This window comes from Artibeus jamaicensis, unplaced genomic scaffold, assembly GCF_021234435.1.
Source record: "Artibeus jamaicensis isolate MK-2021 breed Jamaican fruit bat unplaced genomic scaffold, CSHL_Jam_final contig_700, whole genome shotgun sequence".
In the NCBI taxonomy this organism is placed as follows: domain Eukaryota; kingdom Metazoa; phylum Chordata; class Mammalia; order Chiroptera; family Phyllostomidae; genus Artibeus; species Artibeus jamaicensis.
This window is the reverse complement of record NW_026521930.1, coordinates 6,415,776-6,675,835: the sequence shown is the minus strand read 5'-3', so window position 1 is coordinate 6,675,835 and position 260,060 is coordinate 6,415,776. Positions and strand designations below refer to the sequence as shown.

Below are 260,060 nucleotides of genomic sequence, written 5' to 3'. Positions count from 1 at the left end.
TGTCAGTGAGGGACCTGAAAACCATGCCCCCAACGGCAAGACCCTGACAGGCCTGGAGAGGGAAGGGTTGGGGAAGCAGAGATGGCACTCTCGCCTTCCAGCTGGTCTGGAGCCTGGGGTAGGGGGAGACAGGTACGGGGCAGCTGCAGGGGACAGGTGCAAGGCCAGCTGTGGAAATGGTGTGGAAGTAATGTCCAGTGAGCACAAGAGTGAAAGTTAGTTCGGTGGTAGGTGGTGAAGGCCCTGCATGAGGCTCTCCCTGTGTCTAGGGAGAGGTTGACGCCTCCCGATGAGGGGTGTAGGAGGGTGTTCCTGCAGTGTGCTGCTCACCCAGCTTCTTACCATCCCCTCTTTACTGGTGGCTACATCTGGATTTTCCTTTGGGGAGCCAACCTTTCCTCACCAACAGTCCCTGAGCTGAGGTTCAAGAGGAGGCTCAGGGTAGGCGCATGGCCTGTGTTTCCCCAGTCAAAGCAACCTTCATTGATTGGTTCAGGGATGAGCACTTGATTCAAGTCTATGTAATGAGAAGCAGACTGATTAGAGCTGCTAGGAAAAAGAAGTCCCCTTTTCTACCGGGGGCTAATAAGCTGATAGGCTGTAAGTCCAGACCAAGTAGTGACCACCTCGTCACCATGTAGAAAAGCTAGTCAGGATGAGTTCACACAGAGGACCACAGAGGCAAGCTATGGGTACAGACATAGTCATGACATTATTTGAGAATCTGGATCAAGCTGTGCCTGAACTCCTTCACTTTCCTGTTATATAATGCATAAGTTCTTCTTCCCACATAAGACAATAAATTTGAGTTGTATTTCTGGCACCTGCAACAGAAAGTTCTGACTGGTTCCTACCTAGGAGAGAGACAGGACCAGGCCCCCACCCCCCGCAAGGTGCTAGAGTTAAAATCCAAAATCCTTAGCAAGTTCCGTAAGATCTTCTCTGGTCTGCCCCACCCTAAAGAGATTGAGCATGATGGAATCAGACAGACCTGGAGAACTGTAGCTTCACCATCTCCTGCCACCCTAGCCTAGCATTGCTTCCCCCATTTTACAAAGTGACAGAACTGCCCCATTTCTAGAAGAGCACCCCATCACCTGGCTTCAGCAGTCACCAACGCATGACCAACATTGATTCATTTCTTCTTACACATTATTTTCTTGGAATCTATTAAGTGCCAAACATCACAGCATTTCAACTTAGATACTTCAGAATTTACCTTTAATAGACAGAGACTTTTAAATAACTCTCAGAGTTTTTAATAAAATTGCATTAACTGTATAGAGTAACTTGGGAAGAATATTAAGACTTCCATCCGGACTTCCGCCAAGATGGAGGCATAGGTGGATGTGCCGTGCCTTCTCACACAACCAAGATTAGAGAAAACTGAATATTAGCAACAGAAAACACAGCCAGAACACGGAAAATTGAACTTTTAGGAAGTCCGTTAACAACAAATTCTTCAGCCTGACCGGTAAGGGGCGAAACCAGTGGCTGGCGGAGCAGGGTTGCACAGGAGGACTCGGCCAGACACACTCAGGCCAGCGGAATCCAGGCGCAGGGTCAGACCTAGTGAGCGACCCAGCGAGCAACCAGGCGAGTGACCGCGGGGGAGACAGCCGGGCCCGGGGCTGCGTGTTGACTGAGGTCGCGCATTTGTGCGAGGGTGGACAGGCGAGGGAGTGGGCGGTTGGACGGGGCCAGCAGGTCCCCACGGCGAGCGGCAGTGGAGGGCACCGCCATTTCCCCGCTCTGACCCCACCTCCACATACAGCGTCATAACCCAGCGACTCTGAGTGGCCTGGCCCAGGTGAACCACCTAAGGCACTGCTCCTCCGCACCCAGCTGTGAGAAGCGGCAGAGGGGGTCGCCATTTCCCCGCTCTGGCCACGCCCCCACATACAGCGTCACAACCCAGCGACCTGGGAATCCAAGGCGCCGGCTTCTCACACTTAAAGGGCCCGAACAGACCAAGAATGGTGCAGCAGGATCTCAGAGCCCCAGAGCCAATAAATCTAAGCGATGAAGAAATAGCGAAACTCACAGACGCACAGTTTAAAACATTGGTGATCAGGATCCTCACAGAACTGGTTGATTATACCGACAAATTAGACAAATATATGAAGGCGAAACTAATTGAAATGAATGGAATTGCACAGGACACCAATAGCAATGAAAAGGAAACTGGGACTCAAATCAATGGAGTGGACCAGAAGAAAGCAAATAATGGCCAAACAGAAAAGAGTCAAGAAGCAAGAATTCAAAGAAATGAGGAGAGTCTTAGGAACCTCCAGGACATCTTTAAACGCTCCAACATCCGAATTATAGGGGTACCAGAAGGGGGAAAGGCACAGCCACCAGTGGAAAACTTATTTGAACAAATAATAAAGGAGAATTTCCCCAATCTGGCAAAGGAAATAGACTTCCAGGAAATCCAGGAAGCTCAGAGAGTACCAAAGAAGTTGGACCCAAGAAGAAACACACCAAGGCACATCATAATTACATTAGCCAAGATTAAAATGAAGGAGAGAATCCTAGAAGCAGCAAGAGCTAAGGGGACAGTCACCTACAAAGGAGTCCCCATCAGACTGTCAGCTGATTTCTCAAAAGAGACCTTACAGGCAAGAAGAGGCTGGAAAGAGGTATTCCAAGTCATGAAATCTAAAGACCTACAACCAAGATTGCTCTATCCAGCAAAACTTTCATTTAAAATGGAAGGACAGATAAGGTGCTTCTCAGATAAGATCAAATTCAAGGAGTTCATCATCACCAAGCCCTTATTATATGAAATGTTAAAGGGACTTATCTAAGAAAAAGAAGTTAAAGAAACATGAACAGTGAAAGGACAACAAACTGACAGTTATTAACAACCACACCTAAAACGAAAGCAAACTAAAAGGACAGCTAGATCAGGAGTGGAAACATAGAAATGAAGATCTCAAGGAGGGTTAGCAACAGGGGAGTGGGAGGAGGAGAAGGGGGGAGAAGGTACAGAAAATAAGTAGCATAGACAGTAGATAGAAAATAGATGGGGGGGCAAGAATAGCATGGGAAATATAGAATCTAAAGGACTTGAGACACATGGTCATAAACTAAAGGGGGGGTGATGGGGGGGATGGAGGGGTAGGGTGGAGGGGAATAAAGGGGGAATAGAACAACTGTAACAGCATAATCAATAAAAAAATAAATAAATATATCACACACATAAAAAAAAGACTTCCATCCATTAATGTATTATTCTCTCAATATTTATATGCTTTTTAATGTAATTTTATAATTTACATAATTATAAATGATGTAATTTTATAATTTTCTCTGTTAAGGTATTGTATGAATTACAGTATTTTTCTTCCTAGGTATATTACAGTTTTGTAGCTGTTTTGAATGGGTTCTTTTTATTCTATTTGTAATTTTCTTTTCTTTTAAAATTAACTTTGTTTATATACAATAGAATACATGTTTACTTCCATACGATAAAACACTCGTTTTAAGTGCATGGTTCAGTTAGGTTTTTTTATATATATAACTTTAAAAAGATTTTATTTACTTATCTTTAGAGGGGAAGGGAAGGAGAAAGGGAGAGAAATATCAGTGTATGGTTGCCTTTTGTGTGTCCCCTGCTGGGAACTGGCCTGCAACACAAATGTGTACCCTGACTGGGAATCGAACCGCGATCCTGTGGTTCACAGACCCGCGCTCTATCCACTGAGCTACACCAGTCAGGGTGGTTCAGTTAGTTTTGACAAATATACATACCCATGTAACTACACCCTAATCACAACGTGAAATATTTCTATCACTGCTAAAAGTCCCCTCATGCCCTTCTACAGTCAGTCCCCACTTTGAGCACCAGACAGCAACTGATATGCTTTCTGTCAGTATAGATTAGCTTTTCCTGTTCTAGAATGTTCCGTACACATAAAATAATACATAATGGGTCTGGCTTTTGTCACTAGCATAATGTTTTAAGATTCATCCATGTTATATGGCATGTCGGATACGGATTTTTATTTTACCTAAGCACAATACCATTATGTAACAGATAAATACACCTAAAAATCTTAGCAATGATTTCTTAACACCATCTAGTACCAAGGTTATGTGCAAATTTCCATGATTGCCTGAAAAAAGAACCCAGTGGTCAATCTTGACGTCACCAAAAGTAGGACAACCAGACAGTAAGTGCCTCAGGCCACGTGAGGCGGGGAGAATGCAAAGGCGCCTCTGCGGATGTCACCAAACCCCCGTCCTAACCAGCATCTTGGATCTGATCAGGCCCCTAGATCTTACCACTAGTTTGTGTAGTGAATAAGGAGATAGAATAACAGGTTAAATAATGCCACAAGGAAGCAATTACCTAAATCTAAAATGTGGAAAATTTTATAAGACAAATGACCTAGCTTCAACCAATAAATGGCATTAAAGGAAAGGGAAGGAAACATATTAAGAGAGTGTTAAGAAATATGTCAACCAACTGTTATATGTGAATTTTTTGGACCCTGCTTCAAGCAAATCAACTGTAAAAGGAGAATTTAAAAATTCAGTACACCCACAGCTGAGTCCTGACTGCTCCGAGTAGCATTAGCTTCTGGGTGCTGCCTGAGGTATATTGTCCCTTTTTGCAGATGACAAAATCGAGGCTCAGAGGAGAAAAATGACCTGTCCAAGGTCACACAAAGTGGGATTCAAATACAGTCTACCTCACTCGGAAACCCATGAGCCCACTGAAACTGTCTGAGTGACTTCTGGAAGCAGAGGTGTGCACAAAGGTGGAGAGGAGGGGCATCAGGGTGGTGAACCACGGCTGGAGCACAGTAGACACTCCATAGAGGTCAGCAGAATGGGAGGATGACGTTACATTTAAATGAGTTTTGAATAGGCGTTTGCCAAACAGAGAAGGGAGTGGTGAGGGAGAAAAGCAATTCAGATAAAGATGAGGAGAAGACAATGATGTTTTAGGGAATGGCATACTCTTCGCCTTGACTGGAGCCCCAGGTGCTTGGGATGAAGGAGGCAGTGATAAGCTGGGAAGATCAGCAGGAGGCAGATCATGAAGGACCCCAACCTGTGTCTTCTAAAGGAATTTGCTCCCACAGCTAAGGAGAAGCCTACAAGTCTCTAAGTAAAGATGTGACAAGGCCCTGGCCAGGTGGCTCAGTTTGTTGGAATGTTGTCCTGCACAACAAAAGGTTGTGGGTTTGAATCACCGTCAGGGCACATGCTTAGGTTGTGGGTTTGATCCCCATTTGGGAAACGTGTGGGAGGCAAGCACTTCATTTTTCTCTCTCACACTGATCTCTCTCTTTCTCTCTCTCTCTCTACCTCTCTTCCCCTTCTGTTCTCTCTAAAATCAATAAACATATGCTCAGGTAAGGATTTAAAAAAAAAAAAGAAGTGACAAGCTCTTGTTGCAGGAGGTTGCAGGCCTCTCAGCTGTGGTCTTCCATCCAGCCCACCTGCAGGCTCACCTGGGAACCAATCCCGGCCTTATGTGGACACATAAGGCTGCCTTGTCCACAAGCTCAGGCCTAAGTCAACCTTGCAAGCCCCTTCTCACTAGCCATCTAACTCAGGCTGCCCTCCTCACCTTTGGGAGATGGCCGTTTCTTCTGTTTCATGGGGAGAAAAGGTGAAAGTTCAACCCCTCTGCTCCCACCAGCAATAGCGACTCCATCTCCTATAGACACCCATACTGGTTTTTTTTAAATTTTTGTTATTATTACACACATACACTTTTATCACAGAGGAGATGTCCTCCTTCCTGGGGCCCACTCCTTCCCATTTCCTCAGTGAGCTGATCTATCACTTAACCCCTTTCTCCTGTGTTGCTAAGTTCTTCCCTCCACAGACCCTCTCTCTCTGAATATAAAAACAAGCTCAAGTCCCCTGTGTCTTTGGGAGAATCTCTCATCGTGGCAACCTCAAACCACTTCCCTATTGCATTCTTACCGTTGACAATTGTTACTTGAAAGCTGTTTATGCTCACTGTCTCCACTTCCTCATTTCCTACTTACTCTTCTACCTACATGAATCTGGCTCCTGCTGCTACCGTTCCACACAGACTTGCCCTCACCAAGGTCACCAATAACCTCCTGATCATTAACCATACAAGCATATTTTAGTAATTATCAGATGCTACTGCATTACTGCCTCTCTCTGGAATCTTTCTTTTCTCTGGTATCTGGGCCCCACTCTCCTGTTTTCTTCTCTGCAGCCCCCCCCCCTCTCTCTCCTGCAGAGTGTCCTCCCTTTGCTCAACACGGTATGTGTAGGGTTTCCCCAAGACTCCACCCGAACTCCCCACACTATTTCATCCACATCTCCCAGCTTTAACACTTTGAAAACCTCTAATCTGTCCCTGTGGCCCAAACCTGCTCCCATTGCTCCCTAGTTCTGAGTGCCAGCTCTAGGGCTTTACCTGTATGTCCCTTTAGCACCTTGTGGCCTCATGGAAAAGGAAGTCTTGACCTTGAATCTCTCCCTTTGTCACCACACCCATCACCACTGCCCGAGTTGCCCTGCGGGACCCTGGTGCTAGCTCCCTGACCTTCCCCTCGTTCATCTTTTATGGCATTGCTAGAGTCACCTTCCTAGTCAGAATATGACTATCTTACAAAATTCTGCTGGTTCCTGTAGGGAACAGTTCAAACTCCCTCAGCATGGTGTACAAAGCCCTTTATGATCTTCCTCCTCTGCCTTTCTGGCCTTGCTGCTTATCATCACCCAAGCTCAACACGCTCCCTCATTCCTCCAGAGCAGAGGCTGAACCCTCAGATGTCTACAGGGAAAGAGTAGAGGTGGGTGTTCCAGTTACCTGTTGCGGAGTAAACCACTCCAAAACTTAGTGACTTGAAAGGACGACCACTTCATTATCCCTCATTATCTCCGAGGACTAGTCAGGCAACATGAATAGTTGATGTGGGCAGATGAAATATAATAGGGACTATGGCTGAACTAGCAGTTGGTTGTCATGTGGGAATGTGAACATTGTGTAGCTAAACTTGGCCTTTCAAGACAAATTAGAAATATAGATTTTTTTTAATGAAAGTTCCAAGTCTTTAAATGTTGGCAACTATAGTAATTTAAAAATTTCTAGCCCTCATCAGTGTGTCTTGTTTGGAGTGTCACCTGTAAATGTAAAGGTCACAAGTTCGATTCCTGGTCGGGGCACATGTCTCAGTTGTAGGTTCAGTCCCTGGTCAGGAGCATATGAGAGGTAACTGATCTATGTCTCTGTCCCCCTTTCTCTCCTTTCCTTCCCCTCTCTCTGAAATCTATAAGCATGTTCTTGGGTGAGGATTAAAACCATTTTTTCCAGAAAGTGTTATATATGAGCAAAACTAAGTATGCCTTTGGTTTAGATGTGGTTTTCCGGCCAACAATTTTTTGGACTCTGTTCTTTGCCTTTGGCACAGGCTTAAAATTTCTTACTCCTTTTGATACCAAACTCTTATGTCCCTTATTTAGCCTCTAAGATCCAGGTCAAAATTTTCCTCTCTGTGAAGTCTTCCCTAACACCCTCGCCCCCATACAGCCCATCCTTAAATGGTTTCTTTTCTCCCCTGTGCTAGTGGCCCCTGGTGCATCCTTCTCTCATGGTCATTGGTACACTGGTTTGTGATTGTTCACAGTCCAGCTTCTCCACCAGACAGAGCTTTATTTCCCCAGCACAGGGCCCAACACTTGGCATTCAATAAGCATAAGTGCTTCTTTCTTTCCCAACAACACTGCTAAGTAACCGCCAACTCTTACACATTATACCTTCACCATTTTCTTTCCTGGCCAGTCCATCCTCTGCCCCCACTGCCATTATCCTAGTTCAACCTCTCCTCACTTCTGCCCGGAGTGATTTCAGGAGCCTACTACTGAGTCTCCCCAAGTCCAGTCTCCTCCACCGGCCCCAGTCCCTGTTCCTCAGCCAGACTTTTTCCTAATGCCCGGATCTGACCATGTCAACCCCGTTTTAAGATTCCTCCTCTATTCCTCAGGACAAAATCCAACTCATGAACTGTGTTACCAGACCCTTTTTGTGCACCTGAGTGCTGTACATCTATGTTGGATAGTATGTCATGTTTGTATATTTAGGCTTTGTTTCATAGTAACCTCTCATGTTATGGAATTGACTTGTATTAAGCACAAACTGTAAATAAAAAGAAATGGCTGAAAGGGCAAAAATAACATTAAAATAAAATAAAATAAAATAAAAACCAATTCACCATAGACATATGGGTTCATAGACCTGGGGCTGACAAGGCTTTGGAATAAAATTCTGCCCGGAGTCATGTGTGGTGAGCTTGGTTTATCAATTCCAAAATGGAAGTAGATCAGTGGTGAGTCTAGTGTCTGGAAAATGCAGCGTGGTGGAAATAAATGAAGCAGGGCCTTCTTTGCTGAATGTCCTTTGTTTTATGTGCTTATCAATTCTGCTTTAAGATCAGTCAAACCAGGCCTCTGAGACTACCCTGAGGGCTGTTCATCTCACCTTGACTCTGAGAGCTGGGAAAGCCTGCAGTGTACCTGGCTTCATGCACAACTAGATTGAGGGGCTCCACAAGGTAATCAACTCAGTCTCCACCTCTTTCTCGGTTCCCCACTGCCCACTTGGTTTTGTTTGTTGATTTTATTCTCATAAAGGTTTTCCCCAAATAGTGACAGGAGTAGCTCCAGAAAAGCAAATTGATTGGCCCTGCTTTCACCCTGGACCAGCTGTGCTGGACAGGCACAGGTCCTATTCCAGTGCCTCTGAGTTTCTGTATGAATTTTAGGATGCACTTGTCAGTTTCTACAAAAAAAAAAAAAAAGCCATTGGCATTCTGACAGAGTTGCATTTAACCTGTACAGCAATTTAACAATATTGTGTCTGCTGACCCATGCACATGCAGTGCCTTTCCATCTATTTAGACCGTCCTTATTTTTATTATAAAACAAGTTCTTTGATAACTTTATGTAAGTTCCTCCTATATCTTTGAGATATGTAGAATTCTTGTATGTAACTGGCATGAACCTCATTATTTAAGCTTTCTTAATCACTTCTGTGATTCCTTGTTTCTTCTTCCAAAGACCTGTAACATGCCTTCTATGTATGCATCCCATAAATGGAGAGATAAACCGGTGCAAAAGTTATGTATTCTTATAACCTACAAGTTTTCTACACAAGATACATTTTGAAAAGAGGCTCCTTATAGAGATTTCCCATTGGGACGGTAGTTACCTGTCTATATTGTGAACAACCCTATGCACATGAGTACTGGGATTTGGGAAGCAAACAGCAGCTGTTAGGAAGTACATCGACTTTTTTCTCCTTATGGGTAAAAACAGCAACCATAACTGCTGTGGGTTCCTATTGCTCCTCCCACCCTCTTCAATTATTTAAAGTTTGCAGAGCATACAGTTTGTACTTTTTTGTTAAATTTTCTCTTAAGACTTCCAGTCAATATGGTAAACATGGCTCACCTCCTCGCATAACAACATCAAAATAACAACTAAAATATAGAACAGCCATCACTGAGAACCATCAGAAATCAAGTTGAAAGGAAGTCTGACAAGTATGGAATTAAAGAAACCACATCCATCCAGACTGGGAGGAGGCATGGAGATGTGGAACAGGCTGGTCTCACATCCACTTGTGGTGGATAAAGATTCGGGAGGGATATCTCAGGAGAGAGGAGTCCCAGCTCCACACCAGGCCCCCCAGCCCAGGGTCCCAGTGCCAGAGAGATAAGTCTCCAAAACTTCTGGCTGCAAAAGCTAGCAGGGATCGAGTTGATGGAAGAAACTGTTGGAGGCCCAAGCAGCTCCTCTTAAAGAATCCATGCACAGACTTACTCAGACTCACTCCCTCTGAGCTCAGCTCCATGATAGCAGCTTGAAAGGCACCAGTGGCATACATTGAAGAACTGAAGTATTTGGCATCAAGATGGGAGCCGGGGGAGAGCTTTCTTTAAGACAGAAAGCTGGGCAGAGGCCATTGTCCCTTTTCTGAGCTTTCCCAAAACAGAGCCACAGACATAGCAGGTCAGTGTCATATATGAGACTCTATCATCCTGGCTAACACTGTTTGCCCTGCCCTGAAGATACCCTAAGACTCCGTACCACCCAACTTAAAGGCCCACCTGAACTGTTAACCCTGACTTTTCTATATGAATGGCTGGTCTTGGCTCATGCTCCACACCTCCCTAAATCCTGTGAAACTTGCAATAACCTGCCTCAGTGAGCCCCTAGCCACATTGCTAAGTGGCCACAGGCAGGTCAAAAGCCCCAACCAGCCAAGGTTCACAGCCTGGCTTCACCTGGGAATCTCCAAGCCCAGCACGAGTCACAGCCATCTCAGATTGCTTTGTAGTTCATACAGGGCGATCCTGGGCAGAACACAGGTGGGAGCTGAACTTGGCCTGCACCATTCAGAAAATCCCCAAATCTATGCACCCAGTGGACAGCTACAGACCACATTGGAGCACCACTATGCTGCCCCTAAATAGATGATTCTCCATGGTGGGCAGAGGTTGGTGTTCAGTGGTCACAGCCAGTCCTTGCAGCTCCCTCCAATTGACATGCCAAAAGCAATCAAGGCTCAACTGCAAGAGGAGGGTGTATTCAGCTCACACAGAGGGTTAACCTTGTGTACCCAGCTTGGGTGATAGAGGATACCTACTACTTTAGGCCACATTACCAAGACAGAGAGTCATAGCAGCTCTACTTAATACATAGAAACAAACGCATGGAGGCTGCCAAAATGAGGAGACAAAGAAACATGGTCCAAATGAAAGAACAGTTCACAACTCCAGAAAAAGAACTAAACAAAAGGGAGAAAAGCAACCTATCGGATGCAGAGTTCAAAACACTGATCATAAGGATGATCAAGCAACTTAGTGAGGACCTCAACAGCATAAAACAGGTCCAGTCGGAAACAAAGAATATACCACTTGAAATAACAATTTGTATAGAAACAACAGTAGAGTGAATAAAGCTGAGAATCAAATCAATGATTTGGAACATAAGGAACCAAAAAACAACCAATCAGAACAACAAGAAGAAAAAGGAATAAAAAAAAGATAGTATAAGCAGTCTCTTGGACTACTCCCAGCATTCCAACATTCACATCACAGGGGTGCCAGAAGGAGAAGAACAAGAGCAAGAAATTGGAAATCTACTTGAAAAAAATAATGGAAGAAAAAGCCCTTAATCTGGTGAAAGAAATATACATGCAAGTCCAGGAAGCACAAAAAATCCCAGACAAGATGGATACAAAGAGACCCACTGCAAGACACATAATAAGTAAAATGCTAAAGGTTAAAGATAAAGAAAGAATCTTAAAAGCAGCAAGAGAAAAGCAACTAGTTACCTACAGGGAAGTTCCCATAAGACTATCAGCTGATTTCTCCAAAGAAATGTTGCAGGCTAGAAGGGATTGGCAAGAAATATTCAAAGTCATGATTACAGCCAAGATTACTCTACCCAGCAAAGCTATCATTTAGAATGGAAGGGCAGATAAAGAGCTTTATAGAAAAGGTAAAACTAAAGGAGTCCATGATCACCAAACCATTATTATATGAAACGTTAAAGGTACTTATTTAAGAAAAAGAACATCAAAACTATGAGCAGTAAAAATGGCAATAAATACATATCTATCAACAATTGAATCTAAAAAACAAACTAGCCCTGGCTGGTGTGGCTCAGTGGATTGAGCATAGGCCTGTGAACTGAAAGGTTGCTGGTTCAATTCTCAGCCAGAGCACATGCCTAGGTTGTGGGCCAGGTCCCCAGTTCAGGGTGTGTAAGAGGCAACAAGTTGATGTTTCATACATTGATATTTCTCTCCCTCTCTCTCTCCCTCCCTCCCCTCTCTCAAAAAAATAAAAAAATAAAATAAAAAATCTTCTTTTTTTTCTCAAAAAAAGAAGAAGAGATTCAGAATCATGGATACAAAGAGTGTTTTGATGGTTGCCAGATGGGAGAGGGCTGTGGGCAAATGGCTGAAGAGAAGAAGGCATTAAGAAGTGCAAACAGGTAGTTACAGAACAGGCAGGGTGATGTAAAGTACGGTATAGGAAATGGAGTAGCCAAAGAACTTATATACATGACCCATGGACATGAACAATGGTGGGGAGATTGCCTGAGAGGATGAGGGGCGCTGGGTGGAGGGGGTAAAGGGAGTAAAATTGGGACAACTGTAATAGAATGGTCAATAAAATATAATTAAAAAATAAAGTGAATCTCTCATAGACAGCACAAAATAAATTTAGATTTTATTTTTAGAACAATCCTTTTTAGATTGTTCATTGCAAATGATATTATCATTTATATTTGCATATTGACCTTGTATATTGCCAAACTTGTTAATTAGTTGCAATTTTTTGTTATCATAAAAATACACATGAGCTCTACTCAACAACTTTAAGTGTACAGTACAGTGTTATTCACTATAAGCATGCTGTTGTACAGCAAATCTCTAGAACCTTTTCATCTTGCATGACTGAAACTCCATATCCATTGAACAATAACTCCCCCATTCCCTCCTTTCCCCAGCCCTTGGCAATCACCATTCTAATTTCTGTTTCTATGAATTCACTACTTTAGATATCTTATATGGTGGAATATACAGTATTTATTCTTTTGTGACTGATTTACTTTACTCAGCATATTGTCCTCAAGGTTCACCCATGTTGTAGCATATAATAGAATCTTTTCATTTTACAACTGAATAATATTTCATTTTATGTATATGCCACATTTTCCTTATTCATTCGTCCATCAGTGCACATTCAGGTTGTTTCCATATCTTGGCTATTGTGAACAATGCTGCAGTGCACACGGATGTACCAACATCTCTTCAAGATCCCAACTTCAATTCTTTTGGATAAATACCCAGAAGTCAGGTTGCAAAAATCATACTTTTAATTACTCAAGGAAATTCCATACCATTTCCATAATGGCTGCGCCATTTTATGTTCCACCAACAGTGAGCAAGTGTTCTAATTTCATTACATCCTCACCAACACTTTTTGTTTTCTGCTTTTAAAAAAAATTATGACCATTCTGACAGGTGTGCGGTAATTCCTCGTTGTGGTTTTCATTGGCACTTCCCTGATGATTAGTGATATATTTCTAATTTTGTAGTGGATATCTTAAGATTTTCTAAATTAAAAATCATGTCATCAGTGAATAGAAGTAGTTGTACTTCTTACTTCCAATCTGGGTGCCTTCTATTTCATTTATTGCTTAATTTCCCTGGCCAGAATCTCCAGTACTATGTTAAATAGAAGTGACAAGATTAGACTTTCTTGCCTCATTCCTGATCTTGCAAGAAACTTCACCATCATGTGTGACTTTAGCTGTGGGTTTTTCGTAGATGCCCTTTATGAGGTAGAGGAGGTTCCCTCAATTTCCAGTTTGTTGAATGTTTTTATCATGAAAGGGTGTTAGATTTTTTCAAAGATTTGTTTGCATATGTTAAGATTTTTATGTGTTTTCCTTTATCCTAAATAATGTTATATTACATTAATTTATTTTTATTTTTAATATATTTTATTGATTATGCTATTACCATAGTCCCATTTTTTTCTCCCCTTGATTACCCTCCACCCTGTACTGCCCTTCCCACAACCATTCCTCCACCATTAGTTCATGTGCATGGGTCGTACATATAAGTTCTATGGCTTCTCCCTTTCCCGTACTATTCTTAACTTCCTCCTGTCTATTTTGTACCTACTATTTATGCTTCTTAGTCCCTGTGCTTTTTCCCCTATTCTCAGTCCTTCCTTCCTGGCTAGTAATGCTCCATGTGATCTTTATTTCTGTGAATCCGTTCCTGTTCTAGTTGTTTGCTTTGTTTTTGTTTTTTAGTTTCAATTGTTGACAGTTGTGAATTTATTGTCATTTAATTGTTAGTATTTTTCATCTTCTTCTTTTTCTTAGGTAAGTGCCTTTAACAATTTATATAATAAGAGTTTGGTGATGATAAACTCCTTTAACTTGACCTTATCTGGGGAGTGCTTTATCTGCCCTTCCATTCTAAATGATGGCTTTGCTGGATAGAGTAATCTTGGATGTAGGTCCTTGTCTTTCATGACTTGGAAAACTTCTTTCCAGCCACTTCTTGCTTGCAAGGAAGGTTTCTTTTGACAAATCAGCTGATTGTCTTATAGGAACTCCTTTGTAGGTAACTGTCTCCACTTTTCTTGCTGATTTTAAGATTCCCTCCTTATCTTTCATCTTGGGTAATATAATTATGATGTGTCTTTTTGTGTCCTTCCTTGGGTCCAACTTCTTTGGAACTCTCTGGGCTTTCTGGACTTCCTGGAAGTCTATTTCCTTAGCCAGATTGGGGAAGTTCTCCTTCATTATATTTTCAAATAAGTTTTAAATTTCTTGCTTTTCCTTGTCTTCTTCTGGCACCCCTATGACTTCGATGTTGGAACATTTAAAGTTGTTCTGGAGGCTCCTATGCCTATCCTCATTTTCTTGAATTGTTTCTTCATTCTGTTCTGGTCGAATGTTTCTTTCTTTCTTCTACTCCAGACCATTGATTTGAGTCCCAGTTTCCTTCTTGTCACTGTTGGTTTCCTGTATATTTTCCTTTATTTCACTTTTCATAGCCTTCACTTTTCCCTCTATTTTGTGACCATACTCAACCATTTCTGTGAGCATCCTGAGTACCAGTGTTTTGAACTCTGCATCTGGTAGGTTGCCTATCTCTTCATCGCTTAGTTGTATTTTTTCTGGAGATTCTATCTGTTCTTTCATATGGGCCATATTTTTTTGTCTCAACATGCCTGTTACACAGTGAGGGGCAGAGTCTTAGGTATTCACCAGAGTGGGACTACCCAAGTCACTATGTTGTGGTGCTGTATGTAGGGGAAGTGTCCAAGAGAAAACAGTGCCACTTGCTCAGCTCTGGGCTTGGCTTTCAGTCCCTTCCTCCTCTACCCACAAGCAAATTGGGCCCTTCTGGTGCTGATTCCTGAGTGGGTAGGTTTGTGTGCATTCCAGGACCCTGTGGGTTTCTCCAATGAACTCCTGTGAGGCTGGAAGTTTCTCTTGCCATCTCAAATCCCACAGGTTTTTGCAGTCAGAGTTTTTGAGGCTTTATTTACCCACACTGGAACCTGGGTTGTGCAGTCTGTCTTGCTCCCCAGTTGTTCATCCCAATTTATTCATATGCAAATGTGGGACCATGCGCTCCACCAGCCACTGCCTCAGCTACCCCCATCCTCCAGCTGCTGCCTTGCTGTGAGTCCTCTTCACCACAGCTGCCCATCTCTGCCCCTCTTATTGGTCTGGATGAATGTGTCTTCTTTAATTCCTTGGTTGTCGGACTTCCATACAGTTCAATTATCTGGCAGTTCTGGTTATTTTTTGTTTTTAAATATTTTGTTTTCCTTCTTTTGGTTTTGCAAGGAGGCAAAGTATATCTACCTATGCTTCCATCTTAGCCAAAAGTCACATTAATTTATTTTTAGATGTTAAACCAATCTTGTGTTCCCGACTTATCTCACTTGGTCATGGTCTATTATTCCTTTTATAGTTGCTGGATTCTGTTCCTAGTATTTGTTGGGATTTTTGCCTCTAAATTCATAAGAGACATTTATCTATATTTTTTTTCTTGTCATGTCTTTGTCTAATTTTGGTATCAGGGTAATGCTGACCTCATAGAAAGAATTGGCAAATGTTCCCTCCTATTTCTCTGAAGAGTTCATGAAGGACTGACATTCATTCTTCTTTAAATATTTCGTAAAATTAAGCAGTGAAGACATCTGGTCCTGAGCTTTTCTTTGTGGAAGGTTTTTGTTATTACACATTCCATCTCTTTACCTCTTCTAGGTTTATTTAAATTTTCTATTTCTTCTTGAAATTTGGTAGTTTTTGTCTTTCTAGGATTTTTTCCATTCCATCTAAGTTATATAATTCACTGTCATACAATTGTTTGTTGTATTCCTTTAAATACAACAGAACACAACAGAATACAACAGAAATAATTCTTTTTGTTTCTGTAAGGTTAGTAGTAATGTCCCCCTGTGTCTAGTAAGAAATTGACTTTAATTAATGGAAGCTGAAATAAATAATTTGAACCTAAAATAACTATGGGGAGGTCAGGAACTATGTTTTGCTTTTAAAAAAAAATTCTGCCCTGGCTGATGTAGCTCAATAGATTGAGCACCAGCCTGTAAACCAAAAGGTCACCTGTTCAATTTCTAGACAGGTCACATGCCTGGGTTGCAGACCAGGTTTCCAATGTGGGGGTAGGGGACAGGTGTGTGAGAGGCAACCACATATTGATGTTTCTCCCCCTCTCTTTCTCCCTTCCTTCCCCTCTGTCTAAAACTAAATAAAATCTTTAAAATTTTTTTGACAAGAAAAGCTGTCTGTAAAATAGAACCCAGAAATTAATCAGATTAAACAAAAACTTTACATGTGTTCTATCCAGGATAGGCAAATCCATAGAGGCAAAAATTATATTAGTATTTCCAGGGACTTGGGGTGTGGGGAGGGAAAATAGAAGTGACTGCTAATGATGTGGGGTTTTTTTCCCTTGGGGTGATGGAAATGTTCTGGGATTAGATCATGGTGATTTATGCACAACTCTGTGAACATATCAAAGACCAAAACCAGTAAACTATACACTTTTAAAGAGGTAAAATTTAGCCCTGACTGCTGTGGCTCAGTTGATTGGACATTGTCCCATGAAGTATAGGTCACTTATTCCATTCCCGGTCAGGGCACATGCCTAAGTTGCAGGCCTGGTCCTGGAGTTGGGGAGGGGAGTGTGAGAAGAAACCGCACACTGATGTTTCTCTCCCTCTCTTTCTCCCTCCTTTCTCATCTCTAAAAATAAAGAAAGTCTTTAAAAAATAAAATAAAATGTAAACATGTTTTTATAAAAATTGTAAAATATATTTTAATAACTATGAGAAATTATTAATCACGACTAGTATAGTTTAATAATACTGCATTAATTTTACTTGTTAATTGTCTCAAATGAACATGATTTACAATGAAATTTATGAGATTCCCCATTCAAAAGTCCTCTTTTGTTTCTTCAAACTGCAAAAGATTTTAGTTTTTGAGATAGCCAACATACTTTTCTATCATTTGCAGAAGTTAAAAAATAAGCTTAAACTAAAACAGGGATTCCACCCTTTTGGAGTCTCTGCACCACACTGGAAGAAAATGAGTTGTCTTGGGACACACATTAAATACACAAACACTAATGAAAACTGATGAGCAGGAAAAAAAGGGTCCATGCATAATTTTCTTGACCTCCATCACCACAGATAAGCAAAAAAGTCCTTACACAATAACCCTAATTATGCAGCGGCCCTCTGAATAAGCTTTTAAAAGTGTCAAGCAGGTCCCAAGTTTGTGATCAGTAATACAGAAAATGTTCATATCAAAGTAATAAAAGGTTATTGATTCTTTTACATTTTTTATTATAAAAGTCAAAGAAAAGAGAGCAACATCAAACTAGTGGGATGTTTGACATTGTGTTACAGAACACAGCCAAGGGAGGGTGTACGATACACTGTTACCAAAAGGACCCCCCACTAGGTTCAATATGCCCACCACCAGAGGAAAGATGTCTCTCAATGCCAGAGATCTGTAAAAAGGAAAGGAAATATTTATTTAAAGGTTATACAGACTTAGAGTAGTGACTTAATGTCTTCATTAAAATACTAAAATCCTTTAGAATACCCCCAAACACACACAGTCCTTCCTTTTCCCTCTGCCCTAGTCTGGGGTACCGTATCTCGGGAAAAGTAGTAGTTCATGGTTCAGGCTCCCGGCACCATCAGCTGTGTTGCTGCCACAATCTCCAGTTAATCCAAAGCCATGTGGCACCTTCTCATGGACCACCAGCAAGAGTCCTTTTACCCCTTTTCTTCCAGGCAGTCTCTCGTGCTTCCTAAGCCACGTGGCAAAAGGGAGCACCCCAAAACCATGTGGTCCTGACTCTCACCAAAGCCGTGGGGTCCCCATTCTGCCAAAGCTGTGTGGTTCTCCCTTCACAGGGCTGCCACACCTGGGTTTAAGTCCCCGAGCCAATCTTCCTCTGCAGCCCCATTTCCAACTCCTCCTACAATCAATTCCACCTGCCAATATTCCCGTATTCTTCCAGCTTTACTGGGCTGCCATAATGAGTCTGGGCAGGTGTGGCCCCATGGCATGGAGCCAATCTTCCCCAAGCTCTCATACAGGTGCAGTAACCAGGGAGAGCTGCCTCCCAGTTACATCTTGGGTGGAAGTCACTTCCATCCCCCTGGCTCAAAGCATGGCCACAGATATTTTACATATTCATGAAACCAGTTAAAGTTTATAGATATGTTAAATGACCATGCCAGAGGTTAGCTGAAAAGCTGTTGCTATTCAAAACAGCTCCCAATGTCCCTGCTCCATGTGTCCTGTCCCCCAGCTCAGACTTGTAGGGGTGAGGACATTATATATATATTTCTAATATTTCCTGGACCCCTTGAGTTCTGGACCTTGAGTTCTGGACCCCATTACAAATCCCTGTTTGGGGGGCCCCTTCTTGGCTGCATCCTGTTACAATTGTATTTGAGAAATGAGAGCATCAGTATCTGGTTTGATAGAAGTAGTTGCAATTCTCAGTGAGTTCTCAAGGTGCTCATCAGATATTTTTGGTTCTAATTTCACTCTTAATGTGTTTCATTTTTCAAAATAGTTGCTCCCAAATATAGGTGCTGCCAAATAGTAAGGACATGAATAAGGCATGATTGTGCACACATGTGTACAAATACCAGAGCATATGTATGTTTATTTTACATGACATTGCAACACATAATCACAGAAAAAACCCTCATAATGTTTTAAATAAATTTACAATTTTGTGTTGGGCCACATTCATAGCAATCCTGGGCTGCATGTGGCCCGTGGGCTGTGGGTTGGACACCCCTGAACTAAAACAACAAAAACAGTACTTATGGCAGTTTCCAAACCTAAACATTTTTGGGACTTTGTTAATATTTCGCAGCTACTACATTGTAATATTTTGTATTGTCCTAGCCAACATTCTCAATCCTGGCTTTCTCTCGAAAACTCAAGTGAGACTATTTAAAAAACTCAACTGAGAAAACAGAGTGTGTCCCGAGTCTGGCCTCCCCACTGATGCCGTGACCATGAGCTGCTGATGCAGGAACAGCCCCTCGGCATCAGGGCGGAGACTGGAGGAGTGGGAGAATGATGGTGGCCTTGGCGTCCTCTGTCTGGGTCGGCAGGGTCCTTCGGAAAACACCCAGGTGATACTCTTCTTCCTTGGCATTTGAAGCACCCCCTTTACTGTGCAGCCAGAGTAGTAAAGAAAGAATTTCTTTTTGTTTTCATAATTAAGAATTTTAGGACTTCCGCCAAGATGGAGGCATAGGTGGATGTGCCGTGCCTTCTCACACAACCAAGATTAGAGAAAACTAAATATTAGCAACAGAAAACACAGCCAGAACACAGAAAATTGAACTTTTCGGAAGTCCGTTAACAACAAATTCTTCAGCCTGACCGATAAGGGGTGAAACCAGCGGCTGGCGGAGCGGGGTTGCACAGGAAAACTCGGTCAGACGGGCTCAGGTGCGGAATCCAGGCGCAGGGTTGGACCCAGTGAGCAACCGCGCGAGCAACCAGGCGAGCGACCTCGGGGGAGACAGCCGGGCCGGGGCTGCATGTTGACTGAGGTCGCGCAATGCGCGGGTGGACAGGCGAGGGAGTGGGCGATTGGACCGGGCGGCAGGTCCCCACGGCAAGCGGCAGTGGAGGGTGCCGCCATTTCCCTGCTCTGACCCCACCTCCACATACAGCGTCATAACCCAGCGACTCTGAGCGGCCCGGCCCAGGTGAACCACCTAAGGCACTGCTCCTCCGCACCCAGCTGTGAGAAGCGGCAGAGGGGGTCGCCATTTCCCCGCTCGGGCCACGCCCCCACATACAGCGTCACAACCCAGCGACCAGGGAATCCAAGGCACCACTTCTTAAAGGGCCCGAACAGACCAAGAATGGCGCAGGAGGATCTCAGAGCCCCAGAAATAAATCTAAGCGATGAAGAAATAGAAAATCTCACAGACGCACAGTTTAAAACATTGGTTATCAAGATCCTCACAGAACTGGTTGATTATACGGACAAATTAGACAAATATATGAAGGCGAAACTAATTGAAATGAATGGAATTGCACAGGACACCAATAGCAATGAAAAGGAAACTGGGACTCAAATCAATGGAGTGGACCAGAAGAAAGCAAATAATGGCCAAACAGAAAAGAGTCAAGGAGCAAGAATTCAAAGAAATGAGGAGAGTCTTAGGAACCTCCAGGACATCTTTAAACGCTCCAACATCCGAATTATAGGGGTACCAGAAGGGGGAAAGGCACAGCCACCAGTGGAAAACTTATTTGAACAAATAATAAAGGAGAATTTCCCCAATCTGGCAAAGGAAATAGACTTCCAGGAAATCCAGGAAGCTCAGAGAGTACCAAAGAAGTTGGACCCAAGAAGGAACACACCAAGGCACATCGTAATTACATTAGCCAAGATAAAAATGAAGGAGAGAATCCTAGAAGCAGCAAGAGCTAAGGGGACAGTCACCTACAAAGGAGTCCCCATCAGACTGTCAGCGGATTTCTCAAAAGAGACCTTACAGGCAAGAAGGGGCTGGAAAGAGGTATTCCAAGTCATGAAATCTAAAGACCTACAACCAAGATTGCTCTATCCAGCAAAACTTTCATTTAAAATGGAAGGACAGATAAGGTGCTTCTCAGATAAGATCAAATTCAAGGAGTTCATCATCACCAAGCCCTTATTATATGAAATGTTAAAGGGACTTATCTAAGAAAAAGAAGTTAAAGAAACATGAACAGTGAAAGGACAACAAACTCACAGTTATTAACAACCACACCTAAAACGAAAGCAAACTAAAAGGACAGCTAGATCAGGAGTGGAAACATGGAAATGAAGATCTCAAGGAGGGTTAGCAACAGGGGAGTGGGAGGAGGAGAAGGGGGGAGAAGGTACAGAAAATAAGTAGCATAGACAGTAGATAGAAAATAGATGGGGGGGCAAGAATAGCATGGGAAATATAGAATCTAAAGGACTTGAGACACATGGTCATAAACTAAAGGGGGGGTGATGGTGGGGATGGGGGTAGGGTGGAGGGGAATAAAGGGGGAATAGAACAACTGTAACAGCATAATCAATAAAAAAAATTAAAAAAAAATTAAAAAAAAAAAGAATTTTAATCTCAAAAGTGATAAATGTTCATTGTCTAGTAAATCCTGAAAGATACATAAAGAAAAAGTTAATCATTTCCCCACTAACCGCCCATTTCATTGCCAGCGGGTAACCACTGTCAACAATTTGATGTGTACTCCTGCACACCTGTAAAGAATATCATGAATGTGGGCACTTGGCAGAGAGCCCAAGAAAGTCCTGGGCTATGTAAGCCTTCGAAAGGGAGATGAACCTAAAAATAAGAATCAAAAAGGCACAGCTAGTGTTCTACAGTCAGGCCTGAGAAGTCTTTTCGGACTGATGGAATTGGTCTAAAACCAGATTGCGGTAATGGTTTCACACTGCTTAAATTTATTAAAAGTCATTAAGTTGTGCACATAATATGTGTGAATATAAATTATACCTCCATAAAGCCATTAAAAAAATCAGTCGGGGAGTTAGAAGGAAACCAGGTGCTGGGGGCAGAGCCTGGCAGTGCGGTGGGCTCTGCCCTGTGAAGGCTGCCTGGACACCCGCGGCAAGCAGAGTAACACCCCCTCGAGGACGCCCACACCCAATCCCCAGAACCTGTGAATACCTTACACAGATGAGAGGACTTTGCAGATGTAAGTTTATAGACTTTAAAACAGGGAGAGCATCCTGTCTTTTTCAGGTAAGCCCAACCTAATCGCGTAAGCCTGTTAGAGCACTTTCTCCAGCTGGAAGCAGGAGATGTGGCCAACGGAGAAGTCAGAGAGTGGCTCATTGCTGCTAGCTCTGGGATGGAAGGGTCTTGTGGAAGCACAGGAGTGAGGCCTCTAGGAGACCAGGGTGGCCCCCAGTTGACAGCAGCAAGGAAATGGGGACCTCAGTTCTACCTAAAACCTGAAGGTCTTAGTTTCTGCCAATGATCTGAATAGCAAACTCTTCAGAGTCTCCCTGCCAAAGTCCAGCCAGGTGACACCTTGATGCCTGGTGAATCCCAGAGCAGGGAAACCAATCAGGCCAACCTGGACTTCTGAACTACAGAACTATGAGATAATAAACTTGTGTTGTTTTAAGTCACTAGGTATGTTGCAACATGTTAGGGCAGCAATAGAAGATTAATACAATACCTAACTGTAAATCTAATGCCAGGCCCACTTCAAACCTTTTAATGATATTTTATTGCCTAAAACCAGGTAGAATCTAAACTTCTTAATGTAGCATGTACGACCCTCCATGACGCAACCCCTGACTCATTCATTAGCTAGAGGGCTGCACACCCTGCTACCTCTCCCCTCCCTTCCTCTCCCTAGTATGCCTTTCTTCATTCTTTTGGACTAAGGTCAGACATCACCTGTCCCAGAAAGACTTTCCTGTCTGTGTTACATAGCAAGCTCTGAATAATTCCGTCTCTGTAATGCAATATTATAATTATAATAATATAGTGTATAATTACAATGACACAGTATCACAATGAACCACTCATGTGCATGAATCCTGCCTAAGGCTGACACTGCCTTGAGCAGGAGCAAGTTTATTCATCTTTGCTTCCCCAGTGGATGCTCAAGAAATACTATCTACATATGCCATTTGGAAGAAAAAGTTTTGGTAACTAATAAATAATCTTATTAATCTACAAACAGATTAGATCCTTAAGGGCTGTTCACATGTCCATTCATTTGTAAGAAAGTAAGTGGAAGTTAGGCTTGAAACAGGACTATGTGTTAGTCCTCAAGCCCCAAAACAAGCTCCTCTTATCCTCCTTGCAAATAATGTTTTTTTTACTATAACACTGCTGCCCTTCCCCCACATCTCAGTATCAGTGAGAACTCCTCGCAAATAACCATGTCGGCACTTGCCTCCTGGTTACTCATCTGGGTGCTGTCTGTGTCAGAAGGGCCTTGAGAATGATACTACCAGAGCCAGGTGACTAAAATGCCTGCACTAAGTTTCCGCAGCCTGTAAGTTTTCCTAACTGACATCAAGCTAGTGGACATGGGAGGCATTCACCAATCTGTCATCCTCTTCTCTGGATGGTTAATGTCAATGACACTTCTTTGCAGGTTGCATAATTAGATATTTGTTCTTCCGAATGGTTTCTATTAGGGAAAAATGCATCTCATGTGCACATGACCATTCACCATTTTCTTGTGACTTGCAATTATTTATGGCTAATATCACACTTTCTAACTAGTACTTTAAATTCTGATGAGGGCTGGAGATTTAACAATGTTTGCCAAACATTCAAACCGACCTGAAGAGACAGTGCTAATGTAGAGCAATGAGAAAGCGTTTGCGTACAACCACCTCATGCCATCTCACAGACGCGGCATATGCTGTTTTCAAGTACAGCCTGATTTTTTCCTTACAGATTTACAAGTTGAACAAATAGAAAAAAATGCGTGTTTTGACTTGAAATTAAAATAGCATTGTAATATTAAAGCACACATATTTACAGACAAATGTTCCAAGGGTCCACCATTAGCTTCCACAGATTGTTGAGAATAATGATCCGTGAACTGACAAGCGTGTAGTTTTCTATACTTTCTCAGTGATCTTCTTTCAATAAACAGGTACCTGGATGAGCACTGTCTCAAATCTATCGTGTAAACTAAAAGTGGCTGCAGGTGTTGCTAAATAGTTTCACACTCATGTTCCAGCATTTGCTGAGCCCTTCATAGGACTTTTCTTTCCCCTAATAGCCACTTATGATGTGCAAACCTCTGACACAGTCCCAACACCCTGAACTTCCACTTTGTTACCCAAACTATAACTGGTGGAATCATATGATGGCACTAACACCAACCAGGAAACAGTACAAATTTATCACGTTTTATCTACATTTGTAAATGTCTTCATCAACATTCAAATGTGTAAATGTTTTCCTGCAATACTCTGAAGCTGAGAAGCACAGTAAAATACTCTCCTCTAAGAGAAAATCCAATCTTCTTGTCCCAGCTTTTGCGATTCCTATATGATCTGCCCCTCATATTCCTCTCTATACAACCCTTCTATTTGACCCCTCCATTCATTTTCTCCCACTTTTGGTGTTTCTCATCACTCCTTTCCCCAACCCATATTCCTGAAGTCCCCAATTTTTTCATGAAGCTACTCCTTCCTCCTCTGAATTTCTAAACAATTTATTAGGAATCAGAAAATTTAATCAGACTTCTGGCCAAGATGGAGGCATAGGTAGACACACTGTGCCTCCTCACACAATCAAAAGAAGGACAACAACAAATTTATAAACAAACAAAAAAACAACCAGAACTCACAGAAAATCAAACTGTATGAAAGTCCAACAACCAAGGAGTTAAAGAAGAAACATTCATACAGACCAGTACGAGGGGCGGAGACAGGCAGTCAGGTGGAGAGGACTCGTGGCAAGGTGGCAGCTGGTGGACCCAGGAAGGCAACGGATTGGGGACTGGGCAGTCCCACATTCATGTACAGATAAACCAGGAAGACCAACTGGGGAGCAAGACAGACCTTGCAACCCAGGGGTCCAGCGCTGGGAAATAAAGTCTCAAACCTATGATTGAAAAAACCTGTGGGGATTGAAGTACCAGTGGGAGAAACTCCTGGCCTCACAGGAGAGTTTGTTGGAGAGACCAACAGGGTCCTAGAATGTACACAAAACCCACCCATCTGGGAATCAGCAACAGAAGGGCCCTATTTGATTATGGGTAGCAGAGGAAGTGACTGAAAGCCAAGCCCAGAGCTGAGCAAGCTGCATTGTTCCCTCTCAGACCCCTCCCCCACATACAGTGCCACAATACAGTGAAGTGGGTTGCCCTGCCCTGGCAAATACCTAAGGCTCTGCCTCTTACTGTGTACCAGGTGAGATGAGACAAGAAAAAATATGGCCTTAAAAAACAGATCCAAGCTCCAGAAAAAATACAAGGAAAAATCGAAGAGATAGACAACCTATCAGATGCACAGTTCAAAACACTGGTAACCAGGATGCTCACAGAACTGGTTGAATGTGGCTGCAAATTAGATGAAAAAAGGCGATGCTAAGTGAAATAAAGGAAAATGTATAGGAAACCAACAGTGATGGGAAGGAAACTGGAACTGAAATCAATGGTGTGGACCAGAAGGAAGAAAGATTCAATCAGAACAAAATGAAGAAACAAGAATTCAAAAACATTCAGGAGAGGGTTAGGAACCTCCAGGACATCTTGAAACATTCCAACATCTGAATCATAGGGGTACCAGAAGGAGAAGAGGAAGAGCAAGAAATTGAAAATTTATTTGAAAAAATAATGAAGGAGAACTTTCCCAATCTGGCAAAGGAAATAGACTTCCAGGAAGTCCAGGAAGCCCAGAGAGTCCCAAAGAAGGTGAAACCAAGGAGGAACATACCAAGGCACATCATCATTACATTAGCCAAGATGAAAGATAAGAGGAGAATATTAAGAGCAGCAAGAGAAAAGGAGACAGTCACCTACAAAGGGGTGCCCATAAGACTGTCAGCTGATTTCTCAAAAGAGACCTTACAGGCAAGAAGGGGCTGGAAAGAAGTATTCCAAGTCATGAAAACCAAAGACCTACATCCAAGATTACTCTATCCAGCAAAGCTTTCAATTAGAATGGAAGGGCAGATAAAGTGCTTCCCAGATAAGGTCAAGTTAAAGGAGTTTATCATCACCAAGCCCTTATTCTATGAAATGTTAAAGAGACTTATCTAAGATAAGAAGATTAAAAATATGAACAGTAGGGGACTTCCACCAAGATGGAGGCGTAGGTGGGAATACTTTTCGTCCTCGCACTACCAAATCTAAAAACAATAAAGTTTTAACAATAATAAACACAACCAAACCACACAGAAAATCGAATATTGAGTCCAGAAACAATGGACCACTCAGCTAATCTGGTGAGAGGGGTGAAACCAGCAGTGGAGCCAGTCAGGCAAAAAAAGATCCAGGCGGTGCACAGGCAGCCGGGGGCGCAGATCCCAGGTGCGGGCTAGCTACGGACAGAACCCAGGGAAGAGGCGCTGCTGGCTGTCTGTAGCCGGTTGCGCATTTGCACGCAGATAAACCAGTGAAGAGGCGAGCATTGAGACAGATCTCGCAGGCCCCAGCGACTGGCCCAGGGCAGCAGACTCGCACATTTGCACTCGGATAAGCAGGTGGGGCGAGCAGTGAGGCGGAGTGGGCAGATGGAGAGGACCGCCATTGCTCCCTCTCTGACCCCACCCCCACATACAGCGTCACAAACCTGTGACCTGGGTGGCCCCGCCCCAGTAAACATCGAAGCGCCTCCCCTCATACGTAACAGGCACAAACAGATCAAAACATGGCTCAAGAACAACTCAGAGCCCCAGAGCCCATAAATCTAAGCGACCAAGAAATAGCCAAACTTTCAGATACACAGTTCAAAACACTGGTGATCAGGATGCTCACAGAACTGGTTGATTTTAGTCACAAATTAGAGGAATATATGAAGGCTAAACTAATTGAAATGAAGGGAAATACACAGGAAACCAATAGTAATGGAAAGGAAACTGGGACTCAAATCAAAGGAGTGGACCAGAAAGAGGAAAAAAAGACCAAACAGAAAAGGATGAAGAAACAAGAATTCAAAACAATGAGGAGAGGCTTAGGAACCTCCAGGACATCTTTAAATGTTCCAACATCCAAATTATAGGGGTACCAGAAGGGGAAGAGGAACACCCATGAGTGGAACACTTATTTGAATAAATAATAAAGAAGAATTTCCCCAATCAGGCAAAGGAAATAGACTTCCAGGAAATCCAGGAAGCTCAGAGAGTCCCAAAGAAATTGGACCCAAGAAGGAACACACCAAGGCACATCATAATTACATTACCCAAGATTAAAATGAAAGAGAGAATTCTAGAAGCAGCAAGAGATAAGGAGACAGTCACCTACAAAGGAGTTCTCATCAGACTGTCAGCGAATTTCTCAAAAGAGACATTACAGGCAAGAAGGAGCTGGAAAGAAGTATTCATGAAAACCAAAGACCTACAACCAAGATTACTCTATCCAGCAAAACTTTCATTTAGAATAGAAGGACAGATAAAGTGCTTCTCAGATAAGGTCAAATTCAAGGAGGTCATCACCACCAAGCCCTTATTATATGAAATGTTAAAGGGACTTATCTAAGAAAAAGAAGATAAAAGAGGTGAACAGTGAAAGGACAGCAAACTCACAGTTATTAACAACCACACCTAAAACAAAAGTAAATTAAGAGGACAGCTAGATCAGGAGTGAACCATAGAACTGAAGATCACATGGAGGGTTAGCAACAGGGGAGTGGGAAAAGGAGAAGGGGGGAGAAGGTACAGAAAATAAGTAGCATAGACAGTAGATAGAAAATAGGGGGGAGGGCAAGAATAGTATGGGAAATATAGAATCTAAAGAACTTGAGACACGCCTTCATGAACTAAAGGGGGGAGAATGGTGGGGGAGGGTGTACAGGGTGGAGGGAAATGGAGGAGGGGAAATAGAACAAATGTAATGGCATAATCAATAAAAAAAAGTTTAAAAAAATATGAACAGTAAAATGACAAAAAACTCACAGGTATTAACAACCACACCTAAAACAAAAACAAAAACTAAACAAACAACTAGAACAGGAACAAAATCACAGAAATGGAGATCACATGGAGGGTTAGAGGTGGGGGAGTGGGTGGGGAAGAGAGGAGGAAAAGGTACAGAGAATAAGTAGCATAGATGGTAGGTAAAAAATAGGCGGTGGTTAAGAATAATATAGGAAATGTAGAAGCCAAAGGACTTACATGTATAACACATGGACATGAACTAAAGGGGGGAATGTGGGTGGGAGGGTGTGTGCAGGGTGGAGGGGAATGAAGGGAGGGAAATGGGACAACTGTAATAGCATAATCAATCAAATATATTAAAAAAGAAAATTTAATCATAAATAAATCAGATGACTCTGTATACATCAAGAAAAGGTTTAATTTTAAAAACTGGAATTCTTCCGATTACAGATGGTAGGTTAAACACATGTATTTACCTTGGTTGATGCCAGAACCAAAATACGATGGCAGCAAGATTTTTCTAGTGCCACAAGCCCACCAGAACAATAAAAAGGGAGAGAAGGCCATAAGGGGAAAACTTTTAAAGACAGGTAATAGATGGACACATGGCAACTGATTTACCAGAACTGAGAAAGCAGAATCTTGAGCTGGCAGTGGGAAAAAATGAGAAGTCAACAGATTTTCTTCACAGAAACCACGAAAGACACGGAAGTTGGCACCTTTAGGCAGGAGATTAGAAGAGCCTTCTGTAGAGAGTCTAGCCAACCCAGGAAGAAAGACACTGACAGAAGGAGTTCCCTGATGGCCACCTGGGTCTCCCTACAGTGACGGCCGCAAGACAGGCCTGTCCACACGTGCAGAGCTGTGTAACAGTCCACATTTAGGTCTGAGCAGAAACACATGCTTTGCCAGGCATTTGAGGAAAACATCTGCACTGCGTAAAAGACAGAGGCCAGATGCATGAGTGGATAAATAAAATGTAATACGGCCCTATCCTGGTAACTCATTTGGTTGGAGCGTTGTTCCTTACCCCCCAAAACTGAGGGTTTAATTCCCAGTTAGGGCACATACCTATATTGCAGGTTTGATCTTTGATCAGGGTACATACAGGAAGCAACCAATCAATGTTTCTCTGTCTGTCTGTCTGTCTCTCTCATCAATATACATGTCCTCAGCTGAGGATGAAAAAAGAAAAGAATAAAATGTGATACACACAAGAAATTCTTTTTTTTAAGATTTTATTTATCTTTTAGAGAGAGGGGAAGGGAGGGAGAAAAAGAGAGAGAGAGAGAAACATCAATGTGCAAGAGAAACATTGATCAGTTGCTTCTCTCATGCCCTCAACTGGGGACCTGGCCCACAACCCAGGCATATGCCCTGATCAGGAATTGAACCTGTGACCTTTTAGTTTTCAGGCTGACATTTAACCTAAGGAGCCACACCAGCCAGGGCAAAACAGGAAATTTTAACATAATCCCACCACATGGATGAAACTTGAGGACATTGCACTAAGCAAAAATAATTCAGTCACAAAAAAAGAAAAAGAAGTGTATGATTCCACTTCTATGAGGCACCTACAATAGTCAAACGCACAGAGACAGACAGTAGAGTGGTAGGCGCCAGGGCCGGGGCACGAGGGTGGGCAGCTGGTGTGTGCCGGGCTCAGGGTTTTGGTTGGGAAGATGAAAGGAGCTCTGCAGATGGAAACGCAACGTGTGAACGTACTTAACACTCCTGAGCTACTTGGAAATGGTGGAGATGGTAAATGTTATGTTATGTGCAGTCCATGTTCATAAAGTCCTAAACAGGCAGAACTGCACTGCATTGCTTAGAGACTCAGACATGCAAGAAAAACTGTAACGAAAGTCAAGAAGACGCTGATGACCAGTCACAGTGGTCACTACACCTCCAGAGCAGGGGCCAGCCTGGGGTGGGGCCGGGCCCTAGGATGCTGGCGATCTTTTATTCCTTGACTTGGGTGATAGTTCTTTTAATACATGTTTCTACAATAAAAGAGAAAAAACACTTAGGAGATGACTTTCCAGGCTGATGGGGCCCAACAAAGTGAATGAAAGAGATCCAGACCAAGAATCTCAAGTCACTGGGGCCAGGGAAGGTCCCCTGCTTCTGGAGAGACGACATGCTCCCTGAGAGTCGTGCCCCAGAATGGAACTGGGTTTCTCAGGGCTGTGAGAGCCAGAGAGAAAGCGGTGCACGCAAAATACTGAGAACAAATCACTTCCCATCTTGCTTCTCTATCCAACCTGTAAGCAGGTGTGTCCAAACTTTTGGCACCTCTGGGCCACACTAGAAGAAGAAGAGTGGTCTTGGGCCACACATTAAATCCTCAACATGTAATCACAAACAAATCCTGTAATGTTTTAAGTTTATGATTTTGTGTTGGGCCACATTCATAGCCATTCTGGGACACATGCAGCCCATCGGCCACAGGTTGGACACCGCAGGTGGGACACTTTGACAGTGTAAAAGTAAAATAAAGACATTTTGAGACATAGCAAAGTCTCAGAAATGCACCTTTACTTATCACAGTACTAGAGAATGACCTGAAGTGAGGGATAAAGCAAGAAAGAAGAAGGAACAGAATCCAGGAGTCTCAGGATCCAATTTGAGAGAGACATGAGGGGGTCCCAGCAGATGGTGAAGGCAGTTCTCAAGGAGGCAGCTGTGCAGCAGGCACGGGAATGACCACTCCCAGGCACGGGCAGGTCAGAAGGCACACAGAGGGGTCTCTAAGAAAGTTAAGCCAAGGAGAAAAATAGGGGGTGGGGGACTCAGCTTGTTGTGTTGTTGTCCCAGAACCTGAGCCAGTCCAGCTGCGGACAAACAGAGTTCCTCCAGCCGCCCGCCCGACAGCGTCGTCTCGTTTACTGGAGCAGCCGCCACCCCTGCACAGCAACAACAACTGTGATGACAGGAAGAAGTGTTTCCCCTGCCAGCCTTCAGCAGTTCCTGGGTGGAGCTCCCCATGAACAGCAGCAATGACAATGGTAATAATGGCAATGGGGAAAATGAGGGGCTGGGACACATCCCTCCCTCATCCTCTATCCACGATGGAGACATGGAAAAGATTCTTTTGGATGCACATCATGAATCAGGACAGAGTAATTCAAGAGGCAGTTCTCCCTGTGACAGCCCTTCCCCACAAGAAGATGGGCAAATTACATTTGATGTGGAAATGCACACCAAGAGGGACCATAGCTCTCCATCAGAAGAAGAAGCCGTAGAAGGAGAAAGAAGTTGGTGCTTTGAAGAAGAGAGTAGACTGGGTGTCAGGCTGGTCTGGTAGGCTGAGAACATTCCGGCACTCAAATGATCTGTTTCTTTAAGCAGGAGTAAAAGTGGAACCATGAAGAAAGGGAGTATTTTCTCTGTGGAATTTCTTAAGGTGTTCATTCCATCTCTGCTCCTGTCTCATGTTTTGGCTTTGGGGCCAGGCATCTATAACAGGAAACGACTTGGCTCACCTTCTGCCAGCACCTATTGAAGGAAAGAAGACCTTGGCAAAGCATGTGACCTACGAAGTGGTCTATTGTCACAGTAGTGTATTTGAACTTGATACCATTGTAAGCATGACCCAACCTACAACCCTATTTTTACATATCCAAGCTCCAGTAATTCTCAAATCCAGTATTTTATTCAAACTCTGCTGAGGCATTTTACTAACCTCATTCCCTTTTTGGCTGTAAGACACTTTAGAATTTCCTAACAGAGTTTACTGTTGTTTAGAAATTTGCAAAGGCTTCTTTTCTGCAAATGCCACCAGCAGATAATAACTTTGTCAGTAATGCTGTCATCTCCTTTTGGGACCAGTGGACTGAGACCTGAACCGCTCATGGTGTAAATCTTACTCTTGCAAGATGACTCCCATCTCTCTCCAAAAACAAGATCAGGTTGGCAAATGATATAAAAGTTTTGTTGTTTTGTTTTGTTTTTCAAGACAAAGGCAAACTTCCCTAAGCTTGAACTTGTTAGTTATTAAAGAGAAAGCAAGAAAAAACCCACAAGACACAAGAAAAATATCCTGGGCGATAAAAAATTAAATGAGCTTCAGAGCTGCTCTTGGTCTAAGCTCCTGATGGTGCCTTTTCACTTTTAGGAGGTGATCTGTGTAAATACAGCTATGAAAAGGAATAGGGACTAAAGTACATCAGCAGATTTTCCTACTAATATGTTGTAATGCTGTCTTTTCTATGGTGTAGAATCTTCATTTCTCATAAGGAATGTCTCAGGCCTAGAAATATATGAAATTGCTTTTGGGAGAAAAAAGAAAAATAAATTTAAACCATTAGAAAATCTAATGTGTTTGAATATAATAAGATATTTAAACCTCAGGTCAGAGTTTAGGCTTGAATTAATGTTATACATACAAAGCAAACATAACAACAAAACCCAGACGCAATATTAACTCAGTATGGGAGAGAAGGAGGAAACAAAAAGTGCAGGAAAAATAGTCATAGGAACTACATTGTTCAGCTATGAATAGTGTGTAGTGATGTAAACTCTGAACATCTACGTAACCAAAACTGTGTAAGATACAGTAACATGGAAGGAATAAAGACAGGAAGTGTATGAAAGATGAAAGAGTTAGAGCCTCGACTTTCAAAATGATAATAGATGAGGCCTACAAACAAAAAACCAGGAAGTAGCAATATGAGCATGCAATTGAGATATCTGGAGAATAGAAAATAATTAGCTAAAGCAGTTGAATTAGTGCCTCTAGGGAACAGGAAATGATGGAGGAACCCCAGCTTTTCCTAATAAGTCTCACAGATCTTCTGAACATGTACATATGTAACTTTGGAAGTCAATCAATAAATAAATGAACACAACTGATGGAAGAGAACTTTCCCATTTCAGTATGTGTGCATTTTTAGAAGCACATGTAGAGTCCAGCACAAATGACACCCCTTCTTATTATAAAATCATAAACCTGAAATTCTGTAGCATAACAATATCACACTCAAAAGCACACTGCATGACATTTTAGGTGAAATGTTCACCTTATATCAATAAATTATTACCCTACCAACCACACTCAAGCAGGTCTTACTTCTGCCAGACTTGTATTTTATTTTTATGTAAAGATGTTTCAATGGATCAAAGGAAGAAATTGGTTGAAAATAAATATTTCTAGCTACTTGTTTGGTAACCTTCTGGCCAGGGACATATACTTCTCCTCTAGAAGTAATTATTTATAAAGCTTTAAATATGGCAGTTTTAAAATATGACCATCAATTCTTTTTTAATAGCTTAAAGCAATAACCATTTTATTAAGCTTATAATTCTGTGGGTTGGCTGAGCAGTTCTTCTGAGCCATAAATTCTTTGACACTCCTCCCATCAGTCCATGGGGTCTATGTCCACTCTCCTTAGCCTGGGCTGGCTGTGACTGCTTCAATAAAGAGAGCAGTGGGAGTGATGCCATGGGACTTCTTAGGATGGGCCATTAAAGACCATGCAATTTTCATCTTGCTCTCTGGGAGTCTGGAACTCCCAAGGAAGAAGTCCAACTGCCTTGCCACAACTCTGCTGATAAGGATACCTGTAGACACTATGATTGAGCCTGTTCTTCAACCACCCCAACCCAAACTACAGCCGTATAAGTGAAGAAGCCATCCTGGAAGTGGATTCCCCAGTTCCCACTGTTCTTACCTCTGACATTAGAGTCACTCCCAGCCATTCAGGCCATCTGAGCAGATGACCTGAAACAGAGTATAGCTTTCCTGATACGCCTTTTCCAAATTCCTGACCCACTGTGAATAAGATGATGCCTGTAGCTATTACAATGCTAAATTAATCACTGGATGCTAAACTAATGCATAAATTAATTACTAAATGCTAAATTAATGAACAATTATCTTATTGTCTGTACTAAATATTTTTCTCTTCCTTTTCCAATTCTAAATTAATATGTGGTTTAACTTATCATTTCAAGAATATCCAACCCAAAACAAAAACCAGTCACTCCTTTGTCCCTTTTAGATCCTGACAAAGAAGCAACAGAAGAGCATTTAAGGAAACAACAGAGAATAAATAGCATGGATGGTGGGTAGAAAATAGACAGGGGAAGGGCGAGGGTAGTGTGGGAAAAGTAGAAGCTAAAGAACTTGTGACACATGGACATGAACTGAAGTGGGGGACTGGGGAGGGGGGTGTGCAAGGTGGAGGGGAATGAAGGGGGGAAAATGGGACAATTGTAATGGCATAATCAACAAAATATATTTAAGGAAATAGATAAATAAAACTCTAAAAAAGGATGAAAGAAAGAAACAAACAAACAAACAAAAGTGGCTGTTCAGGAAATCCTATGATAGAGGATAGGAGAAGAGCTCCCTAGTCAGGGATAAACACAAGACACTAATATAAACCTGTAAGAATAGTGTCAGAATGGCTGTAATTCCGGGTGGAACTGAGATTGTGAAACATGCTATAGACAATGAAAAGGGCTTTTATATCTATATTTGGAGCTAGAAGAAGGAAGAAACAGGCCCATTGCTTAGCATAGATGGTGTAATATTAACAGATGACCAAGAGAAAGGAGAACCTCTCAACTTTCATTTGGTTTGTGTTCTACAAAGAGAATGATGCTCAAAATTAAATTGGTTTAAGGGTATAGTTAGGAGGAAACTGAGACCCTGAAGAAGCGAAGAATGATAAGAGAACACTATCTCAATTGAAATGTTTAAGACCACAAATTGGGATGCAATCCATCCCCAAAGATGGTGAAAGAAACTGGAGATATAGTTTTGGAAATACTGTAGACAAACTGAAAATTTTTAGAAAATAGGAAAAATACTGGGGATAGGAAAATCCCATTCTGACTTTCAATAAATGTTAAAATGTAACTTATAAAACTATCCGACAATGACTTTGATGTCAGTCACCCTGACAAGGTTCTAGATTCTATATTCTTCAGATAACTTGTGAGCACCAAGTAGAGGGAGCAGAGAGAACTACGCACGCTAAATAAACCTCATTTCCCTTTTTGTAGTATTACAATAGAATTACAACAGTGTTAGTGGAAATTTTAGAACTTTATTTGCTTTTGCTTGATTTCAAGGAAGAAACATGGTCTTCCAGGACATCTTTTTGAATCATATAAGGAAACCTGAGCCCAGTACAGAAATTTGGTGGGTGTACTGATGTTGGAACACTAATACTAATTAAATGTTGATTTGGGTGATGTCAGCAAAAATGGCAAAGACAGTAGCTATGAAAATTCACTCCTACATAAAAGCAATTTTTAAAAACCAAAAAAAATTGTCAGAATCAACTTTTTCTGACAATTGTTTAGTTTCTATTTCATAATCATAAATTTAACTCTGCAAATCAGCTAGACTTGGAAGGGGTAGGGAAAACATGGAACCCAATGAACTGCATTGAGAGCATGAAGATTATGGAACATTCCAAGCAGATGGGGGTGAAGGGGTGCCCTCCTGAGCTACAGAAGGAATGCTCGGGTGATTAAGATAAAATGGAAGTCAAATTTAGGAGAGTTGTCCACAGTCAGTAATGGTGATCTTCTTGCTGGTCTTGCCATTCCGGGATGCACAGTGCTCCATGGCTGTCACACATCCATGCCGCCCTTCACCCGGTCGAAGGCCATATGCTTGCCATCCAGCCAATGGTCTTGGCAGTGCAGATGAAAAACTGGGAACCATTTGTGTTGGGTCCAGCATTTGCCATGGACAAGATGCCAGAACTTGCGTGCTTCAGCACGAAATTCTCATGATCAAATTTCTCCCCATAGATGGACGTTCCACCTGTGCCATTGTGGCGTGTGAAGTCACCGCCCTGGGACATAAATCCCAGAATAATTCTGTGAAAGCAGGAGCCTTTATAACCAAGTCCTTTCTCCCCTGTGCTCAGAGCATGAAAGTTTTCTGCCGTCTTTGGAAATTTGTCTGCAAACAGCTCGAAGGAGACACAGCCCAAAGGCTCACCATCAGCAGCAATGTTGAAGAACACAATGGGGTTAACCATGGCTGGACCCAGGAAGGTCCCAGGGGGTGGTGGCATCCGCAAGGCCAGAATCAACTTTTTAAAGACTCTATAACTTAACCAAAGGCTTACAGAAAATTGAAGAAGGCTTATTCAAGAAAGATGGCTGAAACTTGGTAGGATGAGGCAGCTCTGTGACTTTAACTTGCCCTAGTCCTGTTCCCAACTCTTCAGCTCTGTTGCAAAGATGAGAAAGAGCCCCACATTCCCATTGAGACCTGGCAGCCACTGGAGGGAATATAATGAAGCCAGAACTCTTTCTAAGTCTTACTCCCCAAAATAGTCATTATTGGCACTGGCTTATGGTTCCTTGAAAGACCCACTTACAAGGCTGTCTGTATTTGGCTTCACCTGGAGCTTGCCAAATGTGAAAAGCCAGCTTCTGAGGTCATTTGTCAAAAGTAGTTACAGGCAAGTGTTTTAATTTTACAGCTGCCTGAGGTACTGGATAGCTTTTAAAGTAAATAACAGACTAACCAAAAAGCTTAAAAAGAAAAACAGAGAACCCTGGCTGGTGTGGCTCAGTGGATTGAGCACTGGCTGGTAAACAAAAGGGTCACTGGTTCAATTCCCAATCAGGGCACATGCCTATGTTATGGGCTAGGTCCCCAGCAGGGGGCACATAAGAGGCAACCACAATTGATGTTTCTCTCCTTCTCTTTCTCCCTCCCTCCCTCTCTAAAAAAAATTAAATAAATAAAATCTTTTTAAAAAAAGAAAAATGGGGAGGTAAAAGCTCTGATGTGACAATGTGAGGATACCCACTCACTCCCCAGAAAATCAAAGCTGGTGGAAATTAAAAAAAAAAAAAAAGAGTCTCTGAAAATTTTTCTAATGGTAAATAGCCAATGAAGAAACATTTATTCAATAAAGCCTACTAAAATTTGGTAAGAATCACAAGTGTCTGCATCATTTGAGTCAAACCAATTCCCTCCCCCCTCACTTCCACCACCTTCCCTTTCACCAGCTCAGTTTGAAGGAGACTCCACTCTAGGTAGGTATGGGCAAGAAGACAATGCTTCCTCTCCCCACACCTCCCAACCAAGCCTTGCTTACCATATCTTGCCAGCATTTTTCATCCCCTTTAACTACAACTTGAATAAGCTAAATTTCCCATGAGTATGGCAGAGAATTAGAGGTCCCCTTCCCCTGTGAAGCTACTACTCATAGAATGGAGTCTTTGTCCCAGGTGTGACAGTCCAAGAATACTGGGGCCCCAACTGCCCTCATTCCAGATTGCTAATAGAACATGCTGGGAGAAGCAAACCAAAAAGACCAGAGGCTACTGTTCTACCCAGTGCCCAGAGTAGTGGCTGAGAGATTTTTGCCCAGGCAAAAGCACTCAGTAGATAAGAGACTCCAGGCTCTCCCAAAGGCAGTAACTTTATTTGAAATCTAGTATGAGAAAGGTCAACCTTAAGGGCCCTCTTTTTAAAAAGTTCTTCTTAATTAAAAACCACAAGGCTAAACCATAGGTAACTTAATTAACCAGACAGCATCAGGAAAAGAGACAGCCAAGAACCCTTCTGGGGTCAGAACATACCTCAAAGACCAGCCCAAAAGCTACTCTTGTTCACATTTAATTGGATCAGACTCCTGTGCAATATATGCCCCAGGGAACTGTAAAAAGAAGACAAAGAGAAGAAGGAGGAGAAGAAGAAGAGCCCGCCAGTAATTAGTGGAGCTTAATAGGTAGTGTGCAATACCAAATGAAGCAGACAGCTTAACAGAAGTTGGGGAGAGAGAGTCAAAGAGAGTCTGTTACAACCACTCTCATCCCAAGGTGATGGTGTGTACACCCAAGGTGATGTTCTCTGAGGAGCAACACCAAAGATTTCACACTGAGAGGAAATAGACTTAACTAAAATAGCTTAGTCAAGTCATGAAACAAGCAAACAAACAACAACAAAAACAATATCTAGAGAGGAAGAAAGAGAACAGTTGCTACAATAAGATATATTACCTAAAATGTCCAATTTTCAATAAAAATTATGAGACATAAGGTAAGGAGACTTCCTGCGAGAAAGAATAGATGTTGAGTTTAACAAACACCATGCTTAAAGAAATAAACGAAAGTATGATGATAATGTCTCATCATATAGAGAATATCAATAAAAAGGTGGAAATTATTTAACAAAAGAAAACAAAACAAAAAGAGCCAAAAAGAAACTCAAGTTGAAAAGTACATCAGCCCAAAGGAAATATTATGGGGCTCAACAGCAGATTTGAATTAACAGAATTAAGAATCAGCAAACTTGAAGATAAGTAGAAATTATGGACTCGAAAAAAAAAAGAGAGAAAATAGAATCAAGAAAAATAAATAATGCCTCAGAGAAATGTGGGACATCTATAAACACACCAATATATCTGCAATAGAAGTACCAGAGGAGAGGAGTAAGAGAAGGAAGGGAGAAAGAAGAGATGTTTCACTCCCTCTCTTCCTCTCTCCTTTTCCCTCTGTCTAAAAATAAATAAATTTTTCAGAGCCTATTAAAGGGACTTCCACCAAGATGGAGGCATAGGTGGAGACGCCATGCTTTCTCACACAACCAAGTTGAGAGACAACAAAATATTAGCAATAGAAAACACAGCCAGAACACAGAAAATTGAACTTTTTCAAAGTCTGATAACAACAAATTCTTCAGCCTGACCGGTAAGAGGGGCGAAGCCGGCAGCTGGCAGAGTGGGGTTGCACAGGAAAACTCGGTCAGACGGACTCAGGCGCGCGGATCCCAGGCATGGGATTGCAACGGGCAGACCCAGTGAGGGACCCAGGGAGCGACCCAGGGAGCGACCCAGTGAGCAACCGGCGTACCCAGCGAGGGTGCAGGGCAGGAGGTTGACTGTGGTCCCGCATTTGTGGGCAGATAGACCAGTGAGGGAGTGGGCAGTGAGACGACGGGACCAAGCAGGCCCAGCAGCGAGAGGCAGCAGAGGGGGCCGCCATTTCCCCACTCTGACCCCACCCCCCACATACAGCGTCACAACTCAGTGACCTCAGCAGTCCCGCCCTGGTAAACATCTAAGGCTCCACTCCTCATACTTAACGGGTGCGAACAGACCAAAAATGGCTCAAGAAGATCTCAAAGCCCCAGAGCCCATAAATCTAAGCGACCAAGAAATAGCCAACCTTTCAGATGCACAGTTCAAAACACTGGTGATCAGGATGCTCACAGAACTGGTTGATTTTAGTCACAAATTAGAGGAACATATGAAGGCTAAACTAATTGAAATGAAGGGAATTGCACGAGAAACCAATAGTGATGAAGAGGAAACTGGGTCTAAAATCAAGGGAGTAAACCAGAAGGAAGAAAATAATGGCCAAACAGAAAAATATGAAGAAACAAGAATTCAAAAAAAATGAGAAGAGACTTAGGAACCTCCAGGACATCTTTAAATGCTCCAACATCCGAATTATAGGAGTACCAGAAGGGGAAGAGGAACACCCACGAGTGGAACACTTATTCGAACAAATAATGAAGGAGAATTTCCCCAATCTGGCAAAGGAAATAGACTTCCAGGAAATCCAGGAAGCTCAGAGAGTCCCAAAGAAGTTGGACTCAAGAAGAAACACACCAAGGCACATCATCATTATATTAGCCAAAATTAAAATGAAGGAGAGAATCCTAGAAGCAGCAAGAGCTAAGAGGACAGTCACCTACAAAGGAGTGCCCATCAGACTGTCAGCAAATTTCTCAAAAGAGACCCTACAGGCAAGAAGGGGCTGGAAAGAGGTATTCCAAGTCATGAAATCCAAAGACCTACAACCAAGATTACTCTATCCAGCAAAACTTTCATTTAGAATGGAAGGGCAGATAAAGTGCTTCTCAGATAAGATCAAATTCAAGAAGTTCATCACCACCAAGCCCTTATTATATGAAATGTTAAAGAGCCTTACCTAAGAAAAAGAAGATAAAAAAGATGAACAGTGAAAGGACAGCAAACTCACAGTTATTAACAACCACACCTAAAACAAAAGTAAACTAAGAGGACAGCTAGATCAGGAGCAGAACCATAGAAATGAAGATCAGCTGGAGGGTTAGCAACAGGGGAGTGGGAGAAGGAGAAGGGGGAGAAGGTACAGAAAATAAGTAGCATAGACTGTAGGTAGAAAATAGGGGGGAGGGCAAGAATAGTATGGGAAATATAGAATCTAAAGAACTTGAGACACGTGGTCATAAACTAAAGGGGGGGAATGATGGGGGAGGGGTGTGCAGGGTGGAGGGGAATGAAGGGGGGAATAGGACAACTGTAGTGGCATAATTAATAAAATATATTTAAAAAAATAAAAATAAAAATAAATAAATTTTTCAAAGGCAGAGATTATTACACTGCACAATCTACAAGAGGTAACTTTAGATTGAAAGATACAAATAGGTTGAAAGTAACAGTATGGACAAAATATATCATGCAAAAAGCAACCCTAATAAATTTGGAGTAGCAATACTAATATCATATAACAGAGATTTTAAAAACAAAAAAAAGAAAAGTTACTACAGATAAAGGAGGACATTTTAAAATAAAAAGATCAAGCCATCAAGAAGATATAACAATTGTAATCATGTATGCACCTAAACAGAGCCCCAAAATATATGGAGCAAAGTCTAAAAGAATTGAGGGGGGAAGAGTAAATTTAACAAATAATAGTTGGGTATTCCATACCTCATTTTCAATAATGGATAGAATGACTAGAAAGACTTCCGGCCAGGATGGAAGCAGAGGTAGATACACTTCGCCTCCTTGCAAAACCAAAAGAAAGACAACAAAAAATTTAAAAACAAAACAAAACAAAAAAACCAGAACTGACAGAAAATTGAACTGTATGGAAGTCTGAAAACCAAGGAGTTAAAGGAGAAACATTCATCCAGACTGGGAGGAAGGGCAGAGATGGGCAGCTGTGTAGAGAGGCCTTGCAGCAAGGCAGTAGCTAGAGGACCAGGAAGTCCCACGCCTGTGTACACATAAACTGGGAGGAACAACCAGGGAGTGAGATAGACCAGGCAACCCAGGGTCCCAGTGGAGTAAAATAAACCCTCAAAACCTATGACTGAAAAAATCTGTAGGGGTTGCCATGGCAAGAGAAACTCTCCCAGTCTCACAGAAGAGTTTGTTGGAGAGACCAACAGGGTCCTAGAATGTACACAAAACCCACCCATCTCGGAATCAGCACCAGAAGGGCCCTATTTGATTATGGGTAGCAGAGGAAGTGACTGAAAGCCAAGCCCAGAGCTGAGCAAGCTGCATTGTTCCCTCTCAGACCCCTCCCCCACATACAGTGCCACAATACAGTGAAGTGGGTTGCCCTGCCCTGGCAAATACCTAAGGCTCTGCCCCTTACTGTGTACCAGGTGAGATGAGAGAAGAAAAAATATGGCCCAAAAAAACAGATCAAAGCTCCAGAAAAAATATAAGGAAGAAACGAAGAGATAGACAACCTATCAGATGCACAGTTCAAAACACTGGTAATCAGGATGCTCACAGAATTGGTTGAGTATGGTTGTAAATTAGATGAAAAAATAAAGGCTATGAAAAGTGAAATAAAGAAAAATGTACAGGGAACCAACGGTGATGGGAAGGAAACCGGTGCCCACCTCAACGGTTTGGATCAGAAGGAAGAAAGAAACATTCAACCAGAACAGAATGAAGAAACTAGAATTCAAAAACATGAGGAGAGACTTAGGAACCTCCAGGGCAACTTTAAATATTCCAACATCTGAATTATAGGGGTGCCAGAGGAGAAGAGGAAGAGCAAGAAATTGAAAACTTATTTGAACAAGTAATGAAGGAGAACTTTCCGAATCTGGCAAAGGAAATAGACTTCCGAGAATCCCAAAGAAGGTGGACCCAAGGAAGCATACACCAAGGCACATCATAATTACATTACCCAAGATGAAAGATAAGGAGAGATTATTAAGAGCAACAAGAGAAAAGGAGATAGTTACCTACAAAGGAGTGCCCATAAGACTATCAGCTGATTTGTCAAAAGAAAACTTCCTTGCAAGCAAGAAGGGGCTGGAAAGAAGTATTAGAAGTCATAAAAGTCAAGGACCTATATTCAAGATTACTCTATCCAGCAAAGCTATCATTTAGAATGGAAAAGGTGATAAAGTGCTTCCCACGTAAGGTCAAGTTAAGGGAGTTCCTCATCGCCAAGCCCTTATTCTATGAAATATTAAAGGACTTATCTAAGACAAAGAAGATAAAAAATATGAACAGTAAAATGACAACAAACTCACAACTATCAACAACCAAACCTAGACAAACAAAAGCAAACTAAGCAAACAACTAGAACAGGAACAGAATAACAGAAGTGGAGCTCACATGGAGGGTTATCAGCTGGGTGGGGGAGGGGGAAATTGGCAGAAAGGTGCAGGAAATAAGTAGCATAAATGGTAGGTAGAAGATAGACAGGGGGAGGTTAAGAATATTATAGGAAATGGAGAAGCCAAAGAACTTATATGGTACCACTCATGGACATGAACTAAGGGTGGAGGAAACAGGGGTGGCAGGGAATGTGCAGGATGGAGGGAAATAAAGAGGGAGAAATGGGACAACTGTAATAGCATAATCAATAAAATATATTTTAAAACAAAAAAAATGACTAGGCAGTAGAGCAACAAAGGAAGAGAAGACTTGAGCAACAGTAAATACAAAGTAGGCCTAACAGACATCTATAGACTGTGCAGTCCAACAACAACAGATGCACATTTTTCTCACGTGCACATGGGACATTCTCCAGGAAGAACTGTATGCTAGGCCACAGAACAAGCCTCATTTAAAAGGATTGAAATCATATAAAATATGTTCTCTGATCACTATTTAATAACAAAAAGAAATTTGGGGAATTCTCAAATACGTGGAACTTAAACAATACACTGTTTAAATGACCAGTCAGTCAAAGAAGAAATCACAAGGGAAATTAGATAATGCTTTGACATGAATGAAAATGAAAATACAACATACCAAAACTATGGGATGTAGATGAGCAATGCTTAGAGGTAAATTTATAGCTATAACAACTATAAATTTGAACTACAATACCTATAAATTTGAGCCTATATAAGAAATGCCCATATTAGAAAAGGAGAAAGATTTTAAATCAGCAACCAAATTGTCCATCCTATGACATTGGGAAAATAAATGCACGCTAAACCCAAAGCAAGCAGCAGAAAAAATAATAATAATTAGATTGACAGAACAGTATTGAGAGCTCCAAAATAAATCCATATATCTATGGTCAGTTGATTTTCAACAACAGTGCAAGACAATTCGATGGGGAAAGAATAGTCCTGTCAATGAATGGTATGGGGATAATAACTGGAGATCCACATGCTAGCTCACACCATATATAAAGTAACTCAAAATGGAGTAACTCAAAGACCTAAATGTAAGAGATAAAATTATAAAGCTCTTAAAAGAAAACATAGGCATAAATCCTCCTGATGTTGGAGTAAGCAGCAGGTTTTCTCAGATAGGAAACCTAAGCACAAGTAACCAAAGAAAAGTAGATAAATTGGACTTCATTGTGCTTCAAGTAAGTGAAAAAGCAACCCACTGAACAGGAGAAAATATTTGTAAATCAGATCTCAATAACGGCCTAATATCCAGAATATGCAAAGAACTTTCATAACTCCATAACAAAAAGATTAACATCCCAATTTTAACATGGGCGATGGACTTGAATAGATATTTCTCCAAAGAAGATATACAAATGGCCAATAAGCACATAACCACCAGAAAAAATGCAAATAAAAGCCACAAGACACCACATCACACACACCTGCTAGATTGGGTATACATATTTTTTAAAAGACAGATAATAACAAGTGTTGGTGAGGATGTAGAGAATTGGAACCCTCATACACTGTTGGGATGTAAATGGTGCAGCCACCGTGAAAAAGTCTGGAAGTTCCTCAAAAGATTAAAAACAGAGTTACCATATAAATCCATCAGTTCCACTCCCAGGTATATACTCAAGACAATAGAAGACATATGTTCACACAGAAACTTGTATTTGAGAGTTCATAGCAGCATTATTCATAATAGTCAAAAAGTGGAAACAACTTAAATGTCTACTAGCTGATGGGTGGGTATGTCCATGTGGCATCTCCACACAGTCAAATATTATTCTGGCATAAAAAAGAACAAAATACTGACACCCGCTACGACCTAGGCAGATCTTGAGAACATGCTAACTAAAAGAACCCCAATGCAAAAGGCCACAAATTATATGATTCCATTTACATAAAATATCCAAAATAGGCAAATTCATAGAGACAGAAAGCAGATTAATGGTTGCCAGGACTCAAAGGATGGGAGAATGGGGAGGGGAGTAACTGATAATGGGATTTCTTTTTAGGGTAATGAAAATTTTCTGGAATTAGTGGTGATGGTTGCACAACCTTGTGAATATACTAAAAAATCACTGAACTGTACACTTCAAAATAGTGAATTCTATGTTATGTGAATAAGCCTTGGCTGGTGTGGCTCAGTGGATTGAGCTCTGGCCAGTGAACCAAGGGGGTCACTGGTTCAATTCCCAGTCAGGACCCATGTCTAGGTTGTGGGACAGGTCCCTTGTTAGGGGTGTGCAAGAGGCAGTGAGTCAATGTACCTCTCACACATCCATGTTTCTCTTACTTTGTTTTCCCTCCCTTCTCATATAAATAAAGAAAAAAAATTTTTTTTAGTTGATTTCAGGGGTCTGAGCAGTTTGGGCAGAGCGAGAAGCAGTATCAGCCAGGCACTCCAGGTTTGCAAAGGCTCCCCGTTCGCCGTGGCTCTCGGGCACCCAGTACACGCCCGCCCCACCTCCACGATGCCCAAGAGGAAGGTCAGCTCCGCCGAAGGGGCGGCTAAGGAGGAGGCCAAGAGGAGATCTGCGAGGTTGTCAGCTAAACCTGCTCCTGCAAAAGTGGAAACCAAGCCAAAAAAGGCGGCAGGAAAGGACAAATCTGCAGGCAAAAAGATGCAAACGGAAGGGAAAAGGGGAGCAAAGGGAAAAGAGGCCTAAGTGGCTAACTAGGAACCTGAGGAAAACAGAGAAACTAAAAACGAGGAGAGTTCAGCCTCGGATGAAGCAGGAGAGAAGGAAGCCATGTCTGATCAATGTCATGTACCATGTCTCACCAGTGGTCCCTGTCTCCCTTCTTGTACAACCCAGAGGAATATTTTTTATCAACTATTTTGTAAATGCAAATTTTTTAGCAGATCTAGAAACATTTTTAAGAAGGAGGGAATTCCACCTCATCCCATTTTTTTAAGTGTAAATGATTTTTTTAAGAGGTGGAATCATTTTCTGGTTGTTTATGTTTTGGTGCAGCCAGAAAACAGTGGGATACTGAATATGGGAGGCTTTGATTGTCTTGGGTGCCAGCTAAACGTTCCATAGATGGGAGCAGTTTTTATATCCCATAATACAAAGCACACTAAATGGCAGTTGGGAGTCAGTTGTGCAACTACCATGTCTTGAGCATTTTAAATTACTTCTATTCTCATGTTTTTGGTAGAAGTGTTTCCTAAAGAAAACCACTCCCCACCATCAGAACTTTGTGCAGTCTGTAACGCCTTGGTGTGGTGGTCCAGTTTTCCTAGTAACCTCATTAATGTGCTGTGAAAGATGGAAAATTCGATTATGTAGTATATATATATATATATATATATATATATATATATACATATATATATATATAAAATTGTGAATGAGTCGGGCTTTGATGTAACAGTATATCAACATTTGCAGATATTGGTACTTGATACTCCATTAAGGAAATCAGTCCCCAAATTTTAAGCTGGAAAGTCACTGGAATAACTTCAGAAAAGAATCACAACTACATGACTTTACATTTTGGGTACGTATGTTAAGACTTGTGTACAAATTGAAATGTCTGTGTACTTATCTTCAGAATGACCAATAAAATCTCACTTTATGAAAAAAAAGTTGATTTCAAAGAGTAAAGTATTGATATACACAAATTAATCTCAAAATACTATACTAAGTGTAAAAAGTCAAACACTAACACCACACACTGTAAAATTTTGTTTGTATGAAATCCTAGAAAAGGCAAAACTGGAGTGACTGAAGTAGGTCACCACTGCCTGGGAGGCGGAGTCGCTGGAAGGGGCTTTTCGGTTGAAAGAAACCATTCTGTGTAACGACTGAGACCATTGTTACGTGACTGTATCCGGTTACCGAAATTCATCAAGCTGTGCACTTAAAATGGATGGGTCTTTACTGGTCATTAATACCTTAATCTTAAAAACAGTAAAAATTTGATGTCAACTTAGGGAGGGGCCTCTAATGATAAGAGACATGGAACATCTGTGCATCTTTTGCAGTTTTAGGCTTGGGTATACAAAAATCTCCAAAGCATTACTACACCTGCCAACTTTTTGAAGTAGACAGAATAAGTTTTATTATCACAAATTTGTACCTAATAAAACTATAGTTTAGAAAACATATGCCATTCCCCCCACCCCCCACCAGGTTCACATATAAAAGCATTTCAATCTCAACATTCTCTTTTTCAGATGAGAAAACCAAGAAAGAAGTTAAACAAGGGATAAGTAGGGTCAGGATTCAAACTCAGGAATTTTGTTCCAGAGCCTGTATTTGTTTTCCTTTGCTTTTCCTAATGAAAGGGGGAAAAAAATGAAACGGGCCGAACGATATACAGCGCCCCTGCCGGCTGAATGTGGCTCTGGCCCCCGTTCATACAGCCTCCACTTGAGAGTCAGATAGACATGCATTTGAGTCCCAGGCCTGACATTCATCAAGTGTGTGGTTTCTAACACATCACCCGCCCTTTCCAACCCAGCTTCCCCTTGTGTGAAAAGAGGCCTATGTCTATCTCACAAGGCTAGTGTGAAAATCAAATTAGACCATGCACCCCCAAAAACCTAGCACTTGGGAGGCACTCGGTTTCCTTGTCCAATTTAGCCTTTGCCTATTGGCACAAAGTGCTTCATAAATGTACATGGAAATAATATAATCCAAGCTTCTGCAGTTAATACAGTATACCCCATCTCTCCAGAGTTCTGTGAAGTGAATTCACAGAAGCAGAAAGTGAGGCACTTTGCAGCCTCCACACTTAGCACTCTATTACCTCACAGATGAATCTATAATGACAAACTGTGCTAAATGGCATGAAAGAAAAGAAGTGCATATGAGCAGCATATAATTTAGATCGGAAGCTCAAGATAAGGCTATGTGTAGAGGTTATGGAACCAATAAAAGGGAAGCAATACTCCTGTTATATTCCCACTGGTCAGACTACATCTAGAAAATGGCTCTCTGCCCTGACTGGTGAGGCTCAGTGGGTTGGGCATCGTCCCACAAACCAAAAAGTTGCCGGTTTGATTCCCAGTTGGGGCATGTGCCCGAGTTGCAGGCCAGGTCCCCAGTGAGGGGTGTGCGAGAGGCAACCAATCAAGATTTCTCTCCCTCTTTTTCTCTCTCCCTTCCCCTTCTCTAAAAATAAATCAATAAAGTTTTTTTTAATGGCATTCTATTTTGATGCTGCATTTTCACAGGAACACTCTCAACACTGAGCTCATCCGGGAAAGCAGATCCCAGCTGACAAAGGCTATGCAGACGATGCCGTAAAATATTCAATCCCCTCAGTCAACAAATTTTATTGAATGCAAAACACTACTTGATACTGAAGAGGATTTAAAAATAAGGATACCGGCATTATGGCCTTCAAGAAACTTTGCAATCTAGCAGGGAGGGCGAGATGAGTAAATAAGTAAATATGATGCAAATTTTACATTTGCTCCAAGACATAAGAAATACAGATATAACACATGCAGCTGGAGGAGACCAGAAAGACGTCATGAAGGGGTGGTATTTGAGCTGACCCTGGATAAGGAAAGGACTCCTTTCATTGAACCCCCCCCCCCATAAGGGGCATCCCAAATAACAGGAACGGCATGAGCAAAGGTGCACCCGCAGGAATGTGGGAATGTGTATGGCGTGCAGGCTTCGGAGGAATTCAGTGTGGCTACAGCGAAAGGCTCGTTCAGAAAATGAGCCTGAAAAGACAGATTTGCATCAGGGTAGGTGGGCCTTGGATGTTGGTAAAGGAATTAGGACTTTACTGGGTAATTTAAAGGGAGGAATTTAGAATTTTGAAACAGAAACTTTGAAATGGGCACTGCTTTTTTGTCTGCTCAACACTTTCTGAGGAAAGCACCCCAATTTTCAGTGGGAAAGCGGTCCTTCCCCAGCCCCATTCATGTTATGCAAGTAGAGATAACTAACCCCTCAATTCCACACTAATGGGTTAGGGGATTTGTACAGGCTCCAAACAGAACCAATAATCAATGGGAGTCACCTCTGGGGTTTTACTTATAAGGAGAGAGAGATATAGACAGATAGGCAGAGATGAGCTTTCTTCCCTCCAGAGTTGCTAGAAAGAAAGCAAATGTGGCAGAGATCTTGCCACCATGAGAAAAGCACTCGAGGATGAAACGGACTCAGAAGAAAGCACAGCTCAAAGGCGGGGTCGAAATGCCGACAAGGTTTGAGTCCCTGGGGTCAACTGTGCTTTTTAACACCTAACTCTAAGCTCTTCTGTAAGGAAGCCAATAAATCTCCTTTCTTGCTTAAGTCCATTTGAGCTGGGTCTTCGACCTCTTGCTACTGTAAGATTCCTTCTTACCACAAATGTCACCAGTGATGTGTTTTAGGCCTGTCTGTGGAGAGAGAAAACAGAAGAAAAGACTAGTTAGCACAGTAGTAATAGTACAATAAGAGAGTAAAAACAAAGTGAAACAAGGAATCACAAGGAAACATCAGACAAACCAAACTGAAGAACATTCTACAAAATAATTAGCCTATAATCTTCAAAAGTGTCAAGGTCGTGAAAGACTAAACAAAAAAATAAGTAAGGCACTATTCCAGATTAAAGGAAATTAAGAAGTTAATAACAACTAAGTGCAACATGTGATCCTAAATTGCATCCTAAACCAAAAAAAAAAATGGAGATTGGCGAGACAATTGGCAAAATTTGAAAAAGATTTACAGATGAACTCTATCAATGTTAACATCTTGATGTTAATAATTGTGCTCTGTTTATTTAAAATGTTAACATTTAGAGAGTGTTGATGAAGGGTATACAGAAATTCTTCGAATTTTTTTGCAACTTTTGGGTGAGTTCTGAAATTACTTTAAAAATTTTTTAAAGTAAAAAAAAATATATGAAATAAGCAATGGTAGAGAGGATGGCTTTGGGAAATACTAGGGTAATAAAATGTCAAGAAGTTAGCTAGCTATGGAGAGAAATGAAAAAATAAAAAAAGACCAGGGTTCAACTCCAAGAGCACGGTGGCAGTACTGAAGCAAACAAAGCCTTGAAGAGAAGCAGGTCCCGGAGTAAAAGGGGTCACCTCCACTGGACCTGCTGAAGTTCTGTATTGGCTGGCTCCAGGTGAGGCTGTTCAGCACACAAGGAAACTCTGGAACTGGAACCAGGGAGAAAGGCAAAGGCTAAGGTTAGAGATCTTACATAAAGGAAAAAGTTGTCACCACAGGAGTATGATGTAACTAAAGGAGATACTGTGGAGAAAGGAGGCTGGTGAGCAGGGCAGCCCAGGGAAGGAATCTGGGAGGAAGCGGGGAAAGATTTCAGAGAATGTATCAGCTGAAGAATGCTTTACCAGAGGAGAGACGTTTGGTCATAGTGAGTCTCTAATATATGAAGAAGTGTCACAAGAAAACTGTAACAGAGGTTTTTTGGATTTCAAAAAAAAGGTCAGTGTTCTGACCCCTATTCCTACACAGTTGCTGCTTTCTCGGTTGGTGCTGGCTAGTTGAGGTAGTTGAAATGAGAATGGTCTTGACACTTTTCAAGTGTTATTGGTTTGTGTTACCCTGGGCAAATTATCCACCGGCCTCTCCTTTGACCTCAACATCACAAACAGGTAAGAAATGGCTTAAGATAGTCTAGTCTAATAGGAGAGAGTAAAGCCAAATAGCAGCTGTTAAAAAAAATTCAAACGGCACAGTGAGCTGTGAGGTGATGAGCTTCCTGGTGGAGAAAATGATTCTTTCAGTTTCTTCCAACTCCACAGTTCAGTAAGTTTCTGCTTTTTCCCCCTTTTAAATGGTCATACGGTGGGGGGGGGGGGGAGAAAATGCAGACAACTGTAATTGAACAACAATTAAAAAAAGGACCAAAAATAAATGAATGAATGAATGAATGAATAAATAAAATGGTTATAGTATCTACTTCATATGAGGTAGGAGGATGGTAGGAGATAAAATACATAAAAGTGACTGGCACGGAATACATGTTCAGTCTATATTAGCTGAATATGAATTCACGAAATAGAAATCCCTGTCTAATCTCCAGGGAAGTACCAACCTCCGCCACTAGAGGGGAAACTCAGTTACCTGCCTTTAAATGGAGTAAGACACAGCAGGAGGTGGCAGGCACCCGTCAGCATACATCAGCCTTTCTTAAGCCAGGAAACTCACTGCCACTTAAGAAACCTGTTTCCATGCTGAACTCCATGGTGTTTTCTCTGAGTCATTATATTCTCCAGCAGTTGCAAAATGGCCTGGCAAAAGTCCCCCAAAAGCTCTTACTGCTTACTGAGTAACATCTAAACTTGCCAGAATCCAAGGCCTTCCTCAGTCTGGCCTCACCCCACCTCTCCAGCCTGAACTTCCCTTAATCCTTTTATTCTGAAGCCACACTGCACAAATCCTGCTCCTGCCTCTACGCTGGGATTCGTACTGCTCCTTCTTCCTGGTCTCCATCCGAAACTCCTGAAACCCTACTTCTTTTCCAAGGATGCAAATGCCACTTCCTCCACTACTCCCTCCTCAATTCTCCAGAAAGGGTGATCTCACCCAGCCCCAAGCTCACACACCATATATTACATCCATCTATTTTGTATTAAATGAATTCATATATCTGCATCTTTTCTTTTCAATAGATTAGAAACTCCACAAGTGAAGAGGCCAATGGGTAATCCACCCAGGGTAACATAGTGACTAATGGCAAAGACAGAATTCTAACCCAGGCAATCTGGCTTCAGAGAGCTCTTGCTCTTGACCACTAATTCACACTATACAGTAATCTTTCATCGGCCACAGTGCATGCCCAAAGCCTAGCTCAGAGCTTTGCACACAGTGCCATTCAACAGCTTATCAAATGAATAACTTTTTAAAACACTGATATAATTAGTATCTCTTGAACATTCACTGACTTGTGGGCTATTGGGAACAAGCAACTTGGTCTCATTAATCTGAATTACGGTGCCTGGCCTAAGATCTAATTATGAGCAATTTCAGAATCATAATTACTGTTCCACTTTGTCTCTTGATCTATAATGCATATAAGGACCTCCTCCCAGCTTCTAAAGGAGAAAAAAACCAATGTGATTACTTACTAAAGCCTAGCAAATGTGTTTTTCTGAAGTTTCCAGTTCACATCTTCACTGTGAAGTGAGGGGGCTGGACTGGATGGTCTCTGAGGGACCTTTCTTCAGTTTTAACTGAAGAATCTATGATTCTGGAAGACAGAATGGAATTGAAAAGAGCCTCTGTGTCAGAAGATATCATCCCGAGTCTCAGCTCCCCAGTGCTCAGATTCCCCATCTGTAAAACATGATTAATCCATCCATTCAGAGTACAAGTGCTAGGCACTGAACAGTAATGAACAAGACAGGCACGGCCGCACACATCCAGCTAAGAAAATCGGATGACACCGAGATTGCAGGGTTGCCCAAAAGAAGAAACTGAAGTGGTCAAATAATTGTATAGACTATAAAGTCTAATACAGAATCAAAAGATGATGATCTTGGCAGGATTCCAGTTTTGCCAAATCCAGTGACAGCAAAAATGTTACCTATTTTGCTGTTTTTGATAAAAGCCTGATGATACGGGTTTTAACCAAACCCAGTCAACACTGCAACGGCTTTCTCACCTTTCCCTTTCTGTCCATGTAACCACAGGCTGGGGTTATCTGTCCCCTGCCCTAAGGGCGCTACACATTTGCTGGCAGAGGCCGGGTTCCTAGGCCACTCCCGAAAGCCTCTGTCTGGGAGTCTGGACCCCGGGGCTCTCCAGCCCTCAGTTGTCTGAGTGACCCCAAGTCATCAGAGCCCAATCAGGCTTCAGTTTCCTCACATGTGAGAGGCAGGCCTCATCTGTAAGGAAGCCATCTCCCACGGCTACTATGAAATACAAACGAGATCACGTTATGTTCTGGTTGATGCTGGTCAGAGAGGCCAAACTCTACAGGGATGAAGAGGATTCCCATAAGATTCCATCTCTTAGCCTCAGGCCACTCCTCCGACTGCAGCGGCTCTGCCAGGCAACTTGGTCCTCCTGGTCCCAGCTCCAGCTCACATTTGCTGGGTGGCTCTGGTAAGGTCACCGGGTGATCCTACTGACTGTTCTGCATTCAGCGAGAAGGTCTAGAGTGAAGACCTTTTTAAGACGGCCCCGGGGAGCCCTGGCACTGACCGAAGCAGACTGAGCCCGCGGGTGCCAAGTGCCAGAGAACCAGCGCTGGAAAAGCGGGCGTGCGCCAGCCGGTCACGTGACGGCGCGAGGACGCGCGGGGACAGGCCCCTGCGCGCGGCTCCGCGGGTGACCAAGCGGGAGGGAAGGGGCGGGGCCTCAGGCGGGGCTGCTGGGGAGAGGCGGGCGGGCGGGAGGGGAGGAGTGGAGATGGCGGCGGCGGCAGCTCAGGGGGGCGGGGGCGGGGAGCCCGGGGGAGCAGATGGGGTCGGCCCGGGGGGCCCGGGGGAAGTGGAGATAGTGAAGGGGCAGCCGTTCGACGTGGGCCCGCGCTACACGCAGCTGCAGTACATCGGCGAGGGCGCGTATGGCATGGTCAGGTGAGGGGGCGTTGCGGGGCAGGGGGCCTCTCAGAGGGAGGAGGCTTGGGGGCGCTGGAGGGGTGCCGGGGGCAGAGTGCTTTCTGGGCTGGAACGTCCAAGCGTCCTGAAGAGGCAGGGGCTTCGCCAAGCTGGGGAGCGTCCCAGGGACAGGGCCTTTGAGTGCTTTCTGGGGGAGGCAGAACTCCCTGCGTTCAAAGGGGAGGGGGCTTGGAGCCTTTCAACTGACCATTCTGTAATGAAGGGAGGGGCATCGGAGTACATGGCAGGAGCTGTGGGGACCTTGGGGGCCCAGTAGACGCGAGGTGAGGTGAAGAAAATAAGTATTCTCTGGGAGGTTCTATCCTTAGTGAAAGGGGAATGAAGGACTCTTCTTTGGGGAGAGGATGCCTTAGATTCCCTCAGTGAGGCCTGTCAAGGAGTTTGAAGAAAAGAGCAGAGCTCAGGGCTGGGCAGGATGGGGCAGTGCTTTGGGCCTGGGGGACAGGGGCTCAGTGAGCCATGAGGGGTCCAGGAGCATCTCCCTGCAACTTTCATGAGGGGTCTGTGAGTTCTTCCATCCCCACTGTGTGCTCTGAGCCTGTGTTCATCTGGAAACAGCTCTGCTGCCCAGCTACCTCGCCCTGACTCCTGTGCCTGCCTTCTCCCTTCCCTCCAGTCCCTCTATAACTCCCTCCATCTCCCTGCATTTGCCTCTCTGTGTGTCCTCCACTCACCTCGCAGCCCCTGGACCTGTGTTGGGTTGAGGGAGTTCCTCATGGGTAGGGGAGGATGAGGGATCAGGGCAACTAGAATGGTAAGGGTTGAGGAGAGGGGAAGTCAGTGAGCGGTCAGTCTCTTCCTCTCTTTGTGAAGCACTGAAGGGCTGCCTGGCTGGTCCCCAGCTTTCTCCCTGGAGATCCCAGGCCTTCACAGCAGGAAGGAACCAGCATTGTTTATGACTTGGCCAGAGCCCTCCTCTCTTACTCCCTCCCTTCCCTGCCATGGCCTGGGTGGGGCCACCAGCCCTGGACTCCCCCTTTGTAAGACCATACCAACAACACCTCTCTGGCCCTCTCAGCTCAGCCTACGACCACATATGCAAGACACGAGTGGCCATCAAGAAAATCAGCCCCTTTGAGCATCAGACCTACTGCCAGCGCACACTGCGGGAAATCCAGATCTTGCTGCGTTTCCGCCATGAGAATGTCATCGGCATCCGAGACATTCTTCGGGCACCGACCCTGGAAGCCATGAGGGATGTGTATCCTTCACCTTGGCCAGATGGCTGGCCAGGCACGGCCTCAGAGCTGGGCTGGGGGAACATTGGCTCTCTTTCTGCTTCCTTCTTCCCTGTCACCCTCCAAAACAAACCCATTAAAAGAAAGCTTCTAGCAGAAAAGAGGCCACAGAATGTAAGAGGACTGGGAAGAGGACCAGGAAGCCGCAGACGAATCTTGGCCTGCTGCAGACACAGTGTGGCCTTGGGCAAGTCTGTTCTCTGTGCTGTGCCTCTGGGGTGGGGGACTGGGCAAGATGCTCCCTATGGGAGCCTTGTCTCCTAATATGTGTGGTTCTGTGACATGATCCAGCCTCTGCCCGCAGTCAATGCTTGTTTAACAGATTCTTCTTTCCCCTCTGGATTCTCAGACTGGAAGGCAAGTAGGCAGGGAGAAAACTGCCCTTCTTTGAGGGCCTACTATGAGTCAGATTCAGTGCACACCCAGAGCTTTGGCATTTCTAATTCTGTCTCCCAAATGCCTTGTGAGATGGGTCTCCGCTCCCTTTCATAGATGAGGAAATTGGGGCTCAGAAAGCCTGAAATCAAGGCTTTGTTTCTGTTGCTGCTTCCACCCCTCCCCCAAAGGAGACCAGGCTCTTTCTCTAGGACTTCCTGCTCAGAGCCCCACCCCAGTCACCTGTGGACTTGCACCTTGCCCAGAGAGGGACAGCCCTGCCTTTGTGTCCCTTCCCCCATATCGCTTTCCTAGTGTGTTGTCCACTTCCTGCCTGGCTCTCGTTGTTAGCAACTTGTAATACCCATCATCTCACCCCACTCCACCCACCGCAGTCAGTCCTCGTTCTCCACCCAAGCGTGGGGATTTGTACTGCAGTGTCTGGAGCCCCCACCACAAACTGTGGGCAGGAAGCCTCCACACTCACCCCCAGCTCACTGTGTGACCTTAAACATCTTACTGCGTGGGCCTCCTCATCTATAAACAATAGGGTTGGTCCATATCCTCTCAGAAGGCCCTCTTGAGGCTGATTCTGAAAGACAGTCCTACCTTATTCGTGCAGAGACAAGCCAAGTGACATATATGTATGTATGTATGTATGTATGTTTAATCTTAAAATATAAAAGGACATTTACTCCTCTATCTTTTGATGCATGACCTAGCACTCTTTGAGTAGGAGCGTGCTGTTGGGAGTTTACACAAACCATCCCCATAAGGTAGGTGTTTATTTTTAAGCAAACACTTATTGTCCCTGGCCAGGTAGCTTAAGTTGGTTATATTTTTCATTCCAATATGCCAGGGTTGCAGGTTTGAGCCCCAGTCAGGGCACATACAAGAATCTACCAGTGAATGCATAAATAAGTAGAACAGCAAATCAATGTTTCTCTCTCTCTCCCTATCCCCACCCCCCCCAACTTCCTATCTCTAAAAATCAATAAATAATTTTTTAAAAATTTGCCCTGGCTAATGTGGCTCAGTAGATTGAGCACTGGCCTCTTCACAGGCCGGTGAAGGTCGCTGGTTTGATTCCCTGTGAGGGCACATGCCTGGTCCCCAGTTGTAGGTGTGCAAGAGGCTACCACACATTGATGTTTCTCTTGCACGTCGATGTTTCTCTCCCTCCCTTCCCCTCTCTGGAAATAAATCAATAAAATCTTTTAAAAAATTATTGCATGCCAGCCCTGGCTGGTGTAGCTCAGTGGATTGAGCGCGGGCCTGCGAACCAGACAATCGGGGTTCGATTCCCAGTCAGGGCACATACTGGGGTTGCAGGCCAGTTCCCTGCAGGCCAGTTCCCAGCAGGGGACGCATGAAAGGCAACCATACATTGAAGTTTTTCTCACTATCTCCTTCCCTTCCCCTCTAAAATAAATAAAATTAAAAAAAAATTATTGCATGCCAGATGGTATTCATACATTATGTCATTTAACCCTCTCAACAGCCATGTGGCTCAGGCATTTATAATAGCAATACTACTTTATGTTTGCTGAACACTTAAAATGTGCCAAGCACTAGGCTGGTTGCTTTACATGGGTCATCTCATGTCATTGTCACAACCACGCTCAAAAGAACTTTTCTTTCCCCTGCTTTTCAGATGAGGAAACAGAAGCAGAGACAGGTTGAGGTCATAAAACCAATGAGCAGTGGGGTGAGGTTTCATCACCAGCAGGTTAACCCCAGAGCTTCCGCTCTTAACTATGAAATTCTTCTGCCTTCTGCAGTTTATTGTCCCCATTTTTCCCAGTAGGGAAACCGAGCCACAGAACCAAAATGCTTTTGCTCGGGGTCACCAGCTAAGATGCAGCAGAGGCCCTGAGCCCAACTGCTGAGTATGTGCCATGCCCAGCTCGTGATATGGGTTGGCAGATCTGTTGAGCCCTAGGGGTGCCAGCTGGAGGAGCTGCGAAGCCCAGTCATCAGAGCCCGTTCTTCTTAACCAAGTGCCTCCCGCTACCCCCACCTGTGGGGTCTCCGATACCATCCTCAGCTACATTGTGCAGGACCTGATGGAGACAGACCTGTACAAGTTGCTCAAAAGCCAGCAGCTGAGCAACGACCACGTCTGCTACTTCCTCTACCAGATCCTGCGGGGCCTCAAGTATATCCACTCAGCCAACGTGCTCCACCGGGATTTAAAGCCCTCCAACCTGCTCATCAATACCACCTGCGACCTTAAGGTCAGAGGACTGGGTGCCCGTTGCCTCCTCCCCATGGGTCTAGGGCTTCCATTTGACTAATACTCCCCTGGAATAGGAGAGCATCACAAGCAAAGGGAACAGCATGGGCAGAGGCATGGTGATATGATTGCTTGGGCTGTGGAGACCTTGAGCACCAAGCTTAGCAGCCTGGGTTGGATTCCAGATCTGTGATTTTGGCCTGGCCCGGATCGCTGATCCTGAGCATGACCACACCGGCTTCCTGACAGAATATGTGGCCACACGCTGGTACCGAGCCCCAGAGATCATGCTTAACTCCAAGGTAGGGGGGCCACCCACCCTCAAAGGGAAGGGGTCAGATCCCCAAAAGCCCTGGAGCCACCTCTGAGCCAGGCGGTGACCCCCATGATGCCAGAAGTCTACCCACTGGGCCGAGTCACGTAGCTCTGGTCCTTGGGATCTAGAAAGAGGCTAAGCATTAGCTCCTCCAGGCCTCTGCTCTCTACTTCCCTGAAGTACTAAATCCAGGTTGGGGTGGTGGCTTGGCCCAGACAGTAGGCACCTGTTGAGGCTGGCCCAGGAGCCCACCACTTTCTCCTCCTTCCCAGGGCTACACCAAGTCCATTGACATCTGGTCTGTGGGCTGCATTCTGGCTGAGATGCTCTCCAACCGGCCCATCTTTCCTGGCAAGCACTACCTGGACCAGCTCAACCACATTCTGGGTGAGGGGGGTCTGGCCAGCTGAGTGGAAGGGAGATTAGCATATTGGAGGTGAGATTTCTTTAGGGTCAGGGTCAGTGAGTCTGCAGGAATGGGATCCACACTTGGAGCCCCTATAGCATTTCACAGCATTTCAGTGAGATATAGATACTACCCCATTTGGTACATGGGAAAAGCAAGACTACACCCCACATTTAGGAAGTACCGGTTTTGCAATTTGAACCTAGGGCTGCCTGAATCCAGATCCCTTGCTTCACCACCATAGTATTGGCTGGGAGATAACTGTCAGGGCCTAGAATGGGTTGGTGGGAGCTCTTGTTCTTGCTTCTGGGAACAGAAGGAAGAGAAGCTCTCTCACCAAGTCACCTGCCCTACCCACAGGTATCCTGGGCTCCCCATCCCAGGAGGACCTGAATTGTATCATCAACATGAAGGCCCGAAACTACCTACAGTCCCTGCCTTCCAAGACCAAGGTGGCCTGGGCCAAGCTTTTTCCCAAATCAGACTCCAAAGGTGAGAGACATGGGGGCTGATATGGGATACCATCTGGGGGCATGAGCCCAGCAGCTACCTGACTACACAGGCCCCCTGAGCACAGAGGAGCAAAACAGTGCTTCTGGGAACTTCCCTAGCCTTCCTTTTGACCCCTGACTCCTGCACTTCCCTAGCCCTTGACCTGCTGGACCGGATGTTGACCTTTAACCCCAATAAACGGATCACAGTGGAAGAAGCCTTGGCTCACCCCTACCTGGAGCAGTACTACGACCCAACAGATGAGGTGGGCCAGCCACCAGTAACAGGTCTGGTGGGTAAGTGGAGGTAGGCATCTCTCAGTATCTGGCCTAAGCCTCACCTCTTTGCCACTCCAGCCGGTGGCCGAGGAACCTTTCACCTTTGACATGGAGTTGGACGATCTACCCAAGGAGCGGCTGAAGGAGCTCATATTCCAGGAGACAGCCCGCTTCCAGCCTGGGGTGCTGGAGGCCACCTAACCTGAACAGATGCCTCTGCTCCCTGGGGCCTAGTGAGTGCTCCCCACTGCCCACACACAAATTCACCCTGAGAACAGGGTGCCCAGTACACCATGCAGTCAAAAGCTTGCTCGTGCCCATGATCCCTGTCTTTGGTGGCAACAGAAGGACCGGAGCCTGCTCAGGCCACAGACCTGTGGTCTACCAGTCTTCATGTCCCTCCACCTTTCCCACAACCTGAAATGTCTCCCACCTGTCAACACCCTGCATTCTCCAGCCCCAGTACCCATTCTGGGCCCTCAGAGGTCACTGAGGGCCCCCCTCCCTGATCCGAGGAATGGAGCCAGCTTTTGCCTCTCTCTGTGGGCAGAGAGGCAGGTGGGGCAGTAATTGCTTTGGGAGGAGCTAGCAGCACTCAGCCTGACCCAGATGCCACGCTTTCTCACACCTGCTCCCCAGGTCAGCAGTTCACACACCTGTGGAGGACTCTCCAAGGCCTGCCCAGACCCACAGAGCAAGGGAAGACCTTGCTCTTCCTTGCTTCTCCAGTCTTCTTTCTGACTTCCTGCCAGCTGTAGACTGATAGAAGGAAGGCAGACACACCTATAAGAGCTGCATGACATTGTGCAAGACACCTCACCTCTGCACTTCAGCTTCCCGGGGCCAGTCCTGATAATGAGAACAAACATGCAGCCCTAAGTATAGTTCCAAGAGGTTTATGTTGCTTAAACTCATTTAATCCTGTAGCAGTGCCATGAGGTAGGGACTAATGTTATCCCCACTTACGCATAAGGAAACCAAGACATATCCCACTCAACTGTGAGGATAAAATGAGAGAAGTTGAGGTCAGGGCTCCGGCACATGCTCTCATGCATGCTAATGGTCACTTTCCTGCCTGCTTTTTTGTTTAGGCCCTGCCTCCTGCCTGCCCTCCCCTGCTGGACTGTTAGAAAATGGATACCGCCTAGCCCCGACCCCGGCAGCCAAACTCAGGGCAGAGGGTGGGCCTGGTAACCTTCCCTCCCTTTGCTCTAGCCTCCTGCTTTAGGCAGGCCAAGGCTCCCTCTATCCTACCACCCCCCTGCCAGGACCTGCAGGGCGCACGCAGGTGGCCCCAAAGCAAATTCCCCTAAGCTGCTCTGCCTTCCTCTACCCCAGCTATCCCAGTCTCTGGTAGTCTTGGAATCCAAGGGCTCTGGCTGCCCTGTGACCTACTGAGGGGCAGTGGCGAATAGGGATCACTGAGTAGGGACCCAGGGCATCCCTGCCCCACCGGCCTCATTAAAACCTCACCCATTTTCCCAGAAGGAACATTCCTAAGGCTCAAGGGCTAGTATACCTGAGGAGCAGGGCCCTGCCTAAACTCCCTCCCCTAAGCTGCCACATGTAATGATGCTCCTGCTGCTTCTGTGTGTGGGCGAACAGAAGTGGGGGTGGGGGCACGTGGAGAGCCTGGGGCCCCTGCCCACCCCTGCACCTGTGTCTAATATATAAATACAGAGATGTGTACTTGACGGCCCTGGCTCTGTCTGTGTTTGCTGATGCCGTGTCCCTCGCCGTTGCTGTTTTGAAGACTGACACTCCAGCTGCTTCCCAGCTGTGGCTCTACCCTGATGACCTTTGGCCTCCCAGCTGGCCAGGGTTGTGGGTGGGAGTGTAAGAAGCTCCAGATTCCTGGACAGAGCAGGGTCAATTTTCTCCTTAGTCACTGTCCTCTCCCCTCTCTAATATCTTCCTAACTGGCTGGGTGGGGTGATTCAGAGGTGACTCCGGCACCCTACCCACCCCGGATTTTCTGGAAATGGCAAGGGGAAATGTGTTGTATCCCCTGGGCACACACACAAGTGGTAAGGGAGGGGGAAGGTTATGGCCGACCTGGCCGGGGGAGGGTCTTGACTGCCCCAGTCCGGCCAAGGGGAGAGAGGCGCTAGGGTCCCCGAAGGGTCTGGGGGTGTGAGGGCCGGAGCTGCCTGGCTCCTCCTCCTGCCTCTACTCCATCTCCAGCTGAGCTCTGCAGCCTGGCCCTGTGCCAGCAGCAGGCTCAGCAGGTCCCAGGGGCGTGGTGGTGACCAGTGGTAGAACCAGCGTACATCATCAGCCAGGCAATCAGGAAGACAGCACAGTTCATGGGGACAGCTGAGCTCACGGCAGCCAGAGCCCAGACCGTCAGTGCAGCCATGAGCCCTCTGTTGTACTATGCCCTGCCTGCCCTGGGCAGCTATGTCATGGTCTCCATCTTCTTCCTGCGCCGGCCTCGCCTGCTGCACACACCCTGGGCTCCTACCTTCAGACCCCGCCTGGCGGCCCACCGCGGAGGTGAGCTGGGTGGGGGGAGGGGGAGTATCAGCTACTGAGGGTGGAAAAGGATAGCAAGCCATGTGCCACAGTGGACAGCAGAGAGGAGTAGGTCTAAGGCGCCAAATGTTAGAAGGCAGAGACCAAGGTAGGAGGAGAGCAGGGCGGTAGTGCATGGTGTGGAATTAGGAAGAAGAGGCTGTTCAACCTGGGCTGACTGCGGGTGATGAGGCAGGGGAGGAGGGGAGGAGGGAGGCCAGGACCCAGGCGCCCCACCCCTGCTGCCCCTCACAGGATCTGGAGAGAAGCTGGAGAACACCATGGCGGCCATGGAAAAGTACGTACCCCTGCCCAACCGAGCTGCAGGATGCCAAGGGCTGACTGGAGCGCCCCCCCCCCCCCGCAGGCATCACACAGCCTGCACATCCCACACTCCCCTAAACCTCCCCCACCGTGCTGTGGTCTGGCCTGTCCCGTGCTCCACGCCTCGCTGACTTTGTTCCCATAGCTCCATGGCCCAGCGGGCAGACCTCCTGGAGCTGGACTGCCAGCTGACTCGGGATGGTGTGGTGGTGGTATCGCATGATGACAACCTATACCGCCAGTCGGGAGTGAACAGGGACGTGGACAGCCTGGCCTTTGAGGTGGGCCTTGCCGCAGCCCCCCCACCAAACCCAGAGAGCCTCCCCATAAACCTCCAGCTCACATGCTCCTTGCTGTCCCCAGGAGCTGCCCCTCTACAAGGAGGAGCTGGAGATTTACTTCTCGCCAGGTAAGAATGTGCCAGGGCCTCAACCTCTGCCCTCTTCCCCTAGGACTTGCCTCTGTTCCCTGGGTTCTAACCCCCCCAACCAATCCTGCTCTGATCTGTCTTCCCACAACCTCCCAGGCCACTTTGCACATGGGTCAGACAGGCGCATGGTGAGTCTGGAGGACATGTTCCGGAGGTTCCCTCGGACGCCCATGAGTGTGGAGGTCAAAGGGGAAAACGAGAAGCTCATTCACAAGGTGGTGCTGCAGGCATGGAGGGTGGGGGGAGTGGCCAGGCCTTAATGAAGGCCTAACTCCCCTTCATTTCTTCTCCTCCTCCTTACAGATAGCCAGCCTGGTGAGGCATTTTGACCGCAATGAAATCACCATCTGGGCCTCAGAGAAGAGTTCAGTCATGAAGAAGTGCAAAGCTGCCGTGAGTCCCTTTTCCCTCCCTGTGCCAGTGGCCCATCCTCCCAGGCTGGAAGGGTTTGAGAGGTTCTGCAGGGTTTGGAGAGGTGAGGTGATAGAAAAAGTGTGTTAGTAAAGTCATCCGGGAGGTCACGGGAGGGTGCATCTGGGGCTGAACCAAGATGTGGCTTTGACCCTGCACAGAAGTAGGGCTTCCTGAATGTCCAAAAGCTGTTCCCCTGCAGCCCAAGCCTCTCTGCTTCCCCAGGAGCAGACTTGATCCCCCTCTCACTTCCCCTTCCTCCCAGAACCCCAAGATGCCGTTATCCTTCACAATAAGACGAGGAATCTGGTTGTTACTGCTGTATTACCTGGGGCTACTGCCCTTCATCCCTATCCCTGAGAAGTTCTTCATCTGCTTCCTGCCCACCATCATCAACAGGTACCCACAGAGTCCCCATCTCCCTTCATTTTCCCCAGCTGCTTCTGTCCTCAGAAGAACACCTCCCTATCTCAAACTCCATTTTGTAGGGTTCCCAGCTCTCAAGTTCCCCTCAGGATAGCCCCAGGGTGCTTGGAAGACAGTGGTTCTCATCTAGCATTCATGAATACTAAGGAGACCATAAATCTCCTGAAATTCAGTGCAAATGGGTGTTGATGTGGATGGATTTTTAGGACAAAGGGTTCATCTATTCATCTATTCATCCAACAAATATTTATTGAATGCCTACTCTTCCAGGTATAGTTACACTAGTGAAGACCAATGTGGGTTGGGTAAGGACCTCAGCTTATAGCCTGGCCAGGTAGACAGATGCTGATTAATTACAGTATCACTCTCTGATTTTCAAAAGGAAAAGCAAGTGTTTTCCTGTTGGGATACAAGGATTAACAAAGTAACATCTGGGTAAACAATCAGGAATTTGGATACTTCACCAGCTCTCAGGCCGGGGTCCTCCCTTTGCTTTCAGAGAACTCTCTGGTGGCCCCAGTGCTTTCTGCTCCCCTCTATGGTTATGAGGGAAGCTCATCTGGGCAACTGGAAGTGTTCTTCTAGAAGCAGTAGGTTTCACTAGTCAGGGATCACTGCCACCCCTACTCCCCACCCCTGTGACAGAGACCCATGGAGTGACCATGATATCACCTCTCCGCAGGACCTACTTCCCTTTCTCCAGCCCTGTGCTGAACCAGCTGACAGCTGTGGTTTCTAAATGGTGAGGTGGGCGAGAAGGCTGGGTGGGGTGTCCTCAGAGACCTGCCTCTGCCCTGCTCCTTAGTCTCTCTCATACTGGCCTTTGCCGTCCTCCCCCCGCACCAGGCTCATCATGAGGAAAAGTCTGATCCAACACTTGGAGCAACGAGGAGTGCAGGTGAGGCTTGCCCACCACCCCCTCAGTTCACAGCATGCGCCCAGCACAGCGTTCCTATCACAGTTCTGCTACTGACTAGCTGGGGACCTTGAGTCTTGGTTTCTTCATCTATAAATGGGCATAATGATATATTTAACTCTTCTGGATATGTAACTGGCACTTAGTAAGGGCTTGATAAGGGCTAGCCATTTTGATACACTGAACTGCTCTGATCCCTGTTGAGGGGGCCTGGGCAAAGAGAGGAGGGAGAAACCAGCCCAGCCCGCCTCCTTCTGCTCCCCTGAGCATCAGCTTTGACCAGGTCATTTAACTGGCAAAACTTTGTTGAGAATATATTCCAGGCACTATGGTACTGAGGACGGAATAGGGAGTTACCACAGGGGCAGAGGAAGGGAATGAAGCAGGCTATCACAGGGGCAAATAGTGGACAGAAAGGAAACAGTGTGGCAGTCTGTGGGGTCAGAGAAGGCCTTCTGGAAGAAGTGAGAGGCTGGCTCATGAGGAGGGGCAAGGGAGAGCACCTCAGGCTGGAAGGAGGCTCAGCATGTGTGAAGGCCCGGAGGAGCAAGAGGCCTTGGCAGTCTGAGAGCCTGGGAGGGCTTCCACCAGGCTGCAGTCTGGAGGAAGCAGCACAAGGCGAGCTAGAGAAGGGAGCAGAGGCTGAGACAGGCACCCAAGGACCTCGATAAGGAGCCTGGACTTCAGCCCAAAGGGAAAAGCTTTTGAGGAAAGAGACCTGATCCAGTTGACATTTGCTGAGTGAGAGTCACCCTGGCCACCATGTGAAGTGAAGGAAACTGAGGTGGTAATGTGGGGGTGGCTAGAAGAGTTAACTCACAGATCAGCCGCTGATTAGGTGTGGGGGTAAATGAGGATGATGGGGCTCTTCCGGATCAGCCCTCCCACTCCTTTGGGCTTCCCCACGACTCCAGGAGGCTGGACAACTCAGTTGTCACATGAAGAAACTGAGAAGTCCAGTGACCTCTGGCAAACAGTCCACAACCGGCTCTCCAGGAGGGAAAAAGCACCCTGATCTGAACACTAGATCATTTCCCTAGAGTATACACTTCTGCCTCAGCCGATCTCAGGCCACCAACAGAAGTCACCGAACAGAGCGGGGAAGAGATGTGAGGTAGCACATGGTTATAGAGCATTTTCATCGTGCACAGTCAAGAGGCATAACCTCCAGAGCACAGGGGAGAGTAAAATGTAATGAAATTATTAGGCTGTCGTGAGTTTTCAGTTTTCATTACCTTTGCTTTTAATATAGTTTATGTAATTTAACACTTAATAATGGCTGTGTTCAAAACAATCTCAAAAAATTTCTGAAAATTGAACAATCAACTCCCCTGCATACCACTGCTAGGTGGTATCCACAGAGGAGAGAGCTGGCCATTTGGATGCCAGGGGGAGTTCCAGGTGAAGTTGGAAACTACAAGCCCCTCTCTCCCCACTCAGGTGATATTTTGGTGCCTTAATGAAGAGTCGGATTTTGAAGTCGCCTACAATCTGGGGGCCACTGGCGTCATGACCGATTATCCCACAGCCCTGAGGCGCTACCTGGACAACCGTGGGGCCCAGTGAGACCCTCGCCCTCTCCTCTATTTCTCTTCCCCAATAAACGTTTTCTTTTCAGTCCTGCCTTTTTTTTTTTTTTTTTTGAGGGTGGGGGTGGGAGATCCTATTGAACTGCAATCATGGCAGCCTAGGACAGTCTAAGGCCGGAGTCTGGGCCCTGACTAGCCTGACCCACTGGTTCCACTGCATTCCAGACCCAGAATGATACCACACCCCGTGCCAGCCTGGCTTCCACTCTTATCAGGAATGTCCCTTCAGAGCCACAGATAATCATTCCATTCTGAGGCCATTAGAGTGCAGGACACACTGCAAGGGGCTTGATTTGCCTTTGTGCGCCTCCTCACTTGGCTGCAGAGGGTGGGCACGGCTGGGACAGCTGAGTTCCAGGCAACGCCCATCTGCTGCCTCAGCCTTCCAACCTGCCACTCCTGTTTCCTACTCCGGAAGTTCCCTGAATTCCTCAGCCCTCTCCGGCCCTAGTATGTCATTCACTTAACAAAGCACGAATTTCACAAACGTGTATTGACTACTCTAGGCCAGGCTGGATCCGGGGGTCAGTGCAAGGAACAAAACAAGTTTAGTGTGGCAGACATGTTTAAACACTCAGAGATGAGAAAGGGAAAGAGGAAGCCCACAGCAGACACCGACTCGGCCTGGAGGTACAGGGGCATCGGAGGAGCCTACCAGGGGGAGGAGGCGAGGCTCAACCGTAGGAAGTGGCTTGTTCCCAGGCTCTGGCCCCCAGGGTCTAACACCGGTGGCCACCTTTTAGCTCTTCCATTCTAAGAGTCTGTCCCTGGTATTGCCAAAGCGGTGGACTCAGACCAAAGTGAGAATCCCAACTTTGCCTCTTAGCTGGGTAATCTCGAGCGAGCTGCTAAACCTCCTTGGACCTCAGTTTCCTTGTATAATGAGAACAATAAAGCGGAAGCTGCCTCAGGATTTGCTGCAGAGACTGAGCGAGGCACGGGTGGTAGGTAACGCACATAATTTTGATTATCGTGTCCCCCGGGGGCGTGCATCCAGGCATGTCCCCCTCCTAAGCCCACTCCAGTCAGGTACCTCAAATACGAGCCCCTTCCAGAACCGCCGGAGGCCAGAGGGGCAACGGGATTCTAGCTCTGCGGGCCCACGGGCCGCAGCGGTGGCCACAGCCGCATTTCCGGGCCGGCCGAAGCCGGAGCCGGAGCCGGGAGCAGGGGGAAGGGTAGCCCGGGCCTGCGCCGGCCGTGGTGTGACGCGCCCCCTCATTTGCATGTTGTGCGCCGATTGGCTACGGCCACCGCTGGGACTAGGGGCCGGCCCCCTCCCCCTCCCGCCGCAGCGACGGCAGCAGCTGGTCTCGGTGTAAACAAGTCGCGGCGACTGAAAACCCGGGCCTGGGGGGGGACGGCGCCCACCAGGAGCGCCCCCTACTCCCAGGCCAGCCACCCCGGCGGACCGGCTCCCGCACGCTCAGGCAAGGTGAGGTCCGCATCCTCAGGGCTGCGCGTCGCCCCGCGCCCCCGCCCGCCAGTGAGGACCTGCCCCCTTCCCCGGCGCCCCCTCCCCACACCCGCGCCCCAGGTGAGCCCCGGGGTCTCAGGTAAGTTTCCGCGCGTGCAGTTACGACCTCGGCATAAACAAGGCCTCAGCGTCCCTAGGTAAGAGACCTTCCCCTCCTCGGTGACCCTCCAACTTCAGTGAGGCCTCCAGCCTTCTCCAGGTGAGGGACCATTTCTCCAGGTGAACTTCCTGTGCCTTAAGTGAAGTCGGCCCCCTTACTCCGCACTCCTTAGTTCAGATGAGATCCTAAAAATCAATTCCTAACCCTTCCAAGCTTCCCTAAATAAAGAACTGACAGCTCATCCACTCTAAAGCCCCTTCCTCCAGTTTCAGTTGCCAGGTCACCAGGGGTGAAGCCGAAAGCAGGTGGGTGACTCATCATGGGATCCTCCTAGCCTCAGTTTCCCCACTGATGCAACTTGAGGCCTCCTCAGTGAGTCAAAACTGAGCCAGCTCTAGTCCCTGGAGAGGCTGCTGGCTCTGGGGAGAGGAGACAGCAGCCAAGTGTGACAGAGAGAGTCCCCATGGCTCTGGGCAGGGCTGCATGTGTGTGGCTGGGGTCCTGACAATCCACTCACTCCCTCCTTGACAGGCACTGGGCTCTCTTTGCTCCCCGTGGGCTGCTCCCCGAGTGGGGCCATTGCCTGCAGCCCCCGCCATGGTGCGGATTTCAAAGCCCAAGACGTTTCAGGCTTACTTGGATGATTGTCACCGGAGGTATAGCTGTGCCCACTGCCGTGCTCACCTGGCCAACCACGACGACCTCATCTCCAAGGTAACCAGGTCACAGCTGGGGCTGGAATGAGTGGCTAGAAGGTGTGCTTGGCAGTTCTCCAACAATAACCCTGACCCCTTCTCTCTCCCATCCTTTAGTCCTTCCAAGGCAGTCAGGGGCGTGCCTACCTCTTCAATTCTGTGTAAGTACTTGGCCTCCCTTCTTTTCTTTCCCCGTGACCTGTGACCCATGGCATCGTGCCGAGACTCCCAAAATCCCCTGGTTCAGGCAAGACGCTAAGGACAGACACTGTTGGAGACAAGCTAAAGGTGGGCTTTGTGATGGGACCCTCCCTGGGACTGCCCCCATATCCCTACAGGGTGAACGTGGGCTGCGGGCCAGCCGAGGAGCGGGTGCTGCTGACAGGCCTTCATGCCGTCGCTGACATCCACTGCGAGAACTGCAAGACCACTTTGGGCTGGAAATATGTGAGTCAGTGACCTCTGACCTGAGGCTAGCCTTTGACATGACCTCACATCACAAGCAGTTATCTGATAGTCTTTCAGAGTGTATAGGTCCAGCTCACATAAGTCAGATAGTCTCATCCCCTGACCATAAATTCTTCTCTCACATCCTGCAAAGGCTTTTAGAATTTTTCTCTTAACTCATCCCTCTCCTTACAGGCACAAGCATCCCCATTTTAGAGATGATGATATAATCAGAGTTACTATTTAATGAAGGCTTATCGCTATACACTATTATGTGCTGCTTGGCATATACCATTATCTCATTCAGTCACTACAACAATCCTGTAGGCAGAGTCTATTATTATCTTCACTTTACAGAAGAAAGGCCCAGAGATGTTAGGTAACTTGCCCAAGGTCACACATCCAGCAAGTAACAGAATAGGGACCAGAATCCTACTTTGTTTTGTTTTTAACTCCTTGACTCCAGCTTCTGTTACCATTCAGAGGATCAGAAATATTGCCCAAGACCCCACAGCAACACAGAGCTTGGGTCCATGGGCCTCCTTTTCCACTGCCCTCATTGCCACTACTGTGGTCCAGGGTCTGATTTCACTACTCTGAGTCTCGTTTCCTTATCTGGCAGTGGAGGATAAAGCCACCACCTGGCACCCAAGATTGTTATGGGGATCAGATTAGATGCAACAAAAGAAGATGCTCTTGGGAAACTGCAGTTGCTTGGAGCTGTGGTGCCTTGGTGATGTGGACGCCCCAAGCAGAGACAGGCAAATGGCCCTGACCTGAGTTCACCCCTGGTTCTGCCACAGATTTGCTTTGTGTCCTTGTACAGATGACTTGGCTTCTCTGGACCTCTGTAAAATAAAGAGGTGGCCAGTTTAGAGGTCAAAAACCTAAATGCTTGCAGGAGCAGCACTTTTTTGCACTGTGGATCTGCAAAAGGGGTAACACGGATTGGGGAGGTGAGGAGAGGAGTAGTCTGTGCCATGCTGGAGTGAGCACGGCCTGCCTATATGCTAGTATTTCAAAGTTTTGGTGCTTTTTAAAAAATTTTATTTGCTTCTAGATAGAGGAAAGGGAGGGAGAAAGGGAGAGAAACATTGATGTGCAAGAGCAATATCTATCAGTTGCCTCTCACATGCCCCCAACTGGGGACCTGGCGCAATCCAGGCATGTGTCCTGACTGGGAATTGAACCAGCGACCTTTCCACTTTGCAGGCTGGCAGTCAGTCCACTGAGCGACACCAGCCAGGGCTCAAAGTTATTTTTATTAAACTCTCTGCTGGGCAAACAAAATACTTGTGTAGGCCAATATTGGCCCTCAGGCTACCAGTCTGTAATCCCTGGATCTTTAGAAATTTCTGTGTCATCATTGTTGGAGCCAACATTAGTACTTAAAAAATACCCATGATTCAAAGAGTTCTAGCTATCCTGTTAGTGAGAAACTTGGCCCTGGCACTTACCAGCTCTATGTCTGTGGACAGGAGGTTTGGCTTCTCTGGGTGACAGTTTTCTCATATATGAAATGGGGCCAGTCATATCCATGCCCCAACCCCTATCCCTGTGGGTAAGGCCCTTGCTCTAGGGATGACAGCCTCTCCCCTCCTTTCAGGAACAGGCCTTCGAGAGCAGCCAGAAGTACAAAGAGGGGAAGTACATCATTGAACTCAACCACATGATCAAAGACAATGGCTGGGACTGACCCCTGCTCTTTCCGCATGTGGCTCCAGCCCGGCCTGGCCGCCAGGGGGCGCCACTGGCTTCCCTTCGCTGTCAGAAGGAAGCTCTGGACCCTCAGAGCTCCTGCTGAGGACGGATCCAGCTCCTGTACTTATATTTTACTGCATGCACTGTGACCTTGGGGGGAGATCAGAAGGTGGACGACATCCCCCACACACACACCTCCCTGCGATCTGGCTGGCTTGGATCTCATTTTTTAACCTGCCCCGCCTATCCTATAGATACGGCCTGTGTGTTATTCTCAGAGCTCAGTGCACCATCTGCCCTGTGAACTCCTCCGCCCACTGGGCCCCTCTTACCGCACGCGTGTCTGCTCCCCTTGTTCTGTAGCGTTTGTATATAATAAAACAATGGAGTGGAGACAGGCTCGTGTGGAATCGAAAAGGGGGATCTCAAGTGCAGATTCCTGCCACTATAGACCCGTTCTTTCTCATTCTGAGCCCCAGTGAGGCAGCGGGTAGGCACCGTAGTCAAAGGTGGCCGTCTGCGCTCCTGGGGCCTGGCTTCAGTCATCTTCTGTAGGACCCAGGATAGGTCGTGATTCACGAGCCCACTCACTCTGGCTCCATAGACCTTGATGTGAGCTGATTTGCGTCTTCTTAGCTTTAGCGGTTTTTTGTTTTGTTTTGTTTTGCTACCGCTCAGGGGCTACTCTTCAACTACAGCTTCCAGTGGCCCCTGAGGCATCTCTTGATCTTCTCCACACCCAAGTGGACGCTGGGCCTGCTGGGAAGTGTAGTTCCCAGGGTTCCCCTCCACGGGACCTTCTGGGAAACTCAGGCGCCAGCCAGTCAGACTGTAGAACTGTGGGGTTCTCTAAACTTTTGAGACTTGGATGAGGGTGGAGAATGAGAACCAGGAAGGACGTCAGGGTTCGGCTTTCGGCTGCGGACTCAAGTGCCCTGTGTAGTAATGTACTCAGGCTGCGTGCCTCCAGCCCTGCGCTTGCCCTCTAGTCATGTTTGTCCCTCCACTCCCCGTCCTCCGAGTGAATGGGGGGCGGAGGGAAGGATGTGGGTCACCTGCCAGAAAAGTCTGAGGCGCCAAGGTCTGCCCCAGGACTCCAGGCTTCAACTCAGGGTCCAGGCCCCGCCCCTTCAGTAGCTTGTCCGTAGCTGGGGCTCCCCCCGTGGGAACGGGGACCAGCTGGCCGGAAGCGCCAAACTGCGTCCCTGTCCAAGCCCCGGGGATCAATCAGGCCGAGGAGTTAATTATGTAATGAGGGGGCAGGGGGTCGAGGCTAATGTAGCCAGGGGGGGAGGGGTGAAAAGGAGGGTACCCAGGTATCCGGCCCCCTCTGGGACCCCTTCCAGGCCCCAGGGGTCTCCACCCCAGCCCAATTCCAGGGCCTCAAAGAGGGAGGGAGGGGCTGTGATGCTGGGTCTGGAGGGGGTTGAGCTGTGAGCTATAAAGCGGGGTATCTCTCAGCACCAAGGAACTCTAGGCAGCGTGTCCTGAGGCCAGACTCCATGTATCATCCAAGAGAGTTGTACCCCTCACTGGGGACCGGCTACCGTCTTGGGCCCCCCCAGCCAGTGGCCGATTCCAGCTTCCCGCCCGCCCTGGCAGAGGGCTACCGCTATCCTGGTGAGCTTTGGGGTGAGCTATGTAGGGATTTGGGGGAGGTGCTGTGACCCTGGGCTGGCTCCTCATTCTCTCCCCATCTCCAGATTTGGACACTCCCAAACTGGACTGCTTCCTCTCGGGTATTGAGGCTGCTTCCCGCACCCTGGCTGCTGCCCCACCACTGCCCCCTCTGCCCCCAGCCCTGGGCACTGAGCCATCTCCTCCAGCCCCAGAGGCCCTTCATTCACTCCCTGGAGTCAGCCTGAGCCTGGAGAACCAGGAGCTGTGGAAAGAGTTTAATTCCGTGGGAACAGAAATGATCATCACCAAAGCTGGGAGGTGAGGTCAAAGGACCCAGTATGTTTCTGGTGGAGGCCTCTTGGGAAACGCAGTTTCTGGTGATGGCGCTAGGTTTAAGGATTTCTAGGGGGGCTAGAGCTCTAAATTCAGAATGTGACTGTGGCCTGGGTTAGTAACTGGATCAGGGGTCATGTTGTGGAGTCCATTTAGTCTGTGTCTGGTTTAGAGATTAACCTATAGCAAGGGTCATAGGTCAGTCTAGGCCATGGTCAGAAAGTCTGGCTGGGTTGTAACTTAGATGGTCAGTCTGTGGCTAGAGTTGGGGTTCAGACTATGACTAGGGTCAAGGGCCAGCCAGTATCAGGGAAATCTGGCTAGGATCAGAGTTAGGGTTAGGGTTTGTCTGTATGTGACTAGGTCTAGGGTCACCCTGGTGGCAGAATATGGTCAGTGTGTGGCCTTGGTTGGAGTGGGGGTGTGGGGTCTTTATCTAGGCCAGGAGCTCAGGCCTAGCATGGTATCTTCTACCCCAATGAAAGCAGGATTCCCCCCCCCCCCCAAACAAGTTTGTCCAGCAGCTGTAGATTCTGGTGCTGGTTATCAGGTGAGGAGGCTCCTGGCAAGATTTCCAGGAAAAAAGTGTCGCCCCTGCTTCTGCAAATGAATTTTGAGGGGCCTGGAGTCAGGAGTCTGAGCTCTGACCCCAGTTAGATCATCTGTCTTTTGTGTTTCCTGTATATAAAAGTGGAATGAAATAAGCTTCCAGACCCTGCCCTTGGGTCTAACTCCAGCTTGAATGTTCTTTGACAAAACTCTGAGCCAATGGCCCTGTCCCCTTGCTGGTGCTGTACCTGCCTCTGGCTGGTGGGCTGCTCCAGGCCTCTCCTATCTTCTCCCCCATCCAGACGTATGTTCCCTGCTTGCCGAGTATCAGTCACTGGCCTGGACCCCGAGGCCCGCTACCTGTTCCTTCTGGATGTGGTACCAGTGGATGGAGCTCGTTACCGCTGGCAGGGTCGGCGCTGGGAGCCCAGTGGCAAGGCAGAGCCCCGCCTGCCAGACCGTGTCTACATTCACCCTGACTCTCCTGCCACTGGTGCTCACTGGATGCGGCAGCCTGTGTCTTTTCATCGTGTCAAGCTCACCAACAGCACACTGGACCCTCATGGCCACGTGAGGCCCACACTGGGACCCCCAAGGTGGGGGGTGGGCGTGGGGCCCGGGGTAAGGGGTCACTCCTGTTTCTTCCCTCCCAGCTGATTTTGCACTCCATGCACAAGTATCAGCCCCGCATACACCTGGTGAGGGCCACCCAGCTTTGCAGCCAACACTGGGCGGGCGTCGCCTCCTTCCGCTTCCCTGAGACCATGTTCATCTCTGTGACAGCCTACCAGAACCCACGGGTGAGCGACCCTGCTTGAGGGGGAGTGTTTCTTGTCTTGTGTTGGCGGTGGCCTATTTATATATAGCATGCCCTTAAAGAGACTTACTCAAAATCAAGGTCACACTGTAGTCACTGGCAGAGCGGGTACAGCCCAGAAAATAAGGACCCTAACATCACCAGGGATGGGGGGTGGTGGCACTCTGCCCAGGCTGCAGGAGCTTTGACTCTGAATGTGTGCCCCCAGATCACACAACTGAAGATTGCAGCCAACCCCTTTGCCAAGGGTTTCCGGGAGAATGGCAGAAACTGTAAGAGGTGGGCACCATTCACTCATTCATTCAACAAATGTTTATTAATTGTCCACTATGTGCCAGGCACTGTTTATTCACTCATTGATTCAACAAATACTTATTTAGCACCTACTATGTGCCAGGCACAGTTTTAGGCACAATAGCTCCTTCAGTGAATAAGATAACCCAAAGTCCTGTTCTTATGGAATAATCTGGTGGGCAGAGTAGACAACTAAACAGGAGAAATATATATTAGGGATAAGTTCTAAAGATAAAAGAAATAAAGCAAGGAAGACAGGAAGAACTGGAGATATTAGCAAAGATGCCTGGAAAGGCCTCGCTGGGACATGTGAGAAAACACCTGAAGGAAGTATGGAAGGGGGCCACGTGGATATTAAGGAACAGCATGCCAGGGAGCGGAACCACCATGTGCAAGGGCCCTAAGGTGGAAATGTATTTGTTGTGCTGTGGCTGAAGTGACAGAAGTGAGGTTTAGTTAGCACCTTGGCTGTTATTCTGAATACAGCCGAGCTGGGGAAGAGACAGACATTAATCAAAAGATGACCCTAACAAATGTAACAGTGTAACTTGACAAATGTTATCAGGGACTGTATGATGCTGTGGGAGGTCAGAGGACGTCTTGGGGGAAGTTATATGTAAACTGAGACAAGGATGAGTTAGGCAGGTGAAGAGGGGCCAAAAAAGGGGCCTGAAAGGCAGTGGAGATGGCCAGAGAAAGGCAGGATAAGCCTAGCTGCTTTAGAAGGTTTCCACTGACTCTAAATACAATAGGAAACCATCAAGAAGTTCTAAGTGTGGAATAAGTCCTACCTCTGCTTACTTTCTAGTCATTTAATTCTCTGGCCTTCAGTTCCTTCCTCTGTAAAATGGGTATAGTAATAAAACCTAATAGGGTACCTGAGAGGGTGAATGCTGGGCACCTGGTGCTATTATCATTGTATTTCTCAGGGAGCGAGATGCTCGTGTTAAGAGGAAACTGCGGGGCCCAGAGCCAGTAGCCACAGAGGCCTACGGGAGTGGAGGTGAGTGCAGTCCCAATGGTGATGGGACCAAGCCTCAGACGCTGAACCTCCTTAACCCAACCCATTTCTTCTGCCACCCTAGATGCACCAGGTGGTCCCTGCGATTCTACACTGGGTGGAGATACTCGTGAGTCAGATCCAGAGCAGGCCCCAGCACTCAGGGAAGCTGCCCCTGCCCCAGCTCCTCCACGTGGTAGCTCCAGTGCCGAGGCCTACCTTCTGCACCCTGCAGCTTTCCATGGGGCCCCCAGTCACCTTCCAACCAGGTGAGTGGAATAAGAGCACAAGGCTGGGTTGTTCTAGTTTGGGGGTAAGTCCCTCTCCTATTCTGATACCTTTCTCCACTTCAGGAACCCCAGCTTTCCTCAGCCTCCAGACTCTGGGTGCCTGGCACCCTACTCAGCTGCATCCCTAGAGCTGCAGTCTGGGCCAGGAGGCTCAGGATACTCAGCAGCTGCACACCCAGCATCCTTTGCCTCCCATTTCCTCCAAGGGGGTCCCTTGCCCTTACCCTACCCTGGGCCCGGGGCCTACCTTGATGTGGGCTCCAAACCTATGTACTGAGCCATTGTTAGGCCCCTCTGTCTCCCTTCCTCACCCTTTCACCACGAACTTCCAGTTCCCTTCCCCCAGGCCTATAGCTCCCTCACTTCCACTGGCCCTACCCCCCACACCAAATGGCTGCCTTGGGCCTCTTCCACCCCACTTCACACTTTGACTTCATTCCCACCCCCATCTGGCTTCAAAGCTCTGGCTAAGCTGCTGAGAGTCCAGCTGGGGCCAGCTTCCCCTTCCCGACTTTCACCTCAGTGTGAATAGAGGGAGGCTCTGCCTGGCCAAATGGGGCCTTGGGCCAGCACTACCCACGCCTGGGCTTCACCCTTGGGCTCAGCTAGTCGTATCTCCTGGCCCCACTGTGAGCCACACCAATCTGTTCTCAGGAACAGAGTATTTTTGTTAATAAAACTGAAAAGACATCAGTGCTCTGGGCTAATGGTGTTTGGCCCTGGGAGGGACTCGGTGGGCAAAGTTTTTTTGTGGGGAGACTCCCACCCCGATCTAAGACTTGCCGTTTCCAGCTGCTTGATCTTGTGCACATGCGCAAGTCCACCTGTTCTGGGCCTGGTTCCTCTTCAAGAAAATGGCAGAATCAATGTCCTGAGACACTCATTGTTCTGAGAATAGGGCCATTTCTGAGAACCCGGCCCTCTACCTAGAACGGTCAGCAGATGGGGACCAGGAAGCTCTGGGCAAGTGAAATGGCCTGAGCCCCACCTTCCTGTGGGGATGGAGGCTCTAGGGCAGTCAAGGTCTCAGGTACATCCTGGTCCCAGGCCAGCAACACTATCACCCCCAATCAAGTCTGACACAAACCCAAAAACCATATTTCTTCTATTAGAATTTTTTCTTTTTCTCAAAATTTTTATCTAAAAACAAACAAACAAAAAAACAAAAAACAAAAAAAAATTATTGGAAACTTCATGGTTCAGGTGGGAAGAAAGGAGAGGAGGAGCATGGAGCGGTGGCTCCGAGCCTCTCCAGAGAAAGTCCTCACCATCGAAGTGCCCTCTGCGGGGAGAGCAGAGCTGGGGACAGCCCTCCATGCCCAGCCTCCATCTGGAGAAGAGGGTAGCGTCACAGTGGTCCAAGGGCCAGAGGGGCTGGAGGGGGAGGGCAGGGACCAAAAGGTCACAGGAAGTAGTCAGCCACAGGCTTCTTGGAGGGGATGCCCCGCGTCTCTTGGGGAGCGGCCTCGAAGATGATGAAATCTTTCTGGAGATGCTCATCCAGCTCCAGGATGGCTGCCACGTTCCCACAGCTGTGGTTGGAGAGCAGCAGTTAGTGTGTGTCAGCTGAGGTCCCCCACCCCCATTGTGACCTCCTGACCCATGCAGCTCACCGGTAGCAGTAGTTGGGTGCTGACCACACAGTGAGCACAGTCTCATTGAAGTGCCACTTGTAACCTTCCATCACCAGTTGGTGGGCACGGCAGATCATGTCAATGTCGTTGGCTGCATTGAACTGAGCCACCACGTCACTGCCAAATAGGTAGCCAGCCCCACGGGGGCTCACACCCCAGCCTGTTGTATCTGAGGCAAATGAAGGTACACATAGAGAGACATCTCAAGGCTTCTCTGACTGCCCTCTGCCCTTCGAAGAATATCCTACCCCCCTCCCCCAATCAGCCCCGTGGGGCAAGAGGACAGGGCCTGCATGTGTTCAGGAGGCGGGGGTGTCCTGAGAGACAGGAAGCAAATGTTGAAGCAGATAAGCTCCAATGAAGAAAGACTTTCCTGATAGTTGGAGCCACCTCATAGTCACAGTGACCATGCAACTTACTGTCCGACTAGGCACAGGAGAGTGAAAGGAGGTGCCCCTAAGAACCTCACCAGCACAGCAAGTGTGAACAAGGGCCGTCTGGGAGTAGGAAGAGGGCAGCCGGGCACGGCTGTGAGATGGAGGCTGTGTGCGGTACAGGACAAGGAGCCTTGGACTGGTACTCGGATACTTGACTTTTAATCTCAGCTCTGCTCCATACCAGTCTGGGAACCCCCACAAATGAGGGGTTCTCAAGGTATCTGATCTCTACAGAAGCCCCTGTACATACAGAGAGCTAACAGTTTTTTTTTTAAACAAGCCTCTCATATGCGGCCCTAATTCCATCAGAGCTCAAAGTGCCCAGCCTCCCACATTCCTGCTCTGAGGGTGCCGGCCAGTCCCCGGGTCAAGCATGGACACCAGTGAAGACCAGCCTGCTCTACTCTTTCCACAACTTACCTGGCCTGACTGTCCCTTCAAGGTACTTGCTTTAACCAAAGGGCTTCCTTAGTCTCTCGACAAACTAAGGGTAATGCCTGGCTGTCTCTGCCCCACTTGCCCTCACCTTCAGGATCAGACCAGAGCAGGTCACACATGGGACCATCGTGAGGCACCTCTTGCTTTCGGTCAATTGTCCGGATCTGGTCAAGGGTCTGGATGGAGGGGGAGAGGCCCCCGTGCACACAGAAGATCTACAGGGGAGAACAAAGCGGGAAGGTGGGGAGGCTGCGGCCCAGAGCCCCTTTCACCCCTCCCACCTCCATGGAGCACTGTGGTCAGCCTACCTTGCCATCAATGATGGCCGACAGGCTGAGGTAGTCAAAGATCTCAGTGCAGTAGCGCCACACAGTCACCGAGCCATACTTGCGCAGGCACTCATCATAAAAGCCGTAGACCTGGGTGATCTGACGGCTCTCGTGGTTGCCCCGGATCAGGGTGATTCGGTCAGGGTAGCGAACCTGGAGGATAGCGAACATGACCCCAAGCCAGGGCTGGGGTTGAGGCGTTGGGGGGGGGGGGGGGGGGGGGGGGGGCTCTGCCCCGCCCTCCTAGATCTCCGATCTGCCAGCCTCACTCCATTCTCATCACCACCACCCTGCCCCAGACTGATGACATCTCTGTCATTTCTTGTACGAATGGTGTTACACCCACATCATAGGCTCCCAGTCCCTCCTCCAGAGAATACAAAGCTGACCCCCCACCCCATCAACTACAGACCTAATGGCTCCTCTTTTACCTACAAGATAAGAGATCAACTCCTAAGGAAGACATTCAAGGTGCTTTGTCATTTGGCCCCTTACAACCTCTCCCACCAGTGGATGCTGTATCCAGATAAACTCAACCCCCTGTCACTTGCTGAACACAGAGCCTTTATTCCCTCCCCCTATAATGCCACTCCTCTGACCTCATCCTCTAGGGGCCCAATCACATGGCCCCAAGTCAAGGAAAGCTTCCGTGACCACCCTGCCAAGCAGAATCTGTCATCACCAGCAGCACAGCTCAGAGTTGGGGGTGGATGAAGCAGGAGAGGAGGGCGAAAAGGATGCAGACTGGTCAGGCCTGAGGCGGCCCAGGTTGGGCTCCAGAAGACAGCAGTTCCCACCTTAAGTGCCAGCAGCAGGAGGAACGTTTCAACACTGTAGAAACCACGATCCACAAAATCCCCCATGAAGAGGTAGTTGGTCTCAGGGACGTCGCCACCCACCTGGGGGGAGGGAGAAGGTTCTGCTTGGTCCTAAACTGTCCCCTACTCCCCACTGTGGCCCATTTTCAGTCAAGTTGAAGCCCTTCTCCCACAAAGGGCCCACCTAACTAGAGTCCTCTTGCCCCCATTCCACTCACCAAATTCAAACTCTCCCTCTCAAAGGGGCCTTCCAGTCAACCCTCCAGCTCACCCTCCCCAGCTTTCACCCACACTCACTCTGAACAGCTCCTTGAGGTCATAGAACTGTCCATGAATGTCACCGCATACCTGGGAAATGAGAAGGTGGATGGGACCTCAGTCTGAAAGCCTCTGCTCCTGGGTGCTATCTTCGAATTATCATTCTTGCCTAAGCCTCTATTCTCAGGGCCCAAAATCTACTCTCCCACCCCAGGTAGCCTGGTCTGGAATCAACCTCCATCCCACACCGAGTTGCCAACTATTCCATGGGCAAGAACTAGAGCCAGGTCTTTCCAGCTGGATCTCTGAACCTGGAGGACCTGGCCCTTCCTTTCCCTACTTCCCTTAAGGTACCCAGAATGAAGTTACTAATAACAAAGAACACATGGCGTAGAATCACTCACCAAATTAAAAGCCCTGACCAAGAGTATCCCTCCAACAAATCAAAAGACCCTTCCCAAAACATCCCTTTCTTATAGCGAGGGTTCCTTGAACATGGGGCTCCCAAGGATGAGAGAACCCAAAAGACTACTGGGAATGTATTTGTGCCTGAAGGACCTAGCCAGGCTCTGGAGGGACAGAGAGTACTCACTGTGACTGGCGAATCCACCCTCTGCACGTTGCTCTCCTCTACCAAGATCTCTCTGGAGACAAAAGACCAGGGTCACCACAGCCAGCCCAGCCCAGCCCAATCCCTGACCTCTTTTTAGGGGGGGGGAGGGAAGGGTATGCGGCAGTCCCTGAACTCTACAGGGCAGGAGTGAGGTGTGCAGTTTCCCCAGGACAGGCTGACCATGGCCCCCACTGCTCTCAACACCCATGGTTCCCCTACTGTCAACAGGCCAGAGCCAAACACTTGTTCCAGGTCTCAAAGCCCTCCCAAGTGGGCTGGGACTTTCCCAGCCTTGACTACCCCCAACCTCACTGCTCCCTTTCATGCATCCAGCACTCCCAGAAAACAGATCTCCTCCTCTCCCACAGAGCCCTCGGCTCTCCCTGCTCCCTCAGCCTGGAGTGTCCCGAGGCTGTGCCCCTGGCTGAGCGCTTGCAGTCCCTCTCTGCCCATCACAGGGGGCTGTTCCAAGCATGTCAGAACACATACAGGCACTTGTCCTGAGCAGGCCAGTCATCAAACTAATCTTCAAAGTGATACAGTGTTGCTACTTTTTCATTATTTATTTAGAGGAAGTGAGGACTTCACCCTTTCACCTCTCCTTGCAGTGCAGTCTACTTCTACCTCAGTGAGCATGACACAAAACCAATGTCAGGTTCAGACACCCAATTTAAGTAGTGCTATTATTTCCAGATTTTATCCTTGATGATAACAGCAGCTGTAGTAAGAGCTTTTCATGGATGATGCATGCAATCAAACCACCACCCTCAAAGGCAGGCACTGTGATCATTCCTGTCTCAGATGAAGAAAATGGTCAAAGTCATACAGGTGGAACTTGAACCAAGGCAGCCTGGCTCCAGAGTATGGAGCTCTTTCATCAGGTCACTCTGATGTGGCCCAGGCACTTGCTCAGCCCTCACTCTTTCTGCCATCTCCTCCCACTAGAGGAGGCCCCTCTCAACTCAGGGTTTCCTACCCATCCCTGTCCCTCAGGGTACTCTTCATAACAAAGGCAGCTTCAGGGAGGTGTGCTTTGGCTTTCTGGGAGTGGGAGAAGGCACTAGCTGTAGTCTCAGGAGTCACGCAGCAACCAGGCTCTCCCACCTGTACTATAACTTGTGTTGAATATCCTTTATACTGTTTATAATAACCTTTCCAACTGACTTAGGAAGCTTCTTTTCACCCTCATCTGACAAATAAAGAAACTGAGGCTTAGAGAAAAGAGGGGCAGAATCAAGGCCCAAGGCTGGAGGAATGTCTGAATTGAAACCCAGGAGCCCAACTGCATGAGAATTTATGCCAGCCCCTCCCAAACTCCAGGTCAAAACCCCACCCTAGTGCTGGTAAGGCCCCAGCATGGTCTGGTATCAGGTCCAGCCTCCGACCCCATCTCTGTCACTTGCAGCAAGCACATCACCAGCCCTCTCAAGGCTCACACCTGCTCACCTTTACTTCCACAACTAACATGACTTTCGTAACTGCTTACCAAAGTGCCAGGGCCTGTCCCTGGATATGAAGAATGTCACTGAGTTTCATAATGGTTTCAAAGACTTGGAGAGGTAAAATGACTTGACCAGGGTCACACTGTTCATAGAGATGGAATTCACATTGAGGACCACCGGATTCAAAACCCTCTGCTCTTCAGCCCTGGCGGGGTCGCTCAGTTGGTGGGAGCATCGTCTCATACACCATAAAGGTTGCGGGTCTGATCCCCAGTCAGAGCATGTACAGAAGGCAACCCATGATGCTCCACATCAGTGTTTCTCTTTCCCTTCTTCTCTCTTGAAATCAGTAAATATATCCTTGGGTGAATATTAAAAAAAAAAAAAAAAAAAAAAAAAGCCTGCCTTTCGAATATGCTGACTTTTTAGGCTGACACATACTTCAGGCCTCTGTAATTCCCAGGGTTTGAGTCTGTATGCCCTCTGAGCAAGCTGAAGCTCATGACACTTCAGGCCTTGGTCTGGGTCCCTGGTGGGTCCCCAGGAGGTGCCATGGCCGGGTGCTAGAACTGGCCCTTCTTCCGACTGGGCCTGGGATGACAGTGGCCAACTCAGGCTCAGTCTAGTACCTCCTAGCTCCATCTCAGTTTCAGCTGGGCAGAACCTTCCCACACCAGTTCTCTGTAGCTCCCCACAAGCTCTCACACACCCCAAATATCTCTGCCTGGCTGTCCATGAGCATGAAGTATAGTAAAAGACCTGGATCCAAAACCAACCTCCCCTCCAACCAGCTGTGAGACTGGGAGCAAGACATTATCCTCTCTGAGGCTTGGTTTTCTCTTTGGTGAAACTTAACCCTGCCTCGCCTATTCACTGGGCTGGAGCAAAGAACAATGGAGAAAATGTCTGTCTGTCTGTCTCTCTCTCTCTCTACACACACACACACACACACACACACACACAAAATCTTCTCTGTTAGTCTAGAAACTCCACCACGCTATACAAGCATTAGCTACCATCACCACCAAATTGACCCAGGTCCAGTAGGGGGAGATAAGACTTTTGGGAAGAAAAATGGTGCCAGGCAGCATTGGTTTAAGTTCCTAAAAATGCCATTCAAGACAGAGGAAGCAAGCAAAACAAGGAAAAGCCACAGACAACTATTTAAAAAGAAGCTTTGCCTGTTCACCAAACCCATGCAGGGAGCTACAGGTCTGGGGTGCAGTGGGGGTGAAGCCAAGTAAAGAGCCTGATGGCCAAAAGTGCAGAACACAGCTCTGTCACTTTCTTTCTGGGTGACCTTCGTCAAGTCACTAGGATTCTGGGAGTCATGGCCTCCCGTTCTGTAAAATGGAGCAAACAATTCCAACCTCACAAGATTGCTGCAGGAAGAAAATGGGTAGAAAGTCTTTGCCAGGACAAAGCCACACTAATATCTATTTGGGCCTGTAGTTCAATAAATGTAGGGTAGTTCTGCTGGCTCTTTTCTCACAACTGTCCAGCTTGTGGAAGCCAGTCAGACAGGAGGAAGCAGATAACTGGGAGGAAGCAGATAACTAACTGGTCTCCTCACTACTGTCATTTCTCGGGGTCTCCACTCCTACTGTCATTCTGCTTGAAATGCCTTCCTCACTGGCCCTGTAACCATTAGCTATCCAAATTAATTTCATCTTTCAAGGCCACCTTCTCCTAGAAGCCTTCCCTGATGTCTTCAGTCCATATCAGCACACCAGTATTGCACTCTTTCTACACAGTTCTATAATAATAATTACTTCTAAGGATTGTTGTGCACTTACACTGTATGAAAGCACTATGCTAACTTCATCCACTAACTTAATTGATGATAATCACCTTATTAAGTGCTATTACTCCCACTTTGCAGATGAAAAAACTGAGTTTCAGAGACCTCAAGATCACCAATACAGCTTCTAAGTTGCAGAGCTCAGATTCTGATTGACAGCCACGACATCCTAAAGCGTGGAATTTTTTTTTAACCTTTACCTAAGGATATGTTGATTGATTTTTTTGAAGGGAGAAAGTGAAAGGGTGGGGGGTAGTGGGGGGAGAGGAAATATAGATAGAGTAAAAACTGTGGATTGGTTGCCTTCTGTACATACCGTGACTGAGGACTGAAACTGCAACCTATCCTAGTATGTGCCCTGATCAGGGATCAAACCCACAATCTTTTGGTGTTCGAGACAATACTCCAAACAAGTGAGCCACTCAGCTAGGGCCAAAGCCTGGGATGTTAATCACTACATCATCCTACCTCCCACAAAACTCTTGAGTTGGGCCTCCCTCTTTATGATGCTTAATTCCACTCTGGCTTACTTTCTACTACGTCTTAGGCTCCCAAACTGATCCAACCCCACCGTGCGTTATGGCTTGAAAAGGACAGAAGACAGAGAACTGGCTTCAGACTCCATCCCCTATTTGCTGGTTGATTCGTAACATGAGTCCTCATCTGTAAAATGGGAAGACCACTACCCAACTTTAAGGGTTGTTGCTGAAATTAAAAGTATTTTATAAACCAGAGTCTTTAGCTTTTCCGCCTTGAACTTCTGTTCTTGCTGGCACTCTCTTTTTTCCATCTCATTCCTGAAGGCCTACCCCCGAAGTTCAGTTCCTCCAAAAATCTTTTCCCTGTTGCCCCAACCGACAGAGTTGTTTCTCTGAGCTTCTTAACTACCTTCTCTAACTTCACTGAAAACACATTACCTAATACTTTAAGTGTCTTTACCCAGGTCTGTCTCCCCGCTACAGGCTGGTTGCTCTTCGAGGGAAGTGGCCCTAGTCTGTTCTTTTCTGGGAATGTTTCCAGGGTAAGCCAGGCCCAAAGTTCTCGGCTGGATACGCCCTAGGCCAGAACCCCTGGGCAGCGGAACCCCTTCCACACCGCCGGGGGACTCACCGGGCCTTGGCGCACAGGGCCTTGACTTCGCTCTCCTTGATGAGCTCGCAGCGCCGCAGCTGCTCGATCTGCCGGTCCAGGTCGCTGATCTCCGCCATGGCCCAACCCCAACCCCTCCCCCGGCGCGGGTCAGAGCCGGGGCCGCCGCCCCCTCCGCACCGCACAGGGGTCTCCTGGGAAAGGCGACGACAACGAGCCGGGATAAGAATGTCCCTTCAGGGTCTCAGGGTTTAGAGCGGGCTGGGGGGGAGGGCAACTATTTTGAGCTGGGCCGCCCCCCTCCCCCAGCCTCTCCTCACAGCGTCCCACCGCCCTGCTTGCTCCCTGCTAATTCCTATCAAACCCCGCGGTCCCGCGCTAGGGACGGTGGCCTAGAGGGGTCTCCGACTATTACCGCCGCTGTGACTTTGGCTCCGGGTCTCCGGCTCCCTGCCTTCCTACTTCCCTCAGCTTTGCGCCGCCGCCACCCCCGCTTCTACTTCCGGCCCCGCCGCGGCAGCAAGGGAAGTGCAGTTCCGCCGCGCGTCGGATGTGGCGTCATACACACCCTCCCCCTCCCACGCCGCGCCCCTAACCCCACCTCCCGAGCCTAAGAACGTAAATGAGGCGGAGGGATTGGACGTCAGCCCCTTGCGGGCGCAAGTTATTATGGGCCAGGTGGATTGTCACTCTGAGACACCTTAGCAGAGTCACCTCCAGTCTCAGGGAAACTGAAGCTTAGCCGGGGCTCTCTGCTTTGTAACTTTCTGTTACACGTTTACGTGTTTTAAGCGGCCTCCTCCATTACAATCTCTGAGGAATGGAATTTTGGTTCATCCTTGCAGCCCCACTGCTTAGAATAAGGCCTGGCACAGTAGGCATACATAAGTAGTTATTCAATGAATGAAGGGATATCAGCTTAATTCTCTCTCCATTGCCACACACACACACAAAATCTCCGCCAGGGAGGACCTCTGAAGTTAGAGGCAGAAAGGAGTGCGCCAAGCTTGTACCTCAGTCAACATGGCCTCCCAGATTACAGAATGGTAACCCTAAATTGCTTTCTATTGTTTCTTTTTTTTTTTTCTTAAAGGAGGGAACTGGTTCAGAGAGGTTAAGTAACTTGTTCATGTTTGCATTTGGGGTTTGAATTAAGGTTGAAATTTCAACCCAGGGAAGCTGTTAGTAAGACTTTCTGGAACTCACTTTGTCCTAAAAAGTTCAAGACTGCCTGAAGTGTTATTTGACTTTCTCTGCTTCCCTAGTCCCTTTAACCTTTAAGCAAACTTCATGGTGTCTTGCACAGGCTACCTTTTGGAATGTCCTTTTCACTATCTTCTACTGACCTTCGATTTTTTTTTTTAAAGATTTTATTTATCTTTAGAGGGCAAGGGAAGGAGAGGGAGAGAAACATCAATGTGTGGTTGCCCTTCATATGTCCCCTGCTGGGAATTGGCCTGCAACCCAGGCACGTGCCCTGACTGGGAATTACACCTCGATCCTTTGGTTTGAAGGCCCACACTCTATCCACTGAGCTACATCATATTGACCTTCAATTTTCATGTGCCTTATTTCAGATGTTTCAGAGTTAACGGTAGGCACAGAAGTGAGGGCTAAAGTTTTGAGGGGTACTAGGAGAGGTTGGTTTTGTATATAAGCAACAAATGGAAATGTGCAAAGAATCAAGTTCTTAAACTCCTAGAAGGTCCTAGGTAAATTGGTTCCGTGCCTATCACTACATGGATTTGGTAGGTTCAGAGAAATCAGAAAGGTCAGGATATTCTTTTCCTCCCTGCAGGGAGCTCAGACAGAAAAGCACCCATATCAGGAAATTTGGGAAGTGGCAGGAATACTAGGTCCCTGGTTATGACTAGGATGTTTTATCAACTGAGACTCTCTGGTGTATACTGCTGCACCCCACCCTATTGGGGAAGGGTTTAAGGCATGGCATAGGGAAAAGTGCATGGCCTTCACTCTGGCTTCACAGAATGCAGCAGTTACAGGATCAGTTCTTAACCTGAAACCTGAGTTCTGTGTTTGTGTCTGCAATGTTGAGGTGTCAGAGAAGATTCCAGGTTCTTCACGGGGTTCCACCGCTCAAGACGACTAAGAAGCCAGCTCTAATCCCATTTCCTATTCAGATGGGAAGATGGACAAGCTCAACAGTGTTGATGGAGATATGCATTAATAGTCTTGTTTCCACCAATGATAATGGCACCTACTCATATAGAACACTACATTGCCTGCTCATAGACTCTGGAAATCTTGACTTTCATCAGTGGCTGTTTTGTCATAAGAACCACCCCCTGTGAGTTCTTGGCCTGGAAGTGAGACTGGCCCTGTAGTCTCTCTCACACAGCAGGCAGTTTACATACACTCTCCCATTATGAGCCTTATCTGATGCTGCTGGTAGAGGAGATAAGAGACCTTGGTGGTTTGAAGAAAATTTCACAAGCTCTCCCCTTGAAGCCCTGGGCAATTATAAAACAAAGAAGGAAATGCCTACCCCACCCTTTACCCTTTTCCCTGCCTAAGAAGAACATGAAACAAGGGTTCTTTCTGCCTTGACTGGTGTGGCTCTGTGGATTAAATGCCAACCTGTGAACCAAAAGGTTGTCAGTTTGATTCCCAGTCAGGGCACATGCCTGGGCTGTGGGCCAGGTCCCCATTAGGGGGGTGTGTGAGAGGCAACCACACATTGATGTTTCCCTCCCTTCCCCTCTCTAAAAATAAATAAAATCTTAAAAAAAAAAAAAAAAAGAAAGAAAAAAGGCCTGTCTTCTGGACTCTGCCATCCCCCTGGGCCCTCCCCTGACCCAGACACTATAGACAGGGACAAGAAACTCCCCCTTAAATAGTTGTTTATTGGCAGTGGGCTGGAAAGAGCGCTGGAATTAGCATACACAGAAACACCACGCACCAGTGTCACAAAGAAGGCAAGAGTGGGAGACAGCAGCCTGGAGCCCCTGATGAGGCCCCCTCTTCAAGTTTGAGTGTGGGAGGGGGCGGGGCCTGGAGTGTTGAGGGGGCAGCCTTAGAACACTTCTGTTTAGTAGGCGTGGTTAGAGATGAAGAGGGACTGGCTGGCCGCAGCCCCGGCCTGACCGCTTGGGGTGTACTTTCCTTGGCAGGCGAGGCTGTTGGCCTAAGAGGGGAGAGGAGCCAGAGTAAGCAGTTCTGTTCTCAGAATCCCACCCACCCCAGCACTCCCCCCACCTCCTGCTTCATCCTCACCAGTGCTCGTTTGACATATTCCTCCTGGGCAGCCTTCAGGTTCTCCTTCTTCCCACTCCAGGCCTTCAGGGCCGAGGCCTGCAGGGCTCGGCCATAGGAGAAGGTCAGGGCCCATGGCTTCAGCAGGGGGCACTTGTTGATTGCGTTGAGGTTGATGGATGCCTCCTCTTCACTCTGACCTCCAGACAGGAAGGTGATCCCTGTAAAACAAAGGGTGAAATGGCAGGAGGGACTGTAGTCAAAGACTCCGGGCACTGGCAGGAGTTCCTAGAAGCTGACCTGGAAATCACACCAATGGGCATAAGGATTGTGGGTACAATCTCTCAGAGAGCAATCTGAGAGTATGGGACTCACCAGGCACAGCAGGGGGCACTGTGCGGCGCAGCGCAGTGACAGTTGCCATGGCGATCTCCTCGTTAGAAAATTTCTGGGTACAGGCATGGCCTGGGGTGACCATATTGGGCTTCAACAAGGTGCCTTCCAGGTAAATGTGGTGGTCACTCAGAGCCTTGTAGACAGCAGCCAGCACCTAGGGCAGGACCAAAGTGGGACCAAAGTGGGGACCGGAGTCAGCCCCAGAGCCCACGGTCCAGCTACCTAACCCACCACACTGCCCAGGCAGGCAAGTAACCTACCTTTTCAGTTACGTACTGACAGCGCTTCAAGTCGTGGTCCCCATCGGGGAGGATCTCAGGCTCCACAATGGGCACAATCCCATTCTGTGGAGTGAGGGGACAGAACTGTTAGGAGACCTCCTAAACTGGAGCCCGACCTATAGCTCTGCAGAGCCAGTGGCCAAGGTCTTATCTCCATGAAGACAGAGACTCAGCTTTGCAGGGTTGTAGGAAACAGGATGTCCTCAGATTCACCCACAAGAGCCCTCTCCTGCCCCTGTGCTCCGAGTCCCCAGGACCAAACCTGGTGACTAGTAAGGATGTGAAACAGTTGATGCCTTGGGGGATGTAGCTATCTTGGCAGATAGGTGGTAGTCCAGCTGACCCTCTGGAACCAAACGAGGTGGGAGCTAGCCTGCAGAGGACATGCAAGCCCACCTGCTGGCAGATGCTGGCATAACGGGCCAGAACGTTGGCATTTTCCATGATGGCAAGGGACGAAGGGGTGTGTTCACCAATCTTCAGCACACAGCGCCACTTGGCAAAGTCAGCTCCGTCCTTCTTGTACTGGGCGCAGCGCTCAGACAGCCCATCCAGCCCTGGAGAGGGAATGTAGAAGTCAGCATGGCAGAGGGGACAGGTGGCTCCCACTTACCCTGGGCACCCAGAGGGGCACCAACTGGGTGGGATGGCTGGTAGGGCAGGATGCCAAACAGTTCTCACCTTGGGTGGTAGTCTCACCATTTGTCCCTGCCAGGGGTACCACACCCTTATCTACCTGTTAGGGTGGAACAACGTAAGACAGGTAAGTGATCTCTGCTATCCTTTTCTGCTCTAAGAGCCCTACTCTGCCCCCCACCTTAATCTCTCAAGTGGCGTCTCCTGGTCTGCAAATGTTTTCATGTAGTTACAGCACCTGAGCCTAGGAGGCAGGATATATGGGGCTGTTATTTGACAAGAGCCCGGGCTCCTGCTACTTCCTAATTCTGTGATCAAAACACTTCCCTGGCTTGAGCTTCTGTTTTTCATCTGTAGAGTGAGGATAATGCCTTGCTCTTAGAACTTCAAGGGTTAAAAATACCAAGCAGGGTGCACAGTTTCTATCTTTCCTTACATGGATCTGGGGCAGATTCTACCCAAGTCTCCAGGCTCCCAGCCCAACGTTTGCCCCCCTAGCCTATTACTCTGGATTTCTCTTTCCCCGACTCATCTCAGATCTCACACCCCGAGGCCCAGCCTCCTCACCTTGATGCCCACAACACCACCCTTGGATTTGATAACTTGGGGGAAGGGACGCCCATCATCTGTCTTCTGATAGAGAGTCTCATGGAAGAGGATGACACCCCCAATGCAGGGATTCACACGGTCATCGGCAGTGAATAGCAGCTGGCGGTAGAAGCGCCGGTTCTCCTCGGTGTTCTCAGTGCCAATGGACTGCAACCGCTTGGCAATGCTCCCTGGAAGGGAGCAGCACACGGTCTTAAGGGAATCGGCCTGTCACTCCCGACCCTGGGCCCTCCCCACACTGTGTCCTGCCCATACCAGTGGACTCATCTGCAGCCAGGATGCCCTTGCCCGGAGCCACAATGCGCTGAGCGATGTCAGACAGCTCCTTCTTTTGCTCCGGAGTCAGTGCTGGGTATTGGTAGGGCATGGTGCCAGTCGGTTTCTGGGCAGAGGAGACAGGGGGAGCACTAGTTAGTGGGGTCTTTCTGTGGTGTCCCAGTGAGCGGGGCCCCTTGCCCGGATATCAGGGCAAAGGCTCCCTACCTCCCCTGCCCCATACCCAGCAGGTTTTGGGGCACCTCCTGTCCCCAGCTCTCCCCTACACCCAACTTCCCTATATTAGACCTGCCTCCTGTACCTTTCCTAACTCTGTATGTTGCTGGGAGTGGCCCAGCTGAGGGTGGGGTTGCACACTGACATCTGGGGTAAAGGAATAGGCCAGAGCCATGGACAGGTGGCTCATGTAGAAGTTGGACCCTTCCGGCTTGCGACTTGCCATGGGGTCACCTTGCCTAGAAGCAAAATCGAACCGAAGTCTTTCAGAATATGGAGGTCTTGCGTAAGGCAGGGGGCCCAACCCCCTCATCTAAAAGGACTCGGGGAAGAGAAAGATCTGTATACTTCAAGTCACACAGCAATCCAAAGGCCAGATCTGAGAGTAGAACCCAGATCTCCTGACTGCCACAGGAGGGTTCCTTCCAATCCACCCAAGATCCCACAGCTGAACAGGCACCAAGGCCTCAAGGACATCCCAAGGTCAGGCTTCTCCATCCCAGGGTGGGGGAGGGCATTAGGAAAAGGGTGTTGAGAAAACGGTAGGAAATCAGAGCCAAGGAAAGGGCAGCAGAGGAAGCCCAGCCCGAGGACAAGGAAAGGGGTAAGGTTTGCCGATCTCACTGCTCATGCAGGGTAAGAGTGTGGAGGAGAGGCAAGCGCCCCACCCCTTCCCCCTGAAACATGCTCCCGTCTCGTTGCAGGGCTGCAGCTGTCCAGGCTCAGAATCAAGGTCACCAGATAAGAAAAGACAGGGAAAGTGTTAATGGGGCGACGGGCCTTGCCAAGAGTTGTCACCTCCTCGCCAGGGGCGCCAGTCTCCCAGGACAGGAGCCAACCACCCACTTTCGGAACCCTAACACAGTATTTGAGCTGGCCCCCACCCCTCTCTGCCTCTTAAAATCCCTGCAGAGGCAAAGGAGCCATAATCCTTTGCACCAGGGGTCCCGGCAAGAAAAGGGGATGGCCTTTCATCTCGTCCTGCTTCCTCCCCCGCCATGACTCAGCGCGCAGAACCTCCGCATTGCGCAGTAAACCGAGTGAGCTCCAGCCACAGAGGGTTGGGAGTCTGGGCTGGGAGTCTGTGTGTGTGTGTGGAGCGGAGGGGCAGGGGTGGGGGGCGGATGATGCTAGGATCGGGTTCAGGGGGCTCTCCCGACCCGCCACAGCCCCAGGATCCTTCTCCATGGTCCTCGACCCTCGCACGTGGCGAAAAGCGCTCACCTGGCACTGGAAAGGGGCGGGTTTGGGCGGTGCAGCGGTGGAGGGCGGCGGGATGGCGACTTGGACCGAGGGAACGAACGCAGCAGTCGTCACTACTTCCCTGATTCTGCAGCGCGTTCCAAGAGGAACGCTGCCTATTAAGCTACCATGTGGGCGGTACAAGGGGCGGGGAGGAAGGAGAGGGAGGTGGTGCCGCCCCTTCCGAGCACACCGCTCCACCCTCCGCCGGTTTTTTTTTTTTTTTTCCTTTTGCTGGGGCCGGAGGCGGAAGATCGTCCAATCGCAGGCGAGGAACTGTGGGAGCCACCGCCCCCCAAAGGCGAAGCCCGGAGGCGGAGAGAACAAGATCCCTCCCCCGAAATCTCCACGGACGTGACTCGGGCCACATCCCGCGCGGGTCCGGACCCTCCCCTCTTCCCTTCCTCCCAGCCTGACGCACTCTGGGCCACCGTGACTCAGCCGTTATTGGGCGCCGGAGGGTATGGGGATTGGTGGGGCGGTGGGGCGGTGGGGCGGGCGTGCGGGTGGAGGAGCCCGAGAAGACCGAAGCTCAGCTTCCCCTCCCAGGCTGGGCTCAGCCCCAGCTTCCGACTGTACGCTGATGCTGAGTGCAGTGTGTGTCAAGTAGTCGCTGAATCGAGAGTTAGGTCCGGCGGCCTCGACTGCAGGCTGGACTTGGTGGGCTCTAGGACACGAGGACGCCCCTCCCTGTGTCACTGGCCCAGGAGTAAGAGGCCGAGGAAAAGGCGGCGAGTGGAAACAGCGCAAGGAGGTGGCCAGGCTGGCAGGAAGCCAGGCGGGCAGCGGTTCTGGGTGACCCGCCCCAACCGTGCCCCACTGATGCCTGTCAGGTTCCAGGGGCCACCGGCCTGGGCCGGCCTGTCCGTGCTCTGTCAGGGGCCGACCTGCCTGAAGCCCCGCCGCCACGCAAAGCCAGACCATAAGGCAAGTGGCCGGCTGTGCTCGGCCCAAGCAAGTCAGAGCCCCTGTGAAACTTCTCCCTTGGCCCTGACATCTCACTACCAATAAAATCGGTCTGGCTCTGGTCAGCCTCCCAGATACATTCTGAGCCCCTCTCCCCTCATTCTAGGTCTCCCCTGCTAATCCCACCCCAGCCGTGTCCACCTGGGGCCCACCTGGATGGAGGAGACCAAAGAGTCGGGCAGAGCCTGGTCAGCAGCGAGTGAGCCAGGCAGAACCGGGCTGGGTTATAAAGGCAGCTCCTGCCCTCCCCCAAACTATGTCCCCAACCTTCTTCAGTGACCCCTGCCCTTTCCTCACCACGGATTCCCTGGCAGGGATCTATATTTAGGGAAACCTGAAGCTCCTGACATTCAAGCCAGCATGGGGCCCAGAGTGAGAAAAGGGGGAGGGAGCTGCGGGCCTGCCCTATTTTGAGGGTGGGGGAGGGCCCCCTGCCCACTCACCAGGTTCCCTCCGTGAGGGTACTTCAGAGGAAATGTCTTCCTTGGAAATCCAGACAGAGGCCCTCAAAAGGGAAACAAATCTTTGGACAGGATCTGTGGGGAGAGAAGGGTAAAGGGGACTCATCACGTGGCCCTCCCTGCCTCTTCCTCTGATTTCCTGCCCATCCCACTGGGCTCTGGTGGGGGCTGTTACAAACCTCTGGGGCCCACTTCTTTTTCTTTTTTTTAAAGATCTGATTTATTTTTAGAGACACGGGAAGGACAGAAAAGTGGGAGAAACATCGATGCATGAGAGAAACATCGATCAGTTGCCTTCCAGCACCAAGCCTGCAACCCAGGCATTGTGCCCTGAACGGGAATCGAACCTGCGTGATCTTCCACTTTGTGGGCGGAGGCCCAACCCACTGATCCACACCAGTCAGGGTTGGAACCCATTTCTTTCGAGGGAGAGCAGATGCAGGCATTACGCTCACACCTCAAAATAACCAAGAGCCCGTGGATTGCCTGGCAGGGATCTATATTTAGGGATCTATATGCTAGGGTACCCTTATATCCTGATACTTAAGGCCCAAGTTCCTCCCATAATGCTGTCTATGGTTAACAGTGGTCCCCACCCTTAAACTTGGGGGCCCCCCACCTTCAAACTTGAGCTTACTTGGGGATAGGAAAAGGAGGGCAGGGGCATCTGCCAGACAGAACACTAGCCCCTCTCTCTGTGGGCCCTATGAAGGGGCTGCAGTCTAGCTGGCCAAGGGCTCCAGGGTCTTACTGTGCTGAGAACCAAGTTCTCCACTGCTGGTTCCCAGGCCAGGGAGCCAGGCAGCCCATTTGTGGTCTCAGCGGCCTGCAGTCCTGAGGCCCCTCAGGGAAGAGGGCATGTGGGCCCTGGGGGCTGGCCAATCCCCAGAGGGCAGGGACTTCGGGTCCTCATCGGAGCTTGATCTCAAAGCAGAGGCAGTTGAGGCTCTGGCAGTCAGGAAGTTGGCACGCACAGGCACAGTCGCAGAGTGGGCAGCAAGGAGGGCAACGAGGGGCCCAACCCTGAGGGAGAAGAGAAAGGAGTGAGGGTGCTGGGCAGGAAGAAGGGGAACCAGAGGCCGAAGCTGTTTCCCTCTTAGGAGAGAAGGAAGCAGAGAGTCCCGGAAAGTTGCATTTGCCCAGTGGAACAGAGAGTACCATCCACTAATCCTAGGAACAAGTCAATTCCCTGTGCTGTTGAGAAATCAGCAAGGAGGCAGCCGTCCAAACAACTAAGCTTAGGAGCTGGAATAAATTATTTCGGGGGGCTCTTTCTTTCTCCACATTTTATAAGCAAAGAGACTGAGGACCAGAGAGTAACTGGCCCTGGTTCCACGCTAGAATTTGGATGTCCCAATGTTTAGCTCAAAGATGGTTCTACACTTTTGAGGCTATGTGCAGTGGAAAGTCAGTAGCCGGGAAAGCGCACACACATTTTCTGTCCGTGATGAAGATAACTTGTTGGTTTTGTGGATTTCTTCCTTGTCATGAGACCAAACTGCATGATCTAACTGATCATTTCTGAGCAGCTGTTCAGCACCAGGCACACACTGCATTCATGAATGAGTTTTTAAAGTCTAGAATTCTAGTGTTCTTTAAAAATGGCAATTTGCATACTAAAAAATTTTCACACCTTAAAAAGTTGTACCTCTCTTCATTATCAGAACCTTGAGTAGGGTCTCTCTACAAAAGAGGGAATGGAGGCTCAGGGGGAATGGCCTCCTGAAGGCGTACAACTAGGGCGTGCTGCTGGGGCGGACTGGCCTGCCTGCTTCCGGTCTGAGAGCCCCCTCGGCCCCACTGCCTCCCAAGGCCAGGAACATCAGCTTCTTTCTGGGTCCGCAAGGGCAGGGACAGTTCATCTCATGTCTCCACTGAGCTAGTATGGGAACTCATGCTGAAAAATGAATGTCGAAGGAATGGAAAAACTAAAGCACATCGTTTTCCCTCTGTAGGCAAAGAAAGAAGTCTTCTCGGTTCCCAGGGGACACAGGTCTGTCCCCTGAGAAATAAGAACGGCATGTCCTTAAAGACAGGCAGGGAGAAGAGCCTGCTCCAAGCCACTGCTCTCCTGTCCTGGGGCAGAGATGATTTGAGACTGCTTCAGGCATGACTGCAGTCAGGCCACGTGGCTGGGTGGGACATGCCCAGGAGGTGTGACAGAAGATTGGCTCCTTGAGTCCTGAGGCAGAGCTAGTGACAGTCACAGTTGCACAGCTTAGACACAGGGCCAAGCCAGGAATAGGGGAATGACCTTTTGAACAGCTGAGGTTTCGGGGTGCGATGTCAGGTGACTGGTGAGATCAGATATCACTAGGGGCTCCGGTGAGGGGAGGGGACCTACAGTCTCCAAGGAGAGTGGTCTGAATTGGGCAGGAGCTGCTGCCCACAGAAATGGCTCTCAGGGAGGAGCTAGAAGTGTCACGGTGGAAGGAGAGAGAAGCCAAGTGGTTTCCTTGTGTTTGATGAGGGTGTGGTTGGGGGTGTCTTTGGGGAGTCCCAGTTTGCAGATGAAGTTGGCTCTGTGGGTTTTGGGAGGGCTGCACTGTCATTCTGTGCACAAAGCTGGTGGCTGACAGAGGTTTCCCTGCACTCAACTCAGAGAAGTGGGAATTGAAAACATTTCCTGGCTCTCTCCATTGGATCCAGTCATTAATAACTGGCTAATGGATTTCTCAACTCTCTGGGGCAGCCAGGTGGCTTTGGGAAGGAATCTGCTGTTTAAGTACATTAAACAGGGACTCCGCAAGACTGTTAACCCTCGTGTTTCTCTAGGCTCTGCAGTTTTCACTTGATTTCTTTTGCTTTGATCTGGTAAAAGGCCAGCCATCTTTACCGGTTAGAGCTCAGGCCCCACTTTGAACCTAGTTCAGGCCCAGGTTTGGCTAATTCAAGTTTGGAGCCTCAGTTTCCTCATCTCTGAACCCACTTCCTAAGGTCATTGTGAGGAATCAGTAGAAAGAACTAAGCATGACGCCTGGTACATAGTGAGCACTCAATAAAGGGAGCTATTCTTGTCCTCACCCCAGCCGTTCTTTATGCTGGTGTGGGGTGGGATCATGTGAGAACTTGTTAAAAACTCACCAACTCCAACCAGCCCCAGAACTACTGAGTGGTGGACCTGAATGCCTGGCTTTCTGTTTAAGCCTGAGACCTGCTTCTGATCGCACACAGGGTTGAGACCCAAACACCGCACCACATCACATCATTCTCACACACTGTTACTACTTACCAGCATTCTTTCTGCTCTCTACCAGAGCACAAGCCCTGTGAGGGCCGGGACCATGTCCATCCTGTTTCCACTGAGCCCCCAGGGCCCACCATGGGGCCTCAACAATGACTCCATAAATCTTTGGTTAAGTGAATAAACAATGATTGAATTAGAAACTTGGGACATTCTGTGAAAGAAGCAGATCAGGCAGGCCCCCAGAGAGGAAGAGGCACCTGGGTTTCTGTCCTGGCCCAAGCCTCAGGCAAGTCACTCAAGCCTCTGAGAGCTTCAGTTTCTGTATCTGTGAGGTAGGAGAGAGCTTTGTAATATTTGTGTTTGATTTCATTACTAAGGAAACTGAGGAACAGAGACCTTAATGCACCAACTATGGGCAATGCAAGTCATGGATCTGCTTGGTCTTCTAGCCTCACTCTTCCCTCCCAGGGAAGGTCGCCACTTCAAAGGCAGGAGCTTTACTGTCTAAACCTCTGAGCCCAAAATAATTATTGCCTAGGAAGGTGGTCGATTACATGGAACACCTTTGAACCCACAAATGCAAAGGTGGCCTGTCCTCTGAAAGCCAGGCCTCTCCCTGAGGACTCTGTTCCAACACACTACAGAACAATTTTCTATGTAAGACTCTACTGTGGAATATTGGAGAAGTGCCTGATTTCCCTAAGCCGATTTATTCCCCTGCAAAAGGAGGGTAGCAGTACTTACCTACGTACCTGCATAGGCATAGAGAGGTGACCAAGGTATGATGTCAAGTTAAAAAGGGCAAGTAGCACTTGTAATGATGTAGTATATGTGGTGTGACCCATTTTTACCAAATAATAGCAAAATTCAGCAGTGATGGTATTGTATGTGAGTATGTGAGGGTCATATACAAAACACAGCAACCTTGGTTAGAAAGCTGGCTTATAAATTGCCTTGTGTTTTCTATATATTTCTACATGCACACTTTGTAATCAATACTTTCTGTGAACAGAAGAAATATATACCAGTTTTTAAAAATACCCAGCTCCCGAGGTTGTTGAGAAAATAATAATGGAATATAGTGTTCACTCAAAGAGCAGGAAAAGCTCTGTGACAGGGTCTGCGTTTCCCTTTTAACTTCCATTTTCAGAAGTGATTACATGCCCTGCACATTACACACATGGCCTTTCTCCAGCCGAAGCCCTGTTTTCCTTTTCCCAGGTAGCTTTCATCGTTACACACTATATGTTGTTGATGTTGTTTTTGGCTGTCTCCACCCGAGCCAATACCTGGAATGGCGCCTGGCCTAGCATTGGTGATGAATAATAAATACTGAACAATGACAAAAATGAATGCACAGGTAGTGCCTAGATCAGGGCTCAGGGAGTCAGAGGGCAGTGTGAGAACTCACAGCTTCGGTGGGCTGGGGGCAGCAGGCATCCAGGTAGTGAGCTGGGCTGGGCAGAGGGAAGTCGCAGGCTTCTGCACAGGTCCAGCAACAGTCCTGGGGCCTGGAAGCAGCTTGCTTCCTGCAGGGGGAGCCGCAATCGGTGCAGCAGCCCTGGGCCTAGGAGACAGCAGGGCTCAGGATCTGGGCCAGGTGGCAGGTAGGGATAACCGAGACGTGGTTTTGGCAAGAGGGGCAGGAGAAGGTTGGGCAGGAGACAGCAGAGGAGGAACTCTCTGGTGCCACGAAAAGAATAGATGAGGGGACCAAATAGCAAAGGAGTCTCAGATTAAGGGCCTGCAGATGAGGGCACGGTTAACCCAGTTCTTCTTCCCCAGAGCCCCCCTTCAGTCCCCACCAGGCTCCTCACCAGCAGGCAGTGCCTAGTCAGCAGCACTAGGCCTAGCAGCAACAAATAGATGCCCACAGCGATGAAGACGATGGCAGGGATGGGGAGCAGCAGGGAAGGACTGCTGACGGGAGCCGGGGTGGGATTCCAAGGGCTAGAGGAGGCCTGAATGAGCACAGGAGGAAGGGGTGACAAGGAGGTAGGAGGAACCGCAGGAACACAGACACGCCAGGAGGGACACTGAAGTGGCTGGGAAAGGGGAGGAACAGCCACCAGGCGGTAGGTAGGGAGAGAGTCAAAAGGACTATCTCTCTTGCCGCCCAAACCCGCCTATTCTCCTGTCATCCCCGTTTCAGCATCATAAAGGGCTTGGTGATCATTCTAGACTTTACCAAGACTTAACGAACTTCCTTCCAGAACGTCTCTCCAAATGGATCTGTTGTCTCTGATTCTATCTACCATCTTTCAGCCAACATTACTGCCCCTTAACTGTCTGCCGGTCTGCAGTTTTGCCCCTTTCCATCCATACTAGCTGTCCTTGTGTATACCTCCCTTGCTTCCATATCTCATCAATGGCTCTCAGTGACTTGGTCCAAACTTAGTGACAAAATCTCAGACTTATCTCTAGTCCCACCCACCTTTCCCTCCCTCCCCCTGTTATCCAGCCATACTTACGTCCTAGCAGTCCCCCAAATGCCCTATCCTCTCTCTCTCCCTCCCTCTCTCTCCCTGCCCCCAAGGTCTCTGCCCATGCTGTTCCCTCTGGAATGCCTTTTCTCACTGATTACTTGGCAAACTCTTCATCTCGCAGGGAAAAGCAGGAAAGTACCCTCCACTGGGAAGCCCCCATCCCTGGCATTCTTTCTCAAAACGCTTATCCTTAGCTTGTGTTAAATAAACAGCGTCTTCTCCAGTGCTGCCAGAGGGCGGGCAAAGTCGGTGTGAGTTTAGGGCGCTGAGGGGGAGCTGCTCCAGAAAGGGTTTAGGGGCCTAGGACTCACGTCCATGGGGCAGGACAGCGCCAGTCAGTTCAGGAGCTGCAAAGGAGAGAAAGTCCGGGCCTCAGAGATTGCGAGGGGCCACTGCACTGAGGTGCCCACTCCCTTCCTCCCACTTCCTTTGAGGAAACTGAGGCCCAGCGTTGGCCCCTCATCCAGAGAGTGGGAATGAGGATCCAGGGATTCAAGGGCGACACCTCTCTCCCGGGCCAGCCCGCAGCTGTGGCCACACCCCGTGTCCCTCCACCCACCCAGCCGCATCACCTGCACCTTCCGGACCGCTCTGCGTTAGGTCCAATAGGCCGTTGTAGCAGCTCCGTCTGTAAACCTCCCGCGGCTTCCTGCTATTGCTATGGAGACAGAGAACTGCTACTACGGTGGCCGCCGAAACCCAAAATTTGCTGTCCCCCCCCTCGCTTTCACCGCTGATTCCCTGTAGTTACCAGTTCTTTTTAGTTGCGGTCTGGGGCTTTCCCGCAGTTATTGCACCGAAATGGTAAATTTCTGCTTCCACCCTCCTGGGTCGGATCCTCCTCATATGCTGTGTCCCGGGACCCCACAAAAAGAAGACTGAACCCCTGGGCTACACCACCAGCTTGCTGTGGGACTTCGGCCAAGTCACTGAGCCTCCATCAGTCCATTTCCACCTCTGTAAAAGGGGAGTCACCTTTCTCACAGGGACCTTGTAAAAATTAAAGCTACTTGTCATTTGTCATTATTCACAATATCTTTTCAACCTGACCCCACTCATTTTTATTGACGATGTCCTCATTTAAGGCCTCATAATCTGACCCCGCCGGGTAGTTCACTTGGTTAGAGCATTCGACCGGATACACCAAGGTTGCGGGTTAATGCCCTGGTCAGGGTACATACAAGACTCGACTAATGAATGTCTCTCTCTCTCACCCTTCCTCTCTCTAAAATCAATACATTAAAAAACAAAACAAAACAAACAAAAAAAACCTTTGGAGAATACTATGCTAAGTGAAATAAGCCAGTCAGGGAAAACCAAGTCATACCATATGATCTCACCTGTAAGAGGAATCCCCATTCTGTAGAACAAAATTAACTAATAACAAAATAGAACCACAGGCATGGAAACATGGAACAGACTGACAGTGGCCAGAGAGGAGGGGAAGGGAGGTAATGGTAGAAGAAGGGGAAGGGACTAGTCAAAGGACATGTGTGAATGACCCATGGACACGGACAACAGTGTGGGGATGGCCTGTGGGAGCAGAGCAAAGGGGGGTGGGCAGAGAAGAGTAGAGGAGGGAAATTGGGACAACTGTAATAGAATAATAATAAAAAATGATAAATAAAAAATTTGAAAAGACTTCGTAATCTGATTTCTTCAATCATCGCACCGTTGTCAAAGTGATTTCCTCCCACCCACAGCATATCCTGTTCCTTTTCTATTTTTAAGCCTCCGCAGGCTCCCCACTGACTCCAGGATGAGTCCCAAATGCTTTAGCTGACTGTCGGCACCTTCCTGTTGGGTCCCACCTGTCTTCAGTTGATTCGTTTCTAACATACCTCACTGGGGACCAAGCACCGATCTGGGCTCAGGATCTTCAGCAGAGGGTAAGGCAGACAAATTTCCTCCCCTTGTGTCGCTTACCTGACACTGGGGGAGGGGGAATCAGACGATATATGAACCAATGACTGTTTCCTGCCTCATCAGTTCTTTTGAGGCTCCACCATAGTACCTGTTCAAGGTTCCAGAACCAGTGCATTGGATTTCACAGCTCTGCACCTTTGCAGATGCTGTTCCCTCTGAGTAGAACAACACCCTTTCTGTGCTTCTTTTCTGAAAACTCCCTCATCCTTCAAGCCTCTGCTCAGTTTTGCCTCAGGGAGTTCTTTCTGCCAACCTCAGGCAGAGGTGGCCACTTTGGCCACCATGCTCAGTCCTCCCTCGCTGTATCGCGGTCCACTTATTGCGAGGGACGACTGTATACTTCACTGGTGAGTACCCATATAGAATTTTATATGTTGTTCAAATTACATAGGTTTAAGAGTGTAGAAAGTGTTTAAGAGCATATGAAGTGTTTATAAGAGTGTGGGAAAGGTTAATAAGAGAGTGGGGAAGGTTTATAGGAGTGTGGGAAGGGTTTATAAAGTCTTATATATAAATAATAAAATAAGCATAACGCCGCTACTTTGAGGATTTTCACCTATCGAGGGGGTCTCTGGAATGTAAGTCCCGAGATAGGTGATGGATCACTGTACATGCTGCTGTTCTATCTCTTTACCACAAGGTATTTGAATCTTTACTTCAGTGCCTGGCTCCCCAATTAGACTGTGAGCACTTGGGTCTGATTCATCTCCATATGCCAAGGCCTAGTACTTGGTCTGGCCTTGGGAGCACCCAGTGAGTAACCACTGACTTTATGAATGAACTAAATCCAACTGCAACTCTTCATCAACACTGATGAAGTGTTGTTATCCAGATGCCCTAGTTCCTGTGGCTTTCAGGGAGCCGAGGCACTCAGCTCTCCTGCTTTCCTTCCTGAACTTTTCGGTTCTACACACATTCTTGCATTTTCACCTGGAAGCTCTGCTGCTGCATGCCTACTTGTTCTCCACCACAACTGCTGCCCCTGGGAATTGCCGGCCCCATGAGGCAGTCGCAGAAATTGCCAGGGTCTGTGTCTCTTGGTTCCAAATCTCCTCTCCCCCCTTCAACCACACTGAGAGGTCCCAGACACCTCTAATGCCACCCCACCCTCTTAAGGGCGTTTCAAGCTCTGAAAACAGGGGGTCTAGCTCTCCCCGATGTTAGCGTTGTTGATTCTAAGGTGGGGTCAGATTGTCTTATTGAGTCTGTCTTCCTGTCTGCCCCTACTTCTTTGCAGAATGCAAGGCCCAAGTTGAAACCAGTCCCAGGAAATGCCTCAGGTGACACATCTCCCTCCCTCTTTTCAGCTCCTGCCAACACAGACATGCGCCTTGGCAAAGCCTCTGATCGAGTCTGTGGCCTGCAGTGGTCAGACACACTAGTGACGGTATGCCGTTCCTAAGCTGGCTCATACATAATGCAGGAGGGCGGACAGTGCCAAGCCAATAGGAGGGGTGATACATGCACCCCACTTTGCCAGGGTTCCACTTTTTCCAACATCACACCATTTGTCAGAGGCTGGGAGAAGCTCACTGCAATAGCCGGATAACCATCAGGCCTCCCTCTACGTATAGTTCAAAGCTGGAGATGTCAGATTTCATCACATGTAGTTTGGCACTGCCCCTGGGAAAGAGAGAAAAGGGTGTGTACTCCCAGTCTCCCTGGGGTGGGTGGGAGACCTGAGGCGAAGACGAAGCCCAGAAGATGAAAGAAGCCTTAGCAGGCCTGGGCCTGGTCGTGGGAAGGGAACCTGGTGGCTCTGACTTGATCTCACACTTCCAGCCCCTCCTGTGGACATCAGACAGCATTGCCTCCCAGAGTCTAAGAGGTTCGGCAGACTCCTCATTACGAAAATGAAAGTCCTGTGCTCAGATAATTACCCTGGGGGAATCGGAAGCTAAAGCAAGCATCCGGAGAGGCCTCTCCACAGACTTTGTTTTATTTAATCCTAGCAGCAGACCTGAGAGGCAGAAACCTTTTTTTTTTTTCATTTTATAGATGAAAAAGAATTATGAACCAGTTGAAAGGAATTTTAGAGCTAGGCAAGATCTATATTTGAATTCTAGTTCTGCCTCTGTGTGTCTGTGTGAACTTGGACAAATTAACTAAGGCAATAAGCCTTGGTCTTACTCATCTGGAAAGTAGGGCTCACCAGAGATCGTCAGGGCTTTATTGCAATGGTTAAAGAAAATGTAGGCAGGGTATCTGGCACAGAACAAGGGCTCATTAAAAAAATATAACAACAACTCAATGAATATCACACTGAGCATTCGCACCTGTCTTACTCTATCACCCCAGCAGCTCTATGTACAGGTGCCGCCCTCGTCCCCACTCTATAGATAAGAAGGGCCCAGAGGTGTTAATTCGCTTGCACAAGTTCTCCCGCTAGCGAGTGACAGAACCAAGATTTGAGCCTGGGCAGTGGGACTTTGTGTGTGTACAACTGAGGCCCAGAGAGCTCGAACACTTGACCACGGTCACATAACAGGAAGAGAAAAAAGGACTAGATCCTTAGTTTTCTGACTTGAACTGGCCTGCGGTGCCCTCAGCTTTTTTTGCTGTCCAGCTAAAGGGTGGGACCAGACTCGTTTGGAACTGTACCTACCCTGGGACTAGTACAATTAAAACACTAAATAATAAATGTCCTGGCCTGCTGGCCAGGACGGTCCCCAGAGCACCATAGGGGGAATCGGACCCTTCCCTGGGTATCACGTGGGAAACAGGCCACTTCTGGCTACTTATTGTTTACTTATTCACAGCCTTTGATGATATCACACCTGCACTCCTCTGCGGGGCTGGGGCCGTGCTTCACCCAGGTTCTAAGAGGATGCACAAGACAGCGTTTGGCCTGAGCAGCCTGAAGTAGCAGGAAATGGTGAACTTCAGGCCCAGGGTAAACTGGGTGACAGGTATGTGAGGACAGCCTGTGGGTGAGAGGCCCACCTGGGGAGCCAGGCTGAGGGAGGGGGGAGTGGGCCTATGCCATCTGCCGGGCAAGCCTGGGCCAGCTCTTGCACAGTGAGTGCCACTTCATGCTGCCCCCTGCAGCTGCAGCCTTCGGCAGGTGGTGGGGAGGTGCTGCACCCCTGTGCCAGAACTGGCTGGCCTTGTCTCCCTGCCCCCAGTAATGTTTGGACACTCCTAGAATACCCAGACATGGGACGGCGGTGTGTGCACTGCACACCATCTCGGAGTGATTTTAGGTGATGCACACACCATCGAGGAAGCATGCATGCACGCACGGAAGCTGTGTTTTCCAATTCTCTTTCAACACTCCTGATCATTCCAGGAGAAAGTCTCATTTTGCTGCCAGAACCCCTTTCACACATCTCTATCTGTACTTATCTTGTCTTTTCTTTAACAAAGAAAGATAGGCCTTCAGCTCAAAATTTGGAGGAGGCGATGGATAGTATCTAGCCAGAATGTCAGAACAAGTTGTTTCATCTTATTAATTTTTTGTTACCCTCTAATTTACAAGTGATAACAGTTTTCTAGTTTCTGTAGTGATAAAAAGTTTCCTTTTAAAGTACATGGGCCCTGGCTGGTGTGGCTCAGTGGATTGAGTGCTGGCCTACAAACCCAAGGCTTGCTGATTCGATTCCCAGCCAGGGCACACGCCTGGGTTGCGGGCCAAGTCCCCAGTGCACGGCACACGAGCAGCAAATACACATTGGTGTTTCTCTCCCTCTCTTTCTCCCTCCCTTCCCCTGTCTCTAAAAATAAATAAATAAAATGTTTTTTAAAAAAGTACATGGTTAAAAAAAGCAAGTACTCTGGAAGTCAGACTACTAGGTTCAAATCCCAGCTCTGCCACTTACTACCTGTGTGACTTTGGGCAAGTCACACAACCTCTCTGTGCTTCAGTTCTTTCCGTTGTAAAGGAAAAGTAATGCCGGCATTTCCCTCTTAGGTTTTTGTGAGGATTACTTTAGCTGACGTATGTAAATGGCGTCGATATTTGCGACTGACATCTAGTAAATGCTGTTACAAATGTTTGCTATTATTAGGTCAAATGGGGAAAATCCACAGCACTTCTTTGGACCAATCCCACCATTTTCCACACAAGGAAACAAAACTTTGGAAAAGATAATTAGGCAGCTGAGTTAGGATCTCGGCAGGTTTCTGGATTCCCAGTCCATTTACCAGCCATTTCAGTCCTCAATAATTCATGTTAACCCTTCGGCCTTGGCTTATTCGTCTGTAGAATGAGATTAAAACGATCTCATTGGATGTTGGGATGGTGTGCCAAAACTCAGAAAATGAGTAGGTATGTCTCTAATGCATTCTCAGCAGGGGCAATATCACTCCCAAGGGGGCGAAAGTTGGTTCTTGGAGGGCAAAAAAATCTTACTTTTTGATACAGAGAGCATAGATATACAGTCTGTCTGCCATTGAAATTTGGAGTGGCCATTAGGAAACAAAATGTCTTTTTATAAAGTCTCCTTAGGAGAGCATTAAATTAAAAAAAAAAAAGTTGAGAAACCACATTTTTTCAACCTGAGCCATTACTCACAGTGGGTTGAGGGATGGACTTAGCGGGTCATGACCAGCGTTTTGAGGGGTTACGCTGATCTGGGAAATGCCACAGTGCGCTGTGCATCGGGATCAGTGAGGACTGTAAAAAAATTTGGGTTCAGTTCGGGCACGTGTGTGCATGTGCTGAGTTAGGAAGTAAAACGCATCTCTTGTGGATTACTGTAAAAAAAAGTTAAAAGCCGTTGCTCTAAACAACTATTTTTATTTTTCTCCCCCGATCCTTCATCTCTCAGACAAGACCATGTGGCCTTGGGCTGTTAGAAGAAATTAATAACGAAGGAAGGAAACATAGGAGAGAGTCCAAATTCCAACGAAACTGGGGCCTGGCCTTTACCAGGCCCAGGGTTCTTCCCTTCCTTATTCTATATTCCAGGCTAAGCCACAGCTACAGAGGAGAATGACTGTCCTTCAGCTTCAGAGGGGAAACATCTCCCGCTCTGCCGCTCCCTTTCCTCCTCTGCCCTCTCCTTCCAACCTAGAAGGCAATAGTATGTTGACCTCCATTTAAGTCCTAGCCCTGCCATTTACTATGTGACTTGAGGCAAATCCTTTCACTTCCCTGAGCCTCAGTTTTCTCAGAATGGAGAAATTATTTGTAAGAATGTATGTCAAGCATTTTAGTATTTCAGTGCCTTGTATACTGCAGGTGCTCATAATAATAGTAGCTAACAGACCTAGAACCCTGTGCAAAGTAGTTTATACACAGTATGTCTTCTCTTTTCGCCCCCCCCCCCACAGTATCTCTATTTAATCTTCTCAGTGAGCCTGCACAGGAGCTGGGGTGATAACAGCGCAGACTCAGCAGCACGCCTGGTTTCAAGCCTCCATTCAGTATCTTTTCCTATTAAGTGCCATTTCTTTTTCTTTGCGACTGCATTGATTCCCCTTCAAAAAGCTTTCCACATAATCATACGTAATGACTTCTGCTCACATCATGTTGGCCAGACCTCTAACTGCAAGGGAGGCTGGGAAATATCATTTTCTAAAGTAGGCACATTTTAGTCCCCAAGAAACTAAGTAAGATGATGAGATTGGATACTGGTTAGGCAACCAGTAGCCTCATCTTCAACCATCTTACTTTAACCTCTAACTTCATTTTCACAGGACTATCAAGAGGGCAAAAAATGGCAGAGCTAAGGAGGCAAGAACTATTAACAGAGATAAGCTCTGAAAATGTGACTGACTGTATTCAATGATGTTTTGTTTCTTTTTATTTAACTTGTCCACCCCTGTAGAAAAAAAATGAATTTATGAGTTTTATATAGCTGCTTAAATTATAGGACCAATATTTTCTGTGTATCGGTGGACCTGGAAAATAATGATGGGGCAAAAAAAAATCCGTATCTCAGTTGCTCCCTGATAGTTTAACTGTGGACAAGGTACCAAATATCTCCATCATCTGCTTTCTCATCTATCAAATGGGCACAATAACAATCCTTACCCACGATATTGTTTTTGAGGAAATGACAATGTTTTTAAGCCCTCAGAGCAGTGTCTGGCCCATGCTCAATGCTATGTAAGTAGCATTTAATGAGTGGGTATTATTTTCCCAACTTCACGAATGAAGAATTGAGGCTCATAGAGATTGGCCCACCAGCATTCAGGGAATGGGACAGCCTACATTTGTTAACCATTTTCTAAAATTCCAGCTTAATTTAAATAAAGTGCACAAATATTAAGAGCATTCCTTGAGAACGTTTAACATCCATATAGAACAGTGATCAATATAAGGGCATTCCTTTATTTTGGGCTCAGTAGGCTCCCTGGAGTCTCCTCTCAGTCAACACCTTCCTCCAACTTAAACAATGTTCTGATTTTCCACGGAAGATATTTTGCCCGTTTTGAACTTCATCCAAATGGAGTCATACAGAATGTTACTTTTATTAGCCACATTTGGATAACTCGAAGCCTGGGTGGTCCCTCACTAGAACCCGCAATCCAAACTATTACCCTACACTGTCTTTTAAAGTAACAACTACTTACCCTGCTCTTATTTTGCCCTCCCTCCTCTTCCTCCTCCTTTCTCCTCTTTCAGCTCCGCCCCCTGAAACGCAGCTGTCAATCAAGCCATCAACAAATTCTAATTGGCCACTTCTGCAAGAGAAGGCCTCCACCCCTTACCCCCACCAGAGCAGCCACCTCCGCCAGGAAGCATATGACAGGGCACAAGTGTCAAGAGGTAGGCCAATGGGAGGACAGCATATTCCGAACCCTCCACCAGTCCACCAATGGGAGAATGATGTTCCTGCCCTCTCCAACTGCCTCCTCTGAGCTGTGTAGTCCTCGTGCCTTTGCAGTTTGACACTTCCCTTCTCTCCTGACTAGGTCCCCTCAAAGACGCATAAGGGGTGCAGGATGGCAGGCTCCCCACATGCCTCTTGGGACTTCCCCTCTCCTCCCTTCCCTGGAGTGGACAGGAGAGGAGTCTTTTCCATACAAAAATAACATCTATGTAAAAAATGTTTTCAGGGTTCATTTTTTTTAATGAGATAATGTTTTGTCATTTTTTTCTTCTTAAAGAAATATTACTTTTAAATTTCAAATCTTTACAATTTGAACATTCCTCATCGTACTTTTCGAGTTCTGGGTATCAGTCTCCTTCTCTAGCCTCCACCTTGCCCCTCAGAGGTGAGGACCTAAGGGAAGGGAGAGGTGCTGCAAAGAGCTTGGGGTGGGGAGCAGAGGATGGAATGACCTGGGTAGAGTTAAGGGAAGACTAGGCACATCATCACGGTTGAAGGAGAAAGAGAAAGAATTTTTTATAAAGATTTTATTTATTTTTAGAAAGAGGTGAAGGGAGGGAGAACGAGAGGGAGAGAAACATCAATGTGTGGTTGCCTCTTGCACACCCCCAGCTGGGGACCTGGCCTGCAGTGCAGGCACATGCCCTGACTGGAAATCAAATTGGCAACCCTTTGGTTCAGAGGCTGGCTCTCAATCCACTGAGCCATACCAGCCCGGGGGGGGGGGGGGAGGAGAAAGAGAAGGAATTTTAAGGTGTGAGATGGACTAGGAGGTGTAGACCTGCTTCAGGGGTTACAGAAAAGAAAATTATTGTAATTGGGTTGATTAAAAAAAGAGAGAAAGGATGTCCAGTTGCCTTCGAGGAGGGATATTTAAAGTACAACAAGGATCCCAGAGAGATTGGGGAAGACCTATGGCTTTTAATGGTTACAGATGGATGGATCACATGGGCCATGGAGCTATTGGTATGAAGGGGGTACCTGAGTCTGGGGACGCTCTGCTAAGGTGTTCTCATGGCCATCTTTTCTCACTTCCTCTACCCCAGACAGGCATGACCCTGCTCTTTGTAGTGGGCTGCATCTTTTTCCCGTTGATCTTTGCTCTCCTCTGCTGGGGCCTACAGAACCACTCCAACCTGAAGATGAAGAGACCAGAGGCTGTTCTGGTGGCATCCAAGTAAGAGGACAGGGTGAGGGCATCCTTCCTGGAGCCAGGGCTGGTGGAGCTGGTCCCCTACTTTCAGGAAGAGTTAGTGGTGAGAGCAGCAGTGTGTGTGTGTGTGTGTGTGTGTGTGTGCGCTCGTGAGTGTGTGGCAGATGGTGGGAGATTCAATAGTCAAAAGACACTGGCTGCGGAATATTTTGCAAGTCATATAGCATCTCTGAATTTTGGAGCCCTCATCTGTAAATTAATTTTAATAAGAATGCCCCCTTCCATTCTTTATGGAGATGTGTGAAGGTTGGGTGAATTTGTGTTTATGAAGTAGGGGTTGTGACTTCCTGCAAGTAACACAAGGGACTTTGTAGGAACTTTGTTGGGACTTTGTGAGTTGGAGGACTCGCGCTCATCCCGTGAAATGTGGGCAGAAGCTGTTCAGATCCAGTGAAATATTTTGGAATCAGAACGTGGGTCCAATGTTGTCTGATCTAATTCTTTCTTCTTAAAAAAAAAGATTTTATACATTTATTTTTAGAGAGAAGAGAAGATGGAGGAAAAGGGAGGGAGAGAAACATTGATGTGTGAGAGAAACATCCATCAGATGCCTCTCACACACCTCCAACTGGGACCTGGCCCACAACCCAGACAAGTGCCCTGACTGGGAATTGAACCAGTGAACTTTTGATTCACAGGCTGGCACTTAATCCACTGAACCACACCAGCCTGGGCCTGATTCTTTCTTGAAAGAAGTCGAACTTTTAGGTGAAATCTCTTACTTTTCAAACACTGACAAATAACTTAGAATCTAAGAAATTACTATATTGCATCACCATTCTGGCCAAACAAAACATGTTTGTAGGCTGGATTGGGCCCTTGTGCTGAAAATTTATGACCTATTTTACAAAGCTTAATATACATGTGAGCTATTATCGAACAGCTGATAGTGGGAGAGGGAGAGGGTGGCAGGGTGGAGTTTACCTGAGTGGCTGAGTGAGTTCCTGGAAGACAAAAGTTGTCTCTGCCTACTTCGACCCACATCACCCAAAGTGAAGCCACAGCTCCTTGACCAGGTCTTTGGTCCTCAATGGAGCAGTCACAGATGCCTGCCCTGCCCAGCCACCCTTTACTCTGTACCTTTCTGTAGTTTTGCTTTTCATTATCTTTGGAGGTATGAAACATGGGTTTTAAATCCAGCTTCCCCAATTCTCAGAACTGTTGTATCTTGGGCAAGATTTTTGTCTTTTTAAAAAATCTTTAAGTCTCAGTTTCTTATGTGTAAAACAAGGATACTACCATCTGGGAAGATGAAATAAGAATAAACATAAATCACCTTGTCCTGTGCTGAGCACAGAGTGAACAGTTGAAGAAGTTGGGTCCCCTTAAGTGAAGCCCTGAAGGCAGGAAGCTAGGTCTCTCTATAATTCTCTCTATAATTGTCCCTAACTCCTGCCCAAGGCCTTTTAGGGTCTGTTCCCATAGATCGCCACTAGAGGGCAGTGTGCAATTGCGAATCTCAGCTCTTTGACCGGGGAGGAGATGGAGTGGGCTTTGGACAGGCCAAGGCCAATTGTGGATGGAGTCGCTTATTGAGGCATATCTTAGGGCAGGACTGGAAACCAAAGGTTTGGGTAGCAGGTCCCACCTCACGCAGAAGTCCACAGGACTGTTGGGCTCAGGATGTGAAGGCTGCACGAAAGGGTGAGAAGCAGCCCCGGGGCAGAGGCCAGTCTGGTTGTCGCTGGGTTCCTGACCTGCATCGTGACCCCAGCCAAGTCACTAGGCCTTGGTTTCCTTATGGTTGAATGAGGGGCTTGAACTAGCCAATCCCAGGTCCTCTCCCACTCATAAACTTGGCTGTTCTGTGAAGTCAAAGAGGAAGAGGCATAATAAACCTGGAGAGAAGGAGAGTGACCAATGCGTGGGTGAGGTCAGGAGACACCAGGAAGCTGAAGCACAGGGGCGGGAGCACCTAGGCTTTGAGGCGCTGAGAGACGGCATCCCCCCCCCCCCTTTCGAACCCTGCAGCCATTCTGACACCTAGTATGGAAGGTTTCCTGCCTCTTATTAACCGTGTGTCATTGGAGAGGATCACTGAAAGCCCGGGGACAATTTCTTGACCTGTGAAAAAGAGGACAAGTGCCCTTACCTCAGTGATGTTACAATAGTTAGACAAAAATCACAGGACAGTTTGAAGCAGAGTCAAGACACGAGGCACATATGTGCGTCAAGGGTTTCCCTCCCTCCCACTGGGCTGCAGGCCGTGGGGTCCCTGAGTCTGAAGGACACTGTGTTGAAGGGTTTTCATTCCTATCCACTCCTTAAACTCACCCTTCAGAGACCGAAAGATGCACCACTTTCTCCTGTTCCTTCCCCCCGGGAATCCAGTACCCTCTGATGTGCCCCTAAGCTACAGTGAGACCCCGCGACAAGCCACTAAGAGACAAGTGTTGGGGAGCATTGACAGAGGGGGAAATGGCAGGCATTTGCAAAATGCTGGTGGGAAACAGGATCAGGCCATCTAGGGGCTCAGAGTCCCCTCTCACTGGCTAAGGAGTCTCGGGCCACCTTCCCCCACAAGAGGAGAGCCTCCCCTCCCTCTGCCCTCTTCCCCAGCAGCCCCCTGTGCAGCAGCTGCTGTCTCTTTAAGGGCCTCCCCCCCTCTTTCTCTGCTCCCCTCATCTCTGTCGCAGCCGCTGCTGTGGCTCAGAGCTGCATGGGGAGCCGCCACTGCAGGTCCGGTTTCTTGGTGTCTGGTCGGTGCCATCATTTCCCCACCCCTCCCCCGCCCTACCCAAGCTGGTGACTTATCCTCCCCCTCTCCCTCCGCACCGAGGGGGCAGGGAGCTGGGCATGAACTCTCTATAATGCCCCATGCAGCGTCAGTGCCGGGCAGCGGAGACTGTGGCAGCAGCGACAGGCGGGAGACCAGTGCTGACCGCTGACCAGTTTCTCGGCCGCTCCTCTGTCTCTCTTCCCTCCTTGCCTTTCAGGGCTGGCACCACAGTCCCACCCCCCCACCCCACCCCGCCTCCTCCGGCCCTCCCGCCTCTCCACGTCTCCACGTAAGCCCCCCCCCCACCTGCCTTGTCTCTCCCTCCCCTCCCCCATCCGCATCTTCTTCCTCCTCCAGTACCCTCTCCTTCTCTGTCCTCTTACCATGTCCTCCCCTCCTCATCTCTCTCCCTCCCTCTGGCTGGCTCTCTCCTGCTCCCTTGCTCAGATCCGCCCTGTCCCTGGCCTCTCCCCTTTCTTCATCTAATCTAACTCCCTTTCCCCCTTCCTCTGCTCTCACTCCCCTGACCCACCCCTTGCTGGCCTGTCCGCTTTGTGCCCCTTTCTCTTTTTCTCTGTCCTGCTCTGGCTTTGCATTTTTTCTCCACCTCTGACTCCCTTCAGCTCAGCCTCCCTGCCCAGGTCTGAGCCAACATGCTGACCCCAATGGTGGCTGGGGGGGTGGTGTTCCCCGGACTCTTCCTCCTCTCCAAGAACACTCTCCAGCGGTTGCCCCAGCTGCGCTGGGAGGAGGCCGACGCGGTCATTGTTTCAGCCAGGTAAACTACATCCCTCCCTTCTGCCCTTCTCCCCGTCGCTGGCTTTGTGGGGATGAATAGGACCGGTCCTTCCTTGGACCCTTGACCTGGTGGGACCTGGGGCTCCTGAAGTGGTCAGTGGCCTTTACCTCCAAGCTCCCTTCCCTCTCCACTGCCTTACTCTCTGTCCCAAGAGACCGCATCCAAACCCAGCCATCTGGTCTACTCGCATTCAGACTGCTTTTTGCCTTCCTCATTCACCCTCCCACCCTCCAAAACAAGATCAGCATGTGACTAAAACATTCCTACAAGATATTAAAGAACAAGGCAAGGGGCAGAGAGCTGTGTATTGTTTAGTGCATGTGTTTTGGGGGGCGAGGGACGGAGGAGTGAAAGGCAGAACTCCTCACTACCCTGAAATGAGGACCAGAGTTGGGGAGGGGAGCGTGGTGGCAGTTAAGGAGACAGTGTGAAAGTGGCCAGGGGAAACTTGGGGTCACGGAGGAGCTAGCTGATGACCGATATGATGACTGGGCAGCTGAGCGGTGCAAGGATGGGCCCAGGGCTTCCCCTTGCCACCCTGTGTGTCCCCACCCTGTCCCCCTCAGGAAGGGGCTTGTTATCAGCCACACATTTCCAGCATCGCCTCACTGCAGGGTGATCTCCCTAGTGTCCTCCTGGGAGGAAGACACCTCACTGTCCACAACTGAGGGAAGGGAGCTAGCTGGCAGCGAGGAGTGGGGTGGCAGCTAGGTTAGTCCAGGAGCAAAGGTGGATGGTGAGTGGCCTGAGAGGTGACCAAGTCCAAAGCGTGGTCACTGAACAGTAAGGAGGAGAAACCAAGGGGTGTGTCTGCTCTCTCTACCACTGCTCCCTCTTCCTCCCTAGGCTAGTGTCCTCTGTCCAAGCTGTCATGGCCTCCACAGCTGGCTACATCGTCTCCACCTCCTGCAAGCACATCATTGATGATCAGTAAGTTCCACGAGACCTTTTGCTTAAGTTGCAGCAGCTTGTGTGTGTGAGCCCCGAGATTTTCTAGGGGACTCCTTCAGTGGTCCCCAAGCCTTTCACTTGGACCTGAGCACGTTAACTGCAATAGCTGCAACTCCACACCCAGAGACAAATGGATCCGTGTCCTGCCCTTAAAGGTCAGAACCAGCAGGAGAAGGAGTAGGGATCAAACAGGATTCTCAAAGCAGTTCCTGGGCTCCCCGGCCTCTTGCATCCCAAGTTCCGAATGCCATTTCCTCCTCTACACCCTTTACGCCCTTCAAACCCCATTTCCAACCAGTAGCCAACTGGGTTGCCTTCTTCCTCATGCTGGGCTCACCCCTCCCCAAATCCAGCGCCAGTCCCATGAACAAGGGAGAGAAAGATGACACAAACAAGGCCACTAGTGGTGAGTGTGTGTGTGCGCGTGTAGAGGTCAAAATTTGGCACTGGCAGCTGCTGCAGTGCCTGGTGCTTGCCAAAAAAGCCAGAAGAAGGAAGGAGAGGGGCCCTGTCCGTGGTGCTGACAGGCCATCTCTAGGTGACCCACAGGCTGCACTAGACTTGCCCCTGAGGACGCTGATGACTCCTCATGTCTCTCTTCTGGCCCCACGCCCCTTCCGTCATGGCTGTTCAGCCCCAGGGACAGTGTCTGGATGAGCCTGACCTAGAGGCGCCCCTCTTTCCCTGAAGAGGAGGCGTTCCCTCATCTGTGGACTGAGGCACAGCCCTGCTTGTAAAGGCAGCTGCAAGGAGTTGAGTTGTGTCTTTTTAAGGCCTAGAGCAGTTCTGGCTCACAGAAAGTGGACACTCCTGCCCGCGACTCGGCTTCCTCTTGCCCTCTCCCCCTTTTCTCCATCTCTGGGTCCAAAATGAGCCTGGACCCCCACACATTTCCTCCCTCTCGCTGCCTTACAGAGGTCACCTTCCAACTCTTACTTCTCCCTCCGCAACCCAGCTCTGTTCTTCTCCCTCCCCCTTTTAATCTTCAGGTGGGTGAGGAGGATCAGGGTTAATCTAGGGGCCACAGCTGTTCTTGTTTCTGAGCACCTAATTGCTCAGAGAGTGAGTTTAGGATTAAATCTTCACATTGCTGCCCAGGGGCCAGTGCGTGGCCCTGGTCCCCCTGTGGCCAGTGGCTCCACCTTCCACAATGTCTGCTACAGCTGGTCTCCTGGCCATTCCCTGCTCCTGCTTCTCTCCAGCTGTTGGACCCCTTCCTACTTTCCTGCCCTCTGTCTCCAAGCTGCTCCTTCTCTCTGTCCCTCATGGTCGGTGACACTCTCCAACATGGGTCTCAGCCTCTCTTTTCCGGAAACCACCCCTCTCGGTGTGGGCTCCCTGTTTCCTTCCAGGCTCGCCTCCCTGCAGGGCTTTCGTTCTGCTCCCAGAACAACACCCCCATCTGTGCCTGTCCGCTTCCTGGTCGCACTCACTTCTCCTTCAGCAGCTCCTCACATTTGAGCTCAGCTCTTTTTCTGTGTAGCATCCTGGCTGACTTCGCTTTTGTCCTTCCTCCAGCTGAGCCGGCTCCCCTGGTCCTGCCTCTTTGACTCCCCCCCCCCCCCCCCCCGCCCCAGACCTGTCCCAGCACTATAGGATTTAAGAGAAAGTGCTCAATGTACTGACTCAAGCAGAAAAATGCAATGTTGCATATTTGTGCACTTTTCATTTTTGTTTACTCTCAAAGTACATAGAACTTTCTCTACTCTTGGCTCCTTTTGCTCAGCGTTTTCCCCATAGTGCTTGGCTGCACCTGAAAAAAGAAGAGATTGGACCACAGTCAGGAAGAACGAGAAGCACAGATAACAGCAACTCCCCAACGGGGCCTGACTCTGACACTGGCCTCGAATCTTCCAGGGGACACTGGGGCTGAGAGTGAGGGCTATGGAGCTAGATTTTTCTCATGTTCTTTGGCCAGGGTACGTAGCCTTTCAGTTTCTTCACCTGTAAAATGGAGGTGATAACCGTACCTACTTTTTAAAGGATCTTTGTGGGGGAGTAAATAAGTTTACCCATGTAAAAGATGTAGACCACTAGACTAGTGCCTACATGTGATAACTAGTCGACGTTAGCCAGTGTGGTCCCTTTCCATCACTCTGAGCCCTTCTGCTATTCGTCCTGACCTCAGCTGTCTCTCATGTCTTGCCTGGGTTTGTTTTCTCACTCTATCTCTGCCCTTTGGTCTGTGCTGGCTTTTTATCTGTTTTCCCTTTTTCTCCCACCATACTTGAGGGAGAGAGAGAGAGAGACAGAGACAGAGACAGAGAGAGACAGAGAGGAGGAGGAGGAGGAGAAGGAGAAGAAAATGAATGAATATGAAAAATGGGTGGGTTTTGAAGTTAGACAATCTGATTTGAATCCCATCACTACTACTTGCCAGCTGTGTGACTGCGTGATTTTGAGCAAGTCTCTCACCCGCTAACCTGGGGTTTCATCGTGGAATTTGAGAGTCCACCTCCAGCTTAGGGTTGCTGTGAACGGCACTTGCGATCTGACTCACATGATGCACCAGCATCAGCCCCAGCACCTGGGAGCCGCTCTGCCACCTTCTTTCTTTCTGATCACCTCTTTCTCTCCCTGCCCCTTTTTGCCCAACAGACACTGGCTTTCCTCTGCCTACACACAGTTTGCAGTGCCCTACTTCATCTATGACATCTATGCCATGTTTCTCTGTCACTGGCACAAGCACCAGGTCAAAGGGCATGGAGGGGACGAAGGAGGGGCCAGGGCCCCAGACAGCACCTGGGCTGTGGCGCGCGGCTACCTGCACAAGGAGTTCCTCATGGTGCTCCACCACGCAGTCATGGTGCTGGTGTGCTTCCCGCTGTCAGTGGTGAGTTGGGGTGCTGGCAGCCGGGGCCCCCGTGTCCTGCTCACGCCGGTGCTCTAAGGAGTTAAGGAGCTACGGGTCTAGGTTCCAGCGCAGCGCAGGCCTCGGGCGGAGGGTCCCCACGGAGGGTTTACTGAGCACCGGACAGCAAGAGGGTCTGGGGTCAGCCGGTCCTGCCTGGGCCGTACCGACTGTGGAGATTTGCGGCTGCCGTTGCCTCAGTTTCCTCGTATGTAACATGCTGTGTACGATCTTACCTACAAGGTTGTTAGATACAGGGAGGTCATATTCAGACTGAGGTCAGGGTTAGGCATCTCCAAAGATGATGAGCAGGAGAGTGGGGAGCAGGGGAGCAGGTGCTGCCCTGGAATCCAGGGCGAGGCCAGGCTGCTTCCTTCCTCCCCTCTCAGGTGTGGCGGCAGGGCAAGGGAGATTTCTTTCTGGGCTGCCTGCTGATGGCAGAGGTCAGCACACCCTTCGTCTGCCTCGGCAAGATCCTTATCCAGGTGAGAGGGTACCTGAGGGCATATGAGCCTGACGGGAGGGCACGGGAAGAGCAGGCATTTTCAGGAACTTTTAGGGAGTTCCCACCATACTTGAATGGTGAGGTTTTTTAAAGGACAGGCGAAGGGTCAGGTCTGGGAACGACTATAGGACGGGGCAGAGGGGAGGTGGGCTCCGGGACCTTTAGTCCAGCGCTGTCAGATGTAGGGAAGGCATGGGAGTGGAAGGCGGAGAAGTAGAAGGCGGGGGAGGCGGGGCCCAGAGCTGGTCGGGGGCGTGGTCAGCGCCGGAGGCACGCCCCCCTCCCCGCCGCAGCCCCTCACTGGTCCCTGCTTTCTGCCGCGTCCCCACCGCAGTACAAGCAGCAGCACACACTGCTGCACAAAGTGAACGGGGCCCTGATGCTGCTCAGCTTCCTCTGCTGCCGGGTGCTGCTCTTCCCCTACCTGTACTGGGCCTACGGGCGGCACGCCGGCCTGCCGCTGCTCGCAGTGCCCCTCGCGATCCCGGCCCACGTCAACCTGGGCGCTGCGCTGCTGCTCGCCCCCCAGCTCTACTGGTTCTTCCTCATCTGCCGCGGGGCCTGCCGCCTCTTTCGGCCCCGGAGCTCCTCGCCGCCCTCCCCCAGTCAGACCTGGGACTGAGGGTGGGGCCAGGGGATCCTCCCCACCCCTATCCCGGCGGGGACAGGGCTCTGGGACTGCTGTATGGGGGCGGGGAGCCAGGGGCCTGACAATCCCTTGACTGGCGAATGGACTCCGAAGAAGTGGGCGCTGATTCCCTCAAGAGGCTAAGGCTAAGGGGCAGGGACCGGGTGGAGTGGAAGGCAGGGAGAGAAGGCCTGCGCTCCCCAGGGTGTCTGAGCTGAGGTCAGTGCACCCTTTACTGCACACCCCCTTCTCTGATCCAACCCTGGGGCCTTGGAGTGTGAAGGGCCAAGGAAGGGGCACCACTGCTCCTTCACTTAAGGCTCAAGGACTGTGGAGAGACTGATGGAGACCCAAGGGAACTGGGAGTCAAAGAATGTGAGGGAGGCTCGGTGGCCAAGGCGATCCCATACCCCCTGCTGCAAACTCCTCTTAGCTGTCTGACGTCTGGGAGGGAAGGGACACCCTGACCAACCCCCATGGCCTTGCTCAGGGCTGGTTGCCCCCACAGCCCCTCTGCAGGGGAGGCCAGCCTGAGGAACCTTATTTATTTTATTTATTCGCCCAAATTCAAACTAGTCTGTTGGGGTGGGGGGAGGGAGATGGCTGCTATCCCCAGCCTTCCCAGTGCTGAGCAATCCCCAGGGCAGGTGAGGGGCACTCAGCTCCTTCCCCCTTAGGCTGCATATCTTGCCCTCAGGCCGTGGCATGTCCCTGGTGCTACAGACCTCTTAAGGCTTCCTCCGGTCTGGGGTCAGGGGACCCTGGGAGGTGCTTACAGACCGCTAATAAAGTCGATCTGCGTGAACGCCACCATGGCCCTCTTAGCTCAGTTCTTTGGGGCTGGGGTGCGGGGAGGGGCTGAAGATAGAAATCAAGAGTGACCATGGGACAGGACAGGACTCCCTGGCTGGTCACTGAGCAGTCAGGGAAGAAAAAAAGCAAAGACTTTTATTCATCAGCAAAGGAGGAGGGTGAGTCTGGGAACTCAGGGTGGCATCCAGGGTCCTTGTCTGGTTCTTTAGGCCCCTTTCTGGAAGCTCCTATAGGACACAGAGGTCAGAGGTGGGAGGCCGCCTCTGGGTCCTTTGGCCTCCCCCAAGGCAGGCTGAGGTGGGCGGGGCTGGGGCCTAGAGTGGGGAGGGGCAGGCCTTACAGGTGTGTGCAGAACTGGAAAAGGAGGAAGAAGAAGGCCACTACCAGAGAGCCCGTCAGGATATGATGGAAGAACCTGGAGTTGGAACCTGCTGGACAAGAAAGGGGGAAATGGAGACTCCTCCGGGCACCGGCGAGGAGGAGACCTCTTCGCAAGCTGCTTCATACCTGAGTTAACATAGATGACAGGTTTCTCTCCAATAAACTGGGCCAGGGCCAGGAGCCTGGCTTGATCTGAGTCTGGATAATCAAAGAAGTCAGGTCTATCTATGAAGAGCGGAGACTCTGCTCCCAGGGTCAGTGTCTTGGCATGCTCCGGGCTGGGTGCTGGGGACCCAGAGCAAAGTCTATGACAAGAGCCAAGCAGACCTGGGCCCCCCACCCCAAAAGGCAGAGGCAGACCCAGGGGCCTGCCAGGTCACTCAGCCTCATTGCGGCTATGGAGGGCCTTGATTTTGTTTCGGGCGCTTCTCAAAGATCGGTTGAGCTCCCCACAAGAAGGCCCGCGCCAGACCAGGTGGATGGGAGAGATGGACGTGTGGAGAGCGGAGAGGGAGGCTGACGTGTGGCATCCTGGCCCCGAAGGGGGCGCTGACCCTTCCTCCCACCAGGCTTTCCTTCTTCCTCCTGCTCTCAGACCACTTCCCACCTGCGTCCATGGCCCGCAGACAAAACAGCCACACCCACACCCTCGCCCACTGCCACAGGTTCATGACCCCTCCACTCATGACAGGGGTGGTGGCTCTGTGATGTCACAACCTGGAGCCATTGTGACCACACACTCCGGGGTGAGGGGAGAAAGTGCTGGAGCTTGGACACTCCCAGCAACCACCCAGCATCGGTAGGGAAGAGGTTGGGACCCACAGACCCTCCCTTCCTTTGGAGTGAACAGTGTGGCAGCACCGGAATTTAGAAACGGGGGGGGGGGGGATTTGGTGGGGCTAAGGAAAGCTGCACTTGTACAGAAGGCACAGATTTATTTTTCATAGAAGTTGGGGGTGGGGGACAAGGCTAAACACCTTCAGTTACCCCTTCGACCAACCACAGGAGCATTTATTGAGCACCTAGTACTAGGCCAAGTACTTTGCATAGATCATCTCCCCTAACCATCACAACCCTTTGAAGTGGGTACTACTACTGCCCTCACCACACGGAAGAAGGAACCAAGACACAGATGGGCAAAGTAATGTGGGTGCAGTGCACACTTCCCAGGGAGTTTATTTTCCTCCATGAGGCTACTCTGGCCTTGGGACCCCAAATTCAGGGGCACAGGCATCTCCTCCATCCCCAAGCCCCCTCTCTGGTGCTCAGCCAAGGATGAGCCTGAGGTTAGAAACCAGGAGAAATAACAGGTTTTTCCCACTAGATGGCAGCAGTGTCCACGCCCGCCTGCTTACCTCATTCCCTCTTCACCCAGGAAGACACAGCTCTCCAACTCCGGGCCCTTCACCACCCTCTTCTCACAGGCTGCACCAGGTGCTCCAGGAGAAGGTGTTGCCAGGGGAATGGCAGGCACCGGGGTCGTCAGAGGAAGCCCCCTGGTCCGTCTCTCAAGGCAGCTCTCTCAGTCATGCACAGAGCTTTTGCAGGCTCCCCTCTCTGGGCGGTCTCCCCCAAGGGCCATCCTAATTCCCCTTTCCGGTACCCAGTTGTCTCTTATTTGTTACTTCCCAACAGCCACTTTCACTCATGCAGGCTGTGTACGCTGCAAAGAGTTAGTTCCCCTCTGATTGGCCGGTAGGAATGTCTGTCACAGGTGTGTCCCGCCTATTCAAGCCCAAGGACACTTCAGGGGCTCCTTGGTTTTCATACACAGATGCCTGTTCAGGTGTGAGGTCCTCTGCCCTGTGGATGGAGGCCCCCTCCTCCACTGGAGCCCCACCCCTCCTCTTTCCTGCCCACCCATTCTCATAGCAACACTGGGAGGCACTTGCTTTGTTCTGCTTCCTTAACAAGAAAAAAGCCCAGGGAGAAAAGGGGGAGAGAAGAAGGAAAGTAACACCTTGGGGGCCTCTTCTCCCTGCACTTATCTCTTCTAAGAAAGAGGAAGCGAGTTACCCAGAGTCAGAGGCATGTAAGGGGCAGCAGGGACTCAAAATGGTCCCAGGCTCTGGGCCAGGGCCCTGGCCCCATGTGCAGCTGCTCCTGAGGGTTAGCTGGGAGAAGAGGGGTTCAGAGCCTTTGGCCTTCGGAGAAGATTTTCACAGTTTCCTCAATTGCTTCAAAAGAATACAGCTGCCCTCTCTACCTGAAAAGGCCCTTTTGACTCAAGCAGTGAATTATCCAGTCGTTTACTTATCCAACTATTAAATAAATGTATTGTGCTCCTACTATGTTCTCGGCTCCACATGGGACCTGGACAGAAATCTCCAGGGCCTGCTCTCTGCTCTGGGTGTGCACAGGGGAGAAAACTTGTGGGTACACATCGTTAGGGTACAGACAGCCAGCCCCCAAGGGGCTGACTACACCCGCTGCCTCTGCGTCTTCATGTTGAATGCATTTTTCAACTCCTTCAGACCTGGCTTTGTCCCCACCACTCCATTGAAGCCATTTCGCCAGGTCCACCGATGACCCAACAGCTTGCCAAACCTAGTGGTTACTTCTCTGTTCATTCTGTCTGTCTCTCGGCACCCTGAACCTGCCTCCAGGCTCGGGCGAGTACTCGCTGGTTTTCGGGGACTCCTGTTCCCGAACCAGCTCAGCCTTGGACCTTCTCTTTTCTATCTATACTCTCTCCCTAGGTGATTTCATCCAATCTCATGGCTTTAAATACCATCTATATGCCGATGACTCACAAATGTATATTTCCAGCCCAGCCCTCTCCTCTGAGCTCCAGGCTCCAACTTCCTGCTTCCTGCCTCTGCGTGTCCACACACATCTCAGACTTAATAGACCCCGAATGGAGCTCTTGATTCTTCTACCCCAGTCCTTCCCATCACAGCAAATGATCTCATGCTTCCTCTAGATACTCTGCTCAACGCAGAAGCTCAGGAACCAGGAGATCCCTCCTGTCTCTCTTCTGACAAACCCATTATCCAGACACGCCGGCTTCGTTTCCAACATAAATCTCAAAATCCGTTCACTCCCCCCCTCCAATGCTGTCTCCCCTTGTCTGAGCCCCTCCCACGTCTCACCCAGCTTATTGTAACAGCCTATGGACTGGTTGATCTCTCCTTGTTCACTCTTCCCCCAGTGAGAACAAACCAGAAAACGCACATCAGCTACTTAAAATCCTCCAGTGGCTTCCTGTGACTGCTGGTGAATTCTGAAATTTGTACCCTGGCCTGTAAGACTCGCCCAGCTCTGTCCACACACTCTCCTGGGCTCTTCCCAGGCTCCCCCTTCCCTGGCACACACCTCTGCCTAAGACACTCTTGCTCCACAGCTTGACTTAGCTATATCCTCCTCATTTTTCAGGTATCAGCTGAGAAAACGCTTCCCCTGGAAAGTGCACCTGAGACCCCACACCTTGTGACCATCGCTCATCACCACACCAATCTCACTTCACAGGACTGGCCTGTGTGTTGTCTCTCTCCCTACAAGGCTGTGAAGCCAGAGACCATTGACCTCGGTCATAGTCTTACCACCACAATATATAGTGAGTATCTGATAAATATTTATTGACTTAATGCATAGATGAAAAGCCTTTCCACCTCTCGACAAATCAGGGCTCAGCGGCGTCTATTTTCCCCGGCCACACGGCTCTTTGGAGGGTGCCGCTGGGCCTGAGCTCAGCCCCTTAAAGAGGCTGCAGTGGAGGATGCAGGACTCTAAGGCCCTTGCCCAGCCCACCCTTTCCCCTCACTGCAGGCCCAGGTCTGCTTCTGGCTGAACCCACCAGCTTAGGTCCTGGATGGCATCTCCTTTAGCCCTGTCTCCTTTCTTTTTCTCGGAGCGCTCTAAAGCATGGTTATCAAACTCACTTTTACCAGGGGCCACATCAGCCTCGCGGTTGCCTTCAAAGGGCCACATATAGAGCTCCTTGCCCCTAGTTAAGGAGTAGTTATATTTACACAGTCCTAAAATTATATTCGGCTGTTTGAAGCTAACCACGAGGTTGATGTAGCCCTGATAAAAAAAAAATGAGTTTGACGCCACTGCTCTAAAGGAAACCTAATGGTTTTTCTTACTTAAAAAATATGCTCTTTTAATGTTTTTGAATAGGTAACACATGCACATGGCACAAAATTCAAAAAGCGTGAAATCATATACGTTGAAAAAGGACTCTCTCTATGCCTGCCTTACCCTGCCTCGCAGCCGTGTCCTCAGAGGTCATCGTAGCTACCACGTTCTTGTGCAGCCTTCCAGAAATAATTTATGCACAAATAAACCTCATATATACACTCTTTTTCCCCTAACCCGGATGGAAGCATTCCATATGTGCTACTCTGTACCTTACTTTTTTCAGTTAACATGAGATTGTGAAGATGATTCGGAACAAGTACATAAAGCGCCTCTTTCTTCGCCATGGCTGCGTACTATTTCAACCCATGAAATTATGTCATTACTGATTTAACCGAACACTTGTGGACATCTAGGTTGTTTCCAATCTTTTGCCATTGCAAAAGACCTTGAATTTCTATTATTTTGCTCACGGGCCAGCATATCTATTGGATAAAATCCTAGAAGTGGCGTTTCTCAGTCAAACAGTCTACACATTTGTCATCTTAGTATCCGCTGTCGGCCTGGCCTTCGCTCGGGTACTGCCCACCTACCCACAGTCTCACCCACATCGTCAGCTACCAGATGCTTTGAATTTTATCATTGATAGATGACAAAGGTAATCTCAGTGCAGTTTGACTTTGCATTTCTTTCTTTTTAAAAATGTACATTTAAAAAACACATCACAATATATCGTAAGTATTTTCAAGCATACAGTTCACATTGCTGTGCAACCGGATTTCTCGTTTACATCACAACGTTTCGCGATGCCACCTTAGTGCCGGGAGCAGCGTGAGGCAGCCTCTGCTCCCTGGTAGGGGAGGGGGACAGAAAAGTAAGCAGGCATGACAAACCAGTGTCACCAGAGCTGAGTCTGAGATAGCACTGGAAGCTGGGGGCAGAAGGGGAATGTTCCAGTTAAGGCTCCCAGGATTAGCTGAGTTGGGGTGACCCCTGAAGCAAGAGGAAGTTCCTCCAGGCAGAGAGCAGCTTGTGTGAGCAAAGGACTAGTGGCCTGGGAGATCCAGGCGTGATTAGGGACTGCAAGTGACATTTCTGAGAGCCAGTATGAGGAGCAGGGTGACCAGCTCAGACAACTCAGGGTCTTGGACTGAGGGGCCTTGGAGACCACTGTGAGGACTTTTGGGGATGGTAAGTTTGGGGCAAAGGAGAGCAAAGATCATAGGCTGGGGTTAGACCGGCAGATGTCGGGGTCCAGGTGAGAAAAGGTAGACTGCTGAGGAAAGATTGCCTTGCTCTGGGCCATTCAGTGGGAGGCTGGCGCTCCTCTGCACCTGAGGGACAGAACTGGAGGCGGTAGGGGCTGGGGTGAGAGAAGGCAGATTTCCAAAGGGGAAGCCTTCCCAGAGAGAGAAAGGGACGCACGCCCTTGGGGGAGAACTGGGTCACAAAGAGAGACACCTAAACAACCAAAGGGAGGAGGCGTGGGACAGCCACAGCCTCGCACCTCTTTCTCCTCCCTCAGACTGGGAGATTTCCCTGCTGGGCTTGGGGACCCTAAGATCCCAGGCCAGCGAAAGCAGGCGTATCAGAACTCCTTGCCCTGCGGGATACTGGGTCCCAGCCTAACTCCAAGCCCCGCCCCTCAGGCCCCGCCTCTAAAGATAAGGGGAGTGGAGGGTCAGAAGCCCTCCTCCCTCAGCCGCAACTCTCTGCTGGGGAGGGGCATATGTTGCATAGAGAAAGAGGGGGGTAAAGGGGGGGAGAGAGGGAGAGAGAGAGAGAGCGCGCGCGAGAGAGCGCTGGCGTCGCTATGGCAACTAAGCGAGTGGACTGGTCCTGGAGACTGGAGGGAAGGAAGGAGAAAGCGAGGGAGTGGGCACCGTGGGCTCCGTGCGGGGCCAGGGACGGGAGCTGAGTCTCCGGGGAGGAGTTAGGGAACACCGGGCAATTCTCACTGTTGGTTCCTGGTGACGCAGTGAGCTCGCGTATTTGCGAGTGTGTGTATGCGAGTTTTCCGAGGTGAGTGTGTCAGTGCGTGCCTGGGTTTGTGCCTGTGTGTGAGTGTGCACGTGGGCACGGGCGAGTGGGCGGGAGTGCCCGTGCAAGATGCGGGTGCTAGCCTGCGTGCTCGTGACTTGTATGCGTGCACTCGAGTGCTTCCCTAACTGTGCCCGGGCAGGCGCCGGCGGGAGAGACCGTCCCCTCCCCGGCCCTGTCCGTCCCTCCCTGCCCCCAGCCGCCGGCGTCGGCGGCCTCCGCATCTCCACCTCGCTCACCCCCTCCTCCCGCACTTTCTCCGGCTCTCCCTCCCTCTCCGCGCGCACAGCCGGACTCAGCGCTCTTCTCGCTGGCCACCTTGGGAATCACCACTGCCCAGCTTGCACCGTCGTCCCCCAGTGCTTGGGCACCTGTTGGAAGCACTGAGACAGGTGCAAGGGGCTGGGTCGCCGGGGGCGAGGGTGAGGGTGTGTGCGTTAGCCTGCGTGTGCCTAAGGGGGGTTTTAGCTCGCTGGAGGCTGCAATTTCTGGCCCCTCTGGAGAGCCAATCTCAGGAAGAGGCATTTTAGGAGGGGAATCTCAGCTTGGGCTGCAGGGGGTGGGGGACTAGGCAGACAGGCAGATCCTGGGACTGAATGGAGAGTGGGAAGTGAATGTCTAGAGGGGTGGGTGACGCCCGGACCAGACAAGCGCCTGCTGCAGAAGGGTGATGGATAGAGCTTCAGAGAGACACAGGAGACCTGTGGGGTGGCTTCTGGGAATAGACAGGGCCCAGGGTCGGACAGAAGCCCAGAATGAGGGGCAGGAACTGGGAAGATGACAAAGGGACAATCTGGAGGTAAGAGGGCAAGGCTGAGGTGGAGCCAGGACCTGTGTGTGTGCGCGGGGTGGGGGGTGGGGGCGAGCTGGCAGCCCAGCCCCTGTGGGGCACGGCTGGGTGTCTGGAGGACCTGGGCCTCCTGCCTGCCCATCAGCTGGCACAGGCTGACCTGCCTCCACACCTAGAAAGGGGGGCCAGAGACTGCGGAGGTTTCCAACTGGATCTTCGCCAGCAGACTGTGGGCATAAGGAGTCGGCAGGGGGCTCAGGTGCTTGGACCCCCTCCTCCCAGACAGGGGTGCTGCATGAGGGGCCGCAGGGGTGATCGCATGGCCATCAGCATCCAGGAGCACATGGCCATCAACGTGTGCCCCGGGCCCATCCGGCCCATTCGCCAAATCTCTGACTACTTCCCCCGCCGGGGACCAGGACCTGAAGGGGGCTGTGGGGGCTTTGGGGAGGCCCCTGCTCGGCTGGCCCCCCTGGCCCTCGCTCCTCCTGCAGCCCTCCTTGGAGCCACCACGCCTGAGGATGGAGCTGAGGTGGACAGCTATGACTCGGATGATGCCAGTGAGTCTAGGGGCTTGAAGGGCCAAGGTGCTAATGGGGCCCTCCAGGCTTGTGGGAAGGGGAGGGAGTCCTGCTGGGGGGTGTGCGTGTGTGTGGGGAGAGGCAACAGGGGCACTGCCACTACAGCTGCAGTCAGTGTGGAGATTACAGCTTCAGCAAGGCTCAATATCCAATGTTTCTGCTGAGACAACCACCCACACAGCCCAGTTGCGGCCCAGCCAGGAACCCAGACCACACATACTTGCAGCCTGGCAAACAGACACACACCTTCACAGCCAGCACACACAGCCGGCCTGCCCACTGGTCTCTCACACACCTGTCTTTGCACACTAACTCACATGACCTCACACTGCATCTTCTTTCTTCTCCAGCTGCCCTAGGCACGCTGGAGTTTGACCTTCTCTACGACCAGGCCTCCTGCACTTTGCACTGTAGTATCCTCAGGGCCAAGGTGGGTACTCCCTAATTCCCAAGCCCCAGCTCTGTTTGCTGAGGTGGCAGGGGTGGGTTTCCATCCTCCCTTCCTTTCTCCTCTGCTCCCCTTCCCATGCCCCACTCCCTCCAAGTACCCCTCTTCTTGGCTCTCCACACCTCAAGGATCCACTCTGCAGAGGGATGGCTGAAAGCTCATAGCCCTCTCCCCTCCCCATCTCTCCAGGGCCTCAAGCCCATGGATTTCAATGGCCTGGCCGACCCCTACGTCAAGCTGCACCTACTGCCTGGAGCCTGCAAAGTAATAGCTTCCTCCCACCCCAGCCATACCCAGCTTGTGGGTCTGACCATAACCTTCCCCGCTTTTAGCCTCTGTGAGTCTAGGGGGCGTGTATTGAGAACCTTCATCCCCACACCTCAGGCCAATAAACTAAAAACTAAGACCCAGAGGAACACTCTGAATCCCGTGTGGAACGAGGACCTGACATATAGTGGAATCACGGATGATGACATCAGCCACAAGGTGCTCAGGTGAGGGACCCAGCCTCCCTGCTACCCAGGGTTCCAGCACAGCACGTCTTCTGGGGCAGCTGTCCTTGGAGTCTTCTTCAGTTGATCTGCTGCCAGTTAAGCCCCTCTCAGACGCTCAAGTACGGTCGGCGGATCCCGTCCCCTTTGGCAGCAGGCCAAAATGTTTCTGTGGCGTTCCCACCCCCAAAATATCTCCTCCTGCTCCTTCAGTGGGGACCACGCTCTTCTGACTGGTCAGGTTCATCACTCCTGTTATCTCTTCTGTTTGAAAAGCACTCCCTGCTTCCTGCTTCTTTTCTGCCACCCTAAATTCCACCCATCATTTGAGGTTCTGCCACATCTGGAAAGTTTTCCCTGGTCACCAACAGCCCTTTTCAAAGCTCCTAAGTCAGACCTGTGCAGTGGAGGTCTGTCCATTCTGCTGCGTGTGTTCTCCTGACATCTCTAAGGAGTGAAGTGTTAAAGGACGGGAAACTTGCTCAGTCATTCCGGGAGGTGGAGCTGTGGGGAGAGTAGTCCCTGGCAGGGAACGAAGGGCAGCAAAACCTAGGCTCCTGAGAGAACTTTTCTTTCTTTTTTTTTTGGCAATAGGGAGCTGTGGAAGAGTTTGCATCAGAGGAGGGTGTAGTCAGGGTTGTGTTTTAGAGAGATCGCCTTGGTGTTGGGTGTGAAGTGGACTGGAGGGGAGGAGAGAGGCAGCAACCAGAAAGACTGGCCCCATATTTCAGATGCTAGAGAATGAGGGTTCAATCATTTTCTCAGTTCTTTGTAGTACTCAGCCCTGGGCTATGCATTTTTACCTTTCTACATTTCATTTGATCCTCATAATAGCTTTAGGAGGTTGGTAATCATTATCTCCATTTTACAGAGAAGAACTGAGGCTTTGGGAAGTTGACTTGCCCAAGGTCACACGGTTGCTAATAAGTGGAAGAGCTGGGAATTGAACACTCCTACACAACACAGCTACTCAAGAGTGTCACAGCAGAAGGAAATGCAGGGGCTGCAGAAGGGGACGATGGAAGTAAAAGCAACCATTTCTTATCTCTGGCTTCATGGGTTTCTCCCAGGCCAGCTCCCTGCTCCATGCAGAAAAGGACGGTAGCTCCAGAGCTGCTTGTCCGACAGCCCAAGGTTCCTCAAGGCCCTTCGAGCTCTTACACCCCGAATCTGTGACCCGCATCCACCAATGCACACCCTACGCACATTCAGTAGGATCCTGTCCACAGGCCCTGAATGGAGGAAGGATGGGGGGGGTCCTCAAGATCTGCGAGGGCTTCTTGAAGCAGCTGAGCAGATCCTGATGGACCAAACACAGGCTGGGCAGCTGTCAAGTGAGGGCCAGAGAAACGGGGTGAATCAGAGCATTCTTCCCAGATGCCAGGCCTGGTGCTCACCACACAGCCCATTTTACAGATGAGGTGTAAAGTATTTAAGGCAGAGCAAGGCCAGCCTCAGGTGCTCAGGGTTCCATCAGAGGTCCTTTCTCACTGGAGTGGGGCTCAGGCACCCCAGGGGCCCTGACCTTGCAGTTCCCCGCCAGGATCTCCGTGTGTGATGAGGACAAGCTGAGCCACAATGAGTTCATCGGGGAGATCCGCGTACCCCTCCGCCGCCTCAAGCCTTCACAGAAGAAGCATTTTAATATCTGCCTTGAGCGCCAGGTCCCGGTCTGTGTGGGGCTGTAGGGTACCAAGGGGAGGGGCCCCTGGGGAGGCCGCGTTTCCAGAACCTTTTCTTTGCCCTCTCAGCTGGCTTCACCATCTTCCATGTCGGCGGCGCTGAGGGGCATCTCCTGTTACCTGAAGGAGGTAAGGCACCTCGCAGGGACCACCAGTCTGGGTGGGAGGTGGTAAAGGTGCAGGCTGACTTCTGTGTCTGCCCTGAAGCTGGAGCAGGTGGAACACGGACCTGGGCTGCTGGAGGAGCGAGGGCGCATCCTGCTGAGCCTCAGCTACAGCTCGCCTCGCCGGGGGCTGCTGGTGGGCATCGTGCGCTGTGCCCACTTGGCCGCCATGGATGTCAACGGCTACTCTGACCCCTATGTCAAGACGTGAGCCCTCCTCCTGCCCTGAGGCCAGCCCTCCCCTCCCCAGGGAGCCTGACTTCTGCCTCCTCCTCCTCTGGGGACTGGCTTAGCCCTGACCACCCAGTTCCTTCACCCCTGCCCCACCTCCTTGGCAGGTACCTGAGGCCAGATGTCGATAAGAAATCCAAGCATAAAACAGGTGTGAAGAAGAAGACTCTCAACCCGGAATTTAATGAGGTAAATAGGGCAGGGACAGAATCACAGTGTGGGGGGTGATGGGCTAGGGCAACGGCTCATGGAAGGGGTGGTTTGCCCTGTCCCAGGAGTTTTTCTATGAGATGGAGCTCTCAGCTCTAGCCACCAAGACTCTGGAAGTCACAGTCTGGGACTATGACATTGGCAAATCCAACGACTTCATTGGTGAGGAAGGAGCCGCTGGGTGGTGGTGGTGGAGGGCTGGCTGGCATGAGACGGGGCCCTGACTTTGCCTCTACTGCTCCGCAGGTGGCGTGTCCCTGGGGCCAGGCGCCCGGGGAGAGGCCCGGAAGCATTGGAGTGACTGCCTGCAGCAGCCAGACACAGCCCTGGAGCGCTGGCACACACTGACCAGCGAACTTCCCCCCGCGGCTGGGGCTCTGCCCTCAGCCTGAGTGGTGGGAGCAGCTGCCCAGCATTGGCCCCTTGGGGCCGGGTCCCGTACCCAACCTTCGCACGAGTGTGTTGCACGTTTACACGGGGTGGATGCCCTACCCCATACTACCTGTCTTATTTTGTGAGAGTCTCTGTGACTTTGGGTCTGTCTTCTTGTGAGGGACTGTGAAGATCTATTTCACATATGCAAACTTCCTCCTGCCTGACTCGCTATTACGTGCAAATATGCAAACCACCCAGCCTGTGCACACCTGCAGCTGGAGGCCTGCCAGGGCCCTGCCCGGCCCGGCTGCCGCTCCTCTCTCCTGCCTTCCCATGCTGCCCCGCCCCCTCCCCCTGCAGGGAGGAGGTCGGATTGGGGGGGGTTGAAGGAGGACAAAGTTTCCAAAAAGAAAAAGACAAAAACCAAAACAAAACAGAGCCACTCCTTTAATAATCTTCGTTTAAAAAACAAAACATAACACAACACCTAGCCCTGTACAGCTGCCCTTTTAAACAGACTGGGGGGGGAGGAGTGCGGGGGGGGGGGTGCACCACAGGGTCTCCGCCTCTTCCAGAGGTGGCAGGTGTTCCCAGCCACCCATTTAAAATAACCGCCCCCAGGATGGGACCAGGATGTGAGGGCAACCCCTGCCCTTCCTGGTGAGGGCCCCCTTCCAGGGGACATTCGTGCATGTTTACACCTTTTCTGATTGTGTCAGTAGCCGCAGCATGGCAACTGGGCATCAATAAACGTCTCTGTGAAAGTTCAGGGCTCACGTGTGCTGGCACAGGGGGCGCTGGGCACAGGTGGGGGTCACTCTGGGATGTCGATCACCAGGTCATCATCCCCGTCCAGGGCATCATCCCCGCTGCCTGCATCGCTGAACATCTGCCGAGGGACTGCGCTCAGGATTGTGGGAGGGGGCATCTTAGGGGGTGGCAGTGGGGCCAGGGCTGCCCCCACCCCAGCCCCAGAACCCCGGCTGGGGAAAGTCAGCGGCCCTCCCACAGGGCAGTCGGGGGGTCCCACCGTCATCTGCAGCAGGGAGGGAAGAAACATAGGGAAGGGCTGTCAGGGAGGAATGGGATCTCCAGGAGGCTGGCACTGCCCCTTTAAGGCAATGCTGGGGGATAGGGAAGGGGCAAAATCTCATTCAAGGGGTACTGGACACAGCTGGACCAGCCATGCTGGAATCAGGAGGCCTGCCCACCTTAGCCCCTTCAGAGTCTCCAACCAGCAAGTGCTTGGGGGTATGGGGTAGTAATGGAGGTGGTGATGAGGGTGGTGGTGGGGCTCACAGGAAACCAAGAAGGAAATGCTGGGCCATGCCCTCACCAGGGTGGCACCTCAGCAGCCCCTGGGATGGCAGTTGGCCCTAAGAGCCAGAGTCAGAATAAGCCTGGAGTGCCTGCCTGTCTGCCTGCCTCTGGGCACCTCCAACACCACTTGCCACCACCGGCCCCGGCTCCTTCCTTCTACTGGGGCCTCACTGGTTTGGTGGAAGGTGTCCCAGGGTCTTTACTGCCTGCTGCTATGGGAGGCTCCTTAGATCTGGGCTGGGCCCCTCCTGGGGACCCCCACAGTCACTGACCTAGGTCAGGCCCTCCTCTGAGCTCACCTGGACTATGGTACCAGCCTCCTAACGGGATTCCCTGCCTTCAGCCTGTCCCAGATCCGGCTCCTCCTTCACACTGCAGCCAGAGTGAGCTCTCTAAAACACAAACCTGAGCTCGTCATTCCTCCACTCGAGGGCTGCAGGCTCCTTACTGCCCCTGGGACAGGCAGTGCTGCGTGCCTGACAGCGGGCCGGTCCCTCCACCTGGAATGTTCTTTTCTATTTGTCAGAAGTCCTGCTTTTGTCCTCTGAAGCTGGGAAGTGGCCTCTGTCCTGCCCAACCCTCCAGCCCCGCCCCTGCCAGGTTAGCAGGAAATGCCTATGTGTGACCTTCACAGTGGCCCTTGTGATTGCTTTAACCCCTGCAGCTCTCACGGCCTACTCTCTGCTTCTCAAGGAGCCCCCACCCCTACTGCTATTCCTGAGGTGGCATGGAGGGCCAGAGTGGATTTTTAATCAGGGCCAACACCTCAGGGTACAGTGTCTGCCAGGACTGATGATACAGGAGACTCAGCTCTGAACAGCACACTTGCACCCAGTGCCAGGCACAAATGGGTACATACAGGAGCAGACACACATGCACAGCTGAAAAAAAACCAAAACAGCGACATGAGGACTGTCCCCTCCTCTGGCTCCTACTCTTGATCCCTAATCTAGCTTCTATGTCCTAATGTGCTCCGGCTTACTCCAGGGCCTCCTCAGGTGACCCACAGCAGCTAATGTTGATCTGCAGCTTACTAGGGAATAGGTGCTGGGCTGCCCTTATCTCCTTTCAGCATGACAATGACCCCATGACCCCATGACAAGAAAGCTTAAGTTAAACAACGTACCCAAGTCACATGAAGGAGCTGGAATTCAAACCCAGCCAAGTCTGACCGAGGCCCTGCTCCAGTCTTCACAGCTTTCCCTCCTCTCCTCAGACTTGCTCCCCCCTGTCTCTTCACACCAAGTCACCCAGAAACTTCAATGACCCTTTATAGACCCTCCAAGTTCTGGGCATCAAAGCTTTCTCTGATCCCACCCTACCTTATCTTTCTTTCCAGAGTAGTTCTCTTTTACCGCTCCTGCTCCAGCCCAAACAACTTTGTCTTCACCGCTGCCTCAGCCGGTGATGTCCAAATCTCACTCATCCTGTGCTTAGACGCTGCCTCTTCCTTGAGGCCCTTCCCCAATGTATCCCCTTCCCCAAGCACAGCAACTGACTGGGAATCTCTCCCTACCAACATTTTCTCTCCTGCACGTCCAGAACTTAGTTCCCCAACACTCCTCCACTATAGGACCCAACACCTCAGAAAACCTCAAACCACCATGCCCACGCCACACCTGTACCCATCAGCTCCAGGCTTTGCTGCCATATGCCATCTTCACCATCCTGCTCTATAGGCCGGAAGCAAAAACCCGGCCTGCTAAGTAGAGCGAAGGATCAGGGTATCACCCATTACCTACCCATTTCTCAGGCTTAAGGGCCAAGATCACACAGGGAGCAGGCAGCAGAGCTGGGATACAAACCCTAGAACCTGCACACAGCACCACCATAACCACTGCATCCCACTTCACTTCTGGCTCCAGAATCTTAAGTCAGCAGTCCACCCAGCTTGAGAGCTGTCCATCCTGTTACCTATTCTGACTCAGAGCTGGCAGGGCACTGTGCCTTCTGTGTCCTCCTGTTTTCTGGTGCTAACTGCGCAGACCTCTTCTCTTCTCCATCCATACTCACACCTGCTGATCGCATCCACCTCCATGCTGATGACTTCCAAGTATGTACCCCATGGACCCCAGACTCATTACTCAGTTGTCTTGTTGGCATTTCCAGACAGCATCTCAGTGTGTCCAAAACCATACTCCTCATCCTCTCTCCTAAACCTGCTCCTCCCAGTCCTTACTTCTCCAGTTGCTCAGGTGAAAAACCCTGGCGTCATCCTCGACCTCTGTCTCACAGCCCACACTGGTTTCCTGAAGCTCATTTCTGAAATAAACCCATCATCCACTTCTCACCCGCTCTACTGCTGTTTGATTTACTGCAGTAGCCTCCTCACTGGTCTCCCAATTTCTGTCCTGACCCAATCCCCTCCCCTTTCCATCTGTTCTCCACATGGCAATATCAGCACTTTCATTAACACGTAAATCAGATCAGAGTCTCTCTCTGCCCAGTCACTCCAAAGGCTCCCTATTCATTAGCAGTGCAAGCCAAAGTCTTCACACAACTATAAGGCCCTACACAATCATGCCTCTCAGTTATTTCCCTGACCTGCTCTCTAATCATTCTCCCCTTCTGACTTTCATCCAACGACACTGGACTCCTTCCTGGTCCCTGAACAAGCCAAATATGCACCTCTCCCTGCACCCCAGGGCCTTTGCACTGGTGGTTCTTCCTGACTGAAACACTTTCCCAGAAAGCCATCCAGCTTGTTCTCATCATTTAAGTCTCTGCCCAAATAACATCCCAAACCACCCAACCATAAGTATCAGGCCCCATCTACTCTTGTGCGTCCCATTCTCTTTACTTCACTTTTCTGCATTAATACCCATTTATCTTGCTATTTTCTGCCTATCTTGCTAAAACGCCAGCCCCACGAAGGCAGAGATTTATCTGCTTTGTTCACTACTGCATCTGCTGCACCCAGAGCAGAGCCTGGCACACAGCAGACACTCTGTAAACACTTGCTGAGGACAAGCAGTTTGATTGCTCACTCTATAGACACAGAATCTGAGACCTAGAGGGTGAAAGAGCCCTGCTCAAGGTCCCATAGTTTTAGTTTGTGCGGCCTCAACTTGAATCTAGGTCCTGTAACTCTGCCCCTCTCTCTGGGGCTGCCTGGCACCACAGAACACCTGGGAAAATGAGCCTGGCCCGTCACGCTGCAGCAGTGTAAGGGCGGGACCCTAGGCATCTTCACTGAGTCCCCCAGGCTGGTTCTGCCTCTGGTTCATCTCCACGTCAAGCCTGTGAGCCAGGGCTTCTGTAATCCACCCGTCAGTGCCAGATCCTGGGCTGGGCCCTCAAGCAGCCCCAAATCAGTCCTTCAGAATTCTTGGACAGGCCCCCAGACCGTCTTGAGCCTCCCTCAAAGGGCTATCCTCCTGCCATTCTGGCCCCTCCCTAACATCCCCAAATCAGGGTACCTTGAGTTTCCGGGGCAGGCGGGGCCGTTTCTCCCGCTTGGGCCTCAGGGGGCTGGGCTCGGGAAGCTGCAGGGCCAGGTAGTCAGAAGGGAATGGGGGGTAGGGGGGGGAAGCCAGCTGCAGGTGGGAGTTGGGGGATGGAGATGGGAAATGGAATGGATGGGTGGGGAATGAAGGGGAAAAATACAAATAGGAAGAAGAATGGAAAAACAAGAGATGGTGATGAGTGTGGCTTCTGAGAACAGAAGGGGATGGGACAGCAGCAGGACTTTGTCCTGGGGTCTGCTCTCCTCAGTCACATGTCCCCCATTCCTACGCCAGACAGAACTGGGCAACCCAGACTCACAGCCCTCTAAGGGATGCTTGCTGGCCACACCCAGACTGATGTCCCCGGAGCTGGACTTGCTTCACCCTGAGGCCCGGCCCCTCTGCCCAGATGATGCCCACCTTCTTCCCAGGTATCACAGTTACCGTGTCCAATCCTTGACCCCTAACTCACCGAGCTCAGGTATGGGGAGGGGGCCCCAGAGGCCTGAAGGGGAAACCCTGTTGAAGGAGGCAGAGAGAGGCTGGAGGGGGAGGGGGCACCCCCCATCGGAGGGCTTCTCTTCCTGGAGAAAGGACAGGAGAGGGGGTCAGAGGCAGCAAGGAGACCCAGGTGCCCCCCAACCCCATCCTCAAAGAATGATGGCTTCTTCTCACCTCTTGGAGGCTGGCGTGTCTGACAACTTGGGTGTCCCCTCTGTCTCGCTGTTGTCTGAAGATGCAGTGGCATCTGAGTCTGTGAGGGGGGAGGGCAGGCCAGTGGGGGGGGGGTCCTGTCTACCTCAGAGGAGTATATACCTTCACCTCTATGGAATGGCTCCGGGGAATCTGACTGTCCAGTTGGTGTGCACAGCTATTCTGGGGAGCCTACACATTTCCCAGCTCCTTAAAATATACTTTACAACCGACATCTATAAACACTTCCTGCCCAAGCTCCTCCACAACAGCACAAAGGTCAAGCACTTACTACGTGCCAGACTCTGACCAGGTACTTTACATTCTCTGCCCTTCCTCGTCTTTGTAACCATCCAGGAAGGAAGGTGAGCACCTCACCTCCACCTTCCAGATGAGGTCACTGAGGCTGAGAGTAAGTTGTAGGGCTGGACTTGAACCCAGGTATTCGACTCCTTGAACATTTTACATCACTCTCCTTATTTGTCTCTAAGCTTCCTTCATCTCCTGCCTCTGCTCCACTCCCTATATGCAGGGTCCTGTTAATCTGCCTCTCAAATCTCTCCTGCCTTGATCCACTGCCTCCCATTCCAACTGCCACAATGTCAAGCCATTGCCTTGTAGTGTCAAAATCACCTAAGCAGCCTCGGCACTCCTACAGCACACCATCCACTCCCGCTCCAGAATGACCCAACACAAACCTGATCACATCTGAAATGCTTTTTAATGTGGCCTCAACCTACCTTTCTGACTTCCCGACCAAACTGAACATGTCACATCATGCCAATCAATTTCCTCAAAAATGATTTTATTTCCCAGTTCTGTGCCTCCACTGAGAAGGTCCATCACTCGAAAACTGCTAGATGTGATGTATGCCTTTATCAATCTCCTGGCTCAAATACACCCTTTAAAAAGCAAATTAATATATATGTCTAATTACTACTGTACACCTGAAACTAATATAACGTTGCATGTACACTGTAACCGAAAAAGGAAAAAAAGCACAACTTAATGCCACCTCTCTAAGAAGTCTCCTGAAATCCTTCAGGCCCAGTTAATTGCTGGCTCTTTTAGAACTCTGCCCCCACTTGTCAGGATTCTCCTCACACTGTGCTAAAATGTTTCACGTGTGGGTATTTCACCCAGTGGACTACAGGCTTCTCCAGGATGTAAGTGGTAGCTTACAGGTCCTTAGATTTATCACACTGACCACGAACATGCTGGTTCCCTTATGCTTCCTATCCTGCAATTCCCCTAGAGCAGGGAGTTAATTGGAGTACCTCGGGGAAGGAACAAGAAGGCAATGAGAAATAACAGCCAAACATTTTGCCAAGACCTACATGTGCTGGCTTCTACCTACTTCTCTGACTTCATTTATCACCTACTATGTTCCTATAATATGTAAGTAAATGGTGTTTACTTACATATTAGAACAAGAACAAGCAGCTTGGCTGAATGTTCTTTCCTGACCAATGTTTAAGGGTATCATGGAGGTGACTGTATGTCAGAAGGCTTCTGACAGACCCACTCTGAAACAGGTACACAAATGCCAAATGCAGGGCTTTTTCAAACTGTGTGTCTTAACTCATTAATAGGTCATTAAGTCAATTTATTGGTTTGCAACCAACACTCAATGAAATAAAAAAAAAGCAGCCTAAAAAGAATCAGAAAAAGTTGTGTACAATGATCCTAACATTGTTTCATTAATTCTTGCTTTATAAGTAAGTATGTACTTAGGGACTTGGTTGTGATGGAAAATACTGATTGTAAACAGTGTCTCGTAAAAAAGTTTGAAAGCTCTGCTTTATATGTTTTGGACCTTCAGACAACCTGGTCATCTGTTACCTCAGAGTATTTGCATTTTATTATTCCCTCTGCCCGGACATTTCTCACTTGTATCTTCTAAGATCGGCCTCTTCTTCTAATGTAGGTCCCAGCTCAAACACTACTTTCTGTAACAGACCTTTCTTGAGCACTCTATTGAGAAATTGCCTGCCATCGGCTTTTATATGGTCTGCAAACTAAGAATAGCTTTTACATTTTCAAATGGTTGGGGAAAAGAACCCAAATAAAATATCTTACAACACAGAAATTGTATGAAATTCATATTTCAGTGTCCATAAGTACGGTTTTACTGAAACGCAGCCATGCTCATTTATTTACATCAGCACCTTTGGCTGCTTTTGCACTACAACAGCAAAACTGAGTGGTTGTGATAAAGGCTATATGTTTGGTAAAGCCTAAAATATTTGTTATCTGGCCCTTTACAAAAAAAGTTTATCAATCCCTGGTCTACCCCAATCACTACCACATAATCTTGATTTTATTCCTTTCAAACCTAAAATCCTAATTTCTTGCTTATTTATTACCCTCAACTAGAATACAAATTCCAAGAGACCTCGTCTACAGTATCTCCTGGGCAAAGGGCAATCATTAAAACACAGATATTCAATAAATACTTGTCTGAAAGAATGGCAGAGGTGGAGGGCAAGCAACTAGGCTTAAGCCTAGCTGTCAGTCTCCACAGCTTCAAAGGGGCCACGAAGCTTGAAGTGCCAGGAACCATGTCCTCCACCAATTTTTCATGACCTTGCTCACCAGAAGAGTCTTCATCCACGTTCTCGTACTGCAGAAGTCGGTCTAGGAGGAAACTGAGGAAACAGGCAGGGAGAACAAGAGTATTTATTCAAACCTCAACAATGTTCTTCTAGGCCCTTGTCTATTCTAGTTGGCCCGTTGGATCCTAGCAACAACCCAAGGACAGGCATCATGCATTCTGTGACCCCCATTCCCGAATGGGATCTGAAAGTTGAGCCACAGGAGCCTCATTACCTGCAGGCCTCCCTTCTCCCCCTTGCCCCTCCACCCAGCGTCTCACCTCTTGTCTCGGGACACCTTCAGCAATTTCCTCTGCGCCTTCCTCAGTTCCTCCTGAAAGCACTCGTGTTCCTGTATCACAGTCAAGGTCAGCACTGAGTGGGCGGTGGTCCGTAAAGGGGCCGGGAACCCCGCGACAGCTCACCTCTTCCTACCCCACTCCCCATCACTCACGTAGATGAGGAACTTGAGCTTCCGTTTCAGGTTCCGGTATTTCTTCTTGTAGTCCACCTCGTTGTCCGCTGGCCCGTTCATGATGGGCCCGGGGAGCAGTGCCTCAGCACTAAAGTCCCGCTACACAGAGACGGTCTAGCTCAGGCTCTCACGCCTTCACTTCCGGAGACTAGGTAAAACTGTCAGCTGGAACTACAACTCCCGGCAAACCCCGCGCCCAGGGATCGTGACCACACTGGCTGCCTTCTTAGGCCATACCGAAAGAGATCTTTCTCCGATGTGCTACGCTAAAGGTGGTGTCGCTGGGACGCAATGATGTCACAAGGATGACGACGCTGGAAGGCGTCCTCACTAATTCTAAATGTGCTCAGCGATTAGAAGCCACAAGACTTGTCCTTCGGGGCTTCCTAGTTTTTAGTACATATGTCCTTTTTCTGTTTTTTGAAATCACAGTGGCCGCAGTCCCCCGACCGCGGATGAAGGCAGCGTCGCGGATTGCTTACGTTACACCCAAAGGTTGACGCGCCAGATGAGTTCCTAATGAGAATTTAGAAAAAAGACTGATTGGTTTTAAGAAAAGGGAGGAGCCACGAGACCCTCCAACTGCCGGAAAAGCAAGTTTTGTCTGGCAAAGGCTCTCTGAATGAAACCCAACGGTCACTTGCATTACGGCGCTCTGAGACTGCGCGTGCGCAATCTTCTGTCAAACGCGCCGACGGAGGCCGAGAAGAAAAACGCGGGAGCTACCAATCCCAGTTGGAGCAAAATGGCGCGGGAGAACGAGATGCAGGAGTTCACTCGTAGCTTCTTCGGAGGCCGCCCGGACCTTAGGTGCACTGGTGGTTGGAGTTGGGGTTGGAAAGGGCAGGGGCTGGACAAGGACTCCACCTTGACACATGTCTCCGCAGCACGCTCACGCACTCCATCGTGAGGCAGAGGTTCTTATCTCACACCGGCCGCGACCACATGGATCCTGAGGAGAAACAAGCACTGAAGCAGCTAGTGGAGGAGGAACTGTTAAAGATGCAGGTGTGGGCGCCGAGCCCCCGTCACGGGAGACAGGGTTTGTTGCCAAGGAGTAGTGGTGTGAGAGGGGTGTGGCAGAACTCCGCCCGGTACATTTTGCTCTTTTAATGCACAAACAGGTGGATGAAGCAGGTGCCAGAGAAGAAGGGCTAGACCTTGCCAAGGAGGCCAGGAGGCCTCTCATCCATTGCAAAGAACCAGAGAAAAAAAGATTCCGTTTGAATTCGGAGTCAGGTTAGTGCCTTCTGCATAGTTGGTTCATTCAGAGTGTTTACTGTGCGTGTATTATGTCCCAAGCAGGAGTGTCCACTCTGTGGCCTGTGTGTAGCCTAAGAAGGCAATGAACATGGCCCAACACAAAAATTGTAAATGTACTTAAAACATTATGATTTTTTTGTGATTACACGTCTCAATGTATTTAATGTGTGGCCCAGAGACGCCAAAAGTTTGGACACCCCTGCCGTAAGGCACTGGATGAGGGCAAGGCCGGTTGAGTCAGGGACCAGGAAGGGTGTACTGATAGCTGTTTCTTGCATCTGTCAGAGTAGAGTGTGAGGCAACCTATTCCAAGTAGAGGGAGAAGGGACAGGAGGAACCTGTCCCAACCTTCTCTTCTCTCCACATTCTAGAGCCCAGCGCTGCAACCTCCAGTCCAGACTGCATCAGCCCCCCAGCAAAGAATGGGATGGCAGCAATAGTCAGTCCAAAGCAAGCTTCAAAATCAGTAGAGAGCAGCAATGGGGAAGAACAGCAAAGGGACCTTACCACAAAGACTGGATTAGAGAAGGAGGTGATGAAGGAGAGCTGTAAGGAGGAGGAAGAGAGCTCTGCTAGAACAAATAAGGTTTGGAAAGAGGAGAGCAGTGAGGAAGAGGATGGGGAAAAGAAGTCCAAGGGTAGGGCTAGGAAGAAACCTGGGACAAGAGACAGGACTCAGGGGAAGGGTGGCAAAAGACAGAGTGGAAGCAGTGAGGAGGATGGAAAAGACAGATGGAGGAAGTTGAGACCAGCTACTAAATGCACTAGAAAGTCAGCCAAAGTGGAAAGTGGAAAGACAGCCAATGGAGAGGCAAGTGACTCGGAGACGGAGGTGAGTGACATTGAGGCAGAGGGGATCCCCAAGGGCAAGAGGAAGAACTGCTCTTATAGGAAGAGCTCCAAGAGAAGCAGGACATGGAGTTCTTCCTCTTCTTCAAATGGCAGTCCAGAACTCAAAGGTGGGAGGATGAGGGTGGGGTGGAAGACTACAATTAAGAACCAGCAGGGACCAGGCGAGATTTCAGCCAGTAGGAAGCAGGCCAAGGAGAATAACAGTGAGGAGGAACCTGCCCAGGGGACAGGAAACAAAGGTGCTAAAAGCCACCAGGAAAGTGAAAAGGAAAGTGAGGAGGAGGAGACCCTAGCCAAGAAAGAGAACAGAGAGGAAGAGGAGAATTGGAAAGCCAGAGCTTTGAGCAACGGAGGGGAAAAGTCAGCTTGGGAGGAGAGGAACAGTAAGCAGAAAAGCAGGGCAGCAGGAGTGCTGGGAAACAGTGGGGAAAGAGAGGAAGAGAAGGAAAAAGCAGCAGCAGACAGTGGGGATAACAGTGGGGGAGATGAAGCACTCCTAACGCAGAGAAAGAGCAAGGACAGGACTCAGGGAAAGGGTGGCAAAAGGCAGAGTGGAAGCAGTGAGGAGGATGGGGAAGACAGATGGAAGTTGAGACCAGCTTCAAAAAGCATTGGAAAGTCAGCCAAAGTGGAGAGTGGAAAGACAGCCAATGGTGAGGCAAGTGACTCGGAGAGGGAGGTGAGTGACAGTGAGGCAGGGGTAACTCTCAAGCAGGAAAGGAAGAACCGCTCTTACAGGAAGAGCTCCAAGAAATGCAGGACACGAAGTTCTTCTTCCTCTTCTTCAAATGGCAGTCCAGAACCCAAAAGCAGGAAGGTAAGGGTGAAGATGGAGTGGGAGGCCACAATTAAGGGAAGAGGGACACCCAGCTTCGAGCCCAGGCCTAGCCTTCAGCGGTTCTTTCCTTACCAGGGTAGTCATCATGGTGAGGACCACCCTGCTGTGATGAGACTAAAGCGCTATATTCGGGCCTGTGGAGCCCATCGCAACTACAAGAAACTCCTGGGCTCTTGCCGCTCACGCAAGGAGCGCCTGTGTATCCTCCGGGCAGAGCTGGAAGCTCTGGGCATGAAGGGTGAGGCCGGGTATGCTGTGGGGGCTGTAGGACAGGGCCTTGGTTGCTGGGGAGGAGAGTATCACAAGCTTCTTCTGCCCCAGGTAACCCTTCTTTAGAGAAGTGTCGGGCTCTGAAAGAGCAGCGTGAGGAGGCAGCTGAGGTGGCTTCTTTGGACATTACTAACATTATCAGCTATTCAGGTGAGGGGCTTCTTTTTACTCCCCAGGAACAGATGGCACTTGGGCTTTCTCAGACAACTAATCTACTTCTTCCCCTAGGTCGGCCACGCAGGCACACAGCCTGGAACCCTTCAGAAGCAGCCACTCCTGGGGAAATATACCGCCGGGCCCTGGACTCAGAGGAAGAGAGGTGCCGTCCCCCACGCCCGGACTGGTCACATATGCGAGGCATCATCAGCAGTGATGGCGAGAGTAACTGAGCTCCATCTACCAGGAGGGACTTAGACATTTGTGGGAAGCACATGTACAAGCAGCACCCCCCTCAACCAACCCCTCAAATATGTGCCCTCACTGAACAGAAGCACTTTCTTCCAAGACTCAGCCCCTAGGGACACAGTTGTTGGGATCCTACTTCTCAGCTTCACCTTCTCATTTTCAAGTGCTTATTAGGGGTTTATTTTAAGACTCAATAAAGGCATGTTTGAATCACCTCATCAACACCGTTCCCCTACTCTCACTGCCCTGTACTTCCTGCCCACCCCTAGTCTGGGTTCCCCTTCACTTTCCCTCAGGTTCTCCAAAGTCCCAGCTTTTAGATCCTGCCATCCGGTCTGCCTTCAGCCTCCATCAGAGGAGTGTAGCTCCTATCATCGTTCCTTCAGCCCTGACCAGCATGCCTCTCTGATCCTCCTGCCTAGTGGGAAGGAGCATCTGAAAAACTGGCCTTAAGAATGTGAAGCAAAAAAGAAATAACTTGGAGACAGCTGGTATTTATGTCTTCCTCTTATGAAAATAGCCACTTCTTAGTCCACGGGCCAACACTTTTGGCATTGCAAGGGTGGGTACAGGACCTATACCTGACCAATCAGAGTACCACCTAGGCCTCTGGCTACACATGGAGCCTATGAAGTCACTTCAGGACTTTGCTGAGATTCTTGCTGTTGAGGTTTCTGGTAAGATGTAGGCCTGGAGCTACCAGGAGTCTGAGCATGAAGTGAATCTTCTAAAAATCTGAAGCCAAGGCCAAAAGGCTGATGATCCCCTTTGAAGCTCTGAATCCAGTCATGCCCAAAGTCATTAAAATCACTGAAATTTTTACTTACACAGCGCAATACATTTTAAATACAAGTAACACCATCACCTGCCACTGGACAGTCCTTAATACACACCTTAGACAGAAAGGGTGAGTCCTGGGTCTGTTAGAATAATCAACAGTTTATTAAAAGCTTGCCATGGGGCTCTGTGCTAGCCCCGTAGCTGGGAGGGGCTCCCATGACCACTCCCAGACCTGGGTGCAGTCCCTTTCAAGGTCCTTCCCTTGTTCCCCTGCCCCAGCTCTGATTAACCTCAAAAAAAAAAAAAAAAAAAGACAAAACGACACAGGACGTCAGCCGGCAATGGGAACAGAAAGACCCAGGCATCCTGACCCCAAGACCCCATCCTGACCTTCTTCCTAGGAAGAACTTTCCCTCCTGTTCTTCCCACCCCAGATCCCAGACTTGCTCTGCCACATCGCAGGTCGGGAGGGCCTGGTGTCCCCAGTCCATGGCCCCATTGCAGGGGGTAGTATAGTTCTCTGAATATAATTATGTCTAAACCCACCCTTCCCCCCACCCCCGGGGACTAGATGAATATTTGACACACACACATCTCCCTCCTTTTTGAGGCTGTGATGGAGAGAGACCCTGGCACCATGGTGGGGAGGCAGGGGCTCCTGGTCAGCCTTGAGGCATCTATGCCCAAGCTGACACTGGGCCACTGGCCAGCCCAAGAAGCTCATGAGATGAGGAGATTTGAGGAGAGCTGGAACCAACATCTTTTTCCCCACCTTTAAGTGGGCCTCAGGCCTACAGCCCTCCAGGATCAGGCTCCACCCACCCCTGCCCTTGCCCCTTCATCTGCTCATCCACCTTGCACTTCAAGAATAGAAGTGGGAGGAACCATTGAGGATATGGGAAGCAACACTGGTGCTGCGGCTTAGAGGCCCAGGCACTGCGGCAGCAGGTGGGCCCACACTGTCACTGCCACTGCCCCCAGAGGCTGCGCGTCGCAAGGGCTGGGGGCTGTTTCTTAGCAGCAGCAGGGCTCCACTACGGGGTGTCCCACTTTGTGCTGGGGGCCCCAGCCAGTTTGGGGGGCCTGGGGGAGCCAGCAAAGAGGGCTGACGCCAGGCTGGAGGGGGCATGCCTGGTGGAGGAGGGCCATGGCTCCAGTGTGCCCCTGAACGGGGAACAGGGCGGGAAGGCCAGGCAGGGGCAGGGGGTGGAGCGGGATAGCCCTGAGCAGCAGCCTCAGCTGGGATGCCCCCAAGAGCCATACTGGAGAAACCCAGCCTCATGCTCTCAGCATCAAAAGCCTCGATCTCACGGGCCTGCCGCTCAAGCAAACTCCGGATTCGCTCAGAGCGCCCTGTCTGCAGGGCGAGCAGCTCCTCTTCCACCTGGGGCACCAAGAAGAGATATCAGAGTCCAGTGAAGGTGAGAGGACTACCCTCCCGACCCTGTCCTGGAGGTCAAGCCCTCCTACCCGCTGCTCCAGCAGGGCCCGCCTCAGTGCTACTCTCTGCTCCAGCTCTCGCAATTCCCTCTCATGTTGACTTTCCGTTCGGATCTTGATCTTGCTCTGATAAGCATTGAGCAACTCCAATTCCTGTTGCAGCTGCTGCCGAAGAGCCTGGAACTCTGCTTCTTGGGTCTCATCAAGCCGCAGCTGGAGAATAGGAAGAACTAGTTTTAGGGGCCTCCTTCCCCACTCCCACAATCCTCCCCTGCCCCAGGTAGGCCTGGGCCCTAAAGTTTCAAGAAGCAGCCAGTGTCAACATCTACCAAAATAAAAGGTCGTCATACCCTGTGACACAGCAATTACACTTCCAGGAATTTATCCCCAAGGTATACTTGCACATGTGCGCGAAGGTATTCACTGAAGCGTTGTAATAGCAAAATACTGGAAACAACCTAAATGTCCACCAATAAGGGATGAGTTAAATAAATTATGGTACATCCATACCATGGAAAATTCTATGCTGTTAAAAAAATGAGATATGTGTACTGACATGGGAAGATGTCCAAGAACTATTAGGTGGGAAAAAAGTTAAAGAACAGTGTTTAAATTATGATTTCACTTTTGTTAAAAAACTTTATGTAACTTTTAAAGTATGTATAGGAAAAAATCTAGTACAATGAATTATTACCAAGTTACCTCTGAGAGGTAGAGCACTGGGTGGAAAAATGGCAATGAATAGCGTTACTTTTTATACCATGTGTATATTTTAAATGGCCCATTCAAGTGTAACGTGTAATCACTTTTAGAACAGCAACCTTCAAAATCCTCCAGAAGTCTGAGAAAATTGGCCTGAGGGCTACAAGCATTTTGATTTGCTCCCTCTTCTCACATTAAACTAACTCAGGCTCAAGAAAAATTATGGCCACTCTTTCCTTGGTGGTTCTTGGTAGAGTAGGCAGGCTGGCTTTGTCAAGACCTTAAGAAAATACTCAAGAGAGATAATAAAACCATTGTGCAGAATACTAACAGTGGGAGAGTTCTGAGTTTCCCAGGAACAAAACCCCTTCTATGTCCATCTGCCCCCCACTTTTACTGCCCATAACTAAGGGGAAATAGAGGCCAACCTCCACCATGCTCACTCCCTGGACCCCAGGCCTCACCGCCTGTGAGCTGAGCATCTCTGAGATGGACTGGTCGTATTGCTCGGCTAGGATTGCCAGCTTTCGGGTCTGTTCTTCCTTGAGCCGCTTAAGGAGGCTCTTGTGCTGAGCTTTGGGCGTGGTCTCCAGCAAGTGTGCCCGCAGAGCCTTGTACTGCCGAGTCTGGATCTTACACGTCTCCTGGAACTGCTTCTTGATCTGCAGCTCCTTAGACTATGTAGTGGATGGACCGAGGGGAAATGGGGGCAGGGGAGAGGAGGAAGAGGAGGAGGAGGAGGAGGAGAAGGAAGAGGAGAAAAGAGGAGAGGAGGAACAATCAGGAGAGAAGGGGAGAAGAGAGAGGAGGAAAGGAGACAGACACAGAGACAGGGAGAGGGAGAGAAACAGAAAACATGTTAGACAGAGGGGGCGGGGGGAACTGTATACAGACAGACATGGAGAAGTGGGATTGTGTTGAGAGAGATCAGGAAGATTCTCAATGGGCAAAAGATGTAAAGAAAATAAAACAGGTTCCAAGAGCATCTTCAGAATTAGGTGGAAAATTCACAAGAAACAGCAGGAGAGTTTGTGGACAGAAAACTGAGAATTTTTAGAGTACTGAGGGCATCCAAGAAGTTTTGACCATGCAAAGAGAAAATACAACCTAGAGATAGAAGCAGGTGAACAGATACAGAATGTGCATAAAAGGAGTGAGAAAACCAAGTCACACAACACACCCATGGAAGAGAGTAACACAGCTAAAGACAGAGAAGGCCCAGGTTTAGTATGTCTGGGTGGGAAGGAGGGAAGGAGGATAAGCACCGGGCTGAGAAGTGGATAAGAAGGGGTGGCCCCATATAGGGCAAAGGTGGGGGCCAGAAAGGGCCTGACAAGTTCAAGGGACCAGCAGCGGTCACTCTGGCCGCCTTTCCACATTGCAGCCAGTCCCTTATGCACTCAGCTCCCACTCCAAGCCCACAACCAATTCCATTTCCATGGCCCCCATACTCTCTGCCTGGCCCCCCAAACTCACCGCCCCCCTACTGTATAGGGTTTCCAGTCCCATCCCCCAGCCTTCTAGGATTATGCCTGGTGCCAGGAGAGAAATTCAGCTCCCAGAAAGAAGGGAATCACACTGGGAACAGGTTGGGAGATAAAGCAGGGGATGAGCACTAAAGGACCTGGACACTAAGGACTCTCTTAAGGAATCCACAAATGGGAACTGTGGGACCAAGAAGTTATGTCAAAGCTCAGAGGTCCAGACCCCAAACTGGTGGTCATGATGCAAAAAAGCTGTGATGGCAGAGAGGATGAGGCTGAGGAGCGAAAGGGGTTGAGATACGTAGATGGAGGTGAAGAGGTCATGGAACTGGGGGCCAAGGGTCTGGGTTGGGGGCATACCAGGGAGGCTAGGCGGCAGGACAAAGCAGACAGAGGCAGCCTGGGCCAAAGGTACAGTTCCGCTCAGTATTTTATTTGTGTTTGTCTTTTTCTTTTTTTTGGTGGGGGAAAGGGGACAGGTTGGAAGGGAGACAGAAAAACAAAATCAAAGAGAGAAAAAAAAAACATGACTTCCCACCCACCACCACCCCTGGCCCCAGGCCTGAGTCGATGAGGGTGAGGATGAGCACACACACAGCGGGAGAACAGCAATAACTTAAGGTGGGGGAGGAGCTTCAGGAGAACACAAAGTGTAACTTTCGGGCTCCACAGTGGAGGAGGCTGCCTGTCTAGAGGTCCAAAGGACTATGGGGTGGTTGAGGAGGTGGGGAAGTATACTGAGGAAGGATGGGTGAGGGAAGATTGGGACCGCAGAATCTTCACTGAGTAGTGGGAGATAAAGTGCTCAATGCTCTGGATTTGGGCTGGTGAAGCGCTAGAGTTGGTCACCTCCAGGGAGGCAGGGCACGGGACTGACGGGTCCGAAATCTCCGCCCAGCTAGAGTCCCTGGTGGTGGCTGGTGGGAGGCAGGGGGCCCTAGCCTGCGTTGGCTTCGTGGTAGCAGTCGGGGGATACGGCTGGGCCGTTCACCCCGAAGCAGACCCCAGCTGGCCAGTGTGTGGATAGCCCAGGGAGGCAAGTGGGAGGCCAAACCCTGGCTGGCCCGAGCCAAGCGCCCGTTCCAGCCCTTGCACAGGGCCCAAAACCTTGCCAATAGGGCTAGGGGGTGTCGAGCAGCACGGGAATTACTCCGCCGAGGCCCAGGGACAGGCAGTCGGCTGCGGAAGCCATCCTTGTTGGTCTTGGGGTAGAGTGCAAACAGACCCCGATCCCCTACAGCCCCGCAGCCCTGTAGGGCTCTGAAGGCCATAGGTGATAGGCGCAGCAGAGCCCGCAACCAGAGCCTAGAGATGCTCCGGCGGATCCGAGGGCCCTGCTGCCGCACCCATTTGCCCCCAGCTGCCATAGCTGCCAGAGGTAGAGCCAGGCCTACCCAGGCTAAGAGCCAGGCTGCCCCAAGCCCCAGAGGGACACCCATAAGGCCTCGGCGCCAGCTAAGACCCAGTACAGCTGCCAGTGCAGTGCCCTGGGCAAGGAGTAAGAATAGACTGGGGGGCAGATGCAGTGCTGTACAAAGTAGTAGGTAGGAGGCCCCCAGGCCTACCAGCCCCACTTCAAGGGCCAGCAGTGAGGCTTGCAAGCCACCCCCACCTTGGGCCGCCAGCAGTGGGAGCAACAGCAGAAGTAGTAGGGGCAGGAGGCCAGAGGAGGACCCCACTGCAAAGGAGAGACCAGCCAGGAGGCCATGGGACAGGAGTCCAGGTATTTGGCTAGCAGAGCTAGGCCTCAGATATGTTGGAGGGGGTTCAGGGGGGATGTCTGGTGAGGGACAACCATCTCCAGGATCCCTCGGGGTCCTAATTGGAGCCCCCTCCTCCTCTTCCTCCTCCTCCTCAGGGACTGGGGTCAGTGCTAGACCCTGGACCCAGTCAAGCTCAAATTCCTCATCCAGGAGGCTCTCATCCTCCTTTGCCCACAACCTCCATGCCCCAGTCACCTCCTGGTCCACAATGTTCCTCTCCTGAGGTGCCAGGGATGAGACTCTCAGCTCCTCTATTTCCACCTCAGAAAGACCCCAAACTTCCTCATCAAAACTCCTATGTTTCTGTGAATTGGGACTAGGGGTTCCTGATTCTTCTCCCAATATCCTCTGCTCCTCTGGTTCCAAGGTGGCCCCTTCCTTTCCCAGAATCCTTCTCTCTGGAACTGCTTCCTTCTCCTCTCCCAGAATTCTTTGGTCCAGGACTGTCTCCTGGCCAGATAAGCAGGGCTGCTGTTCTCTAGGGGTGCCTGTGCTGGGTGGTCCCAGAGCCCCAGGAATGGAGAGCAAGAGGCCCGGGGGACGCTGGCCTGAACGTACTTTGAGGCTCTTGGGCTGCTGGCGAACCTGGGCTGCATGCTTCTGCCGCAACTCTTGCTCACGCCGCTTGTTGTACTCCAGCTGGTTGCCCAGCTCTGTCTGATGCTGCAGGCGTGTGAGCTCTGCTCTTGTGCGCTGTACAGCCTGGAGCTGTCGTAGTTCCAGCTCCCGTGTGGCCTCATGCTGCCGTAGCAGCAATGCACACTCCAAGTCCTTCTGTGTCTGTTTCTTGTTCAAGTCCTAAAGCAAGAGAGAGGCAGGGCCCAGAGTGTGGTTAGGAAGTCTTATTGGTGTCAAAGAAGTAAGAGCCCCAGAATCCCTTGGCAGAGGCAGCTGAGGATTAGGGGATGAGGTATGTGAGTGAGGGGCATAAAGGAGCCAAACTCCTGGCTGACCCAGGAACAGAATCGTAAAGGAACTCTAGCGGGGTCTGTCTGATGGGCACAAGACGCAAAAGTGGTGTTCAAGAGAAGCAGAGCCATAACCCAAACAGAGAGGCAAGGGGAAAGACGACCGACCACATGTGAGGCAAATAGAAAGGGGCTTCTGGGATCCTCAAGGAAAATGGGGGATGGGGTGACCTACCTCTCGCAGCAGATCCTGGTCGAGGCTGTGACGAGCCAGCAGCATCTTGCGCTTGTACTGGCGACACTGCAGCTCAAAGTACTGGCGCTGCCGCCGTAGCAGCCCTGCCTCCTCCTCTGCCTGGCACTGCTGTAGCTGCTCCTTCTGCCGCAAAAGCCACTCAGCCTTCTCCCGCTTGGGTGTGCTGGGGTTCTCCTGGAGCTCCTGGATTAAGGGAAGTGGGGAGAGCAGGGTGGTCAGGGTGGCTTGCTGCCTTACCCACCAGCGAGCCCTACCCACTCCTGCAGCCTACTCCACCTCCTTCAGCTGCTCCTTCCGAAGTTTATAGGTCCGTTTCTGTGCTTCCAGCAGGGCAGCCAGCTCCTTCTTCTGCTGCCCAAGGATGTGCTGCTGGAACTTACGCTCCTCAGCCTGGGCAGCTCGTGCCTCCTTCTCACCGATAGCCTGGTGGCGCCGTGCCAGCTTTTCTGCCTCAGCCCCGAAGCCAGCCCGCTGCGCCTCAAGCTCCCGCTGTAGCCGTGCACTGTGCTCCTCACGTTCACCCCTCAGCCGAGACTCCAGGGCTAGCAGCTGTTTCTGATGCTGGCGTCGCATCCGCTTATAGCCACTTAGCTGCTCCCTCAGAGCTGAGTCCTGCTCATGCTCTTGGATCTGACGGCTGACCTGGGGTGAGAGAGAGGATGAGAAGAAGGGCTCAGTCCTGGTCTTCATTTTATTAATACATATAGTCTGCATTCTCTATGGAGAAAGAATATAGGTTTTAGACTCCTATATGTTTAATTTTCATTTGATACATTCCTCACACATAACCTCTTAAACCTGCCACCTCAACTAGGTAATGGAAATGTAATCAGGACTTCCGCCAAGATGGAGGCGTAGGTGGAAGCACTGTGCCTCCTTCCACAACTAAGTTTAAAAACAACAAAGTTTTACCAACAAAAATGCAGCCAAAACCATAGAAAATTGAACTTCATGGAAGTCTGACAATAATGAACCCTTCAGCCAAACTGGTAAGAGGGGTAGAGTCAGCAGCAGAGCAGGGTCGGGCAGGAAAGATCCACTGGACCAACCCGGCGCGCGACCCAGGTGCGCCAGCAGCCGTAGTCGGATCCCAGGTGTGGAGAAGCGGGCAGACTCCCTGAGGGCTGACCACGGTCACACATTTGCACGCAAATAAACCGGTGAAGGAGGGAGAGGTGAGACAGACTGTGCAGGCCCCAGTGGCAGGAAGCGGCAGAGGGGACCACCATTGTCCCTCTCTGACCCCGCCCCCACCTACAGCTTCACAAACCAGCCACCTGGGTGGCCTCTCTCTGACCCGCCCCCACCTTCACTGTCACACACCAGCGACCTGGGTGGCCCTGCCCTGGTGAACAACTAAGGCTCTGCTCCTCATACCTAACAGACACAAACAGATCAAAACATGGCTCAAGAAGAACTTAGAGCCCCAGAGCCGATAAATCTAAGCAATGAAGAAATAGCCAAACTTTCGGATGCACAGTTCAAAACACTGGTGATCAGGATGCTCACAGAACTGGTTGATTTTAGTCACAATTTACAGGAACATATGAAGGCTAAACTACTTGAAATGAATGGAAATGCACAGGAAACCAATAGTAATGGAAAGGAAACTGGGAGTCAAATCAAAGGAGTGGACCAGAAAGAGGAAAAAAAATGACCGAACAGAAAAGAATGTAGAAACAAGAATTCAAAAAAATGAGGAGAGGCTTAGGAACCTCCAGGACATCTTTAAACGTTCCAACATCAGAATTATAGGGGTGCCAGAAGGGGAAGAGGAACAGCAACAAGTAGAACACTTATTCGAACAAATAATAAAGGAGAATTTCCCCAATCTGGGAAAGGAAATAGACTTCTAGGAAATCCAGGAAGCTCAGAGAGTCCCAAAGAAGTTGGACCCAAGAAGGAACACACCAAGGCACATCATCATTACATTACCCAAGATTAAAATGAAGGAGAGAATCCTAGAAGCAGCAAGAGCTAAGGGGACAGTCACCTACAAAGGAGTTCCCATCAGACTGTCAGCAGATTTCTCAAAAGAGACCTTACAGGCAAGAAGGGGCTGGAAAGAGGTATTCAAAGTCATGAAATCCAAAGACCTACATCCAAGACTGATCTATCCAGCAAAGCTTTCATTTAGAATCACATGGAGGGTTAGCAACAGGGGAGTGGGAGAAGGAGAAGGGGGGAGAAGGTACAGAAAATAAGTAGCATAGATGGTAGGTAGAAAATAGATAGAGGGAGAGCAAGAATAGTAGGGGAGATATAGAATCTAAAGAACTTGAGACACGTGGTCATAAACTGAAGGGGGGAATGGTGGGGGAGGAGGTGTGCAGGGTGGAGGGGAATGAAGGGGGGGAATAAAACAACTGTAATGACATAATCAATAAAATATATTTTTAAAAAATCAAAAAAAAAAAGAAATGTAATCAACTTCACAGGTTGATGTGACTGAATGAAACAATAAAAGGTGCTGAGCACAGGAACTGGAGTAAAGGTAGGAATAATTCAGATTGGTTCAAAAGAGTGATCAGAGACTTGGGCCCAAGTCCCAGCTCTGCCACTTACTAACCATGTGACCTAAAGCAAGTTAAGGTTGCTAAGCCTTGGTTTACTCATCTATTAAGTGGAGCAATGATACCTCTTCATAGGAGCTGGAGATTAACTTTGATACATACGTACTAGTACCTAGAACACTCTGAACCAGTAAGTATTGGCTTCCTTCTCCTTCAGCAAACACTGAGGACCATTAAAGCCCAAGTACAGAGTCGGGATCTGGGCAACATTTGAGATGTTGGAATAACAGAACACTAGGCCTGGATTTCCTCATAGAGGTTTGAGCTCAGTTCCACTGTCAAAGGGCTACGTCAGTGGACCCCAAATTAGTCCAGATGGCCAATACCCTGGACATCAGACTTCTCTGCACAGTGACACAAAGAACCAAGCATAACAGGATCTGAAGAGTTATCCTACCAGAAAAACTGACTACATGCAGAGACTACAAGAATGTACTAAACCAACCAGTAGCCTCTAAGGAATGTAATCTAGATGTTTATTTAAAAGTATGGATAAAAAACATTTCCTAAAAAGTCTACCCATTTTTCCCTGTCAAGTGAGAAAAACACTGCTATGACTTAATTCAAGGAAAGGGACCAAGGTCCTGCTTACAGAATTTGAGAACCATTGAAGGTGCCTGGGCAAGTGACTTGGGCAAGCAGGCCCTCTTGAGCCATGGCTGCCTAGTCTCTCAATGGGATCTTACCCTCTCCCTCACAGAGGAGCTTGAAGAATTAAATACAGTCATATGTGTGGACCTGAGAACCAATCAGTGGTATGAGACAGATACCTCAACACCACTCCTGCCCTCTGGAAGCACAGAAGCCAGCACACCTGTCATAATGCTGTTCGAGAGCAGCACAGTACAGGGATATAAAGCACTGGTTGGCCAGGAGCCTGGGGAGGCACCACAGGAGATACTACTTAAGTCCGGGCATGAAAATGGAGTACGAGTTTGCTAAGCTAGGAACACCCAATGTTGGAGGTCTGTGACTTCCAGGGGATTGGCCACACTGAGCAGTGTGACCAAGATAGTCTGCTGGAAGAAGACAGGGTCAAAGTGAGGAGAAAAAACTATGTGAGGAGAAGGTAAGAGACAGCAACCAAAAGTGAGGGTGGGACATGGACTTACTCATGTGCCACAAGCAGAAAATTATTTCTGGACTTAAGATAGTTGGGGCCTCCAGGCCGAGGGAAGATGGCTACACTTACCAGGGAGGCAGTACGGATGGTGGCAAAGTGGTCCCGGTTGCGGCAGTAGGCTCGGCGGCGGGCAGAAGAGGTGGTCGAGGTGGGAGCTGGGGCTGCGGGTGGCTGGAGAGGGCCTGGGGTCAGCTCTGGCTGGTAGGGGTCATCATACAGGTTGTCAGAGCCCTAGAGGAAAAGTGGAAAGGATGCCCCAGGCTCACTGGCCAATGGGCCCAAAGGGAGTTCCCTAGAGACCCAGTCAAATTTACGGAGGCAGTCATGCTTGGGAGGGAGAGCCTGAGCAGGAAGGCTGGGGATGGGCCTTGCCACTGTCAGGTCTATTCAGGGCAAGCTGCATACCGGCAGCCGGTGGATGATGGAACTATGTGAGGTGACTGTGTGCTCCCCCTCCTGCATCATGGCCATCTCCCGGGCTTCAGGGCCTTCCTCCTCCTCTTCCTCTTCTTCCTCTTCCTCCTCCTCCTCCTCATTGTCCGAGGCATCTGCTAGGCTGTTGACTGAGCTGCTCTGACTGGAGGCGCTGATGGACATACTGGGTACTGAGTGGCTACTCTCTAGACTAGTCAGCGTCCCAGCCCGGTGCATGTAGGGCTCCGTCTCCTGTAGACAGGGCATAGGCTGTTGGGCAGGGAAGGGGAAGTACAAGGGGTGTAACATGGAGGTAGCACAAGGAGACAGTGGGTATGAGGAGGAGTGGAGAAGGGAAGAGTCAAACAGTTGCTAGGAGGCAAGTACAAGATGGTAGTAAAGGGTGGCAGGACAGGCTGGGTCACCTCCTCCTCCTCTGGGGCCTCAGCACCAGGGCCATTGGGTGCCTCTTGGAACAGTATCTTCTTCATCTTGCGGTACTGCAGGTTGTCTAGCTCCCGCACAGCATCCTTGGTCCTCTGAATTAGGTCCATAATGACTGTGGGTGGCCGCTCCCGGAGCACAAATCGGTGCTGGGGAAAGACAACACTGAAGCCTGCTGCCAAGCACTCCCCTGACCCTCAATATCCTATAGGTGTTGGCATTCCTCTAGCCTGAGGCAACTCCCCTGGGGTCTATGCCCAGCAGGAGCTGATGCTGGCCTTGTCCCAACCTCTCCTCCCACATTAATTTTCACCACCTAATCTCTACTGCCCAGTCTCTTGTTCCTTCAGCTATGGCTGACAGACAAGAACAGTCAGATCTGGATTCTTGTCCAGGGCTTCTATCAAAGTGCCACATGACCTAGGCATGGCACGGGGCCTCTCTGGGCCTCATAAGGTATCCCACAATTATAAACCCCCTGTCAAACTAGACAATCTACATCTGGTCCCAACTAGGGCTCTTAAGGCCCCCATGAATCTGTGAAGGGAATGGGGCCACTGTACTTTTGATAACTCAGAAAACATCTAAGGGAAATCATACGTTTAGCCATGACAAGGCTACACAGGCTTTTGGCTCAATTTACATTAGATCAGTGTGGCAACCCTGGTAATTGCACGCTGACCAGAAGCTCTGGCTGGCAATTATATACATCTTTGGTTAATAAAAGTTGGGAAAACAAATGATTACTTAATGAATAAACATACAGCCTGGCAGACAAAATCTAGTAAAACAGAATCCATGGAGCATGGGGATGGGGGTGAGAATTCATAAATGAAGCTCTTGGTGGAGAAAGAATTGGAAATCACTATTTTCGCTGAGGGGTTCATTGTGGCTCTAACACACTATACAGTTCTAGGAGAATGCTAGGCCAGTGAGCCCTCACCTTCAGAAGAACCTCTGAGGTTGGTCTGTCTTGAGGGATTTTCTGAAGACAGGAGTCGACAAAATTCCGGAAGTACTCAGACCTAGTAGTAACAGGAGGATGAGAGGAGGGTAAGGAAGGCATGAGTCAGGTAGCCTTAACCTGTGGCCTAACCCCTGGGCCCAGGAATCCAATTCTTTACCAGTGTCCTGACTGGAGCACAGGGGACTCGTTCTGTGCAATGTGGTATAAGGCACTCATCGCATTCATGTTAAACAGCGGTGGTTTCCGTTCCGCTACAGAGAAAGGTCAAGTAGGAGAAAGTGAGAGGGGACAGGTAGTTAAAGGAGACTGGAATGGAAATCAGAAGACCTGGGTTCACAATCCAGCTCCCCCATTCAGTTTTTATCACACTGAAAGAAAACATGCTTGTTTCCCCAACTTGAATGCAAGTTCCATAAAGGCAAGAGCCTCATTCACTGCTATATACTTAGAATATACTAGCACAGCACACACGGTACACAGTAGGTGTTCAAAAAAGGTTTAGGACTAGAGTATTAGACAGGAAGGGATGAATGCTATGAAATCTTTAGGTTTAAGAACTGGTGGGATTTGACAGCTGTCTGTATTGGGGATCAAGGACAGAGACCTTGAAGGATGGTATGGTATGGAGATAGGAAGAGAAAGACAGTGTAAAGAGGATGAAGGAACAAAGAGGATGAAGGAACAGAGAGGATGAAGGAACAGAGAGGATGTCTTTACCCAGCTCAATGCAGGTTATCCCCAAGGACCAGACATCCACCTTGCCATCATACTGCCCTTCATCCATTGCCAGGATCACCTCTGGAGCCATCCTGGGAGAATGGTCAGGAGAAAGAGGCTAACTTAACTACCTGCCTAGACCCTGCCAACTCCTGCTCCCAACATCCTGGGACCTCTCTCCACTCACCACCAGTCCCACTCACCAGTATGGGGTGCCCACAAAGGAGTTGGCAGGTGCCATGATGGATGCGGAGCCGAAGTCCCCCAGCTTCACCAAGCCTGGCTCTGACAGCAGGATGTTTCCAGCCTTCACATCCCTGACAGAGAAGCAAAGCACAGGAATAAGACACGCATCTCAGAAAGGGTGGGCAGGGGCTTTAGTACCAAGTTTCAAAGAAGGTTGTAGCCTAGCTGAATGAAGAGTGGTGTAGAGAGCATCCTCCTCCCTCTCAGCCATCATGAGTGCTGCTTGTACCTATGGATCATGTTGTGGGAATGCAGATAAGCCAGGCCCTGAAGGGCCCCGTGGGTCACAGCTGCAATCTCCACCTCCTGAAGGGGCTTCTTATGCACTGGGGAGTAAGGGAAAAACATCAAATTGAGGGAGCTCAAAGATGGGCCTGGAACAAGCTCCCCTTAACCTTTTCCCTACAGCTTCTCTCTTCTTCTCCCTTCTCCCTCTTGTTGGACAAAGTTACTTACCTTCTAGAAGGTCAGAAGCTGAGCCCAGGCAATACTCCATCACCAGCTAAGGAAGGGTCAAGGGTCAGAGATCAGTAGAATTGGTCACCCCTGGCCCATCTCCCTTGGGCAGAGATGCAAAACAGAGAGCTGCCTTGCTCTATCCTTCACTGAGACAATGCCCAGAGGGTAACAACAGGGAAGAAGGGCAACAGAAAATGGGGGTGGGGTGGGAGAGTCCCTAGAGTCAGGGTCTCTCCCACCTGAATCCCTTCAAAGCTCCATTCAAATTTCTATCTCCTCCAACCCATGTGCCCCTTTCCAACTGCTAATAGTCTATGTCACTCTTCACACCAGTCTGAACAGACACTGCTGCTCATGGCTTTGTGTGAGAACTAAAGAGGACGGGAGAGACTTCCTTTTCCCCAAGATCCCAACACCAGCACTATGAACGGGGCCCACCTAAAAGACTAGACCAGGATAAGGATGGGCCTGAGTTGGGGGGCAAACATCAGGCCAGAGTCAGGGGGCTAGCTCACCCAAGCCGTGTGTTCCCTCAGGTAACAGCCCCGGTACTGAATGGTATTGGGATGCCGGAGCTTCTGTAGAAACCGAACCTCCTTGATAATGTCCTGCCATTTCTGGGAGGCGGTCAAGGGGAAGAGAGGCTTACTAACCTGCATCTTGAGATTGGGGTTTCTTGCCTCCACCCAGTCTTGTTAAGCCTAACCCACCTCATTTGACTGCTTCCCACTGTATGACATCTTCTTAATGGCCACCACTTCATTATTCCGGACATCCCGGGCCTAAAGGACCAGACCAGAAGGTAGGTGAAGGCACCAGTGAGAACTGAGCAGTGGAAAGACTTGCTGGCACAGTAGGGGAAAGCAGGAAAGGCTGGTGTAGTGGAATATTGTAGAGGACTATTTGGAAGTCCACAGGAAAAAGAATGCAGTCCCCATCGCTACCCCACCCTCCCAAGCTTCAACTTACAAAGTACACAGCTCCAAAGCTGCCATGGCCAATTTCCCGAAGGTCGGAGAAGAGCTTTTCGGGGTCATCCTTGAAAAAAAGCTCAGCCACATCAGGGTCCTTCAGGCTCCCGGCCCGGCCCCCAGCTGGCATGGTGGCCCCTGAGGGCCCTGAGAGTGGGGACTGACCTGGAGAATGAAAATGGGACCCTTAGTGCAAGGATGGGGCTCTCAGAGAGAGGAAGGGACCCCTCAAGTTTATCTTTTCCTTCCTTAGTTCCCTGATGAGGGGGAGGCACAGCTGAGGAAGGGCAGGGGGGGAGTTAGGAACAATATCAAAGCTCCAAAAAATGAAGCTGCCCTGGCAACCAGAGCATGGGGCCAGGCCAGAGTCCCTAAAACTCCTAAGATGACTGGGAACTATTTATCCTCACCAACCCCCTCAACCCTTAACAAATTCCATTCCCCTACAACCCTTACTTCTCTCCTCAAGAATAAAAGATTTTGCCTCCCAGCCAGAAGCCCAAATCCCAAAGGGTCCTGTCTCACAAGTCCCATACTCCAAATATTTCCAGGCACCTTCCGATTCCCCTTGGAGTTGAGGCCCCCCCACCCCCTCAACCTCTCACACCCTGGAAGAGAGCAGGAAATAGCCAGGCCGGAGGTAGTGGAAATCCGGCCATTGTTAGAAGTGGGTACTGGCCCAGAAGGGCCAGAAGACTCATTCTCAAAAAGGGGCTAGGGACACTGGCAGTGAGGTCTAGAATGAGAAGGACAGGGCTAGAAATGGCATCTGGCTTGGGGGCCTCCCTGTGACCTGAGCTGCCTTATTTGTCCATTCTAATGGCATAGGCATCACACACTGGTATAGGACATTCCCAGTATACCAATAACATTTATTAAGCATGTGTAATAACACCTTGGATGTATTACCTCTCATTCAGTCCTCACCACAACCTTATGAGGTTATTACTATTACCCCTATTTTGCAGATGAGTAAACAGGCTCAGAAAGGGTGACTTTCCCAAAACTGGTCCTCTACCACTGTGCATTTAAAACAGCCCTATGAAATAACCAGGGCAGGATCACGACACCATTTCACAGACAAGATCACTGAGGCACAGAAAGGACTTGGAGGACTTCTCCAAGGTCAGAGAAGAGGACTTTCTCCTCTCCAGTCAGGCATGTGTGCTCATTACTCTCTCAGCAACTCACTACAAGCTCAGATCCCTCCTGCCTGAAGCTTCCCCTGACCACTCCAGTGCTTAGAGAGAGCTCCAGGAGCACCCACCCAAACGCCCAGAGAAAGCTCCTTCATCAAAGTCAAGACCCCCAAGGGGATCCCAGGCAACTTCTGACTAGGCACTTGTTGGAATTCAGGCACAAAGAAGCCTTCAGCAGAGCTGGACTCCCAGGGCAGAGTTCTAGCCCTCTAAGAGAGCCTAACAATTTAGCATGTAATTATATTTTGTCATGCATTGTTTCCTATTGTGTTGTTAATTTTGCCTCCTCAGCCCAACTGGAAGCTGGAGGACAAGAAGCAAGCCCAGCTTTCTCCAGTGGGCCCCTAGGGTGCACAGGGCTCAGAATAGCCTGGGAGATTGATTGATTAGCCTCAGCAGCTCCAAGGCTGCTCAAAGCAGGCCCCTTTCTTCATTCTCCTGTCAGCAATCCTGCCAAGAACCCCTCACCCCCACCACATACCCACACACAAAAGCAGGTGCTCAAAACCTGCCGAAGTAATCTTCTTGACCTCTTTACCAGCTCCCAACCAAGAATGTCACCACAGAACCCTAGGCCACATCACATGAGGCCTCTTTCTCAAATAACATTGAACGTTTGATCAACTACCAAGGTCTGTGCTAAATCATAACCACCTTCTAAAACGGACAATGTTATCTCCATTCTGCAGATGAGGAAATCCAAGTGTGTCTGTCTCTACACTACCAGTAGTACATTTCATCCTTAATGTACAGCAACAGGGCTTTGAGTAATATCCTTATACTCCATCCTCTCTTCAGTACAATGAATTACAGCATAGGTCTGCTGTGACATTTTTTCCCCAAAGATTTTCTGTATTTTTTAAAGAGAGAGGAAAGGAAGGAGAAAGAGAGGGACAAAGACATCAATGTGTGGCTGCCTCCCACATGCCTCCCCACTGGGGACGGTGCCTGCAACCCTGACATTTGCCCTGAATGGGTATCAAACTGGCAACCCTTTGGTTTGCAAGCTGGTGCTCAATCCACTGACCCACACCAGCCAGGGCTCTGTTGTGAAATTTTTAATGAGATCTCATACTTAGGAACACTATACAGACACTCAGCATATGGATTTTTCCCTTCCTGCATCTAAGATCACCACAACAAGGCTTTAATACTTTGGGGATCACCCTACCCCAGCAGCTTGGCTTTAACACCACTGAGGCTATAATCTGTCAGAAGAGAGAGTCCTCCTCACAAGGGACCCAGGCCAAAGACTGGGATCACAATAAAGATGAAGGTCATGGTGAAGAGAAAAATCCATGAGGCAGAAGGTAGGAGCCAGAGTTCCTGAGTATAGCTCTCCTAAAAAGGAAGCTCTTCTTCTTCCCATTCTTAAATCTTACCCCAACCCAAATTCTGATTCTGCCACTGAGTGACTTTGGGCAACCTCTCTGGGCCTTAATATTTTCAACTGTAAAATGGGAAGATAGCAATAAAAGGGTGAAGGGAGGGTCACATGAGAAAATGGATGTAAAGCACTTTGCAAATGATAGACTGCTTGACAAATAGATTATATATGATCATAGCCAAGAGGTTGGAAGGTAACTAATGTAACCGGGGGGAAATACTGCCAGGCACCCCCAAACACAAATGCATACACACATTTCCTTGAAAGGACAAGAAACCTAACCAGACCATGCCTAAAAAACAGAAAAACAGACCCACCATGGAAGTCAGAGGCACGGAAATCAACACTCCAGAACAATCAGTTAAAAGGGTTATAATCATGGGAAAGAGGTAGCTGTGAGGGGCAAAGTGAACAGGGGAGATGAGAGGGTGCAAACCCACCTGATTAGCTCAGGCACCTAGGGCGTGACGCTCGGTGACATCAGAAACCCTGTCATCTGAGGTCCCCCATCAAACAGACATAATGAAGGGAAGAGGAAGGGGAAGAGGGTGGCAGCTGAAAGCAAGGCTAGCCAGAGGCTGACCACTGGCCCAGCTGGGCTTCCCCATCCTGAGGTAAGGGCCCACCTAGGCCCAACTTCTGAGAAAGGCGCACCCTTTCCTATCTATTAATGCTAGACACAGGGACCCACGTCCCTGCTCCCCGTGTCTCACCTGGTAGGGGTCACTATGGTGCCCCAGCGCTTCCGACTCCTCCTGAGGTGCTCCAGCGGCTCTGCCAAGCTGGGAGAGGGGCAAGGAGGTCTTTCCCCTTGCCACCTCTTCCTCGTCTTTCTCCCTTCCTGAGGGGCGGGCCCGGGAAGCCTCCCCTGGAGGGGAGGAGGTAACAACCTGATCTGACCTCGCGGTCCAGTCCTCCCCCTCGAGGGTGACAGTTGCTGAGTCCCGGATTTCTGATTGTGGGATCTGAATCCCAGATATTTCAACGTGGGGAGGCTCAACCTGGTATTTGAACGCGTGGGGAATGAACCCCGGATACTGGTGCACGAGGGGCCCTGAACCCCAGATATTTGAAACCCTATAAAACAAGAATCCCAGATTTAGAGAGACTGGGACCCGAGTCGCGAATATCTCAATCTTTGGGGCTGACACCCGGATATTTGAGAAGTGAGGGGTCAAGCCCAGAAATTCGGACCGAAGGGCCAGAGCCCCAGGTGTCCGGCCACCAACAGGGCGCCCACCCCTAGGACGTCCGGCCAAACGGCTCCTCTCACGTCAGGGTCTGAGGGTGACAGCCCCTACTCCCTCCCCGGCCTCCTCCCCTTCTCTCTCTCTCCTGAGGGTGGCTGAAAGATTGTAGCTAAGGGCAGTCCCGGCGCCCTCTCCCCTTCTCCTCTTCAGCCTCAGCTTCTCGCCGCGCCGCACCGCACCACAACCCGGGTCTCGTCCGGGTCTCCCTCTCCCTCTTCCTCCCAATTCCAAGATGGAGACCGGGCGGGAGCGCGCAGGCGCCGTAGATCAGCCTGGCGAAAGGAGGCGGGGCTCCAAAAGAAACAGCCCCGCCCCTCTCTTCCTACTGCCTCAGCTGTGAAAACAGGCAGCCACGGGGCCAGAGTGCGCACGCGCTTCGCCACGCGGACCTGGGTGGGAGGGGCGGGGTAAAGGGCTCAACTCCGAGTGGGTGAAGCCCAGCGCGCTTTCGGACAACTGGCGTTGGAGGGACTGTGGATCTTGCGTTCGCCCCGCCTTAGCCGTGAGCCAAGGCTTGTTGCTAGGGTAAGCTTTGAGGGGGTTTGGGTGGAAGGCGAAAAGCCCTGATCTGCGCTTGCGTGCAGGATAGACGATGGGAGGGGCAAGGGAAGGCTGGTGCTGGGCGCTGAAAAGGCGGGAAACTGGGCTGCTCAGGTTGGCAACCAGGGAGCCTGGCCATGCATCTCCCAAGTCGAGGAATCTTTGCTGGCTAACCTGTCAAATCTTTATAGCAAACTGAAGCCTTTTAGAGTTTCATGACCCGTCGAAGGTCATACTGCATTATGTACAAGCATTCCCTTGACCAAACCCACCTGACTCTCTCAACTGGCTGAAATCATCACAGGCATATGGTGACAGAGCGGGGATCAAAACCAGGCATTTACCAAAGCCAAGGTACAACCGTGGGAATAGCTGCATTAACCCATGCCCTGTGACAACCTGTATCCCACACCAAGAATCAACAAGGAAAAGTTCCCCCAGCCTCCTGAGCCAGTCTACTCTAAAATTCCCACGTCAATCCAATTCCCAATAAACACACTGGGCAGCAATGGGCAAAAAATCTTTTAATTTCCCCCCCCCGGCATTCTAGCTCTCCACTTTCTGTTACATCTCTTCCAACTCAGAACCAAGGCCAGAGAAGTTGATTCACACCTGGGGAAAAATAAAATTAAAAAAAAAAGGCAGGTAAGAAAGTCCTTGGGGGAAGTTCTGGAATGGCTGCGGAAATTGAGGGAAGAGCAGAGGAAATGAAGAGATAGGTACAGGCACTCAGTCCAACTGGGATGGCCTCAGGACCCCAGGATCTGCCTGGCACCAGAAAGTATTCCTTTTCCAGTCTGTTCAGATCTAAGGCTTGGTCTCTCCCTTGCACCTCACCAGTCTCTTCCACTCAGCACCGGTCCCCATGGACTGCAGTGTCAGTTCATAGCATCTTAACCTGGCATCAGGGTGCCTCATTTCCTGTCTCAAATAGGTGCTTGCAGCAGTTAGTCCTAGCCCTAAGCAAAATAAGCAAAGTTGATCTCGAATGTCTGGTTCCACTGGCTTTTCTCTGGGCCCAAGTTATTTCTACTTCTTCCATAGTTATGTCCTAGGGCACAGCAGCTGGCTAAAGCTGAGAACAATTTAAGAGCTGGAAGCACAATATATGACTCTCATATTGTATGAGACCCACCTGACAGGGTAAGACTATTTTACAGAAATATTTTATTTTTCTTAATGAGCTGACACACAAACTAGTTAGCCAGTATGTTTCCTACACACTGCTACCTTTGTGAGACTGTGTTCATCCAAAGATTCTGTTGGCAGAGTCAACTTTTCCTAAGGGTAGTGATGGCTAATGGAAAAGAGAAAGTGCATGTAAAGTGCTTGGGCATAATCAATCAATTCTTTTGAGCAGTTCAAGATGAAGTTTACATAATTTGCATAATAAAACTGGGTAACAGAATTTCATGAAAAAGCAAGGCAAACAGGATTCATATCCCAGGACACATGATCAAATTTGAGCCCTCTTAATCTACCAGTTACCAAAAAGCTTGGATGTGAAGGAGAGCTATGGGTAAATCTTTTTTTTTTTAAGGTTTTATTTGTTTAATTTTAGAGAGGGAAGGGAGGGAGAAAGAGAGGAAGAGAAACATCACAGCGTGTTTGCCTCATGTGCGTCCTCTACTAGGGACCTGGCCTGCAACCCATGCATGTGCCCTGACTGATAATCCAATCCCTTTGGTTGGCAGGCTGGTATGCAGTTCACTGAGCCATACCAGCCAGGGCAAGCTATGGGTAAATCTCAAATCCAAATGTTAACCGAAAGAAGTCAGGCACAAAAAAATATGTACGATTCAATCTATATAAAGTTTAAAAATAAGTAAAACCAAACCATATCATTTAGAAATAACTCTATCTCGGTTACAATTCCCACCCCTACCCCATCCCCTTACTCTCACAGGACTGGGGCAAAAATACCTTACCTGAGAACAAGACAGGAACTAGGCCAGTGCCCTCAGAGCCGAGTTCTAGACCAGGACAACTCCCGGCGTGGATGAAAGCACACAGCAGTTAAAAAGCAGAGAAGGCCACCAAGGAGAAGCAGGAAGAAGCCCAAAACCAGCAGCCTGGAGCCACACAGAGCCAGCTCTTCCTAAGGGTGGGTACAGGGAGGGAAGGAGATATGAATGAGACAGAGGAAGGATAGAGAATCTTCCCTTAGGAAGACATCTTACTCCCAGCCCAAGTCTATGGAGAGAAGCCTCCATGGTGGGGAAGGCCTCTCCACAACCAAGGAGTAACTAAAGGGGAAATGTTATTTCTATACAAGCTGTCTCCATGGTCTACAAATTGCTTTCTTGCCCAACCATTGAACCCCCTAACAATGACTATGAGAATTCACTATCATCCACATTTTAAAGATGTGGAAGCAGGGCCAGGTCTGGAACCAAGATCTTCTCTGATTCCAAGCTCTCAGGTGATGCTCCTCACCAGGGTCTTTGCAAGTGTGAGGGAAGAGTATGTAGCAGCCTCCTAACTGGTTTCTCTCCTCCACTTGTTTAGTGTCTTCCACTCGACATCAGCGGCCCCATGCCTGCAGTGTCTAGTCATAGCATCTTATCCCGGCATAGCAGTGCCTCATGCTCAGACCCCTGCATCTCTCCTGCTTCTTACCCTAAGTCATTCCTAAGCCCCTCATCAAGAAGTGTCCTCAAAGGCTAAACACTTCTCATTCTCTAGGCCTGTGCTCATGCTGGTCCTTTATGCCTAAAATGTATTGCCTCTTTCCTGAACCCCCTCTAGTGCATTCTCTGCCTAAATTCTCTGACTGATAATCCAATCCCTTTGGTTTGCAGGCTGGTATGCAGTTCACTGAGCCTGACATTTCCAGGGATCATCCTGACAGGACAGAACAAGGCTGGGACTCAGAGTCAGAAAGCCTAGGTTGATAGCCTAGGTCTGCTGCTTAAGTAGGTGTATGGCCATGGGCAATTTACTCCCTCTTTCTGAACCTGTTTCCTCATTCTGTAAAATGGGATGATAACAGCCACCTCAAAAGGCTGTTTTAATATCAAATGAGATAATGAATCTGAAAGCACTCTGTATACTACTGTGCATGAGTCCCTTTTTTAAATGCCACCATGTCTGTGAAACACTCTCCATAAATGTTCATATTAGAGTTAATTGCTCCTTATACTGTGATTGAATAACACTTTGCTCACATCTCTATGCTACCAATTAACTTATTACGCCTCCTAGTCCAGCTTCTGAATTCCTTTGAGGTAGAGGTCATGTTTAATTGTATTTAAAGACAATAGTTAATAGTACTGACTATCATTTATCAAGTCTCTATTATGTACCAGGCATTGTACTGGGTACACTCACTCTCATTTATTTTTTCAAATTAGGAGATAGTATCATGTTTTCTGTTTTACAGATGTGGAAGTGAGGCTCATAGACATTCAGGTGCTATTCAAGATCACACAGGCTCCCAGTCAGGATTACAAAACCTATGTTTTATCCAATAGGTAATATTGCCTTCAAGACACAACATGCAGCAAAAGACATCTATGAAAGCCTGATAACCTGAAGAAGCTCTTACCGCCGTGAGCAGCTTGGTGAGCACAATGCCTTCCTGGCTCCATACCCTGATACAATCCTCACCCATCCTAGGGCTCAGGGTGGCATTTCCTACTCCCTCCTCTGAGCAGGATATGGGTGGCTGGCTGGAGGGCAGAAGTCCTGGAGCAGCACTAAAATACAGGCAGATTCCTGGGGTCTTTTCCGTGGTGACCCTGGCTGTAACAAGGACCCATTCTCCTGCAGAAGGTCCTATGGGAGGCACCAGAGAGGAGATGGAAGAACATGAAGGGTCGGGTGGGAACCACCCATTTTCAGACTTCTATTCATTTCTACTGTAGGACAGTACCAAGTGGTTTGGCACTGATTCTATTCAATAAAGTACTCTATACGCCATCATTTACATCACTGAAAAAATGAAAATAACTAGGTACCCATATAAACAAAAATTAAATTAGCTTCAAAACAACAAAACAAATACACCAGTGATTACAAAGTTGCAATGAGATTGGGATGGATACACACTGTCAGTGTTGTATAAGTTAGTTTGTTCTTTTTAAATAAAACATTTTCCACTAGGTACCAAAATACAGGAAAAGGTTCACATCCCATTTCAAATTAGTGGGACAATATAGTAGCCTATTTAGTCAATGGCCTTGGGACAATTTCCATTTGGGAAAGAAAATTAGACTCTTATCTCACTATAAAATAAGGTCCAGATGTATTAAAGACCTATACAAAAAAAAAGGAAACAAAACAAAAACCTAGGCAAATATTATAAGAAAATAAAGAATATTTTGTCATTTTAAGGTTGAGAAGCCCCTCCTAAAAAAAGACACATTTAAAAGCCTGAGTAAAGAGTAACAGAAATAAACTTAACCTCATAACAAATTAAAGACTTCTACACAATGAAAGGTAAGTTAAAAACAAGTCACAGTTTTTTTGACTTCTGGTCAAGATGGAGGTGTAGGTAAACACAGCTCACCTCCCCGCACAACCAGGGCAAAAACGGCAAGTAAGCTACAAAACAAGTATTATCTAGAGTTGTCAGAAAATCGAGCTGTATGGAAATCTGACAACTGAGGAATTGGAGAAGTCACATTCACCTAGCCGGGTAGGGTAAGTGGAGATGCGGAGCTGCAGAATGGGCAGTCCCACAACTACATGTGGTGTATAAACATCAGGAGGGATACTTTGAGAGTGAGGGATCCCAGCTCCATACCAGACCACCCAGCTCAGGATTCCCAGTGCCAGGAGGATAAGGCCCCATAACTTCTGGCTGGGAAAACCAGTGTGGGTGGGGACAGTAGAAGAAACTGCAGGATTCTCAGGTATTTCCTCTTAGAGGGCCAAACTGGACTTAGGACTTAACACGGACTCACTCCCTTTGGGCTCCAGCACCAGGGCAGCAGCTGGAAGGGCACCAGTGGTGTGTGGGGAGAAACTGAAGTGTCTGGCATCAGGGCAAGTGCCAGGGAACAGCTTCTTCCGAGAAAAAAGTCCAGAGGACAGGCAGCAGCCACTGTCCCTTTTCAGCGCCCTCTCCCACACAGAGCCACAGAGAGGCAACACCGTATCTGTGACTCCATCAACCTGGCTCACGTGGGCTGCCCCACCTTGGTGATTACCAAAGGCCCCACCCCATCCAAATTACAGTGTGCTCTGCTAAAATAGGCCATGCTACTAAGACAGGGAGTCAAAAGCAGCTCTGCCTAACACAAGGAAACAAACACAGGGAGGATGCCAAAATGAGGAGACAAAGAAATATGGCCCAAATGAAAGAACAGGTCAAACTGAAGAAAAAGAACTAAAAAGCCCTGGCTGGTGTGGCTCAGTGGATTGAGTGCCAGCCTGCGAACCAAAAGGTTGACAGTTTGATTCCCAGTCAGGGCACGTGCCTGGGTTGCAGGCCAGGTCCCCAGTAGGGGACACATGAGAGGCAACTAATCAACGTATCTCTCATACGTGATGTTTTTCTCCCTTTTTCCCTCCTTTTCCCTCTTTCTAAAACAAAAAATAAATAAAATCTTTAAAAATTTTTTAAAAAGAACTAAACAAAATGGAAATAAAGCCAAAGAACTTACATGCACAATGCGTGGACATGAACTAAGGGGAGGGGGTACTGCTGGAGGGAATGTGGGTACCCGGCAGAGGGGGCAAAAGGGAAAAATTGAGACAACTGTAATAGCATAATCAATAAAATATATTTTTAAAGATTTTATTTATTTCTGTTTAGAGGGGAAGGGAAGAAGAGAAGGAGAGAAATATCACTGTATGGTTGCCTCTCGTGCGCCCCTCACTGGGAACTGGACTGCAACCCAGGCGTGTGCCCTGACTGGAAATCGAATAGTGATACTCTGGTTCGCAGGCCCGCGCTCAATCCACTGAGCTACACTAGCCAGGGGCCAATAAAATATTTTTTTAAAAAACAAGTAACTGATTGAAAATACCTATAATAGATTTAATTGGTAAAATGTTTACTGTCCATAATGTATAAAGACCTAAAAATCAAGTAAATAAAGACAAAGAAAAATAAGTAAAGAGTATGAACAGGAAATTCAGAGAAAATATGAAAATGGCCAATAAACTTATTAGAGGATGTTCAACCTCACTAGCAATCAGGAGAAAGTAAATTAAAACTATTAGGTAATTCCTTTGCCCATTAAATTGGTAAAAATTAAAAAGAGTGATACTAACAAGAGTTGTTGAAGATATGGGGACATGGGGACTCTCAATTGGTGACATCTTTTGGAAGATCATTTGGCTATTATCTGTTGTCATCTGGGTGCAGAGAGGGACTAAGAAAATGCCCACCAAACTGTCAAGTCTGCAGGGGCAGTAGGAGGGCTTTTGGATACTTCCATGTGGTCTGAATTCACAACATAAAGCATTTGTCTATATAAAGAAAAGAATATTTAGGGTAAAAAAAAAGGAGCGCCATATCCTTTGACTCAATAATACTATTTGTAGAAACTAATCCTAAGGAAAAAAATTCAAAAGAAAAATGCAAAATATCCCAAGATACTTATTCTGATTCCATTTTTAAAAAGGAGGAAACAATAGAGATGTTTAACAACAGGGAAAGCATTAACCAATGTCGGCCTAACCATTAATGAATCACTTTACCTCCTTTAAAATAATGCTTTTGTTTTTTTGCACTAATATAAAAGGCATGATGTCCTAAGTGAAAAAAGACATATACGACCAGTATATCCATCAGAATTACAACTGAGAAACTTACATGTGAAATTCTATGAGAGAACTCCCCTTTTTTCTATGTATCCACATTGAATCTGTCACCAAGTCCTGTAAATCTCACACTTCTAATGTCTCCCTCAAATCAGTCACCTTTTTTCACAGGACTGTCTTAGCTCAGTTTTTTCTCATCATCTTTTTATTGTAGCCACCTCCCAACTGGTGTTCCTGTATCTGGACGCATTCTTTCCAGGCATTCAGCCAACAAGTATTATCTTTTTAAAAGAACATGTAAACAAAATTTTACTATTTTCCTGATTAAAATATTTGTGTTTTCCCAGTGCATTAGATAAAGACCAACTACCTTGACTTGGCACATGAGACCATCCATGGGATTCTGCCTGCTTCTTCAGGTTCATGACCTGGCATGCACTCAACAGTCCTTTCCCTGTATCCCCCTGGAAGCTCCTAAACATACTAGCATAGTCCCTCTATCTGCATACCCTTGCATATGCTCTTCCCTCTGGCTGGAAGGGTACCCTCACAGGCCTACCTCATGCTTCAGCTCAGGCCCTGTATCCTTGGAAAAGCCTGTCTTTACCACCCCTGCTTGGCAGACTTCTGAGTACTCCCACTGTACTTTGTGTTCTATTTCACACATTGCAAGGTACTGATTTCTGTTCACCTCTGTACCCTTGCTAGGCCATGAGCAACTTGAAATGAGGGTCCATGTCTAACAGATCTCTAAACTCCCCATGCTTGGTACATAGTAGGTGCTCATTTCTAATTTTATTCAAAATAATTTTTAATGCTACTTTGTTTCTGACCATTATTTTTAAAACAGGGCTTCTCTGCAGAGGCAAAAACTGACAAGCTGATCCTAAAGTTCATATGGAAATTTAAAGGATCCAGAATAGCCAAAAATTAACTCAAAATGGATCACAGACCTACATATTAGAGGTAAAATTATAAAATTCTTAGAAGAAAATATAGAAGTAAGTCATAGAGAATTTGGGTGAGGCAAAGTTTTCTTACATATAATACTAAAATTACAAGCAACAATAGAAGAATAGGTAAGCTGGAATTCATCTAAATCAAAAACATTTGTGCTTCAAAGTGTACCATCAGCAAAGTGAAAAGAACCCAGAGAATGTGACAGAATATTTACAAATGATACACCAGTAAGAGACCTGTATCTAGAAAATATATATATAAAGAACTCCTACAACTGAATAATTAAAAGACATGTTACCCAATTTTATTATTTTTAGAAGATTTTATGTATTTATTTTTAAAAGGGAAGGGAGAGAGAAAGAGGGAGAGAAACAACAATGTGTAGTTGCTTCTTGCAAGCCTCCTAACTGGGGACCTGGCCCCCAACCCAGGCATGTGCCCTGACTGGGAATCAAACCAGTGACCCCTTGCTCTGCAGGCCAGCACTCAATCCACCGAGCCACAGCAGCCAGGGCCACATTACCCAATTTTAAAAATGTGCTAAGACTGCGTATACATTTCTCCAAAAATATGCAAATGGCTAATAAGCACATGAAAAAATTATCCATGTCATTAGTCACCAGGAACACACAAAGCAAAATCACAGTGAGACACCACTGTACAATGACGATGAGGGCTATAATCGAAGACAGATAATAGCAAGCGTTGGGCAAGGTGTGGTGAAATGAAACTTTCATACATTTCTGGTGGGAATATCAAATGGTACAGCCACTTTGAAAACAGGCTGGCAGTTCCTCAAAAGATTAAACAGAGTTGACCCTGGCCAGGCTGATGTGGCCCAGTGGACTGAGCACTGGCCTACAAACCAAAAGGTCACTTGTTTAATCCCCAGTCAGGGCACAAGCCTGGGTTGTGGACCAGGTCCCCAGCTGGGGGCATGTGAGGGGCAACCAATCACTGTAACTCTTGTGCATCGATGTTTCTCTCCCTCTTTTTCTCCTTCCCTTCCTCTCTCCCCCAAAATAAATAAATATAAATGGAGTTACCATATGACCCAGCAATTCCACTCCTGGTTGTATGCCCAAAAGAAATAAAAATATATGATCACACCCTGACCAGTGTGACTCCCAGTTGCTTGGGCAACATCCCACAAGGAGTTCAGTTCCCAGTCAGGGCACATTCCTGGGTTGTGGGTTGTTTTGTCCCCAGTTGGGGCGCATAAGAGAGGCAAATGATAGATGTTTCTCACATCAATGTTTCTTTCCTCTTTTTCTCTCCCTTCCCATCTTTAAAAAAAACATGATCACTCAGAAACTTGTACATCATTCACAATAGCCGAAAGGTGAGAACAATTCAAATGTCAATTAAATGACGAGTAGACAAATAAAATGTGGAATAGTCATACAGTGAATACTATTAAGCAAAAAAAAAAAAAAGTACTCCTATGCATTACAACATAGATGAATCTTAAAAACATTATGCTAGGTGCCCTGGCTGGTGTAGCTCAGTGGATTGAGCGCAGGCCTGGGAATCAAGCAACCACAGTTCGATTCCCGGTCAGGGCACATGCCTAGGTTGCAGGCCAGTTCCCAGCAGGGGACACACAAGAAGCAACCATACATTGATATTTCTCTCCCTCTCTCCTTCCCTTCCCCTCTAAAGATAAATAAATAAATCTTAAAAACACACACACACACACACACACACACACACACACACACACACATTATGCTAGGTGATAGAAGCCAGTCCCAAAAAAATATATGTTATCTAGAGACAGCAAATCTAGAGACAGGAAGTAGATTAGTTAGTGGTTGCCAAGAGCTGGGAGGTTGGAAGAAAAAGGACTGCTATATATCAGACATATTCCTTTATTCTTGCTCTTTGATCACACAATACACACCTACACATACAAAAACCTACTCCCCCACAGACATATATGATTCATAGGAGAATCTTAGAATAATAATATTGAAAAGGACCTCAGAAGTCAGAGAATTCCACCATTCTCTCCTCCTCCCTCTTCATCTCCCATTTTTTTAAGATAATGAACCTGAGGCCAAATCTCACACAGGAATTAATGGAACCCACTGACTCTCACTCATCATCTTCCCAGAAGATTTTAAGTGCTTTGGAAATGGGTGATGTCTAATTTTTTCTGAATCCTCCTCTGCACATAGAGCTGTGCTAAGCACATAACAGGTAGTAAAGACACATTTAACTGAACAGAACATGCTTGTTAGGTACCCCTAAGGAAAGAGGTGCTTTGGTGAGAAGGCCATAAGAATGAAGAGGGATATCAAAGAAATTTAGGTCAAATCTAGCCCATTTCATCACATCTCCAAGGACAGAATCAAAGAACCCTAGAGCTGGAAGGGGAGAAGGAAATCATTTATAGAGAACATACACAGTGGGCATCGCTTTCCTGTAAGTATCTAGTGCTTATTATAGCAGAAGTGACTAAGGCCGAGGGATGTGCTTAAGGTCACCAGGTTGGGGAGTGTTCTGATGTCCAATCCCACAGTCCTCCTTGATCTCACCTTTCCATCCCATCTGACTACCCAGAACCTTGGCTTGGAATATCTGGGTGTTGTTCCTGTCTGGACCATCTCCGAAGTTCAAGGTGGTCAGCAAGCCCACAATGTGGGATGCATGCCACTCCCCTGTGACTTTCCTAGTCACAGGGCAGAGGGTCAGCTGGCCAAAAGATCTCAAAAAGGAGACCCAGTCCTGTGTGCAAAAGAAAGGTGGTTGAGAGGTGAGAGATTATCAGCAAGAGCAGGCCTACATGGGACAGAGGAGCAGGAGGGTACTCACCTGAGGGATGTCGGGGCTGCGCAGGCCAGTCTTGTGCGTGACGAGGAAGCCACCAAGGCCCAGGCCAGAAAGGCCAAGAAGCAGAACCATCAAAGTGGCACAGGCCAGAGGTGGGTGGTGGGCCAGACAGAGATGCAGGTTGTGCCCTGCCTGGCAGCTGCCCATGGGGAGTAGAGGGGTCTGGGCCTCCACGGAAAGCCTGCTGGAGGACAGGAAGGGAACACTGGACAAGAGCCTGCCAGTCAGAAGGCACTTACCCATTTTACTCAAAGGGAAGCTAAAGCACCAAAACAAGGGACTTGCCCAAAGCCACACACAGTAGCAGAGGCAGGACAAGAATCTAAGGCTCTTAACTCCAATTGTTCATCTCCCTGTACCACTCAATAAATGTTGCTGCTTTTTATTTCTGAAATAAGGCAGAAGTAGAGCAGAACACGCTGTGCTGGAAAAAGGAACCTAAAAAGGAGAATTCTTTAAGGCAGAAACTCAGGAAACAGCTGTTCTGGAGCTAGGGTTTGGCTGCAGAAGAGTCCTAGCCAATAGCCCAAAGAAAGTGTCTGACAAAAGAAACCCACTTTGGAGTTAAACTGCTCAGTTTGAATCCTCTGCCATTCATTGGCTCTATAAGAAAATCAAACTTTGGAAGTTTAAGGACCTGTGAAATGGGAGCTCTAAACCAGGTAATGAGGACTGAATGCGGCAGATAAAACAGTTTGTATAATACTTGGCCATGCAGGAACTCAACAAGTGACCATTTCTTTTCTATTTTTCAGTGTCATATTTATCTTCAAAACCAGGTGAGGCAAGGCAAAAAATACTGTGGGTAAAACCGAGGCTCGTGGACATTAACACAGGAACGGTGAGGCCAAGATGTCTCCTGCTTCCAAGTGAAGTGCTCTTTCCCAGGAGCGATGCAAAGGAACATCTGGAAAGAGGATGAGGATAAAAGAGCTCCAGGAAAATGCAGGTGTCACAAAGGCTCAGCCCCCTGCCCTGCCTCCCGTCCCGGCACATTTGGAAAGTAGGAAAAGGCAGGAAGGGAGAGGGCAGAGGCTAAGGGTCAGAGATTGATGGTGCCCCTGGGCCTCCCCTTCCCCTAGCCGCCCAGCAGGAACTCTACACACGCATCCCTTCCCAGTCTATCTGCTTGGAGTGCGCCAGCCGCTCACTCTCACCACTCGGAGCCAGTCGAAGCCGGGCCCCCGCAACGTCACGCGTGGAGCCGCGAAGGGGCGGAGTCTGTGATTCCGACCCCCCTCCCCACACCTCTTGGCGGGGATTCGCATGCGCAGTGCCCAAGCTTGCGGCTGCCTCTCCTCGAATCAGTGTGCGGATGTACCAAGAGGATATCCAATGAAGGGGTAAAGGGGAAGATATAACTTCGCGGAAGGTGCATACAAGGTAAAGAGGCAAGGGGACTAACCCCAGAGACGTTGTTAGAACTGTAAGCTCCCCCCCCCCCCCCCCCCCCCCCGCGCAGACCGTGAGGGTACTTAAACGCGGTTCTCTGTGCTAAGCTCCCACCCGCACCAGTAGCACAGTCCTGCCGCGCCCAGGTTCTGGCCAAGGACTTGGGCCCGCCCTGGGGTGGGGCTCCAATTCCAGGACTTTGGTTTTCCGGGATAAGTAGAGGTTCCGTTCTTCTCTGAAGCCAGAAATAATCATATTAAACGTTTTCGCATCAGTTGTGGCCCCTGACCTTTAGTCACTTCTTTTGTTCTTTCTTTGTTTTTTTAAGTCCTCACAGTAGGATATGTTTATTGATTTTAGAGAGTGGAAGGGGGGAGAGTGAGAAGCAAAAAAAACAAAACATTCATAGAAACATTCATCAGTTGTCTCCTGCGAACGCTGCCACAGGGATCCAATGTGTATGGAGCCATGCGGCTAGACTAGTAACTCCTTAATTAGTAGGATCCTACAAGCTGCAAGGCTGCTTTACAGATACCATCTCATTTCACTTTTATCCACATTTTAGAGCTGAGAACGCCGAGGTCCATCTTACCTGAAATTACAGGACAAATACAGCCAAGAACCTGGATTCAAATCCTTCCTCTCTGTGCCCTTCCATAAGCTACAACCATGCTTTTCTGGGGATCGAGTTTATTCCTCTGTAAAGAGGATCACCATGCATACCTCACTGGTTGGCTGGGAAGCTGAGACAAAGTATGGGAAAACATGGGCCCAAATGTCCACGGAACACAACCAGCACTGGACAACTAATGTAGAAACAGAATTTGAGTACTAAACTCTACTGGGGCCTCCTTAAGACAGAGATCATGTCATTTCTGTACTACCTCCAGAATTTACAGCACAAAATCATCTCATGTAAGGCCAAATGATACTTGACAAGGGTGCCAAAACCATTCAGTGGGGAAAAAAATTGTCTTACTCAATAAATGCTGTTGGGAAAACTGGATATTCACATACAAAAGAAGGAGGTTAAATCCTTATCTTTACACCATATACAAAAGTTAATTATAATGCATGGAAGAACTAAATGAAGCAGCTGAAACCATAAAACTTTAAAGACTTTATTTTTATTTATTTAAAGATTTCTTTCTTTTTAGAGAGAGGGGAAGGGAGGGAGAAAGAGAAGGAGAGAAACATCAATGTGTGCTTGCCTCTCGTGTGCCCTCCCCACATTGGGGACCTGGCCCACAACCCAGGCATGTGCCCTGACTGGGAATCAAACTGGTAACCCTTTGGTTTACAGGCCGGCACTCAATCAACTGAGTCACATCAGCCAGGGTGAAACTATAAAACTTTTAGAAGAAAACATAGGTGGAAAGCTTTACGACACTGGGTTTGGCAATGATTTCTTGGATGATACCAAAAGCACAGGCAGCAAAAGAAAAAAATAGATAAGTTGGACTACATCAAAATTTAAAACTTCTGTGCATTAAAGGACAAAACAGTATGAAAAGGCAATCCATGACATGGGAGGAAATATTTGCAAATTATATATCTGTGAAGGAGTTCATATCTAGAAGATGTAAAGACCAGACCTACGACTAAACAACAACACATAGAGCCAACCCAATTAAAAAGTGCAGAAAGGACGTGAATAGACATTTCTCCACAGAAGACATACAAATGACCAACAACACATGAACAGATGCTCCATATCACTAACATCAAGGAAATGCAAATCAAAACCAGAATTAGGCTCTAGCTCACACCTATTAGAATAGTTGTCTTTTTTGTTTTGTTTTGTTTTTTGTTTTTTAAAAAGGAGGATAACAAGTGCTGGCAAGCCTGTGGAGAGATTGGAACCCTTGTGCACTGTTGGTAGGAATGTAAAATGGTATAGCCGCTATGGAAAACAGACTGGTATATCTTCAAAAAATTAAAAATAGAATTACCATATTATCCAGCAATCCCACTCTTCAGGACATACCCCCACGAGTTAAAAGTAGGGTTTCAAAAAGATATTTGTACACCTCAGATCATAGCAGCATTATTCACAAGAACTAAAAGGTAGAAGCAACCCAAGTGTCCATCGACAGAGGAATGGATAAACAAAATATGGGATATACATATAATGGAACATTATTGAGCCTTAAAAAGGAAGGACAGCTCTGGCTGGGTGGTTCAATTGGTTGGAATGTCTTCCCATACACTAAAAGGTTGCAGGTTCGATTCCTAGTCAGGGCACACACCTAGGTTGCCAGTTTGATCCCTGATCAGGGAGTACACGGGCAATGATCAATGTTTCTCTCTCCCATTGATGTCTGCCTGTCTATCTGCCTGTCTTTCTTTTCCCTTTCCTCTCTCTCTTAAGTCAATAAACATACCTTTGGGTGAGGATTAAAAAAAAGAGGAATGGCAACATGGCATATGCTACAACATAGATGAACCTTTTACAAAGTGAAATAAGCCAGTCACAAAAAGACAAATATTGTATGATTCCACTTATATGAGGTACCTGGAGTAGTCAAATTCATTAAGGCAGTAGAATGATGGAAGTGAGGAGTTATGGTTTAATGTGTTTAGAGGTTGAGTTTTGCAAGATGAAAACAGCTGTGGAGATGGAAGGTGGTGATGGTTGGGAAACAAGATGGATGTGCTTAACACTACTAAACTATACATTTTAAATGGTTAAGATGGTAAATTTTTTTAGGTGTATTTCGCTACAATTAAAAATAAATTTTAAGAAACTGGAGGAAGCCCTGGCCAGTGTGGCTCAGTGGTTGGAGCGTTGTCCAATAACTGAAAGATTGAGGGTTAGGCTCCCAGTCAAGGCATATGCCTGGGTTTCAGGTTCATCCTCGTTCCGGGTGCTGGATCATGCAATCCCCACTCCCACCTGGTCCAGACACATACGATCCCCAGTCCTAGTCCCAGTGCGATCCCTGGTTTGGGTGCATACGAAGCAACCAATCGATGCTTCTCTTGCAGGAATCTTTCTCTCCCTTCTTCTCGCTCTAAAAAAGCAAACGAAAATGTCCTAGGGTGAGGAGGGAGGAACTGGAGGAAGGGCGGAATTTATGTCGTCTCCTAGACTATAGTGAGTGTTTTATGAGTGGCACCGATTGACTTAAATGAAATTCCAAGCATAGGAAGTATTTTCTTCGCAAAGGAAAAATAAAAGTGTGATAGAGAATTTTAGAATTTAGGAATTGTGAGGCACTTAATAAATGAACAAGTTCAACAACCTTCCCTCTCTTTGTTTTACAGATGCTAAACTGATGTCTGGAGAGCTTAAGGGACTTGCTCCAAGTCTCCCAACCAGTAGGCCTGAGTCTCAATACCAAATCCAGTCCTTTCCCACTAAACCCTCCTTCTTCAGCCCTGCCAAGAGATCTCTCCTGAAAACCTTCAAAGGTCTCTGCCCATTTGGTCCCACCCTGCCCACTCTGGGCCAACTAGGTAGGCTTTCCCTAGTCTTGGTCTAATCTCTCAGGCCAACACCTAAGTTTCTGGAATAGTATGTTCTTGCAAGCCCCATGTCTTTCATAGTTCGAGCATATAGTATTCACTCTATAACTATTTGGTGATTGATTTATTCAAAACAGCTTCATTCAGACCCGTTTCCTGAGAACTCACCAATTTTCAGTCTCATTTTATGGTTGGGAACACATCTGCCCATGCTTGAATGTTTGTGAAATTTAAGTTAAAACACAAAAGAAAGTATTTAGTCAACAACTATTTTTTAGTATCTGTTATGGTCCAGGTACAAAGTTAATATCCATGCAGTAAAGACTTTGTCAAGCTTCTAAAAATGACAAGCGTAATTTGTAGGGTAAGATAAGGCATGAAAGTGCTGGTATACAATAGGAAGTCAACAAATGTGAGTCCCCCCAGTATTCTTGCACTGCAGAGTAATTGGGCATATGGGGACAGAAGTTCCTTTAAATGACCATAATTAATATTTACTCATATAGTCAAACCAAGCTATTCTATGGACCAATAGAGGCAAACAGGTTAGAGAAAAGAACTACCTTGAGGCTTGTACATCAGGGTAAATGGATGTAGACAAATGTCTGATACAGAAAAAAAGGAAAGGTGGTGGTGGGGGTACAGGAGGACACAGAATTGGTTGTACATTGTAACGCTCCAGCATTATGCCAACACTCTGACTTTACCCACTCATCGTGCTCTTAAAGTAGATGTTATGGTGACAACCTGCTCCTAGACAGCTTATGCAATTTAACTTAGGTCACATAGGTACCAGGTAGCAGAAGCTGGCTTATAACTTAAGCCTGACTGCAGCCTACAGGTGAGACTCAGAAAGCCGAGGAGGGAATCATCCAGCCCCTTGAAAGGAGTTGAGAGCAGGGTTCCTTGATCACTCCATGGTGATAAATTTCTCTCAGAGCTCTGGGCCAGACACAGTTTCTTCCAGGGATCTATTTGATTTTTTTCCCCTTCAAAATTATTGTCTTGAAACTTTTTAGGGATAAAGATCCCTTTGAAAATCTGATGAAAGTTTTTTATTCAGTCAGTCAGTCAGTCAGTCAGTCAGTCAGATATTCATTCAATAAACACCTCTGAGTTACCAGGCTCTATTCTGTGGCCTTGAATACAATGGCAGAAAAAGTATTCAGGATCCCCAGCCTTCTCTGGAACTACAGTCTGCGTATGGACCCTCTCCCTGGAAAAATGCACTTTCACCTAAATATTTACATGTAGTTTCAGTGAGTGGAACCTCAGTCCTCTTGAAGCCATCCTTGGACAAGAGCCCCTATTTATTTAATAAGGGCCCTTCTACCCTAGCTGGACCTCAGTTTTGTGTTTCGTTTTATATTGGAGCTGCTTGATAAAATTAGTCCTTCTCTCCCTTTTTAGTATTAATACTTGGTTTTATCCTGTGCCTATTCATTCATTCAATCAACTGATCCATTCATTCAGCAAACATTTGAACCCTTGTTAAATACCAGGTACTTGATTAGACACCGAGGGAAGTGGAATGAAAATCCTTAGTGAAAGAAGCAGATACACAAAGAATTATGATAAAATGTCAAATTCCATAATAGGTAGATAATGTAATATATAAGAACAATAAGTATCCCATACAGAATAACTACTAAATGGGTCAAGCACTTAACAGCGTTCAAATGTTCTTTTGTTCAATCATGCCAATCACAAAACAAAATGGGTATTACTCCTCTTTTATAGATGAGGAAACCAAGGCTTAGCAATGTTAGGAAACTTGCCTGTGGTTTCCAGCTAGTCAACAGCTACATGTTTTATATACCTAGAATAAGAGATACTTTCCTTCATTTATTTATTTTTAGAGCGAGGAAAGGAGGGAGAAAGAGAGGAATAGAAACATCAATATGTGGTTGCATCTCACGTGTCCCCTACCAAGGACCTGGCCCACAATGCAGGCATGTGCCCTAAACTGGGAATAGAATTGGCGACCTTTTGGTTCATAGGCCAGCACTCAATCCACTGAGCCTCACCAGCCAGGGGAAGAGATACTTTCTAAAGCAAGACATAAATACAGAAAGCATACATGAAAAATGGATCAACTTAATTATTTAAAATTAAAAGCCTCTAAATGATAAAAGATCCCATACAAGTGAGAAGTAGGAAAAAATAACTGAAATATATATATATTAATAGTCAAGGCATTAGTAGTAGCTAATAATGTCCCTTCCCCAAGGTAAAACTTATACTGAGTAACATGCACAGATTTTAATTGCAAAATGTTATAAGTTTTGACAAATGTAATGCCCATCTAAACAACCCAACCAAAATGTAAAGGTCTGTCCTGATCGGTGTGGCTCAGTTAGTTGGGCATCATCCTGCAAAGTGAAAGTTGCTATTTCATTCCCTATAAGGGCACATGCCTGTGTTGCACGTTTCGTACCAGTTGGGCACCTATAAGAGGCAACCGACCAATGTCTCTCATATCAATGTTTTTCTCCCTCTCTAAAAATATATAAATAAAATCTTAAAAAAAACAAAATAGGTTGTTATTAAGATGCTAATAGGTTGTTATTAAGATGCTAATTGTAATTCTGAAGGTGACTGCCCCCAAAATAATTATGAAATATAAGGGGAAATGAAAAGGAATCAAAATGGTACATTACTAAAAAAAAAAGGAAACATAAAGTAGTAATGGAGGAATGAGGATATCGTGTACAGAAAACAACAAATAGCAAAAGTCCTTTCTTATCAGTTATTGCTTTAAGTGTAAATGAACTAAACTCTCCAGTTAAAAGACAGAGTTTTGTGAAATGGATTTTAAAAAGAAAATCTCTGCTCTTGCTGGTGTGGCTCAGTGGATTGAGTGCCAGCCTAAAAACCAAAAGGTCACCGGTTCAATTCCCAGTCAAAGACATGCCTGGTTTGCAGCCCAGGTCCCCAGTTAGGGGTATGGGGAAGTCAGCTGATGGGTGATTTTCTCTCTCTCTTTCTCTTTCCCTTCCCTCCTCTCTGAAAATAAATAAAAATCTTTAAAAAGAAAACATCTACATGCTATTTACAAGAGACTCATTTGAGATCCAAAGACATAGGCTGAAAGTAAAAAGACAGAAAAAAAGATACTCTATACATATAGTAACCAAAAGAGAACAGGGGTGGTTATGCTAATATCAAATAAAATTAAGTAAAAAATTGTTTCAAGAAACAAAGAAGGACATTATATATTGATGAAAGGGTTAAATTCATAATGAAGAAATAACAATTATAAACATTACACAAACCTAACAACAGAGTCCCAAAATATGAAACAAAAATTGAAAAAAATTGAAGGGAGAAAAAAACAGTTCTTTAATAATAGTTGGAAATTAGGTGTATAAATGTTCAATCACTATGTTGTAGACCTGAAACTAATATATTATTGTATATCAACTATAACTGAACAATAAAATTTAAAAAACTGTTAGAAATTTATATACCCCACTTTCAACAATGGTTAGAACAAATAGGATATCATTAAGGAAATAGAAAATTTGAACTCTGCTATAATTCAGTTAAACCAATCAGACATATAGACAACACTCCACCCAACAAGAGCAGAATACACATACTTTTGAAGTGCATATGGAAGACTTTTCAGGACAGACCATATATTAGGTCACAAAACAAATCTCAATAAATTTCAAAGATTAGATCATACGAACTATCTTCTCCAACCCCAGTGGAATAAAACTAGAAATCAATAACATGAAAAAACTGGAAAATTCACAAATACAAGGAAATTAAACAACATACCCTTAAACAACCAGTGATTCAAAGAAGAAACTGCAGGGAAATTAGAAGATATTTTGAGATGAATGCAAATGAAAGAACATATATACCAAACAGATGTTTTGCATCCTCCATAATGGATGCAAAGAAAGCAGCGTATAGAAGGAAATTTATAGCTGTGGACACCTACACTAAAAAAGAGAAAAGATGCCTGACCAGTGTGGCTCAGTTGGTTGGGCATCATCACACAAAGGAAAAGGTCACTGGCTTGATTCCTAGTCAGGGCACGTGCCTTGGTTGTAGGTCCAGTCCCTGGTCAAGGCATGTATGAGAGGCAACTGATCAATGTTTCTCTCTCACATCGATGTTTCTCTTCCTCTCTTTCTTCCTCCCTTCCCATCTCTCTAAAAATAAATAAATAAATAAAATATTTTTAAAAAAGAATATTATCCAGTGAAAAGCAAACCCACAGAATAGGAGAAAATATCTGCAAATCACATATCTGATAAGGGGTTAATAGCTACAATATATGAAGAACTCCTACAACTCAACAACAACAAGATCAACCCAATTTTTTAAATAGGCAAAGGACTCAAATAGACACCTCTCCAAAGGGGTTATAAAAATGGCCAATAAGCACATGAAGAGATGCTCAACATCATTAGTCACTAGGGAAATGCCAACCCAAACCACAATGAGATAATACTTCACAAGACTTCTGGTCAGGATGGTGACATAGGCAAACATGGCTCACCTCTTTGCATAACCACATCAAAATTACAACTAAAATATAGAACAACCATCACAATGGTCAGAAACTGAGTTGAATGAAAGTTTGACAACTACAGAATTAAAGAAAACACATTCATCCAGACTGGTAGGAGGAGTGGAAACATAGAATGGGCTGGTCCCGCACCCATGTAATGGATAAAAATTAGGGAGGAATATCTTGGAAGGGAGGAGTCCCAGCCCCACACCAGAACCCCCAGCCCAGGGTTCCAGTGCCAGGAAGATAAGCCCCCATAACTTCTGGCTTCAAAAACCCATGGGGATTCAGTTGGTGGAAGAAACTTCTGAATTCCCAAGCTGTGCCTCTTAAAGAACCCCACAATGGACTTAATCAGACTCACTCCTGAGCTCCAGCACTAGGGTAGCAGCTTGAAAGGCACCAGTGGCATACTAGGAGAAAGTGAAGAGTCTGGCATCAAGGAGAGAGCTGGGAGACAGCCTCTACCCAGATAGGAAGGCAAGCCATTGTCCTTTTTCTGAATCCTCCCCTCAGATAGCCGCAGCTAGTGCCATGTCTGAGACTCCATCAACCTTTCTAACACTGTTTGCCACCCCCAGGAGATCTCAGAAACTCTGTTCCACCCAACCTACAGGCCCACCCAAGCTGCTTTTCTGTATGAATGGCTGGTGTTGGATCATGTTCCACAACTTCCTAAATCCTCTCAAACAAATAACAGCTGGCTTCAGTGAGCCCCTCGCCCCCAGACCCAATTCCTCTTACTAAGGGGACACAGACCTGGCATTAGCAGCTACCAGCCTAGATTCACACCCTAACTTCTCTTGAAAATCTTCAAGCCCAGCAAAGTACCATCCATCTCAGACTGTTTTATACCTCAGGTAGGGTGGCCCTAGGCAAAACACAGGTGGGAGCTGACCTTGGCCTGCCTCACCCAGGAAGCCCCAGAGCCTGCACACCCAGTGGACAACTATAGACCACATCAGAGTACCACCACCCTGCCCCTGCACAGCTGATCCTCCATGGAGAGCAGAGGTTGGTCCTCAATGGCCATAGGCAGCCCTTGCAGCTGACAGGCCTGATTGAATCCTTTCCATTGACCTGCCAACCATAATCAAGGCTCAACTACAAGAGGAGGGTGCACTCAGCCCACACGAAGGGCACACATCGAGTATCCAGCTTGGGCAATAGGGGAGGCTGTGACTGGACCCTACAGAACACCTACTATATTAGGCCACTCTATGAAGACATGGAGTCATAGTAGCTCTGTCTAATATATAGAGACAAGCACAGGGAGGCTGCCAAAATGAGAAGACAAAGAAACATGGCTCAAAATGAAAGAACAGATCAAAACTCCAGAAAAAGAACTAAAACAAATGGAAATAAGCAATCTATCAGATGCAGAGTTCAAAACACTCATTATAAGGATGCTGAAAGAACTTAATGAGGACCTCAACAGCATAAAAAAGGTCCAGTCAGAAATGAAGGATACACTAATTAAAGAGCAACTTACAGAGAAGCAACAGTAGAGTGGATGAATTCTAGAATTCAAATCAATGATTTGAAACATAAGGAACCAAAAAACAGCCCATTAGAACAAGAAGAAGAAAAAAGAATCCAAAAAACTGAGGATAATGTAAGCAGCCTCTGGGACAACTTCAAGCAATCCAATATTTGCATTATAGGGGTGCCAGAAAGAGAAGAGAAAGAGCAAGAAATTGAAAATCTATCTGAAAAAATAATGAAAGAAAACTTCCCTAATTTGGTGAAGTAAATAGACATACAAGTCCAGGAAGCACAGGGCCCAAACAAGAGGAATACAAAGAGGCCCACTCCAAGACACATTGTAATTAAAATGCTAAAGGTTAAAGAGAAAATCTTAAAAGCAGTGAGAGAAAAGCAGTTAGTTACCTACAGGGGTGTTCCCATAAGACTGTCAGTTGATTTCTCAAAAGAAACTTTGCAGGCTAGAAGGGATTGGCAAGAAATATTCAAAGTCATGAAAAACAAGCAAGATTTTTCTACCCAGCAAAGATATCATTTAGAATTGAAAAGCAGATAAAGAGCTTCCCAGACAAGAAAAAACTAAAGGAGTTCATCATCACCAAACCATTATTACATGAAATGTTAAACAGACTTATTTAAGAAAAAGAAGATCAAAACCGTGAACATGAAAATGGCAAAAAATACAAATCTATCAACAAGCGAATCTGAAAAACAAGCAAACAAGAAGAACAGAAACAGAATTATGGACACGGAGGGCATTTTGGTGGTTGCCACATTAGAGGGTGGTATGAAGGAATGGGTGAAGAGGACAGGGGATTAAGAAGTACAAATAGTCCATGGCCATATCACCCTGAATACACCCGATCTCATCTGATCTTGGAAGCTAAGAAGTACAAATAGATAGTTACAAATAGCCATGGGGATGTAAAGAACAGTGTAACAAAGAGAGTAGCCAAAGAACCTGTACATGACCCATGTACAAGTTCAGTGGACAAGAACAGTGGTGTGGGGATTGCCTGAAGAAGTGGGGAATGCTGGGTAGAGGGAAGCAAAGGGGGGGAAATGGGGACAACTATAATAGCAAAGCCAATAAAATAGAATTAAAATTATTTTAAATATCCCACATCCACTAACTGGCAACAACAATAACAACAACAAAAACAACACCTTAATGTGGGTGTGAAGAAATTGTATATGGCAGATAGGAATGTAAAATGGTGATCACTGTGGCAGTTCCTCAATAAATTAATCATAGAATTACCATACAACCTAGCAATTCCACTCTCAAGCACATACCCTCCAAAATTGAAGACAGGTGTTCAAACAAAAACCTGTATACTTGCCCCAGCTGATGTGGCTCAGTGGATTTAGTGCCAGCCTTCAAACCAAAGGGTTGCTGGTTTGATTCCAAGATGGGGCAAATGCCTGGGTTGCAGGCCAGGTCCGCAGTGGGGGCCACGTGAGAGGCAACCACATACTGATGTTTCTCTCCCTCTTTCTCCCTCCCCTCTCCTCTATCTAAAATAAATAGGTAAGAAGATGGAGGCATAGGTGAAAACACTGTGCATCCTCGCACAACCAAGTTTAAAGACAACAAACTTTTAGTAAAAAAAAAATGCAACCAAAACACAGAAAATTGAACTATACGAAAGTCTGACAACAACTAACCTGTTCAGCCAGACGGGTAAGAGGGGCAGAGCTGGCAACTGGCAGAGTGGGGTTGCACAAGAAAACTTGGCCAGACTGACCCAGGCACGCGGGCGGCGGATCGCAGATCCCAGATGTGGGGTTGCGATGGGCAGACCCAGTGAGGGCGCAAGGCGGCAGGCTGACTGAGGTCACACATTTTTGCACAGGTAAACCAGGTGAAGGAGCAAGCAGTGAGACAGACCACGCAGGACCCAGGGGAAGGAAACAGCAGAGGGGATTGCCATTGTCCCTCTCTGACCCAACCCCCACGTACAGTGTCACAAACCATCAACCTGGGGGGCCCCGCCCCGGTGAACACCCAGGGCTCTGCAGCTCATATGGAACAGACACGAACAGACCAAATCATTATGGCTCAAGAAGAACTCAAAGCTCCAGAGCCAATAACTCCAAGCGACCAAGAAATAACCAACATATCAGATGCACAGTTCAAAACACTGGTGATCAGGATGCTCACAGAACTGGTTAATTTTAGTCACAAATTACAGGAACAAATGAAGGCTAAACTAATTGAAATGAAGGGAAATGCACAGGAAACCAATAGTGATGAAAAGGAAACTGGGACTCAATCAAGGGAGTGGACCAGAAGGAAGAAAAAATGACCAAACAGAAAAGGATGAAGAAACAAGAATTTGAAAAAATGAGGAGAGGCTTAGGAACCTCCAGGATATCTTTAAACCTCCAGGGTCTCTTTAAACGTTCCGACATCCCAATTATAGGGGTAACAGAAGGGGAAGAGAAAGAGCAACAAGTGGAAAACTTATTTGAACAAATAGTAAAGGAGAATTTCCCCAATCTGACAAAGGAAATAGACTTCCAGGAAATCCAGGAAGTTCAGAGAGTCCCAAAGAAGTTGGACCCAAGAAGAAACACACCAAGGCACATCATAATTACATTACCCAAGATTAAAATCAAGGAGAGAATTCTAGAAGCAGCAAGAGCTAGGGGGACAGTCACCTACAAAGGAGTCCCCATCAGACTGTCAGTGGATTTCTCAACAGAGACCTTCCAGGCAAGAAGGGGCTGGAAAGAGGTATTCCAAGTCATGAAATCCAAAGACCTACATCCAAGATTGCTCTATCCAGCAAAACTTTCATTTAGAATGGAAGGACAGATAAAGTGCTTCTCAGATAAGATCAAATTCAAGGAGTTCATCATCACCAAGCCCTTATTATATAAAATGTTAAAGGGACTTACCTAAGAAAAAGGAGATAAAAAATATGAACAGTGAAAGGGCAGCAAACTCACAGTTATTAACAACCACACCTAAAACAAAAGCAAACTAAAAGGACAGCTAGATCAGGAGCGGAACCATAGAAATGAAGATCACATGGAGGGTTAGCAACAGGGAAGTGGGGAGAAGGTACAGAGAATAAGTAGCATAGACTGTAGGTAGAAAATAGGGGGGGAGGGCAAGAATAGTATGGGAAATATAGAATCTAAAGAACTTGAGACACATGGTCATAAACTAAAGGGGGAGAATGGTGGGGCAGGGGTGTGCAGGGTGGAGGGGAATGAAGGGGGAAATAGGACAACTGTAATGGCATAATCAATAAAATATATTAAAACATAATAAATAAAATAAATGGGTAAAATATATTTTAAAACCCGTATACTAATGTTTATAGTATACCTATTTATAATAGCCAAATATTGACATAATCCAAATGTCTATCAGCAAATAAATGGATGAACAAAACATAATGTATACATACAAGGAAACATTATTCAGCCTTAAAAAGGAAGGACATTGTGATACATACCACAACATGGATAAACCTTGAGGACATTATGCTAAGTGAAATAAGTCAATCACAAAAATAAATACTGTATGACTCCACTTATATGAGGTACCTGGAGTAGTCAGATTCATAGCGACAAAAAGTATAATTACGGCTGCCTGGGAATGCAGGCAGAGGTAGTAGGAGTCATTCTTTAGTGGGTAGAGTTTCAGCCTTTCATGGGCAGCTTTGTTAATTGGATTTTTGTCCCATAGACCAAAAGGTTACGGGTTCCATACCCTGTTAGGGTACATACCTGGGTTGCGGATTTGATCACTGGTCAGGGTGTGTATGGGAGGCAACCAGTCAATGTTTCTCTCTCAACTGATGTTTCTCTCTCAACTGATGTTTTTCTCTCTCTCTGTCTCTCTCTCCTCCTTCTTCCCTCTCTAAAATCAATAAGTATATCCTCATGTGAGGATTAAAAAGTGGTAGTGGAATCAAAATCTCAGGAGCAAACCTTTTGTATCAAACATCCACCGGCTGGTGAACAGCTTTATAGTCGCCTACAATTCAGCATATCCAAACAGGACTCATAATGAACTCATGTTCTTTCTGCACTCTCCTCTGCATTGTAACCTGTCTCGGTTGACATCACCATCTGTACTCTCACCCTCGCCCCAAACCACAGAATCCTCCTTGCATCTTGCTGATTCTTGATCCCTCATATCCAATCACTCACTGAAAGTTTTTTTAATTATATTTTATTGATTATGCTATTATAGTTGTCCTGATTTTTCCCCCTCTCTACCCAACAACCCCCACTCCCTCAGGCAGTCCCCCCAGCATTGTTCATGTCCATGGGTCATGCTTATTATAACTTCTGTGGCTACTCCATTTCCTGTACTGTACTTTACATCCCCGTGGCTATTCCGTAACTACCTATTTGTACTTCTTAATCCCTCACCTCTTCACCCATTCCCCTAGACCTCTGCCATCTGGCGATCATCAAAATGCTCTCCATATCCATGACTCTGTCTCTGTTCTTGTTTGCTGAGTTTGTTTTTTAGATTCAGCTATTGGTAGATGTGTATTTTTTGTCATTTTCTTGTTCATAGTTTTGATCTTCAAATAAGTCCCTTTAACATTTCATATAATAATGGTTTGATGATGATGAAGTCCTTGAGTTTTTCCTTATCTGGGAAGCTCTTTATCTGCCTTTCAATTCTAAATATCTTTGCTGGATAGAGCAATCTTGGCTGTAGGTCCCTGTTTTTCATGACTTTAAATATTTCTTGCCAATCCCTTCTAGACTGTAAAGTTTCTATGTATTAGTGGAGCTGCTTTGACTCCATCTTGATAGTGTGGCCTAATGTAGGAGGTGTCCTGTAGGGTCCAGTGGCACAGCCTCCACTATTACCCAAGCTAAGTACTTGAGGTGTGCCCTTTGTATGGGCTGAGTACACCCTCCTCTTGTAGTTGAGCCTTTGTTGCTGTTGGCAGATCAGTGAGAGGGATTTACCCAGGCCACTCAGAAGTAAGGATTGGCTGTGACCACTGATCACCAACCTCCACCTTCTGTGGAGGATCAGTTGTGCAGGGGCAGGGTGGTGGTGCTCCAGCATGGTCTGTAGCTGTTCACTGGGTGCGCTGGCCCTGAGTTTTACTGGGTGGTGCAGGCCAAAGTCAGCCCCCACCTGTGTTTTGCCTGAGGCTACCCTGCCTGAGCTGTAAAGCAATCTGAGATGGCTGGCATGTGTGCTGGGCTTGGAGAAGCCAAGGTGTAAATCTAGGCTGGTTGCTGCCAGTGCTGGGCCTAGGGCTCACTGAAGCCAGCTGTTGCTTGTTTGATAAGATTTAGGATATTGTGAAGCTTGAGCCAAGACCAGACTTTCATCTGGAAAAGTAGCTTGGGTGGGCCTGTAAATTGGGTGGGGTGGAGTCTCTGGGGGATCAAAGGTGGGTCAAACAGCCTTACCCTGGTTGATAGTTTCAGATATGGCACCAGTTTGTAGGCTTTGTGGGGGGAGGGTTTAGTAAAGAGACAATGGTCTCTGCTTGCCTTAATGCCAGACACTTCAGTTTCTCCCTGCCTGCCACTGGTGCCTTTTTCTCTCTCTCTCTTTTTTTTTTTTTTTTTTTTTTGCCACTGGTGACTTTTAAACTGCTCCCCTAGTGCTGGAGTCCAGAGGAAGTGAATCTGAGTAGGTGAGTCTGTGTGTGGATTCTTTAAGAGAAACCGCTTGGGGAGCCAGAAGTTTCTTCCAGTGATTCAATCCCCTGCTGGCTTTTGCAGCTAGAATTTGTGGGGACTTAGCTTCCTTGCACTGGTACCCTGGGCCTAGGGCCTGGTGTGGGGTTAGGACTCCTTGCTCCCAAGATATCCCTCCCAATTTTTTATCCACCACACATTGTCGAGGGATCAGCCCATTCAGTGTCTGTGACCCTCCTACCAGTCTGGATGAATGTGGTTTCTTTAATTTTGCAGTTGTCAGACTTCCATTCAACTCAATTTCTGATGGTTCTCAGTGATGGTTGTTCTGTATTTTAGTTGTAATTTTGATGTGGTTGTGCAGAGTCGGGCTATGTCTGCCTATACTGCCATCTTGACCAGAAGTCCTAGTCACTAAAACTTTAATGCCTTATAGATGTTTCTTAAATCCCCTGTTTTAAAAAGTTTTTTATTGATTGATTCTAGATAGAGTAAGAGAGAGAGAAACACTGATTTGTTGTTCCACTTATTTATGCAATCATTGGTTGATTCCTGTATGTGCCCTGATGAGGGATGGAGCAGGCAACCTTGGTGCATTGGGATGACACTCTAACCAACTCAGGTACCTCATCAGGGCTCCATTCTACTCTTTCCTCTCCTTTTCCACCATCATTGCCTTTATGCAGATGTTCAACATCTCTATTGCCTGGTCTGTTAAAACCATCTCTAAACTGTTCCCCAGAATTCCTTTTCTCAGATGCAGAATAATTATACTAAAATATTGTTTTGGTCATTTACCTTCCATTGTTTTCATTGTAAAGTTGAAGTTTCTTGGTTTGGTCCATAGGCCTTTGGCAGTAGTATTTCTGCTGACCTCTATAGCATTTTCCACCACTGCTCTCACCCTCCTTCTTCTTTAAACTCCAACGAAAGCTGAACATTTATAGTTTCCCAAACATAAGTTGCAGTTTCTTTCACCTGGATTGCCCCCATCCTCATCTGACTGACAAACTCGTATTCATCATTTAGGTACTAAATTTGTATTTCTGATCTAAACCTCTCTCTCAAACTCCAAGTTGATAAATTTCACTGCTTACTTGGCATCTTCACTTGAATATCTAATAGGTTTCAGAAAGGTAACATATTCCAAACTAAATTCTTGATCTCCCCCTTGCAAGTTTCTTTATCTTCAGCCTTCTTATCTCAGTTAATGGCAACTCATTTTTTTTTTTCAGTAGCTTAAGTCAAACACTTCTAGGTTGTGTTTAAGTCCTTCTTTTTCATGTCACTTTCAGTTCTATGTCTCTACCTTAAAAACATATCCAGAATCTAAACACTTCTTACCATCTCCACTGTTAACACGTTGCTCCAAGCTGTGATCATCTCACGCCAGACTTACTGGTATTTCCACTTCTACCCTTGCCCCCATGACAGTCCGTTCCAAATACAGCAACCACACTTCCACCAAATGGAGGCATAGGTGGAGACGCCTTGCTTTCTCACACAACCAAGTTTAGAGACAACTAAATATTAGCAACAGAAAATACAGCCAGAACACAGAAAATTGAACTTTTCGGAAGTCTGATAACAACAAATTCTTCAGCCTGACCGGTAAGAGGGGTGAAACCAGCAGCTGGCGGAGTGGGGTTGCACAGGAAAACTCGGTCAGACAGACTCAGGCGTGCAGAATCCAGGCGCAGGGTTGGACCTAGTGAGAGACACAGCGAGCGACCTCGGGGAAACAGCGAGGGAGCAGGGCTGCGGATTGACTGTGGTCGCACATTCGTGCACAGATAGACAAGCGAGGGAGTGGGCGATTAGATGGGACCCAGAAGGCCCCCAGCAGGCCCCCAGTGGCAGCAGAGGGGGCTGCCATTTCCCTGCTCTGACCACGCCCCCCCATACAGCATCACAACCCAGCGACCTGGGAGTCCAAGGCTCCGCTTCTCACACTTAAAGGGTGCAAACAGACCAAAATGGCTCAAGATGATCTCAAAGCCCCAGAGCCTATAAATCTAAGCAATGAAGAAATAGCAAAACTCTCAGACGCACAGTTTAAAACAATGGTCATCAGGATCCTCACAGAACTGGTTGATTATAGCCACAAATTAGACAAACATATGAAGGTGAAACTAATTGAAATGAATGGAATTGCACAGGAAACCAATAGCGATGAAAAGGAAACTGGGACTCAAATCAATGGAGTGGACCAGAAGAAAGCAAATAATGGCCAAACAGGAAGGAGTGAAGAAGCAAGAATTCAAAAAAATAAGGAGAGTCTTAGGAATCTCCAGGACATCTTTAAATGTTCCAACATCCGAATTATAGGGGTACCAGAAGAGGGAAAGGCACAGCCACCAGTGGAAAACTTATTTGAACAAATAATAAAGGAGAATTTCCCCAATCTGGCAAAGGAAATAGACTTCCAGGAAATCCAGGAAGTTCAGAGAGTCCCAAAGAAGTTGGACCCAAGAAGAAACACACCAAGCCACATCATCATTACATTAGCCAAGATTAAGATGAAGGAGAGAATCCTAGAAGCAGCAAGAGCTAAGGGGACAGTCACCTACAAAGGAGTCCCCATCAGACTGTCAGTGGATTTCTCAACAGAGACCTTCCAGGCAAGAAGGGGCTGGAAAGAGGTATTCCAAGTCATGAAATCCAAAGACCTACAACCAAGATTGCTCTATCCAACAAAACTTTCATTTAGAATGGAAGGACAGATAAAATGCTTCTCAGATAAGATCAAATTCAAGGAGTTCATCATCACCAAGCCCTTATTATATGAAATGTTAAAGGGACTTATCTAAGAAAAAGAAGTTAAAAAAACATGAACAGTGAAAGGACAGCAAACTCATAGTTATTAACAACCACACCTAAAACAAAAGCAAACTAAAAGGACAGCTAGATCAGGAGTGGAAACATAGAAAGGAAGATCCCAAGGAGAGTTAGCAACAGGGGAGTGGGAGGAGGAGAAGGGGGGAGAAGGTACAGAAAATAAGTAGCATAGACAGTAGATAGAAAATAGATGGGGGGGGGGCAAGAATAGTATGGGAAATATAGAATCTAAAGAACTTGAGACACATGGTCATAAACTAAAGGGGGGTAATGGTGGGGATGGGGGGATAGGGTGGAGGGGAATGAAGGGGGGAATAGAACAACTGTAATGGCATAATCAATAAAAAAATAAAAAATAAAAAAAATAATTAAAAAAACAAATACAGCAACCACAGCTTCTTTTTCTTTAAAAAAAAAGTAAGATGCCCTGGCCGGGTGGCTCGGGTGATTGAAGTGTTGTCCCATATGCCAAAATGTTGCAGGTTCTATTCCCAGTCAGGGTACAGGCCTGGATTGTGGGTTCAATCCCTGGTTGGGGCGCATATGGGAGGCAACCAATTGATGTTTCTCATATCGATGTTTCTGTATCCCTTTCTCTTTCTTTCTAAAAATCAATACACATATCCATGGGTGAAGATTTTTAAAAATATAATAAAGAATAAAAGTAAAATCATGTTACACTTCTGGTTAAAACTATGCAATGACTCCTCATTTTAACTAGAGTGAAAGCCAATATTGTCTACTTGGTCTGTGAGGCCCTCCAAGCTCTGGCCCCTACCATCAGTCTGACCCATCTTCTACTCTCCTTCCCCTCCATCAGTCCACTGGCCTCCTCTATGCCCTTCAAATAGATTAGGCCCATTCTCACCCTAGAGCCTTTGGGCTGGCTATTCTCACTGCCTAGAAAGCTTTTCTTAGTTATCTGCTTGGTTGACTCCCTTGCTTTCTTCAAGTCTTCCCTCGAAAGTCACCTTCTCAATGAGACCTACTGGACCACCCTACTTCAAGGTCACATCCCTTTCCACCATGGGTACTCCTGATCCCCCTTTGCTACTCTGCTTTTTATTTTCTCATAGTGCCCCTTACCTTGTAACATACTATATAATTTATTTATTTATTATGTCTACTGTTTATTGACTGCCCCTCCCTAGACTATAAACTTCATGAGGGCAGGAATCTTTGTTTTGTCAACAATGTATCCTAAGGACCAAGAATAATGTGTGGCACATAGCAAGCATTTAATACATATTTGTTAAAGAAATGAATTCTTCAAAACTAATTTTGGATATTCACAGAATTTTCCACAGCTGTGAATAATCCCCACCTTCTAAACAGATGAAATTAACTCCTCTTTTTTGTGTGTGCTGCCTTTGCACCTTGTACCTTGCTTCATTTTCCAGATAATATTGTAATTTGCCTGTCTAGATTTTGAGGGCAAGGGTTAGGACTGGACTGATTCATTTCTGTGTTTCTTGTGCTCAGTTCAAGGCCTAGCACATAATGTATGTATATTATTTTGATGAATAAACTAATAAAATAAAAAATCAAAAGTCTGGAAATACTCTAATGGTGAGGCTGTGGTAAAACAGGCCCACCCACAACGTTGATGGGAGTATAAACTGACTTAAGCTTTCTGAAGGGCAAGGTAAATATGTCTATCAAGTTGAACATAACCTTTGACCTAGAAATTTTGCTTCTAGGAATTTACATGCCAAATTTACTCATTTATGTATTTCATGAAGTATTAAGAAGATATTCATTGTTCATAATATCAAAAGACAAGAAACAACCTAATTGTTCCATCAGTAGGGCCTTGAACAAATTATGTATAGTATAACCATAACAGAACACTATGCAGCTGCTAAATAGGATGAGACATCTACATGTATGAACATGGAATAAGCTGCAAGATATATCAAGTAGAAACACTACAATATAGGAAAACATATAGTATGCTAATAATTGTGTCTCACAAAAAAGTTGAGATTAGATACTCACACACGAATTATATACATAGAATGTTTTGGAAAAATAAACCAGAAACTGAACAGTGGCTGCCTCTAGAAAAGAGAACTAAAGTACTAGAGGTCAAGGGCAGGGAAAACTCATTTTACACTATATATTACACTATTTACACTTACTTACACTATATATTATATAGATGTTACTATTTGAATTTTTAAATCATATGTATTATCTTTTCAATAATAATTAAAATGTTTAAATAATAAAATGTGCTTGCTTCGGCAGCACATATACTAAAAATTGGAACGATACAGAGAAGATTAGCATGGCCCCTGCGCAAGGATGACACGCAAATTTGTGAATCATTCCATATTTTTAGGAATTTGGAGGAACAAATAGGAAGGACACAGGGATGAGAACTAAGGGGGGTGGAAATGGGAGGGAGGTGGGGAGCACGGGGCGGGGGGCGCTGGGATGGGAGAAATAGACAAAAAACTGTACTTGAAAAAAAACTAAATAAAATTTTAAAAATTCAAAAAAATTATAAAAGAAGCCTCAAAGGTACATATTGAGTAGGAATAGGGAAGAGATTTAGCCCTCCATTATAACTTAGAAGATTGATAGAAAAAATGTCACATCTTTTTAAGCATCTCTGTCCTCTCTCTCTCTCTCTCTCTCTCTCTCTTTCTCTCTCTTTGCCTCTCTGTTTCTTTGTCTTTTATCTATCTTTTTTGGCTACCTCTTTCAAAATGAGTGGCTTGATCAGAGAGGCAACCTGGGATCTCAGGTGTATAGTCTGACGAGAAAGGGAGCAAGACTAGGACTGGAAACCTGGAATGGGAACCTGATCTTGTTGTAGAGCAATTCCTTGACTGCTGTGGCCATGGTCCACTGGACTGTGTTCAAATCATCTTGATCCAGGCTGTTAAGTAAGATCCATATGTTACATGAGAGGTGGTCAGAGATTCCCTACAGCAGCTCAATTCAGAATGGGGCTTCTGAGTAATCAGTTTCTTCCATAGCAAGGCCCAGGCTGACATGAGCATAGAAAGACTATTTGGATTCCAAAGGCCAGCATTGCCAGGGGAGTCCGGGGTGCCAAAGGATCAGGAATAGCGCCAGTCCTAGGGAAACCGTTTCATCATGCAAGGAACCTGAGGAAGAAACCATGGCCCACAGAGTGGAGGAAAGGGGAAAGGCAGGGATTTGGTGGGCGTGAGGGTTCCCAAGGATCATCTCAGGCCACGAAAGGAAAGCAAAGGTATCTGGGCTTTTTGGAAATAGAGTGAAGGCCATATTGTATAGGAAATAGCAGGAATGAAGAAGAGAAGTGAATTGTTGGGTATAAACTCCATCACTTAGCCTAAAGCTTTTCCTGTTTTCTCCCATCTTCACAGAACAAGGCAGCTGTCATAAAATTGGGCCCTTTGCCCCTCTGACTTCAGGGCTAGAGTGTCCTGAAATATATTCTAGCCGATATCCTGGGTAATGCTAGAATTCTTCTATACTCTATACTCAGTTCATATATTCTCTGAACTCGTAAAGCTCTCAGAGACCATGGGACCTGGTATACAAAGCCCTTATATTTTCTTCTCCGTAGGAGCAGGCCTGCAAGAATTTTCCCCATGCCTTTCTCTGACTGGCCCAAGTCCAAGTTCCCAGTGAGAAACCCATGCCTGAGACAGCTCCACTTACCCCTCCAGAGCCAGTTTAAAGTCAAGAGGCAGTACAGTGCTGGGAAGCCCAAGAAGTCTCCCAGATTCTTCTGTGGTCAGGCTAGCTTCATTAAAATAAACTTTGTTCCCTGAGGATCTGTTCTTGAAGGTGTTATTGTGTACTTATCACAGCTCCTATAGCTACAGGCTCACAGTGAGAAGGAAATGGGCATACATCAGCATCTTCCTGTAAAATGGGAATTTGACCTCACTTATAGACAAACATGCAGCAGGCAACCTTGCAAATGGCACAGCATGAATAGAGTTCAGGGAGTTCTGAATGACTTAAGTACATTAAATAAAATGAGATGTGTGAGGATATGTGTTCTAATCCTTGGTTTGGTTCAGTTTACAGACTTAATAGCCGTTAACCATTCATAACACTATTAACCTTTACATCTAACGGGGAAATCATCCAACTGAAAGGTTGCAAACCGGCAACTTCCAGGCCAAATCAAACTCATGGGCCTGTTTTATATGATTTCTGAGTGTTTAAAACTTGTTTTGAGCCACCTTAAAAAAAAATAAGTATCTTTCAGTGATTAAAAAAAAATCCAGTTTCCAGTGCCAATGCCCTGCCATCAAAAGCTACCATAAAAAGAAAAAAAGCCACTAAGAACGCAGCTGTAATTGAACAAAGTTGGGCTTATTGACTATTGCAATGAGGGTGACCACACAGTAAGGGCAACTGTGGGGTGTCTCAGTAAGAGAATGTTTTTGTTGTTGGTGGTGGTGGTTTTGGTGGGGTTTTTTTTTTAGGATGTTTTCAATGACTTTCTATAGGACTTGAGCTTGTGTTAGATTTCTGGGAAGGATTCAAGGAAAGGGGTTTTGCTCTGGTTTTGATGTTGTGAAGAAGCAGGGATGGTTCTATGATTTGGCACCTTAAAAATATTTATCAAAAAGTGGGAAGAAAGAGCAAGGCTGTCATTGACAAAAAAGCAGGCATTGTTTATATTAGCCAGGATGGGGATAGTTGGTCATTTCTGTTGTCTTGATGTGCTTTAGTCTGTGTTCAGACATGCTGATGAAGTGTTCTTGTTCTTGTCTTGATCCACCACAGTCATGGAGTAGCCTTGTCTCTGTGATGTGGGTGTTCTGCAGAAATGTTTAAGTTCATCAGGAGAAAAAACAGTCTAGCTGCAAGTGTCATACTAGTGCTTTTCGATGCCAAGGTCTCAATGATAGCACCAGGCCAGCTCCAAGGTGTCAGGAGCTGCTTTCTATTTCTCAGTCCCTCCCCTGTTGGCTGAGGGCTGATGGAGTCAGACCTCAGGATGTTAGTGTACTATCCAGCTCTTCACCATTGCCAAGATCTGGTTTATGAGGAGATCGTCAATAGAATGTCTATGGTTAGGCCGAGGTTAGTCTCTCCTTCTCCTTTTGTTGCAGGGTTGTTAATGACAAACCAGTACCAGGTATTAGACCATGGTCCTTGAGTTTTGGCTAAGAAACAATTCAGAGCCAAGATTCAAATACAAGTTTATTTAACAGGTCACAGACATAGAACAGACAAGTTACAGAGGCAAAAGAATGGCCCTTGGAGCTCAGGAGAAAGAGAGCAAAGGTATGCACCTTGAGGAAATAAAGGGGGAGGAAAAGCACTGACATGGGATAGGCACATGGCAAAGAGAGAAAGAGGGACACAGAGAGAGAGAGAGAGAGAGAGACACCTAACACTGAGTCCTATGTCTTGGGGTTTTTTATCTGGAGGCCCCAGGGGAGTAGAATATTTGTCAGATTTCCAGGTGTGTCCTTTCAGGGCAAGGGGACATTAATCATCACAGCTATTCCTAATGTTAACCATGCTGTTGCCCTGCCTGGTCTTGCTGCTTTTCTGGGACTGGTGCTGAAACACAACTGAGGCCTAGATGTTATCTCTAGTTTGACCAAAACTCTGTCTCTGTGGTCCACAGACCCGAGGCTTTGTTCTTAAGATTATTTGATGCAGGTCAAAACCTCCTCGTCCTGAGGGCTTAATGCTTAAACAAGTAGTTGTGCAAGGGCTTGTATCAGGTTGTGTGAGGCTGTTCTCCTGCTCCCTGTTCTTCCTCTAAGGGGGTCTACCACATGAATGGTGACATGCCGGGGGACGAAAGATCGGGGGAGAGTCTGAACCGCATGACCAGTGTTATGAAGTGTCTGGGGGTCTAAACTTCATGACCAGTGAGTGATATGCTAGGGGAAGAAAGGTCACCTGGGGTGAGGTCCCACCTTACAATTATCTGTTGTTTGGCGCCCAGGTCTCTGCCCTGGGTGACTGTCTGTATCTGGCCTATTGTTCCTATGCTGCTTGGATCTGTCTGTCTCCTATATTAGGATGTTATCGAGTCCTCCCTCCAACATGATGCTGGTTGCATAGCAGCATTTAAGACTGAACGGACAGAGTGTATCAGCCAATTGCATCATAGGAAATCACCAGAAACAAAATGGTTGTTAATCCTTGTAATAGTTCCTGGAGAAAGGGGTCTAGATTGCCAAACCCAGGCAATGAAAACATGACCCAAAGTCCAGCTGATTTTTTAAAGAGGTACAAAGTGACTTTTTTTTCCAGCATAGCCACAGACTGTTCTGCTTGACCTACAGGATTTATATAGGTGCAGCAAACAGTTTTTGCTAAAGTATAAATTCCCCCTTGGTTTATGAATTTAAATTTAAATTGTTTGCTGGGCTTCTGAGTCACAGTTGTGTCATTTATGATATCTGGGATTGGAGGCATGTTTTGGATCCCCTTTTCCAGTAGTGTTACCCCTGCTCCAGGAGGTATAGCTCACACAGCATATGTAATGAGAGCAGGTCCTCCCTCTCGGGAGTTTTCCTGCATAGCCTGTTCTTGTCTCATTTTGAAGACTTCTGGGTGTCATTCTCTAGAAAATATAATTCAGTGGAGAGGTGGTAGTTTAAAATATCTGAAAGGCTCTAACAATTACCTCAAATATGCAGGATAAGTTAGTGTGCAGCAGGCAGGTAAAAGCCTGATGTCTGTGTAATAATTAGGATTTATCCAGACATTGAATTGGGAGTACAAATCTCGTTTATCACAATAGCAGTATCCAATTTTTGGACTTCTGAGGGAGACAGATTTCTTTACAATTACATAATTTCTTCAAGTCGGCTGGAATATCTTGGAAGACAATAAACAGACCATTGTAGCAAGGCTAGGCCCAACATTAGTTCCCTTTCCCGATGACCTAGGTTTGATCTCAGCAAAAGCATTTTGTTCGGGTCCAATTTTTACCAGACCGAACTTCAGAACTAATTATGTAAGGAAAATTTAAGACCATAAGGGACTTGTAGAAGAAAGTCTACCTCCTGAAGTGGTGGCAGATATTACATTTTTGTCAGCAGGAGTAGGTGGTGAGGCAACAGATCCAGCACTGAGTTAAATTCAGAGCAGTAGCCAAGAAATAAGCACTAGGGCTTTATTTTTTTAAGATTTTATTTATTTACTTTTAGAGAGGGAAAGGGAGGGAGAAAGAGAGGGAGAGGGACATCAGTGTGTGGTTGCCTCTTGGTGCCCCCTACTAGAGACCTGGCCCAAAACCCAGGCATGTGCCCTGATTTGGAATCGAACCAGTGACCCTTTGGTTCCCAGGCCAGCACTCAATCCACTGAGTCATACCAGCCAAGGCTGTGCTTTATTTTTTTTCCTATGTAACAACCAGAGACTGCAGAAACTAAAAAATAACAAAATGTAAATAGGGAAGAGCATATTAAGAAAACTTTTAGTCAGAGAGCAGACCCCACCACCTCACCCTGCCCCTGGACTCCAAGATTACATCAGTTGTACATTGAAGGAGAAGAAACTCGTGGAGGTCAAAATAGAGGAGCTGCCAAGCTGGATACTGATGTGGGATTTCACCTCTAAAGACATTGATGGAACATTTTAAAGCGGTTACTACTGGCATGTCGATGTGGAGAAAGGGAACAAAGCTGGGGTTTCTATGATGATGGCAGCTTAGGTGCCTTTCTACTACTGTGGTTCTTATAAGAAATTCAAACACGAGCAGCGACACAAGTACCACTGAAGAGGGCCCCGTGTGGACACCACATTCCTGAACATGACCTCTGCCCAGCACCTCTGAATACTTTCATATCGTAATTAACAACTAATAAAAGTTGACTGGTTAAAAAAAAACTTTAGGCAGTTCAAGGGGGTGTTAAAGACAATAATAGGCAAGATTACTAGGAGGACAAAGTTGTATGGAAAAGAATACTAAACCAAAAAATTAATCTTGTTCTGTTGTTTTCTGCAGAAATTGTCCATGTGTGTGGTTAACCTCTTGTTCCATCGTCTTGGACAGAAGCTGCTCACATTCAGAAGCTCCTGGAAAATTGCTAAAAATCATCAGTTTGAGATTACCCAATGAACCAGATGCTCAGAACCCAGGAGAAAGTGATGTATGCCCTCTTAGTTGGAAAACATGAATCCAAGGATCAACAACTTGGTGTTATATTGATGTGTCAGTTACCTGTTAAAGGTCCTTTTTGTGCCCTCACCAGTGTGGCTCACTTGGTTGGGTGTTGTCCTGCAAACTGAAAGTTCACTGTTTCCCTTCCTGGTCAGGGCACATATCTGGGTTGTGGGTTTGGTCCCCAGTAGGGGCACAGGCAAGAGGCAACAGATCAATATTTCTCTCTGTCACATTAATCTTTCTCTCCCTCTCTTTCTCCCTTCCTGCCCCTCTCTCTAGAATCAATAAAAGAAAAAAAAATAATAATAATAATAAAGGTTCTTTTTGTAAAGGCTCAAGGGCAGGGTTTTTGTTTTTATTTTCTGATTCTTTTCCAGAAGACCAAATCTCCATGTTTCCGATCATGTGAAGCTGCTTAGGTGGTTAATTTGGAAATGCAGCTTGTACTTAAAATGATAATCTGGAGGTATTATATGAGTACCTGCAGAAATTAGCCATATAAGTTCATTAAGGTGCCAATCTAGACTCAGAAATGATTCCCCAATGTGTGGGCAGTTAACTCAGAAGGAGATAACTTGTATGTCCAGGGAGGAATTGCAATGGCAAAACTTTGGGTTTCTGAGAGTTTTGATAACTATGAGTTTTTTAATTCCTTTAGTTCTTTTTATTTTTGCTGAAAATAATAGATGATATTGACAGTGTATTTTCCAAGTAAAAGGTAAAGCTATACAGAATTTTTAAAAATAATGGCACCTATGAAATATAAGTCTTCAGAGCCCTGGCTGGTGTAGCTCAGTGGATTGAGCACGGGCCAGTAAAGCAAAGGGTTGCAGGCTGGGTCCCCAGTAGGGGCCACTGAGAGACAACCACACACTGATGTTCCTCTTCCACTCTTTTTCCTTCCCTTCCCCTTGCTCTAAAAAGAAATAAATAAAAATTTTTTAAAGAAATATATGTCTTCATTACTAGAGAGATAAATTGAGACCCTCCCCACCATGTTAGGAATTTTTTAATCAGGTAACTTTTCCTCTACCAGTACATCCACAACTTTCTAGCAGCAGAAACCCTCCAACCATTCTGAGAATAAACAACAGTAATTAGAGTGTACTTATAGTTTGTTTGGAGGTATCCACAGAGCTTCATGGCTTTGGTTCCTTTCCATGTGTTACCTTTATAGTCTTGCCAGGAATACAGCACTGGCAGGTTGGGCATGCATTGGAAACATTCTCGGCAGTACCCTTAGTGTTATCCCCTTCAGTGTCGGTTCAGTATTGTCCATTTACGTCTGCTTTCTTTCTTTTGGATTTTAAAAACTTAAAAAAAAACTTTTTAAAGACTTTGTTTATTTTTACTTTTTTAAAGATTTTATTTATTTATTTTTAGAGAGAGAGGAAGGAAAGGAGAAAGAGGGAGAAACATCAATGCGCAATTGCCTCTCCTGTGCCCCCTACTGGGGACCTGGTCTTCAACCCAGGCCTGTGCCCTGACTGGGAATCAAACTGATGATCCGCTGATTCGCAGGCTAGCACTCAGTCCACTGAGCCACATCAGCCAAGGGGAAAAATTTTAATTTTGAGATAATAATAGAGTCACAAGAAGTTGCAAATAATAGTACAGAAAGGTACCATGTATCTTGTTTCGCCCAATGGTAACATCTTACATAACTATAAATGTACAGTATCAAAACCAGGAAATTGACATTAGTGCAATCCATGGACCTTATTCAGATTTTACCAGTTTTACAATGCATTTGTGCCTGTGTATATGTACAGTTACATACACACATAGAATTTTATCACATGCAGATTTGTGTAACCACTGTTAGAATTCCATCACCACAAAGATTCCTTGTGGTATGTCTTTATAGTCACATCCCTTCTCTCCACCTTCACCTCTCAACCTTTGGCAACCATTGATTCATTCTCCTTTCAATAATTTTATAATTTCTCGAATGTTGTATAAATGGAACTTTGAGATTGGCTTTTTAAAAAATTCAGTATAACTCCATTGAGGTCCAACCAAGCTGTTGCATATATTAATAGTTTGTTCCTCTTTATTGCCAAGTAGTACAGTAACCAATAGCTCAGAAGCCTAACTGGAGATAGTGAGGCAACCCACAAACGAACAATGGCAGAAAGTTGTCACCTGTGCCAGGAATGGAGGAACAAGGTATTAGTATTGCCAGGTCCTGGGGAAAAAGATCACCTATAGAACCTGGAATCATGGCTGGCCCCTCCTGTGCAAGCTGGACCCATGTGAGAGCTACAGCCATCGCAGGGGCTGCTACCTAACTAAGGTGGGGGTGGGAGTGAGCGTGGAGGAGGGTGTGGTTGAGAAATACCCTGGCTTCTCCTTTCCTCCCTCTTTCCATTCTTCAGTCATTGTGTTCCCCTGGCTGAACCCACCTGGAAGCCATCTGACAAAACTGCCTGAGAGGGTGGTCTTCAGCAGTCGCCCTGCCACAAAACTGAACACATTGGGGGATAATAAGGAGTGGATCCTAGGACAAACAGGTGCAGGACCTATGCAGTAGCATATGTGAGTGATTTTTTTACAAGAAAACCACCACACTGTTTTTGTAAGTCGGACTCTGTTTCCAGTGAATTCCAAAGTCATGGACTAATCTAAAAGCATAAATGTACTATCAGTACAAATATCTGTTTTAATATTTTTTGCCAGCTTGCCAGTTTGAGTGAAGGTCATTACTTTACCATCTGAGCTGATTTAACTTCTGGGACAAGCTGACAAGAATAAATGTATGATTGTGATAAAAATAGCTGGCTTGGAAATTTAAAATTTCTTCTTTCTTTTAAAATTGTTTTGTTTTTTGAATATATTTTATTGATTATGCTATTACAGTTGTCTCATTTCCCCTCCTTCATTCCCCTCTACTCTGCACACCCCCTCCCACCCACACTCCCCACTTTAGTTCATGTCCATGTGTCTTAAGTTCTTCACCTTCTACATTTCCCACACTACTCTTGCCATCCCCCTATTTTCTACCTACCGTCTGTACTACTTATTCTCTGTACCTTTCCCTCCTCTCTCTTCCTCCCACCCCCCTGTTGCTAACCCTCCATGTAATCTCCATTCTGTGGTTCAGTTCCTGTTCTAGTTGTTTGCTTAGTTTTTTTTTTAGGTGTGGTTGTTAATAATTGTGAGTTTGCTGTCTTTTTACTGTTCATATTTTTATTTTCTTTTTCCTAGATAGGTCCCTTTAACATTTCATATAATAAGGGCTTGGTGATGATGAACTCCTTTAACTTGACCTTATCTGGGAAGCACTTTATCTGTGCTAAATGAAAGCTTTGCGGGATAGAATAATCTTGGATGTAGGTCCTTGACTTTCATGACTTGGAATACTTCTTTCCAGCCCCTTCGTGCCTGTAAGGTCTCTTTTGAGAAATCCACTGACAGTCTGATGGGAACTCCTTTGTAGGTGACTGTTCCCTTATCTCTTGCTGCTTCTAGAATTCTCTCCTTCATTTTAATCTTGGCTGTTGTAATTATGGTGTGTGTTGGTGTGTTCTTCCTTGGGTCCAGCTTCTTTGGCACTCTCTGAGCTTCCTGGATTTCCTGGAAGTCTATTTCCTTTGCCAGATTGGGGAAATTCTCCTTTATTATTTGTTCAGATAAGTTTTCCACTGGTCGCTCTTCCTCTTCTCCTTTTGGTACCCCTATAATTCGGATGTTGGAACGTTTAAAGATGTCCTGGAGGTTCCTACACCTCTCCTCGTGTTTTTCAATTTTTGTTTCTTCATTCTTTTCTGTTTGGTTGTTTCTTTCTTCCTTCTGGTCCACTCCCTTGGTTTGAGTCCCAGTTTTCTTCCCATCATTATTGGTTCCCTGTTCATTTTTCTTCATTTCACTTAGTGTAGCCTTCATTTTTTCATCTAATTTGTGACCAAAGTCAACCAGTTCTGTGAGCAGCCTGATCACCAGTGTTTTGAACTGTCCATCTGTTAGGTTGGCTATCTCTTGGTTATTTGAAAGTTTTGGCTCTGGGGCTTTGATCTTTTCTTCCGTTGGGCCATTTTCTTTTTCTTTTTTTCCTGGTCTGGCTGCACTTGTTACTAAGTGAGGGGCAGAGCCTTAAGTGTTCACCAGGGTGAAGCAACTCCGGTTGCTGGGTTGTGACACTGTGTGTGTCGGCGGGGTCAGAGAGGGAACAATGGCGCTTGCTCCCTCTGTCTCAGATTTTAGTCCCCTCTGCCGCTTCCCACAAGCAAGCTGGGTCTTTCTGGTGCTGATTCCCATGTGGGTGATCTTTGTACATTCTAGGACCCTGTGGGTCTCTCCAACAAACTCTCCTGTGAGCCTGGGAGTCTCTCCCAGCACCTCAACCCCGACAGGTGTTTTCAGTCCGTACTTTTAGGCTTTATTTCTCAACACTGGGGCCCTGGGTTGTGCAGTCTGTTTCGATGCCTGTTTTCACCCCCCATTTTTGCCTGGTTTATCTGTATGCGAATGTGTGACCACAGTCAGCCAGCCTCCTTGCGCGCCTCGCTAGCTCTGCTCGTTGCCTCCCTGCACTCAGGATTTGCCAGCCCCACATGCATGCCCGGGGCCACCAGCCACTGCTTTTTCCTGCCAAGACCCCTCTCTGCTGCCTGCTGACTCCACCCCTCTTACTGATCTGGATGAATGGTTGTCGCACCTCTGTATAGTTCAATTTTCTGTCAGTTTTTTTTTAATATTTGTTGTGCCTAATTTCGGTTGTGCAAGGAGGCACAGTGTGTCTACCTATGCCTCCGTCTTGGCCGGAAGTCTCTTTTTAAATTTTTTAATTGTGGTAAAACAGACACAAGATAAAACCATCTCAGCCATTTTTAAGTACAGTTCTGTAGTCTTAGTACATTTATCTTGTTGTGCAACCCATCTCCAGAACCCTTTTCATCTTGCAAAATTGAAACTCTATATCCATTAAACTTATCCCTCTTTCCTCTTCCCCAGGCTTCTAACAACCGTCATTCTATTTTCTGTCTCTGGGAATTTGAGTACTCCAGGTACTGTATATGAGTGAAATCATACAGTATGTATTTGTGTGTATGTGTGTGTGTCTGATTCACTTCACTTAGCACAGTGCATCTGGTTCATCCATGTTGTAGCATGTGTCAGAGTGGATGCTGGGGTTGCTTCCACCTTTTGGCTCTTGTAAATATGCTGCTATAAACGTGGGTGTACAAGTATCTCTTCAAGACTCTGCTTTCAGATATTTTGGGTATACATCCAGAAGAGGAATTGCTGAATCATATAGTAAATCTACTTTTATTTTTTTGGAGAAATGCCCTACTGTTTTCCATAATGGCTGCAACATTTTACATTTCTGTCAGCAGTGCACAAGGGTCCCGGTTTTTCCACATCCTAGACAATGCTTGTTGTTCTACCCTCCTTCTTTTATAGTACTCATCTTAGTGAGTGTGTGATGGCATCCCATTGTGATTTTAATTTGCATTTCCCTAGTGATTCGGGATATTGAGCCTCTCTTCTTATGTTGGTCGTTTGTACATCTTCTTTGAAGAAATGTCTATTCAAGTCCGTTGCCCATTTAAAAAGTCAGATTGTTTGCTGTTTTTGAGTTGTAGGAGTACTTTATATGTTGTAGGTATCCACCCTTTACCAGATTATATGATTTGCAAATATTTCCCCATTCTATGTCATCTTTTCACTTTGTTGATTGTGTCCTTTGATACACAGAAGTTTTCAATTTTGATGCAATCCCACTTACCTGTTTTATTCATTTGTTGCCTTTGCCTTCGGTATTATATATCCAAAAAGTCATTGCCAAATCCAATGTCGTGAAGCTTTTTCCCTATCTTTCCTTCTAAGAGTGTTATAGTTTCTGCTCTTACATTCATGTCTTTGATCCATTTTGAATTAATTTTAGTATATGCTAAGGTCAGGGTCCAACTACATCCATTTGCATGGGGAGACGCAGTTTTCCCAACACTGTCTGTTGGAAATACTGTCTTTTCTCCATGAAGTGGTTTTGTCACCCTTGTTGAAAATCATTTGCCCATATGTGTGAGAATTTATTTCTAGAATCTCTATTCTATTGTTTTACTTGTCCATTCTTATGCCAGTAACACACTGCTTTTTAATTTAAATCATTTTTTAAATTTTTCAATTAAGTTGACATACAAGTGTATATTAGCTTCTGGTGTACACCTCAAGGATCAGACATTATATACCTTACTAAGTACTCACCAGATAAATCTAGTATCCACCTGACACCATATATAGTTATTAAAATATTGACTCTGCTCCCTATGCTCTACTTTATATTTCCATGACTACTCTGTAACAACCAATTTGTACTTCTTAACCTTTTTCACCCATCTTTTCACCCCTCACCTTTTTCACCCATCTCCCCCAACCCCCTTCCAATCTGGCAGTCATCAAAATGTTCTCTGTATCCATGAGTCTGTCTCCATTCTGCTTCTCCATTTATTTGGGGTTTTTTTTTAGATTCAGTTGTTTATAGATATGTATTTATTGCCATTTTATTGTTCATATTTTTTACCTTTTTTAAACATTTTTTTCTTAAAGGAGACCCTTTAACCTTTCATCTAATATTGGTTTAATGGTGATGAACTCCTTTTACTTTTCCTTGTCTGGGAAGCTCTTTATATGTCCTTCAATTCTAAATGATAGCTTTGCTGGATAGAGTAATGTTGCTTGCAGGTCCTTGCTTTTCATCACTTTGAATATTTCTTGTGAATCCCTCTGGCCAGCAAAGTTTCTGTTGAGAAATCAGTTGGCAGTCTTATGGGAGCTCCCTTGTAGGTAACTAACTGCTTTTATCTTTCTGCTTTTAACATTCTTTCTTTGTCTTTAAACTTTTGCATTTTAATTATGGTGTGTCTTGGTGTGGGCCTCTTTGGGTTCATCTTGTTTGAGTCTTTTTGTGCTTCCTGGGCTTGTATGTCTATATCCTTCAGCAGGTTAGGGGAGTTTTCTGTTATTATTTTTTTCAATAGGTTTTCAATTTCTTGCTCTCCCTTTTCTTCTCCTAGCAGCCCCATGAGCTGAATGTTGGTATGCTTGATGTTGTCTCAGGGGCTCTTTACACCATCTTCATTTTTTTGGATGCCTTTTTCTTTTTGCTGTTCTAATTGGGTATTTTTTGTTTTCTTATATTCCAAATTGCTGATTTGATTCTTGGTTTTACCTACTCTACTGTTGATTCCCTGTAAATTATACTTTATTTCAGTTAGTGTAAAAAAGAAATGAAGGCATTTCTTTTTTAAAAAGTTTATCTATTTATTTTTTTAGAGAGAGGGGAAGGGGAGAAGAAAGAGAGGGAGAGAAATATCGATGTGTGGCTGATTCTCACGCACCCCCTACTGGGGATTTGGCCTGCAACCCACGCATATGCCCTGACTAGGAATCAAACCAGCGACCCTTTGGTTCACAGCCCGTGCTCAATCCGCTGAGCTATACCAGCCAGGGCTTTATCCTTCATTTATGACTGGTTATGTTTCTTTTATCCTCACCTGAAGATGTGCTTATTGATTTTAGAGAAAGGGAAAGGGAGGGAGAGAGACAGGGAGAGAAACATCAATGTGAGAAACATTAGTTGGTTGCCTCTTTCACACACTCTGACTGGGAACCAAACATACATTGTAGGTATGTGCCCTGACCGAGAATCAAACCCGTGACCTTTCGGTTTATGGGGATGATGCTCCAACCAAGCCACACCAGACAGGGTTGACTGCTTCTTGTTGGTATGGTTTCCATGTACCTTTTTATGCCTTTAAATTTCTAAGTTCAACCATGTTCCCCTAAATTCATTGAGCATCCTTATAACCAGTGTTTTTGAACTCTGCATCTAGTAGACTGCTTGTGTCCACTTTGTTTAGTTCTTTTTCTGGAGTTTTGTTCTGTTCTTTCATTTGGGATGTTTCTTTGACTCCTCATTTTGGTAACTTTCCTGTGTTTGTTTCTATGTAGAGTTGCTACGTCCCCTGGGCTTGGTAGAGTGGCCTAATGTAGTAGATGTTCTGTGAAGTCCAGTGGCACAACCACCCCTATCACCCAAGCTGGGCACTCCAAGTGCACCTCCCCATGTGGGCTATGTACAGCTGCCTATTGTAGTCAAGGCTTGATTGCTGTAGGCATGTCAAAAGGAAGAATTTACCTGCAAGCTAATCTGCTGTAAGGACTGACTATGGCCACTGGCTGCTGTGGAGGATCACCTGGGCAGGGGCCCACCCTACAGAACAGGACTTACTTCAGCAGGGACTCTGGTGTCCACTGAGGCCACCTCTGATTCCGTCAATGTGGAGGTAGTTGGGCATTGTTTCTATATGGTATGAAACTGTCCACTGGGTGTGTTTGCTCTGCGGCTTTAGGGGAGGTGGAGGCCAAGGTCAGCTGCTTCCCATGTTCTGACCAGTGCCACCCAGCTTGAGCTACAAAGTGGTCTACAGATGGCTGGTACTTGTGCTGGGTTTGGAGGTGCCCAGTAGAAGCCACTCTGTGAACTGCAGCTGACTGTTGCTAGTGTGAGCCCTGGGGCCATCTAGTGACAGGTGTAGGGCCTGTGGAGGCCAGATGCTGCTTGTTTGAGAGACTTTAGGAAAGTCTGAAGCAGGAGCCAAGACAGGCCATTTGTATGGAAAAGGCACTGGAAACAGCTTGGGGGGGGGGCTCCCAAGTTTGGTGTGGCAGGTGTCTCGGGGAATCAACAGGATGGGGGAAACAGTGATAGCGGGGTTGATGGAGACTCAGACATGGGGCCTGCTTGCTGTCTCTATGGGGGGAGGGCCCATCAAACAATGGCCTCTGCCAGCACTTTTGACTGGGAGAAAGCTGCTGTCTGCCTGCTCTTACCCTGATGCCAGACATTTGAGTTTCCCTCTGTCTGTCTCTGTTGCCTTTCAAGCTACTATCCCAGTGCTGGAGCTCAGAATGAGTGAGTCAGAGTGAGTTCATTTAGATGCCTTTTAAGAGGAACTGCCTGCAACTCCAACAGCCCTCCATCTCACTCAGCCTCAATTCCCACTGGTTTTTACAGCTAGAAGTTATGGGGACTTCTCTTCCCAGCACTGGAACCCTGGGCTTGGGAGCCTGGTGGGGGGCTTGGACCCCTCTCTCCTTCAGGGAGAACTCCATACCCAAGTTATCACTCCTGGTTTTTATCCACCATGCATGGGTGTGCGATCAGCCAGTTCCACATCTCTGCGCCTCCTACCAGTCCTGATGTGGCTTCTTCTTTTTATTCCTACTTGTTGGAGTTCTATTCAGCTAGATTTAAGGCGGTTCTGAATGACAATTGTTCTGTAGTTTAGTTTTAATTTTGCAGTGGTTCTGGGAGGATGCAAGAATGGTGTTTACTTATACTTCCATGTTGACTAGAAGTCAGTACCACACTGTTTCGATAACTGTATCTTTTTCCTATTTTTAAAATTTTAATTGTTGTTCAAGTACAGTTTTCTGTCCTTTACCCCCATCCAAGCCCACCCCTATCCCTCCTCTCCTCCCTCCCTTCTCCACCCCCCCTTGTTATTGCCCATGTGTCCTTTATACTAGTTCTTGCAATGATGACTATATCTTTATAGTAAGTTTTAAAATCAGAAAGCGTTGGCTGTCCAATTTTCTTTTTCTCTTTCAAAATGGTTTTGGCTCTTCGGGTCTATTGAGACTCCTTATAAATTTCAGACAGATATTTCTAGTTCTACAGAAAAAAAAGACAAAACCCCAAAACCCTGTTGGTCTTCGATAGGATTACATATATCGGTAGATTGATTTGGTTGGTGTTGACATCTTAACAATATTAGCCTTCCAGTTCATAAACATGGGATGTCTTTCTACTTATTTGAGTCTTTAATTTCTTTCAGCAATATTTTGTACATGTCACTGGGCAAGTCTTTAATTTCCTAGGTATTTTATTCTTCTAGAGACTATTATAAATGAAATTGGTTTCTTAATTTCCTTTTCACAGTGTTCATTGTTAGTGTATACAGATACAATGGACTTTTGTGTGTTGATTTTATATCTCACAACACTGTTGTATATATTTATTAGATCTGCTTCTTGTATGAAATCTTTGATTTTCTACTTATTATTATGTCATCTGTGAATAAAGATAATTTTACTTCTTCCTCTCCAATGTGATACCTTTTTAATTCTTTTTCTTGCCTAACTGGTTAGGACTTCCATGTTAAATAGAAATGGCAAAAGTGGGCATTCATATCTTGTTCCTGATCTTAGAAGAAAAGCTTTCAGTCTTTCACTACTGATTATAATGTTAGCTATTTGCGTTTTTTAAAAAGTTAATCATCATCAACAAACAATTAAATCGGGGCTCTACTAGAGTATATCTAGAAGATCCATGCAGGATTTGATAATTCCCTAAGAGGAAAACAACCATGGGTTTCCCTTGGTTAAGGGAAGCTTCCCTTTGTGTAAGAAAAGAAAGGATTTATGGGGTTACAGTGTTGGACAGTGATGTGTAAAAGGAAAACAATAATATTTCATAGGTAGAGATACCGCTGATCAAGAAGTATTGAGCATTTTAGAATGGAAGAGTCTTTAGCATGGGGTGACCATTATAGTTAGTAAAGACCATAGAAATAAATCAAGGGAAAGTTTCACACATTCTGCTATTATTGCTATAGCTCTTAGGTGAGGTAGATATGCCTTAGCTACTGGACCTAATGAAAGACTGAAATAAGGAGTAGGCCTCTTATGATTGCCCTGTAATTAATTAGTACCTCTAATGCCTGTTCAGACTTTTCATGTACGAAAAAGGGAAAGGGGCATGTGAATCCAAAATCTGGAAAACAGATCTTTTTGTAGTTATCATACCAGTCTTTGGCTTACATATAATTTTTTTTAACTGGAAAAGCACACAATAATTGACAGATATTTATATTATTTTACTCATGTGTAAATAAGTTAGGAAAGTAAATTCTCCTGATTTGTTAGGTTTTTGTATTAAAGATTTTATTTATTTATTTATTTATTTATTTATTTATTTTTAGAGAGAGGAGAAGGGAAGGAGAAAAAGAGGGAGAAAAACATCAGTGTGTGAGAGATACATTGATTGGTTGCCTCTGACATACCCCCTACTAGGGACCTGGCCTAGAATACAGGCATGTGCCCTGACTGGGAATCAAACCAGTGACCCTTTGGTTTGCAGGCCCATTCTCAATCCACTGAGCTATACCAGTCAGGGCATGATTTGTTAGGTTTTTTAAAAGTATGAGTTTACTAGACAAAAGAGCTCTCATAGTGATTTTGAACGAACATTTAGAGAATTCCAAATAATTTAATTATTTCTATTGTTTTGTCTTTTTTAGAGTACAGTAGCAAATTTTTGTGTGAGAGAAACGTCAGTGTGTGGTTGGCTCTCATGCATCCCCTACTGGGGACCTGACCTGCAACCCAGGCACGTGCCCTGACTGGGAATTGAACTGGCAACACTTTGCTTCACAGTCTGGTGTTCAATCCACTGAGCCACAACAGCCAGGGCACCTAATGGAAGTTTTAAGAAACCCAAAGATAGTTTAGGCATAAAAAATGTCCTAATGATTTTATTAGTTTAAATTTGGGGCCTGGATTTAGAAAAAGCAAAATGAAGAATAATTGTAGAGAAAATAATATATAAATATCTAAGAAAAGAAACATTGATACAGCTGAAGAAACCCAAAACACTGATTTTGATTTGGAAAAAATACATGTACCCCTATGTTCATTGCAGTGTTATTTATAATAGCCAAGATCTAGAAATAGCCCAATGTCCATCAGTAGATGAGTGGATAAAAAAGAGTTGGCGTATTTACACAGTGGAATACTACTTGGCCATAAAAAGGGAATATTACCTTTTGTGACAGCATGGATGAACCTGGAGAGCATTGTGCTAAGTGAAATAGGCCAGTCAGACAAAGACAAATACCATATGATTTCACTTATATGTGGACTCTAATGAACAAAATAGAAACAGACTCGTACATACACAGAACAGACTGACAGGTGTTAAAGGAGAAGGGAGTTGGGGGACTGGGTAAAAAAGGAAAAAGGATTAAGAAAAAAAAAAAACACCTCATAGACACAAACAACAGTATGGCGGTTACCAGAAGGAAAATGGGATAGGGAGAGGTAGGATAGTGAAGGGTGGTTACCAGAGCGGGGTGTGGGGGAAATGGGTAAAGATGTTTAAAAGGTACAAACTTCCAGTTATATATAAACATATATTTGTAAACTTCCAATTATAAAGAAATTCTGGGAAAGTAATATACAGCATGGTGACTGAAAATAAACTTTAAAACAATAAATAAAACTGAAAGCTATGGTAACAATTCATAAAGTCAATATAAACAATTTAAAAGGTTTAAATCATTTGAAACAACCCTGATCTTGTACGAATGAAAATATTGTGCTGGCATTATTTTTTATGGCAAATTGAAAGACACAGATCATGCCAAACATCTTCTTTTATCTTGGAACTAAGGCCTTGTCTTATCTTATAATTATAATAATGAAGCCTATTACATAAATACACTTTTAAGTGCCCACAAAGAAAATGTATATAGTATAACAATTCTGTAAGACATTTTTAAGTATTTAAGTAGATTGGTTATTCCTAGAGCACGCATATACATGGAATAAATTTTAATAGTTTAACATTTTCCAAGAGAGGGAAACAAACAGCAAAACAGTGATGGGGAACTATTAAATACTTAAGAGAAATATGAAATTTCCACTGTAAAATTTAATCAGTGATCACTCTGCAGGGAGAAAAGACAGCAGGCACTCGACAAATTAATAGAGCTACACAATTAAAAAGTCAGCATTTAGCCCTGGCTGGTGTGGTTCAGTGGATTGAACTGAAAGGTCACAGTTTTGACCCCCCCAGTCAGGACACACGCCTGGGTTGCAGGCCAGGTCCCCAGTTGGGGGCTTGTGGGAGGCACGGATCCACTGATGCATCTCACGCATTGGTTTCTCTTCCTCTTTCTCCTTCTCTTCCTCCCTCTAAAAATAAATTTAAAAAAATTTAAAGGCAGCATTTATTAATGTACAAAGCACACAATTAAAATATGGCCTATGTTAAGCAAAATAATCCCTGCTTGACAAACAAGACAATTTCCTCATGACAGTTTTTTCCCTTTTTGTTCTGAGGTACCTCTCAAATAAACAATCTTGTTCTTGTCAAAACTTACCCCAAATGGCCACTGCAATTCTAAACCGTCCCTAGTGAAACTGTATAAGTTGGGCAGATAAGGATACAAATTAGAGTAACCGTGAGAAAACACAAAGGAAGCAGGTATCTGGCCCAGATTTAGTTGGCTCAAGGATCCATAAGGATGGTGCTCTGCAACCTTGTACCTCCAGAACTTGTCCAAAAACCGACTGTCACTGATGAGAGACCAAAGAAAATGTCCTGATTCTGGACAAAAGAGATTAAACAAGGCAGTTCTCAGGGACACAACACATCACTTCCTCCCTACAGTTCTATAATTCTGTGTTTAGTTTTCCCTGCAACAAAGCTTCCTGCTAGACATTAAACTGTATGGTTACATCACATTTCTCACCACACTTTGTTGTCAACATGTTTCATCTTACTTCTTTCTTTCAGGGTTAGGTATCTCACCACATTAGCTGAGATCTAAGAACTTTTACCCAGTTGCTGCAGCCATCCCTGACATTCTTTCTACTCCTTAAATACACCAAGCTTGTTCCTGTCTTTGTATTTGCCCTTCTCTCTGCCCGAAACTCTGCCCTCCCACTTCTTCCTGGCCGTTTCTTCTCAGCTTCTGCTCAGTATCACCTCCTCAGAGAGGCCCTCCGTGATGATCTTACCTACTCACAGTCCTCTGCATGTTTTAGCACTATTGCCTCCTCCCCGGGACGCCACTCCTCGTCCGCCTTGTTAAAAAGAAACAACAGGCCCAGAATGGGAGTCACCTGTGCTAACCCCCCCATCAGCGAAGCAAGACTTAATACCTAACCTAACTGCAACCTCAAGATCTCCCAGGAATGTAACTTTTAACCTGTCAACATGAAATGACCCCCTCCAGTCCCCTTGGGAGGGCGACCTTGCCTGAAACAGTGCATTCTTTGCTAATAGTTTTTTTCTTTTTTTTGCCTCCTTTTTGCCTTTGAAAACCTTTTTTCTGTAGCTTGCGGAGTGCCTTCCTATTTGCTACATGAGCTGCTGATTCATGAATTGCTGAATAAAGCCAACTTGATCTTCACTCAGCTGGACTTTTGTTTTTTCGTTTTTTTGAGGGGCTGGCAGGCGGGATACGTTGCCCAATCGCCTGCCACTCTGGGCCTCAGTCTTCCCGACCAGTGCGGGAACCGCCCTGGGAGCAGAAACCCAACTCCCAGACTGGACGTTGCTGACCGCGTCAGGCAGGTGGCCAGGTACCTCCGGGATCTGCTCTCCAGTACTAACGACCAGAGCGCACTTCATTTGAGGGCACCTTACGTGACCCCAGCTCTGACGCAGCCCGCCGCCCGCCGCCTGACCCCTCACCCAGCGGAAGGCCAATACGCTTGCTCCGCACTTCCGGGCTCTCGAGGCTGGGCGCCGACCTTTGAGGCGCCTGCGCAGATGCTGGGCTGAGGGTTTGGGGAGGTGCAGGCGTGTTGGGACTGATGGCCAATGTTGCTGAGTAGCGGCGACGTGTGGGCGTGTCGGTCCAGCAGTCTGGCCAGGGGGTTCGGGTGCGGGGTCTTTGGGAGCGGAGGGCACGGAGAGAGCCTAAGGTCGCCGGCCGCCGCGAGTACCTGGCATGTCGGCGGAGGCCTCCGACCCGGCGGCTGCCGAGGCCCTTTCCCTGGAAGTCCCTAAGCCCTGGGGATTCGAGCCCGGCTCCGTCGCGGACGGTCTCAAGCCACAGACTCCGAACAGCAAGTATGTGAAGCTGAATGTGGGGGGCTCGCTGCACTACACGACGCTGCGCACCCTCACGGGACAGGACACCATGCTCAAGACCATGTTCAGCGGCCGCGCGGAGGTACTCACGGACGCAGGAGGTACTGCGATACCCTCGCTTGTGCTGTCTTCCATCCTCCGGATGCTTACCCTTAGTCTTTTCCTCGCCCAGTGTCTTCTTGCCCCTTCTCTCTTTTCACCACCATCCAGTCAGGTCATTCTCACCTCCATCAACCCCCACACCCGATCTCATCTACCCCTTTTCATTCATAATCTCCTTCCTCTTCCAGTCTTTACCCCCAGCAATAACCTACATACACTTAGGGAACAACTTTACCTCCCCAGCTCTGCCAGGCGCTATGGTGAGTGATTCAACATGTCACTTCAGAATTTTCATTATCACTCCCACCCAGTTTTCCCACCCTTCACTCCTCAGCTCAAAAAAACTTGGGAACCAGCCCTGCTGCCAGCAGCACCCTGCCAGGCCACCTTCATCAGTTTTTTTCCAACTGGCTAGCCCTTTGTTTCCCACTCTAATTTAGCACTGCTAACAACCAGCCCGGAGAGTTGGAGGATGTCGTTGGTCTCTGTGTCTCCCCTGACACACTCTGGGAATCCATCTGTAAATCCAGATTGTAGAAGGAGAAGGCTGCTCTGGGTTTGCCAGGGACACCGGAGTGGAGGGTGGAGAGTTCTCTTTGGCAGGTGAACTTTACTTCTTGGAGTGTTGCATTCAGGTTTGAGCCCCACATGCCCAAGTGGAAGCTTAAAGTTCGGTGGGGGGCTGGAATTCAGAGGGGGTTAAGAAGGATTGTGAGAACAGGAAAGTAAACATCTGGGGGGTGGAGGTCAGTTTTCAAAAATCTAAAGGTGAAGAAATTACTTATTGAGTAGGTACTTGTAAAGTGGCAGTGCTGAAGATACTTTGTTTTGGTAAATGAATCTGAGGAGATTACTGAGTTTACTTTTTTGTGGGGACAGGGGATAACAGTAAACAAATAAGCATACAAAAAGAAAGGGGGCATGTAATTCCAGATAGTACTAAGTTCTATGGTGAATATAAAGGTTAAAATAGTAGTGATTTTAGAGGGTGGGGTAGACCTTTCAATTAAATAGAATGGCTAGAGTTAACATGAAAGGTTAGAGGGTTATTGATAAAGTAATCTGGAAGAACTTTCTCATGGTGAGAACCTTCTCAGTGTAGGACAGACTTGGGAGGGAATCAGTACTCTTTAGGGTTGAAAAGGGGTCTGTGGGGAACACTCACTGGGCATGTTTTAACAGTATATTCTTGGATAAGGCAGAAGTCTGAGAAAAATTCAGACTTGTAGCTTTAGAATCCTTCTTTTCATAAAAATTTAGTAGTTCCAGGGCCCCCAGAAAAGCTATCCTTTATCTTTCCTCTCCCCACCCCACCAGGTTGGGTGCTGATTGACCGTAGTGGCCGCCACTTTGGTACAATCCTCAACTACCTTCGGGATGGGTCGGTTCCACTGCCTGAGAGCACCAGAGAACTGGGGGAGCTACTAGGCGAAGCACGATACTACCTGGTACAGGGCCTGATTGAGGACTGCCAGCTGGCACTGCAGGTGAGGGTCCCTTCACCACCTCCTGAGTTCCAGTCCCGTGCCCATGTCTCTGGAGAACGGCTTAAGTAGCTAGATAAAAGGACATTAAAAGAATAAAAGGAAATATGGGGTACTACCTAGAGAGGCTGCTTCTGGCCCGGCTTTCACTAGCCATGGCCCCAGAAAATTTGTGGGTGCTGTCTCCTGTATTCCTGCTGCCTCAGCCGGGGTCCCCCTCAACATCTCATGCTAAGACTGTTTTGGTGGTTAAATGACTTCTCTCTCTGCTTCTTGTTGTTTCTACTTGGCCAAACCAGTTTTTATACTACCACCTAATTAATTATCCTCAGACATAATCCCAATCTATTCTCCCTTTTGCCCAGAAATCAAATCATAGATAACTCTCTTGTGCCACTAGGGAAAAAAATCTAAATTTAAACTGGAATATAATGACCTCTGCAATCTGGTTCTATCCTGGCAGGCAATACCCCACCCCACCCCAGAGGCTTAAAAATTTTTTTGCAATGAAGTCTCATAGAAGCAGGGCCACCCCCAATTAAACAGGGTTGGGGGTTCCAGAGCCCCACCTCTGTGCTTCATTTCTGTGGATCTCATAGGGTTCTGAGGATATACGGGTTAAGTGTCACCTCCACCATAGCTGACTGGGTAATCTTGAGTGAGTCAATTCTTACCTCTGGCATTCTGTTCTCATATTCCAAAAGATAGGAAAACGAGGAACTATGTACAATGTAGTGAGTTTTACATAAAGCCTTTTATTCTGTCCTGTTTTTACAATGTTAAAAATACCCTTTTATGATACAATATTAATGGAGATTATAAGGGTTTCTTTTTTGATGTTCTTTATATATTAAAAGGTGGCAACTGTGAGCAAGTGTCTGTTATCTTGAGAAATACTTATTCTTGGAATCCAAAAGTATAGAATTTCTTTGGGCTCTATCTATGTTTTTCAAACTTTGTGACTGCCTCCCATAGAAAAAATGCTATATATATATATATATATATATATATATATATATATAACTTATAAAATGATATTTTCAGTGATACACTCTGACATACTGTTTTCTTTTTTTACTGTTAATGCTGTTTGAGACCCATTAATGGCTTACCACTTGCAGTTTGAACTAGTTGTTCTTGGAAGTACATTCCTGAGCTATAGTTTTACATTTATCTAATGTTATCTCACACCCACTCCTGAATCTAATGTTTATCTAATGTTTTCACACCCACAGAATTACTCCTGTGTGTCAGGAGTAATTCTGCTCTCTGGCTTGTATGTACATCTTGTGCCCTTGTTTGATATTTGTTTAAAAATGAGGCAAGTTGGGGGTACATCCAAGGTCAAAGAGATACTAAGTGTAGAGCTCACATTCATCCCCAGGTTATCTGACTTCCAAGTACAAGTGCTTTTTCTTCTGTACTCCAGCTTTCTCTTTTCCAGGTTTCCCTGAGACCATTCCCATCGCCACCTCACTTGACTAGTGTTTGCTTGATTGTTGGAGGTTTTTGTTTTTAAGATTTAGGTACAGAATATTGAGTTCATCATACTCCTCAATGCATGACACTTAATCATCTATGAAATCTTTTATCTTTTTCCTTCATTTTCAATCCCCTGCCATGTCCCTTCCCCCATAAGTATCCTTCCAATTCTAATGTTTTGATACATATGCTTGGATTATGTTTGTACCCATGAAAAGCTAAAGCATTCTTAAATTTTTTTAAAAGGTTTTATTTATTTATTTTTAGAGAGAGGGAATGGAGGAAGAAAGAGAGGGAGAGAAATATCGATTGGTTGTCTCTTATACACCCACAACCTGACCTGCAACACTGCCTGACCCAGGCATATGCCCTTACTGGGGACTGAACTAATGACTTTTCAGTTTATGGGACGACACCCAACCACTGAGCCCTACCAGTCAGGACAGCGAAAACATTGTTTTATATGCATTTTAACTTTCCATAAGTGGCATTGAATTACGAATTGTGTGTTTTGTTTCGTACTGAGTAATTCAACACTTTTTTGTTTTTGTTTTTTAAGATTTTATTAATTTATCTTTAGAGGGGAAGGGAAGGAGAGAGGAGGAGAAACATCATTGTGTGGTTGCCTCTCGTGTGCCCCCTGCTGGAAACTGGCCCGCAACCCAAGCACATGCCCCAACCGGGAATCGAACCATGGTCCCTTAGTTCGCAGGCCCTTGCTCAATCCACTGAGCTACACCAGCCAGGGCACTTTTTTGAAGATTTATTTATGCTGCTCTACATACTAGAGGATGGTGACCTAGATTGCCTCCCCACTTCCTGCCCCAACAAACAGTGCCACCATTAGTATCCCTATACATGTGCCCTAGTGGGTGCTGGGTCAGGGTTTCTCATGATTGTAGCTGGGAGTGAAATTGCTGGGTCACAGGACACATGCAAATGACTTTCAACAGTATCATCAAGATTACTCTCCTAAATGGCTGTAGCACTTTATACTCTTAATCAGCAGTGCATAAGGGATCTTGTTTCTGCACATTTCTGCACAGTATGATCCACTCTTCTAATTTTGCCAATCTAATTGGTATAGAGTGATCTCATTTTTATTTGCATGCCTCTGATTACTAATGAGATATTTTCATATATTAGTTTTTTGTGGTTTCCCCTTCTATGAATTGCCTATTCATATTCTTTCCCAAATTTTCTACTGAGGGTTTTTTCCCCCAATCTGGTTGTTTTACAGGTGATCCTTGTATATTTTAGTTTAGTTCATAAGGAGAATTAAGTCTTCTTACCCTAAGGCATGTATTCTACATAATAAATTTACTGTTTTCTTATATATCTAAAGTAGTACTATTTACCTATCATCATTGAGAGAACTGAGAAAATAGTTACTCATGTTATTTGCTGGGTTTTCAGATTCAGTTGAAGAACCCCAATTGAAAAAGTCTACTTCAGATCATTTCTAGTCAGTTTTATTTTTATGTAATTTTCTCCTTATTTATTTGTTTATTTATCTGTTTAAGAGAGAAACAATAGTTTGTTGTTCTGCTCATCCATGCATTCATTCGTTGATTCTTGCAACCAATGAATGTGCTCTGACCAGGGATTGAACCCTCAACCTCTATGCATCGGGACAATGCTCCAACCAGCTGAGCTGCCTGGCCAGGGCCTCTAGTCAGTTTTAGATGTTGCCAGTTGTTTTCTCTTAGAATGTCAGCTGCCTGTAGTGTCTGTTGTTGAATGGAAATCCTTGATTTATTATTGTAAATAACCTTTTATTATTTTTAAGCACTATGTATATGTTATAGAAATTTAGAAAATTAAAATTTAGGTGATTAAAAATATAAAAGTAGCAAATGTCCTTCAAGGTCTTTTTGGGTGTTTGTGTATGTGAGCGTGTGCATGTGCCAAAATACAGTCATGTCATATGTGCTGTTTGTAATCTGCTTTGTTTGTTAATAATTGCCATCTTTCCATGTCAATAAAATTTATCTTGTCTAAATCCAGGGTATATGCGAATTTCTCCATTCATTCCAGAAATTTCTTTTATAGCTTGCTCATCTAAATAAGGACCCAGTCTAGATCCTTGCATCATGTCTGGTTATTGTGTTCTTCAAGGCTCCTCCAACCCCAAACAGTCCCTTTTTTCTCATGATGCTGACTTGTTGAAGAGACCACCAGTGGTTCTGCACAATCCCCTAGTTTCCAAATTTGCCTGGTTGTTTACTCGTGGTATCATTTGGTTTGTAATGGGCCCCATTCTGAATTTTCTGTAAGCTAAATGATGGATTTAAAGGCTTGATATTAAACATATTAAACATTTTCATTAGAATACATTTTAGGTAATTTTATATATTTCATTTTATGTTATATGGACACATCCATAATGGGGTTTTTTTGTAAGATTTTATTCATTCATTTCTAGGAGGGGGGAGAAAGACAGAAAGAGAGGGAGAGAAACATCAGTTTGTGGTTGCCTCTAGCATGCCCCCTACTGGGGACCTGGCCTGCAATGTGCCCTGACTGGGAATTGAACTGTCAACCATTTGGTGCGCAGGCTGGTGCTCAATCCACTGAGCCACATCGGCCAGGGCATAATATTGTTAATATGACTTATTATTAGTGATACTCAGAATTAGCCCCTTGATTCAGGCGATGTTGGTGTGATCCTTCCATTGTAGTTATATTCCCTTGTTGCTAACTATAAAGTAATCTGTGTGATGTTATTTTGGCACTGTATGAATGACAGTTACCTGTCAACCACACAGCAACTGATTACCCTTACCTGAATCAATAATTTCATTAGAGTTGTAAAATAATTATAATTCTATCATTCCTTCAACATTATTACATGGGGCTATTTGTAAGGTCACATGTTCCATTGTCAACTGGAGAAATTCTTGATTTTAATGTAGTTAAATTCCTTCTTTTTTTTCCTAAGTGCGTATTCGTTTAAGATCTTGTTTAAGAAGGTTTTTTTCTGTTCTACATTTTAATATCTCTATAGTTTTATCTTTCATATGTGAGTCTTTTTATCTAATAGAATTCACTGTTATAAATATGAATTACAAAGGGATGTAACTTTTTTGTTCTTCATAGAGTGAGCTAGTTTTCCCACTCCCATCTATTAATCTGTGCTAGCCAGTTTCCAAAATGGCCACCAGAATTGTCCAAAATTCTTGCTTCCTGCTTATTCTGGCTCTGTTTAGTCCTCTTCCACACCAAATAGGGCTGACCTGTGTCACCAGTAGGATATTGCAAAAATGGTAGTGTGTGACTTAAAGCTAGGTCATAAAAGACATTGCTGTTTCTGCTCCTCTCTTGGATCACTCATTCTGGGGGAAGCCAGCTGCCATGTGAGGATACTCAAGCAGTTCTAGGGAGAGGTCTCCTTGGTGAGGAACTGAAGCCTCCTGCCCACAGCCAGCACAAACTCTCAGTCATATGGGTGAACTGTCTCAGAAGTGGATCCTTGAGGCCCAGTCAGGTCTTCAGGTAACTACAGCCCTGGCCAACATCTGGACTCCAACTTCATGAGTGATCATGGGCCAGGACCACCCAGCTAAGCTAATCTCAAGTTCCCAACCTCCAGAAACTGTGAGATAATAAATGTTTATTATTTTACCCAATAAGTTTTTAGTAATTTGTTCCCCAGCAATAGATAACAGATTTTGGATCTGGAATGGGATTCTGCCATATCAAAAACATTAAATGTGGGGAGGACTTCCGCCAAGATGGAGGTGTAGGTGGAACCACCTTGCTTCCGTGCACAACCAAATCTAAGAACAACTATTTTTAACAATAAAAAATACAACCAAGCCACACAGAAAATTGACAATACGGAGTCCAAAGACAACGAAATGCTCAGCTAAACCGGTAAGAGGAGCGAAGCCAGCAGCAGAGCAGGTTGGCAAAAAAAATCCCCAAACCGGTGGTGCGCAAGCAGCCTGAAGCGCAGATCGCAGGCTAGCTACGGATGCACACAGGGAAGAGGCGCGGCGGGCTGTCTGCGGTCGGTCGCGCATCTGCGTGCAGATAAACCAGTGAAGAGGAGAGCAGGCGCGGGGCAGCAGGCTCGCACAATTCTGATCGGATAAACAGGCCAGGGCGAGTGGTGGGACTGGACGGACTGGGCTAGCAGAGAGGTCCACCATTGCTCCCTCTCTGACCACGCCCACACACACAGCATCACAAACCAGCGACCTGGGTGGCCCATCCTGGTAAACAACTAAGGCTTCGCTCCGCTTACTTAACGGTGCAAACAGACCAAAAATGGCCCAAGAACAACTCAGAGCCCCAGAGCCGATCAGTCTAAGCGATGAAGAAGTAGCCAATCTTTCAGATGCACAGTTCAAAACACTGGTTATCAGGATCCTCACAGAACTGGTTGATTTTAGTCACAAATTAGAGAAACATATGGAAGCTAAACTAATTGAAATGAATGGTAATACAAAGGAAACCAGTAGTAATGGAAAGGAGATTGGGACTCAAATCAATGGAGTGGACCAGAAGGAAGAAAAAAATGATCAAACAGAAAAGAATGAAGAAACAAGAATTCAAAAAAATGAGGAGAAGCTTAGGAACCTCCAGGACATCTTTAAACGTTCCAACATTCGAATTATAGGGGTACCAGAAGGGGAAGAGTCACAAGTGGAAACCTTATTTGAACAAATAATAAAAGAGAACTTACCCATTCTGGCAGAGGGAAATAGACTTCCAGGAAATCCAGGAAGCTCAGAGAGTCCCAAAGAAGTTGGACCCAAGAAGAAACACACCAAGGCACATCATCATTACATTAGCCAAGATTAAAATGAAGGAGAGAATCCTAGAAGCAGCAAGAGATAAGGGGACTGTCACCTACAAAGGAGTTCCCATCAGAGTGTCAGGTGATTTCTCTAAAGAGACCTTACAGGCAAGAAGGGGCTGGAAAGAGGTATTCCAAGTCATGAAATCCAAAGACCTACAACCAAGATTGCTCTATCCAGCAAAGTTTTCATTTAGAATGGAAGGACAGATAAAGTGCTTCTCAGATAAGACCAAATTCAAGGAGTTCATCATCACCAAGCCCTTATTATATGAAATGTTCATCATCATCAAGCCCTTATTATATGAAATGTTAAAGGGACTTACCTAAGAAAAAGAAGATAAAAAGATGAACAGTGAAAGGACAGCAAACTCACAGTTAGTAACAACCACACCTAAAACAAAAGCAAACTAAAAAGATAGCTAGATCAGGAGCAGAACCATAGAAATGAAGATCACATGGAGGGTTAGCAACAGGGGAGTGGGAGGAGGAGAAAGGGGGAGAAGGTACAGAAAATAAGTAGCATAGACAGTACATAGAAAATAGATAGGGGGGAGGGTAAGAATAGTAGGGGAAATACAGAATCTAAAGAATTTGAGACACGTGTTCATGAACTAAAGGGGGAAATGGTGGGGGAGGGGTATGCAGGGTGGAGGGGAATGGAGGGGGGGAATAGAACAAATGTAATGGCATAATCAATAAAAATTTTTAAAAAAATGAAAAAGAAAAAAACAGGAAAGAGTAAAAGCTATAAACAAAATCAAAATTTTATTCTTCTAAAAGATGAATTAGAGAAACAAACAAAAAAATACATTAAATGTGGGAGTGGCTTTAGAACTGGGAAGAGGAAGATTGTTAATAAAAGCCTAAAGCGTTTTAAGGAGTCCATTTATAGAAGTCTGATGATCTTTAAGGAGGTTGCAGTGAGGAAAATGTTACTGGAAAATGGTGCAAAGGTGATCCTTGTTATATACTGGCGGAAGTTTAGCAACACTGTCTCCTACAGTAATGTAGAAAGTAGGAAACGTACCCAATGAACTGGGTTACCTAGCTAAAGAGATTTCCAGACAGAATATTGAAGTTGCCACCAGGTTTCTCGTTGCTTACAGTAAAATAAAAGAGATGGTAAGCCAATGAAAAAACAGTTGAACAAAAAGGAGTCAGGAATTGGGCTTGGAAATTCCCAGCCTTTCCAAATAATGAATGATGTTAAAATGAACAAATGGCTTCTAGGCATAGATCAAATGCAGGGTATTTTCAGTAAAACATGATCTAAAGATGAACCTGAGGATGTCTTTGTAAAATATTTTGTTAAGACCTCAAAAATATCCAAGAAGATACCTCAGAGAAGTATTTGATCAAGTAATAGTACAACTAAAAAGCTTAAAGGTGTTGTCCCTCAGCATTCTTGGCATGAGCCCAAAGTGAAGAAGAGTTTATCTCACAAAGATTTATGTGTGTCGTTTAAGAGAATTCTATTGGCAGAAACACTAGAAGGGACAGAGACAGTGCCAGAGGAGAATAGGACTTTAGATCCCCAAAGTTTTCCAGGCAGGAAACAGGGTAAGGAAGTTGTGGAGCTGCAAGCATAGACAGTTTCATGGAAGAGGATGACTCAGCAGAGCCAAGTGCCATGGAGAATCATCTTGGGACAAGACTAGGCATCAGAGAGCTCCCAACATTTGTCCAACTGGATTACAGAATTTCCGTGAAGCAGTGACCCCCCACCCTACCCTTTTGAACAAGAGTCTTTCAATGCCTGTGAGCATCCTAATGCCTGGTCCACCATTGTGTATTGGATGTGTAGAAGAGAAAACTTGTCTCTTTAGTTCAGAGGTCTTCAGATCAAGAGCAAATGTACTTAAGAAACAATAGTTAAGGAACTACATCCAAGAAGCCTCATCCTCACCTGGACCTGTTTTAGATGATGGGATTCTGTACTTCAAGCTGATACCATAATAAGACGAGACTCTGGGGGATCTTGGGAGGGAGTGAGTGTGTTTTGCGTATGGGAGGGATTTGAATCAGTGGGAGCCAGCCTCCAAGGCTGATCCCAAATTATTCTTGTTTTCTAGTATTCATTCTCTTGTATAGTTTTCTCCCACACTGAATAGGGCTGACAAAACTGAGTCATAAAAGACAGTGAGGCCTCCACCTTGCTCCCTCTGGAGTTACTTGCTTTGGCGAAGCCAGTGGCCATGTTATGAGGACACTCAAGCAAACCTATGGAGAGGCCCAGGTGACAGGCATCCGATGTTTCCAGCCAATAGCCAGCTTGAACTTGCCAGCCATGTGAACAAGCTTTCTCAGAAATATATCCTCCAGACTCAGTTGTACCTTCAGATTACTTCAGCCCCAGCTGACTTGACTATAACCTCATGAGAGACCCCATGACAGAACCACCCTGCTAAGCCCCTTCTGAATTCCTGACCCATAAGAAACTGAAAAATGTTGATTGTTGATTTAAACTGCTAAGTTTTGGAATAATTTGTTACACAGCAATAATCAAAACACATTCCATACTTCCCCCACTGATTTTTGGTGTCCTCGTTATAAATATTAGTTCTCATATATACATCAGTCTGTTCCCAAACTCAGTTGTGTTCCATTGTTTGTGTTTGTTTCTGCACTAAAACCACACTTTTCATTATTATGGCTTTGTAGGGTGTTTTAATATCTGGTAGGGTTGGTCTTTCCTCCTGACTCCTTTTAAAACTTGACCTAAATATTAGTAGCTTTTTATTCCATATTAATTTTAGAGACTTCCACCAAGATGGAGGCGTAGGTGGAAGCACTGTACCTTCTCACACAACCAAGTTTAAAAACAACAAAGTTTTAGCAACAAAAATGCAGCCAAACCACAGAAAATTGAACTACACGGAAGTCTGACAACAATGAACCCTTCAGCCAAACCAGTAAGAGGGGCAGAGCCAGCAGCAGAGCGGGGTTGGGCAGGAAGGATCCACCAGACCAACCTGGGTGCATGACCCAGGTGTGCCAGCAGCTGTGGGCAGACCCCAGGTGTGGAGTAGCGGGTGGACCCACTGAGGGTGCAAGGCAGTGGACCCACTGAGGGCTGACCACAGTCACACAATTGTGTGCAGATAAACTGGCGAAAGAGCGAGAAGTGAGACTGACCACACAGGCCCCAGTGGTGAGAAGCGGCAGAGGGGACCGCCATTGTCTCTCTCTGACCCCGCCCCCACATACAGCGTCACAAACCAGCTACCTGGGTGGCCCTGCCCTGGTGAATACCTAAGGCTCTGCTCCTTCTACGCAACAGGCACGAACAGATCAAAACATGGCTCAAGAACAGCTCAGAGCCCCAGAGCCGATAAATCTAAGCAATGAAGAAATAGCCAAACTTTCAGATGCACACTTCAAAACACTGGTGATCAGGATGCTCACAGAACTGGTTGATTTTAGTCACAAATTAGAGGAACATATGAAGGCTAAACTACTTGAAATGAATGGAAATGCACAGGAAACCAATAATAACGGAAAGGAAACTGGGACTCAAATCAAAGGAGTGGACCAGAAGGAGAAAAAAAATGACCAAACAAAAAGATGAAGAAACAAGAATTCAAAAAAATGAGGAGAGGCTTAGGAACCTCCAGGGCATCTTCAAACGTTCCAACATCCTAATTATAGGGGTACCAGAAGGGAAAGAGGAACAGCCAAGAGTGGAAAACTTATTTGAACAAATAATAAAAGAGAACTCCCCCAATCTGACAAAGGAAATAGACTTCCAGGAAATCCAGGAAGCTCAGAGAGTCCCAAAAAAGTTGGACCCAAGAAGGAACACACCAAGGCACATCATCATTACATTAGCCAAGATGAAAATGAAGGAGAGAATCCTAGAAGCAGCAAAAGATAAAGGGACAGTCACCTACAAAGGAGTTCCCATCAGACTGTCAGCTGATTTCTCTAAAGAGACCTTGCAGGCAAGAAGGGGCTGGGAAGAAGTATTCCAAGTCATGAAATCCAAAGACCTACAACCAAGATTGCTCTATCCAGCAAAGCTTTCATTTAGAATGGAAGGGTAGATAAAGTGCTTCTCAGATAAGATCAGATTCAAGAAGTTCATCATCACCAAGCCCTTATTATATGAAATGATAAAGGGACTTATCTAAGAAAAAGAAGATAAAAAAGATGAACAGAGAAAGGACAGCAAACTCACAGTTATTAACAACCACACCTAAAACGAAAGCAAACTAAAAGGACAGCTAGATCAGGAGTGGAAACATAGAAATGAAGATCCCAAGGAGGGTTAGCAACAGGGGAGTGGGAGGAGGAGAAAGGGGGAGAAGGTACAGAAAATAAGTAGCATAGACAGTAGATAGAAAATAGATGAGGGGGCAAGAATAGTAGGGGAAATATAGAATCTAAAGAACTTGAGACGTGGTCATAAACTAAAGGGGGGGATGGTGGGGGAGGGGTGTGCAGGGTAGAGGGGAATGAAGGGGGGAAAAGAACAACTGTAATGGCATAATCAATAAAATATTTTTTTTTAAATTTAGAAAAAAGATGTATGGTGTGTCAAAAAACTGTTTGGAATTTATGTTAGAATTGCACGTTTTGTTTTTAGATTGGGAGAGGTGAGGAGTTTTGACATGAAGATTCTAGAAGACAGAGAAAAAGAAACAAGCCTGTGTGTCTGGTTCTTATTCTGTCTCTAGCCTCCCAGCAAGCCAGATTTATTCATTCAGCAGATTCTTCCTGAGCATCTGTTGTATGCTAGGCACTTACCACTTAGATGGGGAAAAACAGACCATAAGCTATATAGACCAAAATCAGAACATGTGAGGAACCGAGTGCCATGAAGAAAGTGAACTGATATTCTGAAAAGGAAGTAGAGGAGGCTGCTTTAGTCAGGGAGCTTAGGGAGGAGGAGCAGCACTCTCTGAGGGGCACTATCTGGGTTGAGATCTGAATGGTACAGAGGAGCCAGCCCCACAAACAACTGAGTGCAGACTGTCTCTCGTAGTGGGAAGAGCAAAGGGCTAGATGGGCACAAGCTGGATGTGCCACAAAACAGCCATCGGTGGGGAAGAAGGGTAGGGACAAGATCAGAGATGTTGGATGCTGCAGAGCCTTGTGGACAACTAAGGAGTCTGGATTTTTTCCCAAAAGGCAGCAAGCAGCTTTTGAAGGCTTTTAAGTGGGTGAGTGAGTGACATTTGCTTGTGCTGTTAACTACCTTCCGCTTCTTCTTCAGCAAAAACGGGAGAACCTGTCCCCGCTGTGCCTCATCCCCATGGTGACATCTCCCCAGGAGGAGCAGCAGCTCCTGGCCAGCACCTCCAAGGTGAGGCCCCTGAGCCCTGTAGGGTGGAGGTTGGGGGCCTCTCCCTGCAACCTGATCCCCACCCTTCTCCATCCTCTCTCCCTCAACAGCCGGTGGTGAAGCTCCTGCACAACCGCAGTAACAACAAGTACTCCTACACCAGGTGACCACCATGGGGGTAGGGAGGTACACGGGGCTGAATCCTGGGCTTAAGACAGCCCTGCTCCTGGCCCAAGGGGAGGGCTGTGGCCACAGAGAAGGACAAGAAAGGTGCCTGCCTGAAGGAGAATTCCAGCTCTTCCACTTACCCACTGGGTTCCTTGGGCAGGTCATTTTCACTTCTGAGCATCACTTTTATCGGTAAACGGGTTCAGGTGAGGATTAGATGATAATGACTAGTATTTACAAAGGGCTTATTTTATAACAGGCATTACTCTTAAGTGCTTTGCATATATTAAATCACAGAATTCTCGCAATGTTTGAGGGAGGTTCGGTCTCCATTTTACAGCTAAGGAAATTGATCACTCCCTCCCAAGAGGTGAAGTAACTTGCCTAGTTTCACCCAGTTAAAAAGTGGCGGAGCTAGGATGCCAGGTGATGCAGCCTGACTCCAGGGACTGCACGGGTAGCCACCCTGCTGTGCTGGGATTCTCAGCAAATGCTACTATTTCCTTGCTGAGGCCTGCTTGGCCTGGCCCTAGGGGTGGAGGAAGCTCCCTGCTGGGTGCCAAGCCCATGGGCAGGACCAGAATCTGGGTATGCGGGCCTATGCTGGGGGGAACAGAGGGCGGGAAGCCAGTCGTGCTGAGGTCCCCTGGGCCCCCGGTCTTCAGCACTTCAGATGACAACCTACTTAAGAACATCGAGCTGTTTGACAAACTGGCCCTGCGCTTCCATGGGCGGCTGCTCTTCCTCAAGGATGTCCTGGGGGACGAGATCTGCTGCTGGTCTTTCTACGGGCAGGGCCGCAAAATCGCCGAGGTGTGCTGCACCTCCATTGTCTATGCCACGGAGAAGAAGCAGACCAAGGTCAGAAGGGGTTCAGGGCCTGGTCAGGGAGGGCTATGGTGGTTGGCAGGACCAGGACCCTAGACAAAGGCAGCTCAGCAGATCAGGCAGAGGAAAGTCCATCACTGAGAGTCAGGACAGACTTCCAAGTTTTGGGGCCTTACCTGTGTAAACCATGACACCATACACTCTCATCTGTGATGATCTTGTCAGTACCTGGTCTCTTCTGACCTTCATATGATGGATGTGCCTTCGGTACACCAGAGATCTTGCAGATCTCTAAGTGCCCAATACTATTTCACACCTCCCCAACTTTGCACACATTGTTCCTTTTACTTGGGATTATTCTTCCTCATCCCTGTGTACCTAATGAATTTATCCTTAATCTTTAAGACCCAAGCCATGCATCACTTTCTTTGTAACACCTTCGCTCATGATCTTTCACCTCAACAACCTGAGACAAAGGGGGTTTACTTTGGTAGCTAGGTGTTAGCTCTTTGAGGGTAAGGCTGTATCTTTTGAATATTTTTTCCCTATCTTTCTAGCACTAGTGGAGGCTAGAAGAGTTTATTACACAGTGGAAGCTAGGAAACATTTATTGAATGCATGAATGAATGACCCAGCTTCCAAGAAACTTCCTGTTTTTTGAGGACAGGAAGATCAACAATTAGAATGCAGCTTGTTAAGGGTTATGTTAGTTATGATTCCAACCCACCGAAGGGGAACCCCCTGTCACCTTTTGCTTCATCCCTTCTGCTCTCTCTTCATCACTCCATGTCGTTGTATTGGCCTTGCTGCTCATGTCCTTGCTGCTTAGTGTACTAAGCCCACTCCCGTCCCAGAGCTTTTACACTTGCTGTTGCCTCTTCCCGGACTGCTCTTCCTCTGGTTACCCACCTGGCTCCCACCCACCCACCCCGCTTTCCTTTGGCCATTGGCCAAATGTCATCTTCTCAGTGAGGTCTTCCCTAAGCTCTCTTACAACACTCCCAGCCATGGCCATCCCCACCCCTTCTCCTGCTATAGTTTTTTCTCATAACATTTGTCATCATCTGACAGTCTATATTTTATTAAATGTATGTCTATGTCCTCCCTCTAGAATGTAAACTTCCTGTGGATAGAAACTTTGTTTTGTTCACTGCTATATTCTCAGTGTTTGCAACACCTGGTACAGTGCAGTCACTAGGTAAATGTTTGTCTAATGAAAGAATATACCAAGAGACTTGGTAGCAAAGGAGAGAAAACAACCACCTGACTTCAGAGCTGGACCTTGAATTATGTGTGACTTTGCTGAGTAAAGAAGTTGCAAAGAGGACAGTCCAGGCCAAAGAATCTGTGATTGCAAAGACATGGAGGTGTGTCAGTGCAGGAGCAGCTTGGGGGAAGCGGGTGGTTGTGTGATTGGACCATAGGGTGGGAGCTGGGGGTTGTTGGCCTTTTGCAGGTGGAATTCCCAGAGGCCCGGATCTTTGAGGAGACCCTGAACATCCTGATCTACGAGACTCCCCGGGGCCCAGACCCAGCCCTCCTGGAGGCCACTGGGGGTGTAGCTGGAGGTGGTGGGGCGGGCCGAGGGGAGGATGAGGAGAACCGAGAGCACCGTGTCCGCAGGATCCATGTCCGGCGCCACATCACCCATGATGAACGTCCTCACGGCCAACAGATTGTCTTCAAAGACTAATCTTGACATTTCTCCGTTTTCCTCCTGCCACTAGGACCCAGTCCCTCTTCCCACACCTTTGCCCCGGCTTTGCTGGCCAAGTCGTGGGTCTTCCCTCTGTCCTTTTATTGCATGGTATAGTTCACTCTGGCTGTTTTCCATTCATTCCCACTTCATTGCTAATAACACGGTACATTCCAGCGCCTTCCCTCAGTCAGAGCCCTTCAGAGGCCTACATTCATTCCTTCATCACCATTTTTGTCCTGCTATTTTCCCTTACCAGCTGGTTTAAAATGATTTAGAATTCCCATTCTCTTTTTTTTTTAGTACATTATACATGCCAAAGGGTCAAGCCAGCCCTTAATAACACCCACCACATTCTGAGCTGCCCCCCAACCACTGTGCAGGGTAGTTTGTCTCATTTCCCTTACCTTTCTTCCTACCTCCTTAACTTTGTGTTAGGCTGGCCTGGGCCTGCACCAGCTCAGCTATCTTCTCAATCTGTTTCATATTATTTATTATTTTAATTTTCTATTAAATTATTGGTATAAAGTTGAGTTGAGGATCTGGTGCTGACTCCCAGGATGAGGGCCAGGAAGGTACCTGTCTATTTGAATGGGAGAAGACATGCACCCCTGCCCTGGGGCTGGTAGCTGGGAAGAAAGCAGTCAGGAGTTAGGATTTAAGATTTGTATTTCAATATTCACTAGTCAGTTGCCTCCCTCAGCCCTGCCCATACCCTGCAATGGAGAGGAAGTCCTGGCTACCACTCAAGCCATCCCTGAGTGCAGCATCTCTCCAACCCAGATGTCTGAAAGCAACACCTTCCTTCAAGGGTCTGGTGCAAAGACAAAGTCGAGGGCCTGGCGCTCGGCCCCAGCCACATTGGGATGCCAAAGGTCCACGATGAAGACCACTCGAGGCCCATCCTCAGGGGAGCCTGGGGTACATGGGAATAGAGACAGGAGAGCAGTTGACATTAAGCACTTATATGCCAGAGCACTTACCAAATACTCAAAAAAGCAAACACTTTGTAAATAAGTGCCAAGCACTGTTCTAGCCCCTGATATGCATCAACTCTTAATCATCAAAATAAACTATAAGGTAATACCATAATTACTCCTATTTTATACAGAGTAACTGAGGAACAAAGAGGTTAAATCACTTGCCCAAGTTCACACAGCTAGTAAATGCCTGAAGTATATGTTGTATGAAAGGAGCGGTTACCACTCCCCTTGACAAAGGTGGAAGAGGCCCGCAGGCCCGATGGCACATATGCAGTTAAAGCATTGCCACCTGCGTGGTGGCATCTGACCATGTAAGTGCCAGAAGTAGCACAGGAACCCTGGCAGTCCAGGCCCTGGGTCTTATGCTGTTAACCACTTTGAACCTACATTTATTTAATCCTTTAGTCACCTTATCAAGAAGGCAGTTTCCCCATTTTGCAGGTGATCGTAAAAGCTGTGTGACTTGTTCAAGGATACACAGCTGGGAAATGGTGGTGCTAGGACAGCAAGCCAGTGGGCCTGATTCTGTAGCCTCTCATATGACTATTTCCCTTCTCTGTTAGTCCCTCATCCCTCCTGGCAGAGCAGGAGCCCCATTACCGTTATGAGCCACTGTGTGCAGGAAGGAGTCATCCACCAGTAGACAGTGTCCCTCAGCCCAGCACTGGGGCTCACCCCCAACCACCAGCTCACAGCCAGGTGGGATCTTCAGCCCTGTGGACAAAGACCCAGGCATACCAGGTTCTCTGGCGGTTCCTCCTTGATCTCTGTAATGTGACTTGAAATATAATCATAAAACAATGCTGGCTGAAAGAAGTGCTAGTAAATACAGGGAAATGCAGTGCAAAGCACAATCTGTTCTGTTTCAGAGAAAAGGGAAGGCTTCCTGGAGGAAGTTTCATTTCCTCCTAGGCTTCTGACAGTTTAAGAACCTACTATATGCTGGGCCTTCCCTCCCTGCAAGATATAAAACTAATGACTCCATTCTTGCCTAGAGACAGACCATACAGTCAGGTACTGAGAAAACTGACCAGCCACTTCAAATGATAAGGAATGAGAAGACACCCCAGGAAAGATGTGACATTTGAATTTATGTTTCCTGAGTGCTAAGTAGGAGTTTCCCAGTGGTGATAAAATGATAAATGGTAAAGACGTTTTAGCTTAAGTGTATAGCACGAGTGTGGTGTCTGCCAGGATTAGTCAGAAGGCCTTCATTTTTTAGAGCATGGTGGGAGGGAAGGCAAGGAGAGGAACATGGGAGATGAGGAGAGGAAGAGTCTGGATTGGATCCTGAGGCTCGTGTGCTTCAAGTGGAGGACACACCAAGCAATAGTGCACATGATTTCAGGCAAAACAAGGTCACAGAATTAAATAATCAGAAAACTGTTTTCTTCTCCATTTTCTCTTGGTCTTTAAAACATCAAAAAGCAAATCTCAGTTTAGTGTTATCATGACATTAACACCCTCACTAACACTGCTCCCTTCTAAACGAGGACAGTGTAGGCTTCAGTTCCAGAGAGACTTTAGCCAGAATTTTAAAAGCCTTTTCTAAAAAATTTAAATGTTTTTATGAGTACTTTCCATTTAGGGCAAGTAATACTGATAATCGTGTTCTGTAAAGATTCCTTTTAAATAAGTAAAACAAAATATGGAGGAGAATCCATATGAAGATATATAATACAGATGATAAATGACTATGGCAAAGCTTATGGAGATGGTCTGCAGTAACTGAAGCTCAGGAAATGCTGCTGCTGTGGGAAACTGGTTGTCCCGAAAGACTTCTGAGAGAAGAGGCATGATCAGAGCCACAGTGTAGAAAGCTCTGGCAGCAGAGGAGAGAGGCAAGGAGGTTGTCTGCAGGCATCATCTACTTACCAAGATGGCATCTGACCCGGGCATTGGTGGGCCCACAACGGCCCTCAAGCCGGGCGCCCGGAAGGAGGACAGAAAAGCCAGCATTGCCAAAGGTGTTGGCGCTCATGAAGCTCCGCAGGCCCCTCAGTGTCCGATAGGCCCTGGGGCACCGGCGGCAGTTGTTGGGTTGGCACCGGCCTGCTTGATACAGCAGGAGCTGATAGCACCCAGGAGCCAACAGTGGGGACCAGCCCCGAGGAAGAGGGACTGATTTCTCAGTCCCTGAGAAATCCCAGCTCACAGCCCCAAAGTCTTGCAAAATAGCAGAGAAGCTGCTTTCCAGGAGCTCCACGTCATGTCTCTGGGCATCCCGCGGCACGAAGGGTGCTGAGGGCAGGTCGGGCAGGAAAAGCAAGTCTGGGCGCTGAATGCCCAGGACCCCTGGCCCTCCCCCAGGGCCTGGGCCACCCTGAGCTGCTCGCCTCACTCTACCCATCCCAGCCCAGGAGTAGCGCCTGGCATAGGCCCGAAGGCGACGGCTCACTAGACCTTCTGTCCTACGTCCTTCCCCAGGCTCCCCAGAGCTCCCTGGGCTTGGCTTGCCAAACTCAGAGCATCTCCCAGGCCCACCACTGACACCCCCGGCCTGACTCCCAGCCCCCAGAACCTGCATGTCTTGGGAGCCCAAGCGGTAGCAATACCAGAGGAAAAGGGAAGTGAGGGCTCCCAGGAGCAGGGTAAAGCCTGAGGAGGCCAGGGGCAACGGCCATGTAGGCGTGATGGGCAGGGAGACCATGGCCAAGAGGCCTGGGACATCTTCCTGACCCCAGTTCCCCTGTGCCCCTAGTTCATCCTCCATGGCTGCTTCCTGGTTACCCCCCGGGCTGTTTCCCTTCCACATTTCCACTCTAGGTTCTCTCTGCTTCAGCGGTCTTCTCTTCACCTTGTATCTCCGGCCTTCTCTCCTCCTTCATGTACCTTTAACCCTTCTTTCCCTTTTTCCTTCTACCTCTCTCCTCTCTCACCTTTTCTTTCTCCTTGTGGCAGTTTCCTCTCTCACCCTCTGCCTCTCCTTTCCTCACCCTCTGTCTCCTCTTCTCCTTTCTTCTCCCTCCACCCCTACCCCTCCTTTCTCTCGCTCTTTCCTCCCGCACCTTTTCTTCTAGCTTCCCTGGACAGCAGTTCCTACCCCACCTGGACCCCGCAGCCCTGGGGACCTGCAACCAGTCGTCTTCCGCAGCGGCTTCTCTCACTCCTTCCCCCTTCTCTCCCTGCCCTCTCTTCTCATTCAACCCTACCCGCAGGTTCGCACGCGCGTGCGCGCGTGCTTTTTCCCCCCACTCGCTCCTTCCTTGGCTCCCACACGCCTTGACGTCACTCCATCCTACGGTAGTCCCCTCAGTTTAGCTACCCTAGTCCCCTGCCCAGTGGCAGCGGCAACTCAGCCAGCGGGGAAAGGGGGTGGTCTCCGGGTTTCCTTCTCCCCGGACCCCGAAGGGGCGCCACGTGCGTCGCCAGGGGCAAGGTGCCAACCTCTAACCTTCCCGCAATGCGAAAAGAAGGGGCGGGACCTGGGGGCGGAACGAACCAAGGGGCGGGGCGAACGTGCAGACTGCGGACGGGGAGGCTTCGGCCCGCCCTTGGGTCTGCCGACCCAGGACCAATCCGCCTGTGACTCCTCCTCCCCCTTCGCTTCCACCCAAGCAGACCGTGGAGGGCCCCAGATTGATGGTGATGGAGGCTTCAGCCAATCCGCCGAAGCGCGGGGGCGGAGTCCACACACAGGCTGGGCCGGGAAGAGCTGTCCGCGCACTGGTGGTGCTGAAAAGGGCGCTTCAGAGGCGCTGAAAGGCCAGAAATGAAAAATCAAAGTTGAAACCCTACAAACATAGAAACTTGACATTCTCCTAGAGGACAGGAAAGCCCATTACACAGGAACTTCTGTAAAATAGAAGGATACGTCCCATAGGAGGGCCTGGATTATAGGCAAGGGGCATATTGGGGGCTGAACCCAGCTTTGTCGTTCCCGGCACCCTGGGAAGAGGAGATTCAGATTCCAGATGTTGTTGTAAGGGCGAGGAGAAGGGACTGTAATTATTTCTGGGACCAGAGTTTCCTTTGCCTTCCCTAGGGGCTGAGGGAGTGAGGATTGTGGTCCTGGCTCATATGGTCCCTCCTTCTTCCATCTGCACTTCCTCCTCCTTCCTCCCGCCCCCCCAATAAATCCCAAGCCACTCCCTTCGCCCGTCCCCAGGATCTGACGTGAGCTCGACACCTTTCTCTGCTTCTCCCTCCCGCAGCTCTAGTGCCAGAGCTTCAGCTCTCTAGGTTCTGCAACCCCCTTCCCTCCCCGCCAAGCCCCGCTGAAGCCCAGTAGGGATCTTCCCGATCCTTGAACCCACCCCAGGCCCCGGGAAGCTGCCTTGCCTTCCTCAGCTAAATCTCACCTTGGTAGACCCAGGAGGCGGAGCAAGAGGGTAACCCAGGAGACCTAGCTCCTTCGGCCCTCTCGGCCCTCTCGCCTCCACCCACTGCAGCCGGAGCCGCGCCCCCTCTCCCACAGATTCGGGAGCCGAGAACAGAGGCGATTGGGCAAAGAGGGGTGGGCTTCAGGCGATCTCCCAGCCCAATTCTTCCCCTCCATCCCGAGGGGCCGAGAAATTGTCTTCCTTGCTAACTACTAGCAGGGAAAAACATTAAAGGGAAAGATAGAAGGAGACGGAGGAAAGGTGACAACGAGATTATTTAAGAGAGGTGCAGAGGAGACAGAGGAAAGGTGACAGCTAGATTATTTAAGATAGGCGCAGAGAAGAGAAATCAGAGTGAGTCGCCATGGGGATTCCCAAGGCCCAACACCCGCCGCCTCCCCAGCTGCTGTTCCTAATTCTGCTGAGCTGCCCCTGGATTCAGGGTAAGGACGTGGGATCATGGGGGTGGGCCCATGAAGGCTCCCAGAGGGGTCCTTTACTCTCCTTTCTCTGAATACCCTGGGCCTTCCAAGCTCTTAGGGAAGGGGAGGGGCACAACTGATGGGAAGGGGCAAGCCAGAGCTTTCCAGCTTGTATGTGGAGCCCCGAACTCCACTATAGAGGAAGTGGGAAAATGAGTTAGGGTAGCTTTTAGCAGGGTCTCAGGGGGTTAAATCCAAGAAGGAAGGCTGAGGAAGTTGGGGGATGTCTGTGGAGGTGGCAGAACACGCAGAGTACCTGAGCAGGAGACGGAGATGCTGGGAGGGATGCCAGGTACTGCACACACAACTGCTCTTGGATGTATGAACAAAGACAGATGAATAGCGGCACTGCTCAGAGACCAGATAGTCAGTTCCCCTCTCTGCCCCCCAGCCAGACTCCAGGCAGAGACTGCAGAGAAAGAGAGAGAGGAGGGAGGGAGGCAGGGAGGAGGGACAGAGAGAGAGAGAGAGGGAGAGAGAGAACACCACACTGCAGAGACAGAAATCCAGAGAGAAATCTGGGCACTGCAGAGGCGAGGGCTGAGAGGTGCTGTCAGACCCTCCGCAGAGACCAGGAGACCACTGAGATGAAAATGAAGGCAGCACCATTCCCCATTTTCCACTCTTCTGGTGCTGTCCAGTGTTCATTACAGCCAAGGTGCTCTCTGAAAGGCTTACACAGCTTGCGGGCAAAGGAGCGGAGGATACAGGATTGTGAGGGGTAGCTGGGAGCCCCTCCTCCCATCTTAGCTCTTCACTCAGCCTGGAACCCTATGAGGTCCTGCAGTCCCAGCTGAAGAGGGAGAATAACTCTGGAAAATATCTCTCTGGTGAATCTAGGAGTGGGGGGCAGTAAAAGGGCTCATACGACCTTATCTCTTAGGTCTTCCCATGAAAGAGGAGGAAGCACTGCTGGAGCCTGGAAGCGAGACCCCCACAGTAGCCTCGGAGGCCTTGGCTGAACTGCTCCATGGGGCCCTGCTGAGGAGGGGCCCAGAGATGGGCTACATGCTGGGTGAGGCTCCCAGAGTGGCAGGGGTGACATAGAGGCAGAGGGAGAGACATTAACTCAGGGGATGGGGAGCTAGGCCAGTGAAATTCAGAGGGAGAAGATAAAGTCAAAGCTGGGTATAGACAGAGAAAGAGAATCATCAAGAGACAGAGTCAGACAGAAAAACAGACAATCAGAGAAAAAGATGGAAACTCAGAGAAGCAGATTCAGAAAAATAGTGTAAGAGAGACACAAAAAGAGAAAGAGAGAGAGAGAAATACAGAGATTAGTAGATCCAGAATCATAAAATCAGAGAGTGATACAAATACTAATCAGAGAAATGAAGAGTTCTAGAGAGAGCAAGAGAGAGAGCGCTACATAGAGGAAAGGGAGATGGGTAGCCAGGAGAGGAACCAAATTGGAACGAGGAGGCAAAGAAAGAGGCTCACAGAGACTGTCAGAGTGGAAGGGCCTGATCCAGAGGTGGACAGGGGAAGAGAAGGGGGAGGGTCTCAGGCTGTGGAGGCCTTGGGAGGAGGTGAAGGTTTGGGGTGGAGAAAGTAGAGGTGGAGGGTTTGTTCCTTGTGGGGAAGGTCTTTTGGGTTCAGTGGGGAACCCCCAGTTTCCCTCAGCCCTACTCCCACCCAAGGCCCACCAGTTTGCTCTTCCCGTGCCCTGACTTCTCTTGCACTGTCCCAGGAACTGATCCAGACCCCACACTAGCCAGCCCTCCAGCCAGCCAGACTCTTGCATCGCCCTCCCTGCCACGGGCCACTGAACCAGGGACAGGGCCTCTGACAACAGCCGTAACCCCTAAGTGGGGTAGGGGAGCAGGCCCCACCGCACCGGAGCTGCTGACCCCACCCCCGGGAACTACGGCCCCGCCCCTTTCCGGTCCAGCATCCCCAGGCCTGCCTCTCAGGCCTGAGGGAGGAGAGGAGGAGACGACGACCACCATCATCACCACAACAACTGTCACCACCACCAGCCCAGGTGCAGCAACTGAAAGGGAAGGGGATAGTGTTCAAGGGGAGTGGGATATGGATGGGGGAGAGGCTGCAGGGAAGGTATGAAAGAAGCGGTCTGGGTACAAGTAGAAGAGGAGCTTCTGCTTAATAATAAAGGCTAGCATTTATATACCCATTCTAAGCACCTTTCTATGTCTTATCCATGTTGCAGTTGGAGAAGGGAGTTCTGGGAACAGGTGGGAGCAGGAGCTTTGAATAAAGATGGTGAGGGGTGCTGGGGAGAAGACAGATGAAGACCCCAGAGTTGCTTGGCTGGGAGGGCAAGAACACAAGAATTCGTTCAACCCTAACCACTTATATCTTTTTAGTTATGTGTAATAACAACATCTCCGAGGGCGAAGGGCATGTGGAGTCTCCAGATTTAGGGAGTAGCACCAGCCACACCTTGGGACCCCTGGACTGCACATACAGCATCCATGTCTACCCCGGCTATGGCATTGAGATCCAGGTAAGTGGACTTAAGCATATGAGTATGACTGTGAAACCTTCAAGCCCCTTCCTCTGGGCCCTAGGGTGTGCACAAGTTTGATATGAGAGCCAGACAACCTGTTTTCTAACTTGAATGGGCCTGTTTTCTGGTATTTGAAAAGACTCTTGGAGTTCTACCACTTGGCTGTTGTCACCATGGTATTTGGACTGCCACATACAGAGAAAAGGAAAGCAAGGGGCGGGGGGCTTCAGGGGTTTCCCACCCTGGTTGACTTGCCCTGATGGGCTTCTTCTCTGTCTGGCTTCTTTAGGTACAGATGCTGAACCTGTCTCGGGAGGAGGAACTCTTGGTGCTGGCTGGTGGAGGTGCCCCAGGCCTGGCCCCCCGACTCCTGGCCAACTCCTCCATGCTGGGAGAAGGACAGGTCCTTCGGAGTCCAACCAATCGGCTGCTCCTGCACTTCCAGAGCCCTCGGGTCCCAAGGGGCAATGGCTTCAGGATCCACTATCAGGGTGAGGAGTTCATGGTGCTGGTAGAAGGGCAAGGGACTCACTGGCACAGGGACATCTTCCAAGCACAGCACACGTCAGGGACTTTTCCTCCTGACTGACATCCTGGGAACAGAATCCTCAGAGGAGACATGTGCACACTTAGTTCACACACTTACAGACTTGTGTCTGAGTGTGCACTCATGCAAGTAACAATTCATCCATTCACTCAACAAATGTTTATCTAGTGTCTGCTTCATACTGGCCCTGTGTTAGTCTTGGGGACAGGAGTGAACAAGCCACGTGTAAATCTGACAAGGAACTCAGAATCTAGGTAGGGAGATTCTAATCTAGGGAGATGGACAAGTAACAGATTGTAATTCAATGACCTAAGTACCCATATCCTTATGATAGAGGAATATAGGCAGAAAAAGCAAGTATCAAATGGACCTAAACTTCTCCTAAGGAATATAGTGATACCTTCTTGGAGGAGATGGTAATTAAGCTGAGACCTAAAGGGTGAGTTAGCTAGGGAAAAGGTGGGAGGGAGCAAAAGTGGAAGACAGATGTCCAGATGGATGAAAAAACTCACTCCAAGATCCAGAGAGAAGAAAAAATATGAGTCCCTCAAAGAGTTGAAGTAATTCAGTATGGAAGACAGAATTGTCCTAGCTGTGTGATCTGCAACGAGTTACTTAACCTTTTTGTGCCTCATTGCCTCATCTGAAAAATGGGGATTATAATAGTTACCTCATAGTATTATTAGGATGAACAAAGAGTTAATACATATCAATTGCTTAAAATAGCATCTGGTACACAGAGCTCAAAAATGTCAGTCATTGCTATTACAGTAAAAGCACAGAAAGGAAGAGAGGGGAAAAGTAGGCTAAGAGACCAGACCAGGAGGTAGGTTGGATCATGAAGGGCCTTATCAGCTTCAGTAAGAAGTTCAGACTCTTTTTCTGCAAGGGAGGGGGGAATACTTTGAAATGTTTAAAGCAGGATAGTGACAGCCTCAGATTTGTGACCTAGAAAGATCCCGATGACTTCTGGGGGAAGGGAAGTGAGACAGATCTGTACATGACTGCACTCATGAGCATCCACCCACAAACAACCTACACATGTGTGTGTCCACACTTGCCTGTGTGTACGGGGAACCTTCCCACAATGCAAGTGTGTGTTCTAGCATACATGTGTGCCTGAGGCAAGGGGCTCAGCCCACTGCCCAACTCTAGACACTGCTGACTCTCCAAAATGCCTCTCTATGCTCCTCAGAAATAGAGAGAACTATGTCCAGTCAGTGTCCCTTTCATGTCACCTCATGGCCTTGCCTGACCCCTTATTAGCTTTGCTGACCCCAGATTTCTTTCCCAGGACACACATAACTTGTATCCATACATTATAACCTCTCCAGCCTTTCCTGAGGCTTCCACTGAGGACCTGCTCCAGAGACTCATTTGTGTAAGGTGGAGGCGCCCAACACCAGACCTGTACTGGGACAGCACAGCAAACTAAGGGACATATAGTTGGTGGTCAAGATCGTATCTAGGGGAACGAGGGCATGCCTGCCTTGAGGGCCCAGGGCAGAGGGTTGAACTATAGATATTAAAGTACGGCCCCCTGTTGCTTCCTTTAAGCAGCCACTTCCCTAGGGCACTGAAAATAGGACTCTGGGCTAAGTAGAACATTTGGGGGAAGCAGAGCTATTTCATAAGTTGCCCTTCATTACCTGCCTTGGTCCTCCCTGTTTTATGGCTTCTCTGGGCACCTTTGGAGACAAAGCCCTGTTTAAGCACTTCCTAACCTTCCAGAGCTGGGGCCTCTGGTCCAGAGTGGCCTTGTTAGCTTCTCTGACAAGGCTCCATCACCCCTCACGCCAAGTCCAGCAACTGTTGCTTCATTTGCTTCTCATAGCAGACCTGGAGGTGGCCATTGTCAACTCCACCTCTGAGAGGAAGAAAAAGACTCAAGGTTATATGGATTGCTCAGTCACCCACAAATTCATTGCAGAGTCAGAAGTCAGAATCCTGAGTCCCTGACTCCCAGTCATTCATTAATTGAGGCTGGTGAGAGGCAGGTGATGAACAGTTTCTGAGCTCTTTATATATGCTGGGTACTTTGCATGTTTGTTTGTTTCATTTTGAGGCCAATCCTAATTGATAGGGATTATTATTGCCACTTATAGGTTAGAGGCTCTAGAGGTAAAACCACCTGTTTGAGGTCATATAGGCTAATAAGTTATGGAGCTAAGATCTGGAACTCAGATCTGCCTGTCTCCAAATCCAGTGCTCTTTGCACTGTTCCACACTGCCTCTTGGCTGCATCGGTTGATCAGTTAGACCAGGCTTTTAGGAGACAAAATAAATAAGGCTTGGTTTAGTCTCTTAATGGCAACAGACAGTGGTTAATGTGATGATAAAATTATATGTGTGGGACTATATATAGGCAAGAGAGCAACTAACTCTACTAGAGAGAGAGTAGGGGTCAGGAAGACTTCCTGGAGGAGTAACGGTTAAGTTACTCCTTGAAAGATGAGAAAGAGCAAAAGAGGGCCTTGCAGGTAAGGGAAATGTGAAGAAACATAGAGGTGAGACCGTAAGACGTTACAAATCTGCACTGTGTAGTATATATGGGTTATATAGGTGATAGGAATTGGAGGTGGATATGCTGGGCAGGACCCAGCTGTGGGGCTTGAATGTCAGTCTAAAGCATTCAGACTCGGTTCTGTTGGTCATGGAGAGCCATCACAGGGGCTAACATTTATTCAAATCACTGTGCTCAAGAAAGTTGTTTTTATGTCTATCTCAGCAGACTGTAGATTCCCAAAGAGCAAGGCCTGAGTCTTTTCATGTCTCTCCTCCCAGGACCCTGCCAAAGACATTCTTATTGAATTTAAACATATAGGGAGAGACCAGGTCTCCTACAGAATCATTGAGAGCTAGAGAGTTAGAAAAAGCGAAGGCCTAGGCAAGATGGTATCTCCCAAGCCCTCTGCCAACTATAGTCGGCCCTTCCTACAAGACCCAGTTTTGGTGTATTTCTTCCAAGAAGCCCTTCTTGATGAGCTCTGCCTGCTCTGAAACAGACACACAGAGCTCTTCTGAGATCAAGTTCAGAGTCCATCGTTTACTGCCAAGTCACTTTCTATTTATTTGTTTTATCCCGTATGACTCCAAAAGAATTTCAGGAGGCTTTCAAAAGAGAATTCAAGCAATAAAATTAAAAAGACTAAGTAAGAAAAAACTGGTACCAGGCAATGTTTATTAAAATTGATAAAACAGAATGTGCATGGAGAAAACTTTGTTGCGAGCTTCCGAGCTTCCTAGCAGCCAGTGCAAAAAGGAGAGATTTCACAGTCCACACAGCAAGAAAGGAGAAGATAAAACAGCTCCTTGATGAAAGCAAAGCGCTTCACTTACACTGGGCTATTCATTTAGAGAGCAGTGAGTATTAAGGACTTTAATGATAAAATAGTCAAAGTTCCTAAAGAAGTTGCATCTGGTTCCTGTGGATGAAAGCTGAGGCTCTAATACCATAGTGTACCCCTGTGAAAGAAAGTACAAGAAAGTGTGTGTGGAGGGGAGGAAATGCTCTGAGGCACTTAACAACTTGGAGCCTCATTTTCTGCATCTGGAAAATAGGTCACAGTGTTTCTCTTTTATTAGAGCTGGGTGGGGGTTTGGTCAATTGATTTGCTTGAGGTCACATAGCATATGAGTGCTAGGATCCGGAATTTCTTTGAGTCTCAGGTACCATATCTCTAAAATGGGGGCCAAAGTGGGTAGATTCCAAAGACTAGGGGAGATAAGGGATATTGAAACTACTTCTTCATGAGACAATGTACCCATGTGAGGACTCCATATGGAGCCAGCTTGTACCCCCAGGGATCCTGGAAAGAGGGAGGAAGTGCTGGGGGACTGGTGAGAGACAGTGGCATGGGAAAATGAGTCTCCCTTCTCCATCCTCTCCCTGCTCCAGCCTACCTCCTGAGTTGCGGCTTCCCTCCCCGGCCGGCCCATGGGGATGTGAGTGTGACAGATCTGCACCCTGGGGGCACTGCCACCTTCCACTGTGATTCAGGCTACCGGCTGCAGGGCGAAGAGACCCTCATCTGCCTCAATAGTACCCGGCCAGCCTGGAACGGTGAACCCCCCAGCTGTATAGGTGAATCTCCTGCCACAGTAGGTGAGGGCTTCTGTCCTAGGAGCCCCACTGGAAGGGTCCTATGTTGGGGCTTTCCATCTTTGGGGAACACCCATCTTGAAGGAGTTTTGACCCTGAAGAGTTGCTATCCTGAGGCCTCCATCTGGAGCTCTTTACATTGAGGGTCTCGATCCTTGGAGTCGTTGTCGTTGGGAAGGAGACTTCCATCTGGGAAGCCCCACATGGGAGGTTTCCACATTGGGAGTCGCCGTTCTGGAGGTCCCTTCTTTTGGAGACTCTTCATCTTAGAGGAAACCATTTTTGGGGGAGTCTCAAACCTTCGAGATGTCTCTATCCTGAGGAGTCTTCGTCCTGGGGATCCCAGCCTGAAGATTTTCCATCTGAGGGCTTCAATTGTGGGGATCCCTAATAAATCTCCATCCCAGCATGTCTGCGCCTGAGTAGTCTTCTTTTTGGTGAAATCTCCATCCTTGGGCTATCCACTTGGGTTTTCCTATTCCAGATCTGGATTCCTACCTCGGTGGTAGCCTGAAAAATGTCCTGTTCCCTAGGGTGAGCATGTAGGGCAGAGGCTGGCCATGCTGAGGCCAGGTCCAAGTCAAAGGGGTGGATGCAACAGCTCTGGAGACGGGGGTGCGGGGGAATGTCACCTTAACCTGCTCCTCCTCTGCCCACAGCATCCTGTGGTGGCACCATCCATAATGCTACACTGGGCCGCATCGTGTCACCTGAGCCTGGGGGAGCTGCAGGGCCCAACCTCACCTGCCGTTGGGTCATTGAAGCAGCTGAGGGACGCCGGCTGCATCTGCACTTTGAGAGAGTCTCACTGGATGAGGACAATGACCGGTGAGGGCCTAGGCCTTGGATCAGAGGTCCCTACCGCAGGGGAATAGGGAGGCTACCGTGGGGAGTCAGACAGACATTGGGTAGACCCCAGTTGGGATCTGTGTCAAAGGCAGGTTAGTCATTCTTTTTCTTAGGCAGCGTAGCTGTACAGACTTAGATGAATCTCTTAACCTCTGTATGCCTCAGTTTCCTCCTCTGTAGAATGAAGATAATAAATAGTACCTCTCTCAATGTTTCTGTGAGGATAAATGCATTAAGACGTGTAAAGTGCTCAGAATGGTGCTAGTGCACAGTAAGCATTAGAGTTTGCATCATCATCATTATCGCTCTTTAACCAGCTGGTGTCCCAGCTCTGACGGCAGTTGCTGTGATGTTAGGCAGGTTTCTTAATCTTTCTGTGCCTCAATTCCCTCATCTATAAAACAAGGGGTAATAAAAACAGTATCTGACTCAAGGATTCTTGTAAGCATTAAACAAGATAAAATATGTAAAAGCTTAGAAGAGTACATGGCATATAATTGATGTTTGGAAATTATAGCTATGAAAATAAGTTGCAAGTGCAGGCAAGAGTTGAGGCAGCGTCTGAGGGGAAACTGAGCTCCTGGACGCTTCTGTTCATCCCAGGCTGATGGTGCGCTCAGGGGGCAGTCCCCTGTCCCCAGTGATCTATGACTCTGACATGGACGATGTCCCAGAGCGAGGTCTCATCAGTGATGCCCAATCCCTCTATGTGGAGCTGCTTTCAGAGACACCTGCTAATCCCCTGCTCCTGAGCCTCCGATTTGAAGGTAACTGCTCTCCCATCGGGCCCCAGCCCCAGCACCTTCCTCTCTTCCTGATGTCCACACGTGGTCACAGCACGTCCTCTAACCCTGCTCATCTCTGTGTTTGGATTCCTAAAACCTGACTTTCCTCCCCAACCTAAAACTACAAGGATCCCTTCTAATTCTGTGAGGTGGCTTTTTCTGTTTAAGCCTCGTGTATGGCTGGATCCAGGTACACAACCAAGAAACAGTTACCTTAACCTCTCAGTTCTTTCCTCTCTGTTGGCTTCATTCTCAGGCACTCTCAGTCTGTGGTGAACCGAGCAGTTCCACACTAACATACTACCAACTTAGTAACTAGCAGAAAGAGAGAAAGCATGCCACTTTTCTAAGAGCTTCAGCAAAAAATGCCAGGAAATGTTCTTATTGGCCTGGCTTAGGTCATACCACTGTAGCTAGGGGCAGGTGGTATTATTGGCAGATTCACATCATGCAGCCAACCCTACTTGGCCCCAAATGAACCTCACGAACTGGAGTCGTGGCAGCCATGTGTGCCAAAATGAAAATAGGAGTGTTGTTACTTACCAGAAGAAGAGGGACTGGATGCTGGACAGGTAGAAACAAGGAGGTCATTGGTCATGGGAGAAGAGGCATTTGAGCTGGGCCTTAAAGGATAAAGAGAATTTTTAAAGAGAGAGATTGAGAATGAGCATTTTGGGCTAAAGGAACCGTGTGAGTAATGGTAAAGGGGTAGAGAAAGGCCTGTTTGGGAAACAGAGAATGCCAGTGTGATTGGAGCGGAGAATTGACTCTGGGCCCTAATGAATGTGTAGGATTTGGACATGACATCTTATTAGGTCCAGTAACAATGAATCTAAAAGCTAAATTTCATGTTATATTCTGAGAGTGCAATGAGAATGCCTAGTTTTGAGGCCTGCCTCCCTAGTGGTGGGCCACCGATGCTTCAGATTCCTGTTCTGTATGATAAGCACCTCAGTCTTACCTCACAGATAGTTTTGCAGCTAAGGTATGATCAGGTGGGGAAAAACAAAAATGCTCTACAAATGTTCATTTTTGCTGATTTGGTCCAAAGTCAAAGCTGAGTAGCTTTTGCGTTAGCTGCACTTTTAGATGCTAGTCTCAACATGGATAATCAGAGATTATTAGAATCCAACCGTTATTTTTGAGGAGAGAACACACCTACATGAGCCAGTGCTCCAAAGGCATGCTTTCCCCCGCCCCCTCCTTTGTAGTTTCCAGAGCCAATTGTTTCTGGCTGGGGACCAAGCAATCTGTGTTTCAGATGTGATTCTGCCACTGCCCTACTGTGTGACACCGGGCAAGTGGCTTTTTGCCTTTGGACCTCAGTTTGCTCATCTGCAGAATGAATTGAATGGCTGGGATTTTACTAGCCCAGGGGTTTCCCTCCAGAATCCTCTAGGGAGGTAACATGAATATGAATGAAGAGTGCTAGGGTTTGGGGGAAACTGGAGAGTGAAAGCTAAGTCCAAAGTCATTCAGTTTTAAATAGCTCACTGAGTGGCCAAGCAACACTTGAATTCAGCCCAAGTCCCCCAGTCTGAAACCCCTCGATGTCTGTCCAAATGTTTAATGTGTGTGATTGACTCCTCTTCAGCCTTTGAGGAAGATCGCTGCTTCGCCCCATTCCTGGCACATGGCAATGTCACTACCACAGACCCGGAGTACCGGCCAGGGGCACTGGCTACCTTCTCATGCCTCCCAGGATATGCCTTGGAGCCCCCTGGCCCCCCCAATGCCATCGAATGTGTGGATCCCACAGAACCCCACTGGAATGACACAGAGCCAGCCTGCAAGGGTGAGCCTTCCATATCGCCCGTAATCCTTCATACTACAGATTAGCCCCTGAGTTGGGGATGCTGGGAGTCTATTCACAAGAGACCTGCATACGCAAACCTAATAAACCCAGGCCTTGGGTAAATCCCTGTTCCTTTCAGAGACTCAGTTTTCTTGGTTAAGTAATTAGTGGGCTTGTTACAGATTTCAGGGGTTACAACCCAAATGTCTCCAAGTGCTAGACATGAAGTTGGGCTAAGTCGTGTATTGGGTGGGCAGTAGGTCGGGTTAATTAAGAGCAGGGCTGGAGATTGGACACAGCAGGACTAGTATGGCGAGAAACAGGTGAGTAGTAGATAATAGGAAACCCGCGAAGCGGTCTTGGTGCATACAGTCGGGAATGGTGAGGAGTGTGCTGAAATGGAGACTGCGTGCTCACCTGGGTCCTGAATCTGACACCCTTTCTACCTTAGCCATGTGTGGAGGGGAGCTGTCAGAGCCAGCTGGTGTGGTCCTCTCTCCAGATTGGCCCCAGAGCTATAGCCCCGGCCAGGACTGTGTGTGGGGCCTACATGTCCAGGAAGAGAAGCGCATCTTGCTCCAAGTTGAGATGTATGTTTGGGTGCTGCAGAGGGCGCGATGGGTATGGGCTCAGCAGTGTGGTATAACAACACACTAACCTGCATCCTGAGCCTGGCTGGCTCCTGTGTCTACACAAGATTTGGTGACTACATGGTCTAATGAGAGAGGCGACTAAAGGTTCAGGATGGGGGTGTGGGTTGTCAGGTAGACCTAGGTGCAAATCACTAATTAGCCAGGCGGCCTAGGACAAGTAAATGGGGCAATGCAACCTTCCTCAGGAACTATTGTGAAAAGGGGCCTTTGGTCTAGTGTCTCTCACTCTGGCGGCTTCTGAGGTCACTCTGAAGCAGATCCCAGGCTTCCAGGCCCAAGTGGTTGCAGCATTGACAGACAGTAAAGTGGGTGTGGGGAGAATCCAGTGAACTGATTTGGTGTGAGGTGGTCCTGAAACTGGACAGACCCAGAAGTGGGCGTGGCCCAAAAACTCCCTCAGAGTTTGCGCGGAGTTGCGCCGGAATGGTGAGGATCCTGGTCTGTGACTGGTCAGAGCTGGTGCCAAGCTAGGCTGTGCATCACCTGGTATGGAGGCGTGGGAGGAGTTAATAGTGAGCAGAGTTGGGGGATTGGGGAGCAGGAACTGGGAGGAGCAACGGAACTAGTGGAACCTGGAGAGACTAGCACAGAGAAGCCCCAAATTGGTCAAAACTGAGGAGGGGCGTTTCGGGTAGGGGAATATGGGGCGGGACCGGAGAGTAGGCAGGGTATCAATAAACTGAGTTAGGGATTGGGAATCGATCGTAGTCCAGCCCCCATACCTGGTTCTACTCCCTGCAGCTTGAATGTACGTGAAGGGGACATGCTGACTCTGTTCGACGGGGACGGTCCCAGCGCCCGAGTCCTGGCCCAGTTGCGGGGACCTCAACCGCGCCGCCGCCTCCTCTCCTCTGGGCCCGACCTCACGCTGCAGTTCCAGGCACCGCCCGGGCCCCCAAACCCTGGCCTGGGCCAGGGTTTCGTGTTGCACTTCAAAGGTACCGAGGTCTTAGGACCCCAAGATGGGCAGGGTTCCGGCAGGCCAGAGATTCCAGCGAGGCTGGAAGGGCGCTCTGAGTCTCAGAACAGCCTCTGAACTAGCTGTGTCTACCCTGCAGAGGTCCCCAGGAACGACACATGCCCTGAACTGCCACCTCCGGAGTGGGGCTGGAGGACGGCTTCTCACGGGGACCTGATCCGGGGAACGGTGCTTACTTACCAGTGCGAGCCTGGCTACGAGCTGCTCGGCTCGGACATTCTCACCTGCCAGTGGGACTTGTCCTGGAGCGCAGCGCCCCCCGCCTGCCAAAAGAGTGAGCAAGGGACCCACCCCTGTCCTTTCCTAAGTTTGGGAAGCCTGTTACAAGGATAAGGGGTCGTAGTTCTTCTACTTGGCCCCTGGGGGCAATGGTGGGGCCAAGGAGCATTAAGTTTCAGGAAGCCAGATTCAGGTTGGACACACGTAAAGCTTTCTAGTAGAAACAGCTCCTTGCCTCGGGGGAGGATTCGTGGGATGCCCTGTCTGGAGCCCAGATAGGACAGAAGAGGATGGAGGTAGGGTTCAGAGGAGGTAGAGGCTGGCCCGGCTGCTCCAGGCTCAGGAGGGGACCTGCCCAAGGAGAGACATTGAGCCTGAGGCTGAGCTGAAACCTAAACCTCTGACTCTCAGCACAGTGGTTTGAGCTCGGCTACGCCCTCTCTGAGTCACTGTGTGCCATGCATTTGACTGCCCTGAGCCCTGAGCAGATGACAGTGATATTGACCTCTCGGGATCATCAGAGTATATATGGTATTTGTAAAACATTTAACAGGGGCCTGACTAGTGTGGCTCAGTGGGTTGGGTGTCATCCTGCAAACAGAGGGGATTCATCAGTTGGATACCTGGTTAGGGCACATGCCTGGGTTTTGGGCCTGGTCCCCAGTTGGGGGCATGAGAGAGGCAATCAATCGATGTTTGTCTCCTTCTCTCCCTCTCTCCCCTCCCCTTTCCCTAGAAATGGATAAGTAAAATCTTAAAAAAAAAAAAAAAAAACCATTTAGCAGGATGCCTTGCACAGGTCTACATACAAGAAACAGCTATGATTGTGACTCTTCCACAAGGTTGTAAATGCCAGCGTTCACAGGGGCCCAGCCCAGCGGGCACTATTAGTGAGCAGAATAGCCTGGGAATGATGAGGACGAGGGCAGCAGGATAGCTGGGCCCCTCTAAAGCCTACAGCTGCTGTTCTGCTGATGGTCTGTCATGCAGGGCTGACACTGCTAGGGTCATCTAACATGCTCAGTACAGTGGTTAAATATTTAAAATTTTATCCTAGGTTGGGGATCTGGGTTGCCCCAGTCACTCGGTTTTCCCAAAGAAGCTGGGAATATTAAATGCATGAATTTTAAGATTTTCCAACTCCTGCTCCCTTCATTCTGAGGAAATAGTGGGAAGTAGGGGGTTCAGACCTGTCCACGCCCTAAGCTTTGGGGGAGATCTTTGAAGGCCACAGCTCCCCCTGACCTTGCCCTCTTGCCAACAGTCATGACTTGTGCCGACCCTGGTGAGATCACCAATGGCCACCGTACCACCTCGGATGCTGGCTTCCCTGTTGGCTCCCATGTCCAGTACCGCTGTCTGTCGGGGTACAGCCTGGAGGGGGCAGCCGTACTCACCTGCTACAGCCGGGACACAGGCACACCCAAGTGGAGCGACCGAGTCCCCAAGTGCGCCTGTGAGACTGGGGACACCTGGGAAGGATGGCTGGGTGGCCTGCTTAGCAGCACAGCTGGCGTGTGACTGACATGTTCCCTATAGTGAAGTACGAGCCGTGCCTGAACCCCGGGGTGCCGGAGAATGGCTATCAGACCCTGTACAAGCATCACTACCAGGCGGGCGAGTCTCTGCGCTTCTTCTGCTATGAGGGCTTTGAGCTCATCGGCGAGGTCACCATCACCTGTATTCCCGGCCACCCCTCACAGTGGACCAGCCAACCCCCACTCTGCAAAGGTGCCTGGGCAGACAGGGCTGGAGGGGTCAGTCCTAGCAGCGATCGGGGAGTGACAGGGCTGAGAAAGTCAGGTAGCGAATTTGAATCCGATGGTAACCCTGCGGAGCTCCCCATTCACCTCCTGTGGGCTTTTGTTCTCATGTGTACATCCAGAAGTGCTGGGCAAGTTCAAGGTCATAAATCTATACTAGGGGATGTAGTAGAAGGGCCTTTGGTTTAGAAGTCTCTTACTTCTGGACAGGTCTCAGTTTCCATGTTTTTGAAAACGCTGCAGACCTGGTGGTTTAGACTGCCCAAAGCAAGGAACAAGGGGAGGAAGAAGGCCCTGCTCTGACTCCTCCTCCCCACCTCCGCCAAGAGAAAGAGAAAGTTTAGGTTGAGCAGAAGGCAGAGAGAATCAGGCCGTCCAGCCCTGCCCCACTGGGCTCCTGGCCCTCGACCCAGCCTCCTTCCCTCCCTGGCTCAGACCCCGTCCCCTCCCCCTCCTCTCCCTGCAGTGGCCTATGAGGAGCTTCAGGACAACCGAAAACTGGAAGGTCAGTGAGGGCACAGGTGGAGACCCAGGCCTGGATGAGTCGGGAGGGCAAGGCAGAGGCTGGGGGCAGGAGGCCAGGCCCCGGAGGGGTAGGGCCCAGGGCAGGAGGCTGGGAGAGTCCAGGGCTCAGCTCAGCCCCAGCTCAATGGCCTCTCCTCCTCCCTTCAGTGACCCAGACCACCGACCCATCACGGCAGCTGGAGAGCGGGAACCTCGCCTTGGCCATCCTGCTGCCCCTAGGCTTGGTCATTGTCCTCGGCAGTGGCGTTTACATATACTACACCAAGTAAGTGCCAGGGAGCTGCAGCCAGGGCAGACATCCTGCCTGCCTGGTGCAGAAGCCTGGGTGAGGGGGTCTTGGGGGTTCACCTCTCTATAAGCCTCTCTATCTCCTCCACTTCCCAGGCTGCAGGGAAAATCCCTTTTCGGCTTCTCAGGCTCCCATTCCTACAGCCCCATCACTGTGGAGTCCGACTTCAGCAACCCACTGTATGAAGCTGGGGTGAGCCCTCCCCTCCCCTGGAATGCCACATCTTTCTGCTCCCTCCCAAACTCTATAACCTTCTCTCAAGGTGTCTGTCTGCCTACAAAGCCCACATCAATGAACTAAGCAAGTCAGGTGTGAACAATAGGGAGCCGTGAGGACTTTGGTTGACCAGAGAATTTGAGTCCCATCTAGTCCAGAGTGGAAACAGGCCCAATTGCCAGATTGTTCAAGACAATCCAGAAATTCAGATTTTTTTAAATGTGATTTTAACATACTGTAGGATGAACCAAACATCTATTGGCCAGATTCAGCCCCATTCCCACGCCATGGCCCCCAGCCCACTAATGTTACTTTAAAAATCCAGGGTCTTTCCCCTTCCTCGTGGCCTCTCTCGGTTTGCTGCCTCCTCCACCTTCATCCCACCCCAGCAACTGATCCCATCTCTCTGTCTCCAGGATACACGGGAGTATGAAGTGTCCATCTGAACCCCAAGACTAAGGCTGCAGGACCCAAGATGCCCCTCCCCTCCTCATTCTGGGCAGGCAGGAGTACAGGACCTGGTCTCTGGCTCCTTTCTGCCCTGCTGTGTAAATAGTCTCCCAGTCCCATGGTGGGGGGCAGGGGCTCTAACAGCCCTGGGGACCCTACAGTAAATAAACCAGCATCCTGCCACCCAAAACTTCCTCTTCTCAGTTGCCAAACAAGGGGCCTACCCCAACCTATCCTATTGGCTTTGGATCCTGGCATGGGAACTCAGCTCTCCTGAAACTCCTGGGGCCCTCCAGCCCAGGTTACCCCGTAAGGACTGCCCCTGAGAGCTCTGGTGCTCCCTCGGCCATGAAGGCTCTGCCCTTCCCAGATGCTCTGGCTCCAGCCTGACCCCTGGGCCTTGGAGGGTCGGAAGAAGGATGAAGGGGAGAGCTGGGACAAGAAGGCCCCTGTCCCCTTCCTGCTGTCTCCCCAACTCACAATCTCTCTCCACCTCTGCTTCTGGATTTTTGTTTTTGACCAATAAACAGAAAAATCACCATTTGTAACTGGGCTGGTGGGGTGTGGGAAGCAGGGCCGCTGAGCATTGGAGATGGTGATGGTGGCCTCTCTGGAGAGAAGGCTGGGAGGAGGGAAACAATTTGGGAAAAAAAGATGGGAATCTAAGACTAGGCTCAGGGCACTACCAAGGGGTCAAAACAGCAGGCTTTAGGTCAGCCTTTGTGGAGGGATAAGCCCCCTCTGTGCCCCAGCTGGCTCTCCACCAGGATGAGATGTCTGAAGGCTCTCCCGGCCGACAGCAGCCACCTGTCCCCACCTGTCTGATGGGACAGACAGCTGTCAGTCCGTTTCACACGGCGAATTTACCCCTTTTTGAGAATTTCGGTATACATCTAAGTACTCTCCCCCTTTTTGGCAATTAAGCATATCTGCTGTTACAGGTCTACCCAGTATTGGTCATATATTTGCAGCATTTCTTAAACAATGAGCTTGTTTCGTATCCTGTCAGCGTCTTTTTCTTCATCTAATTTTGAACACGATAAGAAGTCTATAGGCTGTTTGTCTACAGGGTCTCAAGTTAATTGAACTTTACTTACTTAAAGTTTTACATTTAAATACAGTTTAACATTTAGGTCCCTCAAAAGGAGACTAAAATACTCAAAAGGGGGTTGAATTTTAGGAGAATATAAGGCAAATTGATCTTGATAATAGTCTAAGTGTTGGGGTGTTTATGCCATGCCAGGCACTGCTATAATTTGTATGCATTGTTTTCAACCCTCACAAGGACCCTGCAAGGTAAGAACAGTTATTCTGACTCTCAGATAAGGAAACAGGCTCATAGATGTGAGCTGACTTCCTCAGAAAGCCGCAGTAGTGGCCAGACTGGGATATAAATGCAAGTCCACAAAGCCTACTGCACCGCCTTCCGTCCAGTAATGAGCGTGTTATGTCCCCATTGGCATGAAAACCTAAAGCTCAGAGGGAAGACCGCAGCACTGCTTTTGGTAGCAGGGGCTGCACCTCAGAAGCAAGGGTGGACCTGGTCAGATGCCACAGACCTAGACCTGAAGGTGCTAAAGTTTGGCTAGGAGGCTGGGTCAGGACCCATGAGCTCACCTCTGCCAGCAGGCTGATAGATGATACCCTGAATTAAAATCACTCCAATAATAAGACATTCCAATAATATACCCACATGTGGGGATAAAAGAAAAGGCCACTCCTCCCACATCTCCATCCCAGAAAAGTCACACTAGAGCACTGCCTGGGTTGGAAGAAGGGAAGGATCTCTGCCTCTTTATTAAAGCCTTGGATTTCTGGTGGTGCCCTTTCCAGCTGCAAATAGAAAGGTGTCTGAGGGTTCTAGAACATTTTGGAGGCTTCAGGGAGTATGCTGCTTATGACCAGGAGTTCCCCAGCCCCTCCACAAAATGGAAGTGATTAATGCGCTGTGAAAGAGGAGCTTTGGGGCATGTTCTACAGGGACAGAATGGGGAGGGCACGAGACAGCAAGGGCAGCACTAGAGAGCGTTGGGATCATCCTCCAGATGTCAAGCTGCTAGGCATGGCTCCCTAGAAAAGAAAAAGAGTCCTTGACTCTAGACCCAAGACTCATGTATTTTTTTTTATCCTTCCATTCTTTTTTAAGATTTTATTTATTTTTAGAAAGCAGGGAAGGGAGGAAGAGAGGGAGACATTAATGTGTTGTCACCTCTCGCTCGCCCCCTACTGGGGACCTGGCCTGCAGCCAGGGCCTGTGCCTGGACTGAGAATTGCAGGCCAGCACTCAATCCACTGAGCCACACTAGCCAGGACTATCCTTCCATTAATCTATCCATCCAACCCTTATCCCCCACCCATCTATCTATGCACCCACTGTTCTGCTTCCATTCATCCATCTATTCATCCACACATCTACCCATCATTCCCCATCCATCTTTCCACTCATTTGTCTGCCCATCTATTCCCCTATTCCCATTCATCCCCCACCCATCCATTCATTTCTCTGCCATCTAATCCCTCACCTGCCATCTGAACTTCTTAAAGTCAGGGACTCTATACGGCTCACTTCTATACTCCAGGTCCTAGAGCAGTGCTGGCACACAGGGCTTATTAAATGTTCAATGAATTTATCTCTCCATTTGCCCATCTACTTACCCTCCCCAGTCTATTCATCCGTTTCCCCACCCAACATTTTGACCTACGATGCCCTACAATTCAAGGGGCGATTCAAAGATCTGTAAGCTTCCATGTTCTTTCTCGAGGATGAGGAAGGCAAAAGTCTCTTGGAACCCCTGGGGGCTGGCAGGTGGATGAAGGGGCCTCAGCGCAGGACAAAATCCTCAATTAACACCATCGGGAAGGAGAGGTAAACCACTCTATGAGCAGGTAGGGCTCTCACAGGGCATTTTGTCCACGGCTTCCCTTTGACATACGGGGAAAGGAGAAGCAAGGAGTACTGTAGGAGGACAGCTGTCAGGTGAACAGCAAAGTAGCTGTTCTGGCCCAGGGCATTTTTGCTACTTCAAGCTGTTTTCAACACCAAAGCCCAGTTGGGAAAGATCAAATGTCCCAAAGGCACTAGAAAGTCAGTTTCTTTAGAACAGGAACAGTGGCTTGCTGTCAGCTGTATTTGCCTCTGGTCTTGGTCGCAAACATTGGAAGCAGCTGCCCCTGTCAGAGATGGTACTACCCCCGTGGTCTGTGGGACCTGGGATAGACACTCAACAAGCATTTTTTGACAATTCCTTTTCTCCCTTCTTCATGAACCTTGCTCTCTTCTGCCAAGCCCTTTAAAGGAAAGGATCGCTACACCTCCATCCTCAGCACCCTCTTCCTTCTCTGCACACCCCCCACCCTGCCCCGGGCAACTGCACACCCTTCAAATGCCACCTCCCTTCTAGATCAGATCTTCGCACCAGCTCAGACTGCTCCATTGAGTTTGAAGCTGTATTTCAAACTGTCTAAAGAGTATTTCCACATGGAATTTCTACAGGTACATTAAACCCAGTCTGTCCAAAGGTGGGAGGATACCCCCTGCCATGCTCCATGAAGAATGAGCAGGCTGGCAGGACTGAAAGTGGTGTGAACTGGGGGAGCAATTCCAGACAATGAGGTTGGAGAGACAGTGGGTCGGGGGGGGACAGGAATCGCATACGGCCTTGGAAGCCACTGAAGGACACTGGCTTTTACTCAAAATGGAATCACTGTAGAGTTCTAAGCAGAGTTCTCACCAGACTTAGGGTGACCCAAATCAGAACCAGGCAATCACTGATTCCTGCACTTTTTTCCCCCTAACACTTCTAATTAATTACCAAACTGAATTTTCCTGTTTTTCTTTTCAAATTACAGTTGACATTTGATATTATTTTATATTAGTTTCAGGCATTCATAGTGGTTAGATAGTTATATAATTTACGAAGTGATCTCCCTGGTAAGTCTAGTACCCACCTGGCACCATACACACTTATTACAGTATTACTGGCTGTATTCTTAATGCTGTATTTTATTTATATCCCCATAACTATTTTGGGACTACCATTTTGTACCTCTTAATCCCTTTCCCTTTTTCACCCAGCCCCACAACTCCCCTCCCTTCTGACAACCCTCAGTTTGTTCTCTGTATCTGTGAATCTTCTTCTGTTTTGTTTGTTTTCAATCCTCACCCAAGGATATGTTTCTTGATTTTAAAAATTTTATTTATTTATTTTTAGAGAGAGGGGAAGGGAGAGAGAAATAGAGGAAGAGAAACATTTTGAGAGAAACATTGACTGGTTGCCTCTCACAACCCCCCCCCCACCCAAAGTGGGGACCTGGCCCGCAACCCAAGCATGTGCCCTGGCTGGGAATCAAACCAGTGACCTTTTGCTTCACAGCTGGTGTTCAATCCACTAAGCCACACCAGCCAGGGCATATTCCAACCTCTCTTGTTCAAAACTCTTCATTGACTCTTCAGCTAGAAAAACATCTATGAATCTTAAGAAGGCATTCATAGGGACTTTACTTTAGTCCCCGCTACCTTGCCTGCGTACTCCGGCAGTTAAACTACTCTGGGCTCATCTTCTCCCTGCCCGAAGAACATACACACACTCTGAACACTCATTCTACTGACACTCACCTCTGTGCCTTTGCTCACACAAGCCCTGCCACTTGGAACACCCCTACTAACTCATTTTTTTTTCCTGGAAAATTATCTCTGTAGACGTCACCTCCTTCAGGAATCTCCATGATTCTTTTGTTTCTGTCCCAGCTGAGGCTGGGACAAGTGCTCTTCGTGCTGTTCCATTTCCATCATGGGCACTCACCCACAGTTCACTGTAACTGGCCATACATGACCGGCCCCACACTAAACTGAGAATTCTACAAGAGCAACAACTGTATCATTCCCTTCTGTGTCCTAATTCCTAAAACAGGGACTCGAGTATCATGCAAACTACATGTTTGGTTAATACTGAATGACCTTGTCATCCAGGAAACCTGGACATACCTTGTCATGAGGGGAGGGCAGGAGGTATGCCTTGGTGCAGGCATGGTTTCTGTCAGAGCTACAGATGGCAGAAGGAAAGAATAGGGTCAGAGCAGAACTCTGACCCTGAGTTTAAGGGTCAGAGAAGAAGAGAATAGGACTACTATGGCTATAAATCCCCCTACCCTGCTGAAATGTTGTCAAACCCTCCCTCTCTCCCCTTACAGCTCCCCATCTTTCTCCTAGGACAAAGGGCATCTCCCTTGAAGCCTCACTCACCAGGTGTCAGTGCCTCGGGTCTTGGTGAAGATCACTGAAAGTAGAGGCCCCAGATACATAAATGACTATCGTCTAATTACATGGCCAAAAGCAGATGCAGCTAGGGAGGAAGGGGCTGAAGTGACCCCCTATGTCAGTGAGGAGTGGGCCCTGGATTAGCAGGTGTGGGGTTCTGGTTAAGAGATGGGGGAGATGGGCACAGATTCCGGGAGAAGTCAGCTGCGGTTGGGAGGGGGTCAGGAGCTTGAGCTAAAGGTATGGGAGAGTCCCTGGACACAGTGGTGCTGAAGTGGGGGAGAATCACCGTGTTTGGACATCTGAGTTCCTCTGTCTTGTGTCTGCTTTTCCTTGGCTGGCACAGGGTTCTTGTAGAAACCAGCAATAAACAAGGCCTCATCGGTGAGTTCTGCACTGATCTGGGTCAGAAAGTCCTCAGAGTGGGATAATGAAGCCTTCTGATAAAGGAAAAGTCAGAAGGGCTCAGCCTGGGAGCTCCTACGTGGGAGTACTAGGTCTAGGAGCTTGCGGGCTGCTGGATATGGGTCTAAGAAGTCTGGTATTAAAGGGCTGGGCCTTGAGATTTGGCCTATAAGGCACTGTAAGTGGGGAGCAAGCCTTTGGGGGCCTCAGGGCCTAGTGCTGAGGGCTATGGGCTAGCGGGGGCGGTCCCAGTGCCCTCAACCTAGGAGCTGTCTACTTCAGTTTGCCTCCACCTTTAGCACTCCCCTTCAATGCTCACCGAACCTCCACCCAAGAATGTTGTAGCTTGGGACAGCTGGCTGCCCTTTTTCTCCTTGCTCCTGGTATGAGTGGATTCCATCCCCCTGGGAACAGTTGGAACCTTTGTTAGGTTGCGAAACCAGCCTGCTTTCCCCAAACCCTTCTTAACATCATTCCCCAGGCCTAGATTTAAACGAGGGATCTAGATAAACCATCTTGTCTCAGTTCTCTCGGGGCGGGGGGGGGGGGGGGGGGGGGGGGACTGGGGGCGGGGAATCGTTGCCTTAAATATTCCTGGGATGAGGAGGGCTGGCAAGTTCTACAACAATCCCCTCCCCCGACACGCCCAGGAGGCCTCTGTTTCCTTCCCACCCAAAGAAAGCCCTTCCCAAGACTAGGCAGCCGATTTGCCACCCCCAACCTGGCAGATGGGTTGAAATCTTGGGCTACTCAGCAGGCGGGGAGGCGGGGAGGTCTAGGGGTAGACAGGGAGCTGGAGCTGGGGAGGAAGGTAAGGAAAGAGGGGCAACCCGGGCGGTGTCTCTACCCGTTGCTATAAAAACCCTTGTTTGCGAGGATTCCGCAGTCCCGTAGCCAGGAGATTAGGGATTCTAGAACTATAGGCCGGGAGTGGGCGAGGGGGGAGGGGAGCATTTTCCTAGCAAGTCGCACTCGCTCCTTGGGCTTTTCCTCCACCCCAGCTTGACCGCTGTGATTGCAGCGCCCGAGGCTGGAGAAATTTGGGAACATAACTTAGGGTGGAGCCTGGGACCTAATTCTTCTACCACTAGGGGCAAGCAAGTAACAGCCTCGCCCTAGGCCGACCTTCGGCCTCTCTAGCCATCAACTCATAGTCTGGGCCTGCTAGAGGCAATGAGGCCGGAAAGAGGCGGGGCGGGGAAGAAAGCAATATGGACTGTACTAAATACCCTTGCCTCGGGCACAGAAAGACTAAGGAGGACGGAACCTTTTCTTCTTATATTTGTCTGCAGGGAGTCACACCCTCCTCGGAAAGCAAAGGAAAGTAGGAGGTCTATATTTTTCTAGACCTCCTACTCTTTGGACCTCTCCTTCCTTTGCTCGGTGTCGACACTTTATCCCCTCTCCTCCCTCGGTACTTTGGTACGAGCCATTGCGAGGGGACGAAGGGAGGAAAAGGAAAAGGAAGCGAGCAGGTCTTAAAGGGACCACAGCCATTTTTAAAAAGCCTCTTTTTCCTTTCTCCAGATTTAGAAGTATGAGCGCAGAAGAGTAGGCTCTCGGAAGCTGAGCACAACTGGATCAGGAGGGACCACTGCTGGAGGCTGCAGCGCCTCCGGGGCGGGCGGAAACGAGGGTCTTCCCATAGGAAGGGCTGGGTGTACGAGCCTCCTGTGCCCCGCGCACATCGGGGGCTGCTTATGAGCATCAGGGCCAGCAGTGAGCTTTAACATCTGGGGCCGGCCAGGGGCTGCGGGGTCTTGAGCGCAGTCGGTGGGGCCGGTGTGCCGGGCCGGAGTGTGACGCGGCGCGGCGGGGCTGAGACCGAGCTGGCACTTCCGGATCCGACCGGGGACAGTAAGGGCACCGCCGCGATGGCAAGCGAAAATATCTTCCTGTTTGTGCCTAACCTAATTGGTGAGTGCTGCCCTCGGCTCCGGGCTGAATGGCTGAGAGAGGGGCCTTGGGCAAGCTCCCTGATCCCGCCCTGTCTGCCCTGTCCCATCCTAAGGTTATGCCCGGATTGTCTTCGCCATCATTTCTTTCTACTTCATGCCCTGCTGCCCTCTCACGGCCTCCTCTTTCTACCTGCTGAGCGGACTTCTGGACGCTTTCGATGGACACGCTGCTCGAATCCTTAATCAAGGTGACAGACAACTCCTCCCAGCCAACCTTGAGGCACAACAACCCACTGCCCCCTTTCCTGCCTCCTCAGGACCTAAGGGTGGGCAGGTGCTCGGGAATCAGGGCTCTGTCATCCCCATCTCTATAAAGCAGAACTGAGAAGTCCCTTTTTACAGCAAAGGGATTTAAGCTAGTTGTTGAGAACTCACAAGACTGGACATGGCAGTGGCAGTGCTGGACTTTTCTGAATTATTATTCATTCAGTAGGTGTTTACTGGTTGTCTGCTGTGTGCCAAGCACAGCAATCCCAACTCTAGAAGTCCTGTTTAGAGGAAGGATGGAGGGAGAAGGAAGATGGCTTCAGGAGGGTTGCATCTGTTCTCCAGACCCACCTCCAAGACTCCCCTGAGACTTCAAGTCTCCTTGCTTTGAGACCTGGACCCTTGGTTCTGCGATTGATGAGTTAGTTGTAAACTAACTCTCTCACCGCCTCTTCCACTCTCTCTTCACGCTTCCATGCCTCCTCATTTTATGTCATGGTGCCCTTGCACTGACCTCACACCCTATGGAGAGCAGTCCGTTTTCTTCCCCAGGTAGTGAGTGGTGGACATTTTCCATCTTTTAGACTTCGCATCAGAGTGATACACGAAATATTGCCCTTGTTGCAGATGCCCTGCTCCCTAACAGCCCCTTCCCAACTGATAGCCCCGTTTTTCAGGGACTCAGTTTGGGGCCATGCTGGACATGCTGACGGACCGCTGCGCCACCATGTGTCTACTGGTCAACCTGGCGCTGCTGTACCCTCGCGCCACCCTTCTCTTCCAGCTCAGCATGAGCCTGGACGTGGCCAGCCACTGGCTGCACCTCCACAGGTGTGCAGCTCTGGGGGTGTTGACCGGCTGAGAAGACGCTGCAGCAGGGAGACTGTCTGGGAGGGTGCCTGGGATGGCTTCAGGCTTCTTGAGAGGTCTCCTTTTCAGCTTGCTTTGTTGAAAGACCATGGGCACATCCTCTCTGAGTCAGCTTAAGTCCTATTTATAGTTTAATTAAGCGGTCCCTAAAACTGTTCTGACTGGATATTTGAGGGTTCCAAATAGATTAACAGCTCTTGGGAAGGGGCATGGGGGCTTTTGAATGTGGCATTGGAATCTTGGCTCTGTCCCCAACTAGATAATTGTGTGACTTTGGGCAAGACAATGGCCCTCAGCTGGGCTCTAGTTCCTCCTTGTACAATAGAGGCAGTCCCAGTATCTCCCTTGTGGAGGGTGCTGTGAGGATGTCATAGGTGTCAGTGAATGGTAATGGATGTTCACAGACTCCCCTACTTTCTCTCCAAGTTCTGTGGTCCGAGGCAATGAAAGTCATAAGACGATCGACCTGTCTGGAAATCCAGTGCTTCGCATCTACTATACCTCCAGAGTGAGCATTTCCTACCCCTCCCTTATTTACTCAGCTGGTACCAGCCAAATCCTGGGCTGTACCCTGGTCCCAGGTTAGGAGAGGGTTCGAGAACAAAGGGGAAACAATCATCCCAGGGGAGGAGAGGCCTATAAGCTGAGGTATGAAGAAGGGTGGGGTTAGTGGGAGGGCCTGTGTGAATTGCTCCAGGCAGCAAGTGGTTTTTAAAGAGAGAAGTGATATGCTGAGATTGCTCTTCACCCACCTCCCCAACTGCACTCTTACTTCCCCAGTACAGTTCCAGCTCCCCATCCGCAGAGGGTTTTGGCCCCCCGCCCCTGTGTGTCTGTGTTGGGGTGCGGGATACACATTGACCTGCCCTCTTGTTTAAGCCGTGTTTTTGCTGTTTGTGCAGCCTGCTCTGTTCACCATGTGTGCTGGAAACGAGCTCTTCTACTGCCTCCTCTACCTGTTCAGTTTCTCCGAGGGACCATTAGGTAGGAGATGAGGGACTGGGTTGGAGGGTGGAAGGGGTTCTGGCCTGCCCAGGGAAATGAAGGCCAAAGACTCGTGGGCCCCTCCCTTGCCTGTGTCCCATTTTCTCAGTGTTACTCTTGCTCCCTTCCACAGTTGGCTCTGTGGGTCTTTTCCGAATGGGGCTGTGGATCACCGCGCCTGTCGCCTTGCTCAAGTCCCTCATCAGTGTCATCCACCTGGTCACAGCGGCCCGCAACATGGCTGCCCTGGATGCAGCAGATCGTGCAAAGAAGAAGTGACCCGAGAACTTCCAGCCCCTGGCTACCCACCTGCCCCGGAGTCTCACTGTGCCACGCGGCTCCCCTCTCCCTCCTGGGAGGTCCAGGCTTGTGTCATCCTAACGTGTTATCCAACCCACTGGGAAGGGGGTCAGCCTCTTTAGTGATGTCATGTTCTCTGTAATCCTGAAGGCAAGTTCTACCCCTGGACTCCAAATCAGGAGGGATGCTCAGGACCTCCCACCCACATGGGCAGTGCTTCGGGGGCACCAGGAGGCTTGCCTGAGGACTGGGCATTTTCAGACGTGCTGGCTTGGCCTTGGGGTCTGGCTTGGCCTGAGACTTCAGGGACACTTGCATGAGGGAGATGGGATAAGGACCAAGTTTCCCGAAAGGCAGGGAATCAGACCTCTGCCTCTGGCCAGAGGAAGCCAGCGGGTCCTGTGGCTGGGAGACAAGGAGCCATCTGGATTCTTCTCCATTGCAGCGTCCTCTTTCTAATCCATCCTAGCTCTGAAAGCCTGAATAATAAAGGTAGGGGCTTCACTGTCCTGGACTTGCTTTTCTTTGAAATAGCCTTGGACCGGAGCTGGGTTGAGCTTGGGGAAGAAGGACGGTTCTCCTGGCTGCTTTTCCCTCAGTTACCCACTGGCCAGCTCCTCTTCGTCATTCCACAGAGACTGCAGAGAGAGACCCTCTCTGCTACCCAAGACGTGCCATGTCCTCTTGCCTGCCTGCTTTATTTCTTTTATGATACTGTTGCCGGCTGTCTGCATTTTTGTGTGTGCCTGGTATTCTCTACCCCTGCTGGAATGTAAACTCCGTGAG

General features: G+C 47.7%; 19 protein-coding genes, 2 long non-coding RNA genes, 2 other non-coding genes and 3 pseudogenes across 47 annotated transcripts; 15 read left to right on the top strand and 11 right to left on the bottom strand.

The window, feature by feature from the left end:
• Nucleotides 1-30,144: 30,144 nt before the first annotated feature.
• On the top strand, nucleotides 30,145-31,218 carry LOC119040946 (BCL2/adenovirus E1B 19 kDa protein-interacting protein 3-like; annotated as a pseudogene).
• A 4,002-nt stretch (nucleotides 31,219-35,220) lies between these two features.
• On the bottom strand, nucleotides 35,221-35,716 carry LOC119040957 (peptidyl-prolyl cis-trans isomerase A-like; annotated as a pseudogene).
• Nucleotides 35,717-44,552: 8,836 nt separating this feature from the next.
• On the top strand, nucleotides 44,553-46,078 carry LOC119040945 (non-histone chromosomal protein HMG-14-like; annotated as a pseudogene).
• Nucleotides 46,079-52,418: 6,340 nt separating this feature from the next.
• On the top strand, nucleotides 52,419-59,665 carry MAPK3 (mitogen-activated protein kinase 3). Its single transcript, XM_037134018.2, has 9 exons — nucleotides 52,419-52,588; nucleotides 53,649-53,831; nucleotides 56,291-56,480; nucleotides 56,665-56,781; nucleotides 57,068-57,182; nucleotides 57,562-57,693; nucleotides 57,849-57,958; nucleotides 58,050-58,204; nucleotides 59,063-59,665. The coding sequence occupies exons 1-8, from the start codon at nucleotides 52,419-52,421 to the stop codon at nucleotides 58,170-58,172; spliced, it is 1,140 nt and encodes a 379-aa protein (XP_036989913.1). The 3' UTR covers nucleotides 58,173-58,204; nucleotides 59,063-59,665.
• Nucleotides 59,666-59,768: 103 nt separating this feature from the next.
• GDPD3 (glycerophosphodiester phosphodiesterase domain containing 3) lies at nucleotides 59,769-64,609 on the top strand. Of its 2 annotated transcripts, none has more exons than XR_005080946.2 (10): nucleotides 59,769-60,467; nucleotides 60,741-60,783; nucleotides 60,955-61,090; nucleotides 61,173-61,218; nucleotides 61,336-61,454; nucleotides 61,543-61,632; nucleotides 61,916-62,049; nucleotides 62,722-62,818; nucleotides 62,923-62,974; nucleotides 64,433-64,464. XR_005080946.2 is itself a non-coding variant. In XM_037134019.2 (10 exons), exons 1-10 carry the CDS (start codon nucleotides 60,278-60,280, stop codon nucleotides 64,556-64,558), a joined length of 996 nt encoding a protein of 331 aa, XP_036989914.2. In that variant the 5' UTR covers nucleotides 59,769-60,277; the 3' UTR covers nucleotides 64,559-64,609. The 2 variants fall into 2 exon arrangements, 1 of the variants encoding a protein (XP_036989914.2); XM_037134019.2 differs by having other exon boundaries at nucleotides 62,759-62,818; nucleotides 64,433-64,609.
• A 1,243-nt stretch (nucleotides 64,610-65,852) lies between these two features.
• Nucleotides 65,853-69,394, top strand: YPEL3 (yippee like 3). The gene is made up of 6 exons (XM_037134022.2): nucleotides 65,853-66,016; nucleotides 66,690-66,872; nucleotides 66,971-67,014; nucleotides 67,192-67,300; nucleotides 67,923-68,061; nucleotides 68,907-69,394. Exons 2-6 carry the CDS (start codon nucleotides 66,756-66,758, stop codon nucleotides 68,957-68,959), a joined length of 462 nt encoding a protein of 153 aa, XP_036989917.1. The 5' UTR covers nucleotides 65,853-66,016; nucleotides 66,690-66,755; the 3' UTR covers nucleotides 68,960-69,394.
• A 943-nt stretch (nucleotides 69,395-70,337) lies between these two features.
• On the top strand, nucleotides 70,338-74,585 carry TBX6 (T-box transcription factor 6). The gene is made up of 8 exons (XM_037134016.2): nucleotides 70,338-70,621; nucleotides 70,705-70,939; nucleotides 71,806-72,073; nucleotides 72,157-72,303; nucleotides 72,529-72,599; nucleotides 73,544-73,617; nucleotides 73,700-73,883; nucleotides 73,968-74,585. Exons 1-8 carry the CDS (start codon nucleotides 70,504-70,506, stop codon nucleotides 74,179-74,181), a joined length of 1,311 nt encoding a protein of 436 aa, XP_036989911.1. The 5' UTR covers nucleotides 70,338-70,503; the 3' UTR covers nucleotides 74,182-74,585.
• Nucleotides 74,586-74,997: 412 nt separating this feature from the next.
• Nucleotides 74,998-83,274, bottom strand: PPP4C (protein phosphatase 4 catalytic subunit). Of its 2 annotated transcripts, XM_037134021.2 has the most exons (9): nucleotides 83,179-83,274; nucleotides 82,785-82,957; nucleotides 78,411-78,462; nucleotides 77,858-77,908; nucleotides 77,540-77,641; nucleotides 76,722-76,895; nucleotides 76,502-76,628; nucleotides 75,518-75,707; nucleotides 74,998-75,436 (listed from the first exon to the last, which is right to left on the bottom strand). In XM_037134021.2, the coding sequence occupies exons 2-9, from the start codon at nucleotides 82,880-82,882 to the stop codon at nucleotides 75,307-75,309; spliced, it is 924 nt and encodes a 307-aa protein (XP_036989916.1). In that variant the 5' UTR covers nucleotides 82,883-82,957; nucleotides 83,179-83,274; the 3' UTR covers nucleotides 74,998-75,306. The 2 variants fall into 2 exon arrangements, with proteins under 2 accessions (XP_036989916.1, XP_036989915.1); XM_037134020.2 differs by having other exon boundaries at nucleotides 82,785-83,269.
• Nucleotides 83,275-85,607: 2,333 nt separating this feature from the next.
• Nucleotides 85,608-91,110, bottom strand: ALDOA (aldolase, fructose-bisphosphate A). Of its 4 annotated transcripts, none has more exons than XM_037134062.2 (9): nucleotides 91,042-91,110; nucleotides 88,154-88,280; nucleotides 87,857-88,068; nucleotides 87,335-87,389; nucleotides 87,050-87,210; nucleotides 86,633-86,716; nucleotides 86,352-86,526; nucleotides 85,998-86,197; nucleotides 85,608-85,908 (listed from the first exon to the last, which is right to left on the bottom strand). In XM_037134062.2, the coding sequence occupies exons 2-9, from the start codon at nucleotides 88,263-88,265 to the stop codon at nucleotides 85,813-85,815; spliced, it is 1,095 nt and encodes a 364-aa protein (XP_036989957.1). In that variant the 5' UTR covers nucleotides 88,266-88,280; nucleotides 91,042-91,110; the 3' UTR covers nucleotides 85,608-85,812. The 4 variants fall into 4 exon arrangements, with proteins under 4 accessions (XP_036989957.1, XP_036989956.1, XP_036989954.1 ...); XM_037134061.2 differs by lacking the exon at nucleotides 91,042-91,110 and adding an exon at nucleotides 90,751-90,846; XM_037134059.2 differs by lacking the exon at nucleotides 91,042-91,110 and adding an exon at nucleotides 89,615-89,745.
• Nucleotides 91,111-91,891: 781 nt separating this feature from the next.
• On the bottom strand, nucleotides 91,892-97,387 carry LOC119040955 (keratin-associated protein 10-2). Of its 2 annotated transcripts, XM_053671712.1 has the most exons (5): nucleotides 97,305-97,387; nucleotides 97,044-97,079; nucleotides 96,064-96,207; nucleotides 95,658-95,813; nucleotides 91,892-92,082 (listed from the first exon to the last, which is right to left on the bottom strand). In XM_053671712.1, exons 2-5 carry the CDS (start codon nucleotides 97,047-97,049, stop codon nucleotides 91,969-91,971), a joined length of 420 nt encoding a protein of 139 aa, XP_053527687.1. In that variant the 5' UTR covers nucleotides 97,050-97,079; nucleotides 97,305-97,387; the 3' UTR covers nucleotides 91,892-91,968. The 2 variants fall into 2 exon arrangements, with proteins under 2 accessions (XP_053527687.1, XP_036989958.1); XM_037134063.2 differs by lacking the exon at nucleotides 97,305-97,387 and having other exon boundaries at nucleotides 97,044-97,216.
• A 12,319-nt stretch (nucleotides 97,388-109,706) lies between these two features.
• Nucleotides 109,707-115,913, top strand: TLCD3B (TLC domain containing 3B). Of its 2 annotated transcripts, XM_037134067.2 has the most exons (5): nucleotides 109,707-110,147; nucleotides 111,015-111,098; nucleotides 113,718-113,952; nucleotides 114,360-114,455; nucleotides 114,810-115,913. In XM_037134067.2, the coding sequence occupies exons 1-5, from the start codon at nucleotides 110,023-110,025 to the stop codon at nucleotides 115,095-115,097; spliced, it is 828 nt and encodes a 275-aa protein (XP_036989962.2). In that variant the 5' UTR covers nucleotides 109,707-110,022; the 3' UTR covers nucleotides 115,098-115,913. The 2 variants fall into 2 exon arrangements, with proteins under 2 accessions (XP_036989962.2, XP_036989963.2); XM_037134068.2 differs by lacking the exon at nucleotides 114,360-114,455.
• Nucleotides 115,914-116,121: 208 nt separating this feature from the next.
• On the bottom strand, nucleotides 116,122-116,914 carry CUNH16orf92 (chromosome unknown C16orf92 homolog). Its single transcript, XM_053671728.1, has 4 exons — nucleotides 116,905-116,914; nucleotides 116,424-116,582; nucleotides 116,257-116,344; nucleotides 116,122-116,143 (listed from the first exon to the last, which is right to left on the bottom strand). Exons 1-4 carry the CDS (start codon nucleotides 116,912-116,914, stop codon nucleotides 116,122-116,124), a joined length of 279 nt encoding a protein of 92 aa, XP_053527703.1.
• Nucleotides 116,915-123,493: 6,579 nt separating this feature from the next.
• Nucleotides 123,494-127,786, top strand: DOC2A (double C2 domain alpha). The gene is made up of 10 exons (XM_037134064.2): nucleotides 123,494-123,767; nucleotides 124,139-124,218; nucleotides 124,426-124,500; nucleotides 124,621-124,730; nucleotides 126,271-126,397; nucleotides 126,479-126,538; nucleotides 126,617-126,780; nucleotides 126,912-126,993; nucleotides 127,080-127,176; nucleotides 127,261-127,786. Exons 1-10 carry the CDS (start codon nucleotides 123,503-123,505, stop codon nucleotides 127,404-127,406), a joined length of 1,206 nt encoding a protein of 401 aa, XP_036989959.1. The 5' UTR covers nucleotides 123,494-123,502; the 3' UTR covers nucleotides 127,407-127,786.
• Nucleotides 127,787-127,813: 27 nt separating this feature from the next.
• On the bottom strand, nucleotides 127,814-136,478 carry INO80E (INO80 complex subunit E). Of its 4 annotated transcripts, XM_037134054.2 has the most exons (8): nucleotides 135,897-136,478; nucleotides 135,724-135,794; nucleotides 135,444-135,496; nucleotides 132,831-132,909; nucleotides 132,628-132,739; nucleotides 132,129-132,245; nucleotides 129,009-129,101; nucleotides 128,339-128,425 (listed from the first exon to the last, which is right to left on the bottom strand). In XM_037134054.2, the coding sequence occupies exons 1-7, from the start codon at nucleotides 135,975-135,977 to the stop codon at nucleotides 129,030-129,032; spliced, it is 585 nt and encodes a 194-aa protein (XP_036989949.1). In that variant the 5' UTR covers nucleotides 135,978-136,478; the 3' UTR covers nucleotides 128,339-128,425; nucleotides 129,009-129,029. The 4 variants fall into 4 exon arrangements, with proteins under 4 accessions (XP_036989947.1, XP_036989946.1, XP_036989948.1 ...); XM_037134052.2 differs by lacking the exon at nucleotides 129,009-129,101 and having other exon boundaries at nucleotides 127,814-128,425; nucleotides 132,129-132,194; nucleotides 135,897-136,471; XM_037134051.2 differs by lacking the exon at nucleotides 129,009-129,101 and having other exon boundaries at nucleotides 127,814-128,425; nucleotides 135,897-136,469.
• A 60-nt stretch (nucleotides 136,479-136,538) lies between these two features.
• Nucleotides 136,539-139,763, top strand: HIRIP3 (HIRA interacting protein 3). Its single transcript, XM_037134049.2, has 7 exons — nucleotides 136,539-136,727; nucleotides 136,805-136,925; nucleotides 137,042-137,156; nucleotides 137,552-138,849; nucleotides 138,946-139,108; nucleotides 139,192-139,290; nucleotides 139,369-139,763. Exons 1-7 carry the CDS (start codon nucleotides 136,540-136,542, stop codon nucleotides 139,527-139,529), a joined length of 2,145 nt encoding a protein of 714 aa, XP_036989944.2. The 5' UTR covers nucleotide 136,539; the 3' UTR covers nucleotides 139,530-139,763.
• Nucleotides 139,764-140,464: 701 nt separating this feature from the next.
• Nucleotides 140,465-158,877, bottom strand: TAOK2 (TAO kinase 2). Of its 5 annotated transcripts, none has more exons than XM_053671480.1 (19): nucleotides 158,092-158,877; nucleotides 154,791-154,957; nucleotides 154,532-154,603; nucleotides 154,337-154,438; nucleotides 153,819-153,864; nucleotides 153,592-153,688; nucleotides 153,320-153,433; nucleotides 153,117-153,208; nucleotides 152,557-152,650; nucleotides 152,376-152,457; nucleotides 151,414-151,581; nucleotides 150,980-151,258; nucleotides 150,644-150,805; nucleotides 147,155-147,520; nucleotides 146,858-147,061; nucleotides 146,273-146,512; nucleotides 142,932-143,144; nucleotides 141,796-141,978; nucleotides 140,465-141,709 (listed from the first exon to the last, which is right to left on the bottom strand). In XM_053671480.1, the coding sequence occupies exons 2-19, from the start codon at nucleotides 154,920-154,922 to the stop codon at nucleotides 141,188-141,190; spliced, it is 3,168 nt and encodes a 1,055-aa protein (XP_053527455.1). In that variant the 5' UTR covers nucleotides 154,923-154,957; nucleotides 158,092-158,877; the 3' UTR covers nucleotides 140,465-141,187. The 5 variants fall into 5 exon arrangements, with proteins under 5 accessions (XP_053527455.1, XP_053527456.1, XP_053527457.1 ...); XM_053671481.1 differs by having other exon boundaries at nucleotides 150,980-151,240; nucleotides 158,092-158,876; XM_053671482.1 differs by lacking the exon at nucleotides 140,465-141,709 and adding an exon at nucleotides 142,116-142,223 and having other exon boundaries at nucleotides 141,891-141,978; nucleotides 158,092-158,876.
• Nucleotides 158,878-159,039: 162 nt separating this feature from the next.
• On the top strand, nucleotides 159,040-162,727 carry LOC119058680 (uncharacterized). Its single transcript, XR_008392731.1, has 4 exons — nucleotides 159,040-159,153; nucleotides 161,075-161,272; nucleotides 161,970-162,083; nucleotides 162,642-162,727. It is a non-coding gene; the product is annotated as an uncharacterized LOC119058680 (long non-coding RNA).
• TMEM219 (transmembrane protein 219) lies at nucleotides 159,674-171,054 on the bottom strand. Of its 6 annotated transcripts, none has more exons than XM_037158029.2 (7): nucleotides 170,784-171,054; nucleotides 170,315-170,584; nucleotides 169,660-169,861; nucleotides 169,383-169,572; nucleotides 162,716-162,945; nucleotides 161,097-161,266; nucleotides 159,674-159,780 (listed from the first exon to the last, which is right to left on the bottom strand). In XM_037158029.2, exons 2-6 carry the CDS (start codon nucleotides 170,389-170,391, stop codon nucleotides 161,129-161,131), a joined length of 837 nt encoding a protein of 278 aa, XP_037013924.1. In that variant the 5' UTR covers nucleotides 170,392-170,584; nucleotides 170,784-171,054; the 3' UTR covers nucleotides 159,674-159,780; nucleotides 161,097-161,128. The 6 variants fall into 6 exon arrangements, with proteins under 6 accessions (XP_037013924.1, XP_037013915.1, XP_037013906.1 ...); XM_037158020.2 differs by having other exon boundaries at nucleotides 170,829-171,054; XM_037158011.2 differs by having other exon boundaries at nucleotides 170,835-171,054.
• A 20,208-nt stretch (nucleotides 171,055-191,262) lies between these two features.
• On the top strand, nucleotides 191,263-191,370 carry LOC119059008 (U6 spliceosomal RNA). Its single transcript, XR_005084350.2, has one exon. It is a non-coding gene; the product is annotated as a U6 spliceosomal RNA (small nuclear RNA).
• A 20,243-nt stretch (nucleotides 191,371-211,613) lies between these two features.
• On the top strand, nucleotides 211,614-228,392 carry KCTD13 (potassium channel tetramerization domain containing 13). Of its 2 annotated transcripts, none has more exons than XR_008392715.1 (6): nucleotides 211,614-212,114; nucleotides 213,433-213,602; nucleotides 225,104-225,193; nucleotides 225,283-225,335; nucleotides 226,006-227,535; nucleotides 227,625-227,710. XR_008392715.1 is itself a non-coding variant. In XM_037158138.2 (6 exons), the coding sequence occupies exons 1-6, from the start codon at nucleotides 211,871-211,873 to the stop codon at nucleotides 227,859-227,861; spliced, it is 990 nt and encodes a 329-aa protein (XP_037014033.2). In that variant the 5' UTR covers nucleotides 211,615-211,870; the 3' UTR covers nucleotides 227,862-228,392. The 2 variants fall into 2 exon arrangements, 1 of the variants encoding a protein (XP_037014033.2); XM_037158138.2 differs by having other exon boundaries at nucleotides 211,615-212,114; nucleotides 226,006-226,201; nucleotides 227,625-228,392.
• A 278-nt stretch (nucleotides 228,393-228,670) lies between these two features.
• ASPHD1 (aspartate beta-hydroxylase domain containing 1) lies at nucleotides 228,671-231,641 on the bottom strand. The gene is made up of 3 exons (XM_037158165.2): nucleotides 230,723-231,641; nucleotides 229,448-229,561; nucleotides 228,671-228,780 (listed from the first exon to the last, which is right to left on the bottom strand). The coding sequence occupies exons 1-3, from the start codon at nucleotides 231,600-231,602 to the stop codon at nucleotides 228,671-228,673; spliced, it is 1,104 nt and encodes a 367-aa protein (XP_037014060.2). The 5' UTR covers nucleotides 231,603-231,641.
• LOC119059011 (U6atac minor spliceosomal RNA) lies at nucleotides 229,044-229,166 on the top strand. Its single transcript, XR_005084352.2, has one exon. It is a non-coding gene; the product is annotated as a U6atac minor spliceosomal RNA (small nuclear RNA).
• Nucleotides 231,642-232,267: 626 nt separating the features above from the next.
• On the top strand, nucleotides 232,268-249,824 carry SEZ6L2 (seizure related 6 homolog like 2). Of its 3 annotated transcripts, XM_037158074.2 has the most exons (18): nucleotides 232,268-233,612; nucleotides 234,535-234,666; nucleotides 235,342-235,635; nucleotides 235,979-236,118; nucleotides 236,411-236,612; nucleotides 240,567-240,752; nucleotides 241,430-241,598; nucleotides 242,223-242,386; nucleotides 243,999-244,199; nucleotides 244,651-244,789; nucleotides 245,594-245,790; nucleotides 245,911-246,105; nucleotides 247,315-247,506; nucleotides 247,590-247,781; nucleotides 248,280-248,318; nucleotides 248,486-248,603; nucleotides 248,723-248,819; nucleotides 249,260-249,824. In XM_037158074.2, the coding sequence occupies exons 1-18, from the start codon at nucleotides 233,534-233,536 to the stop codon at nucleotides 249,287-249,289; spliced, it is 2,766 nt and encodes a 921-aa protein (XP_037013969.2). In that variant the 5' UTR covers nucleotides 232,268-233,533; the 3' UTR covers nucleotides 249,290-249,824. The 3 variants fall into 3 exon arrangements, with proteins under 3 accessions (XP_037013969.2, XP_037014007.2, XP_037013988.2); XM_037158112.2 differs by lacking the exon at nucleotides 234,535-234,666; XM_037158093.2 differs by lacking the exon at nucleotides 248,280-248,318.
• LOC128628337 (uncharacterized) lies at nucleotides 241,921-246,088 on the bottom strand. Its single transcript, XR_008392716.1, has 3 exons — nucleotides 246,012-246,088; nucleotides 242,948-243,027; nucleotides 241,921-242,013 (listed from the first exon to the last, which is right to left on the bottom strand). It is a non-coding gene; the product is annotated as an uncharacterized LOC128628337 (long non-coding RNA).
• A 1,272-nt stretch (nucleotides 249,825-251,096) lies between the features above and the next one.
• Nucleotides 251,097-255,850, bottom strand: LOC119058761 (putative protein T-ENOL). Of its 2 annotated transcripts, XM_053671787.1 has the most exons (6): nucleotides 255,786-255,850; nucleotides 255,275-255,359; nucleotides 254,840-254,990; nucleotides 254,536-254,569; nucleotides 254,278-254,335; nucleotides 251,097-251,363 (listed from the first exon to the last, which is right to left on the bottom strand). In XM_053671787.1, the coding sequence occupies exons 2-6, from the start codon at nucleotides 255,353-255,355 to the stop codon at nucleotides 251,328-251,330; spliced, it is 360 nt and encodes a 119-aa protein (XP_053527762.1). In that variant the 5' UTR covers nucleotides 255,356-255,359; nucleotides 255,786-255,850; the 3' UTR covers nucleotides 251,097-251,327. The 2 variants fall into 2 exon arrangements, with proteins under 2 accessions (XP_053527762.1, XP_053527761.1); XM_053671786.1 differs by lacking the exon at nucleotides 251,097-251,363 and having other exon boundaries at nucleotides 254,208-254,335.
• On the top strand, nucleotides 255,808-259,783 carry CDIPT (CDP-diacylglycerol--inositol 3-phosphatidyltransferase). Of its 2 annotated transcripts, XM_037158178.2 has the most exons (6): nucleotides 255,808-256,872; nucleotides 256,967-257,101; nucleotides 257,798-257,951; nucleotides 258,417-258,498; nucleotides 258,893-258,974; nucleotides 259,108-259,783. In XM_037158178.2, exons 1-6 carry the CDS (start codon nucleotides 256,830-256,832, stop codon nucleotides 259,251-259,253), a joined length of 642 nt encoding a protein of 213 aa, XP_037014073.2. In that variant the 5' UTR covers nucleotides 255,808-256,829; the 3' UTR covers nucleotides 259,254-259,783. The 2 variants fall into 2 exon arrangements, with proteins under 2 accessions (XP_037014073.2, XP_037014081.2); XM_037158186.2 differs by lacking the exon at nucleotides 255,808-256,872 and having other exon boundaries at nucleotides 256,977-257,101; nucleotides 257,785-257,951.
• The last annotated feature ends 277 nt before the right edge of the window (nucleotides 259,784-260,060 follow it).

Excerpts from the sequence above, each read along its gene's own strand:
- LOC119040955 (XM_053671712.1), bottom strand. Across the intron at positions 95,814-96,063 it reads TGACTAGGCACTGCCTGCTG|GCCCAGGGCTGCTGCACCGA; the intron begins GTGAGGAGCCTG and ends GCTGTCTCCTAG. Across the intron at positions 92,083-95,657 it reads GCCCCCAGCCCACCGAAGCT|GGTTGGGCCCCTCGTTGCCC; the intron begins GTGAGTTCTCAC and ends CTTCTCCCTCAG.
- LOC119058761 (XM_053671786.1), bottom strand. The coding sequence starts at position 255,355 with ATGGAATCCACTCATACCAGGAGCAAGGAGAAAAAGGGCAGCCAGCTG. Across the intron at positions 254,570-254,839 it reads AACTCAGATGTCCAAACACG|TGATCTTCACCAAGACCCGA; the intron begins GTGATTCTCCCC and ends CTCTACTTTCAG. Across the intron at positions 254,336-254,535 it reads ACCCGAGGCACTGACACCTG|CTCTGACAGAAACCATGCCT; the intron begins GTGAGTGAGGCT and ends TGCCATCTGTAG.
- MAPK3 (XM_037134018.2), top strand. The coding sequence starts at position 52,419 with ATGGCGGCGGCGGCAGCTCAGGGGGGCGGGGGCGGGGAGCCCGGGGGA. Across the intron at positions 53,832-56,290 it reads CTGGAAGCCATGAGGGATGT|CTACATTGTGCAGGACCTGA; the intron begins GTATCCTTCACC and ends TACCATCCTCAG. Across the intron at positions 57,694-57,848 it reads TCCCAAATCAGACTCCAAAG|CCCTTGACCTGCTGGACCGG; the intron begins GTGAGAGACATG and ends GCACTTCCCTAG.
- DOC2A (XM_037134064.2), top strand. The coding sequence starts at position 123,503 with ATGAGGGGCCGCAGGGGTGATCGCATGGCCATCAGCATCCAGGAGCAC. Across the intron at positions 123,768-124,138 it reads CTATGACTCGGATGATGCCA|CTGCCCTAGGCACGCTGGAG; the intron begins GTGAGTCTAGGG and ends TTTCTTCTCCAG. Across the intron at positions 124,731-126,270 it reads ATCAGCCACAAGGTGCTCAG|GATCTCCGTGTGTGATGAGG; the intron begins GTGAGGGACCCA and ends GTTCCCCGCCAG.
- ASPHD1 (XM_037158165.2), bottom strand. The coding sequence starts at position 231,602 with ATGTGGAAGGGAAACAGCCCGGGGGGTAACCAGGAAGCAGCCATGGAG. Across the intron at positions 229,562-230,722 it reads CCGGGTCAGATGCCATCTTG|GGCTGAAGATCCCACCTGGC; the intron begins GTAAGTAGATGA and ends CTTTGTCCACAG. Across the intron at positions 228,781-229,447 it reads GCACACAGTGGCTCATAACG|GCTCCCCTGAGGATGGGCCT; the intron begins GTAATGGGGCTC and ends CATGTACCCCAG.
- PPP4C (XM_037134021.2), bottom strand. The coding sequence starts at position 82,882 with ATGGCGGAGATCAGCGACCTGGACCGGCAGATCGAGCAGCTGCGGCGC. Across the intron at positions 77,909-78,410 it reads GGGTGGATTCGCCAGTCACA|GTATGCGGTGACATTCATGG; the intron begins GTGAGTACTCTC and ends CTCATTTCCCAG. Across the intron at positions 75,437-75,517 it reads GCACCCAACTACTGCTACCG|CTGTGGGAACGTGGCAGCCA; the intron begins GTGAGCTGCATG and ends CTCCAACCACAG.
- CDIPT (XM_037158178.2), top strand. The coding sequence starts at position 256,830 with ATGGCAAGCGAAAATATCTTCCTGTTTGTGCCTAACCTAATTG. Across the intron at positions 256,873-256,966 it reads GTTTGTGCCTAACCTAATTG|GTTATGCCCGGATTGTCTTC; the intron begins GTGAGTGCTGCC and ends TCCCATCCTAAG. Across the intron at positions 258,975-259,107 it reads TTTCTCCGAGGGACCATTAG|TTGGCTCTGTGGGTCTTTTC; the intron begins GTAGGAGATGAG and ends TCCCTTCCACAG.
- INO80E (XM_037134051.2), bottom strand. The coding sequence starts at position 135,977 with ATGAACGGGCCAGCGGACAACGAGGTGGACTACAAGAAGAAATACCGG. Across the intron at positions 132,740-132,830 it reads GACACGCCAGCCTCCAAGAG|GAAGAGAAGCCCTCCGATGG; the intron begins GTGAGAAGAAGC and ends TCCTTTCTCCAG. Across the intron at positions 128,426-132,128 it reads GCCTGCCCCGGAAACTCAAG|ATGACGGTGGGACCCCCCGA; the intron begins GTACCCTGATTT and ends TCCCTGCTGCAG.
- HIRIP3 (XM_037134049.2), top strand. The coding sequence starts at position 136,540 with ATGAAACCCAACGGTCACTTGCATTACGGCGCTCTGAGACTGCGCGTG. Across the intron at positions 136,926-137,041 it reads AGGAACTGTTAAAGATGCAG|GTGGATGAAGCAGGTGCCAG; the intron begins GTGTGGGCGCCG and ends ATGCACAAACAG. Across the intron at positions 139,109-139,191 it reads GGAAGCTCTGGGCATGAAGG|GTAACCCTTCTTTAGAGAAG; the intron begins GTGAGGCCGGGT and ends CTTCTGCCCCAG.
- TMEM219 (XM_037158029.2), bottom strand. The coding sequence starts at position 170,391 with ATGGCCAAGTATTATACAAACTGTTTTATCTGCCGCATTCAGTCCTCA. Across the intron at positions 169,862-170,314 it reads TTAGAGCTCCCATTTCACAG|CAGGCTTTCCGTGGAGGCCC; the intron begins GTCCTTAAACTT and ends CCTGTCCTCCAG. Across the intron at positions 162,946-169,382 it reads TAGTCAGATGGGATGGAAAG|GACCTTCTGCAGGAGAATGG; the intron begins GTGAGATCAAGG and ends TGCCTCCCATAG.
- KCTD13 (XM_037158138.2), top strand. The coding sequence starts at position 211,871 with ATGTCGGCGGAGGCCTCCGACCCGGCGGCTGCCGAGGCCCTTTCCCTG. Across the intron at positions 213,603-225,103 it reads ACTGCCAGCTGGCACTGCAG|CAAAAACGGGAGAACCTGTC; the intron begins GTGAGGGTCCCT and ends CTTCTTCTTCAG. Across the intron at positions 225,336-226,005 it reads AACAAGTACTCCTACACCAG|CACTTCAGATGACAACCTAC; the intron begins GTGACCACCATG and ends CCCGGTCTTCAG.
- TLCD3B (XM_037134067.2), top strand. The coding sequence starts at position 110,023 with ATGCTGACCCCAATGGTGGCTGGGGGGGTGGTGTTCCCCGGACTCTTC. Across the intron at positions 113,953-114,359 it reads TGTGCTTCCCGCTGTCAGTG|GTGTGGCGGCAGGGCAAGGG; the intron begins GTGAGTTGGGGT and ends CTCCCCTCTCAG. Across the intron at positions 114,456-114,809 it reads TCGGCAAGATCCTTATCCAG|TACAAGCAGCAGCACACACT; the intron begins GTGAGAGGGTAC and ends TCCCCACCGCAG.
- ALDOA (XM_037134058.2), bottom strand. The coding sequence starts at position 88,616 with ATGGCAAGTCGCAAGCCGGAAGGGTCCAACTTCTACATGAGCCACCTG. Across the intron at positions 88,069-88,153 it reads GGCTGCAGATGAGTCCACTG|GGAGCATTGCCAAGCGGTTG; the intron begins GTATGGGCAGGA and ends GCTCCCTTCCAG. Across the intron at positions 86,717-87,049 it reads ATGCCAGCATCTGCCAGCAG|AATGGGATTGTGCCCATTGT; the intron begins GTGGGCTTGCAT and ends CTCACTCCACAG.
- YPEL3 (XM_037134022.2), top strand. The coding sequence starts at position 66,756 with ATGGTGCGGATTTCAAAGCCCAAGACGTTTCAGGCTTACTTGGATGAT. Across the intron at positions 66,873-66,970 it reads ACGACGACCTCATCTCCAAG|TCCTTCCAAGGCAGTCAGGG; the intron begins GTAACCAGGTCA and ends CCCATCCTTTAG. Across the intron at positions 68,062-68,906 it reads GACGCCCCAAGCAGAGACAG|GAACAGGCCTTCGAGAGCAG; the intron begins GCAAATGGCCCT and ends CCCTCCTTTCAG.
- TAOK2 (XM_037157993.2), bottom strand. The coding sequence starts at position 154,922 with ATGCCAGCTGGGGGCCGGGCCGGGAGCCTGAAGGACCCTGATGTGGCT. Across the intron at positions 154,439-154,531 it reads GTGGGAAGCAGTCAAATGAG|AAATGGCAGGACATTATCAA; the intron begins GTGGGTTAGGCT and ends ACCGCCTCCCAG. Across the intron at positions 152,458-152,556 it reads GTGCTCCAGTCAGGACACTG|GTCTGAGTACTTCCGGAATT; the intron begins GTAAAGAATTGG and ends TGTTACTACTAG.
- TBX6 (XM_037134016.2), top strand. The coding sequence starts at position 70,504 with ATGTATCATCCAAGAGAGTTGTACCCCTCACTGGGGACCGGCTACCGT. Across the intron at positions 70,940-71,805 it reads ATCATCACCAAAGCTGGGAG|ACGTATGTTCCCTGCTTGCC; the intron begins GTGAGGTCAAAG and ends TCCCCCATCCAG. Across the intron at positions 72,304-72,528 it reads CAGCCTACCAGAACCCACGG|ATCACACAACTGAAGATTGC; the intron begins GTGAGCGACCCT and ends GTGTGCCCCCAG.
- SEZ6L2 (XM_037158074.2), top strand. The coding sequence starts at position 233,534 with ATGGGGATTCCCAAGGCCCAACACCCGCCGCCTCCCCAGCTGCTGTTC. Across the intron at positions 233,613-234,534 it reads GAGCTGCCCCTGGATTCAGG|GTCTTCCCATGAAAGAGGAG; the intron begins GTAAGGACGTGG and ends CTTATCTCTTAG. Across the intron at positions 236,119-236,410 it reads GCTATGGCATTGAGATCCAG|GTACAGATGCTGAACCTGTC; the intron begins GTAAGTGGACTT and ends TGGCTTCTTTAG.
- GDPD3 (XM_037134019.2), top strand. The coding sequence starts at position 60,278 with ATGGGGACAGCTGAGCTCACGGCAGCCAGAGCCCAGACCGTCAGTGCA. Across the intron at positions 60,784-60,954 it reads ACCATGGCGGCCATGGAAAA|CTCCATGGCCCAGCGGGCAG; the intron begins GTACGTACCCCT and ends TTGTTCCCATAG. Across the intron at positions 62,975-64,432 it reads TGGAGCAACGAGGAGTGCAG|GTGATATTTTGGTGCCTTAA; the intron begins GTGAGGCTTGCC and ends CTCCCCACTCAG.
- CUNH16orf92 (XM_053671728.1), bottom strand. Across the intron at positions 116,345-116,423 it reads TGTCATCTATGTTAACTCAG|GTTCCAACTCCAGGTTCTTC; the intron begins GTATGAAGCAGC and ends CTTGTCCAGCAG. Across the intron at positions 116,144-116,256 it reads TTCCAGTTCTGCACACACCT|GAGCTTCCAGAAAGGGGCCT; the intron begins GTAAGGCCTGCC and ends TGTGTCCTATAG.